The sequence below is a fragment of the Prinia subflava genome, chromosome 5 (genome assembly GCF_021018805.1).
Source record: "Prinia subflava isolate CZ2003 ecotype Zambia chromosome 5, Cam_Psub_1.2, whole genome shotgun sequence".
Classification (NCBI taxonomy): Eukaryota; Metazoa; Chordata; class Aves; order Passeriformes; family Cisticolidae; genus Prinia; species Prinia subflava.
The window spans coordinates 11985533-12252098 of NC_086251.1; the positions used below are offsets into that span (position 1 = coordinate 11985533).

General features: G+C 41.1%; 7 protein-coding genes and 2 non-coding genes across 14 annotated transcripts; 8 read left to right on the forward strand and 1 right to left on the reverse strand.

The window, feature by feature from the left end:
* The first annotated feature begins 3527 nt into the window (after positions 1-3527).
* TMEM9B (TMEM9 domain family member B) lies at positions 3528-11453 on the forward strand. Its single transcript, XM_063398033.1, has 5 exons — positions 3528-3710; positions 5425-5516; positions 7224-7332; positions 8226-8360; positions 10295-11453. Exons 1-5 carry the CDS (start codon positions 3636-3638, stop codon positions 10448-10450), a joined length of 567 nt encoding a protein of 188 aa, XP_063254103.1. The 5' UTR covers positions 3528-3635; the 3' UTR covers positions 10451-11453.
* Positions 11454-11590: 137 nt separating this feature from the next.
* Positions 11591-16341, forward strand: ASCL3 (achaete-scute family bHLH transcription factor 3). Of its 3 annotated transcripts, none has more exons than XM_063398037.1 (4): positions 11591-12232; positions 12942-13137; positions 13332-13404; positions 15455-16341. In XM_063398037.1, exon 4 carries the CDS (start codon positions 15460-15462, stop codon positions 15997-15999), a length of 540 nt encoding a protein of 179 aa, XP_063254107.1. In that variant the 5' UTR covers positions 11591-12232; positions 12942-13137; positions 13332-13404; positions 15455-15459; the 3' UTR covers positions 16000-16341. The 3 variants fall into 3 exon arrangements, with proteins under 3 accessions (XP_063254107.1, XP_063254106.1, XP_063254108.1); XM_063398036.1 differs by having other exon boundaries at positions 13332-13400; positions 15455-16340; XM_063398038.1 differs by lacking the exons at positions 11591-12232; positions 12942-13137; positions 13332-13404 and adding an exon at positions 15123-15137.
* A 2349-nt stretch (positions 16342-18690) lies between these two features.
* C5H11orf16 (chromosome 5 C11orf16 homolog) lies at positions 18691-25983 on the forward strand. The gene is given in 9 exon segments (XM_063398039.1): positions 18691-19165; positions 19965-20115; positions 20983-21211; positions 21961-22188; positions 22191-22521; positions 22523-22620; positions 23051-23238; positions 24867-24966; positions 24969-25983. Coding segments are annotated over 9 exon segments (1638 nt in total). The 5' UTR covers positions 18691-18998; the 3' UTR covers positions 25115-25983.
* A 135-nt stretch (positions 25984-26118) lies between these two features.
* AKIP1 (A-kinase interacting protein 1) lies at positions 26119-31684 on the reverse strand. Its single transcript, XM_063398034.1, has 5 exons — positions 30915-31684; positions 30733-30810; positions 27660-27770; positions 27299-27349; positions 26119-26568 (listed from the first exon to the last, which is right to left on the reverse strand). The coding sequence occupies exons 1-5, from the start codon at positions 31143-31145 to the stop codon at positions 26425-26427; spliced, it is 615 nt and encodes a 204-aa protein (XP_063254104.1). The 5' UTR covers positions 31146-31684; the 3' UTR covers positions 26119-26424.
* Positions 31685-33873: 2189 nt separating this feature from the next.
* Positions 33874-184977, forward strand: DENND2B (DENN domain containing 2B). Of its 4 annotated transcripts, XM_063398042.1 has the most exons (22): positions 33874-34144; positions 70331-70418; positions 70993-71066; positions 100067-100171; positions 125561-126775; positions 130549-130685; positions 140931-141079; positions 143735-143950; positions 145500-145596; positions 146527-146571; positions 148752-148935; positions 149558-149671; positions 151258-151327; positions 157667-157744; positions 160527-160667; positions 163591-163739; positions 179890-180067; positions 181083-181124; positions 182115-182226; positions 183259-183498; positions 183727-183813; positions 184245-184977. In XM_063398042.1, exons 4-22 carry the CDS (start codon positions 100092-100094, stop codon positions 184277-184279), a joined length of 3369 nt encoding a protein of 1122 aa, XP_063254112.1. In that variant the 5' UTR covers positions 33874-34144; positions 70331-70418; positions 70993-71066; positions 100067-100091; the 3' UTR covers positions 184280-184977. The 4 variants fall into 4 exon arrangements, with proteins under 4 accessions (XP_063254112.1, XP_063254113.1, XP_063254111.1 ...); XM_063398043.1 differs by lacking the exon at positions 70993-71066 and having other exon boundaries at positions 148752-148936; positions 149562-149671; XM_063398041.1 differs by lacking the exon at positions 70993-71066.
* Positions 184978-186737: 1760 nt separating this feature from the next.
* On the forward strand, positions 186738-189553 carry RPL27A (ribosomal protein L27a). The gene is made up of 5 exons (XM_063398046.1): positions 186738-186829; positions 187120-187183; positions 187643-187718; positions 188486-188660; positions 189365-189553. The coding sequence occupies exons 1-5, from the start codon at positions 186827-186829 to the stop codon at positions 189491-189493; spliced, it is 447 nt and encodes a 148-aa protein (XP_063254116.1). The 5' UTR covers positions 186738-186826; the 3' UTR covers positions 189494-189553.
* On the forward strand, positions 188062-188194 carry LOC134551785 (small nucleolar RNA SNORA3/SNORA45 family). Its single transcript, XR_010080685.1, has one exon. It is a non-coding gene; the product is annotated as a small nucleolar RNA SNORA3/SNORA45 family (small nucleolar RNA).
* Positions 188986-189117, forward strand: LOC134551786 (small nucleolar RNA SNORA3/SNORA45 family). The gene has a single exon (XR_010080686.1). It is a non-coding gene; the product is annotated as a small nucleolar RNA SNORA3/SNORA45 family (small nucleolar RNA).
* Positions 189554-189689: 136 nt separating the features above from the next.
* Positions 189690-240245, forward strand: TRIM66 (tripartite motif containing 66). Its single transcript, XM_063398045.1, has 19 exons — positions 189690-192950; positions 203122-203225; positions 206888-207035; positions 211001-211133; positions 211357-211473; positions 212272-212386; positions 213153-213299; positions 213424-213541; positions 214520-215379; positions 216324-216485; positions 224905-225177; positions 225384-225612; positions 228804-228864; positions 229554-229728; positions 230540-230832; positions 232306-232429; positions 233714-233788; positions 234925-235077; positions 235672-240245. The coding sequence occupies exons 1-19, from the start codon at positions 192647-192649 to the stop codon at positions 235939-235941; spliced, it is 3861 nt and encodes a 1286-aa protein (XP_063254115.1). The 5' UTR covers positions 189690-192646; the 3' UTR covers positions 235942-240245.
* The last annotated feature ends 26321 nt before the right edge of the window (positions 240246-266566 follow it).

Genomic DNA, 266566 nt, shown 5'->3' on the forward strand with positions numbered 1-266566 from the left:
GCTTATGGGTCATGTGAACTCAGGCATATTGGGGTGTCACCTTTTAAAGATTCACAACTCCAGAGACAAAGGATTCTTCATCTCAGGAAACAGAGATGTCTCTTCACTCCTCTACTGGCACAAAGGGCTTCTCATCTCTCTCTGTTCAAGCATCTCATGGGACTACAAGAATCACAGATTCTAATGCAATATTCCTCAGTCTATCACAACACCTTTGCGTAAAAATCTACAAATAAACAGTCATCTCCCCAAATGTATATCTTTCTCATGATTTGAAGGGATAATCTACATACAGAGTTCATTTCCATGGCCCTATAAGAAGTCCAGCCAGCAGGCAAGTCCTCCATCCTTCTTCCAATTAGTCTTTCACTCTCTCTCTCCATCTGACTTCATGCTGGGTGTGAAAAATGTGAAATGATTAATTCATGTTCTTATAGTTAATGAAATATTATTGAAAACAACAAAACGATATATATGTGTGTTGTATGAAAATGTAAGTTTCAGGACACCCTGTAACATTTTATTAAACCAAAATTATGAAAGGGCAGGCGCCACCCCAGAAACTCACATTCAGAAAGAGACAAAAGGTTTACGGAAACTGGCAGCCTCCACCAGCACCGGCAGGAGACCCATCGAGACAAGGTGGCAGAAACATCTAGAGCACCAGACTACACCCTCACCGAGCAGCAAGCATCATCATCCATATCTCGATCCTTCATCAGCCATAAGGATCTATAGAAACTGGACATTAACCTATGAACTGAGAAAAGAACTCTTTCCAGCCTGGTCGGAGACACCCTTGGATTTGAATAGCTAGCCGGGAAACAAAGGGAAATATGGGGAAATATTGCCGAGGGAAGAATAAAGTGTATAAAAACTAAACCCAGAACCGGGCAAATTTGTGAACTGTAGGGGAGACAGCAGACTGCCAGGTTCTGCGTCTCACAGTTCACCCTTGGCATTTTCCTGGGAAAAAGACTGTCAAGTGTCTCCGCTGTTGGTGGGTTTACCGAAATTCTCTGATTCGATCTTTGTTAATAAACCAAATTATTATTTTAATTGGAATATCGTTTTGGCATTTATAACACTGTCTTAAAACAATTCCAAGGTCCTGACAGGGAGCTATTTCCACTTTAACTAAAAACCAAACTGCATCAATCCATAACACCTGTGTATCAGAACTCTCTGAGCGGGTAAAGAAAAAAGTTTACCAGGTATTGTTATGATTTTCAGACGGCACAGAAACAACAACATGACTCTCTATATGATGGTAAAATGAGAGCAAATCTTTATTCTTCTAAATTCTACTTTTATAGAGTAGTTCGGTACCAAGAACATGATTGGTCTTTAGAGTCTACACCCTTTTGTAAACATTTTTCACTTCCCAAGGATTGTTTTTTGTTTCCTCCTTAATATTGCCCAGGCCACTTTCTCAGGCCTGTGTGAAGGTAGTATGTGATGATTTCACACAGACACAGTGGCTGCCTTATGCCTAATTTCAGACCATTGTCAGCACCACAATCAGGGTCTCTTTTCCTACACCAAACTCTTCCAAGGGCAGTGATGCTTCCGAAACTGCGTATTGTTTACTTCAGCTCAAAATGTGATCTGTGTTTTTCTAAAGATTCAGCATGTTTTTCAACTCAGCAGCCAATCTGCCCATCATAGACTATGGCTGTGGGTGGTGGGGAAGACACAGAGCCACCTTTACCCTTCAAAACACTTCCATTGCAGATACAGTCATTAAATAGACAAATTGTTTGGCTAAGGCTGAAACCTGATGTACGCTCATTACACTCTGCTGGCAATTTCCCCTGAATTTTAAATAAAGGTGTTTTGTGTTTCCATAGTAACTTGAGCTGCTTTCCAGAGATATCTGATGCACTGCTAGTATTACACAACCTATTGTATTAGGAAGGAGTGAAGAGCAGAGTTGAAAAGTCTAGTGAATCTAAAGGACTCTGAACTTACAGCCAGTGAGAGGGCTGGGGAGGGAGAGGGGAAACAGCAGCTTTTGGCCATGTAGTTTTGCTGCTTGGAAGTTTAGACAGAGAACCATGGAATTGTAAAATGCTTTTGGTTGGAAGGGACCTTAAAGATCCTCCCAGTTCCAATGCCAATGCCATGGAAAGGGACAAATTCCACTAGACCAGGCTGCTCAGAGCTCCATCCAACCTGGCCTTGAACACTAAGGCTGGGGCATCCACAGCTTCTCTGAACAACATGTGCCAGTCTCTCAACACCTTTACAGTAAAGAATTTCTTCCTAATATTACATCCAAATCTACTCTCAGTCTGAAGCCATTCCCCTTGTCCTGTCACCACCTGCTCTTGTAAAGAGTCCCTCTCCACTTTTTGTGTAGGCTCCTTTCTGGTACAGGAATGGCTGCATGGAAGACAGAGGGTATGAAGAGGAGGAGAAGGAGGAAATGGGCTGAGTCACACCACCTGCTGTTCCTGTCTGGAGGTGTCAGAGGAGCTGAGATGAGCCCGAGCTGTTTCCCAGGCTGAGCTCAAATGCTTGTTCAGCAGTGACTACTGTGCCAGGGTCAGGCTGGCTCCAGCCCTGGCAGTGCCAGGTGGTTTTGGGGTCCCTACACAAATAAGGGGAATTCTGTCGACTGCTTAATCTGCCAGGTCTTAGGGACCACAGCTGGAAATGCTGCTTCTCACTGAGGCTGGGTGCCCTCTGCAAGAAGGTGAACACAGCACTTGGGTGGAAATAATCACATGACAAATGAGGAACATTGCTGGATTTTGGTAACATTTTCTCAGAAAAACAGCTGTCTATAAAATGCATGAAGATTTATGTAACTGTGTGTTTGGATGTGTAAAAAATGCTTATAAACTGCTCACACACCTCATTTAGAGTGGCACTAATAATCACTTCCAACCCATTCCAACAGGGCCAAGATTGGGGGAACTACATGCCAGTTAGCTCTACCTCCCTTTAAAATATGACATGTTGGTACAAAAGTGTGTCCAGAGAAGGGTAACGGGGCTCCTGAAAGACTTAGAAAATATGTCTTATGAGGAGTGGCTGAGGGAGATGGGTTTATTTAGCCTGGAGAAGAGGAGGCTCATCACTCTCTACACCTGCCTGGAAGGAGGGTGCAGTGAGGTGGGGGCTGGTCTCTTCTGCCGTGCCTGGAGTGAGAGGACTTGAAGAAATGGTCTTAAGCTGAGGCAAGGGATATTCAGATTAGATACCAGGAAGACTTTTTTCGCTGTTAGCATGGTCAGGCATTGGAATAGGTTACCCAAGGAGGTGGTGGAGTCACCATGCCTAGAGATGTTCAAGGGGTTTCTGGGTCTGGCGCTGGGTGATGCGGTTTAGTGGTTACAGTGCTGCATTGGTGGGTGGACTGGATGGTTTTGGAAGTCTCTTCCAGCCCTGATGATTCCACGATTCCAGGAATAGATTTGTGCCGGCCGGACGGCTCCTCGGAACCCTCGCGTGGCGCCGCCGTTCCCCCGGGGACGCCGCCACGTGAGGACGGAGCCCACGTGAGGGCGGCGGCAGGCGGAAGTGATGGCGGCAGCGGCCCGGCGGCGGAAGTGATGGCGGCGGCGGCCCGGCGGCGGCCTGGCGGCGACGAGCGGCGGTAAAGCGGCCACAGAGCGGCGGGGCCCGACATGGCGGCCCGCGGGGCGCGCCTCTGCTCGCTGTTGTTGCTGGCCGCCCTGGCGGGGCTGGGCGCCGAGGCCAAGGTGAGCGGGGCGGGTGGGGCGGGTCACAGCGGTGCTCCGATACCGGGCCCTCCCTCCGTCCGCTCCCCCCGCCGGGCGCTCGGTCCTGCGGGTCGTTCCGCCTTCCTGGCCCCGCTGCTGCCCCGGCCGGCTGGAGCGGAAGGTCGGAGCCGGTGGTTTCGTGCGGGCGCTGCCCTGCCCCGCTCGGCGGAGGAGCAGGGCCCGGTGGCGCGGTCGCGGCGCCAGCCCCGGTTCCTGCGCTCCCCTTGAGCTCTCAGCCGTCGATGTCGTTTTGCCGTGGTGCCCGGGAACACCGTCACACGGAACTACGGGTGGAGATGGAGGTGCTGCTTGCGAGGCTGCCGGGGCGGTCCCTGCCCGGCCTCACACACGCCGAGCCCAGGCGTTCTGCGCTTGGCCCTGCTGGGTCAATATTTGGGACTGCTACCGTAGTTCTCTGTGGCGGGCGGGGAACACCGTGTTTTCTACAGTCAGAAGTACCCGCGTTTGAATTTTCTTCACATACGTCCGAGTTTTTCCTTTTTAATGGTTATCAGCGGTTCGACTTGTCTGTGGTGAGAGCAGCAGTGGTTTGGTGGAGAGTGTTTAGTACGCGGGGTGTATTTACATTGCTCTCCTGAGACTTCCCTGCAGTGCTGCACCCAGCGCTGGGCTGCTCAGCACAGGAAGGACATGGAGCAAATCCAGAGGAGGCCATGAGAGTGATCACAGCGCCGGAGCACCTCTCCTGTGAGGAGGGCTGAGCGAACTGGGATTGCTTATTTAGTCTGGAGAAGAGGAGGATCCGGGGTGGCCTAATTGTAGTACCTGGAATCCTCCCAGTACCTGAAATCTGTAAGCGAGGTGGAGAAGAACTGATGACATGGACATGTAGTGTCAGGACAAAGTTTTACACTGAGAGGGGGTAGGTTTAGATTGGCTATCAGGAAGAAAGTTTTTTCTGTGAGGGTGATGAGGCGCTGGCACAGGTTGCCCAGAGAAGTTGTGTATGCTCTGACCCTGGCAGTGTTCCGTGCTAGTTTGGATAAGGCTTTGGACGACCTGGTCTAGTGAAAGGTGTCCCTGCCTGTGGCAGTGGAGCTGGAACAGGATAATCTTAAAGGTTCCTTTCAGCCCAAACCTTGCTGTGATTCTGTGCTAGTGCAGTCAGGGTTTTCCAGCTGACCTGTGCCCACTCAGTGTTACTCTGACTTGGCTGTTCAGTGTAGAAGTTCATTAGCAGTACTTGTTCACACATTCTTCTGCAATGGCACTAGAAATTGCCTTGAACTTTAGATAAGCCACGTTTATCCTTTGTCTCTTATTATTTGCTAAAATAAGCTTAGAATTCTTCCTTTTAAGATCATCACTGTGTCTGTTAAGCAGCTGTCCTCATGAGTAGCTGAGTAATCAACATCAGCAATTTCTGCATGTGTGGTTTTTCTTAGAAAAAGGAATGAGCTTAAATTCCATTTTTTCCCCTCAAGAACGTGTTTCTATCTCAAATAAGAATATTACTTGACAGATTGCTCTATTCTATTTGCTTAATAATTCTGAAGGGTTGTTCTTAAACTTGTAGGAAGCCCTGAGAAAGACTGTTCAAAGATACTTGCAAGTAATTTGTGTTAAATATTTCAAGTCTTATGTGAAGAATGCCTTCTGTACCCCTGATAATATAAATGATACACTAACGTATGATAATTTGTTCTAAGCGTGTTGTTTACTTCACTTTTAGAATTCTGAGGATGTCCGGTGTAAATGCATCTGCCCTCCTTACAAGGACCATTCAGGCCATATTTACAACAAAAATGTTTCACAGAAAGACTGGTGAGTGTGTGTGGCACATACAAAATGATAATAAATCTTACTGGTTCAAGACTTGTTCTGTAGTGATTACAGATGAATTTCCTGTGGTGGTGCCATGACAAAGCAGAGCGTTTCCATAACTTTTACTGGAGCTTTTCTTTCAAAAGTACTCCAGAATTCAGCTCTAGCAAGGGACAGGTCTTAAACCCTGTAGTTTTTGCCCTGTATTCTGTTTTGGTTTGCTGGTTTGCATGTTTAATTGTTTATTTAGACTTGGAGGTAGTAGAAGGGAAGAAAGTGGTGTATTTTGAATCCAGTGACTTGGAATGGTGTAAAGACAAGGGAGCACAAACCTGGAACTGGGCCTTTGGAGCATTGTCTTTGCTCGCTCTACAATTAAAAACCATCCCATCATTTAGGAACTGTTGTTTCTGGAGTTTTGTGATGTTCCAGTAGATTTTGCACTTTCTAGCAACTTGGAGAAGAAAAAGGGCTGATATTAATATTTTTAAAATTCTCAGTAACAAACTTACTACTGTACTTAACCAACATACAAGATTTCTGCAGTACTTGGGCAATCGATACAAGCTTTCAGTCATAGGAACAGCAATTGCACAGGTTCTACCTGGCATGTATTTTTTATTTTTGTAGCTTAAATGCTGCATTCTTCCACTTCCTTCCTTCAGAGGAAAATACAGTTCTCCTTTCACATGAATGAGAAAAATAAACCCTCCACTCCCCTCCAGAGGCTATGAGGTGGCACTCAGCAGTTGTAGCTATGAAGAAGAAGTACAAAGAAGGCAGAAGAGATGAACTGGTGCCTTGCTGAGTATTTGCAGCTCTGTAATTTAGCCCAGTAAAGTGCTGAGTCCCAGTTGCTGCTGTCACTTCACACCTTTTGTTTCACTACCTGCTGCTGACTGTGCCAACACTGAGGTAACCAGCAGAAAGGTGGAACAGGGTTCTGGTTCTGTCAGTGCTCTGCAGGGACCCTGGGGTCTGAACTCTGAATAACAGCCTGAAAGCAGAAAGACCAACAACATTACGTAAGTTGTTGTTGGGAGCAGTTGTCTCATGGCAGCTGGATTTTAATGCTGTGCTGTAGAGTGCCCATAATATTGTCAACCACACTTTTCCACAGGGGGCTGGCTTACATTTGGTAATCTTTTAAGTCAAATGCTTTAGCTGAAATCTGAATGCTCTTTATTCACTCTCTTGCTGCTTAGAGAAACAACCCATCTGACTTCCTTTTTTTTCCCCCAATGTCTGTACCTTGTGATGACAAGAAAAAAAGAAATTCAGTTCATGAATGTCAGAGAGAGGCTAATCTCCCTTCAGACAGTGAAAGGATGAAATAAGGCTCTTTTGAGTGTGGTGAAGAAAGAAGTGGAATTAGCTGAAATTTACTTTTATCTATGATGTCAGTGTCAAATGATGCATTTGTGATGGATTCGTATCCTTGGACTTGTTCTGCTAACAGCTTTAATACTTTTCACTGGAAAATGAAGACACTGGATTGAGTTAGAAAGATCTTAAAACTTGTTTAGCAACTTTTCAGTAGCTGTATTTCTCATTTAAGTGACATAACTTCGGCACAGTGATTTATTTGCACCTGCAGTTTAGAACAATTGAACTTAAGTAGCTGAGCTTCTCAGCTCCTGCAGCAGAGTGGAGCAGCTCAGCTGAAGCCAGCTCAAAACTGACTCGGCAGTTTCTGTGTTTTCTCAGTGATTGTCTCCATGTGGTGGAGCCTATGCCTGTCCCTGGACCTGATGTAGAAGCTTACTGTTTACGTTGTGAGTGCAAATATGAGGAGAGGAGCTCAGTCACAATTAAGGTAAGCAGTGTAATTCTCTTGGCATATATTAAAGACTTCAGCTGTTTAGTAAATTTGTCTATTAGAGAAGTGCTATTTTTAAAGCCAAAACTGTTCTAAGGCAGCCTAAAATGTAACTTTTTTGTAGTAATTGTTCTCAATCTTGAGCAGTAACAGTAACATCAAACTTTAGCTGAAGAAGTGAACCAGAGACCCTTTACTGAAGATCTCCACTTTTGAGATCAGACTTTACACCTTGCTAAAATTCTGAGTGTTCTAAGACATTTTGTTAAGCTTTGGGCTTTGTTGTCCTTATTATTTCAGACGGCCTCTCATTACACAGCTGTCTTACTTTCTTACTATAAATTTTCCTTATCCATATTTGTTCTAACAGATGTTTTCTGTGCTCTTCACATTCTTGTGCCATTGGAGCCATTGAGGCCTGGACTGCTGTGGATAGACTGCAGTATGTCTTTTGGTTTTTGACAACACAAACGACTTTATTTTGGGATTTTAGAAGTTTGCTGTTTTGTTTTGCCTTCCTGTTTTGCTTGGTGATTGAATGCAGGTCTGTGCTAGACAATGGGAGACCACTGGGTGATGCCCCAGATTTGTCACCTTTTAATGGCCAGGCTGAACAGTTGTCTCTGTGGAAGTGAGAGTTATAACACTGCATTGTTTTAAGAGACATAGCCTAAGATTTTTTGCAAAGTCTCACTCTTTCAAGCTCCCCATAACCCTTCTAATACCATGTTGTAGTTTGTTAGTTTTCCTTTCTTTCTGTTTTTTAAATCATCTGGTGACACTACCAAAGATCAAACTTCACCTGTACTCATCTTTCGGTCCTTGCTGCCTGTTGTGAGACTGGGGGGGAAATGTCAGAGTCTTGGCGTAAACTATGCTGCATTATCTAGGTGACAATCATCATATACCTGTCCATTTTGGGCCTGCTTCTTCTGTACATGGTGTACCTTACCCTGGTGGAACCTATCCTGAAGAGGCGTCTCCTTGGACATTCACAGCTCATACAAAGCGATGAAGACATTGGGGTGAGTTCACCAGAGTCTTTGTGCTCTTGGTTAGCATAAAGATTGGGATGGTTGGTTGATTGATAAATAATGATTTGGCGTGAGCAGCTTTTTTTTGCCAGGCAGTGTAGATGCTTTTCCTACTGGGAGAGGAAAAGAAAGGTGTGATGACTTCTGTGAAGCCACTCCTTCATTTTTCACTGGGCTGGAAAGTAGTGAGAATTGCTTCAGTTACGTCAGCTCTAGGCACAGATTGTTTTCATAGACAAGATACAGTGTAGGGATGGAGGTAAGAATATACAGGAGTACAACTTTTAGGAGTTAATCATCCAGTCTTGCCAGTGATGATTTTTATAGGAAGTGCTTACTGCTTAGATTACTTTTTACAAAAAGAAAAGTACAGGGGTTGCATCTTCTATTGTTCCAGTTTGAGTTTCTTGATTATAAAACTTCAAGAAGAAATTGCTATAATGAAGCAGAATAGTGATGGAAGCTGAAATAATTTCTTAGTATTACAGCCAGAAATCAAAATGTGACAGTAAATTCCAACAGATCAGAAGAGCTTTTTTTGGGAAAAGGGTAGTAGGAATAGTAGTCCAGGAGTGACATGGTTTTCATGGTTTCATTACTGGCCTTTCCAGTCTCCAGCACTGGGTAACAGTCACATATTTTTGTTATGAAATCAAGGTACATAAAGCAGTAGTTTTTATCTTGAGATGTTCTCGAGAAGTTCTCTAGAAGTTCTTAAGATATCAGCGTTGGAGCTGGGAATCTTGTTTGTCAGGAAGGCCAGTACCATCTAGACTGCCCTGTGTTCTCCCACCATGTGTTTTACAGTAGCAAACCACGTATTGCTATTATGATTTCTTTTCCCTGTGAATGAAGTGACCTGTCTCCTGTTAAATGTCCATTCTAGGTATATCCAATTGTATGACTTTTTATGATGAGATGATAGCTTTTTTGATCAGAGATTGTCTCTTGTTCTCTATGAGCATATTTTTTTAATGCTCATTGTGGCTTTGGGACTTACAGCAATCATTTCAATAGGTATCATTAATGATAATCTGTGTGCAGCTGTCAGTTGTCAGATTGAGCTGCTCTGCACAGTCGTATCACAAATAAAGTATCCATTAATGTAAATGTCTTCAAAAGTGTCGGGGAAAATAAAGAATGTGAAATGTAGGGATACAAAAAGACAGTTATTTAATATAGGACATAATGATGTTATTTTTCATTATGCATTGTGTATCTGATGTAGCTTTAGCAGAATGATTTTGTCCAAACAGTTTAATAGCCAAATAAGAAGTTCAGTTCCAACTCTTACTGTTTATAACTTGGCTATATTTGCTAGCAGAAAATAAAGCCTTGCAGATACTGTTAGAAAACAGAGTAATAAATGTTAAACAAGCACTCTTTTCTTGTTGAGCTCTGTCACTTAAACAGCTGTATTGACACTGTGCTTTCAGACAGCTCAGCACAATAGGCTTAGTTTAGTAAACATCAGAGTGTGTTGGTTTGATATAGAAGCTGTGTGTGAACATCCTGAAGTGCCTGGCAGGAAATGGCCAGGAGCTGGCAGGGAGCTGACCCCCATTCAGTTGTGAAGTGCGTTCACCACAGTGATGGAGGTGCCTGGGTCTGCCCTGAGCTGCAAATGGATGCAAGGCTGTGGATCTAATTGCACAGCTCACTGTGGTGTCTCTGGGCAGCGGGTAATTGCCAGTACAGTGAAGTGTGGTCTAGTTGGGAAATCTGTGGAAGTTCCTTTGAATGAGAACTTGGTGTACAGCTCCAGCAATTCAAAAACTTGCTTGGTCATGTTACTGACCAGCTTCTTGGAACATCTCTTTTACCTTAAAAAACCACAAAACCAAACCAACCCCCACATCCTATGGAACGTAATGACACAAAAGACCTGTAGCTGCTGAGGAGTAACTGTGTTTTTGCCATTCCAGGACCACCAGCCTTTTGCAAACGCCCACGACGTGCTGGCCCGTTCGCGGAGCCGCGCCAACGTGCTGAACAAAGTGGAGTATGCCCAGCAGCGCTGGAAGCTCCAGGTCCAGGAGCAGCGCAAGTCTGTCTTTGACCGCCACGTCGTGCTGAGCTAAGGGGGGCTCAGGGAAGGAACCCCAGGCTTGTGGACTAGTGGAAAGAGCTGACAGAAGTCTTCCTGATCCTGCCAATTCAGAAGTGTTTTCGTGAATGATTTGTTATTGATTTAAAAAAAGAAACAAGTGTTTGAACATCGAAGGAATGTACTAGAGTGGAAGCAATTTAAATAGATTAGTTAACCAAAAGCCTAAATCTATGTGTTTTTAAATGGCTTTTACTAACAAAACTGAAAAGAAAACAGGCCCTAAGATACCTTGGGTTGCCACTGTGGTACATTATTTACCGTTGTGACTTTATGGTGGTTTTTAACTATATATTTCTCTCCACTATTTATGTGGTTGAAAAGAACCTGGGAACACAGTAATTACTTACAACTCACTAATCACTTTATGTAAAGACCTTTTGTAAATATACTTGGGTTTTCTGCTGATTGATGCTAGGTACTGGAAATCAAAGTCTTGCAGTGTAGTTTTGATCTCAGAATGAAACCCTGCTGGCTGTGTTCATCATTTGGTTTCTTGCACTCGTACTTTCAAGATGCTTGTATGGTAAGTAATGTCTGCAGATTTAAGGCAAAACATAAGTGGACACTGACTCCTGGAGCTGCATATTTCAAGTACTGTGATGTAGATAAATTCAGATGCAGTGCACATTCAAGACAGTGTTGACATTTTGTTCTATTTTGCTTTAATAGTTTAATATATTGTAGGTGTATGATAGCTCTTAAAAAATCTTTCCCTTTCTTTTCATGGGTAAAGTCTCAGGAGTTAGAATATGATGAAATATTTATTATAAAAATCTTCCTGCATTTGTCTGGATTGATGGTATGAGGCACATACTTTCTCTAGCACCTGTCATCTTGGGAGTTAGGTGTATTTTTTTATCTGTGACTCTGTACTCATCTCTCTTCAGAGGTTATACAGTTGCAAGATGACTAACTTTCATATATCCCCCTTGGAATGTAACAATTAAAGATAAAACTGATTTTTGAAAAATGAATCTGCATTATCAGTTTGTTGTCATTTTTCTCCCTCATTATACTGCATGTAAATTCCATCTATAAAAGTACTCCTCTAAAAACGCTTCAGAGTAGAAATGTGCACTTGTTCAGTGATTAGGTAAAGAAAGACTCATCAAATTAAGCAGTTTTTAATCCCTGACTCAGATGTAGCTGTGCATATGTAGCTGCATTATTGTGTGACAGTTTTCAGTTCCAGTGTGAAAGGAGGTGGTACATGCAAGAATACTTTGTTTCTGGGGGCAGTTTTGGCTTGCTTAGTCCATGCTTGAGGGACAGACAGATACAGAGCTTCGTTTCCTTGTCAGTCCTGTAAACTTCCAAAACTGAGTTAACCTGGGGTGATTTAAAGCAAGTGGTGAATTGGTGGCTTCACAGCATTCTTGCTTTAAATAATAAAAAACATGCATAAGGATTGACAGATCAAGAGAAATCAATTCAGGCTTGGGTTCAGTTTTTGTGTTCATCATCACCCCAATGAGTAGGAAATTGTTCAGTTCGTGCTGTTTGGTTGCTGGTTGTGACACTGATGTACTTAGGGTCCACTAAGGAAAAAGAATGCAACCTGTTTGTGGAATACATGCCTTGATTGTTGAATATCTCGCTGTCCACCAGTGCTGGGAGTTGTTCTGTGTTGTGGCTGCCTTTCCTGTGAGGCCTGAAGTTGGTGTTGGAAGGGGAATGTTGGCCCAAACAGGGCCAGCAGAAGGTGAAGCTTTCTTTCCTTGATGGATGACAGTCACGAGAAGCAGGACTGAATGTATGTACATCTTTTGCTAGTAAAAGTAATTCTGATCTCAGTGTCTTACAGTTTTAAGGTAAACTAGTTTGGGTTTGGATTTTTTTGCATGGTTACACTTTGATTGATAGAAGGGCTAAACCATGAGATACTCTTAAGTGTCAATCCTGTAAAATGTGGGAATTTTGAAGATAGGTGTCCTATTTTCTTGCACCTGTACAATTGGACAGCTATATACTGATGTGTGTAGCATCCATGTACACGTATACATTTCACTATAGATTCCATACTGTTTCTCTTTTAAAGCAAAACTTGGGTTGCTGCTGTTGGCTCACTGTTCTCAAATCTTCTCTTACATATATTCACCTTTTATATGATATTACACTCAACACTGAAAGAATTTCTCAAAATTACAGGTATAATGATTAAATTTAAAGGCATTAAGCTGACTAATACTCTGTGTCCTCACTTGTAGTGGAGAGAAATCCATCACAAATTTCTAAATAAATGCTGTTTTTCTGTGTTTAAAATGAAGCTGTGGAAATTAGTTTGCTTATACCTTGATGGTGAATATTTACCTAAACTCTAGCCAATTGTTATATTCAGACATTAGAGTACAAAAAGCCAATAAATGAAAATACTGCTTTGTATTTTCCTTACTATACTGTAGTAGTCTGCAACAGAAGGCAAACAGGAAGTGAACAAACCGCATTCCTGATTGCTTTTTCAGGTAATCTGGATGTGTTCAATGGCAGTCTCAAATTTTCTAGCCCTTAATGCCAAGTTTTGTTGCCATCATAGCTGTGGTGTGGGTGGAAAAGCCCAACCAGAAATGAGCAGATCTAACTGTAAGCTGCTTTGCATGTTGTCAATTGACTATAAATTGCAGCAGTCATTGACTCAGTGGAACAAGCTACATAATTCAGGTAAGAGACTTGCATGTTGCTGTTATCTAGCCACAGATCTTCACTGAATGTCAATGTTCTTGTAAACCACTTCTACCAGCATTTTACTAACAGTGTTTTTATAGTTTTTTAATGAATCCTGTTTAATGTGATCTCTTATTTAATAAGGTGTAAGAAAAATGGAACATTAATTTCTTTTTTTTAATATCATTCAGATATTTTCAGGTATTCATCACTCTTAAGACAGCACATCTTGTTCCCTTGGATTTTACTTTCCTCTTAAGGTTGGTGAGTCTCTAGTCTAACAGGAAAATATTCCTAACACGCATTTTGCACTTTGTGCAGGTGTTGAAGCAGCAGGTAACTGTTTTATGTAACATTGTTACACAGCACAAGTGTCACTACTAAGCAACAAATAATGCAAGCATCTTAAGAATTCTTGAGAGATTGTGTTGGTTTTGCTTTCTTGCTCTGGAGTGATGTGCCTTTTTTTTTTTTTTTTTTTTTTTTTTTTTTTTTTTTTTTTTTTTTTTTTTGCTATGTAGCAGACTTTTCTTGCTCAGTGTTTTTAAGGTGTTAGCAGCAGGAAGTTCTTAGGCAATAACCCAAGCTGTATAAGTAGAAAAGGGAAAGTTGACTGTCTACCATTTTCATTTTATGAAGAGTATATATTCACCTCTGAATTTTTTGTGTGTATATTAATGTGCAATGGATGTGTGTTCATGCTTTTAGCCTACCTACAGAAGTACCTGTTTAAGATGCATGGGACTCCCACTCATGCTTAACAGCTATAAATGAATTCTTCACTCATAGGATTTCTGCTGTGAAATCTACATGCATTAGAAAAAGAGACAACTCTGTGTACAGAGGCATTTTCATAGAATATGTTGTGAGAACGGGTCCATACCAAGTAAATATGCAGGTATGAAGTCATTAGAAAACATTACATTATCCCCATATCCTGGTGAACAATTTGTGCTATGAACTGTGATTGGAACGTTTGAAGCTTTGTCAGATTTCTGTGAGTATGAAATCCAGCAGTTTCTAGTAACCTAGTTGAATGTTCAGGTGTGGTTTCCAGTTTAGAGGATGCAATAGAACCTAAGTGATTTGGACAGTAATATATGGATGTACAAGTGTGGTACTCACCTGACAAGGTGAGTAACAGCATTTTTGGATCAATTCTGTGTAGGCAAGTATTGGTTGCAATCTGTGAGGGTGGCTCACAGTGATTCTTTTAGAAATGAACTGGTTACTTCAAATTTTTAAAGAAGCTGTTAGGTAACAGTCATTACACTCTCAGCACTTAGGCTGATGTTTAGCTGTTTGAATGATATTGGGAAGATACAATAATGCAGCTTCTTATAAACCACTGCAAGGGTAGCTGTATAGAAAACGTATCAGGGTGATTTGAGTAGTTACACCTTGATGTAATGCCACTCTGGAGAGAGTGGATGAAGGCAGGCCAGTCTGACTTACAGGTTTCTAGCAGAGCCCCAACAACTGAGTGCTATCCCTTCTTTGTATTACTAGGACATGCATTTTTCCTTTAATAAATTGTTTATTTCATAACCCTCTAGCAGTAGGATTGTTTTTAGTATTTCATGTCTGTTTAATATGCAGGTGAGTGGAGAAGGAATGGGAGGATCCAAGGAGATGTTAGATTTAGTAGAAATTCTCTTGACTCTCTAAACTTCTTGTAAATCTTTGTATGAATGGAATACCTGACAGACATGGAATTAAGATGGAGATCTATTCTCTGCACAAGTTTTCCATTTTGTTAAGATGATGTATTGAATACGGCATCAAGTGAATAGAGAGAGAAATAAGTTGTCTTTGAAGGCTCTTCGATATGAATAGAGAGTCTTTTACTGGTGTAGGTTTAGTTTTTTTCAGGGAGGGGAACGAGGTGGGAAGAATGCCTCAGATGTTGGCCTACTTTATTTCTTGTCTTTAGAAATACAAGTTTTGGTGGATTTGGAGCAAGCTGGACAAGCTAGACCTATGTGGAATACATACAGGTAGAGTCTCTTAATTTCTGAAGCAGAGGTGAAAGGAGACTGCTTGCTCTTTCCTTTAGGAAATTTTAGTGGCTTTATATTAATATCTGTTGTGTATTAATTTATTCAGTGTGACCAACTTGCACTTTCTTGTACTTTTCAAATGGGATGTTGTCTTGTTCTACCTGATTTTCCAACATCATTCTGAAATGTCACAAATGCATTAAAAAATCTCTTCTGGGAAATGTCAGCGAGGCCAAGTGTTGGTAAGTCCAGGTGAGTTTTTTATACTGTTCAGTGTGAGTTGTTTAAAGTATTCTGTAATTATGTGTTTCCAGGCTAAATGCAGAACCTGATGGATGGCAAAAGCTATTGTAACCTCATCTGTGCTGAGGCTCAGCACATGCAGCTGGCAAGGCCATTCTGTGCAGACCCACTGGTGACGTTCCACGTGTACCCAGAAACACCAAACCAGGTCCCTTTGTCTGAAGATTTGTCATTCCTTCCTTTCGTGCCAGAGCATTTCATCACAGAGACGTTCTACAGCAAGCCCTGCCCTTTTCCCTACCAAATGCCCCATTCCAGTCTCCACAAAAGTGAGTACTCCTATGGCTCAGCTTTCATCAGGAAGAGGAATGAGCGGGAGAGGCAGCGTGTTAAGTGTGTCAATGAGGGCTACGCCAAGCTGAGGCACCACCTGCCCAAGGAATACTTGGAGAAACGGCTCAGCAAAGTGGAGACCCTCCGTGCTGCTATCAAATACATCAGATACCTACAGTCTGTGCTGTGCACTGACTCTGTGGTGGCAGGAGAAGGTGTCACGGAACCAAACCAAGCACTTAAAGCCACTAACAAACAAACCCAGTTTTTGAAGACTGTCTGAGGTGTTCCAAATCCAGCCAAAGGTATCCTGTCTGGGTAGCCACTGTGTTAATGACGTGTGTGTCCTGGCACTTCTTAGGAGCAGATCGTGGCACACGTCAGTATCAGCCCACACAAGAGCTTTAATGTTACAGATAGGAACTACACTTAGAGATGAGAAAAACAACTGGGAAAATCTCAGCTGAATGACTTAAGTTAATTCATGAAAATCAGAGCACATTTCTAAATTTGTCACCAGGCTAAAAATGTAACACCTATATGTGTGAAGTAACTGTATGTATCACCACAAACTGCATGCTTTAAAATAAAATCTTTCTACTTATGGGACTGAGATTCTTCTCATTTTCTGTAATGTTATTGGTTTACTCTCACATGCACTTTCTTAAAATATTTAGTCTAATTGCCAGTGTTTCTTTTAAAATATCTTTTTAAAGGTTCCAAGGAGTGTTGTTAGATGCCAAAAGAAAGGCTAATTTAGTTTAAAATGGAGAAATAATAAAGTAGGGTAGGAGCTCTCTGAAACACTGTTACTGAAAATAGAGCATAAAGTTTTGCGAGTGCTGTTCCATCATTTTCTTATTAGTAAATATTTAATCACATGGAAACCTTTTGACATTGAATAATTTGTGTTGAAAATTGGATTCTTGTACAGATGTCAGTGCCCTTTAAAATTACTAGGACTGGTTACATAGTACACAGCATAAAGAGGGCTGGCAAGGTTTTGGCCATTGGCATTAAAATAATCCTGCAACAGAAGTTTTTTGGGACTTTGACTGATGGTGGTTGAGGTCTGGAGAGGTCTTCCCCAAGCTCCCAGTCTGTTCCTCTGTACTGCTGCTGGAACTGTGTGAAGATGATGAAGAGTGTAGCTCATAACCAATGAAGTGCCTTAACATTTACTCTGTGTAAGGGAATCATTGATACTAAATAATTCTGCTGACAGCATGAGAGCTTGTAGGCTGTCTGTGCAGCAGAATGTACAAAAAAATGGTTACAGACTTCCCAAGTGATGTGTCCTTCTCCCTAACTGCAGTCATCCCACTGTTACATTGTTTTTATAGCAGTGAAGTGAAACAGGCGTAAAACAAGGCGATTAATTCCATGCACCTCCTCCCCATCAAAACTACAAACAAAACCAACCAAACAAAAAATCAACAAATGCCAACTCTGTCTTTCTTTTAAGGAGGATGTGAAAATTAGAGCACTCAGCACAGATTCTGCATTATAATATGACATATTTTTGATAGGCACTTTGTAGGAGAGGGGTGGAATTCATTAATCCTTCCCCCTTACTGTGGGAGGAGAAAGTTGTAAAGTGATTTGACCTTGGTTTATCTCAGCTTCAGCCTTTTTGTGTGCATTTCAAACATATTTATTTGTCACACCCTGTGGTGGTAAGCTTTTTAAAATTTTCCTTAGTTTGAACTGTAACTTTGATGCTGTTTTTTGCCCTGCAATCATAGACAGAAGCCCAGAGGACACTGAGCTCTCTTAAAATGCCTTCCCTGCCCCTGCAGTCCTGTAGTGCAGTAGATCCATGGGGAGTTGAAAATTGAGCAAATGTGTTGGCAGTCACACGGTCCTCTCTGCAGTCACATTCTGTTGGGTTTAAACCAGTAAAATCAGGATGTCCAATCATGGAAGTAACTGCTGTGGCAACCTCCATATGACTGGGAAACACTGACAGCAAAAGGCTTCCTGTGTCCAACAGGCAAAAGGGTGACATTTCTGCATTCAGACTAAATCCAAACGGACCGGGTATATCGTTACCAATAGCTGGGAAGTCTGAAATACTGCTGTGCCAAAGTACTTGGAATTATCCAGAAAAAGTGGCATGATTGCCTTTGTCATTGCACTGTTTTGTGTAGAAAGAGTCTCTGCTCTGAGCTGAATGGTGTTAAAATGTACTTTAATGTAGAAGTGATAGTTGCCTTTCGTTGCCAAGTATTACGGATTCCATCTTGTGTTGGTTTATAACAGGAGTTAGTGCAGTTGTGAAATAAGGGGATATATTGTGCTGATTTTCTGACTTAAATATGAATTTTGCAGCAGTTAATCCACTCTTCCTGCTGGGTTTGCTGTGCTAGTTTTCTGAAATTATGTATCTAGCTGGGAGTCTCCATAAAAAAGACTTTCAGATCATAGTTTTTGGATAAGAGACAAAATATAATCTAAACATCAGGGCTTAAATGGCATTTTGTAAAATAAATTAAGCACTTACATTTTATAGGTTGTTGAATTTCCATGCAAATTTTATCCTAAGTGTTTCTAAGCAATATTTAAAAAGAAAAAAATTAATGGAAGCCTGTCTACTACATCTTTTGAAATTACCAGAGATAGCATCACATCATTGATCTTACTGTGACAGCCTCTGAATAGGTATCACTTGTCACATGTGAGCATCTCATTCTTTCTCTTTGCAAGCCATAATCCTACTGTTAATAAAACATGACAGGACAGCTGAAAGATCAAAATATTTCTTCTTAATACATCACTACAAATAAATAACAGGGAAATGTAATCTAACATCAAGTTCAAAACCTGTCACGTTTACTCAGCTTGTCAACTTCAGCTGTAATTTCTGTCTCAGCTTGTAAAACAGGGAAGGTTTGGCTGTGCACAAGAAATCTTTAAAGGAAGAATGTAGGTATAGGAGAAGAGAGCTGGGTGTTACAGAGGGAAACAAATGTTGGAGAGAGGTGAAAGTTACTCTTTTCCTGGGAATTTTCACAGCATTTATAGTTTCCTTGGGTGTTTCTGCCCTTTTTCCAGGTTAGGATTTCGGTGAGTGAAGATCACTGAAGTCAGTGATGTGGGCTTATCTGGCCAAATGCAGTCTGAATATTTTGAATTCAGTGTTTTTAACAAAAGTAAACAAGCAATCAAAATTACTGGGTTCTTGAGGTACACTAGACAGCACTTGCTCATGTTAGAAATGCCAGTACATTGTCTCTTCCAACAGATTACAACCAAGTCCTGCAGGCAACAGCTTTTCCACGTATGTCTCGTTTGGAAGGGTCCCTGCCCAGGGGTCACAGGTATTGCAGTGTGAGCTCAGCTTTGGACAAGTTTTCATGTTCCACTGTCATATCCACAGTTAGCCCCTGCTGCAGCAGCTCTTTTGTTGTACATCCTGCCTGGATCGCTGAGCCTTGTGCCCTCCAGAGGTAAACTCAAGTTCCTGTTTGAATCTGTGGTTTGTTTTTTTCCATGATATCTAATAGGATGAACCAGGCTGATGTGTCAGATTAATAAATTAGCAGCTTGAACATCATTTGAGCTTTCCCACCCTTGCACTGGCAGTTTTTTAGATGCGTTAACTAAAGTTATTTGCTACCTTTGAGATTATGAAGAGCAAAGCCTGAGTAAGCCTCTTATCAAAGAAACATTGCTTTAATATTATTGGCATAAATAAAAGCATCTTGCTTTAGCAGTCATCTTCCATTAAATGTTTCTAATGCTTTGTGACAGGGGATTATTTTCCCAGTTTTGAACTAGAACCTGTCATCAACCAGCAGCTTTGTTGTTTACTTCTCTGCTTTGCTGTTCCCTGAATGCTCCAGTGTAAACCATCAGCCCCAGTACTCTGGAGTGCACCTACGCTCTACTCTGTGCTGCAGATGGATCTTTTCTCCTGATCTGAAGGGTTGCATTGTCTTGCCAAGTAAACAGCAAAGGGGCTGGTGCAAGTAATGCTGACCCAGGATTCCAGCATGCTCCTGGCTCACTTCCTGTAAATGCCAAAGCAAAGAAATCTGGATAAAAGCAGGTGCTAATGTGTTTTTCCCAAGATCGAGGAATTATCCAAGCACAAGCAAGTTTTCTGTTTCTTCCCACACTATTTGGCCTGTGGGAGTGCCACAAGATGAGGTGGAGTGTTTCAGTTCTTAAATTTTACAAGATTATTTTTTTCATGACCTACAGAATCTATTTCCTTCAGGGCTGTCCCATTTTCTTTTCTTTGAGGTGCCAGTGGATCAGCCACTGCCTCCCCTCCCCTGGCCCACCACGGAAGAGACTGCAGGAATCAGGGGGCACAGACAGCAGCGTGCCTGTGCTGGCTAGAGGGGAACAAGATGGATTTTATTACCGTGGTACAGTAAAAGAGGAGACAGAGGTGAGTGATGGCTGCTGTGTGGTAGCTGAGGAAGGAGTCCTCACACATTACCTGAGTTCAATGTAGGAGTTTTTGTTTCAGCTGGTGAATTAGAGATCACTGGGACGGCAGGTGCTTGAGCAGCCTTTTGCTAGTGCTGGGCACTAAGCCAGGCTCAGCCAGCCCGAGTGCTGCTGCCAGCAGTGTAGGGGCTGCTGTTGTGTGCAGACACAGAACCATCAGCAGGTACAACAGTACAGGAAAAGGGTTTGTGTTTTATTTACACATGTCCAGCTTGAGTCAGCCACAGACCAGTGGCTCAGGGTCTTTCCAGAAAGGTTAGTGAAAGCTTTAATTTATTGGTTTGTTAGCACTTCAAACTTAACACAAAAAGGAGCTTGTTCTTTCTCAAGAACATGGAAGTACCTTGTCTCATGGTTGATGGAAAGCCTCTTGACAGGCCTTAATATAAGAGAAAATAAAAATTCCCAAATCCCTCCCCAAAAAGCAAAGCTAGTGTTGTATGTAATAGGGAAGGATGGGCATGACTGAAGAACAGGTCTGAATGGCTTCAGTGTCCCTTGTTCCTTGGCACATGGAGCATGGTTTGTGGAATACACTTGTCCATAGCTTTTTTGCTTGGGAAAGAAGATACAGATCCTAGTGGCAGTGAATCTGAACATATGCTTCACCCAGCTTGCTTTCAGGTGAGCCTCATGGGGGTTTTTGGTCTGTCTCAATGCGGAACTAACTACACACCCGAGCTGCTGATCAGGCTTGGTTTGCCATAGTCATACAGGCACAGGATGGCCTCCTAACAAAAGTTGCATTACCTGGCACATTATGGGCTGTTTTTCAGTGGAATTGTTATCTTGTTCCTGGTAACAGAGTGAAAGAGGCATGTTCCTGGTAGAGTTTGCCAAACCACTTGTGTCACATGGAAGGTGTCCAGTGTGTGTGCAAGAAACAACAAAGGATGACATCCTGGAATATGTGAACGGGATGAAGCACTCCTTGCTCCCTGAAGACAGAGTGCTGGCACCCTGGGAGCCAGATAGAGCCAGGTACGGCCCAGGAACTATCCTCAGAGGCACTGAGACAAGGGATCCCTTACGAGGTAAGAAATGTGCTGCTCTCTTCCTCCTCTTGTGCCCGTGGCACAGTGGTGAGGCTATCAGCATAAACTCTTGTCAGGGTGCTGCTGCCAGAGAACTAACAGAGCACAGACTACAGCTTAGTGTTGCTTCAAGCTTGCAGGAGCTGATGGATATCTGTGTGTAACCTCACCAGTGTGATCCTAAGGAAGTTGTGACCCGTAAAAATGTCATCACCTGGGTATAGCTGGGACAAGGTTATGTCTGCCATATGCAGGACTGTGGCCTTTTAATGACAGATACAAATGAGACCACTTCCAGGAAGCATTCATCTGAGTTTAAATGGTCACATTGTCACATTTGTACCAAATGGTACATCTGGGGGTGATTTTATCACCCAGACGTAGGAGATTTCAACAGCTCATTCATTTTTCCTGTGTCTGACAGTCAAGCTCCACTGACTTACCAAAATACTATTCTCAGAGCAGTACTGCTAACTTTGGCAACAACAACAAGAATTACTGTCATCGTTGTCTTGTTCATCTGATGACACATTGGGAGGAAAGATGCTGCCAAATCTGTTGTTTTAGTGATGGTGCCCAGGCTGCCCACTCACCTCTGTGACACTGTGGTGAGGTGTTAGAGGCAAGAGTTGATCCTGCCTCTTGACAGGAGTAGAAAGTGCATAAAGCTACAAAGCCTGATCTGTCTGTGTGCACTGCCCAGGCAGGCCAGCTGCTTACTTAAGGCTGCTTACTTTTTCTCTTAACAGCCTCAGAAGATGAAGAAATTACAGTCCAGTTCTGGAATGACAGGCAAGTGAAACTCCCCTGTGGTGTGGCTCTGTGGATCCCTCCTAGCCTGTGGGAGAGGATTGTGGAGATGATCCACATGCCCTTCACCAGCAGGGTGAAGCCCAGAGCAAGCCAGGACACTAGCTCATATATTTTTCCCTGCAGTCCTAAGCCAGCCCTGATTCCTGTTTGTGCTGTATATAGCCTTGCAAGCACAGCTTGCTCTGCTCTCCCTGCTGGCCACATTTCCACCACCACTGTGCTGGTGGTATCTGCTGTTCATCAGCTGGGGTAAGGTGAATCTGCTACTGCCATCCCTGTGCTGCTGCCTGGTGGCCTCTTCCCTCCAGGTCTCTGGTTTTTCAGGGCAAAGCTGAAGAGGCAGAGTCCAGCGGCCATCCCTCTCCACACTTTCTAGAACTGAAAGGCAAAAAACAAGGAGAAGCTGCAGCTGTGGCAACATCTTCTCCCTTTCCTGATTCAGAGTGCAACCTGAAGCCATCCCTCACTAAGAGTACTATGGAGGACAGTGCTGTTAACAGGCTCCAGCTGTCTTGAAAAGCCCAGGCTAAAGAATTCCTCAAGACCTGAGGAATACTGGAAAAGAAGCCACCACAAGTCCCATTTCAGTAATTCAGGTACAAACAACCCCACAGGAAAGCAGGTGTCAGAGGGAACAAAACCAAAAGTCTTTTGGGCAGGGCAGTTACTTTGCCTGCAGGTTATTGGTATTAATACTGTAAAATTTCATATCAGACTGATACAATTCTTCCCCCTCCCCAATGTTTCTGCTGCCTCATCTGGCTCTTCTTTTGGCAATTGGTCCCATGGAAAACTACCACAACAATTAATTTTATTTGGAAGCATAGATATTCCTCTCTGTTTCCTGTCATTTTCCTATACCTTTTATGATGCTAATATCTTCATTAACCTGCATAGCTCATCCATTCAGAATAACCTGAAAGTATTCCTTTTGGGCTTTAAGGGCATTTTCCCTCTCCTCTGAAATGAAAGTTTCTCAATTTCAGTTCTGGTTTCACTCTTAGATATAATTTTACTCCTTCCCAGGACCTGGGAGGTGTAGCAGCAAACATACAAAGGGCGAGCTAGAATCCAAAGCCATCTCCACTGGGGACACATCCAGTGTGGCCCCAGCTCTGCAGAGTGCAATGTTTGAAACCATCAAGCAGACTCCCAGAGGGCAACTCACACTAAAGGAAATCCTAAGGGACCAAGATTTCAAGCCATCATTGAGGGTAAAGTAATCTGTATTAATAGTTATGTAAGCAGGAGGCTTGTTTGAATGGAAAAAGTATTCTTGTAAATGGTTTGGAACCTGGCAAGAAAAATACATTGTAACTTAACTGCTTCCTAAGGCCATCCACCGGTTCAGTGATAGGTAGGAAAGTTCTCCATGAATGAAACCAAAACAAAAATCTCCAAGCCTTAAAAAAAGAGCAGAAGCTACTTGGTAAAATGGAAACAATTGTCAGTAGCCATCTGAGCATTCAATAATACAGATTTCAGTTCAGAAACCTGCCAAATGCTCATGGACATCTATCCAATGAAGTCCTATGTTAAATCCGTGGAAAGGTGCTGAGCTCTGCCAATCAAATGGAGATTTGAGTCACAATGGAGTCACAATTTCTGTCTCTGAGAGATAAAAGGAGATTCTTTGGTAAACAGTCTTTGCAACCAGTTTAAACAGCAGATTTCTACTGTGAAGCTGGGGGATACAGAGTAAGCAAACTGTGTCACAGCTAGGAACAACATCACTACCCTGGGGTTTAGGCCTGGTTTCCCTCGTGCTTTAGAAAAACTTGAAAAAAATCAGAACATGAATGCTGAAAAAAGCAAACACAGAAATGAGGAAGAAAACAACTTAGAGGAAGAGGGGGAAGATGAAAGAGAATGTCAGGAATCTGACAGAATCAGTGCTCTGCGCAAGAACATCAGGGTACAATTAATAAATTATATCCATGAAATCAAATGATAGCTTCTCTTATGTTCATGCCCTTGCTAGCTGACTAAAAAGTAAAACTTGAAGTGTTCCAAACTTGCATGTTTAGAGATGAATCCATTAATAACATGTCTTGGTGAACACAGAATATACAGGAATACATCTTGTATTCTCACAACTGTACTCACTCATTTTAAGCAGATGCCAACTTTGCAACTATATGATTCCCACTTTCTATTCTACTTTATTGTTTAAATAATCATAGTTACATAACCACACACCTTTGTAATTTATTTCCTAGGAATTTTCAGGCCAGTATGGAGCTCCAGGCAGGTATGCTCTATGTTAGCAGTGTCAAAGCTGTGCACTGAAGTGACATGAGTTGCCCTTCAGTAAAACTAATAAAAACCCAGAATTTTTTCATTCCAGCCTCAAAGCAGCAGCATGAATCACAGTAGTGGATGCAATGTGATAATACAGGGTATAGTGACAGAATTTTGTTCCTGTAAAATAGCCCTTGGTGATTTTAGACCCAGAAGATCCATTGCTACTCTGAGATAGGTGAAGCAGTTTTATCACATAATACAGGCTGCATCAGAAATGGCTTGCAACAAACAAGTAGAATTAAAGGACAGGCTTCCCAGAGGTACTCTCTCAGGGGCTGATGTTCCCTCACTGCAGTCAACAAAATCCACCTGACTTCTGAAGTAGAAAGTTTTTAATCAAAGCCTAACAGCTTCTGAAAATCCTTTGGTCTTGCTATCCAATTGTGTGTTTCAGCAGTAAAGTTTGTACTAGCACAGAAACTAGACCATTATTAAAGCTATGTGAGGCAGAGGTACAAGCCAGCAAAGCAGCAGCTAACAAAGACATTGATGCTTTTTTTAGACCAGGCTTCTGAGGTATTTGTTTTCTGTCCTCCAGGAAGAAGGCTCTGCAGCATCAGAAAAACAGAGATATAAAGCAGGATCAGATGATAAATGTGAAGCAACTTGTGTTGAAGATGACAAACCTGATGTTATAGAGCTGTCAGAGCTCACTTGCAACAAAGCAGAGAGAGACATGATCGACCAGAATTCAGTATGTGTACAACTGATAAAGTTCAGGGGCTGAAATTTCAGGAAAACTTCTTCTACTATATCAGTGGTTTTTTTAAACACTTCAAGTTCTGATTTAGTTACTGTCTCAATAGAGTATCTTTATGGATGACTATATAATTTTAATAAGTGAGAAAGTCTACTTTCACCCACATCAAACTTGAGCATCCTCATTCTTTATTCTAAAGTGCTACAATAAATTCCTAACTATTTGGACTTGACTTTACAATTCTGGAGAGATCAGATGAACTAGTATGAGCACTAAAACCCTGAACAGATGCACAGCAAGAGTCCAATAAACCTCCCATTTGTCTACAGTTCTCTGGAGCGAGCCACAGAAATTCAACAAAGCAGTTTTCGTTTGTAGAAAGCCAGGAGGAGTGGAGAAGCAATACAAGCTGACAGCTGAATTAATTTCTTTTGGGACTGAAGCACAAGCAAAAGTAGCCAGAGGCTAAAGGACCTGCTACCGTACATACAAACAACAAAATGATTAGCATTCAAGCCACTGATTTTTATATTCTGATGAAAATGAACTGAAACCTTAATACTATCAGCTACAAAAAGATGAGGTATCTATATACATTTCATCACTAATTATAAATGTGGAATCTGGTCCTTTGGGAAAGTTAAGCATCCAGGGCATTTTGTTAGTGGAACTGCTCATGTTTAAAGCATATGAACTTGTCCATAAGCTGCAATGTGCAGTTGCTCAGTAAATTGGATAATTTAGGGTACCCCACAGCCCTCAGAAAAGGGGTTTAGTACGGTCTGCAAAGCTGCATAGAGGGAGAACTTGAATCAATAGCTCATGTGCCTAGACTGAACACCTGACACATATTTCAGCACGTTTCTGAGTGAGGGTTCTAGGTAGTGAATTTCATTTGCATTTCATTTCTTTACCAGACTAGCGAAAGTACAGACAGGAGAGTGGCTTGTGAGCCAGCTGCTCTAAGTGCCAGCCTACACAAGCTAATGTACACCCACATTTACTCCACACGGATCAGGCACTCTCTGGTCAATACTGTGACATGGGGGTCCTCTCTGAGGATAATACAAAAGAAGCTGTCATCACAAAGTCTTGATCATGTATTTTATTCCACTGATTGTATCTTTAATTGTTTAGAGCAGAAGAATCTGGAATCACACAGTCACATAATTGGATTTAAAAGGCACACAATGTACAAATATCTATAAAAATCAATGTACAAAGTGGCTGCACATAATTGCATTAAGTAGAAAACAAATATACAGGCCATAAAAATGGAGTCCCAAAGAGGAAGCTACTATTAAAGTGCTAACAAGAAAAAGATATTTATAGTTCATTACATGCATTAAAAAGAGAGTCATGTTTTATTTCTGCTATTGCCAGGAAACAATAAATATTACAGAACAAAAGTTACATCAATACTTTGTCCTGCATTGACATCTACTACGTGGGTTTGTTCCACCATGTCTTCTGAAATTGCTGTGATAGAATAGATGCCAGGAGAAACTTCAATGTAGAAGTCTTTGGAAGGTCTTCTGGGCTTTTGGGAAAACAACAACAACAAACCAAAGCTATGTTATTGGTAAGCTGTCTTAGATTTCCCCCAGCCCCCCAAAAAATTGTGTTTGGGTAAAAAAATTACATTTCAGCTGCTATATAAATATACTAAGATTTTTCTAAGTATACAGAAGGCAGTGCTAACAAAACTGTAAAATGTTTCTGTCAGTACAAAAAATAGCAAGTGCCACACTCAAAGTATTTCAGCTAATGTTTCAATTGGTGGAAGTAATCACTGTGCTGTAATTTAGGTCTTAAAAAACTGAAATTTACCAACCTAGACAGTTCTGAACATAAACCTGGGAATTCCCATTCCCTATACCAAGGGTGCTCTCACTCGTTTATAGTGTGGTACAGATTCAGTGTTTCTCATCTTTTGTATCTTAGAAGTCCCTGAAATTGATTTGCTGAGGTGTTAGGCTTTGAAAAATAGAAACAGTTTTCTTCTCCTTAAGGAACAGGAGTCTTCAGAGAACTTGTGGGAGGGCCAAGTGCAAGAATGCCACAATCCAGTTTCTAACTAATTGTGCAAGTCTCTGTATGCCCATTTGACTGCCTATACATATATTATGACTGCAAATGCACCATTGGTTAACCTTCTGTGCCATCAAGGTCTCCAGATCTGCCACAATTTTTAACCAGCTTGATTCAAAGTGATAAAAGAAACGCCAGCAAATACCTCCACTTACAACCAAAGTATTCTATACACTTACACTTTCCTGGCAAGTTTGAGCTTTGCTGCATTTTATGGAACCTTCAGTCCTCTGGAAAGAAAAAGATAATTATTTTCTAAGGATCCAGCACACAAGGCAAATCCAGGCCAAGGGAGGGCATGCTTTAGGTGCATGAAATTTTCCCCTCCACAAAAGGACGGATAGGACACTGATTGGTGCCACAAGAAGTGACTCTGCCTTTCCCCAACCCAACACAGGCTTGGATCAATCCAGGTGTTTTTATGTCCATAAGGTCAATCTACATACATAAGGCTGAGTGTCACAGACATCAGGTGGATAGCAAATGTCCCACAGCAAGGGAAGGAATAACCTTTCATCAAAACCAGAAGTACCTACTTACCTTTTCTTCTGTGGAATCTGTCTTTCTGTCTACTGACTTGCCATGGTATTTGCAGAAGTGTTGAATTTCATTCTCTTCACACTTGTTGGCTGCCATAGCACCATAGTACTTCTGGACAGCAACAGAAAGAGAAAACATGTGGGAGGTATCAAACCATACTTGCAGCTACTGCAGATTTACAACTGAAAGTAGAACTACACAGATACAGAAGCTGTGTACTAATTGGCTGGTTTGTTGTCTGTGAGGGTGAAAACAAGGCCTGTATCTCCAAAGGCCACCTGCCTTCTGGTACAGGACTCAATCAGACAGGCCTGATTTTAGATGCCTGTTTCCTGACACAAAATATGAAGGGCAGAAACTCTGACACCTCAGAACTGAATTCATGAAAATGTCAGAAGGAATTCTCTGGAAATGCCTGCTTGATCAGGCTGGTCAAGAAAAGCCCTGGTGGAAGAAGGTATAGTTTATGGGTTCTTAAGAGGACATGTATGCAAGCCAGGTGCTCTGCAACCCAGTTGGTGAAGATAGGTTTTGCGGGGCATGTGCAGCAGCAGTGCTCTAAAAGCAGAATAGGTTAATACTGAAAAATGAGTCTGTAAAGAAGCTGAAGTGTCTTTGAGGCTGGTACCATTTTCAAAGCAGTTTTGAGAAGTGTATTTAAGCACACAGCAGCCTTCTTCTGGTTCCACTGCAGATGTACTGGCATCTTCCCCTCTGCAAATTAAACTCTTGAGTACAGTTCTGCTGCCATCTGTTGTCACCACAGAACTCCCAAGGTTACCTTTTTGACACAGGGACCAAAAAGATCCAAAATACCTTTTATTTCACTGACGTTTTTCTTGTCACTGACTGTCAAGACGAAATGTAACAAAAATAAGGCAAATAGCAATTCTTATTTCCATATCTACTGCTGTATTTTTCCTTGAGCTTAAGCACAAATCAACAGATCTGGTTGCTTATATTGCAGTTTTTGTGAAGCTACAAAACATATCAAATGCTCTGACCTTGTGCATAATACTTCACAGAGCATCTCTTTTACATGATGGCACAGAGCAAAGAAATGGAATCCAACTTTTGGTGAGGAATGGGTAAATTTTGATCCCTTAGTAACCCCAAACATCTCATCTTAAACTACAAGTTTAAGTGTTTGCATTCAAGTGCCTAAATGGTTCAGCTGTGGATTTTTATTTGCACTTTGTAAACTTTATCCATGAACTTAGGGGTCTGACAATTCTCCCCTTTTATGACTCTTTTCTACAGAAATGACTGAAGCAGTACTGTCTTGGCTGATGCATAAATGTGGAAGTCATCCACTGCTTGTTCCAACCTTAATACTCTTAACAGGGCACAAGATAGACCCAAAGAATAATTTAAACTGGAAAATACCCTTAGGATCATAGAGTCCAACTGTAAACTTAGCACTGCCAAGTCACTGATGAGTCTCACTCCACTTTGTTTCATCTTGTGTAAAACTCTATTCTGCCCCAGTTGTTTTAGGATTAACTGATTACCGTATATGTAGTGCTTTGAAATGATAAAGGAGTTGCTTAAGAGCTAATCACTTGGTGTGCTGAAGTACTGTTTTCTCTAATTTAATTGCAGGCTTAGGCATGCTGTATTAGCCCTGCAGGCAGTGAGCTCCCTGCTGTGTTAGGATAACAAATCCTGAAGGGCACAAACTGCAGTGGAATTGTCAGAGGCTTCAGAGCAGTAGCTGGGCTGCAGGGCTGTGCTCACAAGGATGGGCTGGCAGAGGCTGGCTCCCAATCTGCCCACCCAGCAGAGCAATGACACCTGCCAGCCAGAGCCAGCAGGAGAATAGTGAGCTGTGCATCTGTACACCGAACCTCTCAATTTCTACTCATCACAAACAAAGGACTGAGCCCATGCTTCTTACCCAGTAGCAACATCCCAGATCCAGTTTGACCTGGTTTAGTCTGGGATAGAGCAAGTTTTCCCCTTAGCACAGTGCTGTGTTTTGGACTTAGTTCGAGTATAGTGTCAATAACAAATGATGTTTTGGTTATTGTTGAGTGGTGCTCACCCTAAGTCAAGGACTTTTCTCATGCTCTGCCAGTGGGGAGGTGCACAAAAAGCTGGGAGGGAGCTGACCCAAACCAGCCAAAAGGAAATTCCATACCATAGAATGTCATATATATAAACAATGAGAGCTATCTGAGGGGCTGACTACTGTTTGGGGACTGGCTGGGCACTGGTTAGTCAGTGGTGAGCAATTGTCTTGTGCATTACTTGTTCCTGGGTTTTATTTATCTCTCCCCTTTCATCACAATTATTACTGTCATTATAATTGGTATTATCATATTTTACTTTGTTTCAATTAATAAACTGTTCTTATCTCAATCCCATGAGTTTTATTTCTCCAGATTCTCCTCCCCATCCTGCCAGAGGAGGTGGGCAGGGAGGTAGTGAGCTGTATGGTACTTAGTTGCTGGTGTGGTTAAATCACAACAGCAACACTGTGAGTGGGGGGCTTTAATTCTAACTTCAAAACAAATGCAGGACAAAAAGCAGCTCTTCACTTGAAATTCAAACTCTCCACCATCCAGAACAAGGTATCAGCCAGCATGAGTGGCTCACGTTCCCCTGATGACAACACATGGTTACTATGTCATAAGGCCATTTCCCAGCAAAGATACTTTTGAGCAATGGAAACATTCCATACCTTGTGACACAATGTATTTTGTGATGTCACTTGACATTTCTGTCTCCCTCCGCATACTGCCTTTCCATCAAGAAATGGAGAAACCTGCTAAAATCTATACCGGGCTACTGGTACTGTCAATAGAAAATGCGGATAGTGGTGTTTATATAAATGCGAAAATGTGGTACCAGCTCAGCTGGTCAGAACAACACTGGTGACATAGATGTACCCTGCCATGATGCTAAATGCCCCAAATTTCTTCATCTCGGCTGGGATCACAGGCTCACTGGCCGAACCCCTGTCATACAACGAGCAAACCTGAAGCCTAATTTTTGCAGTAAAAGTAGTGAGGCCTGTGGCAGGCACATCATGAACATTCCCCTTTGGACGGCTCCGGGGGTGACCCCTCACCTCGCATTCCTTTGAGACTCCTCTCATCAGCTTCTCAATCGAAGCGAACGCTGCACTGAATGGTTCCCGGTCTTGGTCCTGCAACGACAGACATTGCTGGTCACTCAGCGTGCCGCCTGTCGCTCAGAGCCGCACAGAGCGGGGCACCGAGCCGCACAGCGCTCGGGGCTGTCTCGGGGCACCTGGCGGGGCGGGTATTTCGGCGCGGCGGAGTGTCGGGGCGGGCCCGGGGCCCGTGCGGAGATGGATTTCTGTGCATCTCTGTCTGTCTCTCGGTCTCTGTCGGGATCTGTGTGTGTGTCCGCGGGGGCGCGCACGGCGCTGGCCGGGGGCGCGCCCACCGCGCGCCGCCGCGCGCGCTCCAGAACATCGCGCGCCAGCCCCGCCGTGCGCCCCGCGCGCGCCGCCTCCATCCGGCCGCCGCCGCACTGCGCACGCGCAGCCGCCCCGCCCACCCCGCCCTCGGCCCGCCCTCGGCCCGCCCTCAGCGCGCCCCGCCCGGGGACAGCGGGGCAGGGCCCGCCGGGACGCGGCCCCCAGGGCTTTGTTTGTCTCTTACGCCCTGCCCTGCGTCCGGACAGGCTTTCCCTGAAAGGGTCAGTGAGGTGCCCCCGGGTGCTGCTCCCCTGTGCGACAGCGGGATAGAGCCCATAGAAGCCGGAGGTGCCGAGCCCCGCAGTGCCCCGTGATGTCGAATGGAAGCGGTGCTGCCCGCTGCTTTTTTGTTTAAGTTTTGCGGTACGAACTAACAGTGACTGTAGGTGGCGATGGCCGTCCGAATGAGGCGGGTGTGGGTCGCAGGGCAGGGCTGCACACACGCGGCATCCGCTCCCCGAAGGAAAGCCCGTTCGCCGGGGGCGGAGGGAACCCACGCTTGACCCCTGCGAGCAGGATTTGCCCAACCAGCCGGTTCTCCTTGCGAGCTGGGTCTGTCCCAGAGGGGCAGTGCCAGGCTGAGGTCACCGCTCGGAGTTACTGGAGCGGCTTGGGATGTGGCTGTGGCTATGTGGGAGTAGAGCCACTTTGAGCCTTCGCTAACCTTGTGTGCACCGAGGTGACAGTAGTAAGGGAAAATAAGCACAAAAACATTCTTTTAAGTCCCATATGGCCAAGGTTAAAATGGAGGCCCTGATCTTTCAAATCCTGCATTCTCGCTGAGAGCTTTGCTAGCTGTAACCTCTTTGACAAGCACGAAAAATAATGCTCTCCTAGTTTACATTTTATTGTCATCTCCCAGTTGCTTAAGCAGAGCAACAGCCAGCCCCCGGAACAAACAAGCCCCTCACAGGCTGCTTGTTCTTTAAGACACTGAAAGCCCCCATTCAGTGTTCAAATCCAGCTTAACTTTAAGTTTGGTCTCCTGTACTCAGAAGAAAATTTAGGCAAGTTGCTGGAGTGCTTGAGGTCTAGGGAACTGAATGCAACATAAAGGGGGGAGAAAAATAATATTTAATAAAAGCAACGTTAGTGTATTTGATTTGGTGGAGAAGCAGCCAGAGCAGACTTCTTCCTGCTTAACTGGAAGTTGAACATCTTTGTTTGCATCATGCAATGGTCTCCTGGAGAGGTGAGTGGGTTTGCTATGTTGCTGCTCTTGTGCAATAGAATTGGAAAGGCCCTCCTATGTCGTTTTCATAACACTGAAAGAAAACTATGTTCATTTTTTATTCCTGCTAGGTACTTGTAGCAGTAGCTTGTTGTTCAGGAGATAAATTATTCCTGTTGTGTTGAAATTTAAACTCCCACCATTTTCTGATGTTTGGTGACACAGTACTCCTTTTGCAGCTGAGTAAATACATCTGTCCCAAGAAGGTTGACAGCTGAAATAGCTTTTGCTTTGAAACACACATTCACATCAGAATCCAGATGAGAGTTACCCGTATTTCCTGTACATTCATTCTTTTGAAATATAATGGAGGTTTGTGAAATGCTGGGCATTTCCACCAGATTCCGTGTTGTGTGGGATGATGGATCAGAAGATCTGAAGACAATGTATTTCATTTTGGTGGTGAGGTGGCAAAAGCCAGTAATAGTTTATCCTGAGCACTTGGTTTTGGGCCCAGGGAAGTATCCTTAAGTAGGAAAGCTCGTAAGCATTTGCCTGATGCTGAACACTATTTTGCTTCCATTTCAGTCAAAGGAAAGAAAGTCAGCAAGTGCTTAAAAGTTCCAGAAATGTGTAGTGCTAGAATTCATATTTCAAATTGCAGAATACACATTGCTCTTTAGTTTTCTTCTGTACCTTATATAATTTGGTTAATTTATTGTGAAGTAACTTGTTTTATCAAAGCCTACATAATACTTCTAGATCTAGGAGCAGTCTCTGTATTTTGCAATACTCATGGTACTGCTAAGAGCTAGCATTCTGCCTCTTCTGTATTATTTTATATTAAACTATTTAGGTGGGTTTCTCATCTGCCAAACCGTCAGAAGTCGTGGACACGTGTGCCAGAGAGGTGGCCCGCACAATGCTGTTGGTTGCCTGCACAGACACTGTGCCACGCAGGGACTTTCTTCATCCCTGGTATGCACGATGCCCTGGGGCCCCCGGCTGGGCAGTGCCAGCCAGCGGGACACCTCGGGCTTCGCTGCCCAGGGAGCAGAGCGTTCTACACTGCTGCCAGGACCCGCTCCTGGATCGGAACCAAGGTACCCGGCATGGAGCTCCGAGGCACACCGCTGCCTCCCTGGTCCTCCACAGGTGTTGTTAGTACGAGCTACCCGCGGAGCTGGGAAGGGCCCGGGAGCTCCCTGGTTCGCAGCTCCCTGATGGGAGCCATCTGCCCCGCGCCTGGCGCAGGAAGCGCGCCTCCCGCGCTGCTCCTTCCTTCCGCTCTGCCCCGCAAGCGGTTCCGCCCCGAGAGGAGCCCAGTGCTCGTAGTTTTAAATAAAAAAACAAGCGGTATCGCCGCACCGGGGGAGAGAGAGGAGGAAGGCTGTCGGGGGGTCGGTCCTCCCCTCCTCCTCCTCCTGTGCCCATCGCATCTCTCCGCGGGCCAGCCGGCCCTGCCCGGCTGCTCCCCTTCCCTCCCGCCTGTCGGGGACCCGCGTTTGGGGCTGGGGGGAGGAGGGGCGGCACCCACCCCTCCCGGGGGCCGGGGCCGAGCCCTGCCGGCGGGAGCGGTGGCTCGGCAGCCCGGGGCTGCTGCCCGGGCCAGGCTGCGCTGGGGGAGCAGGTTTCTTTGTTGGCTGCCGGGTGACTGGTTCCCATTAATCTCCCGCACTGGTCGTGGCCGTCTCCACTTCCTGCCTTTGCATACTTCTCTCTCCCTCGATCTGAATCCTTTCCCACCCCTTTCCCTCCCCCCTTTCTTTCCCTCTTCCCAGCTTCTCCAAAAAACCTACAATCGCCCGGGCTGCGGGACGGGGGCTGCAGGCGGCCGGCGGAGGGAGCGCATCCCTGCGCACCTCGGTAAGGGCCAGGGAGCCGCGCTGCCGGGCGGTGGTCGCCTCCGGGGACCCGAGCAGGGGAGTGGGACTGGAGGGAGAAGGGATCGCTCGTGCTCCGGGTGGCCGTCCCGACACGCCGTGAGCCTCCGGCGAGCGGGGCGGGCCGGGGATGCGCGGCGGCGGCGGGCGGCGGGAGCTCGCCGAGCGCCGCGGGTGTCGGGTCCCCGGACCGCGGAGCCGCCGGAGGCCATGCCGGTGCGGACCGGCTCCGTCATCCTTGCGGGACTGTGCCCCGTGCTGCCCCGAGGGAGCGCAGATGGGCGCGGGGTCCTTGCGCACGGGCGGAGCGGGGACTCGGTGCTCCCGCACTGGTGCCACCGCCGTGCCTCGCGGGACCCTGCTTTTTGCGTGGGGGGCGAGGGCACAGGCACCGCGGAGGGACAGAGCCCGCGGGACCCCTTCGGCAGGACCGGAGTAACTCCAGCCCGGCTGAGGAGCCAGCGCGGAGCGTGGGGCTCTGAGCTGGGGGAGACGGGGAGCTGCGGCACTTCACTCCCAGTGCCCTCTCGCATCGGTGGTTCAGCCGGCTGAGGTGTTGGCGTGCGTGCTGAAAAGTGTAGAGGAGCCACCTGGACTCCGGCGGAAGACTTTGGGATCCCAGGACAGATTTGGCTGAAGAGCTAAGGGAGCTCTGCAGCAGTTCACTTGGTGGGAAAATCAGATGTCCTGCTCTTGGCTTGGTACCAAATGTTTGCGTTACTAAGGTCACTGCAATCAAAGAGTAGCGGTTACATATGAGAGAGCCTTCTGGTGTTTACTCCAGTTTTATCAAATGTACTTCGAATTTAGTAGTCAAGCTGAATCAAGCTGGGTGCATAGTATTACTGCATAGAGTATGTCTGTAGTAGTGTTTTCTACACCCTGAGCTAACTTGGGGAATAGGTTTTTCATTTTTATGCTGGCTAGTCAGACTTAACTTCGGATATACATTAAATAATCCAATAAAACTGGAGTGATCAAACCAGTGGAAGATGTAGGATGAAACTGTTGTAGTCTGGTTTTTGATGATAGGATGAATGGAAGTGAGATTGATTTAAGATTTTAGAATGTTTTGTTTATACATAAATTATTTATAGTTGGTGGATAAAAATTTCCATATGGTGGAAAGGTAGGTTTACAAGTCAAAGGTAGGAGTATCATGCATTTAAGGTGAGGTTTGAGGAAATAATTTATGTTTTAGGAGCACCAAAAATTAACTTTCATTGTGGTGATCAGATTATGCAGCTGACATAATGGAAATCAGTTACCAATTTGACATGTAAGAGTAAGATTTATGGGTCTGACCATTCATTTCCCTCTTCATGATTACTTTTTTAAAAAATAAATTTGCAACATATTTATAGCAATGGTGATGACTTTATCAAGTTACCCAGGAGTATAGTCAAGCACCTTTTAAAATTAGCTACAGTCTGTCCACTGTTAAGAGTGACTAGACTGACATGGAACTGATATCTTGCTTCTGGGGTGAAACCAGTTTCCTCAAGAATATGGAGTGAGGAAAGGAGCTTTTGGGAAGAGTTGACAGGTATGGTGTTGCTGAGCCTCACTGGGGCATGGAGACTGTCCTGCTTCTAAAAGGATATAGCATATATTCTCTTGTGTGCAGAAATAAGACAGCCCTGCCTGGCCTGGCTTTCTGCTTCTCCCTTCAGGGTGCTAAACTCCCCCAGCCAACTTGTGCAGCGTGGTCACTGCCCCAGGGCAGGGGGAGAGGTGCCTTCTGTCATCTCCTGCCTCTGCAGCATGTTTGTGCTGTGGCTGCCAGAATGTCCTCCAAGAAGTTCAGGATCAAGCATTACTCTTTCCCTTTAAGCAAGTGCCTTAATGTACACTGTAGCTCTTTAAGGAGTGTGTGGCCTCTTATTATTGGTGACCCTGTAAACCATTGTGTAATCTGTTGACTGTAACATACCATGCCAATTTATTCTTGGTTGGGAAGTCTTGCCAAGGACTTGATGGAATAGCATGATTTTATCCACTGTATTGTTTTCATTGTGTTTCATAAACATCTAAGACCCTCTGGGAAGAATCACTGGGGCGTCTGGGCCTCTTTTTTTTTTTTTTTTTTTTTGATTGCTGGTTAAATAAATGTTGTCAGTTTAAAAAAAATTAAAGTGGTATGCAGGATCTCAGAACTGCTAAACACTCATGTTTAGGAAGCAGGACTATTTTTAGTGTAGGGGCATTTAAAGAAATCATACAAGCCCCTTGTGAAGAGGTCACTGTGAAGTACACTGAAGAGCCTTCTTTTAACTGGAAAGTAAACCCAAGTTTCCCACAGCTGAGAAAAGCAAAAGAATCAGATTTGTTCTTTTCCTGCTTAACTGAAGAGGGAAAGGATGAATTTTTTTGTTAGTTTACTGTAGTGGGAGTAATGATGCTCAAATTCTTATTATACAACAACAACAAAAATGCTGGTCTTTATGACACCCTCACCTCTCTGATTTCCTCCAGTGAGTATCTGCAGTGGAGATGTAGGACTGAACAGCATTTAACAGTTTTGAAGAAGGGCTGGGAACTGGCAGCTGAGAATATGGTGTATCCTTTGGGATCTGTGTTTGTGGGAGGTGAACAGTCCCTTGAATTAATCTATGGTTGCCATTCTTATCTATACCTAACAGGGCTAAAACTAGAGAAGATCATGTGTGTTGAGAACTCAAGGTGATTTGGGCTCCTAAATCACTTCTGCATATGGGACTGAGTTTGCCAAATAAATAACTGTGATTCCAGAGAAGTCTTTCCTCAATTCATCTGCCTGAAAAATGGAACTCCTCACTTTAGATGGCTTAAGAGAATGTGGTTTAGTTACCACTGTGTGCTACAAACATCATGTTGTCTATGAGATCTTGAGTAATCTAGCTATGTTTAATGTAACCCAGGCTCTTGCAGGGCAGAAGACCAACATCTGGACTGATCAGACTTTCAAAATGTATGAAATGGTAGCAGATTTGATTTTTGGTCCAAACTTCCTTGATGTCTTGTTTAGAATAAATTTAGTTTAGATTACAAATTTGGGGTTTTTTTCTTTTTTCCCCCTTTTTTCCCTCTTGCTGAGTGCCATGTGTGTTAGTTTTGTCTGTGTGCTGTAAAGTGTGTGCAACTGTTGCTTTTTAGATTTTTTTGGTCTGCAGTTGGGATATAGTTGGGATATAGTTGGCAGTGTGGATAGAGACAAGTTTGGGGAACTGAATCCAAATATTTACATTCTAAATTTGGCCTAGTTTTTGTGCTTGTAAACATTCTTAGTCAATTTGAACTTTGGTGAGGTTATAAGTGGCTTTGCCAGACCTTGCAGAGTCACACCCTACAAGACCTGAAATTCCCCCTTTTGGGGGAAGAGTTTTGGATGTTTTTTGGGTTGTGCGTACATCATCTGAGAGTTAGTACTCATCATTTTTACCCCTTATTTGACTGCAAAATCTTTTCCTGTTTGTTGCTTTTTTTTCATGTAGGAATGCCTCATAATGTGTCAAGTTAAATGTCATAGAGGAGAAGTCCTGACTTAGGAGATCCAGTGCAGATTCCATAAATCTTGGTCTCCTATGCTACTCTAGAGCTCTGCTCTGGTAGAGAGGGGCCATGGTGGTGATTTCCTTCTCTCTGTAGCTACTTTTTTCCTGGTCCTTGATGTTTCCTTGTGCAGAAGTTTTAAGACAGATTTGAGCAATGGGGGTGCTTGCTTACGGAGTTCCAGATTTAAATCCTCTTTTAATTCATGTAGGCTTTGAACAGCTGTCAGATTTTGCTAGAAACTTTTTATTCACTGGGGACTGGGCCTGAAAGATGTGTTCTCCATTAGCAGTTGAACTTTCTAAAGTCAACATTACTACAAACTGTAGGGATAGAGATCAGCTACTACATTAACACTTCATGGCCAACCCATCCTCTTGTGTGGGGATGTCTTCTTATTTGGAGCTGTTGCTGATAATCAGAGTTTGCTGTTAGGATAGTTTAGTTGCAGAGAGCTGGAGACTGTTCTGGGATAGAGGTGACTGAGTTACACTGAGTTACAGTTCTTCCTCATCAGTTGAGGTCTGGAGCTTTGTGTTAGCCAGCTGAGTCTGGCCTGCCTTAGCTTAATCCACGGTGAACATGTTTAGAGTAATGTCACTTGTTCTCCATCTGGAGTGTATTCTCAGATAGTTAAAGCTATTCAGGGAAATGAATGGTCTAATTCCTACAGCCAGTGTTTTTGCTACATTCTGCTGTGAGCTTCTGACCTTGGAGATGTGCTTGGTAGGTTGAGGAACACAGGACAAGAGTAGGTGTTCACTTTTAATGCCATCTTCTCCCCTTCTTTGAAGATATGTTTGGTTGAGCTATGTCTGTAGGCTGAAAAGCTGTCAGCTGCTGCAATGTAGTTGAGAATTCAGTGAACTTGTGCAAATGTAGAAGTCCTTAAGGACACAGGGAAAGCACAGTGGGTTTCTGTCGGAAGTGCGCCCTGTGTGTGTTCACACACACAGGAACAGGATGTTATTTCAGTTTGAGTATATCTGTCTCTTAATTGCTTTTTAAAATGAAGATGTAAGAATGCTTAATGTGTTAACATTTAGTGTTAGGACTGGTGCCAGCACAGGAAACCAGGTCTTTGAGTTGAAACTTTTAACATTATTCTGTAACTCCCATGTTATCAACTCCAATGTTAACAATCACTGCATAAAGTTTTAAAGCTGTAATTCATTTTATCATTTTGATGAGGTTGTCACACTGAATTACTGATTTGCATTTCTTCCCCTTAGGAAAAAGATTATTATTCTTCATGGGACAGCCAGTCACAATCACAGGGGATAGATGCTAACTGACTAGCACTGTGCAGAGCACTCTGCTCAGCCTACTGTTCCAAATATTAGGGCAGAGACCAAAGATTTTGGGACAGCTGGCCTGGAAGATCTTGCAACCCTTCTTCAGTGAGGAGCAGATGTTTGAGACAATAACTCTGCTCATTGTTCTGGGAAGTCCTTCAAGTTAGGAGATGAATCTGTCTCTTGACATTTTTACTTTCAACATTGTTGAAAGTAAATTGAGGGAGTAAAAATAGGTTTTGCAATATGGGGTGAAATTAATGAGGAGTTCTAATGATGTTGATCTTTTGTCCTGATGAAAACTCCTAATACTTGAAGTCACAGGAAAAGGCCTAAAGTCATGTTTCTTTCTATGTGGGCACAAAGAGAAATTGGACACATTGACCGACCCACTGTGTGTGAAAGTGCTCATTTGTGCTACAGGATTGTAATGATTGAAGTTTCCATTTTGCCTCATATCTTAATCCTGATTCCAGGTTCATAAGATCCTGTTATCCAGTGTTCTTCAAATGAGCTTTACGAGCCAGAAATATTGTTTTGAAGATATGGCAAATGAGTAAAGTGCAAAAGCTTACCAAATAATCAGCAAGCTCTGATTATTTCCACTGTGAAGTTGCAAATTGGGATGCAGTTCCATACCACAACTTGTGTTTTCACAGCCTGCTATATCCCTGCTATATTGTTAACTTAATCTTTGAGCAGAACATCACCTGTGCCACTCAAACTGCATAAGAAATGACTGACTTGAAAGAAGGTTGTGATCAGGATAGGAAAAGAAAAAAGATATCGTAAAGAAGCTGCATAAAATCATCAGAGCCTCCCTGAAGGCTGTTTGTAAAGATTACTTACTCCAAAACCATTAAAACAGCATTCAGTTCTCATCGATACAATTCATGCAGCTTTAGGTTAATGTGCGTATTTCTGTTGTGTTTTATGGCCGTATCCATCAGCATTTCTCCTGTGGAAATAAGTAAATATCTGGAATCATTTAGTTGTACTAAAGGGTAAAACAAGGACAAGAACAAGGAGCTCATGCTGTCTCCTTCTTGTCACATGTCTTGTCTGAAAGCCCTTCAGACACTCAGGGGTACTTGCAGATTTTAATGGCACAAACCTGATTGCCTGGTTTTGTTATTACCCAACCTTAGGGTATCCTCCAAGCCTCCCTCCCTGCTTTCAAAGATGCTGTATTTCAGCTCTCCCCAGTGCTAAGGATTGGTGCAGAGGTGTTTCCGGCTGATTGGCTTAGTGTTTATTAGCCTCTGAAGCAGCACTGCTCTTGCTGTTGTAGTTGCAGAGCAGCTGGCAGGGGAATTACACTTTCTTTCCAGAGGTGTCCTCTGACCTGGGAAGCAAAGGGGGATGTTGCCAGGTGGCAGAGCTACCTTCTCATCTAGTGCCAAGGTGAGCTGGGGATAATCTTCTTTTGCCTACTCTGTTTTTTTGTGGCTGCATAACTTGTATAACATAGGTAACTCTCTAGAAAAAATAAATTCAGGAGAGGCAAGGGCTCTCAGGCTCTTGCCGTTTTACCTGTAAATAAGGTTCATCTAAACCCTTGTGTTTTGGGGAAAATTGTCTGTTAGCTCCCAGGGAAATGGTGGGAATTCTTTTCTCTTCCTTAGTGTTCAGCATTTCTTCTTTCTCCTTTTAGCCCTTAGCTTCCCTCTGAAAGCACTCCCAGCAGCTGAGCTGTAATGAACCAGATCTGTGTTTGCCATAATCTCTACTTGTGCTGCTGCTTCCAAACTGTAGATGGATATGGGACTTACATTTTATGGATGCCACTTGCACTGTGGTTTGGGAGTTTTTAGGCCCTAGAAAGGAGATAAATGGGTGACAAATTCTTTATCCACCTGTGAGCATCGAGGCTTCTTGTCTGTCACACACAATCCGTGATAGCAGCTACTTGAGCTGTGACATATTCCTTTGTTTGTCTGTTCTGATATTGACATTTGTATTTAGTAGAATGGCAAGAGAGGTATCGGACTGTGCTTTTCACTGTTAAAGAGTATCACATAAGATTTAATTGTGATTTCAGCTTTAATTCTTGCATTGTTTGCTATTGAGTTGTCTCCCTGTGAGACAGTTATCTGTGAGCTGGAGAAATCAACAGAGAAGTTGGTGAAAGTTCAGCTAAGGCTCTGTCTCCCAAGCAAAACAGAGAGAAAACAATGGAGTTTTCAGTGACAGGCACATGCTCCAGAGAGAATATAAGTGGAAGGTAAAAAAAGTTATGAGACAAATACACTGTCTGCCTAGTCACCTCCAAGAGATTGCATCTGGAGGAGAGCAACAGTCTGGGATATATGGCTGAGTGGAAGTGTGGGTCTTATCTTTTCAGTTGTCTAGATCACTGTGTATTGTGATATTTCTAGCACCTGAAAAATGACAGGAGAAAATACCCAGCTTAAAAGCACAGCCAATGAGAGAGACGGGAGAAGTTTCTTGCTGGTCTGAGTGAAGCCAGCTTCTCTTTTGAAGGTTAATGGTTCACATTCAATCCATTATCATTATTTTTAGTAGAGGGCATTATTATGTACAGAGAGCACGAGATGAATCTGACTGATTTTTGGCATACTAGTATTGACCCAGAACTACTGTGGGTAGACTGATGTGCTAGAGGAAAGAATCTGGCCTATTCCTAAGTCTGGAGAGACTGTGGAATGTTTTGCTCTGTAGAAGTGTAGCTGAGCCACTGGGCTTGGAGGTGTGCTTTGGAAGCAGAACAATTAAGGTTAGTGGCACGTTCATGTGAGAAATTCAAATATACACTGTATATTCATGAGCCTATGGATAATGCCTAAAACAGCAGGAATCCAGCCCTGCATAGCCAAGTGCTTTGTCGTGGACTAAAAACTTCCTTTTCCCTTTCCCGTGTGCTTTGCACAGGACAGGTTGGCAAGCACATCTGCTTGTCCAGCCCAGACAAACATGTAGTGAGAAGGTCATCTGGGGTGGAGACCACACAGAGCAGCTGCTTTGGACCAGATGAATGATCCCAGCAGTGTCTGCTCACCTCTTCCTCACCTGGCACTGTAGTTCTGGCTGCAAATTCTCAAATTGTTTCTGAATTTACTTTTTTTATTAACTCTCCTCTCTTAGTTAGGCAAAGAGTAAGGGGCAAGTACATGTTAACTTTTATTTTTGTGGAGACTTGAGATAATCCTAAATATTGGATAGTCAGTGACAGATGTGTTGATCCAGGATTCATTGACATAAATGAGGTTTTACATATATATATATGTTTTTGTTTTCAATACACAATAAAGGCTTACCTCCATAACTTCTACAAACTGAATGGAGTATTCCTATCCTGGCTGTAATGGAGATAGGCTATTTTCATCTCTAGGCTTTATCATGTGGATTTAAAAAAACCTGAATGATGAGGGCCTCTGAATCAAACTAAGATTGGTTTTTTAGGAGTGGAGCAAATACCAATAAAAAGGAGGAGCTGAATTCAGATAGTAGCAGAAAGATGATGAGCTGTAATAACAGTGTAGCATCTTTTATTTGTAAATCTAAAAGCACTTAACAAAATGTGAACAAATGAATAAAAGACTATATCTGACTTGGGTAGATGAAGAAAACATCAGTGCAGATGAGAAGGATTGGGAAGGTAATTCTGGGAACACACAATCCTTTTTTCTTCATTTTCAGGGTAAGTCTTAGGAAAATCAGAAACATATTGTAAGGCAAAACATTTTCTTTTATACTGAACTACAAGTACCCAGAGTAGTGCTTTTGAGATGACAATATTGCTGCTGCCCTTCAGTGCTTCAAATGGCTTCCACATGCCCACACAATGTAAAATGTGATTCTAAATGAAGTTACTTTTCTTCAAAAGCTGTGTGATCAGGTGGTGAGACTATCAAGAAAATTCAGGCTTTTAATACCCTGTTTCTTCACTGTGTAATCTCAAATATTTATTAATGGACTAATTTATATACAGAGATATGATAATACTTTTTTTTTTCCTTGAAAAGGATGAGTTCTTCTATCTCTACTTACGTCTGCTTTTTGAGTCTTAAGCATAACCATTATTTCTGGTTACAAGGAGGCAGTAATTTTGTATCTATTATCCCCATCCTCCCTGCCATTATAAACCTGTGCCAAAAGGCAAAGATACTTTCTGGTACCTCAGTGTGCAGCTCAGATTTACATCTTATGTAGCCTATATTTATCATGAGTATTCAAAAGATATTAATTTATCAGTTTATTTTCACAAATATTTCAATTAATGCTTTCTGTTTGTGGATTAAGCTAGGTCTTTTTATGAATGGAAACAGGTTTGCTTTGACACACAGGTTATCATAGCAGATGTTTCATTTATCCCTAAACTTCATTTTGACCAGAGGGTGAAGGAGATAAAGACCCTTTCTGCCTTCACAGTTTCTGATCTGTATTAATACAAGTCCTCAGTTTTCTATAAACCCTGAACTAGGTTAGATTTATATAGAACAAAAATGCTCTGGCTTTTTATACAACCCTGCTGAGATTTTCTAAGACACTTATGATAAATGCTCATTTTCCACTAAAGTCAGTTTGAACCAAATACAAAAATCCTCAATGTGGCTTTGGCATAATTGTTTAACAATAAAACATCCACATGTTCCTCTTAGAGGGAACTCGCGACCTTCAAATTAGGAAAGTGCAAGTAAAAGACAGCAACATATTATTTCAGTCTTTTCCTTGTATTAAACATAGTTCTACATGTCTGTATATATCTCTGTTGAAGCAGAAAAGTACCTCTTTCTTAAAACTATTTGGCCCAAAATATCTGCTTTGCTTCTGTTCTCACACTTGGAAGAAAACAGGTTTGCTCTGTAATGTTGGTGTTTCTGTACTTTTCTCCCTTTGATTTTTAACCACTCTGGGAATAACCACCCATGAGGAAGAGCATGTTGATCTTTCTCCAAAAGAGAATGTTTTAATTTTAATAACAACTAAGTACAATGTCTGTGGAAAGAAAGAAAGAAGTCTTGGTAAAGAGTTACTACCTGGTAAGTCTCTTGCCCAGATGCTGCTTTTTTGCTCACTCATTCAGAGGTTTTCTAAGTCATTCCGATACCTGGAACCTCAGTTTCCCTGTGTGTTTGTGAAGCAATAACTGATATCTCCCCATGTATTCCTGCGATCTGCTCATTAAAGAAGCAAAAGTAACCAGATGTTTGTATTTAGCTGTTTTTTATGACGTGTACCTTTGCAGTTTGCTGCATTTCTTTTGTAACCTGGAAAGGCTGTGATGGGCTGAAATTGCACTCTGAAGGGTGGTGGCAATTCTCCTGTACAGTTTCAGTGAGCCTGAGCAGTGCATGTGGCTTGGGGAGCTCTGAACTTGGGAAGGCTGAAACTTGTGTTTGTTCTGTGCCGACACCCCTGGCTGAGCAAAGAAAAGGTGTTGACGTTGGAAGGAGCTGCAGTTCTGCTCCCTTGCTAAGTATGAGGTGAAGCCCTAAAGGAAGGAATAGCAATGATGTGTGACCCAGCAAAGGGTGTTCAAGACTACTCCCTCCAAGTAGCTGGACCCTCTGAGCCATGAGGACTCACCATCTGCCAGCCAGGCACTCTTGTGAGAGGCTCAAAGCATCTAGGTTTTATAGGCCTGTTAAAGCAGTGCTGTGCAAGATGCTATCTTTTTGTGATGCAGCAGGATTTCTGACTTTTCTTTTTCTCCTCACATTTCCCATTGTCCAGGAACTGTAGCATCTATCAGGTTACACTTTCATTTAAACAAAATGCTACCAGTATGCTCACAGTTAAACATGCTACATAAATACCTTATTTTACTGCTTTATTAAATGTGTAACAAATCTATTTGGCAGCCAACTAATAGGAAATGGCATATAGGTCTCTTGCACATTTAGTGAGCTCTAAAGTTTTCAGGTTTAAAGTTTCAGGTTAATTTGGGTTTTGGATATCACTTTCTTTGAAAAACTTTTCAAATAACCTTATTTCTTTCTCAGTCCTTTGAATTCTGTAGGGACTCTGCTAGTTTTTTATACATGCTGCTTGTTTGAATTGACTTGAATCCTCTGAAGCACACCTTTCTGCAACTTTATCAAATTTCACTTTTGTGTAAATGGATTGCATTTGGGTCAAATATTTTTAAGCTACATGTATAAAATACAGAAGGGGAGGAATAAGCAGGTAACAGGAGATTTGTTTGCATCCTTAGCTTTGGTTTGGTGCTTTGATTTCACTGTATCTTTTTACAGATGTTTGGTACTACAGCCATAGTTTTATTCCTGTACCCTCTTGTGGAGGGGATGCAGGCCAGAGAAGTGAACTACTCTCATTTCCTCCTCTAGTATTTCTTCTGGTCTTTTTCTATATTCATGTAGACATTTCCAGAGCTTGGATCACAAGCTGGGTTAGCTGATCTTTCATGACATTGTTTTATTGTATTTACCAAAAGTTTCTTTCAGTACCACACTAGATTTTTTGCTATTCTGGAAACTCTCCTTTACTTGTAAACTGATGTTGGGAGATAGTTTCATCAGGAGATGAGGCTGGCTGGCAATTTCTGGCTCAGATGGAGGAAGAAGGAGCACTAAAGGGACAGAAAATGCTTTTAACTTGTGTACCATGAAACTGAATGGAGGTGATTTAGTTTACTGGCTGCTTGTTTTCCTCAGAGCTCTTCTCTGTCCTAAGGGAATCCCTCCTGCAAAGTTTCCTTGGTTTAGGCAGTTTGTGACCTACCCCTGGCCCCACAGCTGCTCTGTCCTCAGGCAGTTTGGGCATGTCTTTACACTGGGCCAAATGCCAATTGCATATTTGGGACTGAAACCCCATCTGGATTTTTTTGGGTTTTTTTTTTTTTTTTTTTAAGCCAGAAAAAGAAATCCTGAAAATGTGTCTGGTTTTTGTATTTTGCAAAGGATGTTGTTCACAATAAGGGCAATGGAAGTCTAAACCTTGAACTACATTAACACATTTGCATTTTGCTGAGGTAACTGAAGTATTTAAGTGCATGCCAACAGCATGATACTGTGTTTCTCAGACGAGGATCATGAAACAATGATAAAAACTCCCAAAAAGGCATAAATGGACGTAGGCCTTTCCAGTGGTTTTGTTTCCCATGTAGAAACCTGATCCATTGATTGTTTTCTCTACTGTGCTTAATAGAAACAGCAAGGGAATTGAAAAGCAGGGACAAGCACGTGTTTTTCCATAGCTGATACTTAACAAGATCAGATTCTATATCCTTTTGTAAGGCTGAGTGATGCCCAGTTCCTGCTACCTGGGAGCATAGTTGTAAGGAAATCAATGCCTTTAATACACTGGATTTCTGCTCCATTTGTTTAGAAAGGTGCTCCTAGGGCTTGCTGCATAGTGAGGATTGTGCTCCTGGCGGGAATTTACCATGCCCACCTACAGTGCCTTTCCCTACTCTAAGACTGAACGTCAGTTTTTTCTGCAGTAAGACCAATGAAGGAAAGTAGCCTGTACCTCAGTCCCCTGCTTCTCTGAAGTATTTCTTACTCCACTTAATGTAAAAGGGTAAAAATATCCCAGTATGATGGTGTGTTCCCCTTGCTTGAGGAAGCAGGATGACATTTTCCAGCAGGCTTGGAAGCAGAGTGGAATCTGCCTTTGAATAGGACTGGTGGCTTTGGCAAAGCAAGCTGTATGATACAAGACTGGTTTTAGCAAAGTTTTCTAAAATGTTCTGACTAAACAGCTTTCATAGGCTAAACAGACTGGGAAAGGCTCAGTCTGTGGGCAGGAGACCTCCCAAGAGCCTGCTTGGTTCTGTAATTCAGTTCCTGGCATTTGTCCCCTGACCAGAGAAGATGTGGGCCAGTGGTCCAGCAAGGAGCTGAGGACACCGTCCTCTTGGACATCATGGTTGTCAAATAAGATCTGAATCAGGTGCTGGAATTTACACTTATGCCTGGCTGCCTGAGGAGTTATTACATCTCTTGGATCTAAGCAATTGTTCAAGGCACTCTGAAGTGTACACTCACCAGAATGTAATAACGATTGCCCTGCAACATTAAAGTGTCATCTAAAGATAACACAAGACCAGCCCACCAATACTGTTAAACAATCACAAACAGTCCAGATTAAGTTAGCCACTAAATCAAACTAGGAAAGCCCTCCCTTCTACCCTTACCAACTCCTACAAAGATTTGTTGCTTTTGACTCCTCCTTGGAAGATTACCAAATTTGGAAATGTGAGCTATTTCTGACCAGTTTGGCATCAAGAATAGGGTGCTATTTAAATGCTTTTATTTTATTTTTCTTTGGTTTACTGCACTTCTGTTTCCACAGATTTCCCCTCTTACTCTAAATGGATAAAACAATATTTTGTCCTTTACGCCCTCTATACTTCTGTGGCTTTGCACTGTTCAATGAATATTATGTTTTGCTCCAGAAACAGCTGTATTCCACCAGATGAAGCAATTTGTGTGAGTGCCCAATTTTCTTTATTTATTTTTCAAAGGTATTGCAAGGTTACTAATTGTTTAATGACTTTAAATTCTTCCTTGAGGAATATCCTATGACTTGAAGCAACAGTGAAGTCAGTGAAGGCATAAAGATGTTGGCTATATGTATTTTGAAATCTTTAGCTCACATTTGTGTAGGTAATAATACCTAGCTCTGATCCAGCACTTCTCAATGTAATTCTCCAAAGTGCTTTGCAATGCGCGATGGAGCCATTATTAGAGCTAATTAAAAGGTTTTGATTCATGAAGCATGATTAAAATATGCTGTTTTCCTTATGCTGAACACTTTCTGGAATTCATTTTATGCTGGGAGAACTTCCTGAGGAGCCAGAGTGGGCTAAAGACCTAATCAAAACAGAAACAAACCCAGCAACTGCTTTTTTATGGGAGAATGGGCGTATCAGCACAACTGGTTTATTGTGCAACATAAAGTTTTTGGTTTCATTCAAACATGAGCTAGAAGCAAGGAATGACACTGTGGATACTGTCATGTCCTTAAATAATTTTAGCCAGTATCTCCATTTTGTAGGTCAAGAAATCAAAGTGGAGGAAAATAAAACTACTTGTATGACTTGAATTGCCCAATATGCCAAAGATGGAGCTGGGGCTTTGAGTCTTCTGGCCACAAAGCTGCCTCTGATGCTTCACCATAGTTTAACAAGGCTCTTGCTTTACCACTTTTGCATAAAACCCATTATTTCCAGAAATTAAAATTCCAAGGAAAGTTAAATGTGTAGATAAATAGTGAATTTCTGTGAATTTCTCCTGGTCAAAGAAAGGGGAATCTAGGTCTACCTTTAGTGTTAAGTGCTTATGCTGCAAATGAGAACAAAGCATTCAGTGTTTCACTGCTGATATATTGCAATATGCGCGGAGCTTCTTGGAGTTTGGGAGTGAAATGCGACTGGAATTAATTTCCTCAGAATTACAGAAAAATAAAATGGATTCCTGCTGTTTATTAGTGTCTCTAACAACATACCTGTTATGACATCATAGAATAGATGATAAAAGAATAGTGAGATATACCTGTGGCAAGGTGGATTTCAACTAGAAAATTTGGAAGGTAATTGATCCAGCCAAGTACCACTGTGCTGCCCCACTCTTTGTTGAGGTCATCCTAAAGACAACGCTTACTCTGCAGAGCTTTGCTGTTGGGAAGTGAAAAGAAGGTGCTGCCCTCAAGACAGAAAAGGCCTTCCTCCAACAGATGGCAGAGATTCAATGCCCCATTTATTGTCTTGACATTTTGTTTTATTGTTCCAGTTTGCAGAGCATTCTCCAGAGGTTTCTAAAGTATGCATGAATAAGAGAGAGAAATGAACTCCTAGTTTCTTTTGGGAATTTTAGCTTGGAGACAGGCTTGTCTATTTAAACCCATCTCTTGCTCCTATTGGCTTTGGCAGGAATCTGGGTGGCACAATACCCTCCTACCTCATCTTCTACTTTTGTCTATACCTACCTGCATTGTTCATGCCAGGCTGTTTGTTAACAAGTGTATGGTCTCCTCAGATTTTTTTTTCATTTGCTGTCTTTTATTCCCTTATTCATATTCCAATGTAGGCTACAAGAACCAGTTGGTGATTGAAGCCAGATTTCTCGATCTTTCTACGTGCATGAGCTGTGTGTGTAAGCAGTATCAAAGGTCCATTCTTGATGTGAAAAAAGCAGATCTAAGAAGTAGACTGGAAGCAGAGAAATACATGTTAACTTTGATTCATTTATTGGTAGTATCCTAAAAAGAGGTCAAAGATGTCACTCACTAAAAATTCTTTGAGGTTGTGGGGTGACTGGGCTGTAAGTAGGTTTATGCACCATTGGTCGTGAAAAATTATGTATGGGAATCTTCATCACATGTGGGAGAGAAGGTATGTTTATATTCCAGAATATAAATGAGATGCTAACTGGAACAGCTTTGTAGCATGGAATGTCTCTTTTTCCTTCAGAGCTTTACATAGTTCAATGCTTACCCTTCTTTGTGTCTTCATGCCTAAGGAATGCAGACGAATAGCTGGAAAAGGTTTGTCTTAGTGCTGTTGGGTCATTAAGGTTCTTGGCCAAAATATATCCCTGACCTCCCTGATCACAGGAAATTTCATCAACAGCAATAGTTTCACTAGATTTTAGCTAGAGTGTCTCAGCAGTTGTGGATGAGGCCTGAGGGTGCTGAAGGGGATAGATCAAAACCTGCTATAACTCTTGTTAAGTGGTGAAAACATTTATGACTCATTTCATGCCTGTAGACAATACAGAGAGGTATTCTTCCTGTGTCTGTATTTTTGTAAAACTTCAGGACACTTCTCATCAACATCCCAGTAACAGAAGGTCTGTTGGCCTCTCCAGCTGCAGAAATTCAGCTCTTAGAAGGACCTGAGCATCAGTTATGAAGGTGTGTAATTAACACTGAACTGATTGTACCACTAATTTTGAAGCAAAATTCCAACAAATCTGTGCGTGGACAGGAGGCATTTTCATTTTTCCATAGAGAAGCAATCAGCATGGCTTTCTACCGCACAGCTCATACCTCCAGCAACCCTCTCTGAACTGCAGCTGTCTGCAGCCTTGCAGCACAAATGGACGTGAGTAGTGTCATCTGAGAGAATGTTTATGAAAAGCACTGGAAATGTTGTCAGGCTGGCATCAGGCAGAATGATAATACCTGACCAAGGAGAAGCATCAAGAGCCAAATTCTAGGATCTTGAATTCCAGCCAGCAAATTGGAATTCTGCAGGAAGCAATACAAAAATCTTGTGGAATATTCTATATTCTTCTTACATTACACACAGCTGTTTCTATATATGTGAATATAATCAAATACTCTGAATAAACCATAAAATTGTTTGGGTTGGAAAAGGCCTCTAAGATCAGTGAATCCAACTGTTAACCCAGCACTGCCAAGTCCACCATCAAACCGTGTCCCTTAGTGCCACATGCACATGGCTTTTAAATACCTCCAGGAATGGTGATTCAACCACTTTGCTAGCAGCCTGTTCTAGTGCTTGACACCCTTTTGGTGGAGTAATTTTTCCTTATATCCAAACTTAACCTCCCCTGGTGCAACTTGAGACTATTTTCTCTCATCCTGTCTGTTCTTACCTGGGAGAAGAAACCAACCTCCACCTTGCTACAGCCTCCTTTCAGGTGACTGTAGGGGAGTGGACCTTTACAGCTTCAGCAGGAAAGATCACATCAATACACATTGATCCTGTGCAAAGTGGAATACCCTGACTGTATATAAACTGAGCCCTGAGTAGATACTCCTGTGATGCTGGGAATCCTTTCCCATTGTCCCTCTGAGGAACATGAGAAGAGTAATTGAAGAACATGTACCTTAAATGTAGATCAATGTGCAAGTCATATCTATTATTTGACAGTGTAGTGCATCACCCTTTCTGATAAAGAACACATATATGGAGTGTTGACATAATCTTCCTCAAATCATTAGCAACTGATTAGTTTCAGATAAAGTTTATTTTCTTGCAGTTATTGTTGTTCCTAGTCCCAGCCCTTCCTGTTTTGTAACCCTTGTGGGAAGGTTAGGTCTCATGATGGGGCCAGGCTAATTTTGCCACATCTAGAAACCTAATTATTTAAACGTCAGTATTCAGTTCCAAATGACCTAAGTTCCCATAAGGCTTGTGCTCATTGCTGAGCATTATTTTATGTATTTTCTTTATTATATTAAAACTTTATTAATGTGGTCCTGTTATGTACAAGTACCTGCAGAACGGAATGTCTTTTGGTGAAGCTGAGTTTTGTTTTTTTGAGTAAGCATGCAGTGTTGAAACAGAGCAATGCAGACAATGTTAGAGCTCTAAAGTTGTCCTTAGGGAGAGGACATACAGGATCTCTCTTCTTCCTCCAGGTTTCCCTCCTGGAAACCTGGACTGCCTGTGGGACTCCCAGGACACACATTGCAGCCCACTTTTGCTGTTTATTATCTCACACTGTCCTTGCACATGTACTCAGAATACGAGTGTGACTTTTGTAGGCATCTGTACCAGAATAACCACCACGGGCTGGAGGGAAAAGCCCCCTTTTTAACTTCAGGGGAATAAACAACCCAACCACAATCTCTCCCCTCAGAACACCCAATTTTCCCTGCAAAAATACCACCCCCTCACACCCCCCAAATATGTAGGCAGTGATGCCGCAAAAGCTTTTTGTTGGTTATTTAAAGACAACACTGTTTACGGGTGGGGTGTGGGTGGAATAAAACAATGCAGGTAGATGATTTAGAAAGTAGACAGCTGTATGTAAAGTGGTATCTCTCTCAACAAAATAATTTGTCTCCAGAAAATCTATCTTGGTTTGCTGGTAGCATATAGTGTAGGATGTCACCGATGAAGGTGCTTATACAGTTGATACTATTTTGAAAAAAAACCCCAGATTTGAAACTTGGCTGTGTAACTTCTCTGTTGATCGTATGCTCCATTTTTGGCTTGTATTAGTTTTGCACATCACTTTGCCACTTTGCAGAACCTGCAACAACTTCTGAAGTTCATGCACTGCAGCTGGTTCTTGGTGTCTGCCCTTAGCGGATATCAGCTCTCTTGATTTCTCTGCCTCTACCTGTGAACAGGAAAGCAAGAAAAAGGTTTGTTTTGTTTGAAAGGATGATATGCAAAGAGGTGGAGTGACCAAAAACCAAAAATAAAACAGCTCCAAAACTGGAATCCCATTTTCTTCCTGCGCTCCCAACAGGCAGAGAGTGAGGCGAGGCCAGAGTGCTCACAATGATTGCTGCGTATCCTGAGGAAAACTCTCTGATGCAGTTCTAATTTTGCTGTGGGGCTGTAAGGATGCTTCCTGCCACATTGCATTTAGTGCAAATGGCAGAGGCTTTAGATATTTTGTTTCTGTGGGAACAAAAAATTATTTTAAGATTTTGCTTTTACCTCAGGCTAACTAGAAAAGTCTGGATAGCTGAGAACCTTTCTAAGTGTGAATAATTGAATTTATCCATCAGCCCTTTTGGTGAGCAGGAAATTGCGTGTTTCTGTCATGCAGTATTGCTTGCAAAGGTGCCTTTCCTGTTCATACATCTGTTTGTATAGGCAGGGATGTTTTGAACTCTTTCTGAACCAGACTGATATCTTACCTTGGAATTAATCACCAGGAAAAACAGTGACCCAGTTTCCCAAACCTGCTCTGATACCGGGTTAGCTACTACTCCTGCAGATTTTCCATGTGTCAAAACCTCTGAAAAGGTGTTCTGATCTTTCTTCTTTCTCCAAAATTCCTCTTTAATGCCAGCCTCCAGCTATCATGTGATGCTTGTTCTAATCATGCTCCAGGGTCATTCAAGCCAGGGAGGGTGACCAGCAAATGGAAGCAGTGTGGGGTGCATGGCACTGTCACAGAGCAGAGAGCAAAGGCTGAACCATGAGAAAGGATGAGGCAGGAGCTGAGGGTGACTCCAGCACAGGTAGGACAGTGCTCTCACTGACCTCAGCAAAGTCCCATGGTGCCCAAGTGGGACCAGGTTGGTGAGAGTGACAGAATTCACTGGTAGCCCAGCAATCTACACAGGTAGATGCAGCGAGAAGATCAGAGACCAAGCTAAATCCATGCAGCAAGTCAGGCCCAGCAAGGACAGGACTGGGGGTGGGTGAACCTGCAGCCTGGTTGAGCCAGAGCTTACACTGGGCTTCTGGTCCCTTAGGCAGTGGTTTTAGGGGTGCAAGTCCCAGGTCTGGCTGGACAGGGCATCTAAGGGTTGTTGGTGCACTTGGGCTCCTGACAGCTGCTCTGATGTTGGCCAAGCACTGACATAATTAATGGCACATGTTATTTACTATGTAAGAATTTCTTCTGGGCTCTGTGAGACAGCTCAGTGCCTGAAGTGCTACTGACCATGATTAAGGAACACTAGGGCTTCCTTTCTGGAGGCCAAATGGTGAGTTACAAGTGTACCCCAGGCCAAAGCAAGGAAACGTCCAACATTTCACTTCCTGAGGAGCAGACTGAGAAAGTGTGGGCTGGGGCTCCCGCCTGTTGATGTCCCCTGCAGTCCTAGGGTAAAGCTTAGGTGGGTATTTGTGAGCCAAAAAGAGGGACATTTCTGTGTTACTGAAGAATTTGGGTGAATGTATGTTTTGGAAAAGGAAAGGAAAAAATGTTTTCTCCAAATTTCTAGCTAAAGAAAGGATGAAGACTCTTCATGGCAGTTTGTGTCTGATTTTTCTCTACATTAGTGAGAAGAAAATGAGTGCTGCTGTGAATAAGGTCTGCCTTGAGGGCTTGTGGAAAAAGCTGGCTGAGCAGGTCACTGTCCTGACTTTGCAGTAGTAGGGTGGTGACTCAACACTTGCCTGAAAATATTCAGTGCTGGTCTGATGTCTTTTAAAATGAGAAAATGTGGGTCTGACCTCAGGCTTAAAGAAGTCTGTGGAAAGGCCCATGTTGACTTCAGTGGTCTTGAGAATGAAGCTGTGCAAGGCTTGCATAGAGCTGGCGCCAGATGCGCCTCCCACCCACAGCTCTGGCAATGAACATGTGTGTACAAGGTCGGTGCAATTAGGAGGGAGTTCAAAGGGAGCTCTAAATACGAGGAGAAATGTTCATAGGCTGCTCTGTGCCTCAGCAATGCACTTCCACACAGCAGCCATCCATAGCAAAGGGGCCTCCCCACAGAAGGGGTCATCACACTCATCCTGTCCCCCAGGACTGAGCTGTACATGTGTCCTCTGGGAGATGAAGTTACTGCATGTGGGGTTCACAAAATAAACATGCAGGAAAGTCCTGCAGCTTGCTTGCTTGCAGTTTGATATGTAAGAAAAATCTGTGGTTGCATGTGTTTTTGCAGTCAACACATATTTTGGGGAGTGAGGCTGAAGTGTAGGCAACATGTTAAGATTCATGTGGAAATAGTAATTGCAAGAGTTGCCATGGAGGGGGTTACAAGAAGAGCTAGTGAATGAGAAGAAGATGTTCTTAACTATCATGGCCTCTTGAGATAAGCTTGATGTGGAGATGAATATGCTGATATTTGCTCCAGTAAAATACCAGAAAGTTTGATGGTGTGAAACCTCCTGCCCTGGGTTGGTAGATCTCATTTAAGTTGTTCTTGTTTTCCATACCCCATTTTTTTGAGTATGAATCCCTCTGTTGGAGAAGGGAAGAGTTGGCCTTCATTAGGCAGAATGTGGTGGGTTTTGTCACATCCTGAATCCCTGTAGGGACACTACGTCTGTGTCACACCCGCGATGTGGTGGCTGCATCCTGCAAGAAGTAGCTGTCAGCTCTCACACAGAGACACAAAGCTATAACTGAAACACCATATGGTTATCAAATAGCTCTCATTTGTGTCATCAAAGGTAGCACTGCTCACACTGGGTTAGGGTGTGCTGGTCTGGCACTCCAGTACTCAATTTCCAGACTGGTTGATTTCTCTTCTCTTCATCTTACATATTCTGTAAGGCTGCTGTGTTGTGGTCCAGGTGCTGCTGTGTTTTGCTGGGAAATGAAACAGATCTTGTTTGCTCTTTATACAATTACAGTGACTAAGGAATTTTAAAATAAGACCTAGAAGAGTCACAATGTGCTCTTACCCAATGCTATTGTGTGGGAAATAGTGGGTGGTAAATGCAAAAGAAAAAAATCAACGGCTTTTCTTTGTTACTCATGTCAACTCTGCCAATTTTAATGTAGGATTTTTTTGATTTTTAAAAATTTATTTATTTATTTATTTATTTATTTATTTATTTGTATTTGGGTTTTTTCCTACCTGCTTTTAAGGTGAGAGTTCCTGGAGCTAAGTGACTATCAGAAATCTCGACCTTCTCTGGCTTTTATAGCTACATAGGAAAACTTTAAAACATGAGTCCTAGAGGCTTGAGATCTGTAAACCTAATAGGAGGAGTACTACCTTTATTTATTCCTAAAATTCTGTGATTTGTTTAGGTCATCTCACAGCATCTCAGGGATTTATTCCAAGGCATAAAGTACTTAAACCCAGTAAAATTAATTTCTTCTTATTTTCACTGTCCAATTCTTGTGTAGCGTTGGAGGCAGAGCAGGAGATGGGTCTTTGACTCAGCCCTTCTCCCAGCAAGCTGAGAGGCATGACAGGAGAAAATTGTGTCTACCTGGAGAGGTCAGAGATTTTATTCACTGAAGGGAAAGGAACTGGCACTTTGCTCAGGGCTGGGGTGAAGAGAGAATTTCCATTATCTTCCACACTGCTGAGTATTGCTAAGGGATGGACAAAGCCACATTTTTTTCTAACTTATTTACAGCACAGTTACTTCCCTACTGATGTCACTGGGAATATATTTAATTGCTGTAACCTCCAAGCATGGCCAGAGTTCAATGAGAAGAGAATCTGGTACTCCAGAATTCCAGCTTTTTGTAAATAAACAAATATTTTGGTAAATCCCTGAGAATGCAAGCTAGGGGCCATGGCATGACAAGCAAACCCATCAAAAACAGGCTTCTTGTTGTTTCTTTTGTATTTGATTTTATTAGTAGACTGAATTTTCCAAGCAGGAGGATTGTATATACTGTATGCAATTTGTCTAAAGAGTACTTTCTCTACAAAGGTGGGGGAAGGGGAAGAGGAGGAAAGGAATAATTTTCTGAGGAATTCTCCTACTGCTTTTGTCTTTCATTTTAAAAGAGATGCTGACTCATAAGCTAGAAGCTTTTTCCTGCATCAGGATAGTACAGCCTTATGGCCATGCTCTCTGCTTTGCTCCCATTTCAGGAACTGCACTGAAGGTGAGCAGGGCTGTTTGCAACCCAGGCACTCTCCTCCTGTAATGTCTGCTTTTCAGAGCAGAGCTTTGCAGGAAGTCAGAAGTGCATTGAGACTTTTTATCTTCCTGCCAGCCACACAGATGAGGCTAATTTGCTTCCAAAGTTTTTGATTGGGAAGAAAGCATTTTGAGACCCTTGAAGGTTTGATTCATCCTCGGCACCACTGGTCACTGACTATCCAGTTCTATTTGGTGAAATACAAGCACGTTGAAAACACTGAACTATTACAAAAAATTAATTGATCCAATCCTCCACCAACTCCCTGCATACAAAACCTTTCCAGGATTTGAAGTTCATAGAAACTCACCTGTTGATTCTGACAGCATGGCATGTGGGAGGAAGGTTTCCTTAGCTTCAGTGACAACCAAATTGAGTGGGGAGTAACTAGTCACTCTGCTGTATGTTTTTTGGGTGTCCTGTAATTTGACTGCATTGTTACAGCTTTAAAACTGGGTAAATTCCCAGGGTCCTGTATATGTTTAAATAGCTGTATGCTCCTGGTCAGCTTGGGAGCCCAGTGGCTGGTGCAGTGTCTGTGTTTTTGTGGACACATTAAGGACAGGAACAATCATTCACCTTCAAGTGTCTGTGGATAGAGTTTCTTATCAGTTATTTCAGCTCCTGACTAGCAGGTGCAAGCAGATACTTGTTCATCTAAAACTCTGGCTAAATGAACTGTGCCTTCAAAGCTACATACCCCACTTAATGAAGCAGTCTCTGTTGGGTAGGTGCTGTGCCTTTATTTACCTTGTATTACCCTAAGTTTGCAAGCTTAAACCTATATTGCCTAATATGTGTTTGCTTTATTTTAAATAGATTTTACAGGGCATCATGTATTTTCTTGATGATTTTAGTATGCAGGTAGTGGTTACAGCTTTATAAGGCATCAGAGGAGCATTAATCATCTGCAAATGGTAACAATCTGGTTATTTTAAACTGCATTTTTATGATAACCCATGTATTAGGTAAACAAATGTTATAACACTCCACTGAGGCATTGAGATATTCTTGTGACTTTGGGTAGGTCAGTGGTACCATCTTAAAATGAAACTTAGGATTTGGAAGGTCTTAATCTGTCCATGCTGTCACTGGCTGACTCCTGGCTCTGAGCTTGCCTCCAGGTGACCTTTCTAACTGAGGGTTGCAGAATCTTTCTTCCCATGTCTACCATTTTTATTTTGAGAAAAAGAGGCAGAAAATCAGGACAGTTAAAAATAAGTTAAATATAGTATTGTCAGGAATCAGAATGACTTTACTTTGCCAGAGGAGAGTCATACTTCACATGTGAATGATTTCTTTTGACCTAAACTTAAACCATGAGTTTGGGGAACAACCATTTATAGAATTGGTTAGGTCTGTAATTGACTCTGTGAATAACAGGATGGTTTGAAAGACAAAACAAAGATCCTTACTTCTCAACAAGAACAGAATAAAGACTATCAAATTCTCCTGGGTTTTCTTGTTGTTACTTGTGTTTTCTTTTATTTTTTTTTAAAGGAGACGAATTGGTGGAGTTTCAGAAATACTTTCAGTCAGTGCAAACCATTTCCTATTGTGGCTGGCAGCTGTTCTGTGCTTCGGATGATGGGCACAGCAATACTCCTTAAGAACAATTGCTTGCAAAAACAGATGAGTCTGAGGTTATGGTTAAGGGAGAATGCCTCCCCATAAATTACTGCACTACTATATATCAAGAATACTTTTGTAGTTTGTCACTGAAGCAACCGTTGAGTGAGACTCTGCATCCCACACTTGAAAATGGTCGCAGCTGATTCAAATACTTAAGCATGTGCTTGAAAGCTGAGCATTGACTTCAGCAGCTTTCCTAAGTCAGCTAAGGGCTGACTCAGGTTCCATGCTGGCCTGGAAGGCTGATGGAACTCTCACAAAAACTCTCATGTGGTATTTTCTCTGGTAAGGGTGGACAGCAATATTTGTGTGCTTCCTGTGCTTGCGAAGTACAATGATCACTCCTCCTTCTTTTGCAAAACTTATGACCTGGCTGGATCACTGGGGAGGTGGGTGAGTGACATCCACTGGGGTGATGTTGATTTTGGTTGGGCTGTGAGTTGCTCGAAGCTCACCTGTTGTGAGATATGGAGTTGTATGACACAGGGAGCAAAGCTGACATGGAGCAAGCCACTCATGTTAATTGGTGTAGCTGCCTCCCATCAAGGAAGGAGAGCCAAATCAAAAGATATGAAGAGGATTGCTCAGAATTGACTAATGTTCTTGATTTTCCATGCCACCATCCTGACTCCTGTAGCATGTGACTAGCAGGGGTGATAGGCCTTAGTCAGGATGTCTCACCCTGAATAGAACAAGATGTGGTATTACTGTGCTGGGCATGGATATTCAAATAATGATGTTGTTTTTTTCCCCCTCACAATATTGTTTTATCGTTTCCTTTTTTTTAAAGACAGAAAACTCTAATTCAGTCTCAGCATATTGGTGAATTGATGTATCACAAAGTTAATTACTGTGTCAGGTAGGCAGCTGCTCATGTGCTGTTGTAGGGTAGGAGATGGGCTGTAACCTTTTGAGCATATACTGGCTCAGTTTTTTGTACATAGTTGGGAGATCAAATTCACCATGCTTGTTTATTCCTTCTGTATTGATTCAGAGTTCCAAAGTGAAGATAGTTAATGCAGAGATAATAAAGAGAAAACAAGTCTGACAGACATTTTGTCCTTTTTGGCAAAAGTAAATAATGAGTTTGCAGAGCTGTACAGTCTGCCTTTGTGTTTGGAGAGTGCACATGATTTACTGCAGGAATCTGTTCGGCATAGTGTAGCTGTGCTGATTCAGCAGGATCTACCATTATCTTGTCATGTTTTTTAGCAAATTGACTTTTATGAGGCAGCAATTCAAAAACATGAAAGAGAAATGTGCTAAGCAGCCCCACCCCTTCTTGTCCCCTCATCCAGTGTGTGCTGGCAAATCACGCCCATGGGCACGATGATGCTCGGCTCCCTTGCTTGCTCACAGGCTTTGGGTATTCCATGTGTGTGAGCTGGTGTGGGTCTCAATTTTATTATTGTATTCTCAAGCTTTTAAGTTGCTGACTTTTCAGCTAAGTGCAACACTTCACACATGGCTTTCTGTCATGCTTTGCTTTACAGACTTAATAGGATTTTAATGGTACAGCAGGAGTAACAAAAGCAGCATTAGCAACATTTTGTAAATCTTGCTGCTTTTCAGGTCTGCTCGCCCACAGCTTGCAGTTTCCCACAGACAGAGAAAAATGGCCAGAAAGCAGCAAGGTTCCTGGGCTTGTCCTGACTAGCACTACCTTTCACTGCCTTTGAAGGCAGAATGTTGAGCTAGAGGTACTGCTGGTCTGATTCTGAAGGGCATTTTTGGTGTTTTTAAAGTACATCTCTATTCTAGTCTTAACACTGAAGTAGCTGTAGACACTGTATTTCTGCATTTTTATATGTTTGGCAAATGTGGATGGGTTGTGTTTATTTTTAAGGGGTGAATTTAAAATCTGTAAAACTTTCTTACCTTCTGGGAATTCAGGATATTCAGTCCCATCTGTGCCTCAGGGTATGGCTTTTATTTAATAACATCTTTGAACTTTTGCATTGAGAGATAGCTATCTTAGAGAGCTAATCTGTGGGTTTGCCCAAGGGTGAAAAAAGGACAAAAAAGTAAGACTGAGAGGAGGGAAGATGGGAGAAGGAACATTCTTTGTTTGTGCAGGTTTTTTCATTGAATAATGTGTGGGAAGGGTAGGGGTGGAGATGCTCCAAAAGCACTCTGAGCTAGCAAAACAGCTTGTTTAGCTAACCAGGACAGAAATGACACCCCTACCCATCCTTCTGTCTTGCTCTCCTGTGACCTAAGCAGTGCTCAAGCACCACTCTTCATGCTTGCGTCAGGAGTGTGCACAGCTACTTTTTCTGTTCCTTTGGGTTTTGAGATAACACTGCAGGGCTAGTGGGATTTTCCCTCCAGCTCCTAAGTGTAGCAGCTTCTGTCTGGAAGCTGAGGACACTGCCAGTGCCTCATGTTTTGACAGGTCCTTTGGCACCAGCGTGTGCCTGTGTGTCACCACACTCCATGAACCTGCTCCACAAACCCTGTCTCAAGCCACAGTGGTCTTTTACTTGAAGGCATGACTATTTCCTCAATAGAACTTTCCTCTGTAGTAAGTACTTGTTTCCTTTCTTTTCCTCTGCAGAAAATATTTGTTACTCAAAAGACCTGTTCTGAGGATTAGCCAGGCACAGCAGAGATGCCAGTGAGGGAGACCCGTCCTGAAGCAGCAGGTGTTGGATCACACTGCAGCCCATCACTTCTGTAGGTTTCCCTTTCCCTCTCAAGTAAGGTCTTGAAATCTTTTGAATGACTCACTCAATAGGAAAAACTCTACTCTGCACGAATAGGTCTTTCTAGCAGATGTAAAATCCAGTGAAACATATACAATTTCTTTAGTTTTAAGAGGAACAGATGATTTAATAAGCAGCTATAAATCTCTTGGGAATGTACAGACATAGTCCAACAGCAAACTTCTGCCAGATTTTTCACTGACTAGACTTATAGCCAATGAATCATAGCAGTCTGCTCCACTCTCCACCTCAATTGCCTAATGTTGTTTTGGCTTTCAGAGGTGCTGTGTGCTGCATATGGATTTTTTGTCACCTTCTCCTGTTAATAGGCCTGCTCTTTCATCAAAGAGACAGCCTCCAAGCACTTGACTCTTATTCTCTATTTGTGCATGACAGTGCATGACGTTTCTTTTCCAGTCCCTTGCTCACCATGTGATTTTAAAATTGTATAAGGAAAATGTTTCTGAGGAATATCTTAATAGAGCCTCCTAAATGAGCCCAGTAGTGGGAATCCAGTTAAATTGAAAGAGATATAGCCAGTCTCTTCTTAATGTAGTAATCCTTTCCTTCCAGTGGTCTGTGGCCATCTTATAAGGTTAATACGGTTAATAAGGTTTATTATTTCTGATAATACTAAATATATTTCCAATAGATTCAGTATTATCAGCTCTTTAGAGATAAGGGAACAGGCAAAAAGCAGAAAGTTGTTTCAGTTGCCTGTGTCTCATGCTGAATTGCAGGGGATGGTTGTATTGTCTAAAGTATTGAGCTGCCATTCCAAAACGATGTAAAATGACATAGACTGTTTTACAAACATCTTCTACATTGTGCTAGCCTGCTGGCTCCCTGAGTGTCTGAGATACCTGGAAAGAGGGGCTATAAGCTCTTGTTTTATTTTACAGCTGGTTCACAAGCTGTGTGGGAGCCACCCTAGAGGAGGTGAGGAATTAAAATTACTAAGAATTGGTCCCGGTCATGTCCAGGTAAACTAGAGCTAAGACTAGTGATAAGACAAGGCTTTGTGAGGAATATTTAACAGTTGTGGAGGCTTTGATGAGACAGGTTCATTGCAGCTTATTTTGAGTGCAGCTGGGTGGAGAGGATTTTAAAAATGACCCACAGCAGAGTTTTTTTGTTTGTTTTGTTTTGTTTCTTTTAAATCTCGCAATGTAACTACAAAAATCAAAGAAAAATTGTGCAAAATTCTGATTTTGTCAGAATAAACAGGCAATAAAAATCAGGTTCTAATTTTTTCAGTGGCTCAGGACAGCATTTGCATTTGCTGCTCTCTGGGACCATGTAAGTTGTGAGGGAAAATTCTTTTTTCAGTGCTAAGGATGATGAGGAAACCCTATTCATGTTTGGCCTTTTTCAGGCTGGAGTGAGTATCGAAAACACATAGATGTGAAGCAGGTTAAGAAACTGGAAACAGCTTAGAGGTAATTTAATGTGCTGAATTTTATAACGTGACCAAAAATAGATATTGCTTGAAGTTCATGATGGGATTACTATTTACTGCATTGTTCCAACACCTTTGGAAAGTCAAACAGGCCTGATGTTGCTAGGCAAAGAAAGCTATCCAAGGTCATATACCCGCATGGTGTCAAAAGCAAGAAGATCATTTGACTCTTGTAACTCCTTGTTAGGCCTCTCCACACAGCACAGGAGGAAGTGTAGAGGTTTTCAACATCATGCATACATGCAAAATATCACTTTCAGCTCTTTTTGGCAAACTGAGAGCGTTGCTTTATGGTTTCAGTAAGCACAGAGCTCTCATGTTTGCTGATGGGACTTTCACACATCAGGAAATCAGAAAACTGGAGATGTAATCAGCATGTCTGTTCTTGAATGGGGAATTTTCCTCAGAGCAAGTTGTGATGCGTGCTCCTAATGATTTGCATCTTACGGTTCAGACTTTCCATGAGCTGCTTCCAGCACTGTAGGCACAAACTTGTGTTTGTAGTGCACACACACATCCAGCTGCAAGGGTAAGAACCATAGCTTACATGTTTAGATCTTGGCATAATCCTGTGGGATTGATTGGGGATGTCCAGTTCCTTTGGCAGCCTGGCCCAGCTGTGTGATTTAGGTGGAGACGTCGGTGCAGCATTCAGTGCTACCCCAGGTTAGAGGTTAGCTAGAAACTGAGGCTTTTAAGAGAGGTTTTCCTTGCCCTTCCTCACTGGCAAGAGGATCTTTTACAAACTTTCTGGTGTGTGGTCTGTGCACACTGAATGGCTGACACTGAGCCTGTGTTGTGGGATTTCACCACTTCCATATTATGAACAGCAAGCACCAGCAGTTCCAGGGAGGAGTTTTCTTCATCCCCTTAAAACAATGTACACAGCAATGGGGAACATCATGTGACTACATGGACCTTATCCAGTGTTTTAAAGGGAAAATATTTCTAACAGTGTCCTGGTCTATGTAAACTGTATCATTTTCCCAGACTTGGAAGAAAAGCACTGGTACTTTCCCAAGTTCCACTCCTTTCAGTTTGATGTGAAAAAAGAAAAAAAAAAGAAAAAAGAAAAAAAATAGGCTGATTCTTGCTTTCTTTTTCTTTCTAAAATGAGAAGTAGTTTAATGAAAATAAGAAATCACGTTTTTTCATGTCAAGAGGCAAAATCGTATTTCTGAGCCGTCTGTTTTGATGAGAATGAAGCAAAATATGTACTTTTTTTCTGAAGTAATAACCTCTACTCTTAGTGATGAAGAAAAGATATGCAGGTGTGTGATTCTCCAGCAGCCTAAATGGGGATGTTGGGACAGTCCATCCTTGGTTATGGGGCTATTTTCAAAGACATCCCCCAGCTTTGTTTGGAAGAATGCACAGAATTGAAGAAGGAAAGATGACCTTGCTTCTAAAGCATTCGTCTGGACCCTGAAGTGCTGCGAGCTGAATTTCCAGCACTGGGACTGCCTTCCTCTGTGGTCTGCAGTGTGTTGCTGTGGGAATGTGTGTGCCACACAATGGATGTCAGCACAAAGGGCCCTGGAGCTGACTCCAGGAGGTCTGCTCTGCCCTACACTGCAGTGGGGCACTGTGTGGATCCACGGTTCCCTTCCCAGAAAATACAGCTGCACCAGCTCAGGCACTGTTTTGTGCTGTTGGAGCTGTGCTGCTTCCAGTTCTGGCATTAGCGTGGTTGTGGCTCATTTGGACATCTCTGTATCACACCCCAGCTGTAAACCCAGGAAGCACTGAGGTACTGAGGAACAAATATAGAGTTCATAAAATGTTTTTCAACTGTCTGCATGGTCTGGTTTTGGATTTCTTTTGTTTTGCACAAGCTTGTCATAGTCACTCCAATGTCACCAACCTTCATTCCCTCTGTGGCACTGGAAACTGCTTTTTTTTTTAAAAAAAAGCCCCATTTTGGCTGTTTCCCATGCCCAAACCATTTCCAGAAAACCCCAATTTTGACCCCAACTGCCTCCCAGGTTCTGACTCTGGCCTCGAGGCAAGCAGCAGAGCATGGTGTTTAGAACACTGTTGGTCACTCACAGTTTCCAGAGGGCCACTGTGCAGACTTGCACACAAAGCCATTGAACTCCTTTTTTCTGAGCAGCCACACTGGAGTGACATTGATGCAGCTTTGCAAAGCACCCTGAGGGCCTTGAATGGAAGGAGCTCTGCACATTCAAAGCAATATTATATTTATCTGTTCTATCCAGAGTAGAGAAAAAAAGCCTTATTGTCTGTGGCTTAAAATCTGCCTACTATGGTGTTTATGACAGTACAAAAGACAAACTTTTTGTATTCCTGAGAAAACAGACACTGCCACTGGATTTGCTTTCTGTAGGGTGATGGGAGTAGCGCTGGGCCAGTGCTTGCACTATCCATCCTCTCCAGAGATGACAAGTGGGGGGTCACAGGCATTCCCTTAGCATGTTAGCAGCAATTCACAAGGTATCCAGGCCAGCTTGGAAGTTCAAGTCATGACTAAAATAAAGGAAGCCAACTGTGTTAGCATGTTAGCACACAGAGAAGTCATTGCCTTTTATCCAAAGGAGCATCAGGCTGACACTTTCTTCTTGGAGTCTCTTGGCTCCTAGCATTTGGAGGATAAGATCTGTCCAGTCAGAGGGGGTTGTATAAACTTCCTGTGAACTTTCATAGTTGATGATCAAAAGGAATCACAAAACATGTTGTCATTATTTATCTATTTATTTATCTATTTAAAAGTTTAAAGAGTGTACAGTGCTGTTGGCTGTGATTTTTTTTTTCATGTAAACAAGGTGATATCATACTGGATGCACAGCCTTAGGCCCACAGTTTCCATTTTGAGTTTAACTTAAGAGCTCTTTTGCTCTGGAAAGCATATTTGCAGGGTGAAAAATATGAAAAATGCAACCACCGCCCATATTCTGCTTCAGAAGTTATCCCTGCAGTGTTATCTGTCCTTGTGTCCCTTGCTTTGCTAGAAGATTCTCTTCTCTTTGTTAGCTTCATATAGCCAGTGTAAAAATAGAAATGGTTCCCAACAGTGTCTTTTTCTTTGTCTCACTACCTGGATGCAAGTACAGGTAGTGGGATACCTTGACAAGAATTTGAAAAGCTCTCCTTCAGCTGGGGATTTGGCTTATATGACCTGTATTACCATATTTTATGTCCTGTGAGAAGGACTCTGCTCCTCTGTTCCCATTAAGTCAAAGCTTTGCACTACTAGCTCAGATTCACACAACATTTAGTCCTCCCAAAGTTATATTCTTGTGTGTTCTGCTTCACTGCAATTTCAGGTGTGAGGGGATCTGTTTTTTGAATTGTCTTTCAGTCCCATGTGTAGCATCTTGTGTCACAGGATGTATGCTGTGACCAGGGGCAACAGAAACTTGCCCTTTCACTTCTACTTGAAAGAAACAGTAGTGAAATGAAACAAATGGAGATCTTGCATTATGTAGGGTCAAATCAGAAATCCTGTGGAGTTTCAAGCAACTCATTGACATCTCTCCTGATATGGCTGGTTCCCACAGGAAGCCTGCTTGTTCTGCTTGTTTCATTTGCCCTTCTGCTTGGGGCATGAATCCACCCTTGATAGGGATATACAGACAGGACAAATAACCTCTCCTTGCGGACTTCTCCCCGTCCATCAGTTTTGGACCTACAGCTTCCTGTCCCTCCCTTTTGGGCATGCCTGGGATGCAGCAGAGCCATGCAAGGAAGGGTGTTGACTGGAAGGAAGATGGGTTGCAGACAGGGCTGACTCTGGAGAGTTAAGGAGCAGAAGGACTTATTTACATGAGATTTCCACCTTTTGGTTATCCCTCTGGCTTGGCTTCTGCCTTGGCCTGGTGCCATCTGACACAGTTTGCAGCACTGGGATGTTGAGGGCTGGCTGAATTGGCTGCCTGGGCCCAGGGCCAGTTTGTATGGCTTGTTTGCCTTTGTGCTGCTTTTCTTACATATTACAGGGTGAGCTGTAATATGTGTCTCCTGTCATGAATCAGGCCATAGGTATGGATAATTCTCAAATCAGGATTCGCATGAGTTAATTCCACACTGTTCATGTTTAAAGTTTTATTAAGGAATTATTCAGCTCATTGCTCAGCAAATTTTCAGTGTCATTAGTAGGCTTAGCATGAAGATTGTGTCCCAGCATGACCAAACAATGTCTTAAAGCTTTAATTGCCAAATAAAACTCTTTCTACCTTTTTTCTAAAATATTCAACATTTCTAAACCACCACCTTGGTAAAATATTGTAGCACATGTTTGGTGTATTTTTAACTTCTTTTGCAGTCAATGGTTAAGTGCTTTGCTGAATCAGGGCCTAAAATAATAATAGCCACAAACTTAAGCCACTTTATTTTTGAATGAGTGTTTGCACAGCAATTGAGTGCATGTCAGCTTCTTGTCATGACCCTCAGGTGCAGATCTCCCTGTAGTTTTAGTGGCTTAGAAACTTTTTCAAATTGCTGTCTTGCACACTTGCAGTGTTAGGGTCAGACCCAAGAATGGCAAGCTCTCATTTGCAGAATGGGATCAAACTGAAATGGGATATAGGGCCATAAAGGGATTGGCAGCATCTCAAAGAGAGCACAGCTATGATTAGTCATTTCCTGTATACTTACTATATAAATACTGGTGATATACACACAAAGTTTTTTTTCTGGGTTAGTGAAACCAGTACTGTGCTGCAAACCTGATCCTTGCTAGATCATTGAGGAGGTTGTGGAAACTTAATTCTTCTGTTAGAAGAAAATTGTATATACTATAAGTAATGGATCTGAAATGGGGGAAGAAACATGTCTGTATCTGACTGATCTTAGTCTTTCATGTGTGCAGTCCCCTTGCAGCTGGGGAGCTCCTATGTTGAGTCAATTCCTTTGCTATGGTCTGCAGGGCTACAATCTACTTTTGTGCTACTTACTTGGATACCACAATCCTAGCAAAACATGCAGTGTGGCAAAATTGAAGTTAACATGCCACTGAAGGCAGAAGAAGGTTTAATCACTTCAGTGGAATGATAACTTTGGGGTCAGAGGCGTTATCTTGTGTCACTTGCTTTGTTGTTGTGTTCTTACAACATCATATTGGAGTGTTACCAATAAAGGCCAGTGCTGTGAACTGTTAATTTAAAGAACTCAGTGGGGCTGTGGGACTGCTTCAGAGTGTGTAGTGGCTTCTGCCCTGCCTCTCATCACTTTGTCCCACCTGATAGCCCACAGAATTCTCTATGCAAAAGTACTGAGTGCTGGGTCTCTATAAAAAGAGCAAAGAACACAGTTTTTGTAGTGGGTATGTGCTTTACATTAAGAGCTGGCTCAGGCTTTTCCCCTTATTTCCATATCTCTGCAAGTCACTGCCTGGTCATGAGGAAGTGCTGCTCCCAAGCTCCCTGCCTCTCCCAACGAGGTCAGCAGGAGCTGCAGGCACACGCAGCAGTATTGGGTTAAAAACATACTGGGATAGACTAATTAAGTTTCGCTTTTTGTTGTTGAGTCTTAAATTATGGAATTTCAAACAAATGCATATTTGTTGAGGTCACTGGAAAGACGGTCAGTAAATGTGAAGAGATGACACAAGGAAGAGCAATAAGAGCAATAAGCAATAAGCTGGCCATCTTCAATGGGAAAGGGGCAAAAGCCCTTGTGAAAGGCAGAAAGTTATTTGAGGAGGGGAAAAATCCTAAGTAACTTTGCAAGAGTATTTTTTGTCTAAAAAATACAAAGGAAAATGTTACTGAAGTTGGAGCAGTGATTAATTTCAATTTATACCTACCAGAGATTTATGCTGCTGTTGTGGCTGGCTTAGTCTAGAGCTCACCTCTGATGTTGTTGTGATAAAATAAATAAAATTTCATGAGAGACAAGTCTGATTTTTGTTTCCTCTACTGTTGCTTCTGATGGCTGCTTGGAAAGCATTCAGTAAAGGATCTCAGACCCAGCATCTCATGTTTTCCTTGCCGGTCTCCGGGCAGAGACTCCAGGTGTGCCTGGTGAGGGCTCCTGCTGTGCACTCACCCTGCTCAGTGCATGTCTGCTCCTGCACCTCACGTGGCTGCTCCATCCCAGGACCAGAAGCGTAGGAAGGGGTGTGTTCAACCAGTCAGAAAGGGGACGTGTATCAGAAAAAAGAAACTAAACATCAGCTGCGTGTGAGTAATGGGTTGTCTCCTGCAGGGGGTGAGGGTACACACTCTGATGTCTTTTGATGGCAGGGTAGCTGTGATGTTGTAATTAATGCAAAATCAGCTGTTCATCATATTGTCTTTTTATGATTTCAGACTCTGTCCAGAGCCTAAATTGTGTTGTGAGGTATTGATGCGCTCAAATGAAAGCCCAGTGAGAAAAAAGTAAAATTTTGGGAATGGCTTCTATTTCACTGGGATCAATGTGAGCTACATATGTCACCTTTTGGCAAGGAACGGATTTGGGGTGTATTCATGGGGCTTAGAATAGAAATGTGCTTGTCTGAGGGCTTCTGTGGTAGTCACGTGCCCAAGACCAAAGCTTGGGTCATAGTTTTACTACTGTGCCTTATTTGTGTATGTGTGATATATTTTAACAACTTCACTTGCTTTGCTTGGAATTTTAAACTGTAACAGAATGTGTATGTAATGCACACAGCATTTTCAATGATTTATGAATGCCAGCTTGCCTGCTCCCCCAGATCCTTGCCACATATGCAGATGTGGTCATGGAATGAAGTGCCACAGAGCTTTGCCATGAATGCTGAAGTGGGATGTGATGAAGATGGTTGGTACATACTCCCATGTTACCAGTAATGGGTCTACAGAAGTGCTGAGCATGATCAGCATTTCACTTGTCCATTGATCAATTCCTAGAGTGTTTTTATTACTTCTGTGTCTTTGAACACTCTCTCTGCAGTGATGCAGTGTAAAACATTACTTTCCTGTGAGGAATTAGCAGTTTCCCTCTTTCCCCAGTCACATTGCTGAAATTGTGCCCATTTGCAGCATGTGATGAATTTACCTTAGTCAACACCAAATTAACTTCTCAGGACAAAACCAAGTCATAATTCCTTAATATTTGGCTCTCATGGCTCTGGCTGGGCATTATTGGTGCATTCTTACTGGAACTTAGTGTGAAATTGCAAACTTAGCATATGGTACTTAGATATCTAGGAACTATTTGATGTGATGTGAGGGAGTTACTCCTTCATCCTTCCCAACAGTGATGTCATTTCAGCATCTTCTGGACACTTGACAGCTTTAGTAGCTGATTTGTTACATTTATCTACCTGGGAGTAGTCTGCACTCAGTTTTTTGTAACAGTGTAAAATATGCCTCAAGTATATGCTTTTGTGTGATATTCTTGTTAGAGAGAGAGGTGGTTTAAGTGTGCAATCTGCTGGGAGCCCTATCACTCACAAAATCCAGTGTATTCTGAAGTACAGGCAACAATATGCTCTGGTGTCATTTATATGTAAGAATGGCTATATGGAGAGACAGGTGTGCCCATGAAAAATCTTGGCTATCTCACACAACCAGAACAGTAATATATTGGAACTCTTTAATCTCCTCACGTAGAAACCTAGCAATGTTGCTTATATAATGTATGCTTTCTTGTGTTCAACTTCCCAAATATATAAAGGATTTCATAAGCTAGTGTTGAGTTTTAAATGCAAAGGTGAAGCATCATAACAGAACAATGAAGTGGTTAATAGATACAGAAGAAATTGGATTCCTGTTTAGCTTGGCATAGGCAGCTTTGCAATTTTCTGCCCGCTAGAGGGACTGCTGCTTATACTGCTCATTGCAGAGCACAGACTCATGAAGTCCCTTCAGTATCTTTTATGAAGTTTTAAAACTTCGAATGACTGACTCTGATTAAATCCTCTAAAGAGTAAGACTCCAAGATATTTCTTAAAGTAAAACCTTTGGTCACAGTATTCTTCTTTGGAGTGCGAATATTTTTTAAACTGAATTTTCTTAATAAATGTTCTTTTTTTAATATAAAGTGTTTTCTGTTCTCCTGATTTATCAGTCCAGACTTTCCTATATGACGTTGGTGGGGATTAATTTGGATTCTTTTTGTCAAGGAAAAAATGTTGTATGTCTTTATTTATGTTTGGAATAAGTTTTGTTTTGCAACCATGGTGCCAGTGAATATGGTAAACTAATCAGTTGTTGTATTTGCAAATGTCAGTGAAATGAGTTTCTCCTTTAACTGGAAGACAGCAAGTTTTGAGTAAGTGGCACTTAAACTTCTAGTCAGTATGAGAAAACTTCTGGATGTGTCTCTGTGTTCTTGTTTAGCTGAGGGATTTTTTTCTGTTTGTTTATTTGAGCTGCATGCTCCTGACCTGCCCAATTTTCTTCTTAATTACAGAAACATGAAAGACTACAGGAAGTCCTGCATGGCCTTATGAATACCTGTGCTAATTAAGTCACTGGCGTGGTACTGAGACAACAGCAAGGTAAGCAGTCAGGCCATGTCATCAGCATTTCTTGTAATCTGCATGATTGTATTTCAACAAAGCTTTATCACTTTCACATATCAAATCCATAACTAGACAGGCAAAGACAAATCACCTGCAGGTCTGAATGTGATAGATTTAGCTGAAAGCTTTGGTGAGCAAACGTCTCTTTTTTTCCTTCTGGGGAAAAAAATTACAAGGTTTGTGGTAGCTTTCTCTTTCTTAGAAGGCAATATCTCTAATTTCCACAATCAATTCCTGTCCAAATCTCAGCTTCCTGGGCTGACTCTGGGGAGGGGTTGGAGGAGGGGTGGAATGTTTCAGAACTTGGCTGATGAAAAGGCATGCTGTTTTGTGGATGCCTCCCAGAATTGTTTAAATCTCTGTGTGTGTGCGTGCGCGCGCTTATGAAAAGCGGGGTGGGGAGAGAGATCTCCATGACAACTGGCCTGGCCAGTCTGTATTCTCTGCAATCATTTTAGCTGGAATCAGTGCTGTGAGAGGTCGTATGAAGGAGTTATGGGAAGCACAGCAGGTATTAGCCACTAAATGACTGGTTTTCTGATTGCCTCAGATAATAACACAGAGTTTTGTCTGGGAAATACAAATCTGAGAATGGAGTGGAAAGGGAAATGCTCCAAATTTCAGGTAACAAAAATTGCCTTTTTAATGTTATGTCCTCCCATTGTAAAGTTTGATGATTTTAATTTTTTTTTTTTTTAATTGGTGGTGGTGTTTACTCCCAGCTGAGAGTGCTGGAGTGAGCTTGGATTCCCTAACTCTGGGGAATGATGTCATGCGGCAACAATTGGATTCTAGTAGCCAGGGAAAGAGGAAACATCCTGTATTTTTTGTTTTTTTGGGTGGGAGGGGGGAAGGGAGTTACTTTGACTCTTTGCTGAATCTTGTGCAAAGGCTACAAAAAGTGTTAAAAAAAAGTTTGTAACAAATGAACCCCCAGAAAATATCATTTAGTACCCTGACAGCACCAAGTCTTAAACCCATTGCAGTGATTGCTTCTGTATGCAAGAAAATTATTACAGTGTTACAGAAATCAGAAGACTTTCACATTGAATGCTCCTATATTCATCTTTAATGAGAAAATTAATTAATCTATAATTAAGCAGAGGATTTGGAGCCTCCTTGCACTTGGAATCCTTTAGTAATTGTTTGGAGAACGTGCTGCTATAGAGTTTCTTCTGTGTTGGGCTCTCTCTCAAGCAGCTGCTCATGAATAGATGATGCTGGCAACATTGTTCTTAACAAGGTTTTTAGTCCTATACTGTGTATTTCATAGCTGCAGACCAGCCTATTTGGGAGAAGACAGTGGGGAAATAAAGCAGAAAACTAATTTCAGCAATCTGAAAGGGGCTTTTCTTCTCAGCTTTCGTTTTTGCTAAATGCTGTAGTAAACACTCAACACTAGGGCATCATGCATAGCATTTTACGCAGAAAAATAGCTAATGAGTGTACAACTGCTGTATCATAAAGAGACCTAAAAATTAAATATAATCCTACTTTGCCAAACATTACAAAACCACATTGTATCAGTAACCATGATGAATATATTAGGTCAATTCCCCTTTGGAATGCTCATTTCTACTTTTATGCTGCTTTGTTCCCTTCAGTGTGTTTCAGGCATGGTCCAAAGCTTGCTGGAGTCCATGGGAGTTTTCCCATCAACTTCAAAGGGCTTGGGATCAGCCTCTGCCTGAGAACTTCCCAGCCTCTGTGTCAGTCTTTTGACTGCAGGACCAGGCCACAGGCTCTGCCTTTTCTTTCTTGAACTTTCCAAACAGAAGGTCTTTTGTGTTGCTTCAAACAATGCCAGACGCTGCTGACTGGCTTCAGCGTGGCTGCTAATAACACATGCTGGAGATAATGGTGATACTAATCTCCACTTTCTCCTCAAACCTTTCTGGAGGGGAAAGGATGGAAATCAGATCCTTCTATCCCACCTCCCCTCCTCAGAAATGGCTCTTGTTTACGAGTGTGTGTGTGTGCGCAAACTGTTCCTCAATTAAAGGGCTATGCTTCAGAGGAGAGATCCAGGAAGACTTTAGGGAAAAAATGCTGTCATAGCTATGACCTATGCTAGAGCTCCTCATGCAGGAGGAGCAGGCTGTGCTGGAGTAGAATTGACAGCTATCATCTGCAAACTGAGGGCTCATCAGCACTACCTAACACATTGTCTTCACCTCTTGCCTACCAGATTGAGTCCATAAATAAATACTACTGTTAGCAAATATCAATAGCCTGGTTTGGAAAAAAAAATTTTTTTTCATCTCTGATGGTTGGGACCAGTTTAATATGAAATCCTTGTGCTGTTTTTGACTAGAAATGAAATCTCGGTGGAGCTGGTGTGCTAATTTGAACCATCTCCCTCCTTAAGAAGGAACACTGTGATTATTTCCCAATTTTAAAGTTCATTTGAGGGAAAAATGCTATTAGTCCCTGAAATTTCTAAGATGGACAAATTAATGATTTTCAGTGTTAAAACTGCTACTTTCAAGTGCTTACATTTTACAGATGATTATCTTGGGAATCCTGACAGATCTCTGCAAGGTGTTGCAAACTGGGTATTCCAAAGGCAAAAAAGGTTTTTGGTGTGTATCTGTTTGCTGTGAGGCAGCAGGAAGCCTGGTGAATTCTCTCCCAGAGTTTCTGGTTGAGGGGCATTTCCCTTAATGGTCTGTGCTGTAGCATTTGCTAGTTACTTTGAAAAGGGATTCAAAGCATCTTTCCCTTGGTCCTTTAAGATAATTTCTATATGTTCTAGCTTTCTGAATGGTTTCAAATGAAGCTTCCATACATTATGCTATGTATACCTTACAAGTAGGAAATAGTAATAATAATAAAATTGTAATGTATTTATAACTACAATTGTAACAAGATTGACCCATTGTTTTTTTATCTATTGATGGAATGAGCAATTCAGGAAGGCTGCTGGTATAGCTTGTAAGGCAGGTGGAGTTCTTGCAGGGGTCTGTGCAGGTGTAACAGCTCTGTGTTCAACACAGTACTTCTGGACAAGTCCTCAGCTCAGCATTTACAGCTGTCTGCAGTTGTCACTTTATAGGTGCATTCACTTCTGTATTTCAAAGACAGTTGCTTTGTGTTGTCCTGATATAAATCTCCTCACTGGTCCCAGGTGTCCACCGTGTTTCTGCCAGAGACTGAATGTCCATATTCTGTCTGTGGATAGTCAGTGAATCTGAGTTTTCCAGAGACATTGGTGAAGTTCTTTGGTGGGATTAATTGCTCTCTGTCTCATTGTACTTAGAAGGAAAGTGAAGGGACACAGTAGAAATCTTTTTTGTTCTCTGTTCTCTTGACTGAGTAATTTTTATATTCTGAGGTATAGTGTTTTAATTGCTTGTTTCATCTTGCGTAGATTCTGTCTTCTGTAGCTCCTTATACACCCTCTATCCATAGACTGACAGCAGATGTTGTATAGAGGTTAATTCCAGGTTAACTACTGCTACCCTGATGTATTTGTCTTTATTACTTAGAAATAAACTGCTTTGCAAATGAGCTGAGGCTCTCTGGAAGCCTGGGACTGACTTTGTCTGTACCATTCAATACTAATTTCTGCTCTTATTCCTTTCTCTAGATTACTACAGAGTCCTTTCTATTTTTCTTCTTAGGGAAAGTCTGTGAGACATTGGAAAAACCCTGTAGTTTACTTTGTTTCTGCTGTTTCTGTTGAAGGTTGATCTTCAGAGCACCTGGTATTGTGGGCAGATGTACCATTAAATTCTTGAACACAAGATTAGTTTTCTTCATCTGTAACCTTATGCCCATTATAGGTAGAATTAGTTGATTGAAAACAACAGTGATGCATGGTAGAGTCCTCGTGAGGATGCTTAAATTGTTCCTTATTTTCTGTAAGTTAATTTCAATTCCAGCCATATGAACAAAGAGTTCTCAGTTGTTTCCTCTCATGTTCTGTTTCCTGGTCATGAGTGACTTCCCGAGGTGTAAAATGTGACACACAAAAAGATCTGTTCTGTGCAGCTCACAGTAGATATGGGTATGGCTACCTTTAATTACAGCAAGAACCTCAACATGATGGCACTGTCATTCTGCTCTGCAGTGAAGGCTCTCATTAGTGCTAATTAGTGATCTCTCATCTGGCTGTGCATCTTTGACCCAGTTACTTTGCTCAAGTTAGCACAGTTGCTAGTGTGACACAAAGCAGACTCTTGGCACAGCCCTGATCACTGAGCAGGCCAAGATCTGGCAACTTTCACACAAATCCATTATAATTAAGGCTTCTGGTCTGGGATTTAAACTGCTTCTTTCTCTTAAAAGCCTTAGAGGCTTTAAAAAGTATTTTTTCAGGTTGAAAATGGACCCACTGCTGGTAGAGGCAAAGTCCCCAGGTGCTACTAGCTTTAGGCAGACCTGGAAGAAGCAGGTGCTGCTCTTGTTCCTTCATCAGGCTTTGCAAATATGCTTTCAACCTGAGTGCTTTTTGAAAAGAGCCTCCCAGTTGTTCCTCAGTTTCATGTGACAATGGAATCCCCTAAGCAGTTACAGGAGTGTTGCACAGTTTGCTTTCCTCCAGTGCCAGCTCATTCTGAGTTCAAGCCTCATGCAACATTAATCTTGTCTGCCCACTTGGAACGAAAGTGCTGTAGTCAAGCGGCTGTCCAAAGGAGTCCTGTTTTCCCATCCTCTCAGAGGCAGTGCTTCCTCCTGGAACCCTTTTTGCCCATCCTGTTGCAGTTTGATGACAAGAAGATGAATTGGAGGCTAAAACTTCTGCCAATGGCAAGAGCATAGTCTGGCATCCCCTGTGCAGCTGGCATCCAAAGGATACAAGCCATCAAATTATCTGTGCTCTTGGGCCAGCTAAGCCTGTTGGTTTATGTCACATCCCTCCTGTCTTTAAAACTTTCTTGAAAGTTAAAAGGCATCACTAAACATTTATGGGCGAGCTGAGGACTGTTGGGCAATTTTGACAGTCCAAAACCTGTTCCCTACAATGCTGTTTCATGCCTTCTTGGCAGAGAGAAAAAAGCAATTTGAGAGCGGCAGCAATATAGAAACATTTGCAGCTGCACAACCCAGATTCCCATGTTTCAGTCTCTCACAGGGTCATGCAGACCCTCTATTACTAGTTGTAAAAGAATAGCTGACAGCTGATTAATATGAATGGTGTATTCCAGAGAGAGCTGTTTTATGACTGTCAAGAGTGGCAAGCCAAGAAAATATTGACTGAAGTTACAAAGAGAGATTTCTGATGTAGAGCACAATCCTGTTTATCCAAAAGATTTGCAGGGGACAAAACCATCTTCATACCGCCCTGCTGTCAACATGTTCAAGCCCATGCTGAGGGAGGTGAGAAGCTGAACAGCTCAGTCTTTTTTTGCATTCATCCCCTCACAGTTTTCTGGGAGAGTTCCTGGGGGTTTCCTGGCATGTTGTCACAGGGCAGGGGCCGTATTGCAACTCAGTCTTTAAAAACCCACCCAAAAATAATTTCAAGCGACTCATTCTGGTGTTGATTTTTGGAGAAGAGTCAAATTGGTTTCAGAGGGAAGAGTGAAAATAAAACTACTTTTGGATATGCTCTGTGTAATCAGCTGATGCTCTGGATTAGAGCTGCTCTGCTGTGCATTAGACTGGGTTTCACTGTTGTACTGATCCTGCTGCACTCAGGCTCAGGGCAGCAGATGGGCTTTTGGAAGGGTATGAAGATCTAAGAGCAGACATTGGTTTTTCAGTGGTGTCCGGTCATCCCTTTAATTTCATGTGGAAAGCACTGCCCTTGTGTGCCACTGGTAAGCAAGACTCTGCTCACAGCCTGGGCAGCTGAGGCACAGTTACAAGACTCTTGCCCTGATCTGATTCTTCAGTGGAGAAGGAGAGCCAGTCCTGTCCCTGGAGATGGTCTAGGGAGGCCTTCTGCCTCCTACAGTATCGAGCCTCTGCTATGATGTTGTTATGTCCCTTGCTTTCATGGGCCTGTTCCCTCTGTCCTGCCTCTGCGAGGCTCTAGTGTGGTAGGAGTCACAAAAGGTCAGAGTAAAGAGAGGCTTGGGGCAAGAAAGCAAAATATCCCCTAGTCATGAGAGTTGTTTCATGTAAAGTTGGGTGAAGGCACAAGTTGAACCAACTGCATTTAGAAATGCTGACTTCATGCCCACGTTTGGTGCTCCTTGTGTCGTGAGGGGGCTGCTGTCCAAGCTGGTTATACAGAGAACCCCATCAGAAGGTTCTGCTCCTTTCTGCTCCAATCTCAGTGCACAGCAGAATGTGCTGTCAGATCTGACATGTTCTCCTCTCCTATGAGAAGACATTATCCATATTTCTGCTGAAACACTTCAAGAGCTGAGGACCCCGCTGTGATTTATTTACTATTTGCTGACATGTATGGACAGCAGAAAACAAACATAGACATGACTCAGCAAACAAATGTAAACCTGACGCAGTGCCGTGTACTGCAATAGCACAGGATGCCTCCTGAGATATAGAACCAACTGGAAGGACTGGGCATTCAAAGAGCAGCCCGAGGTCATCAGCCTGCAGCATATCAGCAGTCCCTAGTGCACTTCCTGTGCTTGTGCAGTGCTCCTAGACAATGAGTCTGCTACCCGTTCTAAAAGTATGGTGAGATACTCAGGTAGAGGAAGGCAGTGGAGATATGCCAAAGGTTTTCATGATTTTTCTGGAAAATCTATGCAATTCATGTTCTAGGTAGGGCAGGCTGATTGAAAAGTGGCCATCTATCCAGAGATTTCAGGAGTCAGGCAATGGCTGTTACAGTTAGGTTGTGAGATGTCCTGAAATCCTGAACAAATTCCTCTTTCTCCACCTCAGTATTTCCATGTACAAAATGAGGCTGCATTAGGTGAATTCTTCTGTGTATCAGCCTCTTGCTGAGCTGTATCAGGTGTGTAATGTCATTTTGGCAGCTACCTTTCTGGTGAGACCTTGTCTACAGCAGCAGTGCACGTGGACTGAATGTCTTCTGAGATCTAGCATCACATGGGTCCCTCAGGGACACACTGACAGGACAGACTCCAAAGTGAATTGCCACTGGTTCCTGAGAAGGGGGAGTTTTTACTACCTGTTTTGGTGCCAAATGATATTCTGGCTTCTGGAAGCATAAGTGTTTACAATTAAAAAATGATTTTTCATGAGAAAAGTACAAACCTGTTCCTTGCAGTCAGGGAACAGTCAGCTGCTCCTGAGTCTGCGTAGAAAAGGGAAATGCTAGGAAACAGCTGGAGAAACAGTGCAGAAAAAAAAGCCAGCTGATATTGTGAAAGAGTTAAGAAAACCTTGTTAAAATATAATTATTCTTCTGTATAAGAGGTAGGCTTTGTGCAAGGTGGGCAAAAGGGCAGCAAAGTCAAAACCCAGGCTTATGGCTCAGCTTATCATTTCAACACCTATCATTTCAAGATTTGCTTATGATCTGATTTAAAAGCAAACTGACCCATCATCGTAGATGGAGAATCCTGTAAAATATTTTTTCACTATCATGAAGACATGGTGTTCCCAAAACAAAACAGTCCAGAACACTTGTGGCAGTGGGGTGATGCTGAGCCCTGCTGGGCTGTTTCACTGCTGAACAGGAGCAGTAACTCTTGTCTCAGACAGATTGCCCTTGTGACAGTGGCTCATTAAAGATTGTCCCATCAGTTATGTTTCCATTACAGCCTCAGGTCTCACAAACGTGACAAAGCTGTGTTTTATCAGCAAATCCCCTGTGAGCCCTAGTCAGGAGAGCATATGGATAAGGAGAGAAAATTATTCTTCCTGCTCTTTGTTACTGACTGATTGTGCTCTTTGTGTGTGAAGCGGCCAGCCATGACTGGCTACATTTCTCTGCAATTTGCAGTACCTCCTGTGTGGGGCTAAACCACTGCTGACTCAATACATTTTCCATTTGTTAAGAAGTTTTATTTGTTGTTTTGGGGACCAAGTAAGCTCTAAAGGTCAGATTAAAGCTCTGGAGATCAAAGAACCAGTGGAGGTGCTACAGGGAGGCGTAGGCACCCTTGAATCAAACTGACTTTTTTGCAGAACAGTTACAGAAATTCAGATAGCTATGCTGGCCAGGGTTGAACCTGTGGGGTAAGCAGTCAGACTTGTTCTCTTGGAGTTACTTAAAAAAAAAGAGCAGGAGCATGTCATTTATATCCAGCTAATGCCTCCCTTTGAAATTCTTCAATGAACATTTCAAGATGCAGCAACCTGCAACCGCTTGTTATCTGTAGGTTATCTATTAATATGTTATATGCCAAATCACACTTATACATAAAACATGGAGAAAACAAAAGGATAAAATTATAGACATGGAGACCTCTCTTTCTATCATGTATGTATCAATCTTGATTGATTAATTACAGAAGGATCTGTAATACCAGTATTTGCCCCTCCTATGCAGGGAAGATAAAAGAAGGGAAATAATAGTTGTATAAATAAGATAATATGACATAACTAATAAAAAGGAGGAGGGCTTTTTGAAGTAGAACATGATTGTCCTTTCCTGAAAAGAATCAGATTTTCTTAGAAGCATTAAGTCCATCTCTGAAGGGAATTACAGACGGGATGCAGCTTTGCTAATATTGGCAGGTATTGGAGTTTTTATTTAATCGAAGTGGTAGACCCTGGGTCTCTCTATCAGAAGGTCATGGGTTGAATCCTGGTGCTACACTCAGGATGCTAAAGAAAAAGGAATCAGGATGTCTCTCAGACAAAATTTTGTCATGTACAAATAGCAAATTCCAATTTCTGAGAGAGAGGTGAGACACTGGAACAGGTTGCCTAGAGAAGATGTGGATGTCCCATCCCTGGAAGTGTTGAAGGCCAGGTTGGATGGCTGAGGAACCTGGCCTAGTGGGAGCTGTCCCTATCCATGGCAGGGGAGTTGGAACTAAATAATCTTTAAAGGTCCCTTCTAATCCATGCCATTCGATAATTCTATAAACTTTGTGTCACATCAAGCACAGTCAGTGGGAAGATGAAAGACAAGGGATGCTAATCGGTTTGTTCTCAAAGGTATGCACCAGCTATGCACCTCAGCAGAGCTGGCTGTTTGGTGAGGGAATAGCTTTGTTTTACATTTTTAACAAATTCAAATCTCTATTTTGAGAAAGAGGAAACAGACTTCTTAAGAAGAACAAGGTGTTGCTTAATTAATGAAGTATTTCTATGTAAGATTGAAATTCTATTGTATTTTTGGCATTGAAAGTAGAAAAGGCAACATTTGAGGACAGCCAATCAAAAGGAGCTGACAACCATTTCATAAGGTGTGACCTTTGTATGTAGGTTGTGCTGGCAGCAGTGGTGTACAGCCTTACCAATCATATTGCATATTCTTTTGCAAAACTATAGCAAAATAAAGCATTAGTTGACTCATGAAGTTTAGTGCAAAGTTTTCTTTGTCTCTTGGTAACAAGCACTCCCAGCAACGTACCTCTTCCATTGCACCTGTGCAGGGATGGTGTAAGAAACGGTGGATGGCATCACAGCAAACTCAAATTGCCACAGTGTTTGAAGAGAAACTACTCAAGTAAGGCCAACATTTCGAGCTTTGTTTGTATAATGTTCATTATGCTAAACTCTACTGTGTTTCTGAGGTATTTGGTGTAATAATAACTGGTTTAGTAAAATTCAAGCCTGATAAGCACCACTCTTAAACTGAGTAGAGTACTGCCTTTTTCTAGCTGTAGCTCTTCTAAAGACAGACATTTTGATCTTCAAGAGTCATCAACTATCTTTTAGTTAAAAGGAAAGGTGAGTGAGTCAATGCATACCGACTTGCTCATCACTTTCTTCCAATCCTGTCATAAATCTGTGGCTAAAAATGCAATACTCACAAAATCTCCCCATCCTGTATCTCAATGGGAAGTTTGCATTTCTGTTGTTTTTCTACAGCCAGCACATTCCTGTTGGCAGTACAGGTGGGGAAGTGGAAAACGAGATTAAAATTGTGAAGAAATGCTTTGTTTCTCAGATGGCTGCATCCTAGCTTGCATTGTCATTCTACCTTGAAAACCTTCCCCCTGAAAAATGAGTCTGAAGCCCAGACAGTATTCCTGTAAAAGCAACTGAGTCAACTTCCTTGGGAATTGTGAGAGCACTGTGATGTGGGGTTATGTTTTTGGTGGCTAAGATGAACAGGTAGTTAGGAATTTGCTGTAAATCTATATGATACTGTTCATTTTTTTTTCTTTTTTTTTTGTGTGGAGTCGTAGAGGGAGAAAGCAGACAACATTTCTCTGAAACAGACTGGGGTTTTTTTTTGGGTTTTATTTGTATCAATGTAGTAGCAGGCAAGACAAAAAATAGTGTGACTCATAAGGAGTAAGGCAGAGAATTAAGAGAGATTTTTGTGTCTTTTTTCCTCTTTCCTCATCATCAAAACCTTCCAACCAATACACTTTTTGAAGCAGTTCATGTTTCACAGCTGAGTGTTAAGCTTCTCCTTACACTTACACTAGCTAGATGGATCATATATTTGCAGTTTCATAGCTGAGACTTTATTAATAATCTTATGTATTCAGATAAAAGTAAACATGACAAATGTCTTCGTGAAGGAGTTAACTTGCAATAAATCTATGGTGTATGCAAAGCAGCAGATCAGGTCTCAGCAAAGTGTATCTGTAGGTGATTATACAGATTTTTATTCTTCCTCTCTCCTTAGGTAAAAAGGACTAGATCCAAAGGTGCAGGATATTGTATTCAGTTCTTGTCTTAATCTGAAAGCTGTTATGGGTGAGAAAGAAATTGCCTGCATCTCCAGTTGTGGGAAAGATATATGGACAAATGCCCTGAAGGGCAAGTGGTGTGTGAGGTTGTCAAGAAATAAGGAAAGGAAAGGCATTAGAACTAATTGAATAATTAGATCTCATTCAAGCAGTGATTCATAGAACTTGATTTTGGCTGTCTTTGGACAGAAACTTTGGAAGAAGCAGTAGCCAAGAGATGAATGAAAATGCACCACAGTTCTCTTGGCATATTGCCTTCCAAAATAGATGGTGAGGCATCTCATGGACCTATTAGCTGTTGTGTTAAAAATGCCTCTTAGTCACAAACAGAGCTACTCAGAGATGAGTTTTAAAAAGATATTCTACAGCAGCTCTAGTCAAAGCAGGGTTCTTTTAAAATTGTCATTTATGCTTTCAAATGATTGCTCAGTGTCTGTTAAAGACAGGTGGAAGTCTTGAAGGGATCTAGACTGTTTTATTAGGTGACCAGGTAGATAAAATATAGGAATGCTATGCAAAGGAGATGTGGTAATGGCTTTGACTTATCAAATGGAATTCTTTTTACTGGCATATAAAAGTTTGGTTAATAGTTAACAGATTAATAAATTTTACTGTATAAGAATTTTGTACCTAATGGCTGTCATAATTTCCTTTGTCTTCATTCAAAGGTTAACTGAAGTCTAGTTTCTCCTTCTCCATGTACTATGGAAATCTGATTTATGGTGTAGTATGAGTGTATAATGATCAGCCTAGAGATTTCTGGTGCAATAAGATCTGTGGGAAAAATTAATATTTGGAAATGATGTGTTAAATCACAGATTGGATTGCTGGATCACATCCTTCAGCTGAAGGACCATGTCACCAATTTCCCTTCCCTTTTTCCAGAAGCAGAAATTGTTCTAGCCCAGTTGTTGATTTTTTTTTTTTTTTTTTGTAATTATTTAAATGACTTTTACCTTGTATACTGGCAGCAGATGCTTCTTTCATCTTGCTGTATGTGGAGAAATATCAATGAAAGTGTTTTCAGCTCTGTTGCAATTTTTGGAGCAGTCTTTTTGCCAGAGAAATATTTTAAGATACTGGAAAACTGTAGACAACTGGTGCAAAAAGCAGTGATCCTATGGATTGAAGTTGGACATACCAGTGTTGTTGAATTCTAAATTCTTTTTCATTTGCACATCAGAGAGTAATGATTACTTAGAGAACCCTAAGGAGGTTCCTGAAACAGCTCAAAGTTTAATTGATGCAAATAAGCCTGTACCTTTGTGGCACATCTTGGCTGCAGAATATGCAATGACTGGGAAGCACAGGTTATTTATTTTGGGGTTTGAAGTTGTCAGGGAGCATTACTGTGATCTTACACGGGAGTAATGGAGCTGGACTGCTGCACAGACAGTCTAGTGGTAACTTAAAGATAGAGCCAAAGTCTGAGACCCCACTTATGCTGTTACTGAACTAAAAATTTGAGATCCCACTTATGCTGTTACTAAGGAAAGGACCCTTCTGATGCCTTTCCAGCTCAGACTGTTGAAGCTGTGTGTACACCGTAGGTTTGCTTTCCTTTTAGCCACGTATACATAACTTGACTTGCTTCTTCATGTCTCTGAGCAGTAGGATTCTGCTGTATTTTCTCTTTATGGATGATCCTGCTAATCTCCATTGGACCTGACAGAAAAAAATGTTAGGGATATGATTTTGAAACTGAGGAGTGCAGCACTACAATAAATTGTGGCTCTCTGTTTGAACATGAGGATAAAATTCATTCCAGACCCTGTGTTCAAATGGAATAGTTTATGAATGGAAGCACACCCCTGGATTGTGTTTCAGCATTAGTCTCTGGTTTGGAATTGTGCTGTTTCCAACACAGACGAGGATATATATTTTCTAAGCTTTCATTCTTCCATTCTTCAGATTGTTCAAGGATAAAATCTCTTGTGCTGGAGTTGGCTGTGGATTATATGCCATAAGAAAAGTATTTTAGTTTTTTGAAACTAGCTTTATATTTGGCTGAAGGAGAACTGGCTAATACTTAAGAGAGATCATATTTGTATTTCTTCTGCTTTACCCTGATTTCTTACTATCCATGTCTTGTTTTATGTTCATCATCCCTGTCCCAGCTCTGATGCCTGTCAGATGGGGATAACTCTGTCAGGTGACATCACAGCCATGTGTGCTGTCGTTTGAATAATTGGTGTTCAGGGAAGGTCACCAGCTGCCCTAAGTGTGAATTAGTATTGTTTGTATTCAGATGGCAAGCTGGAATACAATAATGGTGTAACTATTACAGAAACAACCGAATCAAGAGAAAATATGCTTAAGCAGCATATATTAGGAAACTGGGAGGCTTGGACTGAAGTCTATTAATATTCCAGGCCCTGCTGCAGAGGACCAGCAGCTGAATAATAGATATTTAAAGATGAAGATAGAGCCAAAACCTCCTGTCAGTTAACATAAGTGTGGTTTCACCCACTGCTTAGAACTGTTTAGTTTTAAACCTTTCAGATGGTTTATGTTACAATGTTGACAGAAACAAAAATGAGATGCAAAAAAGAAAAGCTTAGGGAACAAAGCTCAACATTTGATCTTATACAGGTTAACTGGAAACTTAAATTTTAAAAATGTATTCCTTCTCACTGGGATATTTAAAATGCTGAGCTCCTATAACTTTGGCTGAGAAATGTTTATTGATATTTATTGAATCTAGAAATTTCTCCATCTCAACTGATGAGACAGTTTTAGTCTTGGTTTTACTGATTAATAAGGAGGTGAAAGACCTTTGTTCAAGTTGAATGCTCATTCAGTCTTTCAAAACATCAGTTACTCTTATTTTTTAAATAATTGGAAGGAATTAAAATGGAGACTATAACAAGGCTTCTTATTTCAAGTAGAAAATTGTGATAGATCTGCAGCAGCTCATTTGTAACATCAGAGGGGCTGAATTGGTCAAGTATCTAAATATGAAAGACACATGAAAACAACTGTTCTAGCAAAAAAACCTCTGGAGATATTCAAACCCCACCCTGGACAAGATCTTGTGGAACCTGCTCTAATTGAACCTGAAGCAGGGGTTTTGGACAAGATGATTTTCAGGGTTCCTTTCCAACTCCAGTTATTCTGTGATTCTTTGACTTTTATAGCATGTTTGGAAATTGCAAATATAGTATGTTTTCCACAAGAGGAAAAATTCAGGTCAGTGATTCTGATTATGATAAACCAACTTGGAGGGAAAGGACATGTGAAGCTAAAAGTAAAAGATAGATTGTGCTGAGCAGTCTGATAACTCTGATTGCTCTATTGCAGAGTCACAGAAGTGGTATGTTTGTTCTTTTTGGATTTTTGTTTGGTAGCAGAACCACAGAGAGAACTTTAGAATCAGTAGAGCAACTGGAGAGTGAATTGATAAGGATGTTAAGATAAAACTGCTGTTGAGAGAAAGATATCATGTGGTATGGAGCTTATTAATGAACTACCACACAAGTATCTTGAGACTACTTTCATCCATTATCTTCATAAAAATGTTCCTTAAAAAGAATATGCAGTTAGATTTGCTCCTTCTACACAGCTGAGTTGGTGATTTTTCAGACTAAAATAAAGGAAATGTTATGACAGTGTCACCACCTGAAGATGAAGACAGCCTGGACAGGCCAAAGGCAAGCAAACACAAATTTAAACCCAATCTTGATACAGGAACTAGGGACTATACGAAGTGGAGAGCAAGCCAAGATTGTGGCAGATCCTTCAAGTCCCTTATTTAATATGTAGAAAAAACACCCTTCCCTTCAAGTGCTGATTAGACTTAAATTTTTTCTTGTTTTCAGTTTTAGTTCAGCTTCTTTTAATAGCCTTTACTGGTAAGAATATGTGTAGGCAACAAAGTAAGAACGGATGTTGCAAGTCTTTTACTGATGCTTTGAAAGCTATAACACAATTGAGATAAATTAGTAGTACCAACAGCCTGTAAACTCTTCTCAAGGATGTTCTCTTAAAACAGAGGGTAGGAATCTGGGTCAATTCCATTTAAGTGATGTACTAATTTTTTTTTGTTTTTGTTGCCAAAGCATTAGTTTAAATATTATTAGTTATTCGTCTACATGTTTCTGGTTTTTGTTTCTTAATGGAAGCATTAATGTGTCATTTAAAAATGTTTTTCTATCCATAAACCATAGCTTGAATATTTTCCAAAACAATTTTTAATAACAGTTTCTTCTAAAACTAGTTCATGAGGGATCCATTCGTTGTTTGATAGAGGAAGTGTGGGTTTTCTTTGTTGTTTATAGTGCCCAAAAAGAGCTTTAATTTTCACCCCCCCCAATAAACTGCAAAATCCCATGTTTTCCCCAGGTTCTCAGTGAGTACTCAGTGAGATTCAAATTGCTTGGCTAATCTGAACAGGGTTGTTGGACCCCTTCAATCAAAGTCAACACTTCTTTCCTGTTTCCAGTTCCTTATAGAGAAGAGTATTTCTAATTTAGTCTTTGTTTCTCCTTAGATGGTTGAGTTTCTAGGTGGTTGGGTAAGGCAGGTAATAGTAATAATAGGAGTTTTGCACAATGTAGTGCTAGATAAAATAAAACAACAATCAAAAGTAGATAAAATTTATGAGAAACAAGTAATACTCTTGACAAAATTAAAACTGAGTAAACAGTTTTTACCTTGGTTTACCTTGACCTCATTACTGAATTTTTCAGACAGCTTGCTGCCTTATATCTTCTGTATGATCTCTGGACATCAAAGCAGTCTTGTCTAACAGCACAATGATTAATGGGGCTTGGCTGAAGCAGGGTAGCTTTGAAGGAAAATATTTAACTGGCAAGTAGCTTTTACCTCTTCCAATAGAAAAAGAAAATTATTTGTTAAAATATATTTGCTTCTCCTTAACATGGGTAAAGTACCTTGCTGACACTGTTTTGAAAGATTTCTGTAATACTTTTAATGAGAATGTTATGGTGTTTCCTCTTGTGGAATTTTAGCTCTGTGGGGTTTTTTTTGTCTATTTTCATTGGGCATTCACTTGTGGAATTATTCTGAAAATGTGCTGTATTGAAAACATGGTGTTTTGAATGACATACACTGAAAGTCTCCTTCTTTTCTTGTAAGCAACAAGATTTCTTTTGCAACATGGAAGCCTCATGTGTGTGGCAGGAGTGAAATACCTTCTGAGAAACATGAAGCTCAGCAGATGCTCCCATGAAGGTGCCTGTGAGCCATCCCCTGAGCTTAATACTTTTGAATTGTCTGCTTAAAGCAGTACTGATGCTCATTCTAGCACTTGCACAGCACCATGAAATACACAAGATGCAGATGAAACTACTCTTCCTTCCCTATAAATTATGTGTAGGGGAAGGATGGATTGATTGATCTCAGTGTAGTGAAATAAAATGCTGGGCACTTCACTGAGCATTGACTCATCTCTAGTTATAGATTTAAATGTTGTACTGTCATGGAAGAGTATAGCTATAGTTGGCATCTGAAAGGACTCACTGTCAACAGCCTGTTGAGTTTCAACTGCGTTATTCATGATTCTTTCTTCCCAGCTGTTTCCACAAATTGGAAAGGCTTTATTTCAGTTTATAAATGCTATTTCCCCATTGTTCATGCTCACAGATATTTCCCATGCCCAAATATCCATCCTCCCAAGAAAAGAAATCCCAACCATAGAAAAGAAGCCATGTGGAATGATCGTTTGAAGAGAAAGTCCAAAATGGCACAATATTGGATTTGCCATCTGCAAAGCTTCAACAGCTGGTATTCCTCTGTTGTGTATCTGTGGGTGGGAACATTGGGCACAGAGCAGAATATGGGTGGGGTGTGGTTGCATTTCCAAAGAGCTCTCATTTTTTGTGTTGTGGCCTCAGCTTTCCCATTAAAACTGGAAGGGCCAAAATTCGCTTCTGTGAGAACTGAATGGAGCAGTTGCTTGATGTTTTGCTACAGCATGAGGTGAATTTATTACACACAGAGAAACTCCAACCTTATTGGCTTTTTGATGAAAAGACTGGTCAAAGGGCTAAGAAAATGCATCTGTTTGAAACAGCAGAGATAATACCATGAAACTGCCAAAAATTAAACTGCAGTTTGAAAAAAAGCCCTCAAACTTCAAACCATTTTCTCACATATATTTTCTTTAGAGCCTCACCTAGAATACAGCTACTGTGAAGAATCAGCCAAAGTGAATTTCGTGTTTTTCACACCTTTAGATACCCTAGAATTAGGAAAAAAAAGCTTCTTAACATGACTTTTACATCTAAAGAAAACTTGTTGCATATGGATGTCCCACCATGCATTCTTCTTTAGGTTAAATAAGTGAATATTTATCTGGGAAAAAATGAGGTAGGAGTTCAAATATTAAGTAATAGGCACACACTACAAGAGAGAGGCAGTTACTCCATCAGGAAGCTTCAGGAATTCATGCTCTCTAGGAACCTGTGAATCCTGGTGCATTTATATACCTACAAATTTCAGTGCAAATTATCAGTTAAATCATGTCATCCCTCAATCATCAGATGAGTAGCTAGTCACAAGAGGCATTTGAAGTGTATTCATAATTTTATAAATCTTTACCTTTCAGGGTAGCAAAAGGCATTTATTTTGTTGTAGCAGGGTAGAATCTGCTGTCAGTCAGCTTTTGTCTGCTGTGCACCAGGCACAGGTAAAATTTTATCTGCCTCTATAATATAAATCACCTTCCTGACATCATGAAAGTGTTCATGATATTCATGATTGTGTTCATAGGTATTTATATACTTTTGGAGCACTAGGACTGAGTTTTGAACAAACTGTGGCCAAGTTCGTGGTACCAACTGGAAACCACATGGAATCTGGCAATGCAGACTTCATGCCAGACAAAACTATTTGGTATCTGTCTTGAATGTTTTGATTTGTTCATTAATCAAACACAGGGGAAAATACATTCACAGGAAGCTGACACCAAAGAGTTTCTGTGTAATAGATTTTTTTTTACCTTTAAAGACTTATTTGTTTTGTGATTATGGAATTTTTAGTAAGAAAGTGTTGTTTATGCTCCGTGTGTATACTTTATTCTGCTCGATTTATTTATGGAAAATAAGTTTTATTTGGGAAGTTTATTATCAGATTGTGTGCACAGTACCTCTGTAACAATTTGTCTATTTGTAGATGCACATTTTCAAATTCTCTGTTTACTGGTATTGGGAAGATGAGTGTGCATACAACTGAACTGAAGGAGGAGCAGTGAAAGGAGTAGGAAACAGGAGAGAAGTCTGAGCTGTAATTTCCTTTCTGGTATCACCCTCTATGAATAGTAGCAAAGGAGTGACTGAAACTCGAGTTACGGAGAGAACTGCGTAAGCATAAGCTCTATGAATGCAGAATAGAATTGCAGTTTTCCCTTTCACTAAATCAACTATATGTTATCAGAGAATAAGCTGAGTTGGAAGGGATCCATGAGGATCATAGAGTCCATCTCCTGGCCCTGCACAGGACACCACAAAAGTCACACCATGTGCCTAAGACCATTGTCCAAATGCTTATTGAGCTCTGTCAGGCTGGTGCTGTGACCACTGCCCTGGGGAGCTGTTCCTGTGCCCAACCACCCTCTGGATGAAGAACCTTTCCCTAATATCCAGCCTAAACTTCCCCTGACACAGCTTCAGGCTGTTCCATAGTTGATCATAACAAACTCTGCTTTGACATTTTTGTTGTGAGTAGACAGGTTGAATTCTGAAGGTCTGCTTGATGCAGAGTTATTGTCTATAGTAACCACACTTTAAAAGAAACAATAAAAATATTTTTGTATATAGAGCAGATTCAAATCCAATTTCTGCTGCATTCAGCTTAAAACCATAGGAAAAAAAGAAAAGAAAGATGAATGCCAGCTTCAATGCCAGTGCCATTCTAAAGCTTGCTCAAATATGGACTCCCATGAGATGGGGAAAATTGGAGTCAAACTCTACTGTAGGCTCACTCATGTTGGAGGAGAGCATGTGTGTTCAGATAATAGATTTTACACCCTGGCCTTGTTGTGAAGAAGATATTTTCATATGGGTGCTACAGCAAATTTACCCTACTGTGTGTGGAATGCTTTCTCCTTGGCAATAGGCCAAAACATTCCCTGCAAGGGAGAAGGGGCTGAAATTTTATCTGATCAGTGTTAATCTGTGTCCATTAGGCTTATCTTGTGGCTATTTCTGTGTTGCAAGGGCAATGCTGCATATGCCTTTTCAATGACATCATTGCAAAATCAAATTGCTATTAAATTATGTTTTACTCACAGTTTTGAACTGAGCTAAAGTAGGAATACAAGTGCGAAAACTTTGAGTAGAAATGCTGGTGCCAGAGCAGCATTCCAAATGCTGTCTGGATAAAATTAATCATTTCACACAACTATTTCAAGTTAAGGTTACATGTTTCAACATTGTTAGACATAAGTGGTAGTACATTATGGCACTGCAGCCAACCTGGAAACAAGAAATGGGACCCTATTCCTGCATGTACTTGCTGCTTTTTATTCCTGGACACATCCAGTTGACTAAGGGCATGGGATCACATTTTCTACCTCACTCATTTCTTAGGCTGTGTTCTCCCATGCCCTCTCTGGCATGACAAATGTTCACACTTGCACTGCAAGCAGAGAAGTGGGATTTGGGAAGCTTGGGAGCATTCTGCATGGACCCGTGTGTGATGGGGGCAGCGCTTGTCTGACAGCCCCTGGGGGTCTCTCTCCCCAGTCTGAGAATGAAGCAGTTCAGGCAGTTCCTCTCTGTCAGGTTTACTCCTGCTCTGTGGGCTGTGAAGAAAGACTGTTCCCTCAGCAGAACTCTCCAGCACAGTGAATCTATTCAAGCCTGCATCTGGGAAGATAGTTAGTGCCTTCAGTTATAAAATTCCTATCATACAAGTATGAGTTCTTTGGAACAGCGGCTGGTCTCTTGAGAAGTGTCCAACATGTCATGTACACAGCTGCATTTAAATCATTTTCATAAAAGGAAAGAAGAGAAGCTCTTTAAAATCATCAAATACCATCTCCCACCATGTGAAGGCTTAAAAGATATGTGATATCATTCACAGTTTGTCTGTGGATTTGTTTCTATTTGCCTCCGTCTAAACCCCTGTGGCTCCCTCCTGCCACTCTGGATGCAGCTCACATGGGAACAGAGCTAGAGTTTCTGTGGCTGCTGTTTGGTTTTCTAGCTCTGCTGGGAAAGGCTGTTGCTGCAGAGATCCTCAACAGAAACTTCACTGGCAGGAGCCACTGTCCAGAGTGATTTGGTGGCTGCAATCAGCTCCATTGGGTGCATGGGGAGGTGTTTCCCTGCTTCCTTCTACAAGGAATGTTAAAACAGGTTTAAGTGTTTCCAGTTGTTTCTCAGGCTAGTGGTTGGAGGCCTGATGAAAGGTTTATAACACTTTTGCTTGTGGTAGCTTGTTGAAACTTTCCTTTCCTGCAGATGACAAAGGTCAGTGCTGTGGGAACTGAACTCTTTCCTTGGGAAAAGCACCTCTGCTGATGGCTGTGTATAGCTGTGACTGAGTGATAGGTGGAAAGGTACTCTCTTCAACTCACAATTAACTTGTGATAGTAAGGGAAGAAAGCTTATTTACATGGTTGTTTAAAAGCCTGGGGATATCACTGAGGACCATGATATCATTTAATTTTCAATACATTAGTTCTTCATCACTTTATCTTATAAAAATATTCTTTCTAGGAAGAAACAGCTCCTTCTCTGTTGGATCCTACTGGCATTTTTTACATTCATGAAGGGCAATTCTTGAAATTCCTTATGTTTCTTCTACTGGCTTTTCAGTGTAGATTCACACTTCCTTTTTTAATTTTTTTTTTTAATGTGGAAAAGTGAAATTCCAGCAAGGCTGACTTAGTGAAAACTGAATTAGTGTTGATGGCTGGAGAGAAATGTAACTCGATCTTCTGTTTCCAGCGCTTGAATCAGGAACTGAAAAAATTGTTCTAAGACTCTGGTCAAGTTGCCAGAAAATGAAGTGGTGCTTCTGCCAGATGGTCACCGCAGAAGTGCCAGACATTCCTCCCCTCTTTGGGCTTGCAAGTGTGTGTATTTGAGAAGGAAAATACAGGCAGAAAGGCACTGAAATGCTTTTCTCCCTGAGGTGCTTGTTGTGCACAGCACAGGGCTGTGCTGTGGCTGCATCCATAGGGATAGCAGTGTGTAATGGCTGGTGAAAGGATCCAGGCACAAAGGCTGGAGCACAGGAGATGTCTCTGCAGTGACATTAGTCACTCTGTCAGAGGGCTTGACAGACAATATGAGGTAAATCCACCAGAAATGGGGCTGCAGGGCACGGCATACAGCAAGAGAAACTACTTCAGTCCCTGAAGGAATTGTGGCTCACTGGAAGAGATGATGTTGCCTGTCAACTACTAAGCACAGCTGTACTGGTTAATGATTAGTGCCTTTAATAGAAACCATTGTGCACTACTGCAGCCCTGCCTTGTAGGAGCTGCTGGTGCCATAAATCTTGATTTTTCCATATTAGAAAGCTGTGTTCTTTGGGGATATTGAAAAGGCTCAGACTTTTTTCGTCCCGCCCCCCTTTTGGTTACTATAGCTACTATAATTTTCGTTAACAAAGGGAATGAGAAGTAGTTTGCTGTGCTTGGTTTGTTATTGTCATTCTGCTATATTGTCATTCTGCCAATATTCTCTCAGTCATTTCTCCTCTTCTCCTTTCCCTCCAACCTTCCTTAGAACCAATTCTGTAAAGAAACTGCAGGAATCTAGGAACTGCAAGTCTCCTGCAGTCACTGCAGGGCTGTGTGTGCTTGGGGGATGAGGCTTCTACCCATGAGTCAGGGACTCAAAAACTTGAATTTAGTTTTGAGTTTGAATTTGTGTATTGAATGACCAGCTATGCAAACCCTGAGCACATTTCACTCTCATGGACTTGCATCTGCTTTTCAGGACTGCACTAATTTCTGTCTCTTTTGGTGAAGTCACATGTGAGGTTACCATAGTATTGCAGATCCATTTCTACTGAAGTAGCTTCAAAAGAATTCAAAGTTTATTCCATGAGGAAGATTTCAGCCACAGAATGAAAACATCCCAGAGCATGAAGAAAGGTGGGCTGCTTTCTCTGGGGGACACAGACTGTGTTCCCAGTGTGAGGAGGAAGAATGGGGCTGTATTTCTCTTCCCATCTTGGGATCTCTTATTGCCCTTGCATCTTTCTAAAAATTCTCTCCACTTTCTTGTTTCTCATTTGCATTTTGCTCATAGTATGTTAGCTATCCTTCACCTCACCTTTGCTCTACCAGTCTTGAACTCTTCTGGTGTTTGTCTGGACCTCACCCCTCCTCTCTGCTTCTTCTTTTGCATACGTCCTCTGTTTCAGGAGCTAGGAAGAAGGTCAGTCACTTTCCTGGGTCCGTGCTTCTCTCTGATAATTCTTTACTTAGTTGTCTGAGGTAGGAACTTAGGCAGGGCATGGACTGCACCCTTTCAGCCAGGCTGCTGACACCTCATTGTAGCTTTTCATCCTGGGAGCACAGGGGACTTCGGTTTGTTTTTTTTGGCTTGGAACATGTAGAGTTCAAAGGAGAGGGAGGCAGTAGCCAAGATGTTCCCAGACATGAAGGGAATCTGAATCAGAAAACCACTGTGCGTGAGACAGCTAGTCATTGCCTCAAGTCAGGCCAGTTTTAAGCCTCTATCTCTGGTATAGCAATGATATTTGGAGATATGGATAGATTCCTGAGGTAGTAGGAAAGATAGGAGTACCTTTGAGAAAATGGGCCATTCAGCCAGATGCCAGAATGGCACCCACCACATGGCGAGTGGTGGGCTTTAATCTTTGGCACTGAATTTGCAGATCTTACCTCTAAGCAGTTTTCATAAGACTGCAACTGAAATCAATGTCAGAGCTCCAACACATCTCAGAGTTTCTGCATCCTGGAGATGTTGCTTTAAGTGCAAGGACATAATTTCTAAATGTAAACAGATACCCTCCTGAAAGGTTCCTGCATGAATCCTTAACACAAACAATGGACTTACTTGCCATCCCATTTCTTGCTGCTAATGCCTGTGTCAAGGTTCACCTCTGGATGTACTCTGGATACAGGGGAATTAAGATCTTCTCTGGGGGAATTAAAATATTTTGTGTGCCTTTCTACAGATTCCCTGGGTAACTGCCAAGAGCTAAAGAGACAGACCCAATGTTGTTCTCATATCTTTGCACAAGCCAAGACAGCTTTGGCCAGTGTTTTCTACTTATATCCATGAGGTGTCCAGCCCGTACCTCATTCTCCCAGGGTGCTTTTATATAATTATACTGAGACAATCCACACATATTAATAGTTTCTTCACTGGAAGCATTGGCACTGGCAGCTTGGGTTCCTTACAACAACCCAGAAACAAAACAACAGTGCGACGTCACAGCAGGTACTTCCTCAGAGCCCCAAAGTTCTGAAGGAAGACCTGGCAGCGAGGGTTTACAGTCTCTTTTATACCTTCTGCTCTTTTCATGATTGGTGTGCTTTGGATCCTCTCTCCGACTGGCTTGTTGTCAGGGCTCTTGTTGGTCCTTACCGAGGATCACTCCTGGCCAGTCGTTTCTCCAGGGCATCGAAGGATTGGTCAGATGCATCTACCAGTCATGACTTGTGTTGATGTCACCTGTAGGGAATAAGTCTTTCCCTCCCCCTTTCTCTGGCTTGTGATTACATAACACTGTAACACCTGTACAATGCTGTAAATGCTTATAACTCTGAACCAGTAACTTTAGAGCAGATACGTCTTGTAACAAACAACTTTAAAACTTCTAAATTCGTTTATAACAACGGACAAGACCTGCTTCTGGGAGATACTGGCTCAGAACAGTCACTAATACACAGTGATCTATCAGAAGGAGAGCCATGGTATCACCACGTATCAGCTCTTGACCTTATTGAAGTATCCAAAGTTGATTGTCCTTACTCCCATAATACGCCATTAAAACACTTTTCAAGGCCAGTAACTACTAATAATTTCACAATTCTAACTCTAGAAGGACTCTGAGTGGGAGCCATGTGTGCCTGACAGGCAGGAAGGGAGGTGTGCTGACACCCCTGGGCACTGCAGCTTGCTCTGTAGGATGACTGTGACCTGTGTTTTGCCTCAGATGATGCTCTAACAAATCAAAACCTACAGCAGTTGCAAAGCCAGTTTGCTTCTCCGCTGTCTGCAGACTTTGTCAGTCAGCCTTGGTGTGAGCAGGGTTCAGTCATGGGTGTCAGCTCAACTGGGAAGTTCCTTTTAAGGCTTACTTTCATCTTTGTTTGTTCACTCTGTGAATTGCATTGAGATATTTTTAGGGACTGGTCATACCCTGTGGGAAATACCAAAGGATGCTCTATTTTCTCATTTACCATATTCTTTGTGACACAAGAGATATTAATGAAAAAGAATCTTTATTCGCCACAGCTAACCAACTCTCATTCCTTAGCAAATTTATAATTTGGTTTTTGTGCCACAAGAAGCAATTAATTATTGCCCAAATGGTGTTCATGTTGCTATTAAATCATTATGACTTCACTAAGGTGTAAGCAACAGGAACAGGTGAGCTCCTGAGACTTAAAGGGTTTTTTTTTTTTGCAAAAATCCTGAGGATGAAGGGAAAGAACAAAGGAAGAATAATACCAAAGAATTTTGATGTATGTTGGACATAGTTTCTAAGTAGACCCTTTTTACCCTGGTATCTCAAATCAAGATATTTAAGCTTGAAATAGTCAATGTATTTTTTTAAACCTAAACCTTTTCTTTAGCCTACACAAGGAAATTAGTATTTCTGATTCAATAATAGACATATTTTCTGTTCATGCCTCCTTCTCTAAATGTCTTCTTCCTTGATTTCCATATTGTTTTCCTTCCATTTGGAAGCCCTAGGACTGCCAAGGGTAATAGAGAATCTTAGCACCGAGTTCTTGTCTAGTTCAGGCGTTAGCTTGGACTGCAGTGTATTTCAAGTGAGGTCTCTTCTCTCCACCAAGTATTGCCCATTTTCACTTAAGGAGGAGGAGGGAAAGAATAGCTTGACAGAAGATAAATGAAGTAATAACAAGATAAAGCAGGGTGAGGAAGACAGAATAAAGGCACAAACTAGGAAAGAACAAGAGTATCAGAAAAGGGAAAAGCATTTTAAGTGGCAGAAAAACAGGAAAGGAGAGTGAAGGGTAAGTGGAGAGCTGTCTTTGCTTTAAGCAGAGTGTCTGCTTTTCACCTGCCTGGGGGAAGTAACATCTTTTCCCTCCAGTAAGTGCTGCAACATCAATTTCCCAGGAGTACCATTTTAGTTCAGTGGGGACTGAACTGCTGAGAGGGTGGTTTTGGCATTGCAAGGGTCAATGGCAACCAAGTTCACCACTCCTGCCTGTTATAGTAGAAAGTTTGTGCTAGAAGTGAACTTGTAACCTAGCTGTGAAAGCTTAGCAGAGAGAATGGTCACTGACTTGGTTGGAAACAGGCTGTGGCTTATAGGGAGGGAAATTTTGGATGAGACTGTGGAGTTAAGCCCAGTCCAGAGAATAGATATTCCTGATCCATTTCTTGTAAGAATGTTCTCAGGATTCTCAGGCGTCCTCTTAAGGCAGGAATTTTTAAACATTTTATTGGACTTTCCAGTTCATCAGAACTGACGTTGTTCTCGAAGGACATAATTATCTGTTTTACTGGAAGGGAGTAGGCAAATTGCCACAAAGCAGGCTGCAAATCCTAAACAAGAGTTCAGCTGTACTACACCTCTTGACATGTGGGCAAGCTCCCTTAAAGCATTTAGAAAAGCAAATCAATATGTTAAGCTAACTTCTTATTGGCTAAAGCCATTCTGTTGCAGTTATTGTTAAAAGAAAAATAAATGGACACATCAACTATTCTAAATATATTTATGAAAGTTTGTATTTATTGTAATTTTTCAAAAACATGAGTTTGTTTTAGCAGCCTGTAGTTCTTCCCTGTTATGACTTCTTGTTATGTCTCCAGGTCTCTGCCCTGTAGGACAGATCAAAGGAATGTCAATTTCCCCATATTTTCCAGATCCTTGGAATTCCAAGGGGAAAATAATCTGCATGAAAAAGCTTCAGAACTCAAGATCTCAAGTAGATTTCAAGCCATATTAGTGATAATGCCAGGAGAGGGCTTGGGAACCTACATTCAAAGGCTCCCTTCTCAAGTCATCAGACACCACATGTAAATTCTTCTTCTAGGTTCAGTAACATCCACCTTCCACAGAAGGAGAGGAAGGAATCAGCTCTTGGAATGTGCTCACTGGTGGGCACTGTATATTAGAAAGCAGGAGGTTTTCTTGAAGCTATAAAGGAATTAAGACATTCTGTGTTGCCTTGACTTTTCAGGTGCTTGCATCAAGCCTCACTCCTCAACCCACCCTCCTCCCATTCACAGCTTTCAGTGAAAAAACTTTCACCTTTTTGGCAGTGAGACTAAGAGTGGCTGTGTCAAGGTACTGGGATGCTTTAGGAAAGTAAGAATAATTTCAAACTGCAGTGGGGAGGAGTAAAGGATTTACTCTTCCCCCTCTAGCACTTGTTCATGGAATTAGACATTCAGTGGTGCTGTAATGTTCATTAGCCCAAAGTGTGATGGGTTTCAGTGCCTCATCTGTCCATAAAAAAACCTCAGGCCACACTTTAATTTTAAAAGAGTAAAAGTGTATGGTTCATTAACAGAGGGTCCATAAGGAATATTCTGTCATTGGATCTTCCTGTAATGACAAAGATCTATTAAACCTCTGCATTGCAGCAGCCCTTTTCACTCAGGATGCTGAACCTTGCTTGGCGTGAGCACCAGATCCCCTGTTGCCATGACACCATTTTTCATATTTGTCGGTCATCTTTACTTTTTGGTCCTGATAAAAGGTTTGTAGAGGTTTTAGGCAAAATTGATACAATGATTCTGCCATTTGGGCTCATTAAATTGCCAGTTTGAGAGCTGTCCTACTCAAATTAGTAAAACCATGTCTGGAGCAAAGCACAAATTATGGCTAAATAAGGATTTCAGAGGAATTCTTTACATTTACAAATAAAAGAGAATTCTGCGTTTTCAGACCAGGTTTGTTAGGTGGTTTATAAGGCAATGCAGAATCTGTGTGACATGACTATTTTTGACTTTGTTTTTAACAGTATGTCACAATACTTGCTAGATTTGGGTTTCCATTGCTTTGTGAAGAGTAATTTGCGAATACTGTAATGAGGAATGTTCTCACCCAAGCCCAAGAGATGTTATTCTGACCCTAAAATGTTCAATAAACTTGCAGGCTGTCCAACTCATTTGAAGGCTCTAAAACATCTTTCTACATAACCATACATTTAGTTTAGGATTTCTTTCCTTGTTTCTTTGTCTCTGTTTTATTTTTTTTTCTTATTACTTTTGAGGTGATGTGAATTGGTGGATGATGGGTGGGTTTTTTGGGTGATATAAGTCTGTCCTTACAGGCACCCCTGTAAATGGCTGAATATTTTTCTGCCATGTTCATGCTGTTTGCATTTTGTCTGCATATGCTGGGATGATACTGTTATTACCTGCAGTAAAATATTTATCCAAAATAAGCATTAAAGGAAAATTGATTGGAAAAGTCAGTTGGTATCACCATATTTATGATAATCTCAACTGCATGGGAAGGAACACACTTATATCAGTAAATATGACATATCTTGAGAAATTGTCTTTAGAAACTCATTTTATCTTTAGTTGAAAACAAACTACTTTGTTCTACTTGACATTTAGGGTGGCTTTGGAACATTTAAATAATCACTTCTTTTAAATGTTGACAACAATTTTTATCAAGCTTTGATATACTTTTCTTCCCTCCATCTGTTTTTGGTATGGGAAAAGTGGACTCTCAAAAACATCTGCATAAAAGCACACTATATTTGTTTTTAATGTGTCAGATCAATATCCCATCTTTTTGAGGGTCTATTTAGCTTATTTTTGTCTTGAACAGAAAAGGAAATCTTGGAAAATTAATGTTACACATGCATGCTAACAGATATTGTTCCCCTTATGCCATGTTTATCTCTCTTATTTTTTTCACATAAGTGCTAATAACTGATTTAGATTTAACACAGTAGAAGCATTGAAATGGCGAGTGGAAAACATTAAAAAAACCTGCTTACGCTCTGTGGAATGTACAGTCCTAGAAAGCTTGGCCAGCATGAGCAGGCTTCCTTTTTTGTCCCGAGCAATCCCTTTTCCAGTCGGAACAGGCAGTTCTGTAACAGTCCTGCAATCTTGATAATGTAACGCTAACAATAACAATGAGACATTGGAGGAATTTAGGGAGCTTCGGTGCAGAAAAAATGTTACCAACCAAGAGAAAAAAACCCCTCTACTTAATCTGGGAAAATTGATACAAGACAGTGGAGAAGGACAAGTAGACTTTGAGTCTGTGGTCAGCATGATTGACTCTGCCTCTGGAGCAGCAATCTGCAGATTTTCTGACTGTGTGGCAGAACTGCTTGGAATAAAGTGGTTTAGAGAATGTCCTTTGACTGTGATAGGTCTGTTAGTACAGGGATTTTTCTGTGTTGTCAGTCCCCAGCTTGCTTTGCAGTGTCACATAACAGTGGCTTCTCAAGCAGTCTGGACTTCCTGTGGGTTTGAGTAAACAAGAAGTTTTGTAACACTCCTTATTTTTGCATTAGCTGTGCTGTTAATGGTCATCAAAATTGGTAGCTCTGGTCAGACCCTGGGTGGCACTGCTGTAAACCGTAGGTAGATATTTTAGTTTATAAACAAAGCAGCATCTCAGAAACCACCCAGACTGGTGCCAGCAGAGCAACAGAATCCTTCCTATCAATGACTCCTGTAGCATTAGGTAAAGTAAATACTGTCCATTTTCTTTCTCAAGGGACTCTGCTGGCATTTTAGGAATCTTATCATGACATGAAAGTACTTTCCTCCCTTATTTTGCAAAATATTTCTCAAGGGATTACAATGACAGAAGAAATGGTCACTAAGAGCTTGTGCTTTACACTGGAGAAACATGGGATATTGTCAGTGGAGGGGCATGATATTAGGGATTCCTGCTTTTACATCCCTCAGATGACATCCTGGCCTTTATCCATATCATCATGTTCTCCCTTCAGTCACAGCATGACATTGCTCTTAAGACAGCAGAATAAAGGCAAAATAAATCATGCCACTGGGATGTTTCTTCGCCAGTGTGTAGCAATGTCACAGAAGAGAGACCCATCTTTTGGGCACCTAACTTTATGCACAGGGCTGAAATTAGGTTCACAGCTTTTGGGGTTACTGAATTGCTAAAAAAAACCAGCTAGGAATTGATAAATATTCTTTATATTACCTGAGGTTTTAAAAGTGTCCTAAGATAGCTTTACTTAAAGAATCCTGAGGCCAATAGAGAAAACTGCTTGTGATATTTTCATATCACAAGCAGATTTGAAAATTATATTCAAAAATCCATCACTGAATAAATTTCACTATTAGAAAGTATTTCCATAATAGAGCTGCATTTTAAAGGTGAAAAAGCTTGCTTTATTCCATTGGATAGCTGTGGTGTGGTTAAACTTCCAGACACATCTGTGGTGTTTGTAAGTATCAGACAGTTCTGCTGCTGGGATCTCCACATACTTTGATGGATGGAAGAACCACACCAAACCTGTGATATTTTGTGAACTCGGTATCCAGCTCTGTACATCAGACAGGCCAGCACCTGAAGCACACACCTACTTCCCATAATTTATTTCCATTTATAGCACTGGGCTCTGATAAACTTGGCTGTGGATGTGCAATAGCAGCAGTAGAGAGGTAGAATTTAGTTTTCCAGGATCATATATACACTGGTTGCATTTTATAGAATAAAAAGCAACCTGGAGATCTGCCTTTACACAGCATAGTAGTTCAACGAGTTAAATGTCATTTGGGCTTGTTGAAGCTTAATTGACTTTTCTTCTCACAGATATCCACATTTCTAGAAAGCAGAAATGACCATGACTGCCAACAAGAACAGCAGTGTCAGCAGCAGAGCTGGAGGGAGTAAAGTGCCACAGGACACTCTGGATAGGTAAGTAGAGAACTGCAGAATTTGTAGATTTTGAGTAAAGTTTGTCTGTGTTTGGAACAAGATGTCTGTTCAAGGGTAAGCAACCTCTGTTCTGACACAAAGAGAGCTTTGTTACGCTGAGGGAAGATTTTGTAGGGAGAGGAGGAGCTAAGGTATTGAGGAAAGGTTGTTTCTTGTTGAATGATTGGAATGATTGCTGCTCATGGGCTGGTTATGATTACAAGGAAGGACCTGTGTGGAAGGTGCAGTATAGAGCTCAGAAATTTTGGGCTGAATTCCTCAGCCATGTGATTGCCTGTCATCTTTCCTGCACTGCCAATCTCCAGTTTGTGGTTTGTGTTGGTTTGAGTCACATTTTCTCTGCTGTATCTGCCTTCAAGACCGTGGTCAGACTGTCTCCTGTTGCAGATCAGGCAGCAGATGGGAAAGGGCTGAGTATAAAGTACAGAGTTCATCTCTGTTGCTTTGATTATTTGTCCTTTCTGTAGCATTAAAATAATTTACAAAGTAGATGACCTTTGTAATTCACAGTTAGGGAAAAAATGAAACTTTAAAAAATGTGCAGTCAAAGAAAGATGCAGACAACCAGCATCCATTCTGGTGTGTTTTATTAGGCATGTTATGCTGTGGTAGAGCTCAGCAGAGATGGGCTCGATAACCTTGTACACTTCCCAGTTTATGTTTGCCATCTCTTAGTACAAAGTAGTAAAAAGATAAAATAATGAGGGGCCAGGGTGTCTTAAGGAATTTCTACAGAGATAGTCATATGTAGATATTAAAACTAGTTCCCTAATGATCTCTGGAATTCTCAAGTTGTTTATTGTCCTTCCACCAGTGCAGACAGATTGGTGCTGGGAGCTTGGGTCTAGGCTTTAACAAACTTTGGACAAGTCTTTTGTTTCGAAATAATTTCCATTCTGAATAGCTTAGAAAGTACTGTGGGATACTAAGGTATTGGATAGTAACTGTCAAATAAACGGTCTTTCCTCATCATCTTTTTCAGTTTTGATTAGAATTTGTCAGGATAAGATTTTGTAAGTAGAAGTAAGAGCCTGAAGCTAAGAAAAATCTTTAAGTTGCACTTTAGGTTGCACAATAAGTGAGGAGACAAATAGGTGATCATGCACTATTTCTCCATCCATTATTTTGCCTGATGTAATCTTCACCTGTCTCTGAGAAACCCTGCAAGAGGATGCTATTTGAGTCTACCATAAGCATTCTTCATTTGAGTCAGACTATAAATCTGACAATGTTGTAAATGCTGGCATCATAAAAGTTTAAATCTTGAAAAATTTATTGTAAACATGTTCAAAGATTCACTTAAACTGAACAGTCACTGTCTCTGTTTAGTGTGGGATTTGACTGGGCATTTGGAAATCTGCAAATGTACTTTATAATTTACTGTAGTAGAGTTTCAGTTAGTGCTGGTACTGGCATAACACAGGTGTAGCAATCTCCTGGTTGCTAAGATATATTTTTAAGAGTTATTTTCTTGTCAGTCTTAGTTTTGGTGGGGTTTATGTTTCAAGATTGTTCAGTTGATGATCTTTATCGTATCTTCCAACCTCAGTGATTCTGTGATTCTAGGACAAAAGGTGTGATTCAGGGCTATTGTGACATCAGCTGGTTCAAGACTTTGTGATTCCTTATAGGTCAGAAGCAAAGGCCAGTAAAATCTCTAGAAGTCTTTCTAATTACTTTGTCTGTGATTCATATCCCTGTAGATAATGAGTTTAAATTTTAATAATAAAAATCCTCAGTGGAAAGAAGGTGCCTCCACATAAACATCCATACAGTTGCATGTTTTGCAAGCATTAAGATTCTTGCAGTAACTAAAACTCCCTTGATCCTCACCAGAGTGGGAATTAACTGTCATGAATCACCAGAGCTATTTTTCCACCAGAGCTGTTTGAATGACACTTCAGGAAATGAGGGAAAGACAGAGAGCAGAGTGAGGACATTATTTGGGAGGATAACTGAGTTTCACTTGAGAATATGGTTGTGGGATTCATGGGTTTCTGCTGTGAGCACAGATGGGAAAAAACCTCTTGGATCAGAAGAAAATGAAGTGTTTTAAATAAAACCACACTAATGCATTTTTTTTAAAGTTACCTGAAGTTCATTCACCACTTGCTAAAAACTGAGATTTTTGTGTATGTTAGGAGAGGAAACTTGACACTGCTTAGAATGGGAAAGTTGTAGAATGGTGACAAGAGTGTTTCAAGGCAGGAAACATTTTCACTACAAGACAAGAGTAGATTGATTGTGGCTCTTCATCCTGGAAAGGATTGAAGGGTAAGAGAAATCTGAAAATCTGAAATGATATGTGGAACAGAGATGAAAGGGAGAAAATACTCTTTCCATTGAAGAACTAATACAAATCCAATGAAACCAGAAGACAACAGGTTGAGAATCAGTTGAAAAGAAGAGACTTTTCAGCAGCATGTCTTTAAGCCATGAAGCTTACTGATAAGCAATGCTGCAATCAGACAAATCCATGGAAGAAAAATCTTCCAAAGCCTTTTAGTCACAAAAATAAAATCTGTGAGTCAACAGACTCTTAAGCTGGTTAAGTGGCATTGCACGTTCTCTTCTCCAGGCACCTGCTAACTCTCATGGTCAGTGACTGAACCTGGGACCAGGAATGCTATTTTGGTCCAAGCCAGTGGGAACATTCTGATGTTGTTTGGAACAATAGTCAGTTACAGGAAGGAAACTGGAGAAATTGCAGAAGGGTTGTTAGGCTTATAAAAGGAGACTCTGGCTTTCAGTGAACTTCCAGGGTACAACTTTAATCCTTCCTTGTGAGTCACTGAGGTGAATGACAAGGAATGGAAGGATAGGAAAGCACCTTGTGTACCTAGAAGTGACTTCTTAGCAATTCTGGCAGGAAGCAGCTCTGTGAAATCTTTTTAATCCTTCAGCAGGGGACAAGGCAACCCATAGCATGATTGCTGCTAGTGCACAACCATGACCCTTTTCATCAAATGAGTTTGATTGCACCGTAGTTATGAGGATCGGTGTAATTCTGAGGAAACCTTAAGAGAACAGAAGTCACAGAAAGGTATAGTGGTGTTTGTAGCTCTCCTTACAATGTGGCTTGCTTTCCCTTAGCAAATGATTTAATATTTATTTGGAGTATTTGTGTTTTATCAGAAACTCTGTTTGTTATTAGACATTTGTCCAAAACTCGTGTTTTCTCCAGTGCAAACTGGTAAGTGTAGAAATGGCACTACTATCTTTGACTTATAAATCACCTCTATACTGTACTATATTAAAATAAGCCAATATTTATGTCTATGAAGTCATGCTCTAGTTAGCAAAATACAGCTTTCCAACTTGTAGGCTGTGTAGTATAACAGATACAAGGAGTAAAAAAAATTCTGAATAAAATAGTTATATATTAATATATTATATCTTAAAATTGCAGCTCAGTTTGAGATGCTAGCTTCAACAAGAACCAGTCCACAGCTGAAAAATGTTTAGAGTTGTGTGGCTACATAATCTCTGTAAATTATTCTTAATGTCTTTGCCTCTGGCTAATATGCCATCTCTTAACTCAGCATCTCAAGGCATTTTATACACTTGAGCCTTCCCACCTGCTGCAGTAACTGAAGTATAGGATGTACAGTTTGTTTTTGGAGGGCCCCATTGATTTAGTTTTTTATCTGAGTTTATTGCCTGAGGCATTAATAACATCAGATTTTGGAGATACAGACTTCTTCCAGTATATTCGTAAGCAGCAGAATTTCTCTTTGCCTGAAAATTTTCTGTGGTGCAGGGTGTGCCTTTTGTATGGGTCCCACCTTGGACCTGTTCAGGAGAGAGCTTTTGAAAGCTCAAAAACATTTTACAAAAACAATTAAAGTGAACAAAAATTAAGTTTGCTGCAAGTAAATGTTTCACTAGCATGGTGGCTTTGGTAGAATATATAGAGGGACTGCTGTGATGATCTAGAAAAAACATCATTCCAATTTAGTGTCTTTGTTCCCAAATCAAACTCTGTCTGAGTTTGATTTGGGAAGATAGCCAAAGCAGAAACCAACCCTGAATCCAGTTCTGGAAAAAGACTGTGTCTGAGGAAAACTGTTCTCAGAGGCTGTATGTCCAAGGAAAGCCAGTGCCACTGGAATCACGTAAGTTTTGTCACAGACTGGATTTTGTGGTGTGGATTGTTGTCTTTCTACTCAATATCCACAGGAAAGGTGGTGTCCTCACCAGAGGATGTTGGTGGAGGATGTTCTCCAGCTGAGCAATCATGATTTGCTCATATATACAATATATAAAAACATACATGCATATATGTACATATGTACATATATACAATAAACTGGGGGCTCAGATGTCAGGCCGTGCTATAGCAAGGCACCAGAGATTTGTGCAAACAAAGGATGACATCTGCAAATTGACATGAGCACCTAGCTGCGAAGTGTCTATTCAAATAACACTCATAAAACTTCTCCCTTCTAAATACTTTTAGCTGAATCTTTGAACGAAATACACTCTTAGTTGGTTAAAACTGAAATCTGTTATCGTGAGTTGGATCTTTCTTCTTGCTTGGGAGAACTGAGCTGAGTACCCACAAACCTCTAAATATAGGTTTTTATCTCCCAGCAGTGTGTGAGGACATTCCTGCTGCCACTGGCAGTTTGTCACCCCCATTAGCCTAATGTGCTATGTTTGTACTGGCTTTGTGGCTCAGAACTTTTTCCTTCTTCAAAATTTAAATTAATAGGACAGAATTTTAATTGGTGGAGCTACTTTACCTCCAGTGAAGGCAATAGAGATGCACCACATAGTCTGGACTAATATAACTAGAGACACCTCAGGAACATTTCAGATGCATTGCTTACAATTCTTTAAGTATCAAATAAAAGAATGACTTACATTTCTTAACAAATTAAGCTTGTGGGTTGCTTACTAGGAATATTTGTTGTGTTGGTTTCCTCTCTCCATCATGTATGCAGGTCCATCCTCATCTGTTTCACATGCATGTCAAGGTCTTGTGTTTTATTACTGCATTTCTCTCAAGGCAGAAAAAATCTTAGAAAGGTCTTAGAAACTAAGAAAACTTCTAGAAAAATCTTAGTTGAAGGAAGACTTTGTGCTTGTGCTTCAGCCTTAAAAACCTGAGATCTGTGATCACTTCCAAAATCGGCCATACATACATAAGCCAAGCTTATTCATCTTTACATCAAATGTATTTATTTATTTTAAAGTAAAATTAATTCTTGGTCCACATTACTAAATCCAACTGAAATACTTTGTTTCCCTTAAAAGGATTATGTGGTTATGGGCTGGGCAGAAGTCTAGAAATATTTTTCCTAAGAAATTGATGCCTTCGGATTCTTAAATAAAAGAATGTGTAGATATATCCATTACTGGAATTAAGCAGTGTTCTGCTGTCAGAGCTGAAATAGGGCTGGCAGCTTTTTGTTCTGCTGGATCATCCTTAGAGTGCTTTATTCTCTTCCCTTTCCAAAATAAATTTTTAATTTCGAACATAATCTCATGTCTCAAGGAAAACTTATCTGTTTAGGGAGAAGGGTCATCTTCAGAGAGGCAATGTCTGTGCAGGACTTGTCTCTCATTTAGAGACACCTCTTCATGGATGCATATGTAGGGTCTTTTGTTTGTGTTATCAGATATGTAACAATATGACTTTAATTCTTATTCATTCAATCCTTTCTCCTAATACAAGGAAAACAAAAATTAACCAGTGCTGCTCAGCTGTGTTTTGAACTGTAGGCACTGCCTAAATTTATTGTCAGGTCAGTCATCCAGATGTGATTCAGTCTGCCTGCACTGACAAAGAATTTGCTTGTGACTAATGCAGAAGAGCTGTGCTCACATCCAGGGTAGATGACCCCAGGGCAGATAGGGCAGGACAACACTGAAAACTCCCTCACCATTAGCTACAGAGCCTTGGGAGGGAGATAACTCTGCATTCACCACAGTGCAGCCCTGGTCCTACTGTAAAAAATTATTACCAGTAAGATAAAATGTAATTAATTGCATTTATGTATTTCACATGAATATAAATTTAAAGACTACTAGATTTATTACATACCCCGAATTTTCTGACTGGAGAGCATTGTGAAGAATGCAATAACTTGCAAATCCAAAGTTGCATCTTCAGCTCTCTGTGTTGCTCCAAAGCAGTGAGGTTTTGATCCTATTTGAAATTCTAATATGTGCAATTTTCCCACTAATTTTTGTGTGATTGCCATTGTCTTGGCACATTAATGATAAAGTATTTTCTCATCTCTTACTCTTTCCTTGTTTGTTATATGGACAGTATTACTATGAGTGTTAGAAAAGCTGCTTGTTTCTCTTGTGGATGGTTGCATTTCAATTACAGGTGAAAGACTGCATTTTAATTAAAGGTGAAGGGTGCTTTCTGCCTGGGCTTACACTTAGTACACAGGAATAGGGAAGGCAGCAGGTCTAGAAGTGGTTTCTGGTTGTTCACAACTTTTGACATTTGTGCATGGTTTGGAAGGTTAGTGTATGCTGTTTTGTACATATTTGGGCATGCAAGTTTTGAGGGCTCTGAGGAGGAAGGAGTGAGGCCAGCTTGAAAAAGAGAGTCAGTTTTGTATGCCTAAAGCAGGAAGCCAAGGCTTTTAAATTTTTTTATTTTAAAATAAAAAATTATCTTGCCCCATCAGTTTTGGGGTGGCCTGGGCTAAAACATCTCCCAAGTTTTTCAGTCAGAGCAGTCGTCAGGGACTTTGTTAGAACAGCAAGGGGCCAGTGGTGTGAGTTAAGCTCACACGGTCTCAGCATGTCCCAGCCTCTCCCCACTGCCTGGCCTGGGACCCCTTCCCTCTGCTGAGGGACATCTCCAGGCAGCTGAGCAGGGCTCAAGGCAACGAGGCTCTCCACACTGAACTGCTGAGGTGAACTTTCCTGCCAAAAGTATTTGCCTACTGCTCAGAAGTAGTAATAAGAACATTTATGAGCTCTTTATGAATTCATGAGAAAGAAAAACAAATCCTCTGTAGAAAATATTTGTTACCTTTAGAAGACAATCAGGTTTTAATATTTTGACATTGAGCTTGAAAACAGGCAGAATAGTGATTTAATAAAATTCCAAGACTAAGCAATATGCTCAGTTATTGGAGCTGTGATGAAACACAGTGTTTTTATTTTGTTTAAACCACTGAGATTTAGAACACCATACAAATAAACATCAGCCAAATAACAAAGAAAACTGAACAACTGATATGAAATCTATTAGGAAATATTGTACCCTTTCCTTCACAAGCAGAAAAAGCCTGACAAATTTTCAGCACCTCAGTTCCCAGCAGTGCAGTTTCATCCAGTTCAGAAGGGAATAAGAGATGTTCTTTACCCTGTAAGACTGGAGGTGCATTTGGAACGTGAAGCTCTGGCAGCTCAGCTCTGAACTGGGTCATGGGAGATGGGAGGGCAACTACTGCCATTGGGAACAGAAACATTTGCAGTGGGAACAAGTCAAAGTGCTTGTTCAGATGACCCTGAAACTGGGAAGGGTTTGAATACAGGCTTTTACTCTACTGCTGCCCTTTATCTGGGTGAGTGGCAGCCGTGCCCTGCTGATTTCTGATGGTCTGGGGCAGAATGTTCCCCTCCCTCGCACTGCTCAGCACTGACCCCAGCCTGGCAGAGCTGAGGCCATCTGGAACCTCTGCAAGTCATTTTAGCAGAGCTGCAGAAACATTCTGATGAGCACAGTGGTCTACAGATATGAGAGGAATAGTTTACGAGACAAGGTGACAGCTTCTAGTTAGATCAAGAGATAGAATTGGAGAAGTGGACCTACTTCTGGGTACATCCTTTGGGTTTCCTCAAACAGTTGATAGTGGGGAATTTTACTGTTCCATTTCTGTTGCTGGCTGGTTTGTTTCATTTTAATATTAAAAATCCATTCAGGACCAATGCACTTGTCAGTCAAACAAATCACTTTTTCTTAGCTGGAAATGTGTTATCAATATCTCCCTCCCATTTGCATGGGTTCCAAAGAAAACACCCCAACAATCCCTAAAATTTTGCTTGAATTTTGCTTCATAAAGCTTCAGATCTAGTTGACTTTATTATTAATTAGAGGCTACAGGAAAGTAGTGAATTTCTTCCAGTTGTAATTTAATTCTCACAACACTTTGAGTGCTTTATGCTTTCACATGTAGTGATTAATACCTTATCATTAAAATTACCTTTTCTCTTCAATTAAGGTTTATATTTGCCAAAAACACTGGAAACTAAAAAATTAAAAAGAGAAACTAACAAGTCTTTAAAAACAGAGTTCTAGAAGAGAAATTACACTAAAGAGGCATTTTTAATCCAACTATTGCAGTATGAAGACTACTTAGACTAACACCGCAATCTTTGTTTAATCACTATATTTACAATAAGGTACTAAGATCTGAACTGAACTTGGATATTTTTACAGAACATGATTACAAGAGCTTGATTTTGGAAATGTTTCCGATATCTTTCTAGTGCATTTACTGCACTGAACTGTAGTGAATAGAAGCAATGAGCAAGACACATGTTAGAACACTCACAGGAGTCCCCACCAGTGCAGTATCAGAGAATCAGAGCACAAGTTTTATGTGACTTTGTTTTTTGGGGTGGCAATAAGAAGTGAGACTGAAGTCCTCAGGGAGTAGGGCATAGTAATCATGTGCATAATATTTTTACATCATAATACCAATATTTCAGTTTTTCTGGAATGAAACTCTATTGCCATCAGGGAGATGCTGACAGTCTCACTGAAAAGACCATCAAAGATGCAAGTGATGAGCACTGCTAATGATATTATGTGTTCTATGAGTATCTGTCCATTTAGGAGCTAAGACACTCATCTCTTTACACTTGAGCTCTTGAAAAGTCACCAGTGTGGGAGAACAATTTCCGTTCTGTGCCCTAATCAGTCTGGATTGAATTAGTGGCTTAGAAATGAAAGGGTTGGTGTTGTCTTATCAGTTTCCTGCGCTATTTGGTTATCCTAAAAAGATATTTTCCACCTGGGCAGAACAGAACATTAAAAGAAGAGAGAGCAGAATTTTTGAAGATTGAATTTGAAAGGAAGATCTGAACATAATAAGATAGATAATATACGTTTCTCCCTTGACAGGAAAACATTTGCCTGGGAAAGCAAAGCAAGAAGTGCACAGACTTCTTAGCATCCTCACAGGCTTCATCCTCTAAATAACATAGTCACTATTCACCGGGCAATATTATGTGATGAAACTGGCAATTAGCTCAGTGCTTGATTCAGTCTCCACACCAAGCATCACCTTCAGTCTTCACACTTGAGGAATGAACATTGACAGCAAATGGCCTTTAAAGCAAAATAAACTGTACGAATTTTTCTTCAAGCAGGAAAATAGGAGCTAATGAAAATACACAGGTAACATCCATATTATTACAATATATACCTGCAAAAATGTCCGTAGTTCCTGGGAGACTTTTCCAAAACTTTTGCCACAATTCCCATCATGTATTCTGAGGTTATTTCTATTCTGGCCAGGTCCTGTGTATAGAACTGGCAATGTGCCACAAGGGAATGTGTCACATTCCCTTGGCACCAGGGAACTCTGGAGCTGTTGAGCAACAGGTAGCAATGTGCAGGCATCTGGTAGGATGGGCTTCAGTGCTGAAAGCACAACTGAATATAACAATTGTGATTGTTATCAGATGTGGTATTCCTAATAACTAAATAGCACTTTAAAAGTTGATTTATTGAGTCAATCCATAAAACTCTATCACAGTCAATGGGAATGTCAGTTCTTGTAACAGCCTGACTGCTTTTTTTGAGAGCCTAAATATCCTGTTTGTTATTAACCAGATACTGAAATTTTGTCCAGAGTGTCCGTATGTTGCTCCTGAAGCTCTTTGTTAAAGCACTATTTTTATAAAGGAAATATTTTATAATTATCATATTAATGATGAGCTTTAATGCCAATATGCGTTAGTATTTTATTGTCAGGGAACTGTAGGAAAATGCTGAAGTAAATGAGAAGTATTAATTTGTTTTCTTCTCTCCTTAGCTAGAGAAAGAAAATGTTAGGTCTGTAAAGAAGGATCACTTCAACATAGGTGATACACAATACTGTAGCTGTACAGCAAGTACTTTTTTGACAAACAATTAACAGCAGCTAATAGATGGAAATGGTATTTTTCATATTGGATTCCTAGGTAAGTAAGTAAGCTTTTTCCAGGTAACAACATAACTATTTGAGCTGTAAAAGCAGAATTCATTGCAGTGGCAGTAGCACAGAAAGGTTTTGTGATTCAAATTCTGCTAGCAAAAGCCTAGAAGGTTCTTTTAACAGCTAATGCTGGCAGGCAGGCGGGCTGCTGGTACAGGGGACTCCTGGGCTGCTGGTACAGGGGACTCCTGTGCCCACGATGGGGCAGTGTTGATGGAGGTCAGGTATGGGTCGTGTTGGTTAATCCTCCTGGTGTGACAGCACTGATGTCTCCAGCTGACTCACGTTTTTTATTGTGCAGTGGGACACTCACCCCGGGAGGCAGCTGGGGCCAAAAGAGGAGCTGTCAGCCCAGACAACTGAACAAATGCCCAGCAATGAGACTGCTCTCACACAAGACCTCTGCCCCTCGATTTGCTGCCGAGTTGGGAAGCCACTTTGTGTCAATACAGGCAAAAGGGAGCTGGCAGACAGCCTGGGGCCATTTGTTGGCAGAGACCTGAAAGCATTTGAATGTGGATTTTTAACCTCTCCCTTTCCTGTCAAGCAGTCCTGTCACCCATGTGGGCTTCAAGATAGGGGCTGAGCCTGGCAGGCTTGCTCTGTGTGTGTGCGTGTGTGTGTGGGTTGGTCCGTGACACGGCTTCTATGGCAGCTGGATTGCCTCAGTTCAGAGCTTCAGGAATGAATTGTAAACTGTTGCTTCCTATAACTTTAAAATAAAAACTCAATTTTTGTGGGCTACCAGGAGCAAACTTCTGGCTTGCCAGATTTCCCACACACCGGTCCCTTGAAAGCCAACATGTGAGATTGCAGAGAAAGGCTTTGCTCCTGTTTTGTTAAATATTAATGGCAGTTTCCTCCCCTTAAGCACACAAAGGGACAGAGGTTTGACAAACACTCTGTGTGTGTCACTTGCTGCTTGACAAGTGAAGCAGGCAGCATTCAGGGAGCACAGAGGCTATGAGAAGGCACGCTGAACTGAGAATTCCTACATCTGTATTCTGCATATTTCCAGGAGGGAAGAGCTTCTGAGTAAGTCTGGGTAGGCTGAAGTGATGACAGTGGTGGGCAGTTGTATGCTTGTCAGAGGCACGAGAGGAGGAAATTAAATACAGCAGAAGGGAAGAGCATGAAGTGCCATAGCACTGAATTCCTTAGTGTCCTTTCCCATAACCAGTTTTGCAGGAGATGAACTACTCACAGGCAGAAACTCAACACCAACCTTCTGCTTACTGAAAGTAGCTATAGCAATAGCTTTAATTTCCGAAGTTTGTAGTTCTGGTGTTGGACAAGTGACTTTGTGGGACTAAAATTCATTTTTACAGCCCTTCTCTTCCCTTGCTCCCTTGCTCTCTTGCTCTCAGGCAGAACCTCTTCTCTCTAAGGCTAAATACCTGTTTCTTGTCTATTTGATGAGATTCCTTTTTATCCTCTTTAATTTTTAAAGGTGATTTTTAAGCTGTGCAGCAGTGTTCATACCCACACTAAGCTGGATTTGTTTTTATTGTATAGAAAGTGTTGGTCCATTAGAGAGAGACTGCAGTTGTTTCTGCTTAGGCTGAATATGCCTTACAATGACTGTACTTTTCTAAATGCTGAGATGAAAACACAGCATTAAATGAGGTGCTACTGGAACACTTTTGTGTGTTGTGTTGGTTTTGATGCCTGGTTTCAGGTTTTGGGTTTTTGTGGAATCTTTTTTTGAATATACTTTCTGTGAAATGTGCTTTCTTGGCTATGAGACAGCTTGCATTTTTTTTTTAATTGAATAAAGAGCATAAGTCACAGATTTGTGCTTTTCAGGAAAATATCTGTATTATGGGTTCAGCTCCCTGAGGTTCTGAGGGATGAAATTTAGGGTCAGAATCTGGACTTCAATTTACTATTTCAAATATTCATTATCTGAGACCCCATGGGTTACTGGAAGGAGTTTCTTGTTTGTGTTGTAGCCTGTAGGGAGCAAATAGTTTTAGAGCTGATGAGCTTATAAATGTTGCATGTTGGTTTTTCTTACTGCTGTATACACAGATGTTGGTATAGCTTCACTTGCACCACAGCATTTTCATTTTCTGGATGCTTTGCCTGGTGCTACCTATGCAGCTTCCTCTAGGGACATGAAACTTAGTTTTATCCTGGAAAGAAAGGATGTGTGACAGGAGAAATGTCTTCTTGCTTTTAGTTGCTCTACGTTAAAATGTAGTTGTCTTAAATTAAGCAAAACTTTCAGTTTACTGTGCAGCATTTCTGTTGCAGGGCAGTGGCCACAAAATGTTTTCATCCTTAGGGTTATACTACATACAAATTCTCTCATAAGAAGAGTGAAGTGAAATCTTGATATATACTGGCCAGCTTCTTATAGGACCTAGTGTAAAACTCAATCCACAGTTTTATAAGAAGCTATGGCCTTGTGAGAATCAAATGGTTATAAAGGATATATAAATCCCCCAGCTATTATTCTGATTCCGAATTTAAGCTTGAGATCTCACAGCTCTTGTAGGTGTGGTGCTGAAATCTGATTAGGGAGGCTCATTTCAGCTGGATGAGTAATGGACATGTTTAAGTTACCCTTGATCACGGTGAACAAAGTCATGGGGAGTGCCTTTCCCTGACCTAACTCTGCTCCCGTAGACAGTTACAAGCAGCAGAAGGCAGAGAGAAGTCAATGTCTGAATCTCTTGAAAGTTTCCTTTAGATCATATTTCTGAATATTGGTGTGCACAGTGCTCCAGCACTGGCTGGTTGTTCATTTGTTAATATGCAGTGAAACTGAATTAGGGCCAGATGTAGCCCTCGGTCAAGTTAAATTCAGCCTTGTCTGGGCTCTTAGGTAAATAAGTATGATAGCAACAAGCACTGCAAGTCACAGCTTGACTTTCTCCTTTTGCTTTTTCCCACCCCCTCCTCTTTATTTTTTTTTCTTTTTCAGTTTATGTCTCTATGCCAACAGATTGGAGAATAAATAGATCAAAGAGTTTTTCAAAGCTCTGTTAAACTAAGGAAAAACCCCAACAATTTTTGGCTGGCCAATTTTTTTTCATGTGATGCTCAGTTGTGGGTATGCCCAACACATTTCTTCATTTTTCTGGCTTGTTTAGCTAAAAGTAGAGTGAAGCACACTGTAACCAGTCAGATGTAGTAACCTAATTTAATTTTCAGTGCAAATATTATTTAAACTGAAACTTTGTTTTTCATAAGTGTGCATTTGCACCAGATCAATGCCCTAAATCTTCCTGCACTAACTTTCTCATCAGTTTGGATCTTTAGCCATTTCTCCTTAGCAACACTTGATTTGTGCTAATGTAAGCAAAAAAAAAAAAAAAAAAAAAAAAAAAAAAAAAAAAAAAAAAAAAAAAAAATTATATATATATATCAGACACTGGTTAATAGATTTTTAAACGAAGTGAATGAAAATAAAATCCCTCATAAATTCAAGTCAAGTATACAATTTCTTAATCTGTACAAAACCATTGTATTGGCCAAGGTTGAGCCCATCAGCAACGATGGCAGTGCCTCTGGGATGACGTATTTAAGAAGTGAAAAAAGTTACTGTGCAGGAGCTATTGCAGCCAAAGAGGAGAGGAGTGAGAGTATGTGAAAGGAACAGCCCTGCAGGCACCAAGGTCAGTGGATAGGAGGGAGAGGAGGTACTCCAGGCAGCGGAGCTGAGATTCCCCTGCAGCCCGTGGTGCAGCCCATGGTGAAGCAGCTGTGCTCCTGCAGCCCATGGAGGCCCACAGGGGCACAGAAATGCACCTGCGGCTTGTGGAGTACCCCATGGCAGAGCAGGTGGATGCCTGAAGGAGGCTGTGATCCCATGGGAAGCGCTTGCTGGAGCAGGCTCCTGGCAGGACCTGTGGACCCGTGGAAAGAGGAGCCCACGCTGGAGCAGGATTGCTGGCAGAACCTGTGATCTTGGGGTGGACCCACACTGGAACAGCCTGTTCCTGAAGGATTGCACCCTGTGGAAGGGACTCACCTGGAGCGGTTAATGAAGAGCTACAGCCATGGGAAGGACCCACCTTGGAGAAGTTTTTGGAGAACTGTCTCCCGAGGGAGACACCACATGCCGGAGAGAAGGAAGACTGTAACTATCTCCCATGGGAGAGATCCCACGCCAGAGCAGGGGAGAAGTGTGACCGTCTCCAGTGGGAGCAACCCCATTCCAGAGCAGTGGAAAAATGTTCCTGTTTCCCAACGGAACAACCCCATTCCAGAGTGGTGGAAAAATGTTCCTGTTTCCCAAGGGAGCAACCCCGTTCCAGAGCAGGAGAAAAATGTTCCTGCTTCCAGTGGGAGAGACCCCATTCCAGAGCAGGGGAAAAATGTTCCTGTCTCCAGTGGGAGCAACCCCATTCCAGAGCAAGGGAGGATTGTAGCTGTCTCCAGTGGGAGTGACCCCAGTCTGGAGCAAGGGAAGAGTGCAGTAAGTGTCTCCAGTGGGAGTGATCCCATTCTGGAGAAGGGGAAAAATGTGATTATCTCCAGTGGGAACAACCCTATTCCAGAGCAGGAGGAGAGTGTAACTCTCTCCAGTGGGAATAAGCCTATTCTGGAGCAAGGGGAGAGTTTGACTGTCTCCAGTGGGAGAGACCCCATGCCGGAACAAGGGAAGAGTGCAATAACTGTCTCCAGTGGGACTGACCCCATTCCAGAGCAAGGGAAGAGTGTGACTGTCTCCAGTGGGACTGACCCCATTCCAGAGCAAGGGAAGAGTGTGACTGTCTCCAGTGGGAATGGCCCCATTCCAGAGCAAGGGAAGAGTGTGACTGTCTCCAGTGGGAATGACCCCATTCCAGAGCAAGGGAAGAGTGTGACTGTCTCCAGTGGGAGAGACCCCATTCCAGAGCAAGGGAAGCATGTAATAACTGTCTCCAATGAGAGCGACCCCATTCCAGAGCAGGGGAAGAGTGTGAAGAGTCGTCTCCTTGAGAAAGAAGGAGCAGCAGAAACACTGTGTGATGAACCGACCACAGCCCCCGTTCTCCATAGCTCTAAGCTGCTGCAGGAAAAAAGGTAGAGAAAATCAGGAGTAAAGTCGAGTTCAGGAAGGATGGGGAGGGGTGGGGGAAAGGTGGTTTTAAGATTTGGGCTTATTTCTCATGATGCTACTCAGATTTGATTGCTAATTAGTTGTTTTTTCCCCCAAATGGTGTGATGGTAATTGGTAAGGAATATTGTCCTGTCCTTACCTCAACCCACGAGCCATTTCTTATATTTTCTGTCCTCTGTCCAGCTCAGGAGGGGGAGTGACAGAGCAGCTTTGGTGGGCACCTGGCATCCAGCCCACATTTATGCACACTGGAAAGTGTACCAAGGGTCATGCGTGTCATAGCAGGAATGTATTTTGCATTCCATAGGGTCAGAGCCATAGAAGAAAATGATAAGAGAGCCAGGGGTATAAACGTTGAAATCTTTTCTCCTTCAGATACAGGATGCAACCTCCAAAGATGAGATACATTGTATATTCAGTTAACAGGTTTCCTTCTCTCTTCCTTACTTTGGCACCTCCATGAGTCATCTTTTACTTATCAACTGCTCCCTCACCTTTCTGCTTTTCCAGTTGTCCAAAAAAAAAAAAAAAAAAAAAAAAATCCTGCATCTGATTTCTTTCTTTCAGTTGTTTATATAAAAGAGAGATATTGTGTATGTGTGAGAGGTATAACTACTACTCCTGTCCAGAGTCTGTTACGAATGTTACTTAGAAAACAAAACCAAAAAATCCCACAACTTTTTGTAGGAAAACTGTTTTGCCTGTTCTCAAAGGTTGCAATGAATGTGAGTGTATGTGTGAGAGACAGACAATTTTTCAGGTGCAATTGCATAACTAAGTGACTGGAAAGTTCACAGAGTAGGGTAATACATTTATTACGTTGGAAAAATAATCCAAGTTTGAGACACACAGATCTTTGGTGATTGAAGCAGGTGGAAATCCACTCTTCTAAGGGACAAAACTGAGGGCAAAACTTATAAAATGAAGTTAAAGATGAGGAACAAGAGCATATTTCTCTAGCTGTCATTCTAAGAGTAGTAAGTAACAAACAAAAAGTCAGTCAGACTGCTTTATCCATACTACAGAAACCTGTATAAAAATGTCCTTCAGGGAACAGATAAGATTTTCTAGCATGGAGTGTGCTGGTTTTATGCCAGTGCTTCAGCTTTTTGCTTGCAGAAGAAGGTTGCAGCAATTGGACTGAGTTGTTGCAGTTGTCGTGCCAACAGAGTGGCACCCAGCTGCTGGTCAGAGATGAGCCAGCCTCTCAGAAGCCTGGGCACTCTTCGGGCAGAGTTTGAGATCAGAATTAGTTGTTTTCCCCTGCTTCAGATGGTCCGTAGGACTTGTGACCTCCCTTCCCAGTGCATGAGCTCCAAGTGCACGGCAGTGAGATAGGCTGGGTCTGATAGGCTGTGTTTAATCACTTATGTTGAGGTTCTTCTGGATTCAGAACAGAGGTAGTACAGGAGATTCTATTCTGCTGGTATTTTAAATTTTATTTTATTTTGTTTTGCTTTTTATTTTATTTCCTCGGCAGTTCAGTAACTCCAAAAGCAGCACAGATATCCTCAGATCTTTTCAATCATTTTAGTATTATCCTGTGTGAGATATTGTATTTTTTCCAGATATCTCAGGCCTCAGATTTGATGGACTGTGATATTGGTACTTGAATTGATGACAGAAATTAAGAACGCCTGTTTCGTAGCAGATGGATGGACAATGGCTTTCGGTTTTACAACCTGCCCTTCTAGGATGCTCTCTCACTGTGTTAAATAAACTAATTTGCAAAACTGGACAAAAGAAACCTCTAGAAAGATCTCACTGCACACTGGCAGTACATTGGGGACCACAGCTAAGCTGGTGGAACTGGAAGGAAAAACTGGATACTGGTAGGAAAGGTAAATAAAATATTTTGTATTTATTCTGAAACAAACTCCTCTGAGTGGACGAGCTTAAGAAAGTTTGTGGAACATGGGAGTTCTGTATTCTTACTCTTTTTATGTCCCTCTTAGATAGTTATACTTGAGTCTATCTGATGAGGTTTTGTATGATCTAGAAGTTGATTTATATGTGAAGCAGGGAAAACAGACTTGTCTCTATTCTGGATTAGTGTGCAGCCAGGATTTAGGACTTTTTGATTTCCTATTCAGTTCTTTTCTCTGTGGATACAGAGTATTTCAGTGAATTATTGAGTGACCTTGTAAGTTTTTCTGACTTGTCAGGGCAGAAGAGAGATAAGCCTATTTTACAACAACTTTCCAACCCCAAATTTCAGATTTGGAAGTTGCCAAACCCAGAATGCCCTCAGATATCTTGAAAACTGAGTGTCACAATTAATAAAAATAATTTTTAACACTTCCCAAATTACGTTTGTGTGAGCACAGAGAACTTGGAGAGCTTTGTCAGAGTTAGTTCCACAGAGTTTTTTGCTTTGATATTCCAGGACAGATGAGTAAGCACGTTGAAAAATCACCTGTGCTTTGAAAAAGCAAAGTTGAGAGCCTCTATGTGCACTGGGATTTTTAACAGTCAGCATGTTCAGACGTGCTGCTAAAGAACAAGTTTCAAGGACTCGCAGTTCTTAAATACACAAATGAAGGTTTGTGCTTTCTGCCTGGTTTAAGAAAATGCCATCACTTGCTGTGTTGCCACTCCCTCTCCAGCAAAACTCCAAAGATCTTAAGAAATCAGGTGAGACTAAAATGTACTGAGCCAGTTCCAGAACATTAACAATAGTGGAGCTGTAATAGTGGAAATATCTATTGCATAAATTATTATTCAGAACATGTTATGGGAAAAGAGTAACTCTGAGGGAGGCTTCCCTTTTTCAAATTTGAAACATATTTTTGAGGAGAAAGTGAGAGATGGTCCCATGAAACCAGTGCAGTGTACTTTGGTGGAAAAGAGAGAATGGCTTACTCTGATACTTCTGGTCTTTCTTTTTGATTTTTTCACAGCTAGCTTCTGATGCCTGTGATGAAAAGTACAGCCCAGGCTCATTGATGTTCTTTGCCTTGGGTAGTTATTTGTGTCTGAACAGAAGAGGCAAAAAAGGCTTAAATGGGGAATTGTTTAAAGACCATCCTGTCCTTGCCTTGTAACAGAACAGACGATAGCCATAAATTTGGAGTGGCAGGCAATCTAATCCTCTGAGTATAGCTAATTTCACAATTTCCTGTTATCTTCTTCCCCTCACTTGGCAAAGACATCTAGTGCATGTTGATTGATGGCGTTTGATTTTACAGTCACTCCTCATGGTCAGATTTGTCTTGCTGTCTTGGCTTTACGGATCCAGGCTAATTCAAGTATTTAGGATCTGACTCAACAACTTTGATTTCTTTGCCCTTGTTCTGTACAGTGGTAGAGCACAGTTGCCACTTCATGTAATTCACTTTGGCAGAATGACTCCTGCATTTCTGTGGTGTAAATCAGACCTTTTTACTTCTGAGCCATAAAAACAGTTTAGCTGCAATCAGCTGTGACTGTGTGTCCTTCTCTTCATGAACCAACTGCAAAGGCCCAGAGCTCTGGGGGGAGCGGGGGGTTAAACATAGGAATTCACCACAGCACCCCTGCAAATCCACCCCACAATTGTTATCATTGACTCAGTACTTCTTGGGAACACAGACACTGGAGCTTTTAAAAACCGCACACAGAGCTCCATTTTTTTTTGTTTGTTTCACAGTCCTATCATTCTGTAGCTAGTTCTGCTATGGTTTCAGTTTTTATTTAAATGGAAAGTATCAAAACTCTTTGGGGGAAAAAATTCAGAAGTACAAACAGTAAAAAAATAGGCGTTTCTATTTTTGTTCTATCTTTAAACATTTTGTGATGTGTTTGTCTCTGTGATTCAGAGAGAATGATTTGCTCATTCTCTCTGAATGCTGGGACTTTTCCATGCCAGCACATGTTCATGAGAGTGAGCCTATTTCACACAATCTTATAATGCAGACTTACTGTTCAGTTTAGAAAGTACAAGGTTTTGTCTTGTTTTTGTCACAATTCCAAAGTCAACAATAACAGGGGGATGTTATCTGAAATGCAAGTTTTTGGGGATTTTTAGCCAGACTCCTGGTGAGAGCTTAAAGATTATAAAGGGTCTGGTGCAAGAGGGTTTGTACTGCTACCACATACATCACTTTCTTTTCCAAGAGAGAGGCAAGATATGACAAGTTGCACCACTTGTTTCATCACCAAGTTGAATCAGCTCAAAAAAACACCTGACTGGTGTGTGTCCAGCACTTGGGTGTGAAAAGTTCGCCTCCTTTATTCACCATAAACTCTTTTTTAGACTGAAGATAATTAAATATAATCTGTAATTATCTACTTGAGTTATGTAGAAAATTAAAATGCTGTGTGCTGTGAGAGTGCAGAATATATTATAATAGAGCTAGAAAGGCTATTATAATAGAAATAGAAAGGCTTACTGCCAAATGAGAGTGGATTTAAATTCAGTAGTGCAGGAGGTCCCTTTGTTCTTAATGTTCCCATAATCCCCTGTTACAAGGAGTAACAATAACATAGGTTTTAAAGTCCTTTTCTGCTCCTGGAACAATTAATACACTAAAAGATTCAATTTATATTCTTTGATGCAGTATACAAGGCAGCTGTCCAAGCCTAGATGATTGTTTATACTTGAAAAGAAAAGGTCAGAATTCAAAGGATCATCAATACGTGGGATCCTTGTGGGCCACCTCAACTAAGAAGCAAAGCCATTTCAGATCACCCGTTCTGGTGATGATCGTACATTTTACCCTCATGCTAACCCAGTTAAATGAGTCTGACCCTCTGCATTTGTCCCCTGCTTACAGCAATGCCTGGCTGAGTCTTTGCAGCAGTCACTGTCCCTGCCTGTCTGTCCCCTCTGGTGAGGATGCAGCTAGGGGTGAGGAAAGAAAAGGAATGGCACATTGTCACAAGCAAATTATGCTGAATCCACGCTGCTCTGTGAAATGACTCGTTCCAGAACTCATCTCAAAGTGCAACCACACCACTGACTGCTGCTGTGTGGCAGCTAAAAATGGACTTCTCACAGTCCTTTGCAGGAAAGCATAGAGGAAATTTATTACTAGTTCTTGTATAGAAAGAGGAAGAGGGAATTTTTGGAGAAGAGTCCCTCATCATTTCTTCTCTCAAAGTCCTTAAGTTTTTTTGTTCTGCTTTGAATTACTCTGCCTTTTTACACCTGAAGAGGCCTGGGAGATTGCTGTACTGCAGTGGTGTGTTCGGTTTCTGTTTGTGCAAAAGTATTGATTTGTACTGGGAGCTTTCCCAAGAATGTGACAAAGGCAGAAGAGCTTATGTGCTCTATTTGTTTGCTCTGTAATTTCCTGGCAGCACTGCCCTTAGTGTGAAACTGTACTGGTTACAAGGAATTGTGGTTGCTGAACCTCTGCAAAAGTGCTTGGTCACAGAAGGAATGGGGCATAAACACCAGTTCTAATTTGAGCTTCTGTTGGTCTCTACATGTTTTCTCTCCTCTGCCTGCTTTGTCAAATCAAGTGGAAGTTTGATACAAATGAATATCATAGTGAGCTATTACATCTGTTCTCAGCAGCAGTACATCAGAATGTGCATGGTATAGCAAATGGTTCTGATTAGCAGGAGAGCAGGGTGTGCTTTCCTCTCATTTTGCCTTGCTCTGGGAAGATTCCAGTATTTACACTCAGAGTGGCTGGCAGCTGGTTAGCTGAACATTCTGTAGCATTCTCTCTCACAAATTTCCAGAGAATTTCGAAGTTACATCCTCATTTACCTATCAGGGCAGCTTTAGTGTTGGTATTAAACATGAATTTTTCTGCCCTTGCAAAGAGAAATTTCTATTGCTTTTGTGTCAGATCTCCTTAAATATTGGCTAGAGTAACACGAAGTCTCTAGTAGTGTGTGGCAGGCCAAATCTACTCATTCCCAAACTCACAATTCTATGGTCATAGCTGATTCTGATGTTATTGTTACCCTGAAGCAGACTAGGTTGTCCTGATGAAATGGCACAATGCCCTGAGAAGAACCAGGAATGAGGAAAAAAACCCACCCTAAATAAAATACTAAGAAAGCAATATTTTTCCTAACAAAAGTGGAGAGAGAGTCCTGAGGAGTAAATCCAGTGTTGGAAGTCTTTGCACTCAACATCAGTGTCACTGGGAAATGACAGGATGTTATCAACAGGAGCCTGGAAAACCTAGTACCCTTTTTAAATCACGTTCCTTGTTCTTTTTTCAGTAAATAGGCTCCCATGCATGAGCATGTTGAAGTGGGAAATTCCCTGGATCAGAAAGCCAAAATCTGTCCTACTAATCTGTATGTGTTGGTTTAAGAAGAGCTGATGGGATTTGCAGAACTGAAAAATTGCTATGTGGCTTCTTCCAGCTTGCCTTTCCCCAGGACAGGATGATCTGTGGGATCACTCCTGACACTTCAGGAAAACTAAAACAGTGCTGCAGAGTCTGAGCTGCTTAGCTCAGAGGTCAGAACAGGGCAGTGAGAGTTGGGAGTCCTGTAGCTCTTTCAAGAAAAGTTAGTTAAGCACCCTCCAGTCACTATTAAAGCCTGAAGTGCAACCTAAGATTTTTCTTAGTGTATATAAAGTGTGTTGATCTTGTATGCAAATGCCTCAATAAATGCACATTCGGATGATCCACCCATACTCTGATTTCCAAAAGAGACAAACCCAGCTCTTGAGCCACCCTTCTGGCTGCCTCCCATTGTTAAAAGTTCCTCATGGAGTTGTGGGAATTTTCTGCATCCATTTCTTCTCTTTTCTGGAGTTAGTGTTTGGCAGCTGGAAGCAGAAAGGAGTTGTGCTTCTGCTCAACTGGATCAAAAGGCCAAGCCCCCTAGTTTTAATATTAATTTTTTATTGCTCACTTTCAGAGTGGTTTCTAGGAATTAAATTTTTCCTCTTCTACAAACAGACAAATGTTAGCACTCACATTTTGCAGGAAGAAGATTGGTGTCTTGTCCAAAACTGAAGACTTTTTGACTTTTGGGTCAGATAGAGAGTGAGAATTCAGGTACTTTTGGCATGAAGAACGAGCCCTTCTCTATCACCTTAGATTTTTAGTACAAGTCAGCCTTGCTAAAAGGCAGGAACTTAGTTTTTTCATCTTTTGCCTTGTGACAAGTAGGTTGCAAATTATCTTGAAGCAACTGCATTTATTCTCTTCTTGGTGCAGCTGAGATACAGCTCTTCTGGCAACCCTCAAGTGTTACCATTTTTGTAATTTACAAGTTTTTTCTACATTTGGGTGAGAAAAAGAGAAACTGAAGAGAAGAGACTGAATCAGATATATATGATATGCATTGTAAGGTGCTACACTGTATCATTCTGTATGTAGAAAGCTTCAATTAAAAGCATTTTGCTTTACAGTCTTTTTGTGGAAGGTTGCAAGTTTCTTAATTATTTATCTCTGTCCAGTAATACTGGTTTTAAAATCTGTGGAACTATTGTGCCTTCATGAGAATATTCTTCTAATGGAAGTAGGTTTCTTGGGGAAAAATCATTTTATTATCCAATAATCAGCTTTTGGACTTGTTTTTTCTTTCATTCTGTTACTTACCAACATCCTTTACAGAATACATGCTGAAACCTTTAGACAAAGCTCTGTTCCTCTTTGTTGTTGGATAAGTCTGATAGATTCTCTCTGAATTACTCAAATTTAGAGTGTAATGCAGTGTAAAACAGAATCTATTTCTCAACCGAGGTAACCCAAGTCTTTGAGGGCAAACTTCTGCAGAAGGCCTGTGGCTCTGCAGCCCCGGTCTAGCACAGTGGAAGTGATTGGGAGTTTTGTAATTGAATTTGAGGGTTTCAAGATGAAACCTTAATTGCAGTTATCATACTGGGAACTTGAGGTTTAAAAGAATGGCTTATACCTCTTAAGAAGAAACGTTTGGCAACTTGTTCAGGTTATGCAGACCATAATTTCCCCCCTTTCCTCCTTCCTTGATGAATCACCGAACCTTTTCCTGACAGCTGATATAGCTGAAAAGATATTTCTTAGATTGTAAGGAGATAAAGGACTATGCCTATGGTATTTTCTGTGTAGCGTGTCAAAGGCAGAGAGAGGTCTATGATTTTTTGATTGTCAGCATATTCTTCACCTCTGCTGTCCCATTTTACTGACCTTGCCCTCGTCATTTTATATTTTATTCTTGCTATTGCCAGTACAGATCAGAGTCTAATAAGCAAGTTGTAACATGCTAAAGCCTTCCACAGGGCCTCTTCTGTCCCTATCCTGTAGCTAAATCCTGACAGTGGATTTAGTCAACATGCAGCTTCTCAGGCTGTAGTGGAGGCTGTAGTCTTTAGATATAAAATACACTTCCACTGGGTTATGCCTGTTTGCTTGAGAGAAATGTCAGTGCAGCTCTGGTATGGGTCTGCACAACATGAAAGAATTAGGAGAACATGATCTCAAACCTAAGCTAAGGCAGTGTTACTAATAATATAAAAATTTGGCTTGTAGTATTAACCTGAAGAAATGGAGATGAGATAGGCTGAAATAATGAAAGATCAGGGTGCCCCGCTAAGCCTGAGGAGGCTGATTTAGGTTTCATTTTCAGGCTCTGTAAAGGTATGTCTGCCAAGGTAATTCCAGGTAATCCTCTACAAACTAAGATGCAACAGACAGCCAAAACCACTCATCATCTGTCACCTGCTTTTGATCTTCTGAGATCTCTTAAGACACATGTCTGCAGACATATAGAATGCCTGGATATTCAACTTCTAGGAAGCAAAGAGCATATTCTGGCATGCATCCTTTCTGCCCTGAAATAACTGCTTTAGGCAGTTGTTGCAGGAGTATTTGCCATCATCCTTGACATGAGATCTCTTTTTCTACAGGCATGTTTATCTTTCAAAACAGTAAAGATATAAAAGTCACCAATCTGTGTAACTTCTGTGACAAATGGACTTGGTTGTCTCAGGCCTCTGAAAAAGGAGATCAATTCCCTTTTGTGATAATTTGATTATTGTCTTTTTCTGACCAGAACTTTTCTTTTTTGTGGTATTTTTGAGCTTTGATTGTAAAGTATCCACTATAAGAAACTGGGATGAAATCTGATAATTTGGTTTTGGGTTGCATTTAAAGGAAAAGAAAACATTTCCTGTGTCAAAGTAAATTTTTCAGAAACCACTCCAGTGCTCTGGATTTTTTTCATTAATGCATAGCAATTGGCACTTCTGCTGTAGGTATTGGCTGGCTGTTGGGAAGAAAACAATACAGCAGCAGAGATCTTGTGAATCTCTTCTCCCTCTGCTGTAGTGCAGACATCTGCTCCCCTGATTTTCCTTTGGTCAAACAGTTCTTTCATTTGGATCTTGCCTGTGTACAGGACAGTTGATAAAAACCAGCTTGTTGTCCACAGTCTTCACACAGCATAAACTTAATAGTGTATACAAGGCATTACTTATGGATCTTCCCACTTTTTCCTGTACTGTTTGGAGCAGAAAGGAGTTAATGTTAAAGCAGTGATTATTTCTGCTATGATTTAAATGTATGGATTTTGGCAGGGCAGTAAACACCCTTTTTTGACACGTTTTTGGCTTAATTTCCTTACTGCTGGCTCATCACTGATGAGCCAAATGATTAATGTGTTATTTAATTTCCTTGTGTCTCTTTGTTCTTAAAAGTCCTTGCAACAGTGTACAAAACCCTGGTAACAATAGCTGATTTTGCAAACCATGGCTAGAATTTGTTCCAAGACTTTTTCCCGGGTAACACTGAGATCTTTCTATGTAGTTTATATTCTTCAGCACACAGTGTAAGCAGATCAATGTGTTTTTTCAGTGTGTAATATTCTTTTGATAAGAAATTACTTCTGTTTGATAAGCAGAATTTAATCTGTTGGCCACAGTGTCAGACCAAAGATGAACCAGGTCTGTGCATCTGCAGGTGGTAGATGCTTTCAAGGCAGAGGTTTGCTATGAGAATCCCAGGAAACTTGGGAAAGCTGGGGGTCAAACAGAGGTGAGAAAACTTGTTTTGGATGTGCCAGGTGTCTCGCTCATGGCCCATCACTGACACCAGTTAAATGCTGCCACCTTCCACCCCCAACTCCTTGGCTGAATTGTCACTGGTGTCTTAATGATGCATTGGGGCAGTCTTGCAGCATGGACAGTTGCAGCCAGAAGAAAGTTAGCAAATAACTCCAGTTTTGCCAAGACCTTGATTTTTTATTTCTTTCTGTTTCCAGGTGCCAGTCAGCCACTCCGCCACCCCTGTTGTCCCCACAAAGGAGCCCTGCCTACCCCCTCAGTGACAGTGAGGACTCTTCCCGCTCTACTGGGCTCTCCAAAGTCTCCAGGTCCAGGCTGTGCCTCAAGGACTGGAACAGCCGCACGTCTACACTGCGAAGCACCTCCACGAGCCCATCAGACACTGACTCCCCAAGCCACCCCCTCAAAGCCATCAGCGTGGGTGCTTTGGATAAAAGGTTGTCCGTGTTCAAGGCTGACCAAAAGAAGAGTCCAAAAGACGGTCAAGATGGAGAAGCAATAGGGAGCCATACACTCACCCGGAGCACTCTGTCCTTGGGCACTGCCACCAAATTGAGGACCCTCTCCATCAGCAGGGTGAGCGTGCGCTCGCAGGTGCTGGACATCAGGCAGAAGATCACAGAATGGGAATGCCGCCGAGAGCTGTCCCCCAGGACGAGCATGTGCGTGGACAAGAGGGATGCTGGGGAGAGGTCAGGCAGTGAGAGCTGCCCCAGTGTGCTGACCTCTCCCTGCAGCGACAAGACATTTGATTTCAAAGGGCTCAGAAGAATGAGCCGAACATTTTCCGAGTGCTCTTACCCAGAAACAGAGGAGGAGGAACTGCTGGACAGGGATTCCTGCCATCGGTTTGAAAAGAGACCAGGCAGGAGCGAACCTCCTTCTGCCACTTTCCTTAAGAGCCATGTGAGGAAAGAGTCCTCTGCTGTGCTCAACAGAATCCAGAAGATCGAGCAGGCACTGAAGGAGCAGTCGGGTAGAGGCCTCCCCCAGTTACCAAGTAGCTGCTACAGTGTTGACAAAGGGAGGAAAAAGTCTGGGACTCTGAGTACTGTGGAGGGACTGAGTGAAACCCTGAGCGATAGCAAACGAGGGAGTGTTATTTTGGGGAGTGAACCAGAAACACCTCCTGAGGCTGAGAAAAGCAATAAAACAAAACAGGGGGTTACTGTGAACTCAGCTAGCCCCAAAGTGCTCCTGGAAAGTGCGGCTAACAGCACCGTGAATCCTGTCCCCAAGCCCAAACGCACCTTTGAGTACGAGGCAGACAAATCCCACAAAAGCAAACCAAGCAATGGCCTACCTCCATCTCCCACACCTACTGCTCCTCCTCCCCTCCCGTCCACTCCTGCACCCCCCGTGACCAGGAGGCAGAAGAAAGAATCACGCTTTCACAGAAAATCCCAGAATAGGTAAAAGTCAAGGAAATGTGCTCGATTCTCCAAATAAATAAATAAATAAATAAGTGGGCTATATTTTTGCAGTAGTAATATTTTAAATTCTCCTTCTAATGCAGTGCTTTTGACATAAGATAATTTACGAATAGCATGCAAGACTAGTGTTTTTTTCTGTTGGTCTGCTCTGATGGAATGCACTGTTACAATACCTTTGAATGCCCTCAGTTTTGGAGTTCTAAAATCTGCATTCCTTGATCCCCAAAAAGCATTCTAGGTTAGGTGTGGTAAAGGTTATTTAGTTCATTCTGGCACAAATGCCCTTATTTGTGATTTTTAATGGTTCATAATTTCATTACTGTCTGGTAGTGGGACCATAGCTGATCCCTCACAATCTTTTCTTCCTGTAAAACATATTTGCACAGGTATTCTATTTCCAAAGGTCATTAGTATAGCAGTTGTGTCAGTTTTGTGCAGTGTAAGTGATTTTTAATTCAGTCCTTAGGAATATTATCCTAAATTATTATCAAGAGCTATAGAGGATTAACGCTGAGAAAACTGTTTTATCACAGAAAGTGCTCTATGTCCTTCCTGAGTTAATGATGGGGAGAGTGTACGGCTACATTTCCCCAGCAATTTGTGGAGTTCTTTGGCTTGTTCTAATCACGATTCCTCTTGAGTTTTAGACACGGTAAAACACATTCTACTTGTTGCTTGGAAAATTGTAGGCATAGTTGTTGCTACGCATTCAAATTGCAGCATTTTTAATGAGTTCACCTGTCTGTGCATGTGTATGATACACACCTTCCCTTGATATTTAGTGAGGAGATTTGCAAGGAACTGCTGAACAGCATCTCAGATGCACACTATCCCTTCAGATTCTGCTGTTTGATATTGGCTCAATTACTAGAAGTTTTTTTGCACTACTTCACCTGAATTATACTGGGATAGGAAGAGAAGAGGAGCCTTCAGGTTCTGTCCTTTTCTCTCAGGAGACACCTGCTTCTGAAAGATCAAACAGCTCTGCTGAGGCATATTGTTTTTTCCAGAAAGGCGTGGGGGGATGTGGAAAGTCAAGCTGCTCTTATCAGCAGTGCTTGGCTTTGAATCTTGGCAATAATTTCAGAGGAAGTAAATCCAGTTTTTTAAAGAAATTTTGTGAAGTAAAGCTGCTCTCAGTTTGTTCAGCACAGCATTTGCAATGTGCAGAAGACAAACAATTTTTAAATGTTCTGGTGTAAATTTTTCCTTTATTGGAAAATGGGCAAGTCATCTAAGAATCACAGTATTTTATCACGAGTTTTTGAGATGAAATTTTGAAGCCTCTTTCCAGAAGTGGTATAATTCTGTTTGCACTTGCTTTTCTGCAGATTCAATCTCCTGTCATAGTGGAGTCAGACAACAGCACAGTTCAGCAAAGGAGCTTCAGGCCTGGGTTAGGGCTAGGGAAAACAAGCCTTCCAAAAAGCATTATTTATCAGTTTAAGTTGTAGAATATAAATAGTAGGATTAACGGGGTTGTCATAGGTATCTGATGATTTGTGCAAATCAGTTTGACATTTTACTGGGTAGGTCCTTTAATTTATAATGTTACTCACTGTAGTTTGATGATTTCTCTGGACAGACCTCTTGTTAATCATGATCTAAAAAAGTTCAAATCAACCTCCCAAAAATCTCAGGTTTGCTGGCTGACTTCAACGCTGAGTGGAAATCCTTTTTAAAATCTTATTGTCTTTGCTACTGTTTTTCCTTCAGTTACAGAAAGGAGAACCCCAAGATTTACAAAGCACTAAAGACCACAGAAGTCACCTAAGAGAGACAGTATTTGGTTGTTAGTAATTACTGAAATCTCAGTAGCTAAACTTATTTTCTTGAGAACAGACATAGCTCATTGTCCTGCAGCTTGTAGCTGTGTGTTTCAGACTGAATGTATGTGTGGTTTACACTCACTGCAATGGCATGAGAATGGACCGAGGGTATTGATTTTCCCAGTACTTCACTTGAAAGCTTTGATTTTATTTTTGGTGGCTAATTCAACACTCTTGCAATATGGATGAACTCTCATATTTGCCTGCTAGCAGAAAGCCAGGCTGGATCTGGTGCCAAGAGCAGCTTTAACTACCAATAATTTCAGAGTGGTGTGAGCCGGGTGTTCCCCAGCAGCTGGAAATCCTCTGGCACACACACAATGCAGGAGAGGAGTGTCACAGGATAGACTTGGGACACATGGACCACAGCTGAGTGTTAGTCCACAAAGCCATTCCTGTCATCCCATACAGCGTCACCACATCAGAGTGGTGCCTTGAAATCTATAGGAGCTGGATATTTGAAGACTTTTGAAATTCTCATTTCATACACAGCTGTGCCTTCAGTGTGTCAGCATCCTGTGTTACTGTGAGGAGCTGTGGAGGAGCAGGTGTCTGGATCTGATATGCACAGATTGGTTCTGCCACAATCCTGATATGAATAACTTGGATGTGGATATTCTGAAGATTAGGGAAAGGAGAGAGGGGAGGCTCTTCAGCCCGATCTCAGCTGTAAGCCTGATCCAGCAGACAAACTGGAGAAGATGCTCTTTTCAAACGCAGTATTCTGTGCAATGGTCACTGTGTTACCTGTAGGGATGCTCGAGCCAATTCAGAGGCCAAAAAGTCTCATGAGACTCTGTCACTGCCACATGGATGTGCTGTAACATATGCTTCACTCCAGCTGGGAAGAAGAGGAACAAGGAGAGTTGATGGCAGGCAGGATGATTTATTGTTAATCTAGGTTGGGCCTCAGTGAGTGGAGTATGGGCGCCAGCTTGCACAGTCCATGCAAGCCTTGCAGCACCATGAGATTTACGCTCTGACCCGAGCCCATTTTTCTCACCGTTTCATTCTCAGTGGTAAATCAATCCAGTGAATGCCAGCCCCTGTAGTGCTGCCACTGCAAATCATGGGCCTTCCACCTTGAATGTAAATACTGTACCAGAGAACAAGGGTTGGGTGAACTGGAGAGTGGGAAGAACTTTGACTTTTCTCCCTCTAGAACTGTTCAGCAGTACTGAGTTAGGTGTGGGTGGGATGTAGAGAATCACCCTGGCTGGGAGACAAATTGTGTGGGTTCATCTGACCCAGCTGGTCCTTACCTTCCTGCCAGAAAGGGCAAACCTTCAGCCCCTGAGCTATCAGCCCAAGCTGCTCATGCACCCCAGAGAGCACTAATTTCTTCAATGCTTTCTCCTTTGCTGCCAGTGCTTGGCATGGGGTGTGCAAGGGGCATGGATGACTGGCACATGAGTCTTTCTTTGGCATTTGTGCACTGAGCTCTGTGCAGGAACATATCCAAAGATTCAAGACATGTGAGTGGTGTCCAACTAAGGGCTACATCTCCCAGAGCAACCAGAGTGCAGGAATGCTTTTCAGAGACTGTGACTTTCTTTGGGACAGAAGGCCACGTGTTTCTGGGGCCTCTGGAAAGAGCAAAGTAATTTCTAATCTGAGGACTGTGCTGCTAACTTACTCCATAAACTTGTAAAAATAGAACATATTTTCTTGGTATTTTCTTCCTGTCTGCGTAATGGGGATAACAATACTTCAACTTCATAGAGCTGTCATAGTTGACTCTACTAGAGACTGCTGTAAGCACAGGACTTAGTGTCCATTAGAAGCTAGTCCTTGAAAAGTGATGTGAGATTTTTTTTTAAATTATGGTTCATTTTATATATATTTCTTGACATGCAAAGGCTCATCTAAGTGTTTGAATAATTTTGCATTCTTGTTACTAATTATTATTGTTTTAAACTTTAGAAAATCCTTTGAGTTTGAGGATGCCTCAAGCCTGCAATCCTTGTACCCTCCCTCCCCGACTGAAAATGGAACTGAGAGCCAGCATAAATTTGGATCCAAGAGCACTTTAGAAGAAAATGCCTATGAAGACATTGTAGGTAAGAAGTGGCTGCAGAACACGGGCTCACAGCAGGATGTTGAGTGGCTGTGGGCAGGCCATGGTATTGCTGAACACATGCCCTGTGCATAAACGTTCAGTGCTGTCAGTAAAGAGAGATTAAATGGAGGCTAAATGGGTTTGATCCTTCAGTGCAAATGTAGCTCTCAGGCTGCATGCAGGAAGTCTTGATTTTTTCAGACTTCACTGGGTAGTATTGGAAACAGACTGTTTGGTCAGCTTTTTGCCAATGCTTTTCAAGAACCAAATCATTCTTTTATCGAGGCCTTGGCTTGAAGCCTTGAGTAGTGTAAAAATGTTAAGAACAGGACTCGAGACAGTGTTTACAGAACTAGCCAATAGCAAGATTAACCTCAGAGGCCTTGTGTGGTCAGCCTGAGCTTTTCAGGACTCCAGTGTGGACTGCCGCAAAGCAGCTGTTTGTAGCAGTGCTCCTGGTCTCCTCCAAGTCCCAGTTCCTGGTTAAAGAGGAATTAATTTCCTTTAGCTATACACCATCAGGAATGCACAACAAAAACCACTGCTTTCATTTAGCTTCATAAGAAAAACATGTTTCTTTTGGTCTTAGAAGGAAATGTATGGCCTATGCATGCGTTCTTTCAACATCAAAAAAAACTTGTTATAATTACTGAAAATTGGGCAGCCCTTCAAAGCACACATTTTTTGCACAAGTGATGAATATCTGCATTGTTTTCAACTCTTTCAGTGTTATATTATTAGAACAGATATGAAGGGGACTTCATTTTACTTTGGACAATGAATCTTTATATACTGAAAGCTGGAGGGCTACCAAGACAGTCTGAGACCCTAGAGCACACATCCCCTGAAGAGATACTGACAAGCTGGGCCTGTTTGGTCTGGTGAAAAGGCGCTCTAATAGTGCTTACAGATGTTTAAGAGGCAAACAAAGACAATAGAACAAAACTATTCTTGGTCATATCAGTTGATATAGCAAAGAACAGTGGCCACAAATTGGAGCCTGAGGCTTTTTGTCAGACTCAAATTCTGTCTCTGGCTTGTTAGCCTCAGTGAAAACAGGTATTTACTCTTTCCATTTACTTCCTCTATGTCATTTAAAAAATGGCAGAGCTTTCCGCTCCTGCTCAGTGTCTGTTAGTTAAAAATGAATACTTTTGTAGATACTGAAAAGTCTTTTTCTGTTTAGAGATCCTTATATGATCATCAGCCCTTTCTATGACAGAGCATCCTGCCATTTACAGTTGAAAATGTATGATGTGTTAGTTACAGTGCTCTTCTTTGCTCATGACTTGTCAATGTGGCACCAGATTTTAGGTCCTTAACAAACCTCGTCTGGTTTGTTAAATATCAAAATAAAATGTGTAGGACTGGTAAGAAGCTTTCTTCAAATGAGAAGTAATCTTGGGTTCAGTAAAACAAAAATCATAATGGGCTCTTCCAATTCAAGGATGCTATAAACCAGCTCCTTGCAGACTATAATTTGGGCATTTGGGCATTTTGGCAGGGCAGTGGGAAGAGAATGCAAAATTTCAGATCTGTGGACAAAGACAGAACTTCATTGTTTTGTACTGCTTTTTAACAACCTCTTTCCAAGCACTTCATTCAATACGGCAGTGCGGGGGAGTATCAAATCAGTATAATTCTTATAAACTGTCAGGCATGATTAAAGACAAGGCAAAGTGGTTTGATCTCCAGCTTTAAAAAAACTGTCGTAGTTCTGTGTATCACATCTGCATAATTTATACCAGTGGTGCTAGACCTCAGTCTCCGAGTAGCAGTTTTGTGCTCATGCAAATGAGGTGTCTGCAAGAGTGAGTTCATTTTATAGATCTACATCTGCTTCAAAGCTATAAAGGGCTCTGTCACTGTGCTTTGAGTTTTCTTTGCAAACAGTTCCCCTAGAGGTGCTGGTGGGTCTTTTTTCCTGTACCTTGTTGAATCTCCTTGCTTCCCTAAAACTTGTTGGCAATTAAAATATTGTTGCTGTAGTAACAAACTTAATTAAGTGTGTCATGTCCCCCATCACTTAGAATTACTATTTGTAATGCAAGTAAATATTAATATACTACAAAAAGTAAGCGGTGAATCTTGAGCAATGCTCTAAGCAGTCTAGTGTGAGACAGAACAAAAAGTTCAGGTTGGAAGGGACTATGGAGTCAGCTGGTCCAGGTTCTGCTCAAAGCAGGGCTAATTTCAACTTTAGACAAGGTTGCTTAGGGCTACATCTGGTTGAGTTTTCAAAATACCATGGGAGCATGGCTTCACTGCCTCCCTGAGTAGCCTTCTCCACTGCTTAGCCTCCATTGTGAAGAATGTTTTTTTGATGTCACTGTGAACAAATTTTTCTTTCCATCAGTCTGAATTCTCCTTGTCGCTCTTTGCGACTGTTGTCCTTCATCCTTTCACCTCCAGGAAGTGCCTGGTGCTGCCTTTTCCGCTGGCCTTTCTGGGCACTGGCAGGCAGCAGATGGGTTATCCCCTAGGTTATCCCCCAGCCTTTCCCAGGCTAAACAGCTTCTAAGCATGGAAATGCTAGGCCTGGAGTCATTGGTGTTTTGGTTACCACATGGCCTCTTCATGTGGGGCATATGCATACTAAAGCTTTATCTTCATCCTGGTGTCCTTGAACTGCTTCTTTGTGAATGACCAGGGCAGCAATGAACTGCTGTGTGTAGTTTATCTTATTTTGAGAGCTGACTTTTTAAAAAAATAGTAAGTTTTAAGGTATATTGAAATCAAAAAGGATTGTGCTTTGAAATCCAGTGACGCTTTGACCATGAACCAGAACCAGACTGTTTGTTCAATTTTGTAATATTTCTGTAGACTTTAATAGATGAAATACCTGCACGGTAAGTTCAGGACAGGTATTGGATTGGAACATAATGATCCATTCTTCATCAATCAAACAGCTGTTGTGTAAAGGGATGCACATTCCTAATATAAATCAGAGCTGTATTCTATGTGCAAGGAACCATGTGGACTTCATTCATCTTCTGTACTAGCACTCACAGAAATGTGGCAGTCATAGTAAACTTAACATTGTTTTGCTTCTTGTGGTTTTGAATGAGCCTTTAATCAGACCAAAATTGATGTGGCTTTCTGAATCCGGTTGGGGAAACCACACTTGGCTTTGTGTGAATTCAAGAAACTATCATAGTATTAAGAGATGGCTGAGATTGTTGCTTCTGCTGTGTTTGTGCACAACAGTATTTCCTGTCATATGGACCATACGGTTCCAGTTTTCCAGTCTGCTTCCATAAGTGCAGCTGAGATGTTGGAGTGTTGTTATTTAAGGTCTTGTAACTGAAGCATTGTTGACCTGACACCTAGGACAAAGCACTTGTTATCACCACCAAAAGAAGTTGAATAAATAAAGTGAAGGTCAAGGGCATAGTATCAAGTTTGAATCGAGAAAATCTAGTAAAACTAAGTGAAAGAAATAGCACTGCATTTAGAAATTGAATGTAGTTGAGGAAACCTCTGACAAACAAGCCTTCTTACTCTGTAACTCCCCAGAGTGCTGTATACAGCAGAACAGGTGGAGATTTCCTCCGAGAGGACGTGACAGATGTGCAGGAAACCCATTGCTCACCTGGGCTCCGTGTGTTGCCTCCTAGACTGAGAATGTTTAATTGAACATTGCACGACTCCATGTCTGCTTTGGCAGCTGGAGCTGAAGCAGTCTGGACAGTAAGGCAATGCCTCAAAAACATTGCAGTGGAATCTCTAAAACCAGGACAAATTTCTAAACGGCATCTTGCTGGTGGATTCCCATTGGGAATGTCCTGCAATTCACTGTCCCAGGGGCAGCTGGCCCTCTTGGGGAGAGTTTCTTATGCACCCTTCTGCTTTCTGGGCCTGTTCAGTTCATGCTGAGAAGATTTTGAGCCCTTTCTGTAGCTGGACCCTTCTGTTGATAGATTTTTTTTGCATTCTAAGAGGACAACTTAATCACTGCTTCCTGTAGGGGCATATAATATAATTGAATCTTGTTACAGCTGACACCAAAGGTGACTGATAAGTGAAACAGTGGAGTCATACACAGTTGCTTGGCTGTTTTTCTCTGTCAGTTTGAGTATTGCTTCAATTTGGGATAATCAGCTTCTTGTTTACTTCTGCATTAAACAGGAAAGTCACTCCCTTTATCCCTGCTGGTAAGGTAACTCATCTCTCCTAAACCAATTAGTTGGTTTGATTTCTTGTGTAAATTTGACACAGCGCATGTCATGTAACAAAATGGGATGATTTTGCTGTTCTACTGAACCCTTCGCTATGTGTGATCAGAGCTGCAGCAATGATGACTGAGGTCAATGTCCAGCTTGACATTGCTTTCAAATTAGAACATCTGCAAAGTTCTTCCAGTAAATGTGGGAAAAGGTTAGAAAGAGAGCAAACTGATCTTCAGAGTAAAATCCCATCCTCACACACCACATTATCGCCTGTCATGCTTTTGTAGCATATTTTAGTCTGTCATATTATCATCCGACAACAAACCAGGGAGAAACTGGAATTGCTGGGGTGTTATGAAGATGAAGCAAACTTGGAGAGATTGCAACTCTGCCAGCAGTGCTGTACTAACTGCTTCTCTGAAGACATTTCGTGTTTTCAGTCATACACCAGTAGGTCTCTGGAGCTAGAATTCATGCAAAATGATGTACAGGCAGTGATCACAGAATAATATATTCCTGTCTTATTCTGCACCCACAGTCTGCCTGTGACAGCCTAAAAAGAATGTGATATTTGGAAAGTGTAATAGTGGCAAATTATTAATAGACACTGTAGGGTAATGGCAGCCAGAGCACATTAAATCAAACAGTGTTCATATAGGCCTGTCAAAAGCAGGCCAAATACTTCAGCTGATCCTATTGACAATCAGCCTGCTGCTTTGTTGTTACATTTGGATACATAGATTCCAGTTGTTTTTAATAATCATCTCGCACCCTATTTAGATCTCAGTTTTTCTTTGTGGAGCCTGTCCCATCACTGTACCACCCACTAAAGCTGCTAGTGACAGTCTCTGTCAGCTTTACTGCCTGGCTTTCTAGTCAATGCTGCAGGTTAGTAAAACAGAAAAAAAGACCATGAGACTGCTCTCCTAAATCCTCCCTTAAATTCATAGCCTGTGTTGAAGTCAGCAGAGTGACACCCCTGAAATGCAAGCAGTTTAGGCAAGCTGCTGCTGTGCTGTGCTAACAGTTGCTTCTCAGACATTTTCATGCACATGATTTTGGACTGAGCGGTAATCAGGTGATTTTTGGGGGTGAAATTTCTTGTTCATTTATCACCCATGCTAATTCTTTTCTCTTATGCTTCGTTATGATCGCACTCTCAGAAATCCCACAGAGAGAGCAGGGAGCTGAAGTTATCTGCAGTGCTTCTGCTTATTGCAAGGGCTGGAGAAGTTTCAGAAAGCACAGGTTGTTTGTTGCCTACAAATTCCATGGGCCAGGGCCCAAAAAGCTGATTGCATTTTAGACTTGCCACTCCGCTTGTTGTAGATGCTCTACTGCTTTTCTGAGCTCATGGTACTGAGTGGGCTACACTGGGTGGCAGGACTGTAAGCAAATAATGGCCTGTAACTTAGTGCTGTTCACCAACAGCTTTTCAAAGCAGCTATAAATGTATGTTGGCTGTAATTTGAGATTGAAATAGTTCCTCTTCCTGCAGATTCCTGGGGTAAATTCCCTAGCTGAGATGCACAGTTGCAGCATCTTTGACACTGAAAAAGCTCATCTATGTACCAAAGATCTAAGCTTGGATACTTTATGGGAGTGTGGAGATTTACTCGTTTTCATCCATTTGATCTGAGCATGCTCATAAACATCCCAATGGCCCAGTTTTCCTCCAGTAGTGGTGGTGTGGATCTGCATTGGTGTAATTTTATGACTGAAATGAATGAGCAGTGCACGTGCACCTCATTTGTGAGGTGATAACTGTTCTGGCCATGCAACTCAGGCCCCTGGGCTTTCTAAGCAGCCAGGAGGAAAGGCAGCAGGCTCTTAGCTTGGGCATCACCCTGTGGATTCAGTATCTTCTCTGTGAGTGTTGGTTCCCAATTTAGGCACCCAACTTAACACAAGTTTAGGAGCCATTTTCTTTACTCTATAGCTGCTGTTCCATTCTTCTCTCTTCCTGGCAGTGCAAAAGGCTAGAGTTATAATCAGCACTCTGTGAATCACTTAATTCCTCTGATAATTGCTTCTCCCGTCTAGAAAGAAATGATGCATTTCCCTGCTTTCTGCCATTTATAGAGAAGTGTCTGCCTGCTTTGTTTTTTTTCCACTCGGCCTTACTTTTCACTCCTTTCTCAGCGTGAGACAGGCTTGCTGAGTTTGCCTCTGCTTCCCATTTGCCACGTGTGAGAGGCTGAGCAGAGGAACATTGTGTGCTGCCTCAGGACTCAGTGGGGCTGACTCGAACTGCATCACGGAGTGAGGAACTGCAGCCCCTGGAGGAAAATTGTCGATGCTTAAGCTCAAGGCACAGCATTCCTCAGGACTTTTCTAAATATCCGTGGTTATTTTATCTTTTTTTTTTTTTTTTGGTTGTTATTTTCTGTTCTTTCCCTCATGGACCATTCATTAAATTGTCTGTGAGATCTTCTGAAGATAACTGTCGTGTAGATAAATGCCCTGTGTTAACTCAGCACTTTGGTACATAGAATTTGAGAAAATGGGAAACTTGGAAAACATGCTTATGGAAGGAACTGATCTGGGAGTAGGGATGGTGACGAGAGACAGTATTTTCCAAAGACTTACTGTTTGCGATCATATGCATTCTGGGGATATGATTTAGATTCCTTTGAAGTCAGTGATAATCTGCTGTTGCCTTGTGTGGCTGTTTGATCAGCCTCATTAAGACAAGCCTGGCCTCTATACTGCATAATGTTTCTCCTTTTGGCTTCCAATAGAGACATCCATATGGCAGAACAAGGATATTTCCTTGCTCTTTCATTGTAAATATGTTATCCTTTTGCAGCAAATCCAAGCGCTGCAGCTTGCAAACATGCCTTGCCTGAGACTTGGGACTGGAGAAATGCTGCTGCTGAGCAGAAAGAAGTAAACCACTGAGCCAGCCAGTGATATGGAAAGTTTTCTTCTTTTTTGTGCTGCAGTACAGCAGTAGCAGCCACCACCACAGGTCTCCTCCAAGATCTCATTCCCACGTGGGACGTGCACCTGCTGGTGATCACCACTTCCCAGACGTTTCTCCCATAGAAGGGAGTCACTGTGCAGTCAGATGCAGTTAAATGATGCTTTAAGGCAGTTCAGGGTATTTTTCAGCACTTTTAGTTTACTTAAAACCTTTGATTCCTTGTCACGTGTACAGAACCCAGTCTGCCCTGCCTCTTTTTCATATCTGTTCTTTTGTGTGTCTACCAGGGACAGATACTAAGAAATGGTGGTTGAAAATTGCTGAGGAGAGAAATGGTGGTTGAAAATTCCTGAGGAGATAGTTTGTTTCTCTCTTCTTGTTCACAGCTCGAACCAAATACTTTGTTCAAAACTCATGTCAGCAAAACCAGGTGGTTTCTGATGGATCAGACTATTTCATTATCAGAGATTTGGTGTAGAAGGAGGTTCTTAAAAAAAAAAAAAAAAAAGGTGGTGAGGTGTATTTGATCTTAAGGCATTATTTCAAGGCAAAAAAACCACCCCTAAACCCTGAAATAATTTGGGTTTTAAGCAAATGAGAGAAAGAATAGTCACAAGAGTTCTTGAAGAGCAAACCAGTCAGCTGCAGAAGCTCTCACAGCTCTCGGGGAAAGGGTTAAAATCACTGTGGTGTCTCCTTTGACCTTCACATCACACTGAAGAGGAATGTGGCCCAAGTTCTCTTGTGGTAGACTCTGACTCAGAAAAACAGCCTCTGCTTATGGTTCCTTGTTCCTCCCTCTTCTCTCATCCAAGACTTCTCTGTACTCTCTATACTTAATATGTCAGGTCAACATTATTTATCTTGGGTTTAAACGGGTTCAAGCAATTCTGTTTTAGGTTGTATTTTGGGAAGAGAATCCCCCTAACATTTATAAATGCTTTACATTGTAAAAAGGGGGTTTTTTGCTGATGGGCTTGTTTCTTGTTGGGAATTTGGATACTCTCTAGCCTAATGCAGGAACATTTGTTTTCACAAGGAAGTGCATCTTTGAGCTGTGTCTCATGTAGCTGGGTATTTTGAAATCTATTAATCCATTCCAAAATGCTTGCTTGACCTATACTTGACTTGGGCTTACAAGAAATTTTTATTATGCTACTAGAGCCCAATCAGCTGTAAGTAATAGCATTTTGCAAATTTTACTCTTTATCACTGCTATGATTATCATTTCTAGAGCTGTAGAGTCTACAAGAAAGAGAATCAGGGTGAGATATCTATTTTTCCTCCCACACAAAGAATCAACCACTTCTATAGTCCTCCACAGCATTACATTTTTTTATGATTATATGTTTCTTAAGATTTATCCCATTCATTGCATTAATCAAAAGAGTTTTCTTTTTTTTCATGTACCCCACATACCTGAAGGTATTCTTTCCATGTGGCATAAGGATTGGCCACAACGATAGTGCAGCCTTTAGAATCAGATTCCCTCTGGATGAAATAATAAGCTGTGATTGCCAAGTCAAACATTCTTCAAAAGCAGCAGTGATTCAGGCTTCTAATTAGAACAAAGCTAAAACATTCACTCTTGTGCTTGTGTTTGACTAGAAATCTTACTATGATGCACTACCAAAGCAAAACTGTATTTTTATTTGTATTGTGAATATGTGAACTTGCTCAGCAAAAATTTGTGTGGCTGTAATTGATGAATCAAGCAGTCTCACGCTTCCAGGCTCAACAATAAAGTAGAAAGCACAAACTGCTTTTGTTTTCTTTTATACAATAAGGAAATTTAGTCTGCCTAGAACAACATAGCTGGTAGTCACACAGACTGTGTTAACCCAGGCCTTGCTCTCACTGAAAACACCTATGCCCCAGCTGTCATCTCCTTAAACACTGTGAATATTTTCTCTAGCAGTGGGAATAATGAAGCATATTACAGCTTTCTGTCCTTGGCTCTCAATTAAATTTCTTATATTAAATAGCTTGTATTGCAATATATATATTGTACTAAACCCATGGGTTTTGAAGTCATCTTTAGGTATAAAACCAAAAGCAAGTTTGCTTAAAAGCTTTTAACTTCCTGCATGTTTCTGTAAATTCAGGTCTTGAGTTTGAGTAGATCACTTTTTTTTTTCCAAGATGGTTGGAAAACTAGAATGACTATGTTTGAAATACTTGAAGATCTAAATCAGTTGCTGATTATCAACTGTTGGAAAAAATTCATACAAATTGCTAATATTATTGATGGTACTCATTCATCTTCAAGTTACTTTTTTTAGTGAGAGCTCTGCTATGCTCAGAAGTTTTGAGAAGATGGTGGGTATTGGATCTCAGTTAAATACAGACTATAAATTTTGGTTCTAGTTTTCAAATGGTAAAAATTCAAAGACTGGGGTCTGCTTTTTAATGTATTTTTAAGTAGTATTTAGTGATTAACCGGTTAGAGCCTCTATATATTACTAGCATGATGAGTTTCCTTCTGAGAGACAGGAATTTCACATAACTTGAAATGAATAGCTGCCTAATTTGAAGACAGAATATATTTTAAAGAACACTTTGAGGATGCAGTATGGTTGGGACAGAAATTCTACTCCTTTTGCATTTTCAGTCTTGTCTCTTGGTACTGCTGACCTGGAGTGTTTATTTTTTCTTTGCCATCTCTCAGGAAAACAGAAAAATGAAGGTTGCATCAAATAAGAATTGTCTTATTGTGTGTAAGGGTGGCGTGTTCAGCACAGTTATTTATTGGTCTTCATTTCACCCTGTGAGTGGCTGCTACAGATTTGTAAAATCTACTGATACACTTTCAAGAAGTTAAGTGCCTTAGCTTTTATATATCAATACATTTTCCACAGCTGCGGATACTCAGAAGCACGTCTTGTGAAATCTTCGCATGAAAAAAAAAAAAGAAAAAAAAAGGACGGTAAAAAAATCCAAAGAAAGTTGTCGACCTCATAGCCAAGTTCTCCTCCAAATACTTCCAGCTGCAGCTAGAGGGATGAGTCATGCTGAATGCTGAGGAGCTTTTCTAAAAGCCTTTCACTTGGTTCACATGATTTTTCCCCCTAATTTTACATTCCTGTCTGTTTTTCTTTCCTTAAAAAAAAAACCACCCCCCCCTCCCCCCGCCCCAACCCCAAACGTGCAGGCGAGTCACCCAAGGAAAACCCGTACGAGGATGTGGAGCTGAAAGGGCGCCACGCGGGGCGAAAACCCCACCAGCTGTCGGAGAACTCCCTAGATTCCCTGCACAGGATGTGGACGCCGCCGAACAGGAAATACACGGCACCTCCGCAGGTAAAGGCAGCGGCCGGCTGCGCTCCGAGCGTGTTCCAAGCGGCTCGGGAGGAGGAAGAGCGCAGTGCGGGCGCTGATCGCTCCCAGCGCGGCCCGAGCCCTCCCAGCGCTCCTGGCAGCCGCGGCTCCGCGGCCCCGAGCGCTTCGTGCTGACCCTGGCCTCACAGTTCACAGCAGAATCCTTCCCCTGCTTGTTTTTGAGTGGAATCTGCACCTAAATTAACTCCTCCTGTGGCTGCACCTCTTAGGGAATTGCCTGTGCTGCCAGGCAGGGACAGGAGGGGAGAAGTCAGCGGCTGGTTTTGTCCCTGGGCGCGGTGTGACTCTGCTCATGGGAAGTTCATAGTTTGACATATTTATTGTAAAACAGAGAGTGCCAGGTAAAAGCCCTGAGTAAACACGTGAATAATAAAATAGTCAGAAAAACCTGAGTGTCTGCCGTTAACAAGGCTGTATAAATTGTGTTTATAGCATAAAAAGAAAGATAAGGAAACTCTGTGACTTTCCCATTTGTGGTGAATTTTCCAAAGCAAGCCTGTTTTTTTTTTTGTTTTGTGTAAAAACACCATGAAATACCAGGTTGCTTTGTTGTTTATGGTGTCACTATGTTCATAAGGAAAAATATAAATCTCAACACCTACTTAATTTTGAGATTCAAAGCACCCTTTAAAGGAACTTCACTGTGCTCTGAATTAACAGAAAATTTGCAGTTGAACAAAAGATCACAACAATTTACATTTTTGTCTGGTAAAGAGATCTAGAAAGAAAACTGAATGCATTTTCTTTCACTTGCTTCTGTGCATGCAAACATCACAATCCAAGAGACAAAAGAAGCATCACCAGGATTCTTAGTGTGCTCCTAGCACGTCCTTTGTAAAGCAGGAGTGACTTCAACAAAGCTTCTGGAAAAGGAACAAGTGGAAAGTAGTAATCAGGCAGACTAAGGAGGAACAGGCACTGTAGTCATGAGGATAACAGGGAAATGTCCTTCATAGTGGGACAGGGTGTATAACAACTGTTTCTGGCTGTGTGTGTGTTAACAGGAGTTGTGTAGCATCCAGTGGATCCCTGAGCATGTGTCATTAGGCTGGGAACCATACGGATCCATAGGGAAGATACTGGTCAGTGTTCCCTGTTTAACAGAGGGTTACCAAAGAATTTAAAGATTTAAGTGGCTTCTGTAAGGTTGTTAAGTAAATAAGAACTCCTTTGCAGCAGGGCTGTCTTTATTCTGGTAGCTCCTTTTTGAAATGCTGCTGGGAGTGCCCTGACAGGTGTCAATCCTGCCATAATTGCACTGTCACTGTGCTGGTATTTAAAATGAAGCGACACTAAGAGCGATCAGCTTTGGGCCTGAGTAATTCTCCAATGACCAGAAATAGAAAAGTCTGAATTTCCTGAAGAATGGTAGCTTTGGCAATGGTTTATCACCCAGTTTTTCCATCATAGCAATGCAGCTGGGTTAGCAACATGACTTTTCAGTATGGATGATGATAAATAAGAAGGAAGAGATCAGAAGGTCAGCAAGCTTCCAACAATCATCTCCAAAAAGAATTCCTTTCAACAAAGTATAGACTGCCACCAGTTTTCCTGGTGTGCTGACCTGTGGTATGCAGAGATCTCAGAAACACTGGTGGTGTCATTTTGAATCTCCGTGTCTTTTCCCATTGATTATTTTCAGTTTTTGAAGTCATCACGTATGAAAAGAATGTTTTATGATGACATTGTCTTTGTGATGCAGCTCCTCTCCACAGAAACACCCATGCTTAATCCCAGGTAGGATGGCACTGCAATCAGTCAGCCAATAAATGGGTCATTTATTGCTGCAGGTTTATAGCTTGTAACAGAGCTGATAGCATATTAGTGAATACCGAGTGACAGATGCTTGACATAATAGTACTTTTTTGTTGACATGCTGGTGAAGCTGCTTTACAGTGTTTGTATTTGGGAGGAGAAGGAGAGAGAGACCTGGAGCTGCGCAGAGCTGCTCCTAGGACTGCTCCAAAAGACTCCCAGTTTTTTAAAGACAGATATTACCTGGTGCTTAATCCTCCAGTGAGATTTTTACTTTGTCCTGTAGTGGTAACAGTTTTGTGTTTTAAAGGGAATTCTTTAGGAATGCAGGGATAGTTGTAACTGCACCTCTACTAATTGTCAGGTCTTAAAACCTCTTAACACCATGAAAATAGAACAAGCTTAATTTTTCTACTTTATTTTTTCTTGGATAAAATAGTATGAATTTGTTATTTTAGTTATTACTTTTGCTCTGAATTAATATGCCACTGAATTGTGTAATTACTCTTTATTTTCACTTCTGCAAGTCAGAAGAATGGACCAGGCCTGTTGGGTCAGTGCTCTGCTGTCAGCCAAGCCTTCAAGTTAGGTTTTAGGGCTCACAGAATTGACGGAATGTGGGTGCATGGAAATGTAGCAGGATGTGTCAGAAATGGTGTCTTTTCTCTTTGAACTTTAAAGTCTTCAAGGCTGACCCTTGTCCCTTCACCGTGACCTCAGACCCTCTCTTGACACACATTCTGTGGAGTCGTGGCTCTCCTGGTGTGGTGTCCCCGTGCAGCCACCACTCTGTCACAAGAGCTGCCTCTGCCCCAGGTGTTGCCAAGGGGGGAAGAGCTCAAGCTGTTCTTGTCCCTGCAGCTGCCCTCGAAGGCCAGCAGCCACTCCATGCGTGTGGGGAACTGGTCAGAGAGGAAGAGCCAGCGCGTGCCGCGGCTGCCCAAGCGGCACAGCCACGATGACATGCTGCTGCTGGCTCAGCTGGGCATCCCCTCGTCCCCCTCCGGCCTCAGCGAGGACAGCCTGAGCACCGCCAGCGAGCTGCTGTCCACACGGCGCGCCAGGAGGATCCCAAAGGTACTGGGACGTTGTCAGGCTTGTGCTGAGGAGAGGTCACCTGTCTTGTGACATTCTTGAGCCAGCCTTTAGCCATCAGAGAAACACTTTTTGTACCCTAAAGGAACATTTAGATCAAAATCCCTTCCCTAGAAGTGATAACATCCAAGTTCTCCAAGAGGAGCAAACATCTGATGGCCATCTTGGCACAGAATTGATTTTAAGGCAGTTCTGTTTTCCACACTCTTCTTTAAGCTCTATGGACCAGAGCATTGCTATATATAACTTTAAGATTTTGAATGGGTGATGGACGAGCAATTATTATTTATAACATGCAGCAACAGCTGAAGTGGTTTATTTCCCCATCATTTGTTTGCAGGAAAATAACTAATTGGCCTGATAGGTTTCCCTTCATTTACTCACAACTGACCCCATCCTGATAACCATGCTGTCTTGATGGATTTGCAGTAAAACTTAATGTTTCATTTTTCAAGGAGTTTTTCAATTCAAAAGGGAATATGAAAAGAACTCCAAGCCACAAGACAACAACCGAAAAAACAACAATACAATAGCAACAGAGAGGGGGAGAACTGCCAATGTGATTCATTTTGGCTTGTGAACAAAGCTGATTTTTACTGTGTATTCAACTCTTTCCTGTTCTTATTAGAGAGCATATTTTAGAGTACATGGCTATAAATACTGTGAGTAGAGGGAGATTTTTATGTTTCTGTGAATTTGTTGGAAATTCTGTTTAAGGAGGAAATTAATCCTACATCCTTAATATTTACTGCATTTTTACTGTCTTGGAATATATTGTTATACTTCACAAATGGGCACACACTTCTTGAGGAAATCATAGGGTTACTTACAGAGTAACTTAATACCTGACTTCGAGTAAAACTTGGCAAGTTTTTGGAAGGTTAATTTAGTACCCAATTTTTTTTTAATTGAAGGGACAGATATTCTCCTTATGATATTCAGCATATGACTGTTCACAATTTTATTGCAAATTTTGTGATAATTTCTATTTTCTTACTACTTTACCTTTGAGGATCACATATTCCTGGAGAATATAATTTTTTTAAATTGAGATAGTGTTAGTTATTAGAGGGAAAACCTAAAAAGGTTTTGTTTCAGTCTGTGCTCTGTTACTGACCTTCTGCTGTGTCTATAGCAAATTGCATCCTTTCACTCAGTTTATTTGTCTCTGGAAGCTGAGGTGAAACAGCTTTTGCAAACTGTATTATATTTCTCTGAAGAAATCTACTGTGGAATGAAATATACTATTCCTGACTTATAAAACATCATGAAGATTAATTGCTACATATTTGTGACTCTCCTGAAGTTATAATATTCTGTTTAATGTTGAATTCTTAGTAATCCCAGTGTCTTGCTGAAAACAATAAACACAAGTCATCTCATTTCCCATCATCTCAGATATTTTTGAGGCCCACAGTTATTATCTGCATTAACCGATCTATCATCTATGTTTTGTTTAAATACATTAATTAAAAGTCTCCTGGCAGAAAAATTTTTACTCTTAATGATTCCTCATTTTCTTATTTTGCAGCTTGTCCAAAGAATCAATTCCATCTACAGTGCAAAAAGAGGGAAAAAGCGACTGAAGAAACTTTCTATGTCCAATATTGAGACAGCGTCCCTACGAGGTATGGTAGAAGTGTCATGGTTCAGTGAATCCATTTGGCTGCTACAGTATTAATCACTTTCCTTCTTTCCTCCATGTCCGCCCTGGACTCCACTTAGTTTAGAACTTTTTTCTGTGAAGGATGATAATTTTCTCTCTGCAAGAAGAGAAAATGAGGATGAGCTAAAAAAAATTAGATTCTCAGTATTGTGTATCCTATTAATCCCATGGTCAGCTAGACTTACCCAGCTTTTTCTTTAGTCCACATTTACTGTAAATTTTGTCCAAAATTCACAGTTTTGACTCTGGAGTTCTTGCATGCTTTTTCCTGGCACTCTAAGTATGTAACTCACCTTGTGCTTCAGACTGCTTCTGGAAAAACAGGGCCCAAAAAGGAAATTCAGGCCCTGTAGTAAGAGTACAATAGGGCTTTAATACAGGAACCCCTAAGTAACACATCTTGTCATAAGGTTACTTTTGCCTGTTAACTCTAACTCAGTTTGGTGAGTTCTGGTGATTTGGAATGTTCCCCAGGCAGACAAAAGCTCATAAGGCTTTCTTTGACTTCTCAAATGCTGCTTAACTTAAAAAAAAAAAAAAAAGAAAAATTAAAACCTGAAAACAAGAAGTGAAAGGGTTAAGACCCATTTTCCAAATGACACTTTTGCAGCTCAGCATAGATGGGGATTCAGTGCAAACAGTTGCTGTAATGGAGAATGAATTTTCCCTTTCATCAAAATGAAGTTTTTACTCCCAAGCAATATTGAATCCAAGGAAAACACAATCTAGGAGTCATTCAAACAGTTTATTCAAGATATTTTAAAACTGAGGAGAAGTGCATGTGTGTATCACAACGCTCAGAGATGTGAGATAGGATTTTTCCCAGTTGCAGCACAGTGACCTGAGTTTGTTTGCTCTGGTTTTGCATTAACTGATGCCTCTCTGTCCACAGATGAGAACAGCGAGAGTGAGAGTGACTCAGATGACAGGTTTAAAGGTAAGGGATCAGCCTTTAGTGACTCCTAGTTAGACCCTGTCACAGACTTTATTAATGAATGTTCTCCTGCTATTGCACATTGTTCCTGTCCATGGCCTGTGTTCTCTATAGTTTCTTAACTCCATTACTGCACAGCTCCCAAAGTTCCAACACAGGAGCATGAGTGTCTAAAGCAAGGAAAAAATTAGCTATGAAGATCTAACAAGGATTTGGCAACTGTGTCATTTAATGAAGAACAGGACCTTTGATAGAGGGTCTTGACAGGCTTTGTCAGTCACTGTAGAGATCTGATCTATTCCAGACTGACTACTGGGTGCAGGCTTAGAGGGATGAGATTGGATAAAGATGCTTCATATGCTGCTTTCAGTGTTTACTGCTTGCTGCTATTGGAGGCAAGGATCTGGGTCTGATCCAGCATTGTGGTTCTTAGACTCTTTTATAAGTCTGCAGTCTCCAAATTGTAGAAATTCTTTTATCAGCACCTGCACAAACTCTGCCTGAGTCAGGCCAGTAAATTAGTTTCTCCTTTTCCTAAGTCCTGATACAGAAAGAGACCTATAAAAAAGTTGAAGGCAGCAGCAACAGACTTAATTACTAAAAACCCATCATGATGTTAGTAGCTGAGGGGTAAAAAAGACAAGTGTGTGGAGCATGGGACAATCATCCATGTCTATTTCCTGCAGATGACACCTGCTTACTGTACATGCAGCAAAGCTTTCGGAAAAACATTGTCTCAGGGAAACAGATTTGTGCCAAATAGGTGGTGGTAAGAACCATCCAAAACAGGGTGTGTGCACCATTGTACAGTGATGTGTGGAAAATGACTCCTTGCTCCTTTGTCTACCTGTACCAACCCAAAACCACTCGCAATTCTGTTTCTCTTTGTGTCAGAAAATAGAGGAATTGCTTGTTCTCGTAGGCCATGAAAGAATATAGACAGGGCCTGGCCCCTGTCTTATTACTGGGAGAATATTCTGATCTCACTGGAAACCGGGAGGCTTTTCCCCCATTGTTGCGGAACAGAGAATCTTCATTCTGATGTCTGTCTACCCAATGCTCCTGAGTGACTCTGTGTTTCCATTGATGCTCTCAGGGCATCCTGAGCTACAGACCCCCTTGTCACGTGTAGCATGACAGGACTCACTGGGTGCCCATCTGGTGGGCTGGGCTCTTTGGGTTCACCTCCAGCCAACGTGAAGCTGTGGCCTTGCAACATGGGGCTGCCTCAAGGCAGGAACAGGCAGGTTTTGTCTGGGGATTAGCTTCCTTAGATGTGCAGTCACATTGAGACCCAAGTGCTTTATCAAAATAATTTTTAATTTTTCTGTTGAACCAGATGTATGATGGCTGGTCATCAAGGGCTTTTCCTTAGTGCTTACGAAACCTTATTTCCCCACAGTCAGCCTTTGGAAGCTGTGGGAATTGGCAGTGAGTAGAGCCTGAACGGTTTGAAGTGTGCTGCTAACAGTTCCTTTACCATTGCCCAGAGATCCTTATGTGAAGAGCTGGGGAAGAGCATGCAGGGAGCTGCTTTTACTGAACTGGTTTTGGGTTTTTTTGGTGTACCAGCACTGGTAGTGATGCTAATGACCAGTGCTCCATATGTATCAAGCTACAAGTCACTGGATCAAGGCACATCTTTGCCTTCAAGATCATCCCCCTATTGAATTAGCACTAACAAAGCAACCCACAGAAGGCAACCGGCACATCTTTCCTTTCCTCCCCTTCCCTGGAGATTATTCCATGGCTTGCCTTACATGGTTTGTAGCAAAAAGCTGTATAGGGACAGGGCACAGAACTGTCTTTCATCAGGGTAAGCCAGATGTGTCACCCTGGAGGCACCAGTGCATTTGCACAACCACATAAGGGCTTTTAACCTAGTCTTATATGTGAAGAAAAGCCAGACCTTCGGCAAGGTAGCAGGTATGAACTGCAGATTATTTCAGTGACCGAGTGTTGCATAACTTCAGTACTTGGAGAGGGTTTGATTTATGGGTGCAATTACTAAGGGAGACTACAGAAGGTTTGCTAACTAGAAGGTTTGCTTTTGAAGGGAGAGCATGCTTGGAATAATTTTTTGGCAAATCAAAAGTCCTTTGTGAATGGCTGTGGCTTACACAAACTCATTACAGTCTCAGGTAATGATCTGTCTCTTTTTTTCTTGTCTTTTTAAATGCCAGCTCATACCCAGCGCCTTGTGCACATCCAGTCAATGCTGAAGAGGGCTCCAAGTTATCGAACCCTGGAACTGGAGCTGATTGAGTGGCAGGAGCGGGAGTTATTTGAGTATTTTGTGGTAGTGTCTCTGAAAAAGAAACCCTCTAAAAACACTTACCTCCCAGAAGTGACATACCAGTTTCCCAAGGTAAAAGAAAAATTCCTATGTACAGCTCATTCTAAGATCAGTAAGGTGAATAAATAGAAAAATGAATAGAAATCCAGTTTTTAAATGCAGCTTTCAGAATTTTTCCAAAGCAATCTGTTACAAAGCGAAGGGCATAGAAAAGGTAACTGAAAGTTTTCCCTGTTTTCAAATTTATCTTTTCCAGAGCTGGAGAATTTGGTCTGATGATGCATGCTTTAAAGACTTCATTTAATTCAGTTTCTAAATATTTCACGTTTCACTCATTTTGGCTATATTAGGATTTGTTCCAAAACTCACTGAAGTCAATGGAAAAACTTTTGCTGATCTCTGCCATTTCTCTTGTGCTCTTGCAGCAGAAGGGTATTTGAGCTAGGGCTGTGTTTTATGTGGCCATCATGCAACAAGGGAATTTAAGACAATTCAAAAAATGAAACCCCAGCAGTGATTATTTCTTTTGTACAAGCACCTATAAACCTGTCTTGGAGTCATGCCTCACACTGCCAAGCACAAATACAGGACAATCTGCTGGACCCTGGCTCTCAGTGCTGCTCAGTGCCCCTGCCCCTGAGCAGAGCTGGGAAGGGACACTCCAGGAACTGCCTGAACGCTGCTTTTCTCCCGGCAGCTGGAGAGGCCAACCAAACAGATGCGGGAAGCGGAGGAGCGCCTCAAGGCTATCCCGCAGTTCTGCTTCCCTGATGCCAAGGACTGGCTCCCTGTCTCTGAGTACAACAGGTAAGTGCTCCAGAGCTCCTCTGTGCCATGGAGTGATGCTGAAATGATGCTGGAGAGCACTGGAACAGTGCAGCCTCAGCCTTGTTGATGCCCAATTAAGGAAGCAGCAGTTTGAGTCTTGGCCACTTTGTGATCAAGCAGCTGTATTTAATTTTTCTTTCTTTTGAAGTTCTGTGTTCCTTTTCTTCCCTATTCTGCCTGCCTCACAGGCCTGTGTGGCTGAGGGGAAGAGGCTTGAAGGTTCTTCTGAGTGCTAAACTCAAAAGAATAAATGGAAGTATTTAAAATAAATCTTAAAAAGGATGGGGCCCTGCCCACCCCCTGCCCTAGTAATTCACCTCAGAGTGCTCATCTAACATTGCAGGTTACCCCCCTTCATTTGGCTCAAAATGTTGCTTCTGAGAACTTTCTTGGAGCTGTGCTCTGTCCCAGCACAGCTCCAAGAGGAGTCCTCTGTTCCTTCCATTGGAGATGAAGGACTGGAGGAGAAGGGCGAGGAAAAGGAGAGCGAGACTTGCATTTTCTTTTTCATTTAAAGTGACCTCAAAAAATATATAATTCTTTCTTCCCTGCATTGATATGAGAGAACTGGTTGATCCAAAGGTGTAGAGTAACAGGATAGGCAGAAGGGATGGAATCATGGAAGGACTGGGTTGGAAGGGACATTTAAAGGTCATCTAGTCTGCCATTAGCTACCTTTCTGCCATTAGCAAGGACATCTCCAACTCAATCAGGTTGATCAGAGCCCTGTCCAGCTTGACCTCGAAGGCTTCCTGTGATGGGGCATCCATCATGTCTTTGGACAACTTGTCTCAGTGTTTTACCACCCTCATTGTAAAACATTTCTTCATTTTAGCTAGTCTGAACCTACCCTAGTTTTTGGTTTAAAACTGTTACCCCTTGTCCTGTTGCTACAGACCCTGTTAAAAAGTCCATTCCCATCTTACTTAGAAGTCCATTTTATGTGTTGAAAGGCCACAATAAGGTCTCCCCAGAGATATCTGTAATTCTACAAACCCTGGCATTTCAGCACAACAAAGTGTTTTACATAATGCCGTTTAAAACTTGCAAAGCAGTCAGGAATGTTTCACAGCCCTCACAGACCCAACCCTTTACCTGTGCTGTAATTACAGCCTTAAACTGTTAATTTTACTGCTCTGTCACAAATTATATTTATCCTAGATAGAGACATAAAATGAATTGGTTTTGGAAACCTGTGTTGTTTCTGGATTAGAAAATGATTTCTCTACTCTCAGAGAATATCTAAGGTTCTCCCTTTAAGAACAAAGCTCAGTCCAAAGGCAGGATCAAGCTAAAGGTAAAGGAGCACTGGAATAGTGCCCTCAAAATCTGATTCTCATGGTTCTTCTGCAATCACTGACACTCAGCACCCATCTCTTCTGATAAGACAGCTGGGTTGTCTTTAACCATATTGCTGACAGAATTTTTCCACAGAGTATGTCCTAATAATAAAGACCTTCCAGTGGGTAGCGTCTCTCACTTGATGAGTGTCCCTTCCTAAGTGATCTACCTTGTAGCCATGCTGTAGTTCTGATATAAGCTCTGGGCAATTCACTTTCTCCTAGTGAGACCTTCTCTTTCATGCTGACTGGGGAGGATGGGAGCCGGCGGTTCGGGTACTGCAGGAGGCTATTGGTAAGTACGTCACCCTCACTTCAAAGGGCAGAACTCTCTTTAAAAAATCCCAAAACTGAGATTTAAAAAATCTCAAAACAGTCTGAACTGAGGGTGTCTCTCATGTCTCATGGTTTTTAAAGGAAGCAAGGTTTTCTCACTCTGAAATTTGGAAATGTAAGGAGATCAAGTTAAAAGGAGAACTTGTAATAGCCATTTCAATCAGCTAGAACCCAAGGTGTGTAGTGAATTTCTGAGGATGTGGGAAGTTTCTTGTGTGAGCACTTCATAAATTCTTTATGTAACGTACTTTCAAGCACAATCAGAAATACCACAACACTGGAAACAAAGGCAAAGCTGGTATTTCTAAACAATTGTGAATAGTGTTTATCTCTTGGGTAGCTGCTTACATCTCAAAGGACTGCCAGCACTGTGTCATCAGTCTGCAGCTCAGAGCCATGCAACAGACTGGTGCCAGCAGTGGGAAGTCTGGTTTCTCACACAATTTTCAGTCCTCATGACCAGGGGTGGTCAACAGGGGAGGTGCAGAGCCTACAAACAGTGTTGTCTCATCACCTGGAAAGTCCCTGGACACTTGATAAACTGAGAGCACAGCAGTGTGTGTGTATATCAAGGGAGAGGAGTCTGCACAGAGGCTTGCAGAGTGTGTTAAGGGAGGTGGAGCATAATGCAAACAGGGATTCTGGTGTCCATCCTGCACACCTGATGGGATGGCAGCAAAGCACAAAGCAGTTGGTTGTCCCTGCACTGGCCTTGCACCTCTTGGCAAGGTTTGGAGCTGTTTGTGAATGACTGCGTGGGGAGCTACGGCTCCTGTCATGTTCTAATGACTATTGCTCACGCAGGGTTGGGGGACTTATGTGGAGATTGGATGCTGCAGGAGTCTTTGTTTGACTCTGTGTGCCAAATGAATGCCTGCAGCAGTTTGTAAATAGACACCCCCTCTCTAATAGCAAGGCACACTAGCACTTTCCTCTCCCTTCCTTTTCTGGCATGACTTCCTACCTTTTCAGGCAGGAAACACCTGCCTTCAGTAGCTTCCAGCAGAGCAACTCCCTGTCACTAGCACAGCACCCTCTGTCCTGCATTCTGCTTGTGCCTGACCCTGCTCCTCCCCTGCTGTCTGTCCATGGCAGAGCTCTTGGTGTGCAGATAGCAGATGCTCTGTCTGGGAGGTGTTGCTGTGTGTGGTTCCCTATTTGTGGGAAGTTTCATTAATCTAACATAACAGAAAACTTGTTCATTGGTCCTGGGGGTGGTGTTTGCCATAGGTAGCATCACAGGGACTTCTTCTGTATAAAACACAGTGGGCCACAACGAGATTGATGTGTGGGCAGGAAATGTCACTGAAGACTTGTGCTGCAGTAAACCTAGGGCTCGTCAGGGGGTAACTCAGGGATGAACAAGGGAGGTATCTAGAAGTCATCGTTGCTGGTGTAAATAAGCATAATAAGATGTAGGGCAGCAGTACAAATCAAATTTTTTTAAATGAATTGTCATTTAAAAGGGTAATAAGGTCTATTTGAAAAACAAACAAAAAAAACCTCAGAAAATGTTGGTTAGAATTAAATTATGGAATGTTTTCACTCTACCAGGTAAAGGTGGTTTAAGACTTATTTCTGAGAAGGTCAGTAAATTTGTAGTCATGCACAGAGCTTGCCTTTGTGAAATGCCAAATGGTTAGTCCTGGACCATGCTGAGACTGAAATAACCAGTGAAAATAAAGGAGATTTATACACAGGAATGCTGAATCGGTTTTTCAATGAAACATTAACATGGGCTTTTTTGACTCATTTAAAGCTCAGTGAAATTCACCCTACATTAAGGACAACATAAAAATAGAACACTGACTTTCAGCTGGTGCAAAAGATGGCTGAGTATATTAGGAAATACCAGGAACAGAAATAAATCAATAGTGCACACTTTTATATAATGGTGTTTTGAGACAGCATTGGAGATTTTAATCTCCACTAGATAAGACAAACATCAATCAACTAGCAAAAAGAAAAAGCAAAAATAAGTCATGCTTTGCTAAATCTATGTAATAATTATAAAGCCAGTTATAAAGCAGATCTGCTGCTGCCACCTTGGGTAATCACTTAATTCAGGTTGCTTAATATGGATTCCAAACTCTGGCACAGAGAAGCTGACATATCTTATCCCACTGGTACAGTCTTCTCAGCCAAGGAAAGGAAGGAGTGATGCCAGGCACTTCACCAGCTTTGCCCTTTGTGGGGCAAATCCAGCCGTGCCCTTCTGAGAGCAAACCCGGGGCTTAGAAAGAGAGGGGCTTTTGGAAGGTGCAGAAAAACATCTCAGCATTTTCCCTACCCTGTAGAAAAGGCAAAAGTAGCAGAGATCTTTTATTTGCGTGCTGCAACCTCTTTCTGTCCTGCTGGGGGAAATGTGGAGTCTGTGTGGTTACCTGAAGTGCCTTTTCCATAGGGTTTGGCTGTGCTCATGAAGTGTAACAATTTCATGTCCCCTGCAAAGGTTGGTACATGGTGAGACAGCCTCACTGGTGTGCGCCTTAGTGTGAGATATGTCTTTACAGAAAATCCAGATTTTTTACAGGCAGCAAGGAGCAGGTAGATCCTGCAGGAATCCTTTATATACCAGCAGCAGATTTTTGTGTTTGGGGGTCCAATTTCCTGAGGAGGTTTTGGAAACTTATGCCAGGATGGCTTTGATGTCCAGAAGGGCACAGCCTCTCCTTCAATTAGTCCCATTCCTGGCATGCAACTTCTGTGAAATGCAATAACAATAACTTGGGAACTACATGCAGTTTTTAGCAGATATTATGTAAGAGGAAGGGGAGACCACACTGTAACACAGAACCATGAAGCCCCCCTAAAACTCTTATAAACTGCTCCACTGTAAGCCAAGCCAACTGCTGTGAGGCTAATTCCTTAGAAAATGTTCCCCAGCTGTCCTGTTGAAGGATGCTCATGTAATACCCAGAGAGAGGTATGTCACACCTTCTGGTGCATTTGGCAGCCTCGCTGGCAAAAGCTCCATGGCTGGCTGGGCCAGGCAGCCTGATCCTGTGAGGATGGCTGGCTGCTCTTCTGCAGGGTCTGGTGTGCAGATTCTGCATTTAGGAAACAATTACGTTTTGTCAGCCTTGCTCTCCTTTGGCGTGTTGTGATATGAACAAACTGTCCCACTTTTCTTCCTTCAGATCTCAGACCTTTTCTGGGGTCTGTGTGCCAAAACTACCTCAAGGGACACAGTGACAATTATGTTTTGTTTGTTCTACAAATCCTGTACAGTATCCCCTTTAAATGTATTTATATTGTTTTGTTTCATTTTAGAACAGGATTAGAATGGAATGTAACCTATTGTCCCACAGCAGACAATCTGCATTTCCATAGATAGCATGAAATTTTCCAGTTACATCTTGATACCTCCAAGGCAATCCTACAACAGCTTTTCTAGTGAGTGCACGTCAGCAGCAGAGATGATTTGGGCACCCTTGCAGGGACTGTTTCATCCTATGTCTCTCTTCCCTCTCACATAAAATTTGACCCTCCACCACTTTTCTAGGCTCAGACAAGCCAGCCCCAGGAGTCCATGGAGAAGCAGATGCCGGAATGTGAAAGGTGTACCTGAAAATATGGAAAGCAGTTGTTAGGTGGGATTAACCTGACAACCTGGATTTCCTGGGGACAGGAGAAGGACATGCATTACAGTGTGAAAACAACCTTTGTGGGATGCAGACTTTTAGGAGCTGCAAAAACCTCATTGGAAAACTCTTTTTTCTTCCTGCTCCCTTCCATCCTGCCCTTGCCCAAGTAGTTTGACAGCCCTGTATACACTGAGTACTCTGGCACCTGAAGTTCATGTTTCACAGAACAAGAAGTCTTTAAGAAGTGCTTTTGGATTTACAACACCCACAGTTTTCTCATGGTCAGAATTTGGATTGGCCCTAACACGGAATCAAGAGCCTTCACAGAAACTGGCTTGTGACTGACTATTCATTATAGCCTGCAGTGTTTGAATTGTTCTGATTCCTGGCACCTCTAAGGAATATCTCTCTTTCTGGGTATGCTGGCTAGTGCATGTGCTTTGCAAAGGCCACTTCCCTCACGCAGCTCAGTGAGATGGCAGACTGGGAGATGATCTTTGAAGGCTCCATAGACTCCAAGCACGTGGACAGGGAGGTGGGATTTGAAAGAGAAAAATGGCAAGCTTGGTTTTTGGAGCAAAAGCCTCTTGTTTTGCCTGCCAAAGATTTTGGAGTGGGCTTTAGTCAGTAATATTCAGATTAAACTCACTATAAAAAAGATTGTCCTGAGCCATGTTTGGACCAGTCCAGATGCAGAGCTTGTCTTCTCCATCTCAGCCAGTTTATGTTCATCATTTTGGGTAACTGTCTTGTTATCATCAAAACTCATTAGCATTTTCATTTTGTGATACTGAACTAAGGCTGAAAATATCCTGGGCTCCACAAAAACAAGTTGAAAGCAAATCAACCCCAAAACATCATCCCCTCCATCTCTCTTCTTTCAGGAGCAGTGCAGTGCATCAAGGCACAGTCACTTGGGTGCCTCTCAGCTGGGCTACTTTAGCATTCTGCTTTCCTGATCTGGACCTATTCTTTGTGTGCAGGAGTGAGCCTTGGATGGAGGACATGCCTCCAAGACTGTGTAGCTACCTTGTAGAGCACAGCCTGCAGTTTGGGAGAGCTCACTTTTGGGAAGAGAGGAGGTTACACTGGTGCTGATGGGCAGACCCAGGGTCTGAGTCTCCCCTAGTAACAAGAGAGGAGTCCAGGCAGAAGTGTCATATCCCATAGGATATTCTTGCCCAGAAAAGAAGTAAACTAAAGCACAGTGGGTGTTTTAGATCAATCTAAATTGAGGTGTAAACTGATGGCTGAGAGAGGAGGTTATGTGAAGGCTTGCCAGTGCTATACATTTGAGAAGTTCTGCCCCTCAGAATGGCTCTGTTCGAGGCTTTTGCTTGCTGCACTTACAGCTGATGTGTGTGCATCTGTGAGGCTGCGCTGTTTGCAGGGAAAGGTCTCAGAAATAACAAAAAAGGATGTCCTACACAAGGAGAGCAGGGAGAGAAGAATCCCAGCTCCCATAGACATGTAACCTTTAAGACATTTGAAAGCAATGACATTTCATAAAGGAGAAAGTTGGACTTAGTGCTAAGCAGTTATTGTTTCTGGTCTTATAGATGACCCAGGAATGTGATGTTTTTACTGGCACTCAGTGAGACAGCTCTTGGCTGGGAGCTGTCCAAGGCTCCTGGCATGGCTTCGGCATTCCTGCAGATTTGACACAATGATTTTAACCAAAATCCCACATGCTTGATATAATCTCTCAGTGCCTTTAGAAAGGATTTTATACCTAATATGGACAAAAAAGGGCTCTGCTTTTTCAGAGATATGACGTGTAATGAGCAGGTTTGGATCCAGAAATAGACTCATCTGTGTTCACTTAGCAGTGGTATTTTTTTGTGGTCTTTATTATAACACGCAGGCACCTGCTGACTGTCCAAGTCTAGAGTGCAATATTCAGGTTTAAAAAGCACAGCTGCCTTTCAGTTTCTCTTGATTTTCATCTCTGTGGCATGTGAATTTCAAACACTTCCACAGGGAAGTTGATCACTGTACCAGCAGAGTCCAAAAAAGAGACAAAGATAAGTGGAACAGGCAGGGTAGCAGTATGCTGAGGGAGTATAATTTGCTTCTCCAGGACAAATCTTATATAGGATGGTTATAGAGGATGATCTACAGTTTCACCTGGGGAGGGGGTGAGAGGGATGTGTATCATTGATTCATACTTGCCACTGTTTAAGTTGTGTAGGTTTCAATTTATCATGATTTGGTCTGGGGAAGTTAACAATTTACTCATGTAGCCTGCCTTTGTTTAGGTGATGGACTGGCTTTCTGCAGGTTGAGCTCTCTCAGAACACTATGGAGTGAGGGAGTGTGGACCTAAAGCCATCGTGGCTTTCCTTAGTGTTGCACACCAGTGTTGCACACGGTGGCCCCACTCCTCGTGCTTCAGCAGGAGCAGGAGACAGAGGTAGCAGAGGCATGAGTTACAGACCTGGTCCTATGTGCTTTTATGTCTGCAAGCGGGAGCGATGCTGGCATACAGCTCCAACACGCTGTGATTTCCAAGGAGGATAAGCTCTAGCTGCACTTTTCGGTTTCCTGACTTATGGAAGAAATATGATGCTTTTCCAAGAACAGCTATTTGTTAGAGAAGCAGATAGTGAGAGATGTCACATGATGGCCAACTGTGTGGTCAGAAAGAGAAGTGTATTTCCTCATGGCTCCACATTAATATGTAATTCCCATGTCCTCTTTGCTGTTATCAGCCCAATGGAAAAGGCCCACGCCTACCTGAAGTTTACTGTGTCATCAGCCGCCTGGGGTGCTTTGACTTATTTTCCAAGGTAAGGAGATATTTTTTAATTGCTTTTTAATTTGATTGTTTACTGAGACACATCTGCAGTGATGAACCAGACTGGAAGAATTCCTTGCTTTGATGGGAGAGAACTATTTTACAGTTGCTGTTTTGGATATTCCATCTCTATTATTTGGTTCATCAAAGAATGTCTTATTACTTCTGTGACTGAGGCAGAAATTGATTTAGAAAACATCTGGGTGTCTGTATGATCTGGCTGGCTGAAGTTTTTTCCATTGTTTTCCACAGCAGTTCTGTGCTGAGACGTAATTCTTGGCATCTATAGTTTGGATGATGGGCCAGTACCACTTTTAGTCCAACACCCTGTGGAATGATGAGGTTGAGAAAAAAGATTATTTGATATGTGCATTCTATATACTTAACACTAGTGACATTTTTTTTTCATCCTAGGAGTCTAGGATAAAGCACAGATGATCTTTTAACTGGCCGAATTTTAACTGATTGTGTTTTAATTTGCCAGAGGTTTTCACTTGGGAGATAGGAAATCTCTCAGAACTTTCACAGATTTTACTTGTTAATTTTCATAGGAATAAAGTTGAAAGGAGCATGTAAATCACTGATGTTAATAAAAATCACAGTATTTATATTGTTCATATGATCTAATATTCACACAGAATATTATCTTTAAAGCAGGTTTCAAGTTTTTCTAGATAAAACCATGTTTAACGCAAGCCTTGTGTGAAGAACAGCAGTTGGGTTGCAAATAGTTAATTGCAATTTTGCTTCTGATGTCTTTCACAAAGCTCTGAAATCAAGGGTTTATAACAGTGTCTCTTAGACATAATATGTATTTAAACACAGATATCTGTGAGTGAAATGGAATGCTTTGTTCTGGGAGGATCACCCAGCTCACCACACTCGTGGTGTGGACAGAACTCATGAGGCTCTTTTTTTCTAATTTCTATATGCTTTTATCTAATGTTTTTATCTAATTTCGATAGTGCTCTATTTTTCAAAGGAAGACTTGGGAGAAGGAAAAAACCCCTAAGTATCTTCCTTACAACCAAGTATCACTGCAGCTGAGGTTTAAGGTCAGACAACTGGCCCTCAATACAATGAATAGCCATCTCTACCTTACACTGTGAATGATGAAAGACCATGGGATATTAAATCTTGTATATTATTTATCACAAAAGCAAAAAGATTCTTTCAGTTTAAAATGTTTATCATCCTATTTCTGATAATTTGCATTAATTTCGTCATCCACAAAGCCTTTCCTGCTCACTGTCTGTTTTAATACCTATTGCTGAGATAGACTTGAGAACCACAGATATTTTAACCTCCCGCCAGTTCATTTGGTCATGGTTTCAACAGATGTTTCTGACCATTTTATATTTTGGGATCTCTGTTCAACTTTTATTTGGTTTAAATGCTCCTTTTATTTGCGTTGTGAAGGTCCTTGGAGCCAGGCATATGACACACACATGACCCCCAACTCCAGCAACAAAAAGCATCAAATAGCCAATCCTGTGGCTGCAGGAACACAACTGAGTGCTGGCAGTGTGCAGGAGCACCAAGGGACCCGGGGCACAGCCCTGCTTCATTGCTGCTTCCCACTTGGGCAGCTGGTCTTGTTTGCTGAGGATGGCTGTGCTGCAAATTACATTAAGAGTGAAATCCATGTCCTCATTTATGGTTATCTGCCACTTCCAAGGACTGGAATGCAAGTTATGTACACAGGGGCAGCTTTGCTTTAGTTAGGCCTCCATTATGTCACAGGGAGGAAGGGAAAACTATGCACCACTGAATGCCTCTGCTGGCATTTGGTGTCACCAGCTCTTGTTACAGGTCACCAGCTCATGCTTAAGTGTCTTTTAATGTTCTGCTTCAGTGAAAATCATTTCCAAGAGAAACAAGAGAAAATGCCTGGCTCAGGCCCACTAACTCTTGTATGGCCTTTTGCTCTGGCATGGTGGTTGAAATATCACCATTGCAGGTCAAACCACTAACTGCTTTGAACCTGGCTTTCTGTCTTCTTTAGCTTTATCATCTAGATGCTCTGTCTAATGTGGGAAAACTTAGCTGGGATCTAATTTATGTTGCCTCATGTGACAAAAGAGAGAAGAAAATAATAGTCTCCTCTATCTTTAAGGAGTTCCATCTGCTTATTTCAAGACTAGATTGTCTGCTGCTTCATCAAGAGAAAATGACCTTAATGCAGGCACCAGTGTGAATAGCTGAGTGTGCTTCAGGGGCGGCTCGTGGTCTCCAGCTCAGCACAGACTCAGACCTGACAGCCACTGCTGAGACCCTTTCAGGAGCTCTGTCCTGCTGTCATAGTGTCATTGCTTTCTTTGCTACTCTGCTACTTTTTCCTGCCCTCTCAATTGAAATGGAAGAGATGCTCAGTGTAGAAAAAAGTTTTTTCTTGATACAAATTTCAAGATGTACCACTGAGATGTGATACTGACCTGAGCTGTGATCATGGAATTTGTCACCTTTCTCTCCTTCAGCTCACCCTGTGAGCACATCCAACAATATATAAATCCTTTTAGTCATGTTCAGTCTTATTCCTCTTTTTCAGATTTGTTAATTCTTCCTTGCCTCTGTGTTAATTACATTCACAAACAGGCTTCATTTTGTAACCAAAAAAACATGGATTGGTAGTAATGAAGAAAAACATGGCAGAAGAGATGTAAACTTCGATCTATCATGTGTTTAGGCACACATGGGTCAAAGGATGCTTCAAAAGTCTGTGTGATGCTGACGTGTTCTGTCTCTCTCTCACTTTTGTCTTACTAATTGACCAGATCCTGGATGAGGTTGAAAGGAGAAGGGGAATATCTGCTGCCCTGGTGTATCCATTTATGAGAAGTCTGATGGAATCTCCTTTTCCTGCACCTGGAAAGACAATCAAAGTCAAAACCTTCCTGCCTGGAGCTGGAAATGAGGTAAAAAGCAACTGCAAACATTAAAAGTCAAAGCCTTACTCTTTACTACTCCAGTATCAAAACAGCAAAAGAAAACCAGGAAGAGACAAACAGATTCTGCAGGAGTGTGGGGTGGCAAACCCTCAAAATGAGCAGACCATGAGCTGCACCACTGTGGACATGCTAATGCTAGTTCCTGATGATTATAAACCAATTTATGGTCATGTATTTATTGCTTTATGTTTATTAGTAAATTATGTGTAAGAAAAACAGCCAACACAAATGTCCCAGTGTGCCTGGCCTAGTGCAGTTCAGAGACTGCAGCGTTGCTGGGCTTTATCACAGTGATAACAGGCAAATGTGAGTTTCCTGTGCTGTCTGTACCTAAGCACTTCAGCAGCTGCTTGTTATTTCAAACCTTGTTAATGCTGGTCCTGGCCACAGTAGGAGTGACCAGCAGCATTTAAATGGCCTCTTTGGTAATAAATACCTTTTAACTGGCCCTCAAAGAAAAGCACGTCATGTAAAACTTTTGTGTGTTTGTGCACACAAATAATAGATGCCTTTTCTTTTTATTCCTGACTCAGGTAGCTACAAGCTTAACATTAGACATGTGCCTTACTGGCAAGTGGCAGTATTGATTAAAAGGCTTTTGCAGCTTGGGGTTGGTCTGCCATTCATAGTGTCAAATTCTCTTCTCTGCATGCCCCTAAGTAAAGATTAGAGTAGCTCCACTCAGCTGGGCAAGCATGTATAGGGGATACATTATGGAAGATAGGAATGAAATTTGTCCCAGTGAGTGAAAGCAGAGAGAAAAAACTCCACTTTAGGGTTATTTTGCACTCCTTAGGGTTAGTTTTACAGTGCCTTTGTTATTTTTGCATTAAATTGTATTTTCTCTAAATGTAATACCACAGACTTCAATGGAGTGGGCCTGTAATGTATGGTATGAAATGTAAAGGGTTCCTTGTCTAAGTGACTTGCAAGGTGTTTTAAAGGCACCTGCATTTTCTTCTGCAGAGGCAACATATGAAAGAAAGGGTGATTGGCATAACAGGGAAAAGATCTGACAATGCTTTTTCTGTGGGAATGTAACCGGGAGCCATAGATCTGCAACTTCTCTGTCCTCTGCTCAAGCTTCTGCACTCTCCCAGAGAAAAATATTGAGATAATTCCAACAAACAAACAACTCTCTTCTGGCTGAGCTTTGCTCTCTGTTGTGCTAGTACAAACTCGTTATTTAAAAGGAATGCGCTGGCTTAATTAGGAACAGAATCTTGTCCTTTCATTGTGGCTCCTCTTGCCTAAACAAAGATGGTGATTAATTGGGAAGCAGACAGTGTATTTCTTTGTGAATGAGCAGACTGAGGCAGAAGGCTTTGCCAGGCAGCGGAAAACATCCCTGGTATTTGTAAAAGCTGCCATAACTTGCATTGCATCCTACCCTGCAGCAAGATTTTCATGTTGGCAGTTTGTGGTAGAATCAGCTCCTCATGATTTGGCACATACACCTGATTTGAGCCTGCAATCCCAGTGCTAAGGAATGGAATGGGTACCTTTGCTGATTGTGAGGAAGAGTTAGGCAGCATTTCCAAGGTGCCATTCCTGGTACAGTCACTCCACAATTTGTTTCTTACTGCTGTTTCGGGCAGCAGCTGAGTGATGGGTGTCGATACATCGTACCGTTCCTGTATTTCAGGCTTAAAAAATCACATTGATTTGATTTGATACATACTGTTCTAAGAGTGGCTTCCTTTTTAGAGTTGTGTGTTACTCACAAACAATATCACAACTAAACTGATATGAACTTACTTTGTTTACAGTGTCCTGTAATCTTGAGCATATCCTCAAAACAGTGATTGCGAGGAATTTTGTAAGAGTTACTCCAGTTAAAACCTGACCCAGTCTGCTTGTGGAATGTGGTGTCACATGCATGAAAACATAAAACTAGTCTAAAGCAATAAAGTGTTGATGATTTTTGGACACATGGAAAAAAGGAGATGTATGCTTGTTCCTGTTAATATATATTCAGAGATTTCAACACAGCTTCAAGTTGGCCAACTTTTTCCCTTTCCCTTCTGCTTCCTCAGTTTCCTCAATGGTCCATCATTTGCTGTCTTGTGCTTCATATTTTTCTCCTTCTGTTACTCTCTTCTTCACGTTATTTTTCCCTCTTCTTTTTTCTGTCCTCTGCATTCAAGTTCCACATCTGAACATGTCAATTGCAGAGTAACAGGAAGATATAACAAAGGAATCAAGGAAAAGGCATTTGAGAAAAGGAAGGAGAGGGCCTGAGGTCATGGATGAAGTATGAAAATTAGACTGTAAAGGGATGTCACAACTCACCATCTAAGTCCTTGTCCTGACTCCCCAGTTAAGTATATATATATATCTATCTGTACATATCTTTATATGAAAAGAGAAAGGTTTTAAACATTATCTAGTGAAATACACATCACAGAGGAGTGGAAAATAAGTAAATTTGGTTTAAAGTCTTCCTGGCCTTTTAGCTGAGTCTCAGGCTCCTATCTAGATGTTAATATGAATTGTTAGCCAAGCTTAGAACCCAATTTACATTGATTTTATGGCTGTTTCAACTCTGTTAGCTTCCAGCTCCAATTGTTACTTGCTTCATACTCTTGACTCTGCCAAGCTTTACATCTCTTACAGAATGTTTGGGAGAATTATGTTTCCCTTGGAGATGACAGCAGACAGTGCACACAGCTGTATTCTGGGAAGAATGGCATAACAGGAATTGTGCAATACACCATTTTTCTGGCTGCTGTGCCTGCAGCCTCAGTTTGCACGAGGGGTTGGGGTTCATTCTGTGTCCCCTGAGCAAGCAAGCACAGGGCAGTTCTGCAGGGCCAGGCTGGGCTCCCAGGCACTCGGCACTGCCAGGCTGGCCCAGCGCTGCTGACTGCTGTTTGCTGGCTGTGTGCAGGTCATTGAGCTGCGGAGGCCCATGGACTCCCGCCTGGAACACGTGGACTTTGAGTGCCTCTTCAGGTGCCTCAGTGTGCGGCAGATCATCCGCATCTTTGCCTCCCTCCTGCTGGAGCGCCGCGTCATCTTTGTGGCAGACAAGCTCAGGTGAGTGGTGCAGGCAGCTGGAGCACACATGCAGGACAGTGCTGCCTCTGGATGCAAAAGGCTTTAGGAAATGTACAGAATGGTTTTCAGATGTGAGGATCCTCTCACTGGAGGATTTAAATGTCTTTTTACGTCCATGGATGTTCTGTCTTATTTTCCCATCTGTAAAATGGCGATACAACTTCTCACCTTCTTCACAGTCGGATGTTTGCACAGCATTTTGACGCAATGCAGTGCCAGCCATGTTTCTCCCAGGTTTTGGACACAGAGTACTCATGAAGAATAGCAGGAGTTGTCACTGAGGTGCTTTACCTTGTGATCATGCAGTGCAGGCAGACGGGGAAGTGGGGTGCTGAGAGCTCCCCTGATTTGATTTGTGCAGTACTGACACTTTATACTGGGGCTATCCTGCCCTACCAAACCCATCCAGTGGGAGTGTTAAACTGTTATCACCTTCCTTCCCAACTATTTAAGATATTTTTCCTGGTGCTCACATGACCTGAAAACATTTCCTTTTGGAAGCTCCATCTAGCTCCTTGCTAGAACCTTTCAACACATCTTTTGCTTCCCTGCCCTTTGACTGCAATCTCCCCTCTGTTCATGAGGCTCTGAAGCATGAACTCAGCCCAAGGTGTAAGGAGTCAGAGCAACAGGCCACAACTTCACATGGCCTTTCCCAAGGAAATGGGAGCTCTGTATAAGCTGCACCCCTGCCCCACAGCAAGGAAACATCCTATTTTTTGGATGGTTGTGAAATCCATCCAGAAAAGTGTGGGTAATGTAAAGAAGACATTCTTTTCTGTGGCATTATACATAATAAAAAATGGCAAATAAAAATAAAGCCTGTCATTTATTAGACTCAGGAACATCCAGCATCTTTTAAAAGGACACCAGAGAGTGTATGGGAGGTTAAAACCACAGATGGATCTACCCAAACAAACTGCTAAATACTTTATCAGTCCTGACCTCCTCTGAATGACTGCCAGAAACAATAGCTGCACTTAGTGGCCGCCAGTGTATATAATAGCAAAAATACTTTGCATAGTAAAAGCTTTACAACCTTTAGGGGAGAATTTCTTAAAGCTGCAGACCCTTCTCAGGTTATAAAGTTACTTCCTTAGCAGTCTTTTTTCTGTCTAGAACAACAGGAACATTTTATTTAATCCCTTTTCTTGTCAGTAACCCTTGGTTTGAATGAGCATTTGGGATGACTTAGTTTTACATAAACCCATGATGAGAATTGTGTAACTAGTCCAGGGTTTCTTCAGTACTTTATTAGATAAATGAATCACACCATGAATATTGGGGCAGGTAGCTTTAGAAATACTGTTGGTGTGTTCCTTCTGACTTTTCCTACAGCATGTTTACTCACTTCATTCTGTCTGTTTCTGTTTGACCATTCTTTCAGCACCCGCAAGTCTGACTGTAATTCAGATTGACACAGATCTGCATTCCTTCCAGTGGCACAGTGATCTGAGTGGAAACTCACAGAAATGGTACAGCAAAAGTCAGGGCTCTGCTGTGCTACTGCCAACTGCTGCTGTGCTCTGGAGTTCCTAGTTGCTCATTTGTAGTGTTCTGTGGACCACAGGCACAGCCCTGCAGGGATGGATTGCTGTGGGAAAGATCCTCAGCCATGAGGGATGAGACAGACAGCAGCCATTCCCTGGAGCATTTCCCTGGGACAGCTGGCCTAGCCAATGTCATATAATTCTCTGGGCACAGTGCAGAGAAAATCAACAATTAAAGCTACTCTGACAGGCTCAAGGTAGCTCCGTATGGAAAACAGTTTTGTTGCTGGTAGTGAAGGGCTTGTGGTAACCCAGGACTTCATCAGGTAGCCAGGGTTTTTATACATGGTGCAGCCCTGGATGGAAGTCCAGGCTTGCCTGTGCAATTATTTTTCTCTTGGTAGCTGCCTAGTCCCACAGGCCTTGGAGCACAAAATAAGTGTTCTGCTTACAGGCACTGTGCTGCTCACTCTTTTGGCACACAGAAATAGGGCACCAGGACCAACAGGAACCAGAAATGATAAAGATCCCTTTTGGTAAGCACATATCCCTACATTGTGATGTCCTGCAGAAACTGTTCTCCAGTGAGGTGTTGTTTCTGTGTGAGAGGGGCCATGGGATAAGGGCCATAACACAGGAAAAAAGAGAGGATTCAGATGGATCTGAGAGGCTTGGGAGGTTTTGTGGTTGCTCCTGTAAGAAATGACAGAACCTTTCTTACGAAAAGGGCTTATGTTCATATGCTTTACTATATCCACACGTACCCTTCATTGTATGTCTATACTTGGCTTCATTTGATAAGAGGATGACAAAATTTGATGTGTTAGATAAGGTTCTGCATGCAGACTTGTGGATCCTGAGCTATCCTTCTGAACTGACCTGCTGAGTATCACATGCTGGAAACAGAGCACCTCTTTCTTATCTTTTGTCTGGTCTGTCTGGGACCCCAAACACTCTGGGATGGAGACCACTTCCTGTTCTGTGTGTGCAGCAGCTCTGCTTCATGCAGTGTGGTCCCTAAGCACAGGGATCTAGGAGGTACTGTAAACTAGAAACTAATAATGAGTCCTTTGACAAGAGCCTGGAGAAAGTGACAGTGGATTTAAATTCAATACTTACTGAGATTTTCAGGTTTAAATAGGGATGAAGTCTAAAATGAAACACTCTGTTTTTGAGCTAGTAACTGTCTTCTTGGAACATTTGCCTTGTCTGACATGAATTTTGTTTATGGGCATCCTGGCTGAAACTGGAGTTTACCAGTAATGTGGAAAAAAAAAAAAAGAAATGAAATATCTTACAGGTCCACTCTGTGCCCAAAGAATGAGAGCAGGAAATTAAAATGATTTTACAAGAGTTTTATTTCTGTATGTACCCAAAAACTAGCTTAGAAATAAATGGTGAGGTTTAGGCTTCAAGCAATAAGATACAATGGGCTTTTTTGACTGCCTCTTTCATGGGTCTCTCAGCAATAAATGGTTTCACACATTATACAAGTCTGGGAAAGTCATGCCTAGTGAAGTGAGATTCATTCAATAAGTTGTTATTTATGGTCCATATAGTGCCCAGAATGTGCCAAAATGTCAAGTCCTTGATCTTTGCAGGAAGAGATTGTTTGTCAACACAGAGAGTGATGCTCCCAAGTAGTGAGGGAACAACAGCAAATTTCTGAATGACAGCACTGTGAGGTTGCTCTGGTTAGATATGTGCAGTTAGGTTTGGGTATTTTCCCCCCCATAAGTTGATTTGATTATGTATTTTTTCTGCTTGGAATTGGGTGAATGAATCCCTGCAGCTATTTGCTCACCTTGAAAATGAATGTGAATCTGCCAGTGACCTTTTAGAATTTTACTTTCCGTCAACAGTGAAGAAGACAACAGGGAAATAAATATAAGGATAAAGAAACTTGGAATGATAATGATAATGATAATGATAATAATATCACAACTCTTAAAGAGGTAACTTGAGGCTTAAAAATCTGCTGAGAGCACAGCTGACGTGGTATGCCTCATCTCAGCTCTAATGCCTGTCCCCCTGGGAACCCTGTTTATGTTCCCAACTTTCTGCCTGTTCACCCCAACTCTGGAATAGTCCTGTGCCTGCCAGCTGCAAATGGAGAGCTACTCTAGTGCCATCCTTTGGGCTTTGAAAGACAGCAGATGCAAAACCTGTGGGGTCTGGGGCTCAGGAACATTGACCTTGCTGCAGGCACAAAGGTAGCAACAGAGAATAAATAAAAAGCAAACACTAGAAGAAAAATATTTCTCTGCTTGTTTTAGATTTATGCTGGGGAAATGAATTTGTGGACTTTTTTGCAGAGGAGGTGATGTATCCATGTGTGAGAAGAGTCTCTTTGACTTTCCCCCTGGATATTTGGAGAGGGAAAAGGAAGGCCCTGGACATAGCAATGAGCTTTTGTTATAACCTCATTTTTTATGAATAAAAACCAAGCTTGCTGTAATCCACTATATTGGGAAGGACTCTGAGGATATTTTGCTTACATTTCACATATGGGTCCAGTCCAAAGCCAGCCACAGTCAGTGGGAGTGTTTGGATGAAGCTTGTTTTCTGCTACGGATCCAAATCCTCCAATATTCCTCTCAGTGGACTTTTTGAAAGTGGATTTTTTGAAAACTTTTGGGGCTGTGAAATGCTTCTATAGAGCCCCTGCTCTTGTAAAAGACAAAACAACTTTTCATTGTTGAGAATTTTGGTTTTATATGAGATATTTCAGCTACTTATCAGTGAAGCAGTAGCATGGGCCTCAGGGAAAAACCCCTACCCCAACTCCTAACCCCACGGTATTCTGAACTGCAGGAGGAATCTGTGTTCCGGCACAACTGTAGAAGGTCCAGGCAGATCCCAGACCTGACCAAAGGTTACAGGCTGGAGACAGAAACACTGACTAATACAGGATGGAGCATAAATATGTAAATAGTGGGGAAGTCATCCTGCAGGCATGTCTCTGTTAACTCTGGAGTAAAACAGGAGCAGAGTGTACTTGTATGCAAGCGCAAAGGCTTTCAGAACACTCAGCAGTGTTTCCCTATTCTCATGCACAACCACAGCTCAGGGCTGTCTGTGCTATGGCCAGAATGTTCAGGGAGTGGTGATGCCTCTCCTCACGTTTGAATCTGTTGTTTTGTGGCCACACTAGGAATGAGCAGCAAGAGCTGAGAGGTAGCCTGCTCCCCATTTCTCAGTGCCTACCTAAAAGACATCCTTTAACCTAGCAGCCAAAATCATAACATGCTCTTGTAGCTCAAGTTAAAATATGCTAATTTAAATAAGAGATAAGTGGCAATGTTCTAGTAGTAAATCATTGCTCCTCAGTCTAGTAGCAAGGTCAAGTGGAAAAGCAAGAATAGCTAAACTCTGGGGCAGATTACTAAAGTGTAAGCTCATTCTCTATTTTCTTATTGTTCCATTTTTATTAACAAAAGGAGGATTTAATTCTTACAAACAAATCATGGCCATGACAAGTCTGAACAGCTTCACCATCTGCCTGGGAATGCTCCTTTCCAGTAGCTGTCATCTTGTAACACTTGCAAAGTCTTCCAACCTGCAGCTTAAAAGGTAAAAACGTGTATTAGCACACAGAGGAGTGTGCTTGGTAAACAGATGTGAGCTTTAGCCAGCAATAAAGACTTCCTTTACTTTCCCTGTCACAAAAACCTCCAGAAAAAGAAAAGTGAGAGAAATTTGACAACAAATACATGCCAGAAAACAGCGTGTGAGGGAGACTTTACTGTTGCCAGTCTCTGACTGATCTGTACCATTTCTGAGACAGGCTACAGGGTTTTGGTGGTTTTTTAATTATCAACTGTGCATTAAAGAAGATGTTTGGAGATACAAACTACTGCACCTGTGGAATGTGTAATAGCTCACAGATCTTCTGTCTAAACCCAGGAGAAGTATGGATGGCTAACATTCCTGCTGGTGTATTTTTATCCAAAGAACTTGAAGTGCTATCTTAATACTGTTGGGATTATTGTGCTTGTCTGGTCTGATATGCTGAAGATAAGCTAGACAATTTCTTTCACTAATTTCTGCAGTGGAAGGAATGAGCCCTTGCATAATTATCCAGTGTGCAATTATGCCTAGTAGACAGAATTTATCCTACAGCAAAAACATCCATTTGTCACGTACGTAACCAGAGAATTTATGTTTCCTCCAGTGAGAGCCAGACTAGCCCCTGCTGAGGGTGCTAGCAGAGCTGTCACCCAAGATTCTTGAGAGACATTTTGCACTTTACTCACACTCCTCAAGAGGTAATTACACTTTGTACCACCTGGATTACTTTCTCCAGCACTTAGATTGTGTAATGGCTGATGCCAACAAAGCAGCTGTACATGGACAGTAGGAAAATGTGTGTCAGGCAAAAGGGACAGACCAAGCAACAAAATGAAGTCTCTGGCTTGTTTAATATTCCACAGTCCCAGAGAAAACAACCTAATAGTGACATTTTTAATGTGAAGTAAACTCCAATGGCATTTTTAATATCCCATGTCCCAAGAAGGGTAGATCTTGTATACTTTTCTTCCTTCCCTCCTCCTCTGCTTTCCACTGGTATTTATTTATGTCACTCTAGACTTTGGCTAATGCTCTACAGTGGGAAAACATAATTTTTCCACTTTCAATTTTTGCAAGAAAATTCTCTCTCCCTTCCCCATGAAAGGAAATGGGATACAAAGACAACCATGCTGTTGGTAATTCCCTTCTGGATTGCTTATTGGCACAATATTGTAAATTGCAGCAAATCTGAAAGCCCCGGTGGAAGCAAAGATCCCAGTGTGGAAAGAACAAGGAGTTAATTCTCCTCTGGATTATCTGCACCAAGACCACTTTTATTCTGGATTCGTGCTAACAAATTGTCCTGCAGGAAAGGGATTAGATAACTCTGTGGATACAAAGGATAATTTCACACTTGGAAATGTTGGGTTTCTTTTTTCTTGCAGCCACCTTACAAAGCTTGGGCAGGTAGCTGATGTATCAAAGCAATGACTTTTTTTCCCAAATCCCATTTTCTTGAAAAGGCAAGTCCTCATTCGGTAGGGCACTTTGCATAGCTCTTTCTCCAGGGGCTTTCTTGTGTGTCACTTACACACAAGTATTACAGGAGCAAAAAATAATACCGTTGTTAATACCACATTCCCCTTTAATCAACTGTTCTCTGCTTTCTTTTAAATCAAGTACTTCAAAGCTACTCTCTGAGAGAGAGAGCACTCTCCTAACAGTGTTCTCTGCTCTGCAGCTCTCAGCTCCATGGGATGCAGTCTTGATCTTTGCATGAGCCAGGGTTGTGCTTTGCAGGTTATCTCTGGGACTCCTCTCTGGGACACTGTCATTCTGGTGTTCCCAAAAGGTGGGGGCTGGTTCTGAAAATGCAGCTCTTACTGAAATAAAATCTGGCAAATTGTGTAATTTTTGGAGATTTTTTGCAAAATTTGGATGAAAACCAAATAGAAAGCCTCCTGTAGGGTCAGAATGAACCCACACATACTTCTTCTTTGATATGCCCCAATGAGTTGTTTAATCATCAAACATTGAATTACTTTATTTGTCAAACTGAATTACTTTTATGTGACTGAAAAATCCATTGGCTTTAAGAAAAGAACCTCTGAGGGCACATCATCTTTCATGATATCCATCTCTGTTAAGCTTTGGGAATGTGTTCAGTCAGTTTCAGTGATGGATCTATGCTGGTAGGGCAAAACAGTACAAACCAAGAGAAGATGTTGCACACTAAAGCTGAAGGGGATGTGGCCAGGGAAGAGTTTATCAATGAAAATGTTGCCCACTCAGTTTTCTGTCAAATACAAGAAGGAGGGACCAGAAAAAGAACACAGATGATGATACAAAATGTTGGGCCAGTCTGCTCCATGCGCTCGTTGACACTGCAGTGAGGTGAACCATGGTTCTGTTAACCAAAGTCAGGGAAAACAATTCCAGAAATAGTGTTGTAACCTTTGATTCATCATAAAAAATCTCCTACTAGGAATCATCAATACCACAAAGGCATAGCTGCCTGTGTTCTCCATAACTCATCTTCAGTACTCACTGGACCTGTCTCAAAATTAAGTGCATCATTAGTGCCCCACTGAAAAGAAACTGCAGCACTGCTTTGGCCAGACAGGTGAGGAATACTGGGATTCCTTTATGAGAGTTTTACTTGGCTGTTCTCCTGCTGCCCTGTAGAAAGCACCAGATAAAACCTGAAATGTGACTTGTTACTTGTAAAAAGAAGGCTTGGATTTGGATTTAGGTCCTTTTCATGGGCCAAAACTGCCATTTGAGTGGTGTGAAGGTTAAACAGCTTCACTCTTTGAGCTGTAAGCATAGTGAAAAGATTTTGCAAGGACAATAACCGATAATTGGGCTGATGTGGTGTGGAAAATATGCATTTCCTTCTCAGTCTCAGTGCCCGCCTCTCCCTGCCAGTGTTATCACTTGTTTGCATTCCATGAGATATCACAAAGGTCACTTGCAGCAAATATGTCAGCATTCAAATTAGGGGAGCAACTGTGGTTGGACTCTGCCCTTCACCCCTGCAAAAGCAAAGATTGGTTCTCACTTCTGTATCAGGCTGCTGCTTGTCAGGTGAGGGGAGCCTGGCTCAGGAGGAGTGGATGGACCTGGAGGCTGAGGGCATAAGGTGCAGTGGCAGCACTGCTAGGTTGGCAAAGCAATCACCCACCCTACTAAGTGGTCTGTTGTTGAGCAAGGTTCTTGCTTTGTCAAGCTCCTGTGCAGAGTGAGGGATTTTCACCTGCTTCAGGACTGAGTTGTTACCTCACTGCTGGTAATACATGTGAATATATGTAAAGTAATACATATATTACTTTAATATAATGGGTAATGGATGTTTCAGCCCATAACAGACAGGGGAGATGTGTTGTTTGTGCTTTAGGGAGCTCTTTACCCAGTGCCAGAGGTTGACTGTAGCAATAATTCTTGCTGTGTGTGACAATTAGGTTGTGAAATGTTCACAACTGGCTGTTGAATTTGAGATGGGCCAAATGGACCTGGCTCACCATGATCCTCACATGAATTGTACGTGTTCCCATCCATCATCACATTTACACTAGAGAATTCCTAATTTTGTTCAAACACTAGGAGCAGAGCCTTCCACTGACAGGTCTCCCACCATCAAGAGAAAAAGTAACCTAAAATATGCACAGATTTGTCTGTGTTTCCTGAAAAGAAGGATATCAGGTACTGATCAGAGATACAATATTAGCTGCATACTTTAGGCCAACTACTAAAGACCTCAGGTGGTGGCTCTTAGTTCACTTCTTAAGTGTTTGCTGTATAAAATAAATCACAATGCAAGATATTTCCATGGCTTTTACAGCCCAGACTCATGCAATTTTCCATGTAATGTGCACGCGCTGTTTTGATTTTAAACATCTTACTGATTAGTCTAGAGAAATCAGATCTATTAACAGGAAATTCAGCAACTTCAGAACTCTCTTTTAAGTCATATATATACAATAACTCCATCCTAAACTTCCTGCAGACACTCAGGTTTTCACAGATTCACATGTAGGTCAGGTGAGGAGAAGTGCTTGGCAGCAGCAGGGCAGTCCTCCTCCCTGTGTACCCTTACACAGAGCTGGACCCTTTACAGAAAGATTCTGCCACAGGGAATTCTCAGTGCAGGACACTAAAATGTATTAATTTTACAGTTCCAAACCACCTTAGAAAGGCTTGAAGGAATCTCTGTAGTTTGCCCAGCCCCTGAAGGGCTTCTAGAAAAGTAAAATATCATTCAAATTTCCAAAGCTTCAACATGCCTTGCTGATGAGAGGCTGCCTTTGCAGCAGCCTCTCCCAAAGCATTCAGGGAAGTTGTGGTTCAGAAGGTGTTATCATGTATTCAGGGCTGGACTGATTAAAACAGAAGTGGGAAAATAAAGGTCTTTGAGGCTTCATTTAAGCAAAGTATTTCAGCACAATGAAAGTAAATTAAGGCTGAAACTTCTGCTGTAATGCTGTGTTGAATCAAAGCCTAAAACAGTAATTTGCCTGTCTCCTCATGCTTTAATTGGTGAGGCAAGGCATAAACTGATTGTAACTCCTGTTGCTCTGTAATCATTGGAAATAATTACTAGTGCCCAGATAATTTACTGGATTAGAATTAATTTTGGTCAAACAACAATATGTTAAGCCCAAATTCTGGTTTGGTTATACTCTTTTTCCTCTCAGGTACAGGTAAATGTATTTGTTGTGCAGGAAACTTTTCAGTTTGAGAATAATCCCTGATAGAACTGTGGGTTTGTGTCTGTCTGCTTAGCAGCAGTGGCTGAAGTGTAGAGCACTGGTTATATTTGATTTCCATCTGTGCCACCAGTGGGCTTTGAGCTCCCGTCACCTTCAGCAGTCCTGGTGTGTGACCTTCTCTCCTGCAGCTGCAGCCCTTGTCAGCATCTCTGGTACTGACAGAGGAGGGGCATTTGCTATCAGACAGCCTCACGTGCTTCCATCTCCCTATTGCAACAGGGAAGAACAAGTTTCACCTTGGGACCTAATAATTTGGTTGCATGTGTGGGGTAGCTTTAGTCATGTTCATATTAAATGGTTTTCCCTGGTCCTTGCATTGTTCAGCCCAGCCAGTCACTGTCTTGTCCCTTAATTTTACATCCTGGCCCCTTTGGCCTCAGTTTCCTTTTCACCTGCTCATCAGGCTCATTTTGTCTCCCTCCCCTCTCATTTCTACCTCCCAGCTCTTAATTTTACCTCCTTGCATCCTTGCATTTCATTCAGTCTCTTCCCTGCCTTCCTTTCCCTTTCTTCTCTTCCCTTCCCTCAGGTTCCCTGGAGGAAGATGATCTCTTTCTCCTAGAGGAGCCTTCCTCATTTTTTCAGTGTAGCCCAGGGCTACAAAGGAAAGTCTTGCTTAGTGCTAACAATTTATTCTGAAGAAATTAGCAGCTAAATTAGTCTCTTTTTAGTATGCACAAAAAATTTTATTTTAAGATGGCTTCTAACATAGCCAAAGCAGAGTGAGTTTAGACATCACTATGTAGGAGTCCTTGGCACACAGGGCACTCCCTCTGTCACAAAAAAGTGCAGCAAAGATGTTTAATATAACAAAATAATATATAGTTTCATTTGGTTTTGGAAACAAATTGATCTGATTTCAAGCAAGGGGGAATTGGATCAGTTGATTACCTGAGGTTTCTTCCTACCTGAATTACTTTGAATCTTTGTAACTTTGCTTTAAATGGGAAATCAAAATGGTTATCAAGAGGCAGACACACAAGCTCAAAAACATCAGTGAAAATGAGTCAAATTTTGCATCCATATTGTGTGAAAATAGTGCCTTACACAAATGCAAGCAACCCTACAAATAGGGAGGTATCCCAGAGCCATCAGGAATTGCTGGTCTTATGGGGTAGTTCTTCTTGTTCAAAAAGCTGCAAAAATTGCAATTTCTTTGATTTGAGTCAAAAGACAGGAATTGAAGATTTTTTCACTTTTAAATGTCCTAGGCATAGTAACAGAGAAACAGCAATAATTTTGTATAGGAAGAAACACTGTCACATCTGGTAGTTTTGTACTGGCTGGAAAACTAGAGATGTCTGCACCACTGTAGCAAATGAACTCTTGGATTCTTATTTTCTTATTTTATTCCTCTCTATCCTTTTTGATGAATAGTTGGTGGTATGTGGGTTAACCAAAAATGTACTCTCACAACACAGAGCCCTGGGAATGAGGGACAAACCACTGATGTGGGGACTCAGGGGGCCTCAGGAGCAGAGCACCTAGGGATCAGAGGGAGTCCTGGAGCTGAACATCCACACTTTGGAGCAGGGAGAAAGCACTAACATGTCCCCATCATCAGCCAGCTTTTCCAGGGCCAGGGATCCTCAAGGGTCCCTTCAAAAGCTGACCTGCAGGAATGCTGCAGGCACTCATTGCAGACAGCTGGAGTTTGGAGACTGTAGCTTCTGACACTTGGAAGTTTTCATTTATATCCTGTCCCAAATTCTATTACTTAGTCTTATCAACCTGATTAATAATTCTGCTTCCATTTATTCTTATGCACCCAGAGAGCCTTTTTCAGAGCCTTGGAGTGCATGGTGTCTGGCACAGTAGAGTACTGCTCCAAATTACTGCCAGCACAGCAAAAGCAGTTCTGCCTGCACTCCATCTCCACCAAAAGTGTATCAGTCTGCCGCAGTTTTTACTTCCACTTGCCTTTACTTGATGCTTTTCAAGTTTTCTTCTTTGTCCTTTCCACTTCTGCAGTCTGTGTGTATTGGAGGGGAGATGGCTGAGTCCTTGGCCTGTAGCCTTTCCCCAGAGTCCTTTACTGAGTTCTCTGCAAACCTCTCAGACTATTTTATCTTGCAGAGTTGTCACAGACCTCTGTCTCTGTCAGAGACTGGAGTAAATTCAGGATCAGGAGAGGCATGGAAGGGTGTAGGAAGGAAGTGTCAGGGATCTGTTTTTGCTACACAGTTCATCAGTGGCCCAAGGATAGGAGCTTTCCCAGAAAAGGAGGGCCGTGGCCTGTGATGAGGAGACATCTGTGTATGTCATACCCATGTGGGTCAAGGGATTACACCTGGGAAGGACAGAGCATCCAGACTCCAACCTCAAGTGGGAGGAAGCTCTCCTGAGCAGACAAAGGATGTGTGTCACAGAGGTAACAGTCTCAAAGTGGTTGTGGGCTGGAACATTAATGTGTCAACAGGGCAGATGAAAGACTTCAGCAAATGTGGCCAGAGCAACATCATTTAATCAGCAGGACAAAATGAGGAACACAAAAAGGTTGTGGAAAAGTAAACAGTGGAAACACTTTTTTGTGAATTTACATTTTTGGCTACGTTTCTCAATGCGAGGAAGCATGGAGCCCAGATTTGGTGAGTTGGTCCCAGTCCAGGGCACAGTCCAGAGCACTGGCACAGCACAGAGCTGGCACCAGTCTGGGGTGACAGGGCTGCTGTGTGGCTTGGCTGTGCATGGAAGAGGTGGCCTCTCTCCTCTCCTGGCTGAGGAAGCTTGTCTGTCCCTCAGGGGAAGTGGAGGAAGGAGAGGGATATTCTTGCCTTCTCCTTCAATGGAAATGCCAAACTGACTGTGGAGGTGTATTTGAATAGTAAGGTGGGATCAGCCAAATCAGCAAGTGCTTGTCTGTGCTAGAGACTTAATCCTGGATTTGGGAGATGCTCAGTGTGTGAGGCTCCCTTGGGTCTGTGAGAAGTTCTTGGTGTGGAGAGAGAAGTGGGAAGGAATATGACTGTTGGCTATTGTTAGAAAGAAAAGAGACTTATCAAGGGTATTGTGAGTAAAAGGTGTAACTGAGTATGACTTTAGCAGTTTGAGAGAGCTGGTGACTTGCAGTGTCTAACAAGCCACAGTCCTTGAAACAAACACAGCCAGCACTGATAGCGCAAACAGGCCAGTGTCCATCCCCTGCCCAACAGCTTGTCCTTCTCAGAGTGTGCTAATTGTGCTGTGATAAGATATGGATATAGCCTAAGCTTGGGGTTACTTGTTGGTTGTCCAACCCAGAAATTGCTACCAGCCATTCTCCCTATCTAAAGGACAGAAAAGGTGCTTGTTAAGCCACAGTAATTTGCTTTTTGATGTAGACTTGAACTGTGTTCATAAGCAGTCCCCAAAATTCAGCTGAGTCACAGCTAAGTCTGAAATTCTGGTGCCTCAGCTCTTAGTCTGAAATTGTGTCTCCCCTGCCAGCAACACAACAAAGAAAAGATTCTGTGTGCTATCATGAGAAAATGATTTGGGAAACAAAATAGCCCAGAGGAACATAAATCAACTGTGAGTGGCAAAGAAGCAATGTCATATTTTGCCTGTAACACCATAAAGGATCTCTTCAAGAGAAATTTGTCATTAAGAAATGTCTCAATATACTTGTATAACCTTGTATTACTACAAGAAGATCAAACACTGAAGGTTTTTTTTAATCTAGTGAATAAAAGGCATAGAGAGAACCAAAACCTTGGCAAATTCCAAATAATTTTTTAAAAGATGACAACCGTGGAAATAAAGAAGTGTTTTCCAGTAGAACAACAGCTAGAACATTATGCAGCATTCCTGTAAAACTGCACAGACCAAATGGAAAAGCTCAGCTCTCTGGAACTGCCCTAGAGTGTTAAAAGTGAAAATATTTTGAAAATCCAACTATGACTATTCTGTTGCTTTACTGTGTGTGCTTTGCACACCTTAAAGAAAATAAACCATCTGACCTTACTGCTTAATTCTCATAAACAAGAACAGTTGGATCATGTGTGGGTTGCACATTTCGAAAGGAAAAACTGGAGCAGACTTGGTTTCCCAGGGTAGGCCTTTCTTTTTTTTACTTTACTAAATGTACTTCTCATCAAATAATATCCCTTGAAAAGGTTCTGAACTGTATTTTAAAGATTTAGGCTGGGAGGTAAGGTAAAATTCATCACCTCTGAATTTTACCTTACAAATTCTGAAATTTCACTGAAGTGGAAGGTGTGTATGCATTCTAAATATCAATCTTTCCAGTTAGGGCAGAGACAGGGGCACTTTGTACAAGCAGGAGTTTGGTGATAACTGTGGGAGTGCTGCAGAGGGGTGTCCAGGAGGGATGGTAGCAGGAGGTTCTCTGGGCTGAAAGCTTGAAATGTCATGGGGATGAGATATTCCCCAAGGAAAGATTTCCTGAGGCTGAATTTGAAGAGCTCTGTGCAGACTCCTGAAGTGCAGAGCTGAGGTGCTGACAGGGGGGTGGTGACTTGTCATGGGATGCTGGCAGGGCAGAGCTGGGTGCTGCCACAGAACACCCCCACCACAGCTTCTCCCTGTGCTCTGTGCTGCCCTGCCCCAGGCAGCTCCCAGGAAAGCTCGGGAAGAGATTCCAGTGTCCTGGGCTGCAGCCTGAAGCCTCCCCTAGCGTGGGAATAGCATGCACAAGAGGATGCAGGGGCTGATTTACGTCACAGCACTGCATGTAAAACAACATGTTACAAAAGGGCATTTTATAGAAAGGAAAAAAAATATTCACTGAAGAGTAGAAGAATGTTTGTCTTCCTGCTTTTAGCTTAACATGGCTCTTTTTTTAGTTGCTTAGCTAAGATGACTGAATTTGTAGTAGGTGAAAATGCCAGGGAGTCATTGAAGAGATCTTGAGAAAGTGCTGGGAGTCTATACCGTGTTCCACAGCTCTTCCAAAACACACCACTGTGCTTGTTATGGTAGATGCTTGAGACCAAAATATGAGGCAATGGCAGCACCACTGCCTGCAATATATAAAACTATAAATTAGAGAAATGTATCATTTTACAAGAACCTTGTGTCAGGCAACATGTTATAAACCCATGCTGGGATTGTAAGATCTTAAAGGAAGTGTCAATTAAAACCAAACCAGCAGATTATTTGCAGTAAATCACAAGGATTTGTTCTTCCCCAACTTTTTCTCTCTTTGTCCCCTAGTGCTCAATTTTCTCATTCAGCAAACTTTGAAGGTAGATCACTGATAGGAACAAACAGATGAAACCGTTTATCTGGCCTTGGAACAATCCACAACTGAAGTAAAAATTCTCATGAAGGTTATTCTGGTGGAGGTCTGATGCCACCTAAAGTCTCCACCAAGCCTTGCAGTAGAAAAAATGAGCATCTCTCCCCAGAATTTTAAAGCAGTAACAGATCTGCAGTTATTGTTTATAGTTCTTTGTGGCTACATTAAGCACAGCAGAAGTTTGCAATGTGAGAAAATTAGTTCAGTCATGTTGGATCCAAATTTCTGTCATCTCAGCCTGTGAGAGAGAGATGTAGCTGTGATATGGAGAGCTTGTTTTTATTCCCCTGATGTTAAAACTCACTTGGTAGTGATGTTCCTTTATTTTTAACATGTGGAAACCATGTGACTGCAAAAGGGAATCAGATTCAGTAGATGGAATGACAACATATGCATGACATTTTCCATGATAATATCAAGCCTTAAAGTTTAGGAGATACCAATCTGTATTTTAGAGCTGAGCAGGATCAATACCTTTATCACTGAGGTTGGTTACTAAGCCCTTTCCAATGTATTATAATAAAAATATGCTCTTGTCAAAAAATACACAATCTTTGAAAAACGTGTTGCTTTCACTAGCTTTCCTTTGGAATAAGTATTGATGAGGGCTTTTTATATCTGATTTGATAGAGTTTTTCTTGGGGATTTTTAAAAAAATTTATTTTACTTTCTGTTTTCCTTTGTTCCTGCATTAGTGCTTGACTTAAGAATATCACTTTTATGCATTTTTACTGCTGATGTGGTCGTAACAGCCAAGATCTGAAGTTGCTTTTGGGTTTTAAGCATTGTTCAAAGTGGCTGCTTTTGAGTGTTATTTGGAACATTGAATCCTGACTTCTAGATCAAGCCATCTCCTGACTGCTATGAAACAAATGGGTTCTAGTTTGAAACAAACAGATTCTAGTTTTGTACCTTTAGTCTGAAGTCTGCTGTGAACTACCACACCTCACAGTACAGAGAGGGTAGGGACTGGAAGAGGACTAGGGCCTGTCTGAAGTCAGAAGTGACAGAGAGGCAGCACCTTGGGCACTTGTATTTCAACAGGTTGAGTTTCTCAGCAGGTGGCAGGTGTTGTGAACCAAGAAAAGCCTTTGCTAACTTGGCTGTTCCTCTCTCCCCAGCACCCTGTCTAGCTGCTCCCATGCTGTAGTGGCCCTGCTGTACCCCTTCTCCTGGCAGCACACCTTCATTCCTGTCCTGCCCTCGTCCATGATCGACATCGTGTGCTGCCCTACCCCCTTTCTGGTGGGACTGCTCTCCAGCTCTCTGCCCAAACTCAAGGACCTGCCTGTGGAGGAGGTAGGAGCTGGCACCACAATTGTTTGCCTGGAGTAAAGGTGGTCTATTCCAGGAGAGGGCTGCCACTGGGACATAAATCCTCATATTTAATTTTTAATCTGCCTCTTTGTTTCTTCTCTGCCTGGTTCTCATGGGCAACTGCCTCCTGGCAAAACTGCAGCAGTAGCTTTATTCTTTTCTTTTATTCTGGCCCTCTTCCATACCTGGCACCTTGTTAGAGACATGGTCAGAATATTTACCTGGTCACCAGTAAATAGGCTGTAAATATGCTGATTTGTTCTGAAACAAGAGGAAGCCATCTGCTATGACATCTCTTAATCCTTATGGAAGTGGTGCATGAAGCCACAGACTACACAGGAAACAAAACCTTTAACAATCTTAACTTCTAAGATTTTGTTCATACTATATTGGAAATCAAATAAGAGCTGTGCTTCACAAAAATACTCAAGAACACACTCTCTTCTCTCTTGCGCCTATTAGTTTCCTGTCATTTTTCTAAGGAATTTTCTTATGCTCACTTCCAAGGCCCTGTGTGCCTCCCATGTAAATCTCTGCTCTGTTTTTCTTCTGCTTTCCTAACATTGCTCTTTCACATCTTCCCTGCTCCATGTCTCAGCTTTGCTGCTTTGTTCTCATGAATATTTCACACACTTGCCCTTTGGAATCCCCACTGCGTCTGTACTGTTTTCTTTAAACCCCTCTGAAACACTTTTAAACTGCATGTTAACAAAAATTAGTAGTTATAACTTGCGTAAATTTAAGAAAAAAAACTCTTTTAGTTTTTTCTTTAATATATTAATCTGAGATCTGTTGTATCTGTGTTAAATTAGACTTTTAGCTGTAAAGAAAACCTTCATGTTGTTTCATAAAGCACACAACCTCTTGTTTCACAGTAGGAATTTGATTCATGTTGAGGCTTGTTCAGCAGATGATCTCTTGCTATTAAAAGCAATGAACAAATGAATGTATTGTGTATGTTCAGATACATTTCACTGCAGTGTTTTCTTTTCTGTAGGCTTTGATGGTTAACCTGGGATCTGATAGATTCATCAGACAGGTAAAGTACAGCTCAGAATGCTGCCATGCAGTCTAGCAAATTGTTTATTCCTACAGTATGATGGGGTTTCTTTGATCAGAGGGATATGGCAGGAATTGTGTGTGCAAAGGGAAAGCAATGAGGGGAAAAAAAGAGTTCTCATTTTCTGTTCCACCTGCAAATAAGAACTTCTCAGGTATGCAGAAGGGATCGAGGCTGTGACTGTCAGAAGGAAGCAAGAACTGTTTTCACAGTGGAAAGAAGACATACTAAGATAACAACATCACCTTAGCAAGAAAACTCACACTGTTGGCAGTGAAAAGGACCAAAAGCAAAGAAAATTCCTGAGTGAGAGCACAAAGGTGGAGAACAGTTTAATGTGACAGGAAAAGCGGGAGCCTTGTAAACAAGGAGATGAGGGATCACCATCTTCTGGTGGTCATGTGACACGAAGTAACTTCAACAATCTGCAGGCTGGATGAGGAAACTTCTGTGTTTGATTCCCTGGCTGGTGAACAGCCTGGCTGCAGAGCTAAGGCTCCTGTGCCTATTTGGCTTCTGCTGAACAGGCATAAAACAAGACGAAGAGAGCAACAGGGGCAAGAGCCAGAAAACAAGATAGACTACAAAACAGTAAAAACAACAAGCAGCTGCCTACACTCAACTACAGCAGCTTTGTGTACACCTAGCAAGGCTTCCACATGACGTGTATTTAGTTAAACACAACTATTTGGACTCTGTCATGTAAAGACCTGATTCCACATTTCTGTGTTTACCTCCTCTTTGGATTATCATTCCTTATTTAATCTTAATAAGTGTGACAAGAAATTGTGTTTCAAAATATTTTTTAGTTGCACAAACTAAAGTTAGTTTAGTTTGGATTCTCATTCTTTTATTTATGTAGCCACAACAGTAGCAGATTCAAATATTTTTCATCTGAATTCTAAACCTTCTGAAAGTGTTTGCTGCATAGATTATTGTGGCTTAAAGATTTTTTTTTTCCTCTATCAGATGGATGATGAAGACACACTATTACCTAGAAAACTGCAAGCTGCTCTGGAGCAGGCTCTAGAGAGAAAGAATGAACTGATAAATCAGGATTCAGATAGTGATTCAGATGATGGTAAGTTCATTTGGAAAGAGGGACTTGTGTAATAAACAAAAGCAGGTAGGGTTGTGACTTTTTATACAGGAGAAACAAAGATGGGTCTTACGGTCTCAAATACCTTTGGTGACATCAAAGGCTGTCTCTGAGCACACAGAAAATGAGACTGTTGGCACCAACCCACAGTGACACCTCATCCGTGATTTATTTTAATTTCTTTGTAAATGACATGGACTCCCGTAATTTAATTTCTTTGTAAATTACATGGACTCCCATGGATGCCTCTGAACCTTTGCTCAAACAGAGGTTTGCAGCTAACTTGGCCCCAACTCAATCCAGGTAATTCTCCAGGGTCAGAGCTGTGCCTGACTTTGAGTTGCTCTTGGCACTCGGTATTTTCAGGGGAGAGGAGCAGGTACCATCAGAAAAGAATTTTAGTCCAAGACGGGTTGGGTTGTCTCTGAAGGTTCGTATTTCTCTTCAGCAGTGATAAAAACAACCCAGGGTAAATTGAGATGCCTGTGGTTAAAAAGTATGAAAGAGGCCCCTGTTCAGTTTTGAAATTTATTTCTAGTCATATGTATTACAGATATAAGACTGTTTTACCATCTCAGAAATGATGAAAACCCAAATTCTAAAACCGACCCACTTTGATCAGTTTTTGGTTCAGGCTTATTATCCTCAGGGAGACATATTTTAATGCTGAGTCATTCAGAAGTTTCTGAGGAAAAATTGCTGAACAGTGAAAATAGAAAATTTGATTTTGATGAAACACTCATCAAATGTTTAATTTTCTGGGCTGTTTCCTGAGGATTTGTAATTCTCGCTGACTCTTGGTCATAGAACACAAATTTTGCAGACTGTCACCGTGGGTATGGCGCTGTCACCCTCTCTATGTGCATCCAGATGTGCCCGGAGCCGCTGCAACTCCTGCCAGTTGTTAGCACAGCATCAGGGAACCGGGAGATGCACAGCCTGGCCCCGTGGGGATAATGCTTACAGCTATGGTAGCAGCTGATTTTGGTGTCTTATTGCCGCCTTATTTTGCAGAATGTAACACCCTGAATGGATTAGTGTCTGAGGTTTTTATCCGATTCTTTGTGGAGACAGTTGGCCATTATTCCCTGTTCCTAACCCAGAATGAAAAAGGAGAGCGTGCCTTCCAAAGGGAGGCTTTCCGTAAATCTGTGGCCTCCAAGAGTATCCGTCGCTTCTTGGAAGTTTTCATGGAATCCCAAATGTTCGCTGGCTTCATCCAGGACAGAGAGCTGAGGAAATGCAGGGCTAAAGGTAAGGGTGAACGTCTCTGATGCGCCGCGGGTTTCCCTGCTCCGCTCGGCTCCCGCGGATGTCCGCCCCTCTGCGCTCCCGGGAAAGCGGAAACGCATCGCTGAAATGCTGCCCGGTTCCCCGGAAGGTGGCTGTGAGCAGCGGCTGCCGGGGCGGGATCGGCGCCGTGCGCGGGGGATGCGCGGTCCGCCGCACACGGCTCACCCGGTGCCTGTCCGTCCGCCGCAGGGCTGTTCGAGCAGAGGGTGGAACAGTACTTGGAGGAGCTCCCGGACACGGAACAAAGTGGAGTAAACAAGTTCCTGCGAGGCCTCGGTGAGGAACATCTTTAGAAGTATTTGTGAAATGAGTTTTCAGGGTGGTGATGAGTTTGGGTGTTTTTGTTTGCTTGTTTGTTTTTTAATTTGAAAAAACCGTACCCAAGGTGAAATGAGGTAGTCAAGTGGTTTCAGCGTGATAGGAATTACGAAAAAGAAAACAAACAAAGTTAAAGGTGATAAATCGAGATTTAATTATGGTTCTTTGTTAACACTTTCATTTTCACTGGGGGATGAGGGAACCAAACCATAATCGAGGAGTGGTACAGGAAGGTGTCGGAGCTGTCGGTGTTCTGTAACTCTTCCTGCTGGTGCTGGGTGAAAGAGTTACCCCACAGCAATTACTAATCTAAAAAAGTTAGACCTATTTGCTGTCACTTTTGATTGACTTCTGATATCTGCTAGAGACTGACGGTGTGCTTCCTTTAGGTAACAAAATGAAGTTCCTTCACAAGAAGAACTAGCCCCTTTCTGCTGAAACACCACCCCGAAGCCTGTTCATGGCACTGTGCGAGACCCCTGCGGCGTTCGAGTGCGGAGCGGGAGGAGAGCGGAGCGAGCTGGTGGCAGCTCCAGGCAATGACCGATGCTGTGTCACTGTGCCACGGGATGGCTCTCTGTGTCTTTGGGTAGAATTTGTACATAATGTGCTGTAAGCTTTTGTAACTGATTTTGTAATGAGCGAGAAAACTGTGGTAAATATTTGTATATTCCTGAGAGTACCAGGTGCTTGTTTTTTTCTTTACTATGGGTTGAGTTATGCTTGGTGCAAAAGCGAGCAGCTGATTATGTGCAGCTGACTGTTTGGGCAGAACCACTGACTCCAAGGGATGGTTGATGCCTGAACACTGTGGGGTGAATGAGCGCAAGTATGAGAGAGAGGTTGTACCCACAGCACAGGCACTTGTCTGTGTCTGTTTCCATGGAATTAATGTTAAAGAAGAAATAACAAAGTAACTTGATAATAAGGTACTTGGTTCACCTTACCAAACCTCCACCTGGTTTGAACTCTGGTCAGTAAACTCCTTCTAACTCATTCTGCACTAAAACTGCTAAGCCTGGAGAGCTCTCAGCTCTCTGACATGCCAGCTGCAGCGAGTAGGTACAGTACAGCCTTTCCTAATGTATGTATGGATGGATCCTAATAAACTCTGTAAATAGACCTCTTTGTTGAGATTCATTGCAAACCTCTGCACTTCCTCACGCGGAGCAGGTACAAACTCATCGACTTGCCTGTGATTTTTAAATGAATTTGTAATTAAAATGTAAAGTGGTTATTACGAACCTGTCTTTTGGTAGGTTTGCTATTTCATGACATGTAGTTTGGGGTTTCTTCAGTGTTTTTCATCAGGGCTAAGACAAGGCATTTTATACCCTTTTATAACATTTTATTCTAACAGAAGCATCTGTTAAAACATTTTTTCATGGGTTAGCAGTGAATTATTTTATCTTTGTATCACAGATACTGCTCCTGACCTATGGTATTTTCAGTTGGCTTTGTGCTGTGCATGGCGCTCAAGTGTCACAACTTCCTTGATCTGGAAACAGAACCCCTATTGAGGTTCTCTAAGTTTTCCCATAGTCTGAAGAAGAAAATATTTTAAAAAATAGAAAAATGCTTCAATATGTTGCAAATTTGACAGATAATAAAAACTAGCTAAAGCCTCTTACCTTTAAAGGAAACCCACCACCCTGTGGCTTTTGTAGTTCGCAGTGTGATTGCTGTAGTTAAACGGGCTTTGAGGCTTGCGCAGTTCCTAACCTGACAGTGGTTCTGGTGTGCTATCAGCCTCATAGAGCAATTCGAGGGGCTCTTCACGAAAAAGGTGAAGTCATTTCCTTTTTCAGTTACCTCCCTCACACTCGAAAATACACAAAAGCTTCTTAAGCTTATATGTGAAATGTCTGTGAAATACTGGGTGCTTTCGGTTCAGAGGAAATGTCACCACAACTGATAACTTCCATTAGTTTTACTCTAATATCCTCCAGGTTCCAGACTGATTCCTAGATGTAATTCTTCAGAGTGGGAGGAATGAGGTTACTTGTACAGGTGGCTTCTGGCCTTTTTATAAACAACATCTGCTAGTAAATGTGGGGGGAAATACATAATTCATCTTAAGAAGATGATGGATAAAACTTTATCAGGACATGCTGTGGAGTTACTGCAAAGGCAAGACAAAGCCATGGAATACTGATGTACGAGAATCTGGTGCTGTAAAACTCATCTCCTGTGCCAAAGCTGTTTTCTTCCATTTGCACTTTAAAAATTAAAGCAGAAAGCTTCTAAACATTGTGTTATCTGTCAACATGTTCCCACTTTTGTAATGTGCATCAGAGGATACTACGGGACAAGGTGAGATCATGCCCCAGAAAATCCGTAGGTGACTTTTTGATCCTCAGACTACAGCTGTGTAAAACAATTTTTGTTATCTGTAGGTCTGTGTTTGAAGGGATCAGATGAACAAAAACCAAGGACTGCATTATTTTCCCTACTAAATTAGTTGTTAAAACTAATCACGTTCCTCAACATGGAGCACTGTAAGTGCACCAGGAAAATTCTAAAGAAAAATAAATCCTGTGCTGAGGCCTGTGTTTAAAATTTTTGTAAAATTTTTTTAAAGTTTTGTTTAAAACCTTAACAGTATAAGATGCATTAAAAAAAAAAACCCTTAGAAACCAAGCTTTAAGTTACACTCCAGAAATTCACATTCCAGTATGGTAAATAATTGTGTTTCAGGACTTCGTGTTCATTTTCCCACGTTTACGGATGTTTAATAAAGTGACCAAACTTGCAAATTTTCCTAAATTCTGGTCAAAATGCTGCTTTTCCGTGGCGCGAAAAGCTAGAGAGCTGTGCCCTGCTGTGGGCAGGCCAGGCTCCACCCGCCCCCTCAGAGCTCCGCCCGCCGCTCCCGCCTCACGAAACCTCGCGAGATCTCAGCCCTGCCCCCGCTCTTTTGCCCGCTCTCGCGAGAGCCGCCCCCTCTCTCTGCCTCGCGCACGCCGACAAGATGGTGGGAGCTGCGTCCGGGCCGGGATGGGTTGGGATAGGGATGGGAATCGGGACCCGACCGGGACCTGATCGGGACCCCGCGGCCGCCGCCCCTTGCTCCCGTTGCGGGACGGGACTGTGGAGTATCGGAGGGTGGTGGGGAAGCGCGGCTCCGAGCCCGCTGCGGGCGGGAGAGGAGCGGGGAGGCCGGTCCGGTATGGCGCCCGGCTGCGCGGGCCCCGGGGCGGGCGCGGGGTTCTGCCGGCCCTCGCTGCCCGCCGCGCTCACGGCTGCTGTTCCCCTTCCCCGCAGCCTTCCAGGCTAAGGAAGACCCGGAAGCTGAGAGGACACGTCAGCCACGGCCACGGCCGCGTGGGTGAGTGGAGAAGCGGCCGCGGGTGCGCCGGGGCCTTCGGCGGCGCGGCCCCGCCGGGGCGGCCCCAGCGCGGAGGGGAAGCCGCTGCTCTTCCCGGATCCCATAAAAATGAGGCTGTGGGTGCAGGGGCCCGCCGGCACCGTGTGCAGTATCAAGCACTGCTGGAGGCCGCAGCGTGCGGGGGCAGCTGCCACGGTGATGGGCTGATCGAGGCTTGCACGCTTTAGACTGCCTGGATTTATAACTTCAGCAATGCTTCATAGTGCTGAAGTTCACATAACGTCAGTACTGGATATGTGACATCTTAAACTTACAGGGCACTGCAGTGTGCCTTTCAACTCTATCCATTTCAACCTCGTCACACCACAAGTTGAAATAATTCGTTTAATTGCTTTAAGTTGGCATTGAAAGTCTCTATTGTATGTAATATTAATGTAATAAGCTTAAATTTTTTCTTAGGTAAACACAGGAAGCATCCTGGAGGACGTGGTAATGCAGGTGGTCTGCACCATCACAGGATTAACTTTGATAAATAGTAAGCTAACGCTTTAAATACCTACTAGCAACATGCATGCTCTTGAAGTAGAAGCAACTGAATTTTATATGTGAATAAACAAAGATTCCTGCAATTCTATGTATTTTTCCTTTAATGGGAAGTGTAGCATTATAGCTGCTCTTGTCCTCACCCTAAAATCAAAGGCCTTTTCACTTGGCATCTTGGGAGAGTTGAGTGTAGTATTAGGTAAAGTTGACCAAATTTGCCTGTTACAGTGTGGTCCGTGCTTAACAGTGCACACAGAGCAAATTCAGAATGTGATGTTGAATCCAAACTGCCTCCTGTTGGCTGCCTCGGGTAAAGTGAGGGACGTTGTGTGATTCCCGAGACTATAGAGTCACATCTGGGCCCTGCCTGTGGCCCTGGTGTGCTGGAGTCCTCGGACAGGAACCACTAACCTCTATTCACTGGCTGTGCCCTTCCTGGCTCAGCCAGTCACCGGGTTAGTGACAGCAGCCCTCCCTGGCTCCACGGAGCTGGGGCATTCCCTGGAAATGCAGACTCGGCCGTGAGGGGGATTGAGTTGTGAGTTCAAGGGAGAAGAAACACTTACAGAGAATGTAATTGTTCCTTGGTTCAGATGCTAATCATTACTACACCTAGGTTCTACACATACTAATATGAAAAAATACGTAGTGTGACATTTTGGATACTTTGATGTCATAAGATGCTTGTTTCAGTGTCAGAGTTCTGCTTATTCGGGATGAATTTAAAATGTGATCTAATGAGGGATGTTTTTTCCACAGTCACCCTGGTTACTTTGGGAAGGTAGGCATGAGGCACTATCACTTGAAGAGAAACCAGAAGTTCTGTCCCACTGTCAACTTGGACAAGCTGTGGACACTGGTCAGTGAACAGACGAGGCTCAACTACGCCAAGAGCGAGGCCGGACTGGCCCCGGTCATTGATGTTGTGCGCTCGGTGAGTTCCTGCTCGGGCTCAGCCCTGCATTCCTGCTCTCCCGTGAGTGCCTGAGCTCTGCCTGTCCCACTGGGGAAACGCTGAACTGCAAATGAGGTCCAGTGCTTGAGTGCACAGAGGTTCAGGAGACAGATGCCCTGGGCTGTGAGTAGTTACAGAAAGCGCTTTGGCTGTTACATTTTTCCCTGTAAGATACTTTTCCTCATACTGGTGTGTGTTTGTGGACAGGCACTGCCCTCCTTTGGGTAGGTGGTGAAAGATGGCTAGTTTGAAATGTTCCTGAAGGAACAAAACCATGATGGAACTGTCTCACAGCATGTCCACCCTCGAGACTAGAGTCACATCTCCACATGTTTGGTTGTCTAGGTGTGCTACAGTTCTCGGACAGAAACATCTGATCCATATTCACTGGCTGTGATGTCCTGTGTCTCAGCCAGCCACCGAATCAGGGACACTGCTCTGCCACGTGCTGATGTTCTGCCTCCCAAATCAAACTGCTGTCTTGGCCACCTAGGGCCCACTTATCACCTGCAGTTACTTCAGCAGCTGTTTTGTTAGTCTTCATGTCATGATTGTCATTTTAATGTAATGAATTGACTGGATGAGCTCATTTTTTGTTTTTTAACTGGTGTGTGCTAACTGACTTGAATGTAGAGCCAGCAAGCTCATTACAAACACTGAACTTCTTTTTGGAATCTTTCTAGGGCTACTACAAAGTGCTGGGCAAGGGAAAGCTGCCCAAGCAGCCCGTCATTGTGAAAGCAAAGTTCTTCAGTAGAAGAGCAGAGGAGAAGATCAAAGAAGTTGGTGGTGCCTGTGTGCTTGTGGCATAAAAGTTTTTGTTTTATTCAAATTTTGTGAATAAACAATACATAAACAAGCTGATACACAGATGCTTGAGTTGTTCAGATTTTTCTTTCCTGACTTGTCCAGACACAGTTCACACTTTATTCTTGCCTGCATAATTTTTGATCAGTGGTTGGACTGCTCCTCACTTCATTTTGAAATTGCCTGATTACAGTGTTCAGTACCTGCCATATGCAGGTATCTCATTGTTTTGTCTTTATTGGGTGGCAGAATTAGGTTCTGTATTTGTGCTGCTCTTCTGCTAGTGATCTTTTCTACAGCTGTCTGAAAAGAGGACTTTACGTGCTTTTGGTGGGGATTCTTAAAAACTAGAATGACATCATGGGGAAATCTGTGGAGATGGTGCCCTGGCCTGTGGGAACAGAACAGCAGGAGTGTGGACAAAGAAATGCAAAGTAACAGTAGTGCACAGTAACTGTTAATTAACAGTAACTGTTAATTAACATTTGCAACCTCTGCCCTCCCCAGGCTGGGTACCCCATTCCTGCAGTTCCCACCTGTGGAACGGAGTTGGTGCCAGCTATCCTCAACCTTCCTTACAGCTGGCAAAGCTATGGCACAGCTCCAGAACTGCTCTGTGTGAAGTTCTGATGGATTTGGTTTAAAATGACTGCTTGAAATGGTCCTTGCTTGGTTGTAACATCAGATTAGGACTTCTGGTGTCTGCAAGGCTTGACCCTGCATGCCAAAGCAGGATTTAATGGTAAAAAAATCAAATAACTAAAGCCAGTGAGCTGGTTCTTAGGTGTCAGACCAAAAGCCTATAAACACTGTCACTTATTGTATGCTCGCTGCCAAAGTTCATGCAAATTACCTTCTAATACCTGTGATGGAGTCCTAGTTAATCAACTTCTAGCCTAGTGTTTGGCAATTAAATTTAGAGGGCTTTTAGGGTGAGGTTGATGTGCATTCCATTTATAAAGTAGTTCATCTCAGCCAATGGTACTGCTGCTTTTGAGTAGCTATGACAGCTATAAATGGACAGTTTGTTCCAAAGTACAGAGGAGTTTGGGAACTGTCTCACTGGCTACTGGCACTGCTATTTGCCAGTACGTGCTGCTGGGTGTATCTCCATCCACCACTGGCCCCAGCCATGGAGCCAGCTCTATCCAGTGACCAGTGCACCCTCCAGCCACGAGCGGCCAGTGTCTCCAGCAGAATGTGTGGGCAATGGTGTCCAAGGCTTTACTGCAGTCCAGCTGGACAGACACCAGCTCTACAGCCTTTCCCTCGTCCAGGTGGGTCACCTTGTTGGAGAAGGACATCGAGCTGGCCAAGCAGGGCCTTCCTTCCATAAACCCACACTGACTGGGTCTGATGCCCCGCTTATTGCACAAGTGTCACTTGGTGCTGGAGATGATCTGCACTATGACCTTCCTCAGCACCAAAGTCAGGCCTGTAATTCCCTGGATTCTCTTCCTGGGCCTTCTTGTAGCCCTCTTCCAGCTGCCTGACAACTACTTTGTATACCTGCCTCAGAACAAAAATTTACACACACTTTTTTCACTCTTACTCTTCCCCTTTCCTACCAAAAAAAAAAAAATCAGTGTTGTATGTTGTTCAAAAGGCATAAAGTGAAATTTACCATAACCTGCTTCTGCTCATCCAGCCCCAGAGTTGGCTTTTAAGGTGACAGAGCATTTCCCAGTATTGGGCTTTGTTTGCACTTATTCTCTGTGCTTGGATGCTTTGGGCTGTGGTTTCTCCGTGTCAACAATGTGGTAGTTCAAGACCTCAACTTCCTACTGCAGACACTGTATGTTTTTGTAGGTGCAACTTTGTCATCTTAGCAACAGGAACTGCAAGAAATGACAGAGATGAAGTGAGCTGAGAGGCTGTGCTGCTTTAGGGACCTTTGCCTCTGATAGATGGTTGATGAAGATGCACTGTAAAAAGTGAGCTCATGTAATAGGCACTGATAAAATGTTAATTAAACCACAGGTACAACTGGCACAGCTGATTTCCAAAGGGACCTCTGGTTTTGGAATTGGAATCTGAAGTTTTAGTGGTAGGTTTGAATTTATCTAAGTCATTTGTCAGTCAAGTCGGGGGGTATCTACCTAGTTGAATCATTCTTGGATATGAAATAGGATGCAGACTTTACCATAGGGTCCGTTTTCTTCTAAAATATTTTAAATACTGATAACTTCAGGACACAATGCTTAAAAAACTACTGGTTATTAATTTCTGAGACATTCATAGTTTTTGTGCATTGCAGAATGAAAAACCCAGATCTGCTTCGTAGCCATTTCCACTGGAAACTACCAGAAGACAAAATCCCTCAGGAGAGTAGATAGCCCTAAGATTAGAGCTGCTGCTTTTCTGTGCTGGGGAAATAATTTCTGGAGATTGTAGCTTCAATTACATCTTGCTGCTAGCAGGGCCAGCATGCCAGGGCAGTCAGCAGCTCCATGGGACTCTGGTCTCAGGAGAATGGAAGAGTGACTCCAGAGGAAATGAGTCTTTATCTGCTTTTTCTCCTCTGATACAACTTGCAGGAGCTGCCCTTTGCAGTCTGTGTCTGATCAACATCTCTGACAATATCAGAACTGTGGATGAAATATGAGCTGCAAAACTCTGTTGACCTTAGGGATCTTCGGCTGATGGGTGGAACACTGGGAAGCTCAGGTTTGGTCTATAATCTAATCTGTGGTCATCTTGATAGCTAAAATTTGATTACTGCAAAATGCATTTTCTATAAAGAAAATTGTCAGAAGATGCTGTACATTTTTCAAGGCAGCTTTCTAACATGCATTGTTGAAAATCATTTCAGCTGAAAATCAGGATGTATTCATCAGGGTATTGTTTTCTGTACCTGAAAACTGTAAAATATTTGAGTGAAACTGTAAAAGCAGTCAGAGAATCTCATCATTTTAATTGCAGAGTTTCTGCTTCTAGCAGGAAATGTACAGCGTGTGACAATTCAGCTTTGTAAGGAGATCAATAGAACAGATTAGTTCAGTTTTTACCGAGGTTGCAAATACTAGAGAGATAGTGGGATCATGGTTTGTAAACCTTAAACCACACTTTCCTGCACAACAGTCTGCAAATATATTCTCCTCTGTAAAGCAGATATGTGATTTTCAGCTGCAAGGAACTTCTTTTTTCACAGGAACTACATGAATGTTGTTTACTTGATCGTGCATCCCATGTTGCCCTCTGGTTTGTGCTTGAGTGATCAACTGTTTTGTGAAGCAGGGCTTGTCATGAGCCATTGTGTGACTCTTCATGTGTTTGGGGCCAGACTTCAGCCAGAAATGGAGACCCCAGATCTGTTAAGGAATTGTGTGGTGTGCAAATGCGAGCTGTGGAGAAGGGAACCCAGAATGCTCCCCTGCCTCCATTCCTTCTGCAAGGACTGCCTTCCAGATTTGGTTCAAGGATATTGCTGTATTCCCACTGAGTATGAAGTTCTCTATGAAGGTAATATTCAAAAATCTGTGGCTTGTGCTCTTTGCAATGCAGTATTATAAAAAGAGATGGACTGAGAAGTACTTTTTGAAGCCTATTCTTCTACAGCACTACTTTAAATTGATAAACTAGGAGAATAAAGATTTGTGTGAGCAGAGAGTGGATTGGGAACAAGCCACCTTTTATGTTATGTTTTTCATACAACAGCAGTGTTTTGAAGAGAAATGATACAGGCAACATTTGAACATTTTTTCAGAATGGGCTGAATGTTTCACTTACCAAGTTGATATTATGAGTATTTTATTTTCTTAGCTTAATAAATGAGTAAATGCTACAAGATAGCTTCCAGAGTAAATTATTTTTGCAATCTTTTTGACGTGCTGGTACTGGTTGTGGTGATAGTTTTGTTCTTCCTTCACACCCTCCTTCAGTGCCTCACCACCAACACAAAAACAGCCAGTTCTTTGTTTCTAACAGAAGTAATAATAATTGTTATTACAGTATGTGTATTCTGGTGCACTGAAACTCTAATCTCATCATGAGTGTTGTTTCTCTCTGCCTTAACCCTTGTGTCTGTAACTCACCCTAACAAGCTGAGTAAACTAGTGAGGATAAGAAGCATTTTTGGGCTGTGCCTTTTAAAATCTTGAAGTTATTTGTACAGTTTTCAGTTGTTGTAGAGTTTTTTCTGTGTTAATAGAAAATGTGTTACTTTCTTTTTGAAATAAAAACTAGATAACAGATTATAGTAATTTTAAGTGGAATAGTCTTAATTGCTGTGGGGGAAGCATTCCAGACTCATTACTAATTTATAAGAAGAGCAAAGGCATGTAGGTAACTTGTATTTTCACAGGCTTTGAACTTTAGTTGAGTAGGAGGCATTATCTATTATCTCTTCTGTAGCAGATTTTAGAAACATGTAGGCAAAGAAGATACCTTCCTTGAGGTGAGGGTGATCAGAATTGATGAGATGATGTAAACTAGACTAGTTCAGGTTTGAGAACAAATGGAATCAGTGTTAAGAGGTCACTGTTGGCAGTCAAAACTCAAATGCTAAAGGAAAAGGCAAAGAAAAAAGCTATTCATGTGTATGGTACAGACAGAAAAAGATATGAAGATAAGAGAAGGAGAGAAAGAGGCAGTAATTGCAAATAATGTCTCCTTAAAAAATTTCATGCTTAGTCATAGTTTGCCTCGAGTATGAGGGACCTCGCTGTAATAAAAGACTGTTGAAAAAAGCACTCCATTACTTTTTTATGTATCCTCATTTGACCTCTCAGCCATTTCTCTCCTCCTTTCTGTTTCCCAAGTGGAAAAGTGAATTTCTACCATTTGCTCATCTTGGATGAAGTGCAGCTACAGGTTCTCATGGGCTGTGAAAATACTGGATATTTCTTTAAGGTGGAGTAGGAATTATTTGTCTGTAGCAAAATGGAAAAAATACTATATTTTTTTTTCTTTTCTGTATTCCTGAAGTTTCTCTGTTTACTTCTTCATTCTTGTGTAGATAGGGAACTTGTGTAGGAAAGAGCAAGATGACCCAGTAAATGAAGTGAGGCACCAGGTGCAGAGACTCAGTTAATCTATGAGCAAGGAAAGCAGCAAGACCAAACCACCTGTGTCTCTTAATTAAGCCAATGACTGAAACTGTAGCCACTATAGGTCAGGCAGGATAAATCTGTGAACTCTTCTACTGCTATGATGTTAAATGTTGCTTGTCTTATCTGCACTGATTGCTGAGTTATGGGCAGTACAATTCCAGTTTTCAGTGTCATCTTTAAGTTTGTATGCAGGTGTCAGTGGTAAACTGTAAGTACAAGTGCTAAACCAATTTAGATGAGTAAATCTAAAATATTGCCTGTAAGAAAAATGTGTTCCTTACTCACTATGAATTCCTCAAGCAAAATGTAAGGATGGAAACAATGCATGTATTTGCAAGAGAAGTTATTCTGATATTTGTCACAAAAATAATATTTGAATGTGCAGGTTTCTGTATATTTTACTACAAGTAGTACTCTGCTAACATAAAACTCTTCTCTAGTTTGTTGTTTTGTATTTAAGTTGCTGAGAAGCTGGAGGTAAGTGCTCCTGACATTTGATGGGAGTTGGTGTGGGATATATTATTCCTGTGTGTGTTTGAGGTGACTCATGAATAAAAGCTCTGAGGTAGCAGCTAGAGCTCCTGTGGAAAAGCTGCATCACCATCAGAATTGATCCATAGCTGTGAGAACTGAGAGTTTGGGAGTAATTTGAGTGGAAAAAGGAATTTATCCTTGTGAGTTTGGCTCCTACATATGCTTTTTCCATGAAGGGAACTTTGAGCGTCTCAGTCTTTCTTTTCTATTTTTTTTTTCAGGCCAGTGTGCCTTTCCTATTTTTATTCCTTGTCTTCCTGTAACAGAGAATCCACATTCTCCTCCTCTGCAGATCTGCATGTTATGTGTTTCCAGTCTGTTTACTGCATGGGAAAGAATAATTTTCAGGAGAGGGCTTGAGTAAGAAAAAGAGAATATTCTCATATCTCTTGAGATGGAAATGTCTTGGGTGAGGACTTTCTCGGGCTCCTGCCTGCATGAGTTACCACTTGTGGTGCAATGTTGGTTCTTGTGTCCTTGAGTCTACCTCTTTCTTATGAAGTTCTAAATACATTTAAACCCAGATTCACCCAGGTTCCTGTGTTTATCCCTCCTCCCTGAACTGGAAGTGGATGCCAAAATAAATTACCCCTCATCTGCGAACTTTCCTCTCTGTAGGATGTACAGTGACATAAATTGATTTAGTGCTTTAAATATCAGCAAGACACTAATTCCAAAAGTAGTCAAATGGGGACCAGTGGGGGTGCATTGTTGGGAGAAGTTAATGTTTTTGCAAGACTGTCTCAGCTAAAGGGTTTGTTGAATGTTTTTTCCTTAAAGAAAAGAAAAATCACAGGTAGTTGCTGCTCACAGTTAGGACCCCTGAGAACAAGGCAGATCAGAAAAGATGTACTGAAACACTGCGCAGAGTTCTGCTAACTGATATAAGCCCTGGAATTCTTAACATTTTGTGGCCAAATTGTGTAATTAGCCTAACCTGTAATGTAAAATATTATTAGTAGTTACTCAGCTTTGTAAATTGCTTTGTGAAGTAGTGGATTTAATTGTAGTATGTTTTTGTATTGAGCTTGTGTGTTGAGCTATTGTTTTCTGCAATTTCATTTTAATTTTTTTTTTCCCTTTTGTATTCCTCTGGGTTAAAAAAACTCCTGGAAAATGGTGGTGTCATTTCTACCAATGTTCTCAGCATGACTCAAATGCTGTCCATGCTGCTGTTGTGTTGACTTAATGCCAAGAAATGTAATAGGGTTATGTATTAGAGAAATGCAAACAGATTGGGTAAAACCAAGAGAAAAACCAAACTTTTAAAGAGAGCAAATGTGGCTTCAACTATTGACAGATGTCCACTTGCTGCATTTTATTATTTCCTGCTGAAAATAAACAATTTTCTTCAGCTTATATGGTAGGTGCTATACATACATTACATACATACATACATATATATATATGTATATCACTGTGGATCCTCAATTGTGAACACTTGTTAGTGAGGCACATCCAAAAATCACCAAGGTGTTGGTCAGAGAGATCATCAGAGGGGGGTTTATTTCAGGAAAATGATTGAGCTTTAGGACTGCTTTGGCTCTAGGCTCATTTTCAGTATGAGGTTTTGGCATAGGAAGTGTGGAACACCGGTTTCAGGAGACTCCATGTGTCAACACACAGTACCATAGCTTGTGCTCAGCCTGTATTTAAATAAGTAAAAATAAACAGACAAACACAGAACATCTATAGAGTTCTTTAAACCACAATATGTTGACAGTGAAGCAGTTTAGCTGCCTTGGTAGAGCTGTGGTATCTCCAGGATACTCAGTAACCTTGTTTTGATGCATTCATTTAAGGCAAGTGATGCAATGCAATGATCTATTAATTCTGAGGGAGAACACCCTTTTGCTTTAATTAAAGCCACTTAGAACCAAGTGTATGTTTTACCTCTAAAAAGGTAAAAAGTAGAAAGATTATTCTGAAGAGAGAAGCTGTTCATAATGTATATATGTAATCAACTTAAAATGGGTTTAAAGTTAGTGAGCCCTTTGCGCTGTGCTGTTTGGCTGCCAGATCCAAAAGGCAAGTGAAACCATGAGGGGTTTAGTTATGTGAAACTGTAGAGAATGGGAGGTTGTCTTCAGAGCTGTTTCCTATAACCTATAATTGGGTCTTCAAGGAAATGTAAATTATGCCTGCAGCTTGAGCTGTAGTTAATGCTCTCTGAGAATAATTATTCTGATGGTTGTTGGAGGAAAGAAGGCAGAGAAATAGGTGCAACATGTGGACAGCAAGTACAAATATTATGTGTGTAGTAGCTCCACAGTTTGTTTCTTTATCCTAATCGATCCTCTTGATAATAAGTAGTAAATTATCTGCATTGATTTATTTCTGAGACAATTAGCTTGAGGGTTCTTTCTATTTAACCCTGACCAGACTGGAAGACCTTGAAACAAAACTGAGCTGTGGCTTTTCATGTACTTGGTGTCCATGGGTGACAGAGAGGTTTCGGTTGGCACTTAAGAGATGATCTCTGTAAATGATTCATAGCTCTGTCACTTACAAATTAGACTGCTGTAGTATAGGCAGGATAAAAAACCTTGAAACAACTCAGAAATTCTAGTTCTTTCTTGATTTGTACTTTTACAAGGGGACACTCTCTCTAAGTGTTACTATGTACAGTGCAGTGTGGCAGCTTCCATTAACAGAGAAAATGTTGTAGGATGTGAGACATGTGACCTGTGGGGAGCTGGGGCTTGAACAGGATAAGGCAGAACCTTCTTGTTTTCCTGAGAGCTAGTTTTGGACATCCCAGGTGAGGAGTTGGAGTGTCCAGACTGGGCATCTCTGTCTGACTAATGGATCCACTGCCTCTGAAATTCCATTTTTCCCCAACCCTCTGTCGAGTTACTCTAGCTGATGGGAGTGTGAGAATGGAAATAAACATGGTGGCTGCTGAAAAAGGGCTGCAAACTGATTCAGCCAAGTAAACATCTGCTGCTTAAGCTTTTCAGGGCTCAGAGGTGCCTGTATATAAACAGTCACACACAGAGTTATGCATCTCTTTCTGGTGCTGGTGCCTTTTGTGGTGATGTTCAGGTGCACAGGCCTGCTGGGGATGGGGCTGAAAGGAGTAGTTGGGCCCTGGAAGGGTTTTGGTGTAGGATTGTTCCTCCACATCCTCATGTGCTGACACTTTGTAGGAGTTGTTCAAGGCAATGTGCTCTCCAGAGATTCTTCAGTAGCTGATAAATACACTGAGAGTATCTTATATATGGTTGAACCTCCATATAATTCTGAAGCAGGGCTTTACTCTGTGTATCACAGTGAAACAGGACTTAAATCCAGCATTAGGATCCTTGCTAGCCTTTCTAAATTGATGGTCATCTCTTTAGCAGTGAAATGAGGTGTCATAAATAACGATTTCAAGTGCTAAACAGCAGGAGGCACTGAACTTCTAAAAGGTAATTTATGCAAATGTTCCCACCAGTTTAATTTCCATGCAAAAATAGAATGTCTCAACATCTCTGTCAGCTTTTTGCTAGTTCTAGAAGTTTTGATATCAATACTGGCCTCCCTTTAGGCATCACAATTGTACCTGATCTCCTAATACGTAAACTGTTGTTTGAGTCCTTGTTGAGTTGCTGTTTAAATCCAGAAATTGCATCATTCTCCTACGTACAAACACTGAATCTCCAGGGCTTCTGACTACCCTTCCCTTCACCCACAGTGCTCTAATAATGATATATTTAAATGATCTGTCTGAAAAGTGCAGGTTCTTAAAACCGATTAGCAGTGTTGTTTGGAGGCAATGGTAAGGTAGGAAGGCAAGAAAAATATTTAGGTTATGGTCTGCAAAAAGTACTGTGGGAGAAAATGGCATTGTAAGACCCGCTGCTGCCTGGATTTGGAAAAGCTCCTCTCTTTCCTTCTGCTCCAGTCTGAGGATTGAGTGAAGACCCAGGCAAGAAAGGAAGTAGGACACTGCTGTTTATTTTGTCTCTGGGATTTTTATTTAGGAAAAATATGATCAGGCAAGCTTTCAGAGGCCTGAATGAATCCTAGAGGCAAGGGCAAGAAAGAAGGCAAGAGGAAAAAACCTCTGCACCTTGTAGGGACTCAGTACACCTTTCTTCCCTGCTGATTTGCCAGAATTCCTGGCCAAAGAAGAGGGAGCAGCCCCAGGGAGAGGTGTAGTGACTTCAGCCTCACCACAGCACTGCCTGATCCTGAGGAACCCCTGTGTGTGCCGTTCTTACCTCCCACCTGGCCCCAAAACAGGTGACTCTGTGGGAAGCTCCCTGGCTCTTTATCCACAGCACAGGTAAGGGGTTTCCAGGAAGATCTGCCTTGCTGGTGGCTTCCACTCTGAGCATGAGCAGAGCATGATGCTGCTTGTGGCTGTTTTAAATATGTATGCAATTATTTGCTTAATTTCAGGTCAATTGCTCCACAGTCCGTTTTGTAGTGTATTTATTATGCCAAGCTAACTTTTGATTCTTTGGGGAATTCATATTGAAAAAGATGGGGCATTTCCATAGAACACAGATTTTCATTAAGTGGAAAAGATATCAAATAAACCTAAGTAGCTGAACAAGTGCAATCTCCAAAGCCATCATGCTCGGGCAATCCCTCTTTTAGCAAGATGCAAATCTGGCTCCTGTGCTTTTAATAAAGTTTTACATATAGGATTCAGTATTAGGTGTTTTTGATTAGCTCACCTGTCAGTAGGAAATTACTTCCAATACTCTATTGCTGTCATGTCCCCATTATTTTTCCTCTTAGCTGCTCTTTAAAAATTTTTAATTTTTTTTTTAATTAAGGTGATGGCTCTGGATGCCTTCTGTTCATCTCAAGGGAGTTTTAGATTTGAAATAATTATAATTTACAGTTTCTTGGATATTTAAGACACACTGACATTTACTCAATGAAAGCTGTACTTGCTGGTCTAAAACAGCTCTGACCTGTGCAACTTGCTCCATGTGTATCTCTAGAACAACACTGATTTTAGTAACATAACTTGGATCTAAAACCTGGCAACAAATTATGCTGTGCCATCCAGGGCATCACTTCTAGATATCCCTTAATATTAATCAGCAGTAGTGTCATTTATCTTCAAACTGTTGATTGTGTTTCTCAGCACATATATAAGGGAGGCTTTTGTGCAGAACTGAAAACCATGCATGATTTATGTTTTCTAAGTATGAAAATTATTGGAGTTTTTATTTTTTTAAATTAAAAAACGCTATAAAAATTGTCTTGCTCATTATCAAACTAAATGCATTCTAACTGCACTGTATGCGATACTTCACTGGTTTGTAACAAATTAGCAGAATTTAAAGCTCACATGAACATGCCTGAGGCCATAAGCATTTCATGAAGTATCATTCAATTGGTTTAATTTGGTTTAACATTCTGCACTAACAGAATAGTGTTGGAACATATTAAAATAGTAACTTCAGTAGTAACCATTTTTACCTGTGTACTGTGTCAGTAGAAGTTGTCCTTGCTGGGACAAAGCCCCATGCCTTTGTTTCCCAGTAAGCAACTGTTCTCAGAAATGCTTTGTGTGTGCTCACCCATATGGCACATAAATGAGAGAGAGACTGCCAGAGCCATGGGTTTCTCACTTCACAGAGTCACCTGTTGGCCCTTTTGGTCCATTTGCAGAGTATTATGTAGCCTCAGTGGGGAGGTTTTCTCTCAGTGTTAGTCAGATCAAGAGCTGGCAATGCTGTTGTGGGAGGAAGAAACTGGTTCCAGGTCTCCAAGGGCCCAAGGTGGCTCTGTGAAGTCAGGAGCTGGTTTCCTATTGACTGCACTGAGAATTAGAGCCTGTCCCCTGAGACTTAATTGAGAAGCTGCTTGCAGAGTGTGTATCTTGCTTCCTAGCTTATCAGTCAGAATATATCCATCTTTTTATTCCTTCTGCTGTGCCACTTCATGCAGAGCTGGCAGGGGAACTGCCAGTTTCATGTCCTGGGAATTAGTGCTGCAGTGCACCAGTGCTTGTAGTGAGTTCCACTCACAAGGAGCAGGAGGCACCGGCAGTGTCACAGCCTGTCTGACCTCCTGCTTTTACAGGTCTCCAGAGAACAGAGATGCTAGCAGGCACGTAAAAGTCTCATGCACTGTAATTTGGGAAAGTTTGGAGGGGTTTCAGTGCCACCAATATAAAAGAATTGTCTTGTGCTAGGAAAATGTGATTAGCTATAACAATTGTAGGAAATTCAGATACTTTTTCAGCTGCAGTTCTTATAGGAAGGATGCAAAGTAGAGGATCTGTTTAAAAGACTTCTCCAACTTTCTGTGGGCATCTTTATCAGATAATTATTTAGCATCTTTGACTTCTGCCAGCCAACATCCTTAAACAAGGCTCAGTTTACATGCCTGATGAGCAGAGCACTGGAAATTGCTTGTTACCCTTTCCCATGGGGTGACTTGTGGCTGAATAGCAGAGTCACCTGTGGGCGCAGCCTGCTCCTTCTCATGTCTGCATGAACTCTCAGGGTTGTGTGGAATGCACAGTAAAATAAATAGTTTAGGTAGATTGTGGTCTGCTGTTTGGGCCCCCAAACCACAGTTAGTTGTAAATGCAACCTTGAAAAATAGAAAACAGTTATTGGAAACAGTAATAGGAACAAGACTTGGGTTGAGAAGGATCTAAACTTCATGGAAGTGGTTCTTAGTAAGGGATACTCTTCAAAGGAGATGTACCAGAACTCAGAGATGCTTCAAAACATTTGTGAAGGGAAGTAAACATGAAGTAAACATGTTCAGACATCTAAGTAGTGCTTTTGTCAGAAGTGGACATGTAGGAACGTTTTGGTGTCAGTGTGCCCTTGTCAATATAAAATGCTGCTGTTAAAGCCCAGCTATGAAACTGGGAGATGACTGCAGGAGCCATTCCCAAGGGTCAGGTAATACCAAGCACTTGGAAAACAGGAGAATCTCTGATAATGGTCTAATGGGAAGAGTAACAGACAACTTAAGGTTTAATTAACTTACAAGCCATTCTCCGTGTGCAAAAGAAATTTTGATTTAAGGGGATAAAAGCACATTGAACAGTAGAATGTTGTCATTGATTTTGCTTTAAAACCTTGCTTTAGGTGAGTTGAAACCATTTAGTCATAGAAAGTACTGTTGTTATAAATAGATGAAATTCTGTTCTTAACAGAATGGAAAAAACTTGCATAAAAAAAAAATACACCTTGATAAGGTGAAATAGACCACTCTCTCTAGAGGACTGTTTTCACATCTGCTCTAGTTCACAGGAATGTGGCCAGAAAAATGCGGTGTCATTTTACAAAAAACCCCAAACCAACACAGCCAAATGTAATAGAGCTCCTAGCCCAAGAAGTCAAGGAATGAAATATCAGAAGTGCAAAAATGCAGGTGTACACTTATAGACCTGCTTGAACTCTTGGTTCTCAGCCCAGGCAGACACTGAGATTCACCTCAGTTGTGCTCAGCTGTTAATGAGGGTGGAGCCAGGTTCTGCTACTTGCTTTGCTTTAGGGGAGAATATGTTTTGCCACCTCTGGATTTACTATAATACTTTTACTTTTCCTTATGAAACTTTATCCTTTGTTGTTTTTCTGACTTGTTGCTTCTGCCAGCAACACGTTACTCCCCTGTCACTTCACTTGGACTGCATCCTGCACTGTAAAACTGGTATTAAGGAGTGAGTGTTTTATGCTTGGGTACATCTCTGGTGGGGTTAGGCCAGTCCAGAACCACATAAAATCTCAGAAAATAGATCTGTAACAAGGGGGTACAGTTTAAAGTGCAGCTCAGTTTTAATCATCTCCAAGCTAGGTGAGAATTTGGATATGCAGATATTATCAATAAACAAGGAAATAAGTCAACTGAAATATGGTGTTTTTCTAGGAATTTTGTTGCTTTGTTTTTCTTTTCTATATATTGAACCAGATCTTGCCACTTAGGCTTTGAAGTATGCCTTAGTTTCCTGGAACTGCCCATGTGATACAGAAAAGTCACAGTTCTGAAGTGTGGTTTATATAATTTCCTGGTTTACTGCTAGTGGCTGGCGTGCATTGCTTTATTTGTGGTGGTTTTCTTTTATTTTGTTTTAAATTCAGGTATCCTTTCCTGCCCTGTGTGCAAACAGACCTGCTTTGCAAGAGATGTAGTTGAGAATTTCCTCCTCAAGGACTTTCCCATTGGTGATTCAGCTATGGCAAAGGTAAGTGAAAGCTACTAAGTTGTGGCTTGTTGAAACACTGCCAGATGAACACTGAAAACAGAGCAAACCTCCTTTTGAACAACAAAGATTTTTTTTTTTTATAGTTTGCTTATGCCGCACTGTAATTAGTTCATTACATACTGAGATGGACATACTGTCTTCATAGTAATTTTAAAACTTTTGCTGAAGAATGAGCTTTACTCTCTGTATTTTAAATAGTCCATTAAAAATATTTATACTAATGTATCTGTGCTAATCAACATATTAGGAAGGTACTGAATGTCTTGGATTTCTCATTGTCCACTTTCTGCTCTCAACTCAAAGTAAACAATTGTGGAATTGTTAGGATTGGAAGGGATCTTTGGAGATCATCCAGTCCAACCCCCCTGCCAAGGCAGGGTCACAGGAGCAGTGCCACAGGAACACATCCAGGTGGGTTTGAATGTCTGCATTGAGGGAGACTCCAGATCTCCCTGGGCAGCTGTCCCAGTGCTCTGCTGCCCTCAGTGTAAAGTTCTTCATTTTGAGATGGAACTTCCTGTGTTACTGTGTATGGCCAGTGCTCCTCATCCTATCCCTGGGCACCACTGACAAGAGTCTGGCACCATCCTCTTAGCCCATCATTGTGATATTCATAAACATTAATGAGATCTCAGCTTCTCAGCCTTCCCTCAACTGGCCAGGCCCAGCTCCTGCAGCCTCTCCTCATTAGAGAGATGCTCCAGACCCCTCATCCCCTCTGCTGGACCCTCTCCAGTAGCTCCTTGTCTCTCTTGAGTTGTGGAGACCAGAATTGAGGAGAATGCCCTGCATGTGGTCTCTCTGGAGCTGAGTGGAGGGGACAATCCCCTCTCTCTGCCTGCTAGCCACAGAAGCTGACTCTTGACTCAATTGTTAACACCAATATCGCTCATTAGGTCATGTGAGCAGTTATAATTTTCTGATTGTCTGTTTTAATGATAAAAACAGTGACATCATGTTGCAGTTTCCCCCTGGGGAATGGATTCAAAGGAAGGTATTGGATTACTACTTTTGCCTTGAATTGGCATTGTACATAGGAGGATTTAACTTCTGTTAAATTCCCAGTGAACAGGCAAGATTAGTCTCACAGCTTTGTAGTTGCTGTTAGTTTGGGGGGAGAGGAGGGACTGAGAAAGTTGGGTATTGTTAAAAAGTAAAGAATGTGTAACCTAAGCCACAGAGTGTTCTGGGGAAATAAAAATAAAGGCAAACAAACTGTATTGACATCTTCAGGTGTACATTGCTCGCAGAGTGCAACTAAAGTTGATCTGAAACAAGAAGGGATGTATTCACGTGCATTCTCCAAAGAGAGGAAGAAAATTCATAGGATACTGCTGAGTTTTTAAAATGCACTTATTATTCTTGGACCTCTTAATTACTGTGACTTGCATAATTTACTTTTCAATGAGAATTTGTGTAGAAAGGAAATCAAATGAGAATATCTAATGTCTTCAAAAGCATTAGATTATTTTTTCAAACCATCCTTAAAAGGTTTTTTTTTCTGTAATCCCTCAGGGGTCCTAAGAGCAGTTCAGCAATGCAGATTTCTCACTGGAGCATAGGAGTACCCTAGAGCAACTTGTGAACCTTCATAGTTTTCAGCTTTCTTTTTATTCAGTCAAAGCATGTAGCTTTGCTTGCTTACTATCTTTAACCACTACCATCACCCCCCACATTAAAGCTGCTGTTTCACCACCTGTGACATCAAAAGGAGAAGGACCAGATCATCCACCTGAGATACAGCTGAGCTGACATTGTCTTAATTTTCCTTATATGTTCAAATGGGAGTGTGTCAAGGCTTGTAACAAAGTGTTTCAAGCAGCAAGAGGTCTCTCAGCGTTTGAGAGTGAAGCATGAATGATTGAATGTGCTACACGCCAGCCACAGCAGTTTCAAGAATATGCAATTCAAAATCTCTTGCCCAAAAGCCCCTTTCCATATCATAAATAATGTAACTCTGGGAGCACTCTGCAACTTAAAAGTGATGTTAACACAGTACAGTGTCAATATAAATTCCAGTCAGACTGACAGCACAGGTAAACCTGTGCTTAAGCAGTTTTGGTTATGGCAGAAAAGGCAGAGCATTCCTCAACTTTTTCCTAAGCTGGACCTAAGTGGGTACATTTTAGATTAGTCACTTCTTTTTATTACAACAATCTTTGTTCACCAAATTAAATATTCTTGCATTTTGGTTATATAAGTTTTATTAGACTTTTTGGTTGAAATTATTGTACATACCTTTTGGAAAGCATTGCTGATAAGCAAATGGCTAAAATAGCATATTGGCTTGCACAAACAATTCCCTCTCTAGACCATTAAACACATTTAAAACTTTGCTTTGTTGCATTACTGTCAAGAATTGCCCAATCTGTCTGAGAATGAATATTCAGAAACTCTTGAGTAATGGCTGTGAAATGCCAGACCCATGGAAGGAAATGATAAAATTTAAATTTATTTTAGCAGAACAAAAGTTTTTCTTCTTATGCTGAAGTGAGTCAGAGCTTGACTTACTTGTGTCTCAGAATTCAGATGGATATGGATGTTCCATTAAGTGTTAAAGCAGTGATTTAAAACTGAGACAACCAGCCAAGAACTGCAATAGTTCTTCCTTCAGACTTTCTATTTCCTGAGCTACCATGAAGAGAAATTCTTCCCTTACACTCATCAGAACTTGCTTCAGGGGTTATGAGCTGAGCACAGGCTGCTGTATCCTTCTTTTCATGTTTCCCATCAAATAGTTGGGATGCAACTATTTCAATTCAAAGCTGAATAGAAGATTAGTTGATGCCCAGCAGAAAGGACACTGTAGGAAGTGATTTTGCCATCTATTCCTATTTGCTTGAGTAGCACAGAGTAGAAACAATATTGGGGAGATATGTGTGTGTACATAGCTAAAGTAGATATTTTGTAATCTTGAAGGAAATGCTTCCGTTTAATAAAGTGGTGGTAAAGCCTTTATGCTTTGACGATGGTAAATTTACATCTGTGCTCACTCTGCCCATTAGTACCTATTTGTGGCTGTGGTGAGTCAAATACATGAATACTGGGGGTTTTGAAACAAGGTGTTTTATGCCTAGAGCAAATCCTTTTAAAAAGTATTATCGTTGTAGATGTCTTGAAATTACTCTCAAGTTCATTCTGGATACCAAATGTCAAACTACCCCCTTCATTTATGTGCTGCTCTGTTCATTTCCCCCTTAGTGACGTGTCCTGGCAGCATGGTGTATATACAGGCGCATTCCCTAAATTATTGAATCAATAGAGAGAATACTTAATTAAGGTTTTCAGGTCTCCTCGTGTTCCTGTGCCTTGTGTATTTCCAGTTCACCACATGAGATACCAAGATATCAACTGATAAACTGAGCCCATTTCTAGTCAGCTCTTTGGAGGATGGGAACTAAATTTTTCATTAATAGTAGGTGGGTGTCCCCGTGTTGTTTTCTAGGTGGTCTCACCATTAGGCTGTTTTACGCATTTTTTTGAATGTTACACAGTTACAACCAGACTCTTAAAGTAACTTGAATTGCTTTGGTCTGAGGACAAAACATATCAAGCTCACCAGTCTGAATCATAGTCTGTTAAACAACAGTTTGTACAGCTGATTTGTTATGCGCCTGTGTAATTGTACTTTTTGTTCCTAGAGCTGCTCCACGTGCAAAGAGAAGAGACCTGCCCACAGTCTTTGTACAAGATGCAATAAGTGGCTGTGCAGCTCGTGTACAGAGGAACACAGACATGGCCAGGAACCTGGGGAGCGCTTCCTGCCTGTGTCCCTGAAAGGCTGCACAGGTACTGGGGACACCCTGGAATTGTCTTTCTTCTCATGACAGTTAATCAGTTGCAAGAGGAGCAGTTGCAGGCTCTGTGTGACTCAGAAGGGTATGGACGTGTCAATAAGAGGTTATGTGATTTTTCTCCAACTTTGGGGTCATTGCCACAATCATCATTCCACGGTGTTGGAAAAAAAGTTTGGATATTTGTATTTTAGAGATAGGATCTTCTCCACATGCCTTTCCAGTCTATGGAGTGATGTGACAGGGTTAGGCAGGCTACAACAGCAGCAGGCTTTGCCTTTTCAGTATTTCTGTCCCAGTTTGGGTAATTTCATTGAGAAACCCATGACAAAGCAATTTCTGTGCACACGGACAAGGTGTGTGAGGGAATCACAGAAGCAAAAGTCTGTGATAAATATAGGATGTTCCTTTCCTAAGCCTGGAATGAGAAATGTCTCCTAAGTGTATTTGAGCAAGCACAAATTAAGTCCACTGGCAAATATGTCTCATCCCTATACAATGGTGATCTGCAGAAAGTATTGCTGTCTCCTATTATTACTCATTATTTTCTTTACTTTTAAGTTAGAAATCTGCTGCAGAGTATGCTACCCTAAACTTATATAAGCAATATTTAACTAAAAATAAGAATTTGTGCTTATTCTTCTTCGTAAGGAAGATGAAAGACAGAAAAAGGAATAAAAATGGTCCATTGGTTATTCTTTTATTTTATTTTTATTTTCTTTAGGATTTTTCTTGTAGGAGTCTGGAGTTTAAGTGGAGTTTTTTTAAGTATTGGGTGGTCATATCAAACAGAGTTTGAAGCACTTGAGACAAAATATGCCATTGCTAAATAGAGTGTAAACAAAAGAAGTCCATAAGCATGGTAATAATAAAAAAGCACAAGTTACATTTGTATGTTTTTTGGGTCTTTTCTAGAGAATAATATAAACTGAAGTCCCCCAGTCTCCCCTCAAATGTCCTATTTGGATGGACAATATGTTTTTCTTCTCAAGTTGATCACAAAATAAAGACTGTGGTTTTGAGGCTCCAACTGTTTATAATTTCGTGTCACTTTAGCTAAGATTACCAGTTCATATTGTTGGCAAATACTGGTAAGAAATTATACATTTGGCCTAGCTGTGGGTTTGTGTGTGCTATATAAATAAAAAGATGCAGACACATAAAAACATGAGAAAGAATTCTAGTTTAGTACTAAATTCCATGTGCTGAACAAAGCATGAACGAGGAGCTTGATGGTTCATATCACTTGTTAATATAGAAATTATTTGGCACATAATTTATGCTTTTTTATTAATGCTGTTATTATTTATGTAGGTTGTATTTATTTTAGACATAGATATCCCTTCAGAATAGTTCAAAGAAAGCAAATACTAGGAAATAAACACACACCATCATCAGTCTGTGTAGGGTGTCCTAAAAACAGCCACCTTCTGTGTAAGCCCTTGTAACTGTTAAGAGATCTTGCACCTTTAAATTGTTCTATCTTTTGGCATTCCCCTTGTAAGGGCCAGACCTTCTTTGCTCGGTGTAAGATTCCTTGGGTCAGAACTGAAGTAAAGCAGCAAAACACCCTCACCAAACCGAAGAAATCCTTCCTATTTCTATTAATTTTAATAAACTATTTATTGAGTGACAGAGCTAGAGGAGCCTGGCTGCACTGGGAAACCTTTCTGCTACACGATTGTTTTCTTTCTTTTCTGTTATTGTTTTCTTATCTTTTCTTTCTTTCTTTTAAGGTGCCTGTAAAACCAAAGCCAGAGTCATTGCGAATTATGCAACTGGAGGCAGAACTCCATTAGTTGAGATTGCTTTTCCAAAGTTGACATCAACTCATGAGAGGAGCAGAGATTTAAAACTTTCTGTTAATTATCCAAAAGATCCACCTGAGATAAAGAAAATATAGGCTATAGAAAATGGTGACTCAAATGATGAATTATCAGAATTTAGGGCAGCTGAGCTTTCTCTGATCACCAAGGGAGGTTCTTTTTCAGAAGCTAAAATGGTTAATTGTGGTTAGATATTTGTTCCTAATAAAGCTAGGGTTGTGCCTTTGTTTGGTACCTGATTTTTAAGTATTAAACTTATTTCTAAACTGAAAAATGTGGCTCTGAGCTTAGGAAAAAGTAGGTCAAGAACAGCATGGCTCAGTGGCAGTTCTCACTGATATGTCAATTCAGTCAGGGGATTACTAGTGGCAAAGCTGTGGGTCTGTGTTGCAATTAGATAATATTGATTTTATTCTTAGTTTGCATTTGAAATCTGCTTGTCTCTGAAAGATACTGAACACTTTGAAAGGTTTTTCCAGCCCATAAACCTTCAGAAAGTCATTATGGCCTTTTTTTTTTTTTTTTGCTTCTAAGATGTAAAAATCTGATCACATAGGGGATGATCTTTGACATCCTCATTGTATATATATTGGTTGTACAACCTCGTTATTTGTCAGTTGCAGGTTTAATGCAAAAGTAAAAATTTGCAATAGAATCAGAAAAAAATTGCTGTCAAGGTGAATTCAGTTTGATCCTTGCTAGTAGAAAATATTGGAGTGGGTTAAAAAAACCCTAATCTAATTTCTTCCCTTATTAATGCTATCTATTAGCATTTGATTCAATAATGACATAAACCAATAAACCTCCCTGAAAATAAAGCATGATACTGCAGTAAATAATTCATAACAATGTAAGCTATGTAAGGCTGTTAAATAAAATCTTGCCCTAATCTGTCACAAGTTATCTTCTCGCACACTGTTAAGGTGGAATGAAAGTCAATTGAACTGGACGAAAAAAATCAAGCTCCTCAGAACTATTTACAGTAGATAGCATCTAAAAACTGGGCAATTTGACATGTGTTTCTTAGAGAGTGGCATGGATTTTCTCCATATTTGCATTGTCACTTTTAGCCATGAGAGTTTCTTAGCCTTTCTATCTCTGTTGTGAATTTTACAATTTGAAAATGAAGTGACTTAGCCAGTATAGCTTGCTGTAGTCTGTGGGTCTATGTTGCTGCAATAGTTATCACTTCTGAATCTGTAAAAGTCATCTTTTTGCTACAGGAGAGCATGGTCTCTACCTCAGGTTGGGTTTTTTTAAAAATGTAGTGATAAGTAAGAGGTTTGGTGTTGGAAAATGGACGTGTTTCTTATTTCATATGATCAGATAATGATGTATAAATTATTAAGGCCCTTATATAAAGTTTTTATCAATATGTGCTATTGTTTTGTTTAATTTCTCACGTGTTGGTAAGGAGTAATGGGTTAATGGTTTTGTGGGAGTACAGGGAGGAAGCAATCAAGCCCTTCTTTGGTGCTAGAGGGCTGGTTTTGCCATGGCTACTTTGTCTTTTCCTGGCATCTTTTGTTGACAGTGTTCCTTCCTTTTAAAGCAATTCTACCATTCAGGAAAAAAGGAAAGTATACATTGTACAGAAATAAGGCTTCTACTTCACGCTTTGCCCACTGTCCATTCTTACTCTTTATCACATTGTTTTTTAGAAAATCCTTTTAAGAATAGATTTTAGGCCTAATATCAGTCCCAGCTGCTGATGTTTATGAACTGCATTGCAACAAACACAACTTTGAAAAATGACAGCTCAAGTGACTTTTTAAGAACAAAGGATTTCCTTGCTTCTACTGTGACCACAAGTTGATTAAATATAGTTGCCATACTACATTTTACAATAGTTTTAAAATTTGAGTGGTTTACCAGATCAGGGCATTTGAGGTTGTGGGGCAGGTGCTCCAAATCATGATACTTTAAAGTCAAGAGACTGAGCCCCTCTGGTGTGCTCAGTTTGTAGGATATGTAAGGAAACAATACAAACAAACCCAGCCTCAGATAATCAGCTGGTTCTAGGTTCTGTGCCTTTAAAAAGTATCATCGAGACTTTCCATGAAATTGTGAGTTTGGTTACTCTTTTTCTGAGCTCTCCTCCTTGTCAGTGACACTCTTGCTTTGCATTCCTCAGCAGCAGAAGATGAAGCAAGGGAATTCTCCTTGTTCTGTCCCGTGCACCCTCAGGAGCCACTGAAGGTGTTTTGTGAGACCTGTGACACTCTCACCTGCTGCAGCTGCCTCCTGTCAGAGCACAGGGAACACAGGTACATCATTGCTGATGGAGTATTTAACACTTTTCATCTGTGTTTTCCAGCTGAAGCTGCAGGCTGGTCTGAATTTAAAGGCCACAGCAAACTCAGTTCAGTTGTCTCATTCACAACTGATTTAACACAGGCTCGCTGCCCTCACAGGAACCCTCCTTGCTGTCCCCTGTTCATTCATGAACATGGAAAAAACACAGGGTGAGAATTTCCCCTTCTTCCACAGGTTCAGGCATCTTGATGAAGCTCTGCAAAATCAGAGAATTATCCTGGAGAATGTCATAAGTAAGGTGGAGGAGAAAAAAAATGGGATTCAGGTTTCAGCCAAACAGATTGAAGACAGGTAATGGCTATGCATTTTTTTTTCCCCCATAAAGTAGGTGATCTATAAAATAATATTCTCACTAAATGTAGGTTAACAGAATTATGTGCAGCTGCTGGTTTTTTTTCATGGAGGGTAGAAAAGAATGGGAAGATTAAAAATATCAAATTCATGTTTAAGTGGTGCTGACAAGTCATGGCCTTGTAATACATGATGCCATGCTTTTTATAAGGCATGTGACAGCTGACTTCAGAGATAAGACTTCTTTGTATAATCTGTTCCTGAACTAGAATATGACAATATTGCAAATAAAGATAATTTTAAGATGCCTTATTTCTTCAAAAAACCTTGAAACAAGGTGCAATTTTAGTCAAAATGAATATAAAAATGAAAATATTTAGTTATTTGAACTGGATTTCAGCTACTGATTATGCATTTAGTAGCTGTTGGATCTCTCTCCTGTGTTAATAAAACCATTTCAAGGGTACAAATTTATTTATACTGTTTGTAATCTAGTATAAGCTGGAATTTTTAGATATATTATGTATGTTGCTATATTATGTATGTTGTGTTTGTTGAAAAAGAGCTAGAGGCTGTTTTTGGCATGGTGTTTGAGAGGATCTATCAGCATTAGCATGTCGCATGCAGAGAGGAATGATCAAGGTTCAGAGAAGTGGGGGAGAACGGATGGGAAATGACACAACTTTGACTGCAGTTCTGTCAGTAGACAGATCAGTTCTTGTAGCAAATAACTGCTGAGCAGGGAATAAATGACACACAGCTGGCTCATCCTGGAACATATGTACCTCTTACCCACAGGTTGCATGAAGTAAAACATCTGTACAAAAAGGTGGAAAACCAAATAAAAATGGCCAAGATGGTTCTGATGAATGAAATTGATAAACGAACAAATATCCTCCTTGAACAACTGGAAGTAAGGAAGGCTAGTTTATTTGTTACCTTGGGAAATAAAACAAAATTAAATTTAATCCCAGTGCCAATGGAAAGCATGTAGATTGTGGAAACTATTGTCCCATTCCTTATGTTTTCAAATATTTGGGATTTTTTTCTGCAGACTTTTATGGTTGACAAAGATTCAGGGTGAAGTGGCAAAATGTTTCCTTATCATGAGGTAACCACAGTTTCTAATGCATTTACAGAGAATATGTGTGCACCTTTTGAGTACTTATACAACAAAGCAGCTTCTGATTTTAGTATTTAATTTGTAGGAGCCCACTAGCAGCACAACTGATACCCTGTTTCAGAAATGATTCTTTGTTCTAATTTCTGTAACAGAACTTTTGAGTTTTGACTCTTCAGTTTCTGGATGTCCAGTTGAAGTATATAAGATTTTATTTTAAAATGTGCTGAGGAGAAAAAATTGCTAATCAGAATTTCCAGACAAGAAAGTGGCCCAAGTGCAAATTTGATCCAACTTCTACAGCTTTCTTGGGTTCTGTTATTCTGTTAAACTAAGGCCAGAATGATGCAGATTGTTTGTTCCTCGGGAAGTCATTGCTCTTCCTGAATTCAGACTTATCTCCTGAGTTGGATTTGCTTCCTTTCTGTGATTGGTGGTTTAAAGAGATTGTGAAGAACAGTATTGCTGCAAATGCTGCTTAATGTAGTGCCAATGATTGCATCTATTATGTGTGTCTGAATAATGACTTCCCTTTTCTACTGATTCATGTTATTAACAGAAAATCACCAGCGAGAGGAAGCAGAGGCTGGAGCAGCAACTGCAAGGTGTTGTGGTTTTAGGCAGACAGGTAGAACACGTCCAGAACTTCATCAGCTGGGCTGTGTGTAGCAAAAAGACCATCCCATTTCTCTTCAGTAAGGAACTGGTAAGAGCAATACTTGTGCAGTAATTGTGAGAACTGTTTTAAGGGTTTGACATTGATCAAATAAAACATTTTTTCACAATCTTGGAATTGTGGATAAAACCATTGTCCTTTAATGTGTTACCAGATTGTGTTCCAGATCCAACGCTTGCTAGAGGCACGTTGTAACACAGACACAGGCCCTCCTCTGAAAATCAGATTCACTTGGGATCCCTCCTACTGGACTAAGCAACTCTCCAATTTGGGTAAGAAAATTATAACAGGCAAATGCACAAAGCTGGGCTAGACAGATGTAGACAATATAGTACTTCCCCTAAAGGGCTCTCCTTTTTTGTTTTGACACCCAGTTTTGAAACTCTTTCTGTGTTCTGAGGAAATGCGAGTGTGGCTGACCTTTCCTGTTTTTCTCTCCACTTATTTCCATTCACCAAAAGACCATTGAGATGTCTGGTGCTTTCACTCTCTTAGTGGCCAAATGAGCTGAACAGTGTTGAGACACATGCAATTTATGGGCACAAAGATGTCTTTAAGACATTGACTGTACAAGAATTACAGTGTTACTTGGATAACAGATGTCCATACTGTGACTTTGTTTCCCAGCAGCTACAGAATTCCCAACTGCAATGAGTTTTTACTGTAAATTCAGCTCAGTGGGCTGATCAATGATCTAAAAGATCAGTTTCCTTCCTATTTTAAGGTATTAAAAACTAATAGGCGTAAAACACTATCAAAAGTGTTGCAGGGAGTAATCTCTTGATGAAAAGCATGGACAAGTTCATTTCATAGGTCACTTCTCTTTCCAGCCTTTAAGAGTCTCACCTACATAATAGTAATTTCTTTTATTTTTATCACTTGCCCCCGGAAGCTGCCTATTTGCACAATAACCTGTGCTTATTGATGAAAAGATAGGCTCATACTTCAGTAAAAAATGAAAGTATAAGCCATAGCCATCAGTTAAGACAAAACAAGATCAATTTTTCAAAGTGTTTGCTGGGGAATTCCATGAGTTCCACTGACATCAATGGGAGTTTGGTGTGAATTGAAATAACTAGATAAGTGTTGGAAAATTTGTCTTGAATGTATGTTGGCAGACTGTTTTGATAGGATATTTGAATGTCTTTTGTATGTGAAATGTGAACGATGACCATTTCCTTATGTACAATTTTTATTGTATAAATTTGTTAAGACCATAGGAGGGAGAAAATTTGCTGGTTTTTTTCCAGGGGGTTTCACAATGGAAGGTGGTCACCTTTCTCACCCAGATGTGCTACTCTGTGGAAATATTCAGGGGTTACAACCCTCTCTGTACCGTGGGCACCACTCCCCAGCCTCACAGCTGGAGAGCAGCCAGCCACACCAGTTCCCACCTGCAATCCAGTGTTCTGCACCCGTGTGCTGCTCCCAGTGCCTCAGCATCCCTCACCCAAACAAAGTCCAGCCTTCTTACCAAGACATGAACCACCATAAGAGCTTCCACCAGCCTCCTGCACTTCATCAGCAGCACTTCCCTCTGCAGTACAGCCTGCAGCACCAGGACAGAGAGCCACAGGGAGCTTCCCAGCCTGTGAAGATCCTGCAGGCTGGGCTGGAGCAGCAGCCACGCTCAGAGCCCGAGAAGGTGTCTGGGAGGGTGGGAAAGCCCTTCCCACCCCAGCAGCTGCAGCAGGGCTGTGCTAGTGTGTCCCAGGAGACTCAGCAGGTTCACACAAGCCCCCCACAGGCTTCTCTGCAGACATCAGCTGTGGGAGTGCAGCTGGGGCATCTCCAGAAGATAAAATCTGACCAGATGCTGCAGCCACCCCCGCAGCAGCAGCAGCTGCCCCTGACATCCCCGCCGCCCGGGCACGAAGAGAGCACCCATGAGCAAGTCATCCAGCAGAGCCTGGACATCATGCACCACCAGCTTGAGCTGGAGGAGATGAAAAAGGATCTGGAGCTTCTCCTGCAGGCCCAGGGACAGTCCAGCTTGCAGCTGAACCAAGCCAAGCCACCTCAGCATGTTCAACAAACTATAGTTGGTCAGATCAACTACATAGTGAGGCAGCCAGCCCCAGCTCAGCAACAAGTCCAAGATGAAGCACAAGTAGGTTCTTTCAAAGTAATTTCCTACTACCTTTAGTCAGTGTAAGTTCAGAAATTGGACACGCCTTTGAGATTTCATGTGTTTACCTGAACATTCTGTTGGTATGCAGCAGAGAGGCTTCATGCCTCATGCCAAAATTTTCTGTAAAGTGCTGCATAACCACTCTGGATCCCAAAGATCTGAACCTCTCAATAGACAAGGTGAGCATCAAAGTGAGAGAATAAAAGCACCATCACTCCTCCTTTGTAAATAGGTAACTGGAGGGCTGCAGTAATTTCACTCTGCATTTCAACTCTCTTTTTTACTGGAAACATTAAGTCCTGAGTCCTTAAAAAGCATTAGATTCTGAATTATTATTGAAGAGAGTGAAGACAGTTTCTTGGTCTGAGGGTTATTTCCCATTCTCTTGCTGCTGCATCATGTCATTTAAGATTATCATCAGTATCCTCACATGCTGTTGTGCTACAGTTTTGTCAGCAGGGCTGATCTCTTTTCCTCTGTTAGTAAGGATCCTTCTTTTGAAATAGGGTCAGTACTTGGCAGTGAGCATCCAAACTACAAGGCAGATCAGCTGCAGAATACAGTGGCTTGGAAATACATTTAAAACGGTGGAAAGGTGGCTTGGCTTTCCCATTGTGTAAATTCTGTGGAGCTGCCACCTTGAATAATTCTCAAAGTAGATGACCTTCAAGGGCAGACTGTAGGCTTTTGGTGTAACTGTAAATTTCAGCAGCTTTATTGAGTTGGTTTTTTTTAGTACTTCAATAATGTTTGAGAGAAATCTTTCTTGATTTATCTCTCTGCTTAGGGTTGCCTTCAATATCTCTGTTGTTTTAGAGTATTTTTGGGCTTGTCATAATATGTATGCTGTGAGTTGATGTGAATTTGTTGATGTTTTTCATTCTGAGATGTTGAAAAGACAAATTCTCGTTTGTGATTTGTAGGTCTGTGAGAGCTCCACAGAAGCTGATGCCCAGAAGCCTGTAATTTCTCTGGACAAAAGTGACAGTCCCTCCCTGTCACAATCATTGCATGAAGAAACCAATGTCAGGAGCCACTCCCCTGAGAGCACACTGCAGCAACCAACTTTCCATCATGAGAGAAAGGTATAAAGAGTTTCTTTAAAAAAAATTAAAGAGAAAACATGATTTGATAGTATTGAATATGGCATTGGAATTTGCAGTGAGGTGGAAAAAAATTAAAATGCAGTAAAAGTCAGCCAAATGGCTTGTAAGTTTTGGAAGACAGTCACAGCCTAATGTTGTGTATGTCTCCCAGCCAGGTGCCAGGATGAGCAACTCTTCTAGAGGCTGACAGTGTTTAGGTCTGGCTGGCATGATAGACATGAACTGGCAAATAAATAGAAGCTCTATTTCTTCACTGTTTGAATTCTGTCTAGGGATTTAATTACTAGGACTGGCTAACTACCATACTAGAAGCAGTCAATTTGAAAAAAATAAAGTAGGAGTCAGAGGTGCTGATGAAATCAGGCCTGAGAAGCAGTCATCAAAATAGTTGCCCCAGAAACAACACCACTAATTACTGCCGAAGGCGGGGTGCCTTAAAGTCTGCTATATGTCTTCTCATTGTTCATGTATAAGCAGAAAAATCACAATTTCTGTATATCTAGAATATTTTAATCACAATATAACCATGCTTTGGTCTTCCCGCCTATTGGGAGGCTCTGACCATTGAAGAAGGCACATGAGCACAACGAGGAAGGCCAACAGTTATCAGCAGACCCTTGGTGGCTCTGGATATCACCTGTGCTTTTGAAACAGAGAAGCTGCCTTTTACTGCTCTGCACAGTTTGTTTGAAACACTCCAAGAAACATGTCATGCTCTGGTTTTTCGAATCTGTTTGTTACTTCAGGGCATTTTGTGTACCATGTAGAAGACTTTCATAGCTTGTTTCTCTTGGAATTTGTCTGTGGAATATTGTGGAAGTACTTGTCTTTCTATCCTCAAACAGCAAGTTATTTTTCCTTCTTTTGTATGTGACTTTGTTGATGCAACATATTTATGATGCAATACCCATCCAGAGGATTGTTGGAGATCCTTTGGGAGTCGCAGAGACACAAGCCTGGAAGCAGTGTGCAAATCAGATTTGAAAGCCACAAAGAAATCTGTTTCATGGACCTGTAATGGAAGGTTATTCCCAACAGCTTAAGCAAGAAATATCAGAAAGAGGAAAGAAAATGGAAGCAGATGTGCAAGAGAGAGAGGCTAGTGTAGTCTGATGGGAAAAGCAGAAGTAATAAAGGAGAAAGGGCCGTTTTGTTGCTTAGAGTTTGAGATGGTGGCAAAAGGAGGATCCTTCTAGGGAAAAGAGAAAAGGATTTTTTTTCCTCATGGTGCTGAGAAGTGTATGCTCTTGTGCAGAAAGCACAGAGGTGTCTGGTTTTTTTAATGTGCCTGGTACCTCTTCAAGAAGTCAGAAGTTCAACAGCTATAGAACCCCATCTTTGCTTATATTCATCTTTTCTGATGAGCTGTTTGGGATTAAGACATCTGAGTGGGATGAAGATACTGACAGCTCTGGCAATGGCAAATTAGAAATGATGAAGGGGAAAAGCACAGCAAGTAAACCCTTGAAATACATTCTTCATGAATTCTCGTTAAAGATGTCTGAGTGCTTTTGCTGACAATTGGATTAAATCTGAATTTAAATGGGAGATTGGTTCCTGTTTAAGAACAAGGGAATGTGTCTGTTCATTTTCATCTGGCTCACCTGATTAAATGTTTTCACCCTCATCTCCAGACAAAAAATTCTGCATAGGTGTTTGTCCATGTGCTCCCAAATGACATATATTCAGAACACTTCATCTCTCTCAAGATCATCTCAGAAGACATGGAAAAAGTGAATGTGGGCAAGTCTGAAATACTTGAAAAATATGGTAGAGAAAATGGCTAGATAAACTTGCTGTATGAAGAAGAGCTGTTCTGTCTTTTGGAGAATAATTGCTATTGGACTTCTTGGCCTTGTCTTGCATTTCTGCTGAGCTCTGACAGCCTTCAGCTGGGCACCATATTCCTTGTCTGCTGAGATTCTTTCATTTAAGAGAAAGCATTGTGCACCTGAATTAGCTATTTAGTGATGTGTTTGCCAAGATCTGTCCAAAAAATACAGAAATAAAAGCTTTCACTAGCTCAGTGGTTTCCTTTATTTTGGAGATGGGCAAGGCTTGAGTGCTCATGTAACTAAACCCCTGTGCATTAATTTTGAAGCATGTTTATGGTACAAATTTGATGTTATTGACTGGATAACTAGATGAATTGTCTGCATACAGAATAATATTGACTTGTAATGCAATATAGAGAAGATGCTCTTAATAGTTTGTGATTTAAATAGTTTGGGATCATTTTAATTTGTTTTGCTAATTTTGGAAATTAGTTGTGATATTTGTCAGTCTTTCTGTCTTCCTGTATATATTCCTCTAACTGTTCTTTTTCTGTGAACTAATTTTTTTTGTGCAGAATAAATGTTTCTATACTTAGACCATTGATTGTTTCATAAAAGTCAAGTGCTGCACTTTGCATGTTTCTGGGCTGGATTAGAGTGGGTTTTAAAGAATGCTACACTAGAAATGAAAGTTGATATGGAAAATGGATATGGTTTTCTCTTCACGTTCCTCTGTTAGAATACTTCACTCACATAGCCAGGACTTCAGGTTTGGATTGTGGAGTTGTTCTGATTCCATGCCTGTCAAATACTCAGCCTCTCCAGTAAGAATGCCAGCAAGACAGAACAAATTTCTTAATAACTTTTGTTTTACCTGCCCTACATTTCAAGGAATTGTGCCAAACTCTAGCAAACAGATTTTACACAAGCTATGGAATTGCGAAGTGGCAGCATGAAGGAATGAATACTCATGTAGTTTAACAGTTTTGTGGAAAGGGTTACCAACCTTCTGCAATGATATGATCTTGCTGTCTTTACATAGTAAGATACCAAGTTATTCATTTATGCGCTAGGACTAGAGAGGTCACCTTTTCTGGAATAAAGGCAAGAATAATAAGATATTTTGGGCCTAATTGTGTTATTCATGAATAATAACAAGAATATCTCTGTTTTGTTTGCACATACCTAATTGTAATTTCTGGCTGTGATGAACACGAGGTCGATAGGCTGCATCTGGCATTTGAAGAAATGTCATGATTACTGTACATCTAGAACTCAGATTTGTAATTTGAGCCTCAGGCACCACTGCAACAGCCATTGGTGTTGATGCAGGGCCAGCTGAACATCTACTCACACTCCATAAAATGCACCTCCTTCTGTAGTTTGGAGCAAGACCCTTACCTCTGTTAGTTCATCTTCTGCTTAAAGTGAATCTCTGAATATGTTGTGCACTGTATTAGTAAGTTATCACTGAACAGCTGCATGGGATCCTATATAAATATAATCAACAGCAGAGCCTTAGGAAAGGGCATCCGAAACAGACAAATACAAACTAATGGTCCACTATCCCAGATTCTGAAAGCCAGCACTTCAAGGACTTCTGACCTCAAGGTTGTACCCAGACAACTGTGGTTTAGGGTTCTTTATAGATGCCTTGTCTGTGAAATTGTCGAATTCACTTTTTGGAGTCCATTTTAATACTAGTGTATCATTCTCCTCAGTATTATACACTGAGTTTTGTATTGCATGAGAAGTTCCTCTGTTTGCTTACCTTAAGTCTCTTACCTGATAGTTCAGTCAGATACCTTCTAGTTTTTCTGTTAGGAAAAACAGTGAATAATCATTCTGTGTTCACCCCATTCATAATATCTGTATTTTATAGGTATACATTGAATTTATTCTTGAAAGTTTCTTTTTGAAGCTTAAAAGTATCTGCTTGCCTCTGTAGAGTTGGGTTTTTCTTTCATGAAAGCCACTCTGTGCTTTGGTCCTCCATGTGTTTGACCATTTCCCCATACTTTGTAGTTTTGATAAATAATTTTTGAGGCAGGATGACCAAGATGAGTAATGAAAGTGTAAACATGTGTAAATGTTGTTTAGTGCATTATATTTGTTGTATTCTTTTTGATTCACAACGAGTTCCAGCTTCTTAGTTCAAGAGCTCTGTTTGTCTCAAGCACCATAAAGTACCTGAAATGGGGAAATCCTAGGAAATATTCTATGCTATCCAAGGTGCCCTCTGAGAAGCTTCTCTTTTGTTCCAAGTATATGCTGTGGTAGCATTTAATGAAAGACTAATACGGTGACAGTTCACAGTGGAACTTCTTTTTTTCTTTAAAAACACATGAAATCTGCAGGAAAGGGGCTGGAGGACAGAGTACAGATTTTATTTTATGGTAGTACTGCACAGAGCATGTTGTGATTACTTAGTGAATGAAAGTAATAATAATTTAATATCCAACCCTAGAACTTCAAATCTGAGCTTGGGACCAAAATGGACTGTTGTTGCTAGTTTTTCCCCTTAATTACTATTAATTTTAGAGTAGTTACTGATGAAGGAAATAATAACCTGGAGTTTGGGGCACTATAAATTTCTCAAGTAACAGAGTATGTTTTTTACTTTACAGAATTGAACTGCTTACAGCTCAAATGCCTTTGTGCTTCATGCAATTAGGTACATTTCCCAGAGTGTTAATTTTACAAAACCTTTTTCCTTTGACCTGAAAAGAAAAAAGATAAATAATACATGATGCTGCTTTGCTCAATGCAATCTCTTCCTCCTTCCGCTTTAAGCCTGCTTCAGTTTATTCAGACAAAATGTTAATGAAGATTTGGATTATTTTTTCTTGTGAAAGCAGAAAGGAAATCCTTTGGATTCTGTTCTGAATCTGGGAATGGGGAGCATGTACAGCCCCTGTTATCGGTGCTGCTGTGTTAAGCAAGTGGATTGGAGTAGTACATTTGTTTAACCTTCCAGCATAATGAGCTGCCAGGGGGATTGCTCCACTTAATAGCAGCCGTTCATTACTCTGCAACCATTTGCAGCGTGGTGTTTCTCCCATAGCAAAGAGAATTGGCGGTTCCCAGTTTTAGCTTCCTTTATCAGTGACACTTAATGTCAACAGCCCCGAGACTTTGCCAAAACAATCCTAACAAATCCTAATCCCACTGTTTCAAGGTAAGTATTTGCGCTTCTCAGAATTCTTCTGTATTGGTGCTGCATGTTTACACTGGACCTTTTTTGAATGCAACAGTGATCAAAGAAATATTTGAACTGAACCATATGTTTATTTTTTGTTCTCTGCAGGCACTTTGCATGTTCTTTTTTCTTACTTTTCACTACCATAGCTATGAAAATTGTGGTAGGAGGCATTTTGGGGTGGTGATGCTGCTGCCCTTATATTATAAGGATCATCAGACCAAAATTAATTATGAGACAATGAGAATTCCATTTATAGTGACACAGATGTAGTTCAAAGTGCCAGACTGTACATTAAAATGTCAAAAAGTTCAAAATTAACCAACAGCTGAAGCCACCCTCTGCCCAAGAGCATAATTAATGCTTGTTGTTGTTCAAATGTTGCAATGTAAAAGCAATAGGGTTTTTATAAAACAGATAAATCCTTTAAAGGCATCCCATTTGCAAAAACTAGCTGAACTGTCAAGGGAAAAGAGAAATTTTTGCTAATGGCAAAAGAAATGATTATTTTAGGGAGTGAATTAATAGTCTATTAATGAGCCTTGTTCCCAGTGCATTGTTCACGTCACACTTGACAGCAGCTCCATGGATCAGGATGGAATGTGTCTGTTCTTAACTGTGAGTTTTAATATTTTGCAGTGAAAGATCATAATGTTGCTTCATCATTAAAATAACCACAAAATTAACTTTTGCCCCAAGGGAAAGACAGATGGCAGTTTGATGGCCTCATTACTCTTTTTAACAAGAGTGAGGTTTTACATTGGCTTATATAATCTAAAAGGATCTCTGAAGAAACTGATGTTAGCTAGAAGAGTAAAAAGGACATAGCCATACCATACTGTTGAATTTTACCTTTCTGAAAGTTACAGCTATAACCAAATCTTGTGAGTGTGTCTCCATCTTTTTTGTTTTCTTCAGTAGCAATAATCCCAGTGACCACTTTCAGTAAGAAAACTTGTCCCACTGGAGCCAGGAGTAGTCCTACATTGCCTCAGGAGGGGGAACATTTCACCTGAATTGCATGCAGAGGGTCATATCTCACTACATGAGATGGTAGCACGTGCTTGTAAATGAGTCAAGGAAGATGTGGATAGTGATTGGAGGAACTGGATGATCAGAAGGTCTCCAGTTAACTTGGGAGCAAATTTGGGTGGTGTGCCTGCCACATGTATGCCTCGGCATGCCCATTCCCAATGGAGCACAGCTCTAGGGTAGTTCCTGTTGACTCAGGAATCTGTGGATGCTCCATGCTTTGGAGAACCTGACTAAATAAGTATTTAACTACTTCACAGGGGCTTAATTAATGCTCACAGTGGACTTTGAAAACAGGGGAAAAGGCAAGGGCTGATTATAGTTCATCTTCAGCTCAAGCACGAATTCTGCTTGTTTGTTTCAGTTTTTTGTAAGTGATATGGGAACAATTCACATGTTAATTTTGTCATCTGAGAAAGGCTTGTGATAATATGAGTGATGGAATGAAAAGGAAAACGTGTACTTCGTAGGTCCCATTTGTCATTGCAACTGTAGGAACCTGTCACAAGCAAATTGTGGTGGCAAACAAACACTTTTGGTCTTTGTGGGCTTTAGGATGTGTGGCCATGAGAAGTGGATTCCCTGCTGACCTATGGAGTTAATTTTGGTTTGAAACCTCAGCATTCTTAGGAATGCTCCATCAGACAGACTATATGGCAAGTTTGGGCCTCCACTGGTATATTTCCTTATTGGCTGTGTTCTAGTTTTCAGCTCAAATGTAAGGTGGGGAGAACATATGGGAGTAGTTCCAGCTGCTTCGAAAAAGTTGTTACAGCTCAGAGAGCTTAGATTCAGAGGTGTCCATTTGACTCAAGAGGAGCAGAATGACCAATTCCCTGGCTGCAGGAACCCAGTGCCCCCTGAGGTGCCTTCTACAAGGAGGGACTGTTTAAAGCACTGTGTGGCAGATTGGCACCAACCTCCCCTGGCTCTGCAGAACAGCTGACCTCTTTCTGTCTCACATGCCAGGTGTATTTTGTCTCATCAAATTAAGTGGTCACTCTTCAGGCAAAGGTTCCATTATAGCATCTATTGCAAATTGGCAAAGAGGAAATTAAATTGCATCCATTGTTAGGTAGAAATTACTGTCTGTGGGAAGTGTTGCCTTAGCACAGGGTTGCTGTGCATTGCTAGTGGAGGAATTCAAGACTGGTATGAGGTAGGATTTACACAGACATATCTGACAGCTCAGTCCAGGCTGCAGTCTTTACTGGTGTGGTGTTTAGGTGGACAAAAGTATCAAAATCCCAAATGGAGTGTGAGAAGTTGAGAAAAATACTAATTCAATTTAGGAAACAGGTCCTATCTCAGATTCACTTCTGAGTCACAGGCCTCTAGTGTAGAAATAGGTGCAACACTAAATTTAAACTAATTCAGATGCAATGGACACGCTTCTGTTGTCTTGATTTATATTAAAATGAATGCTACCTACTGAATTGCAGTCAAATAAAAAGGATATAGTCAGTCAAATGTAAAGGGTGAAACACCAATGAACTATCATGAAATTAAGGGAAAGTTGTATACCCAAGTGACATGGATCTGTACACTTCCTAAAATTGCTTCTATTTGCTTCACATGGATCTAGAAGAGTCTTGTTTTCAATACAGTCCCACATTCCAGGATATGAGGCAGCTTAGGGAAGTCACCTAGACAAATGAGTTTGCTTTGGTGTAACAGTGTCTCTGTGGGTTTGGTAGTGACAAATCATGAGACAGTAAAAAATGCATATTGATACTTAGGTAAATATTCTCTTTCTTTGGAAACTGGACATATTTCCTCATCAGTACCTACCTGTAGGATATTTCTGCATTTAATCTATTATATTCAAAGGGGTAATGCCTTAGGTTTTAATGGGACTGACTCACTATCATAAAGTTTTCAGCATTGTTAACAGGAACAATAACTTCTTGTAGCTGTGTCCGAGTTCGATCTTATTTCTTCTGAATCTTCTTTCTGAATGAAGTGTTCTGATGATCTTTTAATAAAATGACAAAATTTCTGATGTGAATCTTATTTCTTCGGGGAAAATTTAATGGAACATAATAAGATTTGTGTCAAGGATTAATTTGTTACAGTGTTCTACAAAGATTTCCCAGTCATTGTAGGAGTTAAAAATCAGAATCCCTTGAATTGATCTAAGGAAGACTTTTTGTAAGCCCCAGAAGAGTTACCCAGTTGTCTCCTTTTCCAGTTTTCAGTTTTAATGGTGGAGAATTGCAAGCTTTTGGAAATAGTATAGGATTACAATAGATTATTACAGCCCTTGTGACACAACTGTTTGATTATGTCAAGCTGAAATCAAGCATCTCATCTACTATAGAAAGAGCAGTAGCATTTCACTGCTGAAAAGCTTATTAATACACTGGATTTTTTTTCTTTATGCTTTTCCCAGCATCCAGCATCCTTAAGCTTTGTGAGCTTTCCAAACAGTACAGAAATGGAGTTATCTCCAACAAGGTTATCCAACTCATCTGACCCACAGGGGAAAGGTGCAGCTGCTGTGACACTTGGCCCGTCCCCAGATGCCCTCTGTGACTCTGACACTGCACCAGGGCCCCTGCCCAGATACAGCCTGGCCCTGGGCAGGGCTCCCAGTGACCCGAGCACGGGGGTTCCTGCTGGCCCTACACCAGGTGATGCATTTCAGGGAGACACCAAATGCAAGGTAGGGATTGCTCAAACCCCTCTGCTGAGAGGGAATCCACTTTCCTTTACAGCATGTTATTGTTGGTCAGTCAGTTAAAATAAATGACTATTTCAATGATTAAAGTTTTCCTTATCTGGTATTTGAAGACTGGATAGAAATTATTTTCTTGACATGAAAAGAAAGCAAACTGGTAATAGAATTCTACATTTCTTTCTCCCTTGCAGCTAGAAAATGAAGACCTCAGTCCTGTGGATTGTATTCTAGAAAACAGCTTGGCTACTGCTGGGCAAGAGGTAGTTAATGAATTAACTCTTTCTATGCAAAAAGTGATGGAAGAACCGATTAATCTTTCAATCAAAAAGTCTCAGCATTGCACTTCTCCTTCTGAACCGCTCAGCAACACTTCTTTCCTGCCTGTGAATGCCAGAATGAGACAACCTAGAAGCAAAGAAGGTACTGGGCTTTTAATTATTTCCTTTAGCTTTTGGGGTTTTTTTTCTTTCTTAGTACTATCCATTGCAAGCATGGCAAAGCAGTATGCTTATTAATATACTTACATGTAAATGTGCTTTTCCAGTAAGCTTCAAATGTTTTCAGAGTACTTAATCCAATGGAAAAGTGTGTTTGATCTCATTTGTGGAGGAAAAACATGGAAATGATATGCTTTGAATTTGTAACATCCCTCATCTGTGAATCAGAAACGAGTGTGACTGTGTGAAGTACCTGGAGTATTAGTTCTCGCAGAAGAACTCCTGTTAATGAGACCTGCAGTTATGACTATTGAAGAGCTGGTTTGATGAGTCCAAATTCAATTAGAAAAACCCACATTACTTCCAAAATGTAATGTGCCTTCTGCTAAGTCCTTCACATCAGTAGCATACCAAATTTTTGTTAACACATTGCACCCTATATGCCTTTGCTTGGCTCTGTCTACTGTGGAATATTCCCTTCAGCCAAGGCCTGTTTCTTCAGCCCTAATGGAGAATTAGACTTTACTTAAATCTTTTTGTGGGCAAATGGCCAACATCATTGTGCTTCACTGTAAAGCCTCATTCCTGCAAACTCTGAAAGTCAATGGGACCATTCATGCAAGCAAAGGATTGCAGGATCAAGTTGTTATCCCGTGACTTATGCCAATATTTGGCGGCATTTCTCTAGAAAAGATGAATTAATATTTCTCTCTCTGTGCTGTATTTTTATTCAGAGAATTCTAATTAATCTGAAGGAGGCCTAGCCCAGTGAACCAGGGAAGTATGTGTGTCTTCTCTTCTATGTCCTATGCCAAACTGTGGCAATTATGCCACAATCATTTGTGTGAGTTATAAGAGTCAGGAGCACCCCTAAAAAGCTGTGCCTCAGCCAGGCTGCAGTGTCTTGGGGAGGAGCAGCAATGCAGTATCTGGTGTGGGGTGTGTAACACCACACTCAGAGGCAGCCCCAGTGTTCAGAATCTCACTGTCAGTAGTGGATGCCTCAAATTTGCTGGGTATAAAATGCAGGCCCTGTTGTGCAAGAGGGTGGGAAGCCTTGAGTGTTGAATTCAGTGCTGCTCCCTTTTCATGAGGAGGGATCAGGAGCAATCAATTCCCATTCTGTCAGTGTTTAAGGGCATGCAGTGAGGGGAGACCTGAGGGGATACAGTCACCAGTGCACCATAAAACATGAATTGTTCTGCAAAGGCAAGGTTAACTCTGCTGGTGGCTCTTGGTAGGTCTTGCTGTCTTTAGCATTGCTGTGCTGCCAAGCCTCATTCCTTCTGGTATATGTCTCCAGTGACTCATCCTTTTCTAATATCAAACCTAAACATTTCAGCTTAATTTAAAACAAAATAATTCTTATCCTAGGCATATGGGATGTGGTAAAAATTGAACAAAGTGTGATCATTTTCCCTCTTAAGGACACTTTTCTTTCTTATGACTTGCATAAACACTTCCCTCTTCTCTTTCTTAGACTAAACAATCTGATGGGTTCAGTCTCTCCTCATGGGTCAAAAGTTTGATTTTTTCTAAACCAGCTCATTCCTCTGTGCTATTTTGGGCTCTCTGCAATTAAGGAGTGCTGCCCACAGCCAAATGCAGTGCTCAGCTGAGGCCTCTTGGGTGCCTTGCAAAATCAGGGTATCAGCTCCTTGTGTTTTACATTCCTTGCTGCTGGTAATACTCTGCAGGATGGCATTCATCTCTTCTGTAGCAGCAACAGAAGGTGATTGACTCATGCAGAGAACAGCCCACTTTAACCCTTGGCTCCTTTCAAGAACATTTTCCTAGCCAGTTGTTTTCCTTTGGGACTACATTCATCTGACCCTTCATGAAAATAGTACAGTCATTTCAATTCAGTCTGACTGATTTAGAAGATCTCTTTTTCTGATGCACTAAGATATATTTTTAACTGAAAACATTCTCCACAGTGCAACTCCTCTAGTTTGGTGTTTCCCACAAATTTTATGGGCACTATTGTTTGATGGCCCGGTTGCTGGTGGAATTGTTGGTTAATATAGGAACCCAGCACACTGGAACATCCTCTGCTTTGACAGTGTGCAACGAGAGCTGCTCCTTCAGCTTGGTGTGCACTCTCCCTTTGGTCCCTGTCCATGACAGGGCTACCCACCCTTCACCTGAGCAACAGTCACAAATGAATAATGCCTTAGGTGTGATGTGAAATGTACCTTTCCTTGTTAGTCTTCATTTTATTGTTTCTTGTGTCTGGAAAAAGCAGAGTACCTTGGAGGCACATTGCTTTCAAGCTGTGGCTGAGGTACTGTTGAGCTGAGCCAGATTTTCTTTTAAAAATCACCTTTTCCTGGCCTTCTCCTATCTCAAGATAACCATGATATCACGTTTGTTTCTTGTTTATATGGGCTGTGTAATACTAATTCCTAACAAAAGAAGATGAGATTATCAAATCTTTCAGTGGACTTTTATTTCTGAGGGCATCCACTGGCACATTTGTCTCTATCTTATCCCATCTCCCCAGACCTGTGTTATTGCTTGTGTTTAATGTCAGTCAGAACTACAGCCATATCCTGGTGCAACTACATAAAGCTACAGCTAAATGCTCATATAACAGATAGTTTTGAATTCATGTGTTTATATGTTCCAGACACTGGAGGAAGGAAAGGAATTAGAGTGTAATTTTTATCCCGTGGTGGCGGATGGGAGACACAATTTTCTTCCTGTTTTCAAATAACTGGAATTATCCAAGAGTTTCTTAGTATGGAGTTGGAGACCACAAAGATTTCCTGAGCCTTGGGGGTTCAAACCTCATGGGTCTGTTTTTCTCAAGTGAAGGCTGTATAGCAAAGAGGATTACTTACGTTGTTCCATGTATATGGATGTATATGATGTAGCTGTGTACATATATAATTCTCCAGAAATGAAACCATTTCCACTAAATATTTCATATATGCTCCTCATATTTAGAACAGAAGTTGTGGTTAAGAGCAAAAAAAAGAAAGACCAAGGCTTTGCACCAGAACAGGAAACAGCATGCACATTTTCCATATGTATAGATGAAATTATTCCATAATTCACTTATGATATCATATTAAACATCAGTCAGAAGTACATGAATATTGAAGTACTTTCTACCCTAATCTGCCTATGATATTATAAATATTTTATTCGTTTTCTTATCTTCTGTTCCAGATTCCAATAACTATGAAAAAGAACATTTTGAAATGGATATGAAAAGCAATCAGAATGTCAGGTAGCAGAGTCTTTTTTTAATACAAAAGTGCTGGCTGTGAAATTTTATGCATGTATTTAGAAAATTTGTCATACTTAATGATGATGGAGAACTTAAAAAGAATTCTGGATTCCTTATAGATAATAGTTCTGAAAATTGTAAAGTGCTCTCAGACTTGAAAACAATGGAAAAGAAGTGGTGAATTCATGTATTTCTGTGTAATTTTCAGAATGAATAAATATTTGCTAACTTACCTCACTCGAACAATTACAAAATGTTAAGCCCCAATGAAAGCTGAAAGATACAATGGGAACAGGCTTAACATTACCTCAACAAGTTTATAAAATTTGATTATCAGCCACTGCTGTGGTAATATTGTAAAGTTGATGATGTGCTGTGTTCCTGTTGAAGCTAGCCACACTGAAAAGTATAAAATATGACTTTAACTACTGTAATTAAGAATATACAGAGCAGGGAAAAGCTTTAGTGGAGGAGTTAGTAATGTATTTACACATATGATTAATTTAAAGTGATTGCATTCACATTTCTTAAAGAATTGGTTTGTGAAAAAATGTCAAGATTTTCAGCATTTGGCCACGACAGTCACAGTTACAAAGGAAAGGAGCACTAACAATGGTGCATGAAACTGAATAGCAAGGAGAATTTTGTGGAATGTGGATGAATTTAATCACAGGTCCTTTTGACTTTAGAGCTGCCCCTAAGGAGCAGAAGATCCCCTATGTGCGCCTGGAACGTCTGAAAATATCTGCCTTGGAGGTGGGGGAGCTCCCGGTCTTTAAGCTCCAGCCACAGGACAAGGAGCAGGAGGGCAATTTCCTCCTGGTAATTGAGTGTGGGACACGGTCCTCAAGCATGTCTATAAAAGTGAGTGGGGTTTTCTTGAGGTTTTACTTGCCTTCTCCCCTTTATCCCACTGGTTTGCAGGCACAGTTTCTGGATTACTGTACAGTAAAAAAGTCTGCTGATTTGTTTGACCCTCAGGGACTTCTGTAGGGGGTTGTGGCAAAGACAGTACAGCCTTGAGCTTGCTGTGGAGCTCCCTGCATCTTCCGTTTCTGAGAAGTTTGTCTCTGTAGTGTTTTCATATGCTGAGGAACAAGTTGGCTCACTTGTCTGGTTACAAATACAGGATAAATAGCCTAAAACTGGCCTGAATATATATCTGAGCGATAGGAACCGATCCCAGAAATTACAGTGTAATAGATTTTTAAAAGCTTTATATCCTATTGCTTCAGTGGAGTCTTGAGTGTGAACTTTCCACAGAAGGAAACAGGAATGTCTGGTGGGAAAAAGACCTATACTTTTTTATGTTTAGGGGTTTCCTTGGGGATAGTGGGGGGTGTGAACTGTTTACCATAAAATTTGCAAGTGAGATTGCAGAATATCCTGTCACCTGTGGTGTAGAATCTCCACAGCTCTCTCACAGTGCTACTATGCTGTGCCATGAGGAGGAAATGACCTGGCCAGCCAGTGTTAAATGCATGGACTTGCTGAACCCCAGTGCCCTCTCCAGTAGAGTTCACTGCAGAGAAGTACTTGAAAGCAGTTGGAGAAATGTTGGTAGTTGTGTCTTCCAAGTGCAAGAAGTACTTGGTTATCTGCAGATAAGCAATGATGCTTTATGCTGATGTGAGAAAATGATGATTGTGTGATCCCAGATTTTTCTTCCTCCAAGATAAATAAAGATAGTCCAGCTGAAGGACAGAAGTCCAAAGAGAAGAACTCAGAGGACAGGAGGTGTCTCCTCTCCCAGGCTGCAGGACAGACACAATCTCCATCTGTTGAGCAGAAGCTCAGCAACGGCATCTCCAGCATGAAAAAATCCCCAGTTACTCAGGAAGTCAGTCCAATTGAAAATGAGGATTTCTGTGCTGTGTGTCTTAATGGAGGAGAGCTGTTGTGCTGTGATCACTGCCCCAAGGTCTTCCATCTCTCCTGCCATGTTCCAGCCCTGCTCAGCTTTCCAGTGTGAGTATGGATGACATTTCACTACTGTGCTGTTCCTGCTCTCTGCCTGGGGCCAGAAGATATCCTCAGGGACTGATGTTTCAGCCTTATACAAGGGCATCTCTCACTTGCCTTTTTTGATACTTTTTTGTCTTATGTGTTAGAAACCAGATGAATTATGAAGAAGAACTGTTTCTCCACCACTGTGCCCTTTCTGCAGTTAACTGGCCAGTACAGCAAAGGAGGTGGTAGACCTGAACTTTAAAAAACTATGACTCACAGGAGAAAAATAAAATCCTAACTTTCATGTAACAACTGGAGTGTAGACATCAGCTCTTAGCAGAACAGAGACTAGCAGAAGAGAAGGGCCATCAGTGAGTTTTTATTCAGTTTGTTAGCAGATTTTATAGGAAGTGTGGGTTTGTCAGGGCTTTTGTGTAAATATTTCAGTCATTGCTTTCACCAAGATACATTCTCTCGCAACTTGTCACAGATGGATTGTATATAATGAACCAGAAATAGATGCACGTCCACATACCGAACATAAAAGTGAGACTGAATAATGTGCATTACTGTGGTATGCAATTCTGATTTTTTATAGAAATCATTACTAAGTGGAACCAAAGTCTACTTCATTTGAGCTCAAATAACTGTCTCAGCTGAAAAAATGTATTGTAAGGTATTAATCTGGAGATTCTGTTTTCTCCTTTCTGTTCAAAAACCAGGACTTTTCAGCTCTTGGCTTTTCATTCTTTTATCTAGTAGTGGAGTTATTACCTTCTAGTTTCAAAGCAATGTGAAGACCAAGTTTTCCTGTTAGAATAAATTTTCTAAGCAAAGTTAAACTCTGATGAAGTAAATTAATTCCCTTAACTAAAGTTCTATACTCATAATTCTTGAATCTGTATTTATTCAGGCCTTGATGTTGTAGAAGTTGCATCATTCACTGCCTTCTGGAAATTCTTCAAGAAGTTTCTGAAAATGCATTTACTAGCACGGACACACATGCCCTTGCAGGATTATGTGTATTTGGTTTAGAGACCTATGCATTATCACACCTTTTCTGATAGCATTGATTTCTTAGATAAATATGTCAATTATCATATCAGTTGATAATAAATATCTCAGTTATCAAAAGGGTCTGGGTTTGTCTTATGAATCAATTGCTGCCTGTTTTTCCTTGTGTTTTTTTTTTTTTTCCAAAGCAACAGTGGAATCAATGCAGCTGCATACACTACTGGTAGATGATTTCAAACACAATTTTGAGGCTTTGTTTTCCTTTGTGACAGAAAAAGAGCCATGAATGAAAACTGAAATGATTATACTTCTAACTGGATCCCAGTCCAATAAAGAATATGTAGTACATTGGGCTTCAGATTGCCTGCTGTCACAATGCTAGTTAAAAATGAGGCTTTCCAAATAGTTATTTCCGAGATGTGCTGTTTGACAAGGTTGTGGAAAAGATGCCCCATGAGTTTGTTTCTTGTTTTGCAGGGGAGAATGGGTATGCTCGCTGTGCCGTAATCCAGTGAAGCCAGAGGTGGAATATGACTGTGAAAATACACGCTACAGCCACAGCTACAATGCACAATGTGGCCTTGGTGACTGTGACCAGAAGGTGGGAATAATTATATATTGTGCTATTTAGAACAGGCCATATGATCTCAGCATGAGGCTTTGCTTTTTCATGAAAGAGATGATGATTTGCACTTGGCTGCTACTCAAATGTTACACATAGTAGTAAATACAACAAAAGAATTGTTCCTATTTGGTCATATCATTCTCTTCTTTCTAGCCATTGCTGTTCAATTTAAAAATGTAATAGAAAGATGAAGCAGGCAGATGTGGAATTCTTTTCTACTTTGAACAGGGAAGTCACACTCAAGAGCAGAGCTTCCATGAGTCAGTTTTGCCTGGTTTGTGACACTGAATATTTTTCTTTTAAAACTTGGCACCTTCTCAGATGTCTACTTTGGCCAGTGCATTGACATTTTTGTGATGAAGACACTTTTTGACTTTCAGTTAGACTGAAATCATCACACAGCCTTCTTCACATGTCCCATTAGTTCCCTTGAAGATACTTAGGCTCTTAACTCAGCCTAGAGGAAAGCTTATCACTTTATGTACCTATTTACAGTTTTCTCTACCAAATCTTCCATTAAATAAGTGCCTTTTCTTTGAGTCTATGGTATTTGGAAGGCACAAATTCAAAATAGATATCGTGTGTGTATTGGTGATAACTGGACAGAGAGGAGGAGTCCACACAACTGAGTGCAGATGCTGAGCTGAGCTGTTTCTACTGGATTTGGTACAACTGGACAAAAATTGTTGGAATTGGGGTTTCGAATAGTGAAGTCCTGTTTAGAAAGTTGAGTTGACTTAAATTCCATTATTTGTGAGAAAATATGGCTTATAATATTTATGTAGTGCATTTTTTTCACTAATGAATGAGCCAAACACTAGTATAAATGTTTTACAAGTTAATGATGATTAAAGGGAATCGTTTTCATACAGTACTACCAACTTACATCGGTTTGCATGAGTGGATATGAGCAGTGGGAAACATTTCCCATTTAACTCTTTCCACATTGTTTCTGGCGTTCTTTCAGTTGAGAGCCAAGAAATAGATCTGGAGCACACAAAGTAAATAATGATGGTGATTAATTCCCAAGAATTTCCACGAAAATGTTCCTTCTCTTGCATTTCTTGACTATCCTTATATTCCAAGGTATAACAAAGCCATGAAGCAAAACCTCCCCCTGACTAGAAGGAAGTGTGCCATTTTGCATCAGAAATGAACAGTCTATATGAGAATTTTCTTTTTGTTAGCATGATTGATTAACTAAGGGCAAGAAGCTCCCTTGTTTTGAATTAAAATATATTTTGATTTTGGCTTCTACAGAAGTGTGAAAAGCTGGTGCTTTCCCTGTTCTGCAGCAGTATGAGCCTCCCGTTCCATGAACCTGTCAGTCCCCTGGTAAGTACCACATGTGCAGGGATCAGAGGAAATCCAGAGAACCTCACAAGTTTCTCCTTTGCCTTCTTGAATGATATTAATGAGGGTTTTTCTCTGAATGGCCCTGCTTCCTAGGGAAGGGTGGGTGTTTGCCTCTTCCAAGTGCCTTGAAGGTGTCAGGCCAGACACAGGGAAATGTTTGGCCAGAGTTCAGACCATGTTTAAGTGTCAATTTAAGAAGCTGGTAGAATGGCAAAGGTGTATGAGGGGTTCCAGTGGTTAAAAGAATTGGTTTGCCACGTGCATGGAGAGTGTTGTACTGTCATAAGAGAGGTCTGCTCTAGAAACAACCCTGAACTCCCTCTTTTCTTGTGCTGTGCACAAAGAGGCTAAATGTGACTGTGTGCAGGGGAAGACTGGGTGAAGATGTGGAGATATCTGCTTTATTCCCTGTACTCCATATTTGCAATATTAACTGTCTGCTTTAAGGAAGATGGAGACACACTATTGTAACAATAAAGCACCATGTACTAAAAGTTGAGGGGAGGAAGAATAAAGGTTTTATGTGAAGGAGTAGTTCAAATAATAAAACCCATTCCACCTAATAAAACTTGCAATGAACTTATGGAACAAATTACCTAACAAGTGGGTTTAGACCTAGAAAGATTTAAGGAGTGGGATATCCTGGTAGCTGATGCCCATTGGAAAAGACTTTTGTTGAACTTTTAAAAGAGTGCACAGTATCCTATTTTGAGTCACTCTTGACAGACTACTTCCCACATTATCACCTGAAAGTATCACAGCACATTATTTTTGTAGTTGCTTGGGGAAAATGTCAGCCAATTATTTATGTTACATATATATTTATCATGGTTAAATTGGGGATATGGTTATCTGGGGATAAACTTCATAAAGCAGCAGACTGCTCACTGAAATGTGCTACTTTTAGCATCAATCTTGCAAACAAATATGTTTTAATCAAATAAAAAAGCACCCAGGAAGATGATGTGCAAGTGTAGGCACTAAAACATTAGAGCTCTCTGCCCTGATGCAAGGATTCCTCTGCAATGATTTCTGTCCAAAATTGCATAGAAGTCACTGGAGAGGAAATATTTTCATTGAAAATGTCACATACCTGTCTTTTATTCTTATTGCAGGCTCAGCATTATTATCAGATCATCAAAAGGCCAATGGATTTGTCCACCATACGAAAGAAGCTACAAAAAAAGGACAAGTCCCACTATTCTGCACCTGAAGAACTTGTGACTGACGTGCGTCTCATGTTTTGGAACTGTGCAAAGTTCAATTATGTATGTTTCTAATATGCATGGGGGGAGGCAAAGCAGGGGCTGGCTCTTTCAGTGGCTGTCACATTGGTGCAACTGCTGGTTCCATGGAAATCAGATGTAGGATTGGGATAAACAGAAGTATTACTCAGTTTTATTATTTGGAAATTATGTTAAGCGGTTTTTTTAATGACCGAAATGAAGTTACATATGAATCTGAGAACTTGAGATACATATAGATCTAAAATTAAAGAGGGACATCTTCACAGACAACTCTATGGAATATTACTGTGTTTGCTGTGAGAAGCCAGTCACAGCCAGCAAAATACCTAGGGAAAACAAAATGCATAAAAATTCCTGAGCAGTGATGACTGCTGTTCTTTCTAATTCACTGCACATCTCTACTTCTTAGAGGTGGACAAATGTGTTCCTTAATAGCAGCATCTGGTTTTTACTTACACTGGAAATGCAGAGGGATTAATGGGCTGTAGAAAGTGTTCAGAGACTAATGGAGATGCAGCAGAGAGAGCCAATGAGATATGTTGGGGTGGAGTAGTTACTTGGGTTTAGATGATTTCTGTGTGTGGTAGCACTGAATGGTTATTCATTCCCTTACAGCCAGATTCTGAGGTTGCTGAGGCTGGACGATGCCTGGATGAGTTCTTTGAGGACAAACTGAAAGAGATTTATCCAGACAGGCATTTCCCTTCAATGCAACAGGATGACTCTGATTCTGAGGACGTGGAGAGCCAGAAGAGCCAAGTGCCATCCCAGGATTTCCAGTGGCCGTCGTATGGGCAGGAGTGTGTTCAGCCCAAAAGGAAACGGCGCCACGCTGTAAGATTGCAAAAGCAAAAGCATTTGGTTGCTAAGTGGCCTCCCTGCTAACTCTGGTTACAGCTACTGATGGGAAGTTTTGGCAGGGCTGTCTGGCAACACTGTCAAGCTTCTATCACAGACGTGTGATCAGTTCTACAATTTTATGTCACGGTCCCTGGAGTGGAATAAAGTGTCGCATGTGTATAAATACGCGAGCAGGAGCAAATGAAGCCTCTCAGGCTGCACAGTTATCTTCTTAGCAGAAAACTCTGTTAAGGTTTGTAAAAAGACTAAGCCCTTTAGCTATTCATTGTTTGTTTCCTTTGTACACAGGAAAGTGAAAAAACTAAAAGAATGATGTTTCAGCCAGCTAACAGCCTTCCTCAGGTATGACCTCCTCAAGACATGAAATTTGAGGAATCCAGCAGCTTGACTGGTAGAGTTAAGGTGTGTGGGAGGAAAGCAAAGTGCTCAGGCTGTCTGCTTAAACTATTCTGCTGACCATATGCCTTATTTCTAGATCTTGTGGATAGACAACAGATCCAAAATGTTGAAATCTGTCAATATTCCATCTGTTAAATCATGTATGTGTTTTGCGGTGTTTACACTGAAGTACTAATATCTTGGTCATAGGCAATGATAAATAATAATAAAAATAACATACTAATAATACCTCATACTGCAGTACCATTTCATAATCTGTTCAATGTAACATCTCTATTTTATAGAGCACAGGTAACCATGTAATAATCTTGTAACCTCAGTGTAAATGTTGGCCATGCATTGTGACAAATACAACATGTAGCCATTAAATCTGTAATCCTGTTGTCTTATTCAATGATTTCTCTGGGAGCTTGGCTGCTCCAAAGCCTGTGAGTTAGTGTGATTATCTGATTAACTGTTTCATTTGAAGCACAACATTTTCATGAAATCAGGAAAGAACAAGTGCTACTAGTACTAATACAAGGGCTGTGTGAGAGCTGCTTCTCAGTGCAGGGTTGGAGCTCTGCTTGCAAGGCATCATTCTTCTGGAATCTACATCATGCTTGATAAAGCAGTGTGGGATTTCATAGCTCTCAAAAGCAGCATTTTTATACAACCCAATGCAGTTGTTTTTCTATAAAACAGATATTGGAATTCAGCAAATTAACTATGGCGTGAATTACATGGTTATAGAAGTGCCTATAAAATAATGTCATTTATTTCTGATTTTCTTTTTGCTTATTATCTGTAGTTGTGATTACCAGCAGTACTAGAAGATGATGATAGTGCCATATATGTAAAAGCTTAACCAGGCTAAGATTTTTTTTTTTTTGCTAAATTTCACAATCTATAGACAGAACACAACCAAGAGCAGATTTAGAGTTCACTTGAACAAAAGTTGCGTGTCACTGTAAAGTCTGAAGGGTGGGATGGGTAACAGGACATCACACCTGAGCAAAGAGTGATAGTTTGCAAGCTGCTTCCCACTCCTTCCAGCAGCTGGTGAGCCACATCTCTGCATGGCCAGTGTTTTCTTCAGGTAAGTGAGGGGCATCTTGCTCCTTAGAGCTCTGCCCAGCAGAATAATCTGGGCTGGGGCCCAGCTCTGAGATAGGTGGTTGTTGCAGACCTCAAACACGATTAAAGTTCATTTTAATTAGCTTCCTGTAAATCAAGAAGATATTTTCAGCATAGTTTATATGGCCTATTTTGTCTGGTAACCAACCATGTATGTTATTTTAGATAACACTTTACTTTAAAGGTTTATATACAAAATAATGATAAGATATGAATGTTGTATTCTACTATCTGTGTGACTTACTGTTTGCCCTTAACTTGGTAGTGTGCTAATATTTTCTTTTCTTTGAAGAAATGAAAATCTGGATATTAGAAACTGACAGTCAAACTGTGACTTGAAGGGACAGCCTTTACATTTTCTAAATGTGAATTCATCTATGTTTGCTTTCTGTCAAATTTCTCAAAGCAGTTAGAGTCTTGACATAGAGCAATGAGTGCAGGTTTGTCACAGAATTAACCACCCTTATCTGTGCTACAGGTATCACTTTTTCTCAATTCCTTCACCAAAGACCTATCTTTTACAATTAATAATGCAAAAAGGGTATGCTTTTTAGATTTCATCTTGGGGCAGTGGTAGGAATATGAGAGATTATTGATGGCTTCCTCTTTTTCTGGAAGAGCAGAGTCAAGAAGAGCCTCCTTCTGTTTCTTAAAAGCTGTAAGGTTATTAACTGTACCATTAGTTTTGGAGAACACCTGTTTAAATAAAATTTGTCCAGGGTATATTATGCTTTTATTAAAAACAGAAGTCTTCCAGTTTGTTGTTGTAAATAAAACACTCTGTGTGCTGGCAGAACTGAATGACCTGAGAACTCTTAAGGCTAACTTAGATCCTGATTAATACTCCAAGACTAGTAACTATTGAAAAAAACCCTCATAAACTTCATGTCATGTTGGTAAGCAGAACAAAAACTGAAGTCCTACAAATGACTTCATATATTTCATACATGAATCCATGGGTCAGCAAATTCACAATACAGAGCAGGTTATAAAAACAATATATATTTCCTACGTGTAATGGGTTACACATATAAAGGGAAAATCCTTTCTGTATTTAAACAATTGGAAAAGAGATTAATTGCAGTTTCATAATAGGTCTGTCAAAGAAGAAATGACAGCTAAGATTTGACTTTCATTCCCTCCCCAGACAATTTCAAAGATCTGCTGGTTTCAGTATCATGACAGAAGAATGGCATCACAGTTAACACAAACAGGTGTTTGACCATACAGATTAACCAGTAACTGCATGTTTATATGTGTAATGTGCATTGCTGAACAATAAAACGTGTGAAATGTCTTTTTGCACATTAATCTGAAATTTTTGCTCTCAGTACATCTGCTTTCAATTCATGTATGGATTGTATAATATAATTTAACAATCATTAGCTAAGTTGCTCATACTTCTGGTAGCAAAACAGAGCAGTTATGAAAGCAGCTATCTAACACAGGAGACAGCTTGCTGTTTGTGATAATATTTTTAATACCAAGTAGATGTTCTGCCTTTTTGTTTTTCCATTGCTCTAAGTTATTGAGGAGCAAACATGACAAGAACAAGTAGCAAAAAATGTTTGTTGTTTAAAAGTCTGTACACATAAAGTGCCAAGAAATATGCTACTTATTGATGAGAGGAAAAACATATTGTAATATATTAATCTGGAGGAATCAGAAGAGATATTCTATTCTGTTATTTCTAAAACTGGAATTGCCAAAAATTGGAATAATTTACAAAAAAAAAAAAAAAGAAAAAAAGAAAAAAAGAAAAAAGAACGAAAATCCTCTATTGGCAAGAATTCAAGTAGACACTGCAAGTGTTTTTATATTATTATTGATTCCTCTTTGTTTGGTTCATGGGAAAATAAAACTATTGGCATCAACTTTCTGATCTGGAGGCCTTTTGGTTTGAGAGGTAAGGAATCCTTCTCTGAGTTACAGCTGTGCTGATCTTCTGACATAATTAGGAGATAATTTATAGTTAGAGGTAACTCTTTTATTGCATAAATAGGAAAATGTAGAAAATCTTCTGCGCACACAATTCCTTCAAGTGTTAAATACAGGCAATAATCTCTATTATAGACAAAAAATCTAAATACTAGCTGAGTTTCTCTGATTTTATTGAGCTATCAAATGAGATAGTCTGGGGGAAATAAAGATAGGCTGTAGTGATAGGCTGAGGACGATGCACATCTTTTGAAGCTGTATTTGTAGACCAGGAGCAAGAAGTAAGAGGAGAAGTTTTTTAGAGAAATGTTACCCCACTGTCTGTTCCTGTCTGTTAGTAAATGTTTATGGAAGTATGTTTTAGTGTGTAGTTATATGTATCCTCAAGAGAGCATTTGGTAGACTGGTAGCATGTAGACTGAGGAGACTTTTGTAGAAGCTTCTATTAGGAGATGTAAAAGTAGGAAGACAGTATTCCTTTTTTAGGAAAAATGTTTGCTATGGTGGGAATACTACTGTGGAGATGAGAAATTGCAATGTGCAAGTTTGTTGTCACATATCTAGGTCCTGTTGCTCCCTTTTCATTCCAAGTGTCTGAAAAAGAGGTTCTTGAAAGATAATTTTCAGATAATTTCTTCCTGTTTAGGGTGGAATTTGTAATAGACGCTCTGTAAATTTTCAAATCAGACCTAATGTTTGGATTGTACCTTTAAAATTGTGAGATTTTTACATGGCAGAATGAGCTTGTTGCCAAGTCTTGTGCTGAACACCCACACCAGGATGTGCATTTCTCCTGGCTGAATGAACAAACACAGCACCCTAACAGGGCTTGAGATGTTGAACTCTGCTCTTAGAAACCCTGGGAACTTAATCTAGTTTTATACTTGGCCTAGCAGATATCAGTGTTTAGAGATCATTAAAAAGCATCAGAATTGTGATATCTTCAGATAATGACAGTAAAACAGATAGACTGTAGTGCTAGGATACTTTATGCAGTTATTCTGGATCGTATGGTAATTTATAAGTTAGTGTTCATTCTGTAAAAAATCACATTTTTGCTATTTACTACACTTTTAATGTTTCTTGCACTAGCATTAAAACAAGCCTAGATTTAAGTCAAGGAAATAGTTTATTCACATGTCTATACCGCCTGTGGTGCATAGTGCAACTCTTCTGAATTTACAGCCCACTGGGCCAAGCTAAGCAGTTCTTTCCTGTGGCAGAACAGCAAATGGAGAACACCCTTGATTTCTAATACTGGTCATATTAATAGAATGGGATGATCACTATAGAACCAGCAGACTGTGCAAGTGTTCTGTATATCGCAGAAATTAACCCAAAACCTTAAAGGATATTTTATTCTATGGTATGAATATAGGAACAATATAGAGCTCAGATAAAGTGAAAATCAATTCAAAATTATTCTTTAAATCCTACCCAAACTCAGTCCTGCACCTTGCACATAATTTTGAATACCTCAGGCATCTGCAGTGCAGTATATTATTAACATATGCAGGCGGGCTTTGGCTTATGAAAAATAACATTAAAGAATTCAGTGCTTTTAGCAAACACTGGACATCCCTCTGTTTCTTTTCCCCTGTGGCTTCTGAGGGTTTTAGAAACATTGGTTAACTGGCTTTCATCCATGTTTGTGATGTACTTATAAGTATTTCCCACTTATAACTGTGGAAAACAGCATGACAATCTAATGCAATGAATGAGCAGCAGAGATGGAAACTGAATACAGACAGCCCTTGGATCTGGTTGCAGGATTATCATGGAGCAGTGTAAAATGAAAGCATTGGGAGACATCTCAGCTTTGGGATACTAAAACCTTTCATTATGGAAAAGGGGCTTTGGCTCTGACAGCATGCTGCAAATGATGCTTGAGCTCAGCACCTCCAGTCTTGGAGCAATGTCAGGAATCACACAGAGCTTGTTTTACCTACAGGGCAGGTCTGTTCAGTGAGGGGGAATGGGACAATGCTCAGTGCCCTGCTGCAAACTCACCAGTGCCTTACAGCTCCAGAGCAGCTGCAGTGGCCTGGGCAATGCAGATACTGCAGCCATAACCTCTGGCTGAGCCAGGTTATCCCAGGGATGATACAAACAGCATGGATTTTCTCCAGAGAATGAACCACATAAAGGCTCCTCAGAAGTAATATCTCATACCATTCAAAAAGGCAGAAAGTCTCAATCTTTATTTTTGATCTTTTAAGTACCACAAAAATCTCTGCACTCTTAATTGGAATGAGACTTCTGGACAAGGAGTTCACAAGAATGACTTTTTGAGATGAGTCTCACTTTGTAACTCTTGCATCATGTTCAAAGCTCTTCCCAGTGTGCTGTGTTGCATCATGCCAGCCTGAGCCCGGGACCAGGAGTCCCTGGGGGCAGGGACAGACAGCCTGCTTGGGACACGTGCTGGACAGGTGAGAATACCCTGGAGACATTCAGCCCCTCAAGTGGGAAAAGTGCTGCTCCAGCACACCCTTCATCTGCTATCTAGATGACTTATATCATGAAAAGATATTTAGTGGAATGGGAATATGCAATTTCTTCCTTTCACTGGTCCTAACTAGGGCATACTGTAAATATGAGTATATTTATAGCTACAGAACTCAGCCTTTTATTCCACTCATGAGAAACCTGTAGAATTAACCTGATTCTGTGTTTTTTGGCTTTTACTGCTTCCAAAAAATACACAATTTACAAATAAATTTACATCGGTTAGCTCACCTCTTCCCAGATGTGAGCTCTATAATGGCTGCCTCATTTTGAGTCAAGTACTCCATTATTAATTCAGCCATTTGTAATTAAATGATTAATCAATTTTTTTCCTCCTGAGTACCTGTGCAAATGCATTGAAGACTGATTGATTTAACTGGGGTCACTCAGATATAAATTGAGCCTTAACATTATGAAGTGTGAGAAACAAAGGGGAAGATGTTCTCTGAGAAGGGAGTAGGAGGATTTGTGACTTTTAACCTTGTGGATGTTTTCTTGTAGTTCCAGTGGGGAGGGAAAAAAATGGCTCTGGAGCTAGAGTTCCAAAAATTACATGGAAATTTGAGTTATTATTTTACCTGCCAAAACTGAGGTTCAGATTTTAAAATGTATGTGACATCATTAGCTGTTTTCTCCTTTTTTTCTTTTTACATTTTCTCATCATATGAGAAGAAAATAAGAATTCTCTTAATGGCATTGAAGGTGAGTAAACACCAAAGGAGATGCTGGGGGAGAGGGGTGGCACCACAGTCTTGTTGCTGGTTTTGTCAGAGAAGTTCTCTGTATAATTTCCCTCACCGATTTGAGCAAAGGTGTTTCTGCAGCTTTATGAAAAAATAAAATGCTTACAGAGATGTAAAGGGGTGGGAGATGGAGATGTCCTTTATTTCTCTCTCCGTTATATTTTGCAATAGAATGGGTATTTTCTTGGGTTCCTGGGAACCATTTAGGCTCTGCACACTGCCAGAAGTGGTAGTACAGTCTGAATGGGTCAGTAAACTTCAACGGTGCAGCAAAGCTCAACTTTTCCTAATATGCCCTGTAGAATGACACAGCCTCTGGGAACAGGAGATTCACTGCCCCAGGCTAAAGCAGGTGGAGGTTCGGTGTTGGGCTGGCTGCAGACACAGCAGTGATGGTACCTCCAAAGCAAGGCAGCTGGCTCCCTCTGCTGCTTTGAGCCCGATCTGAATCGTTCTAAGCAAGGAGAATTCGCCTCGTCCAAGACCTCCGGGTTCCAGTATCATTGCACCTTCTGGTTTTAATATGGTCTCCCTCCATGGGAGGTAGCTACTAGGCTGCTGGTTCCCTTAGCATAAAATCTGTGCAGACCTTTAGAGAGATGAATATTTGTATTTATAACCAGGAATCAAACTGTAATGTGGCAGCTGAGTGTAAGCATTTTAGGTAAGACCCCCATAAAACCATAATTACACCCATCTGTTTCCCTTAAGTACCCAGCAGAAAACAGTTAGCACTTATATATCTCTTGATAGCTCTCGCTCAATCTGGTGTTATGGGGAAAGAGGGAAATTAATTTCCCCTTTTATTTTCTTTCTAGGAAAAGATAGGACTTAAATTCAAATTTGTGAGTAAAGCAAGCTGAAAGTGTTTGTCAAAGGAGGTTGATTTGTAGATGGAGAGTGTAAAACCAACAGTTTTTCTCAAGTCTCTCTAACCCTTATGCACCATTTGTGGAAAAGCCAGAACAGGTACATTTCTAATAAAGTTGTGGCCATATAAATAGATATTAACAAAAAACCTCACACATACCATTTCTTAAAAATATGAGTGGTTTAATCAAAACTTTTGGATATGAAAAGTGCTTGGCAAATAGCTGTAAATTGAATTCTCATTGAGAAGATGCATGAATGAGCCTTGCCCTTATGGCCTGGCTGTTCTCGGATAATTTGACCAGATCATCCTCACCTGGGGTAAACTGGCAAACACCTCAGTCAAAGTGGGGTGCGAGAGGGCAATTTCCACTGTGTCAGTCATAAACTGACTCTGATACATTTTATATAGCAACAAACAAACAAACAAACAAACAAACCCAACATTCAAACAAAACGAAAAAAAGCCCACCTGATCTGAGGCATTATTGGGAAGGAAAAAGAAATGGATTACGAGAAGCTGTCTGCTTGTGGGGTTTTTACCACTTACTGATAACCATTTTGGGGACATCAGGGTTAGGATATTTGATGCTGCACACTTTAAAATATGGTCACTTACAAGAATTTGCCAGCCTGGATACAACCAAGTTCCCTAAAGGTAAGCTCCTCATTCCTTTTCAAATATCCTCGTGTACTATAGCACCTGCAAGTCTCTGCGGTCTCTCAATGACTTTTTGAGCATATTTGAAGGATCTTGAGACCTTCCACATCCAAGGATCCTGGGACACTCTAGCTGGGAGCGGGATGAACATGGGGAGCTGCAGCAGCAGCAGCTTCCCAGGGAGGGTCCCGGGCGGGTCCCGGGCGGGGTGCCCTCATCCCGGCTGCCTCCTCCTCCCCGGCTGCCTCCTCCTCCCCGGCCTTTCCCCCGGCACCAGCAGGTGGAGCTCTAGGATGCCGATTGCTGAAGGGGCCGTGAAGTCGGTGTCGAAGGGGTAGGTGACACCTTGGCATTTTTCTGTGGTGCTGCCGTTTGTCCTTTGCTATGCCCATGAACTTGCACTGAGAAATGAATATGAGCGCAGCGCTTCTCAGAATCTGAGAAGTCAGGTTGGCTTAAAAAAAAAAAAAAAAGGAAAATAGTTATGCATTTCACAGAATGATGGAGCGATTTGGTTTGCGAGGGACCTTAAAGATCACCGAGTTTCCATCCCCCTACCAGGTGTTCCACCTTCCACCACACCAGGCTGCTCAGGGCCCCATCCAATCTGGCTTTGAACATGAACTCCATCCACAGCTTCTGTGGACAATCTGTGCCAGTGCCTCATCACTCTCACAGGTAAGAATTTCTTCCTGATATCCAGTCTAAGCCTACTCGCAGTTTAAAATCATTTCCCCTTCTCCTGCTACTACATGCTCATGTAATCAGTCTCTCTTGTCTCTCTTGTAGCTTCCTTCAGATATAGGCTGTGATTAGGTTACTCTGGAACTTCCTCTTCTCCAGGCTGAGCAAACCCAACTCTCTCAGCCTTTCTTCATAGGAGAGGTTCTCCATCCCTCAGGTAAATTTGGTGGCCTCCTCAGTCTGGCTCCAACAGCTCCATGTCCTCGCTGTGCTGTGACTCCAGAGCTGGGTGCAGCACTGCAGGTGGGGTCTGAGCAGAGCAGAGGGGCAGAATCCCCTCCCTCACCTGCTGCCCACGGGGGGTCTGGATGCAGCCCAGAATAGGGTTTGGTTTCTGGGCTGAGAGCTCATTCTGCCGGGTCATGTCTGGTATTTCATCCACCATTTATTGCTGGGTGTCTCTGCCCAAACCATGCTTCCCAAATTTCACCTGCTGCTGGTGACACTGCAGCTCTTAATACCAAATTATCACTGCCAGGGCAATAAAGATACTGGCACTCAATACGCCTGTTTTGCATGTTGTATCTATCTAAATAAAAGCTTCTGTGCATCTGTATTTAGGCTCTTACTAGAATCACACTACTGTATGATAAAAGATATAATTTTCCATCTCAGGGAACCTGTTTCCTCGGGTGATGCTAGGGCAGGGTGGCTGGTGGCACTTTACCTGCTGTGCATTTCATGCCAGACCTATCCAAAATAGAAATAACTCTATTTAGGCCCAAAGGAGAAAAACAAGTGTACCTACACATCACAGGATAAATATTTAGATAAATAGCAACGATATCTAAAGCCCTATCTAAAGCTTTCCCATGGACTTTCTGTTAGTACACACTTATGCTGGATTCTGTTCAAAGCACAACTAAGTAACACAGAGCAGTCAGAGCTTTCTAAATTCCCCTTTCAGATAAAGAAGTTTAGATGTCACATGTCAAATGTAATCTGACCTCAGGGGTTTCAGCCTAGTCTTTAACAGGCATTTCTCACCTTGAGAAAATGTCTGGCTTTTGAAACAATGCCTCCTTTCAAGAACTTTGGCTTAATATTGTGTCGTGAAGGTCAAGATTATCTTGTACTGACTGGCAGGAGCACAGCAGCTTTTACAGTGGTTCCTTTCTTCATATGTGGCTTTTACTTGTGCTTAGTGTTTTGAACCAGAAAATGAAGAGAATGAGAAGGTATCATTTTCTGCGTGAGGCTTTGATGTGTTTTGTCTTTTAGCCTTACTATTGTTACTGTCCTAATACTGAATTCTTATTCTCCTATTAACTGATGCCCTTTATTTGACAGGACTGTTTACTTTTGTTGGTCTGAAGTTTCTGGCACGGTACACAGACAATTTCAACTTGGACCTTTCAGTGGAAGGACACAGAGACAATTCAGTGTGTCTCCTCTGTGCAGGCTACCAATGGAATAAACAAAGAATGGACTTGTACAAGCCAGGTCAGCTCAACCCAGACAAAATGAAGGTAAATTACAGCACAGGCAGGCTGGGAGCAACCACCAGAAGGGCTGGAAAAGTAATATCAAAATGGTTATGTTCTCAGATCTGAATAGAGGTTGTAAAAGGAGACTGCTAATTGTACATGTGCAACTGAGCCCCAGAGGCAGTTAGCCAGCAGACAGCTGGCTGGGGACAGTGGGGCAAATTCCCCTGGGAACAGCCCTGCTTGGCTTAGGTTACATGTCCTTGTCATCACCCCCCTGTATGAAATCCTTCCACTCTTGCCCCGGGTGGCTGTGTGAGCTGGCTCTTGGCCTGCTTTTCTGGGGTAGGACAACATGCCAGGAGTAATGCACTTATTTGGCAGCTGTGGATTGGAACATGAATCTGCAATGTGGGGGTCTTAGAGGAGCCTGTGTTGCTCTTGATTCACAAGCCACAGTGGTCAAACAAGCAATTTTTTTTGATGTAGCTGGTGTGTTATGTGTGACCTCTTCTACTGCAAGTTGCCTTTTCTCAGAGGTACCTGAGTCACTCCCTGTCACCTCAGGCTACACTTGCTGTGATGTATTTCTTTCCTCAGACTGAAACTGATGTCATTTAGAAAGGATGCCTGGAAGGACAAGAGAGAGATGGCCTAAGTAGTAGGGCTCTTCCCAAACTGTCAGTGATAGCAAATGCTGAGGAATTGAAGTATACTTATAACCCATTCCTTTTTAAATTTTTTTTTTTTTTTTTTTTTTTTTCACCACAGGAGCCATTTTTACCTGTTTTAAGGTTGTTCCAGGGCTGACAAATATATCCCCATGTCTTTATCTCTAGGAATTTCATAATCTTCAGGAAAAAAAGAATGCCAACTATGCTGGCATACAAGGAATGCATAATAATCTACCTGGAGAAATGGATACCTCTGCTGCTTGAGTCCTTAAAAACTCAGTTCCTAAATAGGTGAATATCTAACAGTAAATTTTGGCAAAGTGGCCTATCTGTTTGAATTATACTGGTTTCAAAGTTCTGTGTAATATGGTGATATCAAGTGTTAAGGAGAATGTCTTTAAGTCTGGCTTTTTAAACTTCTCTTCTTTAGTACTAATTCTTTCTGAAGCAAACCTGGGGAGTCAATTGTGGGTTTGGCAGGAGATGCCAAGCTCTTAAAAACACCATGGGAGAGGCCACTGGGGTGGGCCACTTCCAGTCAGCATGAGCTGGAACTGAGTGTCCTGCGATAACTGAGGGAGACTGCAGCAGCTTCGGATTCCTATTTAATAATGTCTAATGAGCAGACTAAAAGCACTTTTTACAAATAGAACCTTTTAATATTTTCTTTCCCCCCTCCCCTTTTTTTTTTTTTAACTGGAAAATCAAATATATTTCAATCATGTACTTCAGGCATTGGTAGTTATGAAAGAAAAATGACATTATTTTTGGCATGGAAAGAATGTTGGAAGATTTAGAAAAGAAAATGGATAGCTACTGCATGAAGGTAGCTTTTAATGTGCTGATCCCCAGAGGTGCTGCCCCTTGGGCTGGGAGCTGATTGCAGGCACAAGAACTGATGTGATTGCTGCCTCTTCAGTGGTGATTAACTTCGGGGAAATAAATGTAATTAGATGAAGTACCTTATATTTAATGTTCCTACTGAATGTTATCATTTAAGAATAGTACTTACATTTATTAGAAAGTGTGGCAGTGTGGATTTATTACATAAAGTTTATAGAATTCTGTTTGTAGAATGGTTCGTTCTGTGTACCCCATTGTTCTTCCCAGCTGGTATGCTCCTGAAATCTTCCTAGCGGTGTAACCCTCAGTTATCTGTCAATTCTATGTGAATCCCCTCCCCAGGTTTACCGATTGGTTTCTGTGATGTCACCCCATGTTGGTACCACCTCTTTGGTTGAAGCCCATTGGTTGTAACCTCCTTACCACGCCCCATTTCACTGCTCTATAAAAGGGCAGGTCACAAGCGCCTAGGGGCCAGTCTGAGGATTTGGCAGGTGGTAAGGAGGTCCTGTGTGACCCCCAAATAAATTTGTCGTTTTACTGGACTGGCTCCTCCCTTCTTCTTCTCCATCACTGTCAGCATTCTCCACCGCCTCACACAGCCTCTCAGGACAGGAACTCACAGGGCTCAGGTGGTCTGTGTGACTCACCTGGCTGCACCTTTTAGCCTGCTGCGGAGCCTGAGCTAGCCTGGGCAGGCAGAGAGACTGAGCTCTCTAAAGGCACCGGGACAAGAAAGACCTCTTTAAGAGTATTGTTTTGTTGGTTTTTTTACTAAAATAAATTTATCTGGGTCTTAATAATTCCAGTGCCAAGGATTAATGTCCCTGTTAGAGGCAGCCCATGCAGTAGCTCCTAGTGTTCCACTTCTTCCACAGAATTTTGTGAATAAAAAGGGTGAACAAATACACTCCGTGCACTAGGCATCGATTCACCTACAGGATGTGTCCTGTGTGCAGGGACAACCTTGTGCCTCCAGTCCTCATGAACCATGGGTGGATTTCCTGGATAGTTTTGAGTTTATTTACTCGTCAAAGATGATTTATGGGTTATGGTATTTGTTTTAATGAGTAAAAAAGTAAAGACTTAATTTATCTTACAATTAATAAATCGTAAGTATCTAGATTTTTCTGACTTACCAGCTGAAGATTTTAGTATTCTCTCATATTTAACAGTCTGTCTGTTTTCATTATGGACTGAATTTGCCACAAAGTACAGGGTTTAATTTTGATAAAATTATTATTGGATAAAGTGCATTGCTAACTTTCTCTGCCCGTAATAATCCAGTTTATCCACCTATTGCAGGAATGGTCATCTAAGAGTTACTTGACTCAAATACAGTGTGTAGGCAATATGAAATGCCCCCTTTTTAAATCAAGACATAAATAAGTCCTTTAACTTTACTGCTACTTTTCCTCCTCTTTCCCAATAATGTAACTATGTCCTGTATGGACATTGTATGGCAGTACAAACATTCAGATTCCTCGATCAAAACTTCTCCATAATTGTGCAGACCTTGATCCTATCAAGCCCTTGCACTCTTTATATAGAAGCTTTGTTTTGTTTTGTATTATTCATTTAAAGATAGAAATAATGTTTTGCAGTCAGTTTATTTTGATATTCTGAAGTCAGTAAACAATGTCCTCGTCAGGGCGAAGGCACAAAGGTTAGCTACTCAGTCTGGCTCTGTTGCGTAGCTGTGCTGGGATTAAGATTTGTACTTAGTGTTCCAGATCTTTGATATTATTCATAATTCTAGAGAAAAAAGAGTCAGTTAATGGAAAGCAAAAGTTTTTGAAATATGTAACATTATGTCATGTGAAAGAGATGCAGTGGGAGGGTCAAATTGCATCTGAGTGTTTTACAGCCTTGAAAATTTGGCAGAAATATGCCAATACTTCGTCAAAGATAATATGCTCTTCTTGAAATGCATTATTTACCAGAAATATGGCAGCTGTGGGGGTTTAGGTTGGTGTGGCGGTGATTTTAATTCACCATCTGCCTCCCTAGACCCTAATAGCCTTCATTTATTTCATATTCATGAGGGCGTAGAAAATGCTTAGGATATTTAAAATATTAAGTGGTTTAAAAAGAACTAGATAAATTATAATTATTTAGTACAGGGGGAGTTGCAGTGAAAAGTTTTTGAGTGCTTTCCAGGAGGATGCACAAGCTCAGACTTGCCTGATCTATTTCCACCTATGTCCTTTCACGGTCTTTTTTCCTGAGCCATTTGGGAAGCTTTCTTATCTGTACATTGCTCTGTAAGGGGTAGGTGTGCCATCTGCATATTATTGTAAATTAGAGGATCCATCCATCCACTATCTTAGATGAATATGGCTTTCCTGCAGGACTTTGTTAAATTGTGTAAATTTAATTTTCATATCCCTTCTGGAATATTGAACAAAACTAATTTTATGACTGTAGGGTTTGAAAGCAGAAGGGCCAGTAAGTTAATATAATTAATCATTGTGTCATTGCTGCAGTATAATGGACTAATTCTCTTCCTAATTTCCAGTTAGTTATCATTTGAAATCTCACAGGGAAAACACCACTGTGTAGAAAGAACAAGGAGCAACCAATTAAAATAAGTGTTTTGTTTCATCATCTTAAGCAACTGTAATGGAACTGAGGAAACTCTGTTTTGATTTATTAGTTGCATTTTTTGAGTTTTTATATGCAGTTGGATATTTACCTGAACTGCTTTATATGGAAAAAGTAATGAATATCCCCATATTGACATATTTTTGTACATCAAATCTGCATTATTAAAAAAGAGTGACGTACACAGAATAATTGGCTTGAGTTAAAATGGACAAAACAAGCCATCTAAAACTCTTTGTTAAAAATTTTAGATATTTTTTATGCCAACTCTGAAAAACTAACCCCCCCTGCAGTTATGAAAAATCAACTGTGATCTGCGAGCAGGTCCTAATTTGGACCTCTTAAACTAAATTCTTATTTTTTACTTACAGGACTGTTTTGAGTATTTATTTTACAGCTGATCATTTTAAATGTACCTACTACCTGTCACTCATTTTGATGTGGGACTGTGGGCTCTACTAATTCGTTGCAGGTTCAGGTTTAGAGTGGCCCAACAAAGATGACCAGCATCTCTGCTATCCCCCAATGGGTTTGAAGTCTGGATGATTTTAGAGAGAATACCAAGAAGGTGAAAGAGAACAAATAGGAATGAAACACTGGGAAATACTGCATCAGAGACAGAGCTAAGGGAAGAGCTGGGGAAAAAACATCACAGAAGTGACTGTGTGGAGCCCTTGAAGATGCAGCTGAGTGCCAGATGAGGTGATGGAGAGGCAGAGTGGGAGTGGAGGAGGGAACAGGAGGTTTTGGCGTATATGAGATTAGACTCCGTGGGATGGGTAGGACAGGAAGTGAATAGAAGAGGAAGATAATTTGGTAGATTCTGTTGCTGTGTAGGGTTCAGCATCATTTCTGGCAGCAAGCTGGAAAGCATTTAAAGGCTGAGCTTTCAATTAAAAATTCTCATTAAGAGGCCCAATAACCCTGTCTGAAAGGTTAAAGTAAAAACACCAAAAAAGGCGGCATTTTCTCCACTGTTCTTTATGTAAGTACAGCTAATTGAACTGAACTTAGAGGAAATACTAACTTCAACTTTTTCATTTTCTTTCCTTGAATAGGAATTCAGCATGAACTGCTTGTTAGTTTGATGTTTTACTAATTTGGAAAAACTTTAGTCACTGCTGAACCCAAATGAGAACCAAACTGAATAACTAACATATTTGACTGTCTAAGGAGATGTAAAATTTCAGGATCAGTTTGCAACAATACTGTTTTCTGTTTTTTTAGTTTTGATCCCACATTTCATTTGAATGAATCAGATGGTGATAGAGCTTATAAAAAATCTTCTAGTGGGATGAGTTGGAGAGAATTCATGTTGGGGTTTAGACTGTGTGAATAGCACTGCTCAGAGTCCTCTTATTTTGATATTGCTCAATTATTGCTTCCATACTCAAAAAGAACTTCAGGAAGGTTGCAGAGGAATGACCTACCTGCGTGCCAGACTCTAGGGAGAATATTTCTCCATGTTGTGCTGTGCTGTGAAGTCAGCTGTCCTGACTGCCTAATTGTCAGATGAGCACTGCTGTGACAAGTCACTTGGAAAAAACTGGAATTGGGTGAGTTTTCATCTAGAGCTGACATCAGGTGTTTTTAGGAAAAAAGCTGGGACATTCATATAGAAATTGCCTCACAAGAGTTCATGCCAGTTATGTTGCTAGCAAACTTAAGTGCTGCACAAGCAAGCTTTTGGAGTTTGATTTTTGTTTTCCTCTGTCTGGAGAACATGGTGTCAAGAGCCCATTTTTTATTTTAAGAATAGTCTCAAATGCTTGATTGTTCTTTGATCCTAATATTGTGCTGAAGGTAGTTCAAAGTTATAAGGAGTTATGTATGCTGTGTCTTAATGAAATGCTTGTCTGAAATGGTACTGATAGCCTGCTGTGAAAAAATCAATTTGCCATCAGCAACTGAATGTACTTGATGCTCAATTTAGTTCACCCAACTATTTCATGTTCATTCCCTGTAGTAAAACAAAAGGGTCCTGAGAATTAATTACAGTGTTAGCATCTGCTCGTGGCAGCTTTGCTGATATACTTGGTGGAATAAGATACTTAAGGTGGGAGGGAGAGATATGGAGTGTAAAGCTTTTCCTCCTGCCATTTCTTATGCAAATATCTTTTAAAGGACAGGCTCCTCTGGTGTTTCTTTTGGCATTAGAGCACTCAGTTGTGTTTAAAGCTAGCAAATACTAATTGCTTCCAGATAATTTGTGTTATGTCACTTTTTCCTAGTTCATATTTCCATAACTGTTGCTGGCTGCACAGTGGAGTATTGTTTATTTGAATGTTGTTAATAACATTTCTTAGTTTAAAGTAAATTCCAAACATTTTTGGGGGATCAGTAGATACTGAGACGTTGCTGAAACTGCAGGTGCCTGAGATTCCCAGTGTTGACTCTGGTGTTAGTGTAATTCCAAATCACTGTGCCAAACACACTGTGGAGCAGCCTTGAATGCTGGGCAAGAATACTTTTTTATCTTGTGCAAAGTCATCTCTAACAGTTTCACCTTTTTTGACATTTAAAGATGTCCGTGTGTGCACATGCCAATCTAAACTGAGGTTTTATTGTGCTGAACATATCAACTGAGCTGCAACACAGGCACACAAAATATCAGTAACTATGGGATTTTAATATTTGATAATTTTGTATTTTAATGCATATTCAAGTAAATAAATCTTGTTCGCTCAGTATAGGAGAAGGATCGGGTCCTGTAATTTTTGCCTGGGCTTTTTATTTTTTTTTTTTTTGAACAATGACAAGGTATAAATTATCTTTCTTGGAATGCCTGAGAAAACATGATCTCTCAAATCCAAGAGATTTTAATTATTTGTAAGTTGTCTTTAAGTTCTGTCATGTCAGATTTGAAATGTGTTCATCCACAGCACTGTATTTTGGAGAGGATAATCTTAGATTTCTGTGAGAGAGTGCTTGAAATTTAATCTTGTCATGGATGATTGTGATGCCTGTAATGGTGGTAGAGTTGTCTTGTTTGCATTGGAGAATAATTTTACTTCATGTAATTATAATAAACCCCCTAAATTTGGTGAAGTAAGACCAGGTTCATTTAAATTTTCTGTCCATTAGCTTGCCATGTACCAAATACTTTTACCTTCTTAAGTCCTAAGAAGATTGCTGGTCATTGCTGTGTCCATTGCTTGTCAGGTGTAATGGTAATTAATACTGAAGCAAAAAGAAAAATATATAAATTAAATATTTAATAAATTAATACTCTTATGAAAATGCAGTAACATAGTGTGACATTTAATATGCACACCTGCATACTTGTATCTTTTATCCTCTAAAATTTTAACTGAGGGTTCCAAGAGTTTTTCTTTGCTGTCCATTAGCTCAGCAATGGAAGAGCATTTCTGCATTTATGCTTTATTAGAATATCACATGGCATGAAATTTAAACTCTCTGCACGTAGAACAGTTTTTGAAAGAGTATTTGCTGCTCCTCCAGACTAAACACATCCTCTAAATAGTTATTGTTGTATCTACTTAGAAAGGCCATCCTAATCAGGAAAAAAGTCATATTTCTTTACAAAAATAAGGCACTTATTTATTGAAAGTGCTGCTGAGAATGTTTGTGATCTCCTTAGACATGAGAAGATACTCAGGTGAATTGAAAACTAGTAGTTTTTGCGATTCTTGAATATAGATCTTATCAAGGTATATGCTTCATGTGTTGTTTGACAATATTGAGAGAACAGAAAAGAAGAAACTTGTTCTATCATTCTTTAATTTTTACAGTACATGATAATTGTTACCTTGAAAATACATTATACATATTTACATAAGCTATAAGGCTTCCAAACCAATTTTTTCTATGTTAGCTTTAGTCCACAAGGCATGCGGAATCTTTTGATCTCCATTCCTAGCATGAGAAATAATTGTCAAAAAGAAGTGTTTTTTTTTTAATACTTCAACAAAACAGAAATGGGAATTTGTATGTGCTTTCAATTTGATAGGAAGAGAAACAATTTTTTTTTAGTGTGGGAAAAGTGTTCCTGATAGCCTAATATTTAATACAGTTGAGAGAAAAACTGTAGGTTTTGTACATCACTTAATTTCTCTAGACATTGAAATGTCTTCACCTAGAGGAACAGCCTATTTTGTGTCTAGCATTTTTCATTAGAGGTACTAATTAGCATTGGCTAACAAATGATGCTGCTATGCATTAATACTCAGAAGTGTATCCAGGATGGATGGATCCACATTGGATCCATCACTGAAATTGGGGACACCTGCTCTCAGAGCTCTGGGCAAGATACCAAATGCAGAAATTGTATTGAAACAGCATATATAAAGTATTTAATTTAGTTTTAAATAGATTGTTTTGTGGGTTTTTTTTGAAGTAAGCATCTTTTCTGTGGCTGCCTTCACTGCTTGGAATTGGACTTGATCATTCAGATTGTGCCAGGTAAAAGCTCTAGTGGAGGGGTGAGTGGACTGTTATCTTTACCCATGTTTGATGTCAGTAAAATACAGAGTATTTTGTTATACTCTTATTTAACATAGATCAGGTTTCAAGCCAGGTCATTGCCCTGAGATCCTTACTACACTTGTTTATCTCTGTGGAAGAGACCTTCAGCTTTGAAGGGCCTTCATTACTTATCTTTCCTTGATTTGTGGTAGCTACATACACCACATTGCAACCCTCACCTTCTTTTATGATAGCAAAAAGGTTTCAATTCCACCTTAAAATACTTCAGCAATTGAACTCCTGTGTAGTTAAGAAAAATAAGTTCAATAAGGTCCTTCTTTTAAATAACCCCCTCTCGATTGACCATAGTTGGATATATAGGGCAAATGCACACATAACAAAACTCTCCTCTCTTCATTTCTCCTTTTAGTCCAGCTCATAAATTTGCCAGATATTGATTTTTCCCCTAAATTTTCCTAAGATGATCAATGATAAAATCAAAATAAAGTTATTATTTATGAGGTTACAGCACAGCTGCTTATTTTTTCATGCTCCTGTACCTACCAGAAAGCCAACCAAATTGACTTTTTATTTGTGGGAAGTTTTTATTTTGTTGTTTCCTTGTTTGTTGTCTGCTTTGCACTGAAACATTATTTCCTTGCCCAAGGTGAAAAAGTCTTGATTTGGATTTGTCTAATTTCTCACATTTTTAGTGTGTAGGTATAGAAAGGTTATAGGGTTGGATTTTTTAGATGACTTCTCTTTTCATGTATTGTCTGCAAACCAGAAGTTTAGAGGGAAGGTAGGGAATTAGAATAAGTCTTTAATAAATCATCACAACAGGTACATATATTTTATTGGAGGCTATTCCATTGCCACAGCCCAATGCCTACTAATATAAATATTTATGTAAGAGGTGGGTGTTTTTTACCTGCATATTTTATTTCACTTATACTAGGTGGGGTTTTTTGGTTTTTTGGGGTTTTTTTTAACCGTGGAAAGCACTTCATATTCTTTATACAGCAGTCTGTGCAAAAACTCTGCAATAGCTTGTGTTGTAACTGAATAACTTTTAGGGGTCTTCTAGCTAAAGAAGTTTGGAACAAGTGCATTAAATTTTATGGCAGGCAACATTTAAGGAGGAATATAGACAGTTGTATTGGATGGGTAAAGTAAAGTAACAGTAAGAATTAACTTACACTCCTGACATTTCACTTCAATAAATATCTTATAACACTGCTCATAATTCACGTGCCTGGTTTGTATTCTAAAATTTTGATAGATTTCTGCTCTTTACGACTGTTCAAACTGCATGTTGATGGTAGTTAAAAGGAATGACGTTTAATTTAGTATCACTGAGTTTTCATTTTCAAGGAATATCTTAAGTAAAATGCACCAATGTGGTATATTCTGGAAGATCCTAGGAACAGTTTTCTGTACCCTTTTCCCCTTTTCCAATCTTTGAGAGCCAATTTTTGAGATTATAGAAGTTATTTTGAGATTTTTTTGCATAAAGTAGATAGCTGAGCATGTGTTTGTGTGCACTCAACCATGTGTGTTCCTGGGAACTTTTTAATTTAATGCAAAAGAGAAATTGATACCTTCCCAGTTCATGACAACAAAATATGGAATTAAGGAATACATACATTTGACTGTGGCAGAAAACCAAACACAAAAGAACAGCACTGAGAACAAGATAGCAGGGTTAACATAACTTTTAGGAAGAAAGGCACGTTTGGTTGCTTACCTTTTCCTTAATTACCTCATTTGTGACTTTGCATTAAAATCGGTCTTACTGTCATGTAGAAAAATAATTTTTATTAGTGCATTTCAGTGCATTTTCAGAGACCCAGTGAAATCTGTAATTACTTGCAATTTTATAATTAATTTTAAATACATAATGACATAGATGTTTACTTATGTAATCTATGTACTGGTATGTAACTGCATGCAGCACAGAATGCTTTTTATTGACAGGCCCATGGTTAGCTGATGCTTGATTTAATTTTTTAATGATACACCTTAGCTTTTAAAGCTGAGTTTTTTTGCATAAGTACTGAGTGCCTGAACTGTTTTGGCTGGTATCAGACAGGTTTAAAGGTAGCTTTACATGTTTAAGCAAGCTTTATACATGTTATAAAGTTTTCATTATGAAATCTTTAATGTTGAGAATATCAAGTATCAGTACACAGAATACCAAGAGATTTTTCTGCAATCATGTCTAAAGCACTTTTTTATATTTACTATGGGGAAAATGATGGATGAACTAGATGCCATGACTTGCAAATTGAACCCCATCTCAATGATAAAATCAGTAAATGTTTGATCTGAAAGGAAGAAATATTGATGATTTCTGAATATAAATTCTAACAAGTCTTTGCACAGTGGCCTCCGCTTTTCATCTGAGGTCACAGCACCTTTTATAAAGAATAGCTTGATCCTCTCTAGGCTATTAAGAAAGGAAATGTAGAATAAAGATGCCACCTTGTGGGTGAACTAAATGATGAAATAGATGATTTCAAATGTTTAACAAATAGATTCTATGCATTTGTGACTGGCTGCTGGAAACAGAGTTTATTTTTTCTTAAATATTTAGAGTTATTTTTGGAGTTTACATTCATGAATTTTTATGAAGTATCTAAGTCACTCCAATTTGACTGTTCTGCAGTAGATGTTAAATGACTGCTAAAAATCATGCTTGTAATCACCACATAATTTTGGCATCAAATTCAATGCATTGCTCCTAATGTATTAAAGCACAATTTTAATGCTGTCATCTTAAGCTGATTGAGTGACCAAAAAAATCAAACAAAAAAAGGAAGATTTTGCAGATATTCCCTGTATGAAAACAGAAGTGTGATGCATTCAGGGTCTGGTGCTGGAATTCTTAATGCATACCGAGATTAACATATTGCATGTGTTAATTTGTCATTCTTAACTGCATGTCATGGATTTCCTGCAGCATTCAATGAAATACCAGGTGTCTACAGACCTTGGTGCCATGGTGTTGAATCACCTTTGTCTTGGGCAGGTTTATATAGAATGCTCTTGATTTTTAGGACTTTATTTCGGTGGTTTTTGACTCATTCAGTGGTAATTGCCTCTCACAGCTGTTCTATATGGGGAACACAATTGAGACAAATGGTACTAATACCTCTTCTCTAGTACAGATTTTTGGAGATTCATTAATTTTGGATTTTGCTTTGGAAAATCCATGTTTGCTGTGCATCCAAGGTTTCTTGCATAAGAATCTTATAAACTCTTCAGGGTCTCTTTAAGCTTGTTTGTGGCATCGTGGATCTTTGATGTGAAGCTACTGTGAGGAACACTTTCTGCTTATTTAGGGTACTATGACCAACATTGTATTCCTTTGGTTTTGGATTTATTTCTTCTTGGTTTGTCTGCAGGTTTCAGGAGGATTTTTAATGTAACCAATGTAAATACCTAGGTAGGATTCTTCCTTTCCATGAAACTTGGTTCAGATTAGGCCAAGGCAACTCCTGTCTCACTTTTTTATGGACAATTGGATTAATGCAGGTGGGGGCTCTGCTGTGCAGCTGAGCAAGTCATTGCTGGCAATTAATTTCTCCACATCTCAGATTATTTTATAAATGCATGGTTTTACCTCTAGCCAAGAGACAGACCTTTTATTTGGTAGCTGGAATGGTAGAGGAATTCCTGATACCTGGTCACAGATCTGAAATCTGTTTCTTGCTCACATGCTGCCCCCATGAGCTGCTGAGAAGATGGTGGGCATAGCACAGAGTTTTCCCTGTAATCTCTGCTGTCTCAGGGCTCTCCTAGGTGCTACACAGTAGTGTGGTGGCTTTTCTTGGCTGATATTGACCACAGGAAGTCAAGTATTAAAAAAATCTGTTACAACATACTGTAAAATATTCCTAGCCTGAAGATGTTCTAGGCTGTGTTATGTGTTATGCTCTGAGTTATCTGCCTTGGGCACCCTTAAGAAATAATCAATGACATCAGAATCATCCAAGAAGTCAAACAATAAGTGCCAGATGCAAATTATTTTTTGTGTGTGGTTGTGCATGCCTTTTAAGCATGCCAAGCTTTAATAACCCTGTGCCCCATTATTTCACTGGTGTTTATGTATATTTAAACACTAATACAAGAAATTAACATAGTATTTGCTGGTTCAAAATCTATTACTGCAGCTGTCTATTTCTAACGTCCTGTAAGAATGCTTTAGATTCGAATGATTTTTCTCTTCTGTGGCAGCTGAGTATTCTGAACTTAATGTTTTTTGCCCTGCTCAGAAATTACAGGTATATACAAAATATACCCTGATATTCATTCAAACTTTTAAAACTTATTATGTCTAGCAGAGACAGATTTAAGATTACTGAGGTTTCTGGTTGAAGTACTCCGAGCAGAAATCCATACTCCATTAGGTTCTGAAACATTATGTGACCTTAATTTTCCAGGTATTTTGCCCTTCAAATTGAAGGTAGTATTTTAATACTGTATAAGTCTCCTGAAGAGCCTTGTAATATGATAGGCTTAAGTTGTGAAACATTTGAACAAAATAAAAAAGTAATTTAGGATTTTGTATTTTTTAAATGTATAGCAACATAAAGATACGCATCAAATAACACATTGAAATAGGTGATAAAAATTGCATATTTTTGGTGCATTTTCCAGTGAAATGATGTGTATATGCAATCAACCATATTTCTTGTAGGAAAGTCCTTGCATTTGACTTTTTTAGGCAGCGGCATTTCCAGTGATTTGAATCTAGGGATTTGTCTTTTATTTGTGGTGTACTTCACATAAAATTCTACCTGCAGAGCAGATGTAGGATCACATCTGAGGAGATGAAAGAGAATTTCAGAGCTAAACTTACTTTGTGGGGAAAAAAAGAAGAATTACCCTTAAAAAAAATTTAGAGAAAAATTAGGGGAGAAATTTATATTTTCCTATTAATGAATGCAATGTTTTCTTTCAGCAGTATTAAATACAAGGAAATGAAGATTATTAGCAGCCGGTGGTATGCCCAGCTCCATGAGATGTTAGAACTGGACCTAATAAATGATAGTGATGGCTTCTGATATTTTATCCCCTCTAACATAATCCTTGAGCACTCCCATGGCTATGCAGTATGACAGAGGCAAAATACATCAATGCCAAAAACCTGGATAGAAGGAAGAGTATGTAATTGAACTAAAAGGGCACTTATTCTGGATGTGAAATTATATACATTCATGTGTGTATTTCTGTATTTTTTAAGTGTGTATCCTGATGGTTACCCTAAGTTTTGGTGGTTTAGGTTTTTTTTTTTTTTGGTCTAAAAGACATGTTTTATTCATATACGTCAAATGTGTGTTAATGACAAGGTTTTCTGTAACTGCATACAATACTGATATATACTGTAACAACTTAGCGTAGGTTGTCTTACCTAAAGACTTTCATTAATTTACTTATAAGCCCAAAATGTTATTGAATGGAACATCCTTTTGACAGGCGTGTGTGCTGATAGCTGCCTAGCAGATTATACGAATGTCACAATATCAAAGAGAATGGCCTGTGCTTTGGATGTCAGCACTGAGACGATTTTCAGTCACAGCTTCAGGTTGGGCATTGTAGTTACTGAGTACAGGAAGGAATGTGAAACAGAACCCATCAGGCAACCATTAATTGCACTTTGCTTGTCTGAGCTGCTGTTTGTCTGTTCTATGCTGCCAAACACCCAGCTTTTCCCACGTATTTCATTAGCTGTTTCCCAGTCCTGGGGGTTTGCTGCATATTTGGGATCCTTCTCTTAGAGCTTCGAGTGCAGTTCTCAGTGGTGGCTACTGAACTGGGTCTCAGTGGCTGGTCCAGTTTTGGTGAAGTCAGAATAAATTCCTTTTGCTGACAAGAATGCCAGTGCTGGTTTTAAAGCATCGCACGCTGCCTTGGCACTTGGTGAGTGTGAACATTCACCCTGTATTTCTGCCAATCTGGGAGTAGGACAACTGTGAGTACAGAAAGGCAGCCAAGAATCTTGAATCAGAGCTGTGAAAAATGATGTCCCCTTTAGTCTGTGCTTGTGGGTTTTATTTTGCCAAAACCTGCAAACTTGACCTCTGATTTGCTAAATTTTACCAACTAGCATCTGCAAGCAATCTAAAAAAGGCTGTTTCAAATAATTCAGAACTGTATATTTGTTGATTTTTTTTTTTTCCATCTAGAAAGCTGTGAAGTTTTTTGTCTACTTTCCTAAGAGTAATTAGCCGAGCACTCTGAAATGCAGAGTGAAAGAAGGAAGTTAGGAACATTGTGGAAAGGAAAATACCATCTGAATGTGAAAAGGTTAAAAATATATAAAATTTTTAGTGTTGGTGGGGTTAAAAAAAAATCTTTGTCAGATTTCTAGAAGTACTGAGTATACACTATTAACTCATCCACTTAGCACCTAGAATTTTTGTGAGCCATAATTTTTGTAATACCATTAGTCTTTATTGAGAGAACAAGCTTCAGTCTGATGCTGGAAGGACAAATCTGCTTTTATATCTTACTCTCACTAAGAACTCGTCTTGGTTTGAAAGACAGGTATCTGCTAGGAAGGGGGCAGGACCTCCCTAGAGATGGAGAATTCAAATCCCCTCCCTCCAAATTATTCTAATTTAGAATATTAAAGGGGCTTTCAGGCAGAGGTATGGGGATAGGAATAACAGTTCTTTACTAGTATATATGACAAAACAACAAACAAACAACAACTACAGCATTAATAATAAACAGAAACAGGAACCTTGAGGGCTTTCTTTCACAAAAGCCTGGGGCAGTTTGATCTCGGTGCCCCTGCAGGACTCCGAGAGGCCGAGCTGGAAGGGAGGAAAGTCCCGGGCTGGTGGATGAGATGAGGAGCTCTGCGCTGGCAGCTGGAGCAGCAGGGGTGTCCCGGCAGGGCTGGGCAGGGCAGGGACACAGAGTAGCAGGAAAGCCTCAGAGCTCTGAAGAAGCAGCGGCGGTGGGGGAAGGCTGGAGAAAACGAGCTCAGGATTCCTGGGTACAGGAGCAGATGATGGTAGATTTCCCAGGATGAGACAGAACGATGGCCGTGAACTCTTCCTGCAGGAGAGGCAGCTTGACTGTCCTCCTCAATGTCGAGAGTGAGAGAGAGCAACTGCCCCCCAGTTCTGTCTTTTACCTTTCCCAAAGCTCATGTTATCTCTCCCCTCTGAGGGAAGCTCCTGGAGACCCAAGACCAATAGGTTAGCCCAGTGATAGAATCTCCTTTGGCCACTTCTTTGTTTCAGTCAAAGACTCAGCAATTTATCTCTTACCAACTTATGGGGGAAAAGTGCTATAAGAAAAGGAATAAAAAACAACAAACAAATCTAACCCCCAACAGAACTAAATAAACTTGTGGCTAAACTGTTTCTGCCATTTGCAGAATATCTTCACAGAGGTTACAAAATCTCACTTGTAATTATAATCTTGTAACCTCTGTGGTTCTGCAATGTAAACACTCTCTGGCATTCCCAAACGAAATCAAACTTTTCTGTGCATCACATTCCAGTCACAGGAAAAATGTTTCATCTCATAAAATACTGGGCAAGAATGTTTCTATCATTTTACAAGAGAAGAACAAAACTACAAGTTATCTTTGAAGAAACAACATGATCTTGTCCTTTTAAATGAAAGGAGAGATCCTTTGCCTGTAAAAATTAAATCCTCCACAGTTTGCAGTTGCTTTTCAAACTCCTCAGCCTGACAGTGAAATCGTGTAATCTGATAATAACATGCCTGAGCCTTATTGTGATTTTTTGGGCAGTGGTATTAGCAGATGCTGTCCTCTGTTGATTTTAGTCACTTAGGGTTTGATCCTGATCCCACTGAACTGAGTGTAAATGTAGTGTGACTACACTGACTTCACTGGAATTACCATAAACATTTTGGAGTAATAGAAAGCTGCATTTATTTAATCACACTTGTGGTTCTGCTGTGGGCTTTTCAGAAGTCACTAAAGAAAGAAAGGTATGAGTGACTTCTCTCATCTCTTTGTGACAGCTTTCTTAATTCAAAGAGTGTTTGTTGCTGACCAGTTGTTAGAATTGCTGTGTATCTTTCTGTGTGTTTGTACTGACTACTTAAGGTCTTCGTGCTAAATGCATACTCTGGTTGACTTTCCCTTGTCTTACAGCCAGTTTGAGTTGCTTTAAGATTCCTGTGCCTTGTCACTAGAATTTCTCTTTATTCATGAACCTTCTCACTGATTTTATAGTCAGTTTGAAGCTGATATGAATATATTTGAGTGTCTGTGGTTGGATAGAGTAATTTGACATGTTCTAGAAGTGGTAAGTGGTTGGTGTGGGTAAGTGGCCATAAATAAAAACCAGCAAAATGTAGGATCTAATCCTGCAGTCATTTTCCCCCCTCTGATGCTGTCAATGGGAGATCTGTCTTTATAACAGGGACTGAGGCGTCAGGATTGTACAGAACAGATATTGTAGCTTGTTCACAGCAGATTTTTTAGCACAGATGTCTTCAGTGGCACAGACGTGAATGTTTCCTATTTAGTGTAGGCTTTTTCTTAACTCTGGAGGCTTTTCAGACTGGCAAACCAAGCTCTTCACAGCAGACCCTTCCATTTTTTCTTATAATAAGACTAGTTAATTTGATGCTGAGCCTCATGTACTTTTTTCCTCCTTTATTTTACTGACCAAAGAAATTTAATGGGAATCCTGTGCCCCTCTGTTTCTCATGGTTCTCAAGATCTCCAATTTCAGTATTTTAAAACTCCAAGGAAAAGATACTAATGTTTGAAACTGTTATGGATATGTGCATTAATAACTACTGACTGCTACTCATAACTGGTGATTAAGTGGTAACTACTGTTTGTGATCTCTGATAATAAACTGATTCACTGTATGTTTCATGCATCCTCAGTGTAATTTAGGGACAACACAGAAATGTTAAACAAAATCAAGAGGAAAAAAGGAGGTGAATGAAAGAGATTTTTGAGCTGTTTTTTTCCTGGTACAAGGGAAGCTGTTCGGGACACATGTGAAAGCAAGATTTTAGCTGTGTCCAGGCTTGGAGGATCTGCAACACACAGAGAGGAAGGTCACCCCCATCTTCTGCCTCCTTTCCTTTGTGATTCTGATCTCAATGGCCACAGGAGAAAGCAAATGTGTTGGTCTAGGAGAGAAGGTCTCCAGAAGGGTCTGACCTAAGCCATGTTTTTTTCTTGGCTTGAACAGGGGTGCCCCAGTATTCCAGTGCTTCTGGTGCCTGCTCAGGTGAGATCTGGTGCAGCTGTTAAAGTAAAGGGCTGTAGTGCTGCATAGGACACACCTACCTCTGGGAATCTCTGGGAAAGTGTTCATCTGCTTTTCAGGAATTCCTAGTCTGCTTTCTAGGAATTCACCTCTCAGCTTTCCAGGCATTTGCACTGTGCTTTCTAGGAAATGCCAGCTTCTGCTTTCTACTTCTATTTCCTCATCACTTTCCAGAATTACTTCTTTTTTTTGTTTGGTTTTTTTTTGGTTTTTTTTTTCTTTCCTCTGTGCTGCATCATGATAATTTCCCCTCAATTTACAGGAATTGCTTATGTGTCTTTTGGAAATTTCCTCTTTCATTTCCAGGAATTTACCTCTGGTTTTCAGTAATTCTCTGTGTCTGCTTGCTACAAATTTAACCTCCCATGCTTTGTGGATTTTCTTTGTGCTCTCTGAGGAATCTCTCCTCTAGGCAGGTATTCTCCCGAGATTTTTGCTCTGTACTTTGTAGGTATTTACTTTGCATGTTCTAGCAAATTTTGTACTTTCAAGGAATTCTTTTCTGCTGTCTAGAAATCTTCTCTGAACTGTCTAGATATTTCTCCTGCAAATTCATGTAATTTACCCTTTTCTTTTTAAGATGTTCTGTGTGTATTTCGTAGAAATTTTCCACAGGTTTGAAGAATAAATCCTTTCCTTTCTAAGAATTTCTCACAGACTTCCTTGGATTTCACCTTTCATTTTCTGTGAATTACATATTTTTTATTCTAACTGAGGGTAAGAACATGCCACTCACAAATGGTTATGTAAAAATTTATTAACTAGTAGGATCAATTATTTATATGGTTTATATCTTAGGCCTTTTGTTTTGAGCCTTTAGTTTTTGCAAGCTGCAATGAGGTCCTGGCCCCATTTTTTCTGTTCTAGGTGCTGCTCTTTTATAAGAAAAATTGTAGGATAAGGCAGTGTGCATTCATAGCTCTTGCAGTACTTGTCTTCCTGTATGAATCATTAGTCATGTAATAATATTTTAGAACATTAATTGTTATAACTGACGTTGCCTTAATTTAACAGGTAAGGAAAATTGTAGCAGGAGGATGATGTAACTTCTCAGCTCCCAAAGGAGCTTAGAGAAGAGTTAATTTCTAGCTCAATTTAGAAGCAGATATGCCAAAAGTAGAAAAAACAGTCCATAAGGGTTGAACCCCAGCATTCCGGTTTGCTTTGGTTTTTTAAATCAAGTTCAGGTATTGCAGATGCTAAAAATCATGGAGAAATTGAAACAAAAGAAGATCTAGAATGTTAGATTCTAATATATTGGCCACATAGCTCCCACCTTCCAACACCAGAAAGTTCAAAGTGGGAGTTCCCAGTCTGGCCATTTTTTATCCATGATGGACAGTGTGTCTCTTGGCATGTCCACCTTGACCAGCAACAGCTAAATACTTCAATGTAGGCCCTCACTTTCTTGGATCCATCACAGTTTTAACTTTGGTCAAAAGCACCTACAAATACCTGTGGGTTGGGAAAGAAAAACAACTTCAAATTGCTCTTTGGTGACATTGTCAATTCACAAAGGAAAAGAAAGCAGACTGCAAATGTGATGGGGAAATGCCTCTGGGTACTGAAAGCTATCACATAACAATTTTTCCTCTGTTTCCCTGTTTGCGTCACATGATATTAAAAAGGGACAGGTATTAATCTGCTCCTCCTGTACAACTTTTAGTTGTATAAAATGTGCTTTTGTCATAGTTACCTTGAGAGGTTAAGGCAGATAATTCGCTGCTGGAGTGTTAGAGATTTTTATCTGTCCTTGGGCGGTCTGCCACACCATTTGCTCATTCTTTAATTGGTAAATTAAATATGTTATAGCTTCTAGTTTCAGAGATTATTAAAAGTTTGCAAAATAATCTGTAAGGTACACAGAGATGGGGTAGGCTTTGCCTGGTGTCTTGCCCTATGCTTCTGACACCGACAGAGGTCTGGGAAAGACCAGATGTCTCTAATGAGTGGATTAAAACATCATGAATAGGACATTTTATGCAAAAGGTAATGTAAGATTTGTATTTTTCTTTTTTTCCTTTAAAAATTTGTTTTATACTTGCAATAATCTGAATTAAAAGAGCTGTAGGCCCCTCCCTTATTTACTGCTTTGTTGATTTATATATTTTGAACTAGTAGTATTTTCTTGTGCTTAGACAAAGGGTTTACCAAGGTGTTTGTGAAACAGTTATTCCTTCTTTTTTTCTTAAATTGTCATATTGACAATATTAAAGAAAAAACCCACATCCCTCCGTTTATTGATTTATCAACACAAAACTTTACTCCAGTCAGAATTTAAAAAAAAAATTGTTCAGAAGCAAAATGTAAAATAAATTCAGGATTTTAGCCCTTTTTAATATTTTCAGAACATCTTCAAAAGAACAAAAAGATTTATTTATATCATTAAGCTTATCTCTTTTTTTGTATTAGT

Coding starts and splice junctions, on each gene's coding strand:
- TMEM9B (XM_063398033.1), top strand. CDS start 3,636: ATGGCGGCCCGCGGGGCGCGCCTCTGCTCGCTGTTGTTGCTGGCCGCC. Junction 3,711..5,424: donor GGCTGGGCGCCGAGGCCAAG/GTGAGCGGGGCG, acceptor CTTCACTTTTAG/AATTCTGAGGATGTCCGGTG. Junction 5,517..7,223: donor AATGTTTCACAGAAAGACTG/GTGAGTGTGTGT, acceptor GTGTTTTCTCAG/TGATTGTCTCCATGTGGTGG.
- ASCL3 (XM_063398037.1), top strand. CDS start 15,460: ATGCAGAACCTGATGGATGGCAAAAGCTATTGTAACCTCATCTGTGCT.
- AKIP1 (XM_063398034.1), bottom strand. CDS start 31,145: ATGGAGGCGGCGCGCGCGGGGCGCACGGCGGGGCTGGCGCGCGATGTT. Junction 27,771..30,732: donor GAGTCTCAAAGGAATGCGAG/GTGAGGGGTCAC, acceptor GTTGCTGTCCAG/AAGTACTATGGTGCTATGGC. Junction 26,569..27,298: donor CTCAAACTTGCCAGGAAAGT/GTAAGTGTATAG, acceptor TTTTCCCAAAAG/CCCAGAAGACCTTCCAAAGA.
- DENND2B (XM_063398040.1), top strand. CDS start 114,362: ATGAAGAGCTACAGCCATGGGAAGGACCCACCTTGGAGAAGTTTTTGG. Junction 126,776..130,548: donor CACAGAAAATCCCAGAATAG/GTAAAAGTCAAG, acceptor TTTAAACTTTAG/AAAATCCTTTGAGTTTGAGG. Junction 146,572..148,751: donor CTCAGATGACAGGTTTAAAG/GTAAGGGATCAG, acceptor TTTAAATGCCAG/CTCATACCCAGCGCCTTGTG.
- RPL27A (XM_063398046.1), top strand. Junction 187,184..187,642: donor CCACGGCCACGGCCGCGTGG/GTGAGTGGAGAA, acceptor ATTTTTTCTTAG/GTAAACACAGGAAGCATCCT. Junction 188,661..189,364: donor TCATTGATGTTGTGCGCTCG/GTGAGTTCCTGC, acceptor GAATCTTTCTAG/GGCTACTACAAAGTGCTGGG.
- TRIM66 (XM_063398045.1), top strand. CDS start 192,647: ATGAATGTTGTTTACTTGATCGTGCATCCCATGTTGCCCTCTGGTTTG. Junction 211,474..212,271: donor GCCAAACAGATTGAAGACAG/GTAATGGCTATG, acceptor TCTTACCCACAG/GTTGCATGAAGTAAAACATC. Junction 233,789..234,924: donor ATGAACCTGTCAGTCCCCTG/GTAAGTACCACA, acceptor TTCTTATTGCAG/GCTCAGCATTATTATCAGAT.